Below are 288,358 nucleotides of genomic sequence, written 5' to 3' on the forward strand. Positions count from 1 at the left end.
GTTTAGCCTTTAAAGGTACTCTGTACTGCTCCTTCCTTGGCCTTGTTAATTCCTTAAAAGGTTCCCTGCGTCCTACCCTGGGAACTTCTGACAGAAATAGTAAAACCTAGGGCAGCACGGTGATGCCGGAACTTTTCACTGAAGTCTGAAGTGTGCCAGGGTCATAAATTTCTCTGTAAGGACACCAATGTAAAGATTATGCATATCAGGACAGCGCGAGCTCAGTAGAGTTTCCGGAATGCCCACCGCCCCATCCCAGTCCAACCTGTTGCCTTACAGAGCGGGAGGGGACTTGCCTTTTCCGTGCAGTCTGAGGCCGCCCCGCGCCCCGCCCCGCGCCCTCTGGAACGCGCGCCTGGAGCCCCGCCCACTCGCTGGAAGTCAGTCAGATTCCGGTTGGGCCGCGCGTGGCTGCGCGCGAGCGCCATGAGCGCGTGCCCGGGCCAGTGACAGACTCTGCTATGAACTGTGACTCTATCTTGGTAGTGGGGCCGAAGCGACTGCTGGACCGCCGGCGGCTTCTGCTCTTCTTACTCGCGGGCCGCTACGGATGCCCGGGCGGCTTCGGGGGCCCTGCGCGCCGCTGCTTGTCTACGCTCCCAAAAGGTCTGGGGACGCGGGAGCTCTGCGCCCTGGCGGCCCGCGGTGCGTCACAGGCCTCCGCGCTCTTCCTCCTGGTGCTGGTGTCCTCCCCGCGCCTGGCCGCGGCCGCCCCGCGCCGACCACTGGGAGACTGGGAACGCTCGCGCCCGGGCGCCTGGGCTGGCGTAGCCGGGCGCGGCGGCGCGTGGAGGTGCCAGCCAGTCCTCGCCCCAGGTGTCGCCTGTGCCGCCGGTGCCCTCCGCCTGTGCAGCTGCCGAGGGTCAGCCCTCGCTTCCTCCAGGAGAGGTAGGGTCAGGCGCTTTGAGGAGATGAGATCCCCTCACGTGGCGGTGGCAGCGAGCGGATAGGGCTGTGGCTGTGACCTTCCGCAAGAGAAGGCCGGGAGACCCAGCGTCCGGTCACTTGAGGTCACCAGCTTCTTCCTAGGGCTTAGGGACGAAGGTCTATCTGGCCCCGCCCATCTGGTCCGTGCTCTCCTGGTCCCTTAGCTCTTGGCTAGCTAAGAAGAGCTCAGTTACTGGGAATCCCGGCGCCAGGGCTTTGGCGGAAAATTGGGAAAGGATGTGGGGAGGATGGTGCGTGCCGGGGCAGTGAGCTGGTGCACGCCCTGTGCAGAGCTACCCCTGGGCTCCCGCCCGCGTACAGGTGGCTGTTTTGCCAGGTAATCACTTTGTCGCGACTCGTATGAAGAGTGTAGGAGGCTTGCAAGTTTGAGAAGCAGAGCTCTGGGAAATGAAAGGATGTTTTACAATTTGATTTTCAACTCTAATGGGTTCGTTAATTCATTAGGCACCAGCGCCTACTCTGTACCTGGCACTATTCTAGATATTTGGAATCTATCAGTCAACAGAATATTTTCCTTCTTGGAGCTTAATTGTAGCAAAGGAGAAAGTATACATATATGTTTAAATAGATAAAGTTATAATTTTTGGACACAAGCAATTTACATATGCATATATAATGTTTATATATATATACAGTCTGATAAATACTGTAAGAAAAAATAGAGGTGGTAAGAGTTGGAAAGTGAGGTGGGCCTCCAGTTAAGATTTAATAGCATCATGTGAATAGGTTTTATTGAGAAGGTGGCATTTAACTAAATACTTGAAGGGGGTGAGGACAGTCACTGCTCTACATGAGATTAAGGAAATCTAAACAGGCTCATTTAGATAGCAAATCGTTGATAAAAATGTCATCATTTTGGGTAATGTTTATTAGCAAACATGGCAACAGTATCACTTTGGGAATATATACTTTTCCATCAGTAGCCATCAGTAATCACTCTGGTAGCTCCCGCCCCTACACCCCTCCAACAGAAACAACCAGTAAATGTTGGCTACATCTAAAATTTAAGAATATCGGCCCTGAGCGTCGGCCTGGCGTGCAGAGGTCCCGGGTTCGATTGCCGGCCAGGGCACACAGGAGAAGCGCCCATTTGCTTCTCCACCCCTCCCCTTCTCCTTCCTCTCTGTCTCTCTCTTCCCCTCCCGCAGCCGAGGCTCCATTGGAGCAAAGATGGCCCGGGCGCTGGGGATGGCTCTTTGGCCTCTGCCCAGGCACTAGAGTGACTCTGGTCGGGAGGGCAGAGCGTCGCCCCCTGGTGGGCGTGCCGGGTGGATCCCAGTCGGGCGCATGCGGGAGTCTGTCTGACTATCTCTCCCCGTTTCAAGCTTCAGAAAAATACCAAAAAAAAAAAAAAATTAAAATTTAAGAATATCTTTGGCTGGGGAGAAACTGATTACTCCAGCAACAAAGTGACCACAGCTTTATTATATACAGAGGGTGGGGAATGAGGAGCAAGTAAGTGTCTTGCAATTATGAGGAGATGGTTGAACTTTTTTTTTTTTAGAAATTAAATTTAATGGGGTGACATCTTTATAGCATTTGAACTGTTGATTGTGTTGTGTGCCCATCATCCAAAGTCAAGTCATTTTCTTTTTCTTTTTTTAGCAAGAGAGGGGGTGGGGGACGGACGGGGACATGAAAGGGAGAGAGATGAGAAACATCAATTTATAGTTCCAGCACCTTAGTTTTTCACTGATTGTGTTCTCATATTGTACCTTGACCGGAGGGCTCCAGCCGAGCCAGTGACCCCATGCTCAAGCCAGCGACTATGGGGGGATCATGCCTGTGATCCCAGGCTCAAGCCTGCAACCCCCTGCACTCAAGCTGGTGAGCCCACACTCAAGCCAGCAACCTTGGGGTTTTGAACCTGGGTCCTTAGCATCCCAGGCCAACACTATCTACTGCGCCACTGCCTGATCAGGCCAAAGTCAAATTATTTTTCGTCACCATATATTTATCCCTCTTTACTCCCCTCCACCCCCCCACTCTGGTAACCACTTCGCTTTTGTCTATGTCCATGAGTCTTAGTTTTATAGCCCACCTATGTGTGAAATCATATAGTTCTTAGCTTTTTCTTTCTTTTTAAGTTTATTTATTTATTTATTTATTTTATTTTTTTTACAGAGACAGAGAGAGAGAGAGATAGGGACAGACAGGAACAAAGAGAGATGAGAAGCATCAATCATTAGTTTTTCGTTGCAACACCTTAGTTCATTGATTGCTTTCTTATATGTGCCTTGACAATGGGACTTCAGCAGACTGAGTAACCCCTTGCTCGAGCCAACAACCTTGGGCTCAAGCTGATGAGCTTTGCTCAAACCAGATGAGCCTGCACTCAAGCTGGTGACCTCGGGGTCTCGAACCTGAGTCTTCCGCATCCCAGTCTGATACTCTATCCACTGCGCCACCGCCTGGTCAGGCTCTTAGCTTTTTCTGACTTACTTATTTCACTTAGCATAATATTCTCAAGGTCCATCCATGTTGTCACAAATGACAATATTGCATCATTTCTTATGGCTGAGTAGTATTCCATTGTATTGTATATCTGTACCACATCTTCTTTATCCAATCATCTATTGAAGGGCACTTCGGTTGTTTCGATGTCTTGGCCATTGTGAATAAAGCTGCAGTCAATGAACATGAGGTACATTGGATCAAAGACCTAAATATAAGATCTGAAACAATAAATTACATAGAAGAAAAACATAGGTACCAAACTTATAGACCTTGACTGTACAGAACTTTTTATGAACATTATTTCTGTACTTTGCCTTCCTTTTGGTGCTCTTTTTTGATAATCTAGAAACTTGTGATTTATTTTCCTCTCATAATTCAAGATTATGGGTCAAAGGGGAGAGTTTTTTTTCTCGTCAGTTTTCTGACATTGTATCTGCAAGGCAGTAGTGTTGGATTAGTCCCACATGATGTCATTCTTCACAGAATGTAGATGGATTGATAATGTATGGGGAAACACAGCCAAGACAGTTAAGGAAATATAAGCAAATGAGAGTTTTGCTCCTTTGTCTTAATCTTGGTGGTTTGTTTGGTGCTGAAGGTTCTAAGAAGGGCTACTTAAACTTCAGGATGTTACAAAATAGGGAACTTGTACTTGGTTCCCTCCTCTGGTCAATCCTAACTTTGGGCTTCTTTTGTGTGTTTTTAATCTCTTTTGGCTATACAGAAGTTCCCCCAAAGGAGACTTTCATATTACACTTTAACAGCTCAGTTTACTTGCTTCCTGGTTATTAGTAGGAATTTATAGTTCTTGGGTCTTGTTTTGTCACAATAAAGGAGGAAAAGTGAGTCAGAGGTATTCTGAATGGCAGAATATTGCTGCATCCTCAGACGTTTCCCTTTGACAGAAAGCAAACTGGCATTCAACTTCTGACTGCAGAGGTTGGAGGGCCAACTGGGAAGTGGCCAGCCCTTTTCTCCACTTCTCAGATAACATTATTTCTTTGGAATAAGTTTGCAATTAAAATAAATTCTGATAATTTTGGGGGAAAAAATCTGCAGTATCTAACTGGGAATTAGCTCTTAAAAAATAGTCATGATCATTTCTTTTGTTTTGTGTGTGTGGGGGGTATTTTATTTTAAATTACATGAATAGTTATTCTGTTATTAGAAACAAGGGATTTGGAACCAGACTAATAAGAGTGACTTATTAGAACTCACTTTTCATAAGTCACTTCTAAAGTCAAATGTTACAAGCTCCCTAACCCATGGCACAGCCCAGCACAGTTATAAGGTAGGTGGGGTGGCCCAGAGAGAGACCCTTGAGAGGTGCATTCATTCATTCATTCACCCACCAATGTTTCTAGATCTAAGTCTGTTCTGTGTCAGGGTCTCTTTTCATGGAGGCTGATTTTTGTCCTAAGACTAGACACAAAGAACGAAAGAAAAGGTTCTCATTTATGTGGAAAGGGGAGACCAGAGGTGAAGAGCAACACTTGCTCCTGTGATTTTCATGAGCCTGTAATAAGATGTGCCTCCCATAACAGTCTGTCACCCAATATTTGGTGGTACTCATTATTTTTGCCATTGTTACTCTGTATACTGAACATGCTCCTAGACCCTGTCCCCTTGTCCCCACATCTCCACATCCCCACACGTAGTGGACACTCAGCTGCCATTCCTAGACATTATGACTGTGGCCCCAGCAGAACCTCTCAGGTTAAGAGCCTGGTTTGCCCACTGACTGGCAGTGTGACCTGGGACAATATCTCAACCTCTCTGAGCCTTATTTTCTTTATATTGGAAATTAAGACTCATAATAGACCTACATCCTGCATAAGATGAGTTGAAGATCAAATAAGTTACTGCATGAACAGCATTTAATACAATGCTGGGCACATGGCAAAGCACCTATAGATATTAACTATTTCTGTTTCTATTGATCCATGTGATGGCAAGTTGTTTTGAGTGCCTTATGTATACCAAGCAGTGTTCTAACTGTTGCAGGTACAGTAGTGAACAAAACCAGACACACCCTGACCTTGCAGAGCTCGTATTCTAGGCAGATAAGGTGAACAATAAGCAAGTAAATATAATATCTGGTAAGGAGCAGTGCAGTGAGGAGCATTAAAGCAGGGTGGGGTATGCTGGTACAGGTGATTAAGAAAAGGGGTAATATTGAGCTGTTCACCTCATATTTAAGGTTCTTCTTCTGGATCTTTGTAACTTGTTTTGGCCAACGAAATGTGAAGAGAAGTAGTATCACTTCTGAGTGAAACTGCAGAGCCACTGTGTGATTCTCCACATCCACCCCCCAAAAAAGGATCTCATTTATATAAAAAGGAAAGACAATAGGTGAAGCAGAGAAAGAAGTTGATCTCAAATTTTCTTTCTAGATAGTCTTATGATCCAGATCTTAGGAATGATACAGTTGATATTTTTTTGGCCTGCAATAAGCCAGGCCCTCTGCCAGATGCTAACAATATAAAAATGCCTAAGATTCCTATATGAACAAACAAGAGAGAGCCGAAGTAAACCACTTAACTTCACACCTTAAGGAACTAGAAAAAGAAGAACAAAGACAACCCAAAACCAGCCGAAGAAAGGAGATAATAAAAATCAGAGCAGAAATAAATGAAATAGAGAACAGAAAAACTATAGAAAAAATCAATAAAACAAGGAGCTGGTTCTTTGAAAAGATCAACAAAATTGACAAACCCTTGGCAAGACTCACTAAGGAAAAAAGACACAGGACTCAAATAAATAAAATCCAAAATGAAAGAGGAGAGATCACCACAGACATCATAGAAATACAAAGAATTATTGTAGAATACTATGAAAAATTATATGCCACCAAATACAACAATCTAGAAGAAATGGATAAATTCCTAGAACAATACAACCTTCCTAGACTGAGTCATGAAGAAGCAGAAAGCCTAAACAGACCAATCAGCAGGGAGGAAATAGAAAAAACTATTAAAAATCTCCCCAAAAATAAAAGTCCAGGCCCAGACGGTTATACTAGTGAATTCTATCAAACATTCAAAGAAGACTTGGTTCCTATTCTACTCAAAGTCTTCCAAAAAATTGAAGAAGAAGCAATACTTCCAAACACATTTTATGAGGCCAACATAACCCTCATACCAAAACCTGGCAAGGATGGCACAAAGAAAGAAAACTACAGACCAATATCTCTAATGAATACAGATGCTAAAATACTAAACAAAATACTGGCAAACCGAATACAACAACATATTAAAAAAATAATACATCATGATCAAGTGGGATTCATCCCAGAATCTCAAGGACGGTTCAACATACGCAAAACGGTTAACGTAATACACATATCAACAAAACAAAGAACAAAAACCACATGATCTTATCAATAGATGCAGAAAAGGCTTTTGATAAAATACAACACAATTTTATGTTTAAGACTCTCAACAAAATGGGTATAGAAGGAAAATATCTCAACATGATAAAGGCCATATATGATAAACCATCAGCCAACATCCTATTAAACGGCATAAAACTGAGGACTTTCTACCTTAAATCAGGAACAAGACAGGGTTGTCCACTCTCTCCACTCTTATTCAACGTGGTGCTAGAAGTTCTGGCCAGAGCAATCAGACAAGACAAAGAAATAAAAGGCATCCATATCGGAAAAGAAGAAGTAAAGCTATCACTTTTTGCTGATGATATGATCCTATACATCGAAAACCCGAAGGACTCCACAAAAAGATTATTAGAAACAATAAACCAATACAGTAAGGTCGCAGGATACAAAATTAACATACAAAAGTCCATAGCCTTTCTATATGCCAACAATGAAATATTAGAAAACGAACTCAAAAAAATAATCCCCTTCACGATTGCAACAAAAAAAATAAAATACCTAGGAATAAACATAACAAAGAACGTAAAGGACCTATATAATGAAAATTACAAAGCATTGTTAAGGGAAATCGAAAAAGATACAATGAGATGGAAAAATATTCCTTGTTCTTGGATAGGAAGAATAAATATAATCAAAATGGCCATATTACCCAAAGCAATATACAAATTTAATGCACTTCCCATCAAAATCCCTATGAGATTATTTAAAGAAATGGAACAAAAAATCATCAGATTTATATGGAACTATAAAAAACCCCGAATAGCCAAAACAATCCTAAGGAAAAAGAATGAAGCTGGGGGCATTACAATACCTGACTTTAAACTATATTATAGGGCCACGATAATCAAAACAGCATGGTATTGGCAGAAAAATAGACACTCAGACCAATGGAACAGAATAGAAAGCCCAGAAATAAAACCACATATATATGGTCAAATAATCTTTGATAAAGGGGCCAACAACACACAATGGAGAAAAGAAAGCCTCTTCAACAAATGGTGTTGGGAAAACTGGAAAGCCACATGCAAAAGAATGAAACTCGACTACAGCCTGTCCCCGTGTACTAAAATTAATTCAAAATGGATCAAAGACCTAAATATAAGACCTGAAACAATAAAGTACATAGAAGAAGACATAGGTACTAAAATCATGGACCTGGGTTTTAAAGAACATTTTATGAACTTGACTCCAATGGCAAGAGAAGTGAAGGCAAAGATAAATGAATGGGACTACATCAGAATTAAAAGTTTTTGCTCAGCAAGAGAAACTGATATCAAAATAAACAGACAGCCAACTATATGGGAACTGATATTTTCAAACGACAGCTCAGATAAGGGCCTAATATCCAAAATTTACAAAGAACTCATAAAACTCAACAACAAACAAACAAACAATCCAATAAAAAAATGGGAAGAGGACATGAACAGACACTTCTCCCAGGAAGAGATACAAATGGCCAACAGATATATGAAAAGATGCTCAGTTTCATTAGTTATTAGAGAAATGCAAATCAAAACTACAATGAGATACCACCTCACTCCTGTTAGATTAGCTATTATCAACAAGACGGGTAATAGCAAATGTTGGAGCGGCTGTGGAGAAAAAGGAACCCTCATTCACTGTTGGTGGGACTGTAAAGTAGTACAACCATTATGGAGGAAAGTATGGTGGTTCCTCAAAAAACTGCAAATAGAACTACCTTATGACCCAGCAATCCCTCTACTGGGTATATACCCCAAAACCTCAGAAACATTGATACGTGAAGACACATGTAGCCCCATGTTCATTGCAGCACTGTTCACAGTGGCCAAGACATGGAAACAACCAAAAAGCCCTTCAATAGAAGACTGGATAAAGAAGATGTGGCACATATACACTATGGAATACTACTCAGCCATAAGAAATGATGACATCAGATCATTTACAGCAAAATGGTGGGATCTTGATAACATTATAAGGAGTGAAATAAGTAAATCAGAAAAAAACAAGAACTACATGATTCCATACATTGGTGGAACATAAAAATGAGACTAAGAGACATGGACAAGAGTGTGGTGGTTACCAAGGGTGGGGGGGGGAGGAAGGTCATGGGAGGGAGGGAGGGAGAGAGTTAGGGGGAGGGGGAGGGGCACAGAGAACTAGATAGAGGGTGACAGAGGACAATCTGACTTTGGGCGAGGGGTTTGCAAAATAATTTGATGACAAAATAACCTAGACATGTTTTCTTTGAATATATGTACCCTGATTTATTAATGTCATCCCATTACCATTAATAAAAATTTATTTAAAAAAAAAATGCCTAAGATTGACTGCTCTTGGATGTGTGTGCTAATAGATGATACAGATATGGAAATCATAGATATATGTAGTAAGGGCTATGCAGGAGCCATCAATAATGGGCTGAGAATACAGATAAGGAAGGGAGGAATGAAGGTTGCTCCTGGGCCTGGGTGGAGTTAGCAGAAAGAACTATACATTGTGTAACCAGAACCAGAACATAATGAGTGCTTAGAAAGTTGTCAAATTAAATGAAGAGGGGTAAAGAGGATGCTTGAAATTTACCAGTTGAGAAAAGGGAACAAATGAAAGTATGAAAGAAAGTTAAAGAAACAGAATAGTTTAGCTGGCTAAAGAGAAAGCTGAAAAGGTAAGTGTGAGCCAAGTGGGAACAGGCTTTGTATGCCTTGGCAAGGACCTCATAGGATAGGCTAGTGGTTTTTTTAACCTAAGAACCTTTTTTTAACCATTACACACACACATACAGATATTAGTTGTTGCATTTTATATTTGTCAATCTGCCAGTAGTGTGTGCTACAGAGCAATTATTGGATCTTTTTTTTTTTTTTTTTTTTTTACAGAGACAGAGAGAGAATCAGAGAGAGGGATAGAGAGGGACAGACAGACAGGAACAGAGAGAGATGAGAAGTATCAATCATCAGTTTTTCATTGCAACACCTTAGTTGTTCATTGATTGCTTTCTCATATGTGCCTTGACCGTGGGACTTCAGCAGACAAGTAACCCCTTGCTCGAGCCAGCGACCTTGGGTCCAAGCTGGTGAGCTTTGCTCAAACCAGATGAGCCTGCGCTCAAGCTGGTGACCTCGGGGTCTCAAACCTGGGTCCTCTGCATCCCAGTCCGACGCTCTATCCACTGCGCCACCGCCTGGTCAGGCAATTACTAGATCTCTTGATCTCACTGTAACCAGAGCAACCCTACTCTTTCCAAGTAGCCAGTAAATTGGAAACTACAGCTCTGGGCTTACAGAGAAGAATCAGGTCTGTGGGTCCTGTCCATGTCATGTTGTTGCTTATTTTGCAGTTTCTTTTAGAGTGTTTAGGGGTAAAGGATTGAGAATAGGAGTTGATTAGCTGAAGTATCTTTCTGGTCATCTCGGACACCTACTGAGAAAAGCTTTGAACTTTGAGTCACTAGAAGACTATTATCTCTTCTACCACTCTTCTACAACACCTGGCATCATTGAAAAGGAAGGACAAGCCTGGCCTGTGGTGGTGCAGTGGATACGCTGAGGTCACTGGTTCAAAACCCTGGACTTGCCTGGTCAACGCACATATGGGAGTTGATGCTTCCTGCTGCCCCCCTTCTCTATCTCTCTCTCTCTCTCTTTCTCTCTCTCCTCTCTAAAAATGAATGAATAAATAAATAAATAAATAAATCATAAAAATAAAGAAAGGGAAGACAGATATATAGCAAGATTTGCATATAGCTATGTTTATTACATTTAAATTAAAGGTTTTAATTTTACATTGCCCATCCTTTTTATTCTTTGCTATCAAAATGTCTTTTCTTTTTCTGTATTTTTCTGAAGTTGGAAACGGGAAGACCGGGATCCACCCGGCATGCCCACCAGAGGGCGATGCTCTGCCCATCTGGGGCATTGCTCTGTTGCAACCAGAGCCATTCTAGCACCTGAGGTAGAGGCCGTGAAGCCATCCTCAGCGCCCTGGCAAACTTTGCTCCAATGGAGCCTTGGCTGTGGGAGGGGAAGAGAGAGACAGGGAGGAAGGAGAGGGGGAGGGGTGGAGTCCGGGAATCGAACCCGGGACTCCTGCACGCCAGGCCGACTCTCTATCACTGAGCCAACCAGCCAGGGCCTATCAAGATGTCTTTTTTAGTGTGATTATAATAGTAAGAAGCTATTATGTTTAAATGTCTTTCTTGGCAAAATTACAAATTGATACTGTAATTGCTCCATTTTTTAAAAAAACTTTTTTGAGGTTCATGAAATACAGAATCCAGGAAACCATTACTATGCTACTCCTTCAAATGAGCACCTTGAAATAAGTTTACAGAATGGGTTGGATCTGTGGTTAAGTGTACAGAAATTTATGAAAATAATATACAGATTGTTAGAACTCATCTCTCTAAAAATAGGCTTTAGCAAAGATATCATAAGGAGAGAAAATGACAGATCAATGTTTCTTATAAATAAGGACACAAAATCCACAAAAAAAATGCAAACAAACTAAATCTTGCAATACATAAAAAGGGATATACACTATGACCAGATGGGATTTTGTGCCAGAAATACCAGGTTCATTTAACATCTGAAAATCAATTTATGTGATATACCATATTAACAAAATAAAGGACATGATCATCTCAAAAGGCAAAGAAAAGAAATTTGACAAAAATCAGCGCCGTTTCATGATAATAATAATAATACTTGACAAATCAGGAATATAAGGGAACTGCATCACCTGATAAAGAGCTCTATGAAAAACCCACAGCTGACATACTTAATGGCAAAGACAGAATGCTTTTCATCTAAAGTCGGGAGCAAGGATGCCTGCTCTCATAATTCCATTCAGCATTGTACTAGAAGCGCTAACTATTTCTATACACTAGCAATGAAGAATCTGAAAAATCTTTTAAAATTTTTAAAAATTCCCTTTACAGTAGCATTCAAGAAAATAAAGTACTCAGGGATAAATTTAATAAAACAGCATAGTTTACCCTCTGAAACCTATATTATTATTATTATTATTAAAAACCTAAATAAATGTAAATACATCCCATGTTCATGGGTTGGAAGACTTTAATATTGTTAATATGGCATCACTTCCCCAGATCTACTACAGATTTAACACAATTTCTTTCAAAGTTCCAAGTGACTTCTTTTTTTTTTTTTTTTTTGCATTTTTCCGAAGCTGGAAACAGGGAGAGACAGTCAGATAGACTCCCGCATGGCCTCGACCGGGATCCACCTGGCATGCCCACCAGGGGGCGATGCTCTGCCCACCAGGGGGCGATGCTCTGCCCATCCTGGGCGTCGCCATGTTGCGACCAGAGCCACTCTAGCGCCTGAGGCAGAGGCCAAGGAGCCATCCCCAGTGCCCGGGCCATCTTTGCTCCAATGGAGCCTTGGCTGTGGGAGGGGAAGAGAGAGACAGAGAGGAAGGCGCTGCAGAGGGGTGGAGAGCAAATGGGCGCTTCTCCTGTGTGCCCTGGCCGGGAATCGAACCCGGGTCCTCCGCACGCTAGGCCGACGCTCTACTGCTGAGCCAACCGGCCAGGGCCCAAGTGACTTCTTTACAGAAATTGATAACACTGATCCAAAAATTTACATGGAAATGCAAGGGATTCAGAATAGCCAAAAGCAGTCTTGAAATAGAACAGAGTTGGAGGACTCCCTGATGTCAAAACTAACTACACGGTAATCAAGAAAATGTGGCACTGGCACAAGAACAAACACATAGATCAATGGAATAGAATGGAAGACCCAGAGATAAATCCTTACATTATAGTTTATTGATTTTTTGACAATAGTCACAAGACAATTTTTAAGGGACAATAGTGCTGAGACAATTGAACATCCATATCATTCAGGAGAATGAGATTGAACCCCCATCTCACAACATATATAAAAATTAACTTAGATGGATCAAAAACCCAAATGTAAGAGCTAAAACTGTAAATTAATTAAGAAGAAAACATAAGTTTGAATCTTTGTGTACTTGAATTAGCCAGTAGTTTCTTAGATATGACACCAAAAGCACAAAGAACAAAAATAAATAAATTGGATTTCAGTAAAATTAAAAACTTTTGTACTTCGAAAGGCACTATCAAGAATGTGAAAGACAACTCACAGGAGAGAATATTTGAAATCATATGTATACAGAACTTTTATCTAAGTTTATATATAAAGAACTCTTATGCCTGACCTGTGGTGGCACAGTGGATAAAGCGTCGACCTGGAAATGCTGAGGTCGTCGGTTCGAAACCCTGGGCTTGCCTGGTCAAGGCACATATGGGAGTTGATGCTTCCAGCTCCTCCCCCACTTCTCTCTCTCTGTCTCTCCTCTCTGTCTCTCCCTCTCCTCTCTAAAATGAATAAATAAAAATTAAAAAAAAATTTTAAAAAAAAGAACTCTTACACCTCAGCAATAAAAAGATAACCCAACTTTTTAAAATAGGCAAAGGGTCTGAATAGACATTTCTCCAAAGAAGACATACAGATGTTCAATAAGCACATGAAAAGATGTTCTTTTGGGGTTGATGACAGTATACTAAAGTTGATTGTGGGGATGCTTGCACAACTCTGTAAATATACCAAAAACAATCAAATTGTATACTTGAAATGGATGAGTTCTGTAGTATATGAATTATAGCTCAATAAAAGTTATTGTAAAAAACAAAACAGCCTGACCTGTGGTGGCGCAGTGGATAAAGCGTCGACCTGGAAATGCTGAGGTCGCCGGTTCGAAACCCTGGGCTTGCCTGGTCAAGGCACATATGGGAGTTGATGCTTCCAGCTCCTCCCCACCTTCTCTCTCTGTCTCTCTCTCCTCTCTCTCTCCCTCTCTATCTCCCTTTCTCTCTCCTCTCTAAAAAAAAATGAATAAATAAAATTAAAAAAAAAAAAAAACAAGCTAAAAAAAAACAAAACAATAGGCTCTTGAGGTATGCCTGATTACTTTCATGTTGCTGAGTTGCTTGTGTTCGTCATTAGGTCCTGTAAACTTATTTCAAGGTGTTATCCTTTCCATTCTAGAACTAAGCCTCTCTGCTGGATGCCGACAGCTGGAGCGCAAACAGAGAAATTTCACTTCAGCGGGGAGCAGGAAGCTCTACTTTGACACACATGCCTTAGTGTGTTTGCTCGAAGAAAATGGTAATCCTCATCCCCACTTACTGGTCACTCAGTGCCGTAAAAGAGCACAGTAAATAATGAGTTCCTTATGGTTTCATCTAATTTCTCATATTTTAAGTCCTTATTTTTAGTTAAAGGACAATTTTGCTTCATCGATACAGTAGAGATTTTTCTCACATTTTGTCCAAGGAAGTGTATTCTTTTAACATCACTCTGGAAAAACAGTGTTAAAGATAACAATGTACGCACAAGTCAGCAAACTCAGGAGTGGTTCTTATGACTACTGAAGCACAAAAGTAAGTTTTATTACTGTGCATCTTGTGTACTTTAACAATTTTTATAAAATTAAAATGTTGCTGAGCAGCAGTTATTGATAATGCCAATTCATTGTGTTCTTTTAAAAAAATATGACTGACATTTTCCCTCATTTCTATTGCACTCATTAATATAAAAAATTTCTCTAATATATGTAACATTTGTTGAAAGTACACTTAGTATATAGGTAGCATTCTCATATTTAATCTGGATAAATACGCCTATTATAATTCTCTATACTGTGACACATATTCTCAAAATCAGGATTTCACATATCCTAGATTATGGTTTGGAAATAAATATATCTGTGTTTTTACTTCATTGTAGAGTTATTTATCCAGTTGGGCATGATCATATCTGAAAAGCTGCCCTCTGTAGATGTACTAAACATGCCCAGGTCAAGGTGATAGAGTGAATCCTGGGCCCCTGGGAACAGTTGGGAGCTCTGGGCTCAAGCCGTGCTGAGTTCTAGCCTAGGCCACCCCTTCATCTTCAGTTTCCATTTCCTCATTGGTCACATGGGCATAAGAGCCTTTTGAACATTAAATGAAATAATATACTTGAATGTACTTTGGAAAAGCTGTCAAATACTATGTAATAATTTTTATAAGCTTTTCTTCTCAAACTTGAAATAGTAGGCCTTTTTCACCAAAAACTTCTTTCATTGGCCAAAAAGGAAAAGTGCAAGTGAGAAGAGGGCCATCTAAAATTATCTTGATGAGCAGAAGTCTTACTACTTCTCTTCTTTTTTTAAGGGATGGAGGACAGAGAGACAGGAAGGGAGAGAGATAAGAAGAATCAGTTCTTCATTGTTCACCTTAGTTGTTCATTGATTGCTTTCCTCATATGTGCCTTGACCAAGAGGCTACAGCAGAGCCAGTGACCCCTTGCTCAAGCCAGCATCCTTGGGGTTTTGAACCTGGGCCCTTAGCATCCCAAGCCAGTGCTCTATCTATTGTACCACCATTTACTCAGACTTTTTCTTTTTCTTTTATGGACCTATGTGTTTGTATTCAAAGTAACCAGTTGTAAACACAAATATTTGAGACAGGCCATTTTATTTTTTAATTTTTATTTATTTATTTGATAGAGAGAGAGAAGCATCAACTCATAGTTGCTTCACTTTAGTTATTCATTGAGTGAGTCTCATACATGCCTTGACCTGGGTGCTCCAACCGAGCCAGTGACCCCTTTTTTAAGCCAGTAACCTTGGGATCATGTTGACAAGCCAGTATTCAAGCCAGCAGCCTCAGGGTTTTAAACAGGAGACCTTAGTGTGCTATGCCCAGTCAGGTTAGACAGTGGGGGCATTTCAACATCCACTAGGTGTTTGATGATATTAAGGGAGCATTGTTAATTTTGTTAACTGTAACTATGACAAGGTAGAGTGTACTCTAGATGAACACCACCAATCCTTCCACCCAACTTGAGGTGGAATTTATTTTCCCTTTAAAAATGTATGTATGTATTTAGGCAAGTAAAAACAATATATGTTTAAAATAGGATATTTTGGTATATGTACTTCCTAAAGAGAAGGGAGTAGGTCTTTGAAGGTCTCTTGTTAACTTTAAATCTGTACCTTGTTTTGTTTTTCTTTTTTGTAATTATTGTCTCATGCTTTATCTCTTATAGATTATGTCAGTTATAACTTTATTCAAACAAATGTGCCATTAATTAATTACAAGAATCAATAGATTCTTCTGAAATTCTTATAGATGGATGTATTTAATAGAATTGCTTTCCAAGAACTTGGTTTAAGCATTTATGAGAATTTCCATTGTGAAATATAATTTCTGTCTAAAGCTACTAAAAGCAGTAATACTGCCAAGGTGAATCTTTATATAATTCATTTCAGTGTCATTTATTGAGTATCAAAGAATATATTTTTTTCCAGTTTGGGCCCCCATCACTAGTGACTGAAGAGAATTCTGGAGGAAAAACAAAAAAACTGAATTTAACATTAACTAACAGCTAAATTATTATTTCTGTACTCAATAACTTGACTGATTTATGCTGGATATAAAATAAGTGAGCTTTTCTACTTAAGTAAATTGTTTTTTTCTAATACATACATTTTTAAATTAAGGAAGTCACACCCATTGCAGAAAATAAAAATTATCTAGGATCTTTGTTAAATTACCAAAGCAATAAATTGTATCTATAATACTGAGTCTTACCTTTTTTTCACTTGACCTTGTATGACAGGCATCCCCTACCTATGTCAGTGGTTCTCAAACTTTTTGAAGTCGGGCGCATTTAAAATTCTACAAATAATTATAGGCGCACTATATACAGATTTCTGAGAAATATGTTATAATAATTAGGTCAAATATTAAAGAAAAAAATATATAAAGTCCAAGCGTGCTTTTATGTTATTTAAATGAAATAAAGACAAAATTAAATTTATTCTGACATTAATAAACATTTTTTTAATAATGAACATTTTTATGTTACAATTTTTGAGTTATGCTTTTTAGAATTCATAAAAAGGGGTTAAAAAAGAAAAAAATGACAAAATTGTTATCTTTTTAATACATTCTTAGTAAGATTTAGTAAATTCAACAGGTCCTGGCACAAATGTGTTAAGCTTTTTCATTCTTGTGTTTATGAGAAACATGAGCCTGATGTGTCCTAGCGATTTCTTCAACGTTTGGGCATATATTTGAAAGGCAGACTTTCATTTCCTCATCAATCCATTGAAGAATTCTGCCCTAGCGATTTCTTCAATGTTTGGGCATATATTTGAAAGTCAAACTCTCGTTTCCTCGTCAATACATTGAAGAATTCCTCTCTTTTTACTCTTAATTGTGTTGAGGGTAGAAAATCCTAATTCACATAACAAGGATGTTGAAAATCGTAGTAAAATGTTCAAAGCTTTTTTAGGTATTGCCACATATTCTTCTTTTATAGAAATCCAAAAGGCTTCAAGAGACAATTCCTTATGTTTAATCATCAATCCACCATCAGTAGGTATAGCTGTCAGTTCTTCTTCTTCTTCTGTTAATGTTAAACCAAAATCACTTGAAGCTTCCTTGAATGGGTTTCTAATCCAATTGGATTGTTCAGTGTTAAGTGATGGAAAGTGCTATAAATTAAATTCTGCCCATCAGCCTTCAAGTCCTATTTTATTTACACTTAACTTTTGCTCACTTCCAGAATCGGATTCTTCAATATCATACTTCTTTTTGAGAAATCTATCCATTTTATTTGGGTGTATTTATCTAAAAACAATATAATGATGAGTTAATAATAAATATAATAATGATGTGTTAACAAAAAGCGGTATTTCCATAATGAAATAGTATAATAGAGTAACTTTATTTTTATATCTGGGCACATGTCGTGACCCAGCACAGCTAGTCATTACAGGTCCCTAGTGGGAACAGTGCAGAATTCAGAAATACAGGGTCTAGATGGCCCTGTAATTGCTGCTGGCAAGAACAAAGTGTGCCCGAAAACTGCATCTTGCTTTATTTATAGGGCAAAGTGGGTCATTAGCAAATCAATGAGATCACCGATCATGTTTCCAAGGCAACTCAAGAATTTTACCAAGTGCAGAAAACCCTCACCATACATATCATCTTAACTTTACACCAAACAAAGGATAGAAAAACTTGACTCCAGTCTTTCTGGGGAACATGGGGGGTAATGTAAACAGTCCAGCACCACAGCTGAACAGCCTTTTGCAACCTAATCAGGCAAGTGAGGTGGGGGGTTGGGCAGACTGTCAGCTTACAGCCAATTCCCCATACCTCTGTCCCCCAAAAATCTAAACTCCAAAAGCCCTGTTGGTTTTTTGGTCCCCAACAGGCATATATTTCTCTGGAATACCATAGGGTGCACCTGGAAATCTAGGGTGCACCCTTTGAGAACCACTGCCCTATGTTATTAGACATTCTCTGAAAACATGAGTTTTGACAGCTAGGAAGGACATTAGAGAGCCATTAGCCCAACTGTTCATTTTGCATAAAGAACAGACCCAGACATGTCATACTTTTCCAGAATGACAGACACATCATAGCCTGTAAGTGTAGTCTCCTCATACTCCTACCACAGGCTTTATGTCTGCTTCTGAATTCAGACATGCACCTCAGTGTGTAAGTTTGTGTTTTCTCCCTTTCTATGAAGGATATGTTTTTGACAACTAGAGTCTGCTGAGTGTGATTGTCTGTGTGTTTGCTTAGGGTTTACTACTCAACAAGCGGAAATCATTGTATCTGCATTGGTCAAGATCACGGAGGCCAACATGGATATCATCTACAAAGACATGGTCACCAAGATGCAACAGGTTAACTTTGTCACGACACTTTTGCAAATTTGAAATCTAAAGGGAGGATGTCATTTATAATATATTTTTTGGATAATATTTTATTGAAAAGCATATAGTGATTTTAACGAGAGTTGAGAGGCAGGTTATTACAGTGGCATAGAAAGTATTCAAAGCTATTTAGTGAACTCTTAAAGAATCATTATACTTGAAAACTGACTATTTCAGAGGGTGGCCACATTCTTCTGGCTTCTTATTAAGGTAATACCAGGAAGAGACCATAGGAGGTGTACTTTCTAGACTAGACTAGGTTTTATGTTTCTTTTTTTTTTTTTTCCATAGGAGATCACTCTTCAGCAAATAATGTCTCAGATTGCTAGTGTGAAAAAAGATATGATTATTTTGGAGAAGAGTGAATTTTCAGCCCTCAGAGCAGAAAATGAGGTAAAATTAAACAGCTACATATACTTATAAAATGCTTTATATTCAGACACTGCGATGTATATACTCAGACATGCCCAGTAAGGGTACATCTCGATGAATCTTCACCAAGTGTACACTACCAGTCGGATCAAGAAGTAGAACATTACTAGCACCCCAGAAGTCCCTCTTGTGCCCCTTCTTACACAAGGAGACCACCATCTTGGGTTATATCACCATTGACTAGTTTGCCTTTTCTAGAACTTCCACTGATGGGGTCATACAGTGAGTCTCGCAGCGGCAGGTCATGCTTTTTTATTGTCTGTGGTATTGTATGAACGTGACACATTATTCTGCTGTGATTTACATTAGCATTTTTCCAATGTTTGGTTATTATGGATAAATGCTGGTATAAAATATCCTTTAGTTTCTCTCCCTTTGTTTCTTAAAATGTGACCTCTGGGATCATTTAAATAAGTGCTATTTTTGTATCTTCCTTGATGTTTTCAGTCCTTGCAGTCATAGTCTTGCAAGAAACCTTCTAGCAAAGGTTTTTTTCTTTTGCTAGGAAAAGGTAAAGTTTGAAACTACCTTGTCCTTGAAGTCAGCTATTTGAGGACATTTATTTAAAAGAAAAATTAAAGGAGGTATTAAAGAAGGCAAGGTCTTTGAAGGCAAGTATGTGTGTTAAAAAAAATTGTGTGTTAAAAAAAAATGTAACCCCTTCTCCTACTAGACTATTCAGTTAAGGTTGTATTCTGAATGTAGCCAACTTCATGTTGAATGAGGGAAGACCTTGTGAATAAATACATGTTCTAATATTTGTTTGTTACCAAGCTTCATATTTTTCTTCTAACTTTTCTGAACATATCCTTGACTTTTTTTAATGTGTTTTTAGAAAGTAAAACTTGAACTACATCGATTAAAACAACAAATAATGGTAAGAGCCTCATTCCTCTTTGCTTGCTTGTTTATAGTTACATAAACTTAATAAATATGTCAGAAATATTTTAAATGTTCTTTAAAACTTAATTCTGTTAAGTATTTGTGTAATATGTCTCAAAAGTATACTTTGGAAGATATAGCCAAGAACTCAGCCAGTGAATAAATTACTGATGTCTGTAACCAAATTCATTAAGAAAATTGTATTCTGGGAGGAATTAAGTCACATTTAAATTAAAAGTTCTCTAAAGTAGCCATGTGGAACCTTATATTCTCTTAGAACAGACTGTCTTTAGAGAATTATATGTGATTTTAAAATGCTTACTGTGCCAGTTGTTTGATATTTTTAAGTGGCAAGGACATTGATGTGAAAGAAGACTTTGGTGAGTATCAGAAAGGTTTTATTTAAACAAGACTGTTTTATTTTGAGTCCATCTTGCTTTCCAAAGTTGTCCAAGAAACAGCTTTACTTTTACATTCCACACGAATATTATCTTGGGAATCTTGAGGTTAAAAGCAACAGTAACTCATTCGGTCTAATTTAAGCATAAAAGGGGATTATTTGTATATATAACTGGGAAGTTCCAATACAGGACTGAGTCTGTACATGAACTGGCCAGAGTCTCGCCACGTCACTAGTCCCTGGCTCTGTGAGCCCGTCCTGCCCCCACCCTTGCTAAAAGCAGTGCAGGCAGCTCTCCCAGGCTTCACTTCTCATAAAGTTTGGGTTTCTTACTTTGGATTTCTTTCTTTGTTGTTTGCCCTTCTAGGATGAAGTGGTCAAAGTCCAAACAGATACCAAATTAGATTTCAATCTAGAAAAGAGCAGAGTAAAAGAATTGGTATGTTTCTTTTTTTTTTTTACTTTTTATTAATGTTAATGGGTGACATCAATAAATCAGGGTACATTATATTCAAAGAGAACATGTCCAAGTTATCTTGTCATTCAATTATGTTGCATACCCATCACCCAAAGTCAGATTGTCCTCCGTCACCTTCTATCTAGTTTTCTCCGTGCTCCTCCCCCTCCCCCTCCCCCTCCCTCCTCCCTCCTCCCCCCCCCCCCCATAACCACCACACTCTTGTCCATGTCTCGTAGTCTCATTTTTATGTCCCACCAATGTATGGAATCATGTAGTTCTTGGTTTTTTCTGATTTACTGATTTCACTCCATATAATGTTATCAAGATCCCACCATTTTGTTGTAAATGATCCAATGTCATCATTTCTTATGGCTGAGTAGTATTCCATAGTGTATATGTGCCACATCTTCTTATCCAGTCTTCTATTGAAGGGCTTTTTGGTTGTTTCCATGTCTTGGCCACTGTGAACAATGTTGCAATAAACATGGGGCTACATGTGTCTTTACGTATCAATGTTTATGAGTTTTGGGGGTATATACCTAGTAGAGGGGTTGCTGGGTCATAAGGTAGTTTTATTTTCAGTTTTCTGAGGAACCACCATACTTTCTTCCATAATGGTTGTACTACTTTACAATCCCACCAACAGTGAATAAGGGTTCCTTTTTCTCCACAGCCTCTCCAGCATTTGCTATTGCCTGTCTTGTTGATAATAGCTAATCTAATAAGTGTGAGATGGTATCGCAGAGTAGTTTTGATTTGCATTTCTCTAATAACTAATGAAAATGAGCATCTTTTCATATATCTGTTGGCCATTTGTATTTCTTCCTGGGAGAAGTGTCTGTTCATGTCCTCTTCCCATTATTTAATTGGATTTATTTGTTTGTTTGTTTGTTGTTGAGTTTTATGAGTTCTTTGTAAATTTTGGATAGTAGGCCCTTATCTGAGCTGTTGTTTGAAAATATCATTTCCCATTTAGTTGGCTGTCTGTTTATTTTGTTGTCAGTTTCTCTTACTGAGCAAAAACTTTTTAGTTTGATGTAGTCCCATTTATTTATTTTTCCCTTCACTTCTCTTGTCTTTGGAATCAAATTCATAAAATGCTCTTTAAAACCCAGGTCCATGAGTTTAGTACCTATGTCTTCTTCTATGTACTTTATTGTTTCAGGTCTTATATTTAGGTCTTTGATCCATTTTGAATTAATTTTAGTACAAGGGGACAAGCTGTAGTCGAGTTTCATTCTTTTGCATGTGGCTTTCCAGTTTTCCCAGCACCATTTATTGAAGAGGCTTTCTTTTCTCCATTGTGTGTTGTTGGCCCCTTTATCAAAAATTATTTGACCATATATATGTGGTTTTATTTCTGGACTTTCTATTTTATTCCATTGGTCTGTCTATTTTTCTGCCAATACCATGCTGTTTTGATTGTTGTGGCCCTATAATATAGTTTGAAGTCAGGTATTGTAATGCCCCCAGCTTCATTCTTTTTCCTTAGGATTGCTTTGGCAGATCGGGGGTTTTAATAGTTCTATATAAATCTGATGATTTTTTGTTCCATTTCTTTAAAGAACGTCATAGGAATTTTGATGGGAATTGCATTAAATTTATAGATTGCTTTGGGTAATATGGCCATTTTGATTATATTTATTCTTTCTATCCATGAACAAGGAATATTTTTCCATCTCATTGTATCTTTTTCGATTTCCCTTAACAATGCTTTGTAGTTTTCATTATATAGGTCCTTTACATTCTTTGTTATGTTTATTCCTAGGTATTTTATTTTTTTTTTTTTGTTGCAATTGTGAAGGGGATTATTTTTTTGAGTTTGTTTTCTAATATGTCATTGTTGGCATATAGAAAGGCTATGGACTTTTGTATGTTAATTTTGTATCCTGCAACCTTACTGTATTAGTTTATTGTTTCTAGTAATCTTTTTTGGAGTCTTTGGGGTTTTCGATGTATAGGATCATATCATCTGCAAAAAGTGATACCTTTACTTCTTCTTTTCCGATATGGATGCCTTTTATTTCTTTGTCTTGTCTGATTGCCCTGGCCAGAACTTCTAGCACCACATTAAATAAGAGTGGAGAGAGTGGACAACCCTATCTTGTTCCTGATTTAAGGTGGAAAGTCCTCAGTTTTATGCCATTTAATATGAGGTTGGCTGATGGTTTCTCATATATGGCCTTTATCATGTTGAGATATTTTCCTTCTATACCCCTTTTGTTGAGTGTCTTAAACATAAAGTTGTGTTGTATTTTATCAAATGCCTTTTCTGCATCTATTGATAAGATCATGTGGTTTTTGTTCTTTGTTTTGTTGATATGGTATATTACGTTAACCGTTTTACATATGTTGAACCATCCTTGAGATTCTGGGATGAATCCCACTTGATCATGATGTATTATTTTTTTAATATGTTGTTGTATTCGGTTTGCCAGTATTTTGTTTAGTATTTTAGCATCTGTATTCATTAGAGATATTGGACTGTAGTTTTCTTTCTTTGTGCCATCCTTGCCAGGTTTTGGTATGAGGGTATGTTGGCCTCATAAAATGTATTTGGAAGTATTGCTTCTTCTTAAATTTTTAGGAAGACTTTGAGTAGAATAGGAACAAAGTCTTCTTTGAATGTTTGATAAAATTCACTAGTATAACCGTCTGGGCCTGGACTTTTATTTTTGGTGAGGTTTTTAATAGTTTTTTCTATTTCCTCCCTGCTAATTGGTCTGTTTAGGCTTTCTGCTTCTTCATGACTCAGTCTAGGAAGGTTGTATTGTTCTAGGAATTTATCTATTTCTTCTAGATTGTTGAATTTAGTGGCATATAGTTTTTCGTAGTATTCTACAATAATTCTTTCTATATCTATGATGTCTGTGGTGATTTCTCCTTTCATTTTGGATTTTGTTTATATGAGTCCTTTCTCTTTTTTCCTTGGTGAGTCTTGCAAAGGCTTTGTCAATTTGTTGATCTTTTCAAAGACCCAGTTCCTTGTTTTATTAATATTTTCTATAGTTTTTCTGTTCTCTATTTCATTTATTTCTGCTCTGATTTTTATTATTTTCTTTCTTCGGCTGGTTTTGGGTTGTCTTTGTTCTTCCTTTTCTAGTTCCTTAAGGTGTGAAGTTAAGTGGTTCACTTGGGCTCTCTCTTGTTTGTTGTTCATATATGCCTGAAGTGATATGAACTTCCCTCTTATTGCTGCTTTTGCTGCATCCCAGAGATTCTGATATGTGGTATTGTCATTTTTATTTGTCTGTATATATCTTTTGATCTCTGCGCTTATTTCTTCTTTGACCCATTCATTTTTTAAAAGTATGTTGTTTAGTTTCCACATTTTTGTGGGTTTTTTTCCTCTTTTTTGCAGTTGAATTCGTTTCAAGGCTTTATGGTCAGAAAATATGCTTGGTACAATTTCAATTTTTCTGAATTTGCTGATGTTATTTTTGTGGCCCAACATATGGTCAATTCTTGAGAATGTTCCATGTACACTAGAGAAAAATGTATACTCTGTCGCTTTGGGATGAAGTGTCCTGTAGATATCTATCATATCCAGGTGCTCTCGTGTTTTCTTTTTTTTTTTTTTTTTTTTTTTTTTTTTTCATTTTTCTGAAGCTGGAAACAGGGAGAGACAGTCAGACAGACTCCCGCATGCACCCGACCGGGATCCACCCGGCACGCCCACCAGGGGCGGTGCTCTGCCCCCCAGGGGGCGATGCTCTGCCCATCCTGGGCGTCGCCATATTGCGACCAGAGCCACTCTAGCGCCTGAGGCAGAGGCCACAGAGCCATCCCCAGCGCCCGGGCCATCTTTGCTCCAATGGAGCCTTGCCTGCAGGAGGGGAAGAGAGAGACAGAGAGGAAAGCGCGGCGGAGGGGTGGAGAAGCAAATGGGCGCTTCTCCTATGTGCCCTGGCCGGGAATCGAACCCGGGTCCTCCGCACGCTAGGCCGATGCTCTACCACTGAGCCAACCGGCCAGGGCTGCTCTCGTGTTTTCTTAAAGGCCAATATATCTTTGTTGATTCTCTGTTTGGATGACCGATCTATAGCTGTCAGTGGTGTATTGAGGTCTCCAAGTATGATTGTATTTTTGTCAGTTTTTGTTTTTAGGTCAATAAGTAGCTGTCTTATATATTTTGGTGCTTCTTGGTTTGGTGCACATATCAATATATTAAGGATTGTTATGTCTTCTTGATTCAGTGTCCCCTTAATCATTATGAAATGACCATTTTTGTCTCTGAGTACTTTTGCTGTCTTGTAGTCAGCATTATTAGATATGACTATTGCTACACCTGATTTTTTTTTATCTTCTTTGCTTGGAGTATTGTTTTCCAGCCTTTCACTTTGAATTTGTTTCTATCCTTGTTGCTTAGATGTGTTTCTTGTAGGCAGCATACAGTTGGATTTTCTTTTAATCCATTCTGCTACTCTGTGTCTTTTTATTGGTGAGTTTAATCCATTTACATTTAGTGTAAGTATTGACACTTGTGGATTCCCTATTGCCATTTTATAAATTGCTTTCTGTTAGTTTTGTATCTGTTCGATTCTTCTCTTTTGTTTTTCTATCATTTGTTTTTGTTTGTTTGTATTCCATACTTCTTTCCTCTGTTGCTACCTTTTTTAAGTCATGTGCTTCTGTGGTGGTTTTTCAAGGGTGGTTACCATTAAGTAATGAAAAGGGTACCTACCATATTCATTGTAGTACTCTATCTTGTGAGTGTTTCTGCACTTCATCGTCCTTTGCTACTGTTAGTCTCCGTCCTCTCCCCTTTTTTTTGCTTTTGTTGTCACAGTTTAAATTTGGTTTTATTGTGTCCTTGGTGGAGCTTTTACTTGTGGTTTTGTTTTGTTTTGTTCTTTGGATCTGGTTGGAAAACCCCCTTTAGTATTTCCTGGAGTGGGGATTTTTTTGATGATAAATTCCCTCATCTTTTCTGTATTTGTGAATGTTTTTATTTCTCCTTTATACTTGAAGGATAACTTTGATGACTATAGTATTCTTGGCTGAAAGTTTCTCTCTTTCAGGGCTATAAATATTGGGGTCCACTCTCTTCTAGCTTGTAGAGTTTCTGCTAAAAAATCTGATGATAATCTAATAGGCCCTCCTTTATATGTTGTATTCTTCTTTTCCCTGGCTGCCTTGAGAATTTTTTCTTTGTCGTTGGTTTGTGCCGTTTTCATTATGATGTTCCTTGGAGTAGGTTTGTTGTAATTAAGAAAACTCGGTGTTCTGTTTGCTTCTTGAATTTGAGGCTTTAGTTTTTTTCCACAGGCTTGGGAAGTTCTCATCTATTATTTGTTTGAATATATTCTCCATTCCATTTTCTCTCTCTTCTCCCTCTGATATACCTATTAGTCCTATGTTATTCTTTTTGATGAAGTGAGACAATTCCTGTAGGGCTTTCTCATTTTTTTTTAATTTTTGAGTCTCTCTCTTCTTCTCTCTGTTGTGCCTCAAGTTGCTTGTCTTCTTTGTCACTAATCCTACCTTTTATCTGGCCTGTTCTATTAGCTAAGCTTGTTACCTCGTTTTTCAGTTCATGAATTGAGTTTTTCATCTCTGTTTGGTTTGTTCTTATAGTTTCAATTTCCTTGGTAATATATTCTTTGTGTTTGTTGAGTTGTTTTCTGAGCTCCCTAAATTGCCTTTCTGTGTTTTCTTGTATATCTCTTAGTATTTTTAGGACTTCTGTTTTAAATTCTCTGTCATTTAGCTCCAAGGTTTCCAATATATTAAATTTTTTCTCCGTAGATTTTTCCACATCTATCTGTGTCACTTCTCTATCTTTTGTATCCATGTATTTGATTTCCTTTTTCTTATTGGCATCTGAGTGGCTCTTTTTGATAGCACTAATGATAATTAATAAAGAATAAAAAGTAAAAAAAAAAAAGAAGGAAAAAAATTTGGAAAAAAAACCTAATAATTTATTATTTCCCTCCTCTTTTCTTTCTTCTCTTCCCCTCCTCTTCCCTTCTCCTTAGGAAAATGTCATGATAAACTGTGAATTATATTATGCTAAATGGAACTAAAACTGCCTATAACAGAGGACCTGAGTTGGGGTATACTGTTCAAGGGGCAAAAAAGGAAGTAGGGACCCACAAAATACAAAACAGGAAAAAATTGGAGTCAAGTATAAAATGATTTGCTTGTAAGTGATGGTCGACTAAGAGATATAATGAGAAGGATAAGAGGGAAACAAGAAAAAGGGGGGAAAAAACAACTATTGTATTAAGTGGGGCAAAGACTGATAATGGAGATCCTGGGTTGGGAGGAATGCTAATGAGTTAAAAAGCGAAGTAAAAAGCACCCAAAATGCCACAAAAAAAACACAAAAAAACTTGAGTCCCAAATTAAATAATTTGTTTGTGATTGAGGATTGAATGAGAGGAAAATTAAAAGGAGATAGGAAGAAACTAATAGAAAGGGAGAAACAAGAAAAGGGAAAAGGAAAGGAAGAAAAAAGAAAAAAAAAGAAAGAGAGAGTTAAGGGTTTTGGAGTGTATCCCTCTCTTTTGGAGTGTAACCCTCATGGAGAGTAAGGAAGAAGAAAATAAATAAAATGAAACATTTATGGGTAGTGTAGTTCAAGAAAAGGAGCCCTGGACGGTTGGCTCAGCGGTAGAGCGTCGGCCTAGCATGCAGAGGACCCGGGTTCGATTCCTGGCCAGGGCACACAGGAGAAGCGCCCATTTGCTTCTCCACCCCTCCGCCGCACCTTCCTCTCTGTCTCTCTCTTCCCCTCCCGCAGCCAAGGCTCCATTGGAGCAAAGATGGCCCGGGCGCTGGGGATGGCTCCTTGGCCTCTGCCCCAGGCGCTAGAGTGGCTCTGGTCGCAACATGGCGACACCCAGGATGGGCAGAGCATCGCCCCCTGGTGGGCAGAGCGTCGCCCCATGGTGGGCGTGCCGGGTGGATCCCGGTCGGGCGCATGCGGGAGTCTGTCTGACTGTCTCTCCCTGTTTCCAGCTTCAGAAAATGCAAAAAAAAAAGAAAGAAAGAAAAGGAAAGAGTAAGACGGGCAGAGAATAAAAGGATCAAGGTGGAGGAAATAGAAATAATACTAATAAAGGCAAGAAGATGAAAGAAAGAAAGAAAGAAACAAAAATAGTGGAACAAATTATAAAATCTGGATTTTTCTTGAATTTGAGAGGTTAACTTCTTCTTCCCTTTTCCTTCCTCTCCCTCTTCCTGGTCTGTGACTCTGTACCCCAGGCTCTGCCACTGTGGCACACTTAGGTAGGGATTTGCAGATGATGAGACTCTACAGCAATATCATATATTTGGCTTCAGTGTTGTTGGTAGTCAAGGCTTATTAGCATTTACAGGCTCCGACAATGAGAGAGTCCGTTTTCCCAGAGCCTCTCTCCTAGTCTCTCCTTCCTGAATTAGCAGCCTGATGATCCAGCTATGAGGCTGTTGCTGCCTCTGCCTGGGGAGTAAGAGGTTTAGAGAGCTGGCAAATCCCCACTCTATCCCCACTCAATGCAGGACTCTGGGTAAGGCTCTGGCAGTCAGAGCATCCAGCATAATCAGTTGGGGCTGGGAGCCAATTGCTCTCAAGGTGACTTTCTATGAGCCTCCAGACCTGTTCAGCACACCTAGCACTCTGTGGGACCACTCTCCCCAGGCTTTCCGCACTTTGTAACCTGTTTTGGCTGGGAAGAAGAAGTCCTAGTCACTGCCTGCAGCACAGGAGGTCTTAATATCTGCCATGTCCCTCTTTTTAGCATATATCCCTGAGTATGAAAGCTCTGCCAACCAGAAGTTGCCCCCACCCCTTTAGCAAGAGGCACTAAAAAATATCATGCCTCTTGTCTTAGATCACTGAACTGAGAGAGATCTTGTCAGTTAGAGCTACGTAGGTCAGTTGGGAGGTGAGCAGCCTGTGGGTTAAGCTAATTTCAGTGATTGGATCCACCAAATTTCTCCAGAAAGAACTGCAAGCTGCCCACGCGCACCTCCCCCGACGCTTGATTGTTAGCTTGAATGGCTGGGTGAGGTGCCCCACCCGTCCGGAGAAGTTTGGGCGTAGGGAAGCTAGCTTTGGCACACTCCCCGTGCGCCACTGGCAGCTGCTGCTTGTGGCACGGGTGGTTGCTCTCGGGGTGCGCGGGCTACCGGGTGGCTCGCAGCGCAGCACGCAGGAGGGTGGGCCGCTCATGGAGCGGTGCTCGGGTGGTTGCTCACATGGACTGATTCACCACAGGCACATTCTTTCCTGGGCTTGAACGAATGTCCGTGCCGCAGCCTAGCTACCTCCACACCCTTAGCTTCTCCTGACTCTCACTTTCTCAAAGTGAAAGCAGCCTTTGCTCAGTTTAGTGAGGAAAGCAGGTTGTTTCTTTGTCCGACTTATTTCCTTCAGGGTTGATTATATATTTAGTCAATTTTTCACTCGACCCCACCTTCGCCTTCAGTGTGTGGAACTCCCGGATGTTCCAAGGATAGATTTTTCTGTCTCTGGCTGATGAATTTGTTGAAATTTTGGGGAGATTTGTCGGTTGTGCTCCTCACGGGGCCATTTTCAGGAAGTCTCTGGTATGTTTCTTTACTGAAAATAGAGTATGGATTAAATTCTTTGCAGTTTGGAATGCTTGGTCAAATCTACATTTCTATACAGTTTACAAGAACTATTAAATATTTATCTGTATATCATTGTTAGACACAATTTTTTCTTTATTTTAATTATATTTTGGATTAGGGCTTAGATTTTATGCTTTCATAAGTAACCTTAATATTAAAATGTTGGTCAAATAAGTTTGAATTTTTTTTTGTTTCAGAGATACTAAATTATGTATCACTTAGACCAGGGGTCCCCAAAATTTTTACACAGGAGGCCAGTTCACTGTCCCTCAGACCATTGGAGGGCTGGACTATAAAAAAAACTATGAACAAATTCCTATGCACACTGTACATATCTTATTTTAAAGTAAAAAAACAAAACAGGAACAAATACAATATTTAAAATAAAGAACAAGTAAATTTAAATCAACAAACTAACTAGTATTTCAATGAAAACTATGGGCCTGCTTTTGGCTAATAAGATGGTCAATGACCAGTTCCATATTTGTCACTGCTAGCCATAACAAGTGATATGACATGCTTCTGGAGCTGTGAAGCATGCATCCCGCGTCACCGGAAGTAGTACTGTATGTGAGTGACGCCGCACTTTGCGTCCTCTCACTGACCACCAATGAAAGAGGTGCCCCTTCCGGAAGTGTGGCGGGGGCAGGATAAATGACCTTTGGGGGCCACATGCGGCCCGCGGGCCGTAGTTTGGGGACCCCTGACTTAGACATTAATAAAGACATTAAACTCGCTGACCAGATGATGGCTCAGTGCATAGAGTGTTGACCCGGGACTCTGAGGACTCAGGCTCACAACTCTAAGGTCACCAGCTTGAGTGTAGGCTCACCAACTTGAGTATGGGGTCCCCAGCTTGAGCATGGGATCATAGACATGACCCATGGTTGCTGGCTTGAGCCCAAAAGTTGCTGGCTTGAAGCCCAAGGTCACTGACTTAAAGCCCAAGGTCGCTGGCTTGAGCCCAAGATTGCTAGCTTAAGCCCAAGGTCACTGGCTTGAGAAAGGGGTCACTGACTCGGTTGGAGCCCCCACCCCCAACCCCGGTCAAGACACATATGAGAAAGCAATCAATGAACAACTAAAATGCCGCAACTATGAGTTAATGCTTCTCATCTCTCTCCCTTCCTGTGTGTTTCTCTCATGCGCTCACGCACTCTCTCACTTACTCGCTAAAAAATACAAAAAACATTAAACTCATTTTTTTTCCCTTGATTTCAGAGAGAGAGAAAAGGGGAAGGAGGAGGGAGAGAGAGAAGCATCAACTTGCTGTTTCACTTAGTTCTTCCATTTAGTTGTACACTCATTGATTGCTTCTCCTATGTGCCCTGCGGGGATCGAAGCTGCAACCTCTGGTGCACCAGGTCGACCCTTTATCCACTGAGCCACCTAGCCAGGGCCTAAACTTGACCTCAGTCTATTTTTTTTTTTTTTTTTACTTTTATTTATTCACTTTAGAGAGGAGAGAGAGAGAGAGAGAGAGAGAGAGGAGAGAGAGACAGGGGGGAGGAGCTGGAAGCATCAACTCCCATATGTGCCTTGACCAGGCAAGCCCAGGGTTTCGAACCGGCGACCTCAGCATTTCCAGGTCGACGCTTTATCCACTGCGCCACCACAGGTCAGGCGACCTCAGTCTATTTTATACTCACTTAAACATCCACAGGTTCTGATTTTACAAAAGTTAAGTTGATTATCTGACTTGAATAATATTAAATTATTAATATTAAATAATATTAAATTCTATACCAAAATTCAACAATTTTAAAATATTTCCATATTGTCTTCTTCTTAAATAGAGAAATCTTAATGACTTCACTGCATTGTTTTGAAAAGAAAATTCTAAATGACTATTGTATTAAATTGAAACTTTTAATTAGGAAAAGCAGTGCCACACATTTGTTACCAAAAAGGACACCACAAAATGCAGGTTGTAAGTAATTAAGCTGAAGTGGGTGTGTCCTGTGCAGTAACTGTAAGGTCATTCACAGGAACCCAGAAAACTGGAAACACAGCTCTGTGGCCCTTGCACTGTCAAAGATAATGCATATAAATACATTTTTTTTACCTCAGACCTTTCATGGTAACCCTTTTTTAATTGTGATGTAATTTACATGTATATTACTTTCAGGTGTACAGCATCATGATTTGATATTTGTATATATTGCAAAATGATCAGCACTGTAAGTCCAGTTAATATCCATCACCTTATTACATGGCTAAGAATTTTTTTCTTGTGATAAGAACTTTTAAGATTTACTCCCTTAGAAACTTTTAAATATATAGTACAGTATTATTAACTATAGGCACCATGTGGTGTATTGCATTTCTAGGACTGACTTATTTTTTTACTGCAAATTTGTACCTTTGGACCCACTTCACCTATTTTGCTTACCCCCATCCCTCATCTCTGGAAACCATCCATCTGTTCTCAATACCTGTGAGCTCCTGAAATTTTTTTTCTTTTTAGATTCCACATATAAATGAGATTATACCGTTTTTGTCTCTCTGACTTATCTCACTTATTATAATGCTCTCAAGGTCCATCCATATGGCAATATTTTCTTTATTATGGCAATATTTTCTTTATCATGGCAGAATAGTACTTCACTAGAGATATATACTGTATATCTCGTTTTCTTTATCCATTTATCCATCATTGGATTCTTAGTTTGTTTCCATGCCTTGGTTATTATAAATGCCGCTATGAGCATGGGGGTAAAATAAGTTGTATGTTTTCATCTTTATGTGTTGGGTTGCCTCTCATTCTTAACCCATCTCTCTTCTTACTCAGGCTTCATTTGAGTTTGATAACATTTGGTAGATACCTTCTTCATTCCTAGCGTAATGAGAAATGGCATATAAAGTATTTTTCACTAACACAGAACTGGATACACATGCAGAAACCAAGAACTCACATTGTTCATTGTCTTCTCATTTTTCACAATTTGCTTTTAACCAAATGTGCTATAATGATAAATGAAACTGATATTGAAACTCAAACAAGTACTTCACTGTATTTTGGAACTGCCTCTAGATTTCAGGAGTTCAGCTGAGTTTTGTTAGACCAAATAATGTTCATGTTACTTTCTAGTCTTAAAACACTTTTCAACCAGGAAGAATAAATCACTTAGTATCACTAAAATATTTACTGATCACTAGGATCTGACTAGTATTCTAGAAGAGGAGAAACTTTTTTGAAGATAGGGAAATAAGGGATGGGAGCTTGGATTAAAACCAGTGAGTTTGTGGGATTTACTAACCTAGTTGAGAAGTTGTTTTTGGTCATCCTAAACTTAGATTAAAGTGCAGGACCGTAGCATATTACGCAGCTAGCATACATTTAACAAGCATTCCCTTGTTTAATCGAGTTGTAATAATGTGCCAATGACATTAACTGTGGTGATAGTTACAGCCAGTTTCAAAAGTAGCATGGCCTGGAAACTTTTGGGATGCATGAAGATGGAACGTATTTTAAAAATCATGGCAATATCATGGCTTAGGCTTTTCTTTTCTCTTGTGGTTGAATCAGTAATGACTTTCTGAGGCCAGAGTTTAAAGATGTGAAGAAAATCCAGTTTTCCACTGCCCTCTGGTGGTGATGTGATGCATAGCTCTCTCCTCTTCTGAAGCCCTGACACTTAAAGATAGAAATGAGCATTTTTGGTCCTATGACTGACTAGTCCGTAGTTGGGAGACTTTCTCTTTCTTCTTCTTCTTCTTTTTTTTAAATTTACAAGCAATGTTTTATATTCTACCCCCTGGCAGAATAATACTTCACTAGAGATATATCTAGAACATGTCTAGATACTTCAAAGCATTAATTATTTTCCCCTATAACAACCTTAATTTAGTAAAAAAAAATTTAATTCTTTACTTAAATTACAGATTTTCCTTTGTTCAGTTAAATTCTAATTCCCACTATTAAGGAGTTACATATGATTTGGTCTCAATGTCAACAAAATTGCACTAAATCTTTGCACAGACATTATTGCTAAAGGCACAGTACCATCTTAATTCTGGGTGGAACTAGTTAGTTCCCTTAGTAACGCTTGATTGTGACTGCGCCCAAATGGGTTTGTTTTAAATTAAATGTAATGATACACTGCATTTCTTCTATTTACATAGATTTATAATCACAAGGCAACATCTGTGTCACAGAATAATATTCCTTGAAACTATTTTTTCCCAACTTTATATCTTTCCTATCTTTTGTCTAAGCCTCAAGTTTTGTTATGATTGGATAGTTATTAAATGGAATTATTTCCTACTTTTTTCAACTCTTTCCTGTCAAACCCAAAATGTGTATGGCTCAGCCTCCATCTAAATTGGTCGCAGAGAAAGCTGGTGTAATAGTGGGAGGGTTCTAGAGACATCCTAGCAAGGAGTGTAAAGACAAAGACAGCAGAGAGGTGGAGGTGAGGGGTGATGAAGGAAATCCAGGTAAGAGTGATGAGTGAATATAAATAAGAAACCTCACAAAACAGACCTCAAAGGAGAGAGTCAAGTAGACTCCTTTATCCTGGAGGCAACTTCTAGTGTCAATTTCACATTCTTGGAAGTAGGGAGACCAGAAGACACTAGAGAAGAGGGAGAGAGGGGGAAATCAGAATCTGACTGTGTGTTTGTTTCAGTACTCATTAAACGAAAGGAAGCTGCTGGAAATGAGGACAGAAATGGTGGCATTGGTAAGAAATGACAATGACTTTTCTTGGTCATTGTATTCATTGTATTTATGTCATGTGTGGTTACTGTTATTTGTAGTGATGTGTTATAGGAAAATATATGCAGGTGTAGTGCTATTGGATTTTAAAACTGTGGTAAAATGCACATAAATATGACCATTTTAACCATTTTTTAAGTGTATAGTTTAGTTTTATTAAGTACATTTGCAACCATCACCACCATATTTTCCCCATCAAACACTAACTCTCCGTTTCCTTCTTCCCTGGTCCCCGCAAACACCATTTTACTTTCTGTCCATGAATTCAACTGATCTAGGTTCCTTTTATAAGTGGAATCATACAGTATTTGTCCTTTTGTGACTGGCTTATATCAGTTACGTAATGTCCTCAAGGTCCTTCCATGATATAGCATGTGTCACTCCCGCATGCGCCCGACCAGGATCCACCCGGCATGCCCACCAGGGGGCGATGCTCTGCCCACCCGGGGCCACTCTAGCGCCTGAAGCAGAGGCCATGGAGCCATCCCCAGCGCCCGGCAAACTTTGCTCCAATGGAGCCTTGGCTGCGGGAGGGGAAGAGAGAGACAGAGAGGAAGGAGAGGGGGAAGGGTGGAGAAGCAGATGGGCGCTCTTCTCCTGTGTGCCCTGGCCGGGAATCGAACCCGGGACTTCTGCACGCCAGGCCAACGCTCTACCACTGAGCCAACCGGCCAGGGCAGAATTTCCTTCCTTTTTAAAGCTGAACTTATTCTGTTGTATGAATGTACCACCTTTTGGTAATCCTTTTTCTGGACAGTCAGGTTGCTTCTACCTGCTGGCGTTGTGTATAATGCTTCTGTGAACAAAGCAATCCCTGTTTCCTTTTTTTTTTTTTTTTTTGAGTGTATACCTGGAAGTGGAGTAGCATAGGATTGTTTTGCACATAACCAAACACTTAATTATCTTAATAAGTTTATATCTCAGTGACATAGTGAATAGACATAGATTGTTTTTCATTATATTTTTAACTATGGCTTGCATTTACTTCTTTTCTATCCTATGTTACCTGGGACCTCTGAAAACTATAAGAGACCATCAGAGACTATTGGAACATTCCTCGGTTCATCCAGGCATTTATTTTCTTATTCATCACCTGAATTATTAGCCATGGGGAATGACTTACGTACCTTATAATTTTTAGTGAAGTATTTACACTGCTTTGATGCAATAATGAAATATGACAACCTCTTTATAATACCAGCCAAACCTACCACCCTTTGAGGGTAACTATATATCTATTACAGCTGGATTGTATTTGGGAAAGAACACAAATAGGCCTTTGGTATAGCTTAGCCTCCTAATAATAAGACACTTGGTGTTTGAACTATATAAAAGAAGAATACTTTAAGAGTGAAAAGAAGCCTGACCAAGTGGTGGCGCAGTGGATAGATCGTCGGACTAGGATGCTGAGGACCCAGGTTTGAGACCCTGAGGTCACCAGCTTGAGCGCGGGCTCATCTGGCTTGAGCAAGGCTCACCAGCTTGGACCCAAGGTCGCTGGCTCGAGCAAGGGGTTACTCAGTCTGCTGAAGGCCCGCGGTTAAGGCACATATGAGAAAACAATCAGTGAACAACTAAGGTGTCGCAACAAAAAACTAATGATTGATGCTTCTCATCTCTCTTTGTTTTTGTCTGTCTGTCCCTATCTATCCCTCTCTCTGACTCTCTCTCTGTCTCTGTAAAAAAAAAAAAAAAAAAAAAAAAAAAGAATGAAAAGAAGTAGTGACACAAGGCCAGCACTGTTGCTTTTAGGTTACCCAAGATTCTGTTTCTTTTTTAAAAACATTTTTGTATACCTTTCATTAAGAGGACGTTGGAAAGATAGGACATATTTATTGCCTTTAAGAACAGACTGGTGCCTTGGCTGGTTGGCTCAGTGGTAGAGTGTCGGCCCAGCATGTGGAAATCCCAGGTTCGATTCCTGGCCAGGGCACACAGGAGAAGCACCCATCTGCTTCTCCACCCCTCCCCCTCTCCTTCCTCTCTATCTCTCTCTTCCCCTCCCATAGCCAAGGCTCCATTGGAGCAAAGTTGGCCCAGGCGCTGAGGATGGCTCCATGGCCTCTGCCTCAGGTGCTAGAATGACTCAGGCCACAACAGAGCAACGCCCCCTGGTGGGCATGCTGGGTGGATTCTGGTCCGGCACATGCAGGAGTCTGTCTGACTGCCTCCCCACTTCTAACTTCGGAAAAATACAAAAAAAAACCAACCCCAAAACAGACTGGCTTCATAATGTTAACCATACTTGTAAAGCAATCTGTGATATACAAAAGCTTTTTTTAATACAGATTATTACATTTGATTCTATTAAAGCCTATGTGGAGGCAAAGCTAATGGTGTTTTTTTCCTCCCTTTTTTCAAACAAAAGGAAACAGGCCTAAATATATTAAAGGCCCTGACCATCACAACATAGCGTGAGGATAGTAGAACTTAGACTAAAGCCCAAGTCTCCTTAACCTTACGCCAGTTCCCCTTGACTGTGCCCTGTTGGGAAGGAACTCTCAGGACTGAGAGCAGAGGGGGCGGTATATATATCCCAAGTGGTTTGATGCTCCAAATCTCTTTGTTTTAAAAGCATGCCCAGCAAGATCGGGCCGTCACCCAGACAGACAGGAAGATAGACACTGAGGTTGCCGGCCTCAAAACCATGCTCGAGTCACACAAGCTTGACAATATTAAATATTTAGCAGGTAAGCTGTTTCATATCTAGATAGTTAAAACAAGCTGAAAATAAAATAAATAAAATTTATAAAATAAGTTAAAGACAGGTGCTGCATTTCATTGATTCTGACACATTTTTTTCAGTTTAATATCTTTGAAATTGGTAAACATCTTATAATTTCCAGTAGAGTATCATAATACTAAGAATTGGCTGTTCTTTTCTTAGAAATAAGTAAAGTGACTAATTTTACAGTCAGTGGAATCTTAAATTTCATAAGGTGCTATCATTGAGTTGTAGTTATTTTTTAAAAATTTAAGTGAAATTCACAGAATATTTACAGATAAAATGAAAGGCTCTTGGATAGTGATCTTTCTGCTTCAGTTGGTGACCTCCTCATAAGGAATTATTTGCAATTTTTGAGCCTAAAGAGGGAATAAAGATTCATGTACAAAATAAAATTAGCCATTATTTTAACTCAAATTTGGTATTTTGAGTTAATATTTTAAAGTTATAATAGTATTTAGAAGTGAAATTTTGCTCATAAATTTAAAGGATGTGTAGTCATATACTTTGTGATCACAGACCTTTTGTGATTCTGAACTTTTATTGAAAAATTGGCTTGAATATTGGATACATTTATACTTTGAAGATGATGATTTCAAGGTGTGGGGGGGGTTTTTTGTTGTTTTTTTTTTTCTTCTGTATTTTTCTGAAGCCGGAAACTGGGAGAGACAGACTCCCGCATGCGCCCGACTGGGATCCACCTGGCACGCCCACCAGGGAGCGATGCTCTGCCGCGACCAGAGCCACTCCAGCGCCTGGGGCAGAGGCCGAGAAGCCATCCCCAGCGCCCGGGCCATCTTTGCTCCAGTGGAGCCTCAGCTGCGGGAGGGGAAGAGAGAGACAGAGAGGAAGGAGAGGGGGAGGGGTGGAGAAGCAGATGGGCGCTGCTCCTGTGTGCCCTGGCCGGGAATCGAACCCGGGACTTCTGCACGCCAGGCCGACGCTCTACCACTGAGCCAACCGGCCAGGGCCGGGTTTTTTTTAATAGGTTGGTGTTTCATGGAATGTGGCACATCATTGCACAAGTTTCTTAGTGGCTTTTTTTCCCCTTGGTGGATAGGTGGATAAGTGTCTATGTTTTCTTAATAAAAGATGTTCTCTCAAGTAACTGTTAATGTAACTAACACTGTGCTTATTTTTTTCTTACAGGGTCTGTATTTACATGCCTAACAGTAGCACTGGGATTTTATCGACTGTGGATATAATAAAATGTCTACTTAAAGAGATCTCTATTGTTTTGCCTTAAGAATACCAGATTGGGCCCTGGCCGGTTGGCTCAGTGGTAGAGCGTCAGCCTGGCGTGTGGGGGACCCGGGTTCGATTCCCGGCCAGGGCACATAGGAGAAGCGCCCATTTGCTTCTCCACCACCCCCCCTCCTTCCTCTCTGTCTCTCTCTTCCCCTCCCGCAGCCAAGGCTCCATTGGAGCAGAGATGGCCCGGGCGCTGGGGATGGCTTCTTGGCCTCTGCCCCAGGCGCTAGAGTGGCTCTGGTCGCGGCAGAGCGACGCCCCGGAGGGGCAGAGCATGACCCCCTGGTGGGCAGAGCGTCGCCCCTGGTGGGCATGCCGGGTGGATCCTGGTCGGGCTCATGCAGGAGTCTGTCTGTCTCTCCCTGTTTCCAGCTTTAGAAAAAAAAAAAAAAAAAAGACCAGATTGTTGTGCCTTCCCTGTCCCCCATTTCAACTTCCAACACTGATTTTTATTTAATGCATATAATTTATTTTATGCAAACTATGGATTTATAACCAAGGCACAGAAGTCAGGAATTTCATAATTGCTCCTTTCATCTTTTCTTTCTGGCTAACTTTGTAATGCTGAGTGGTGGTAAACAAAGCCTGGAAGACTCTGCTGAGCTGAATCAGTGAACTTGGCATACCCTGTGGGACATACTAACAGTAAATTAACTGTAAAAATTTAAATCTTTTGTCACATAGAGGATTTGGGGTTTCCATTTAAAGGCACATTGGCTTTGTTTTTTTTTAACAGAGAGAGAGGGATAGATAGGGACAGACAGGAACAGAGAAATGAGAAGCATCAATCATTAGTTTTTCATTGTAACACCTTAGTTCTTCATTGATTGCTTTCTCATATGTGCCTTGACCGCGGGCTTTCAGCAGACCAAGTAACCCCTTGCTCGAGCCAGCGACCTTGGGCTCAAGCGGTGAGATTTACTCAAACCAGATGAGCCCGTGCTCAAGCTGGCAACCTCGGGGTCTCGAACCTGGGTCTTCTGCATCCCAGTCTGACGCTCTATCCACTGCACCACTGCCTGGTCAGGCCACATTAGCATTATTAATGGCTGAAGAATCACTGAAACTGAACCAAGAGCACCAAGTCCTCTGTACATGCTGCCTGGTGCTTAACATCAGTCAGTCCCTGTGCTAAGGTGTGTTTGAGCTCCAGTTGGTTGTCATGTTAATGACACAACTGTACTTTACATCCAGGGGAGGCTCTTTCCTTTTCATTCCCATTGTCTTAATAATTTACTGTTAGGGTTATCTTTTATGTGCCTTCCAGATAGAAAATCTTATTGCCTGATGAAGTGTTGTAACTGTAATGGGAACTCTTGTACCTCTAGGCTTCTCACTTCTCTCCCTCCCTTCCTCTCACTTGGTCCATCTTCTCCTCCCTCGTGATTTGAGAGCTATAATAATACTCCACTTATGGCATTGCCTGCCTAGAAAACTTGCTAATTCTTGGCGTGGGATAGGGTCTGCTTCCTTCTGATCTTCTGTTTTCTATTCAGGGGAGGCAGTCTGTTCTATAGTAACTTCTAGACCTTTAGATACTATATGCATTTCCTAGAAATGTGCTTAATGATGGCCTCCAGCACTCCAAGGTCACTGGTTCAATCCCCCGTCAGGGTGCATATGAGAAGCAATCAGAGTACACAACTAAGTGGAACAATGAGTTGACGCCTCTCTCTCTCTTTAAAAAATAAAAAAAGATGTCTTTAATGCATGCTTTGTCCATTACAAGCACAAATCATAGGCTTTCAAAATGATAGAACTGTCATGCCAGGTATCATCTGAATTTTGATTGATGTCTTTGGTTGTTAAGACATTCTCATATCTATGTTACCTCTATATTTAAAATAAAATTCTAGATACAATGGAGTTATTTTGGGAAAAAAAGCACCTTTTCACCTTATTTGAATGACTGGCACATAGAAGAAAATAAGCATTTCGGAAATGATGGCATTGATGGGTGGAATGCAGACATTCCTCCAAAATAAAGAACATTCAAGGGAGAAAGTACTGTAATTATGTGGCAAAGCAAACACTAACTTGTACAGGTTAAGGACAAATAGTGAAGTGACCTTATATCCTGATAAAATATTTTTTAAATAACATGCAGTGAGGTGACATTTCTTTCCTCTGCTGAAAATATTCCAAATGACATTCCTCCTAGTGTTAGTGAGCTGCACCAGTCTGTCACTGAATTTGGGCCACTGATTGTGCTGTAGTGTTCTTTGCAGTACAGAGCAGCCTTGTCCCTCCTCCGCCTTGGGCACAATGACCTCTCCTTTTGATGGAGTAGATTGCATGCTTATATGGAGGTTAGGAGGGTTCTGGACGATGTTCCCTTTATCTAGTCAGATGTATTCTACTTGAAAAGCATATGAGCCAAAAATACAAGTGTCCCCTTCCCACTGCGGGCCCAGATATCTGAACGGTCAAAGTGTGCTGTGACTGGACACAGTATGACAACTTCCTGCGCTAGCTTGGCTGAGAAGTATTAAGATCACTTCAGGAAATTAAGCATGAGCACAAAGAAGAGGAAGGGTGCCTGGCAGTACTTCAGGAAATCTGTGTCTAGCCCATGGGGAAATGAGTCAGATCCTGAGAACAGCTTTCCAGGCCCAGGTGCCTCAGGTACAGTGCCTGCAGCAGGACATCCAAGGGACAGAAACTATTTCAGGTACTAATCACTAAGTTAAGGGCTCCTCTGCATTTTCCTTCTTTCTTCTCCCCTCCCCTGCCCTTTGTCTTTTTGAGACAGCTTAAACTCCAGTTGCACTTCTTTCCTCCCCCATTAATAAGCTCAACCTGTTTGTGTGTACAGTTCTTTACAGAAAACACCAGTTCTGGTTTCTGTGCTTGTCCTATTCCTCACCTGGGTTTCTGGCTTAATATCCAAAAAAACTAAATCTGAATGTATTCCTTTTTTTCCCTTATGTATGCCGGGTACCTCAGTTGAGAAATCACAAACTGAAGAAGAAAGATTTGACAACCCAAACCTCTTGCTGGAATTTGTCCTGAACACTTTGAAAACCAAACTCCTGAGCTACCTTGAACATGACCACATGACCTTGACTGGGCTGTCTTGGGCTCAGCCTGTGCTTTTCCCTTTGTAGCCCCAATTAGTGACATGATCTTCCCTCTTATGTTCCGGTCTCCCCTGGCTCCAGCCTCCTGCCTGTTAGATAGCCCTGTCAGCATTAGCAAGCATCTTCTCCCCACCCCCATATGATCTGTTCTAAGGATTTTGGCCTCATTTCTGAACAGATGTCATGCAGACGGTACTGTGGAACTCATGTCTAGAAAACTTTGGTTATAACATAACTTATCAAATTTGTTGTTGATTTTTCTGCCACTAAAGCAAAAACATGTTAACCAGAAATAATTTATTCTTTATGTATATAAAAATGTTTAAGAATGTTTAGCCTTTTATTGGAATTTTATTTGGAGAATGTCTGTCTTCCTACAGATTTACATTTAAATTCCTCTGATTATAACCCAAATCATTTCTTAACCCTTTTATTACTTATGCAAATTTTTAGTTACACTTTATGATATACTAAAGTGGGTATAACATTTTTTTTGTTTGTTTGTTTGTTTGTTTTTACAGAGGCAGAGATAGACAGGGACAGACAGGAACGGAGAGAGATGAGAAGCATCAATCATCAGGTTCTCGTTGCGCGTTGCGACTTCTTAGTTGTTAATTGATTGCTTTCTCACATGTGCCTTGACCGTGGGCCTTCAGCAGACCGAGTAACCCCCTGCTGGAGCCAGCGACCTTGGGTCCAAGCTGGTGAGCTGTTTGCTCAAGCCAGATGAGCCCGCGCTCAAGCTGGCGACCTCGGGGTCTCGAACCTGGGTCTTTCTGCATCCCAGTCCGACGCTCTATCCACTGCGCCACCACCTGGTCAGGCAACATTTTTATCTAAAATGAAATATTTCTAAATGAGTAATTCACTTTTCTATTTGTTCAAATTGAATACAAAAACTAGAACAACTGCCTACACTGTATTTCAACTGTTATTCCCTGCAACTATATATGATAACAATGGTGGGTGTATTTAAGAATTTATATAGAAGATAAATTTGAAAGTAATTATTTGATTTACAAAGTAAATTATTTTTCAAAAGAATTCTTATAGCCCTGTCCTGGTAGCTCAGTTTGTTAAAGTGTCATCCAGATAAGCCAAGGTTGCAGGTTCGATCCCCCGGACCAGGGTGCATACAAGAATCAACCAATAAATGCATAAATAAGTGGTACAGCAAATCAATGTTTCTCTCTCTAAAATCAACAAAGTAAAAAATTTTTAAAAATAATTAGCATGCTTGTGTGAAATACTTCACTTTTTGAGGGGACGTGGGGTTTATACACAAGTTTATAAAAACATCTGAGAATCCAGGTTGCACATGATAGAAACCTAAATCGAGTAGGCTTTAGTGAAAAAGGAAGTTGCCTTTTTTGGCTTCTGATCAAAGTTCAGAAAGAGCAAAACTAAAATGCCATCACAAGTCTCTCTGCACCTCTTACAGCTACTTTTTCTCCAGGTGGGCCTAATTCTTTCAGGCCAACTTCCCATGTGGAGAGCAAGGAACAGCCTGCAGGTGCCCTACAACATAGAGTTCTACTTGGAAAAGGCCTGTAAAGAAGTTTCCAAAGGAAGCAACCAAGGTAGCTGCCAGCAGAAGGGGCCCAGTATAGACGCTGTGGTTCCGTTCCTTGTTGTGACTTCTTCCCTGAGGACCTGTGAGCGACTGCCCCACCCCTAAAGAACTGAGGTCTTCTGTCTGCCTGTGCTGGCTGATCTTGGGAGTAATAAACATCTCAGGAAGAAAGTAGAGGAGCCCTGGGAAAGTGAATAAATGACAGCTAGCCCAGAAAGTAATTTTAGATACATTTCATTTTCTCCAGCCAGAGATCTTTTACCAAAATTAGAGTCAAATAAACTAAGTAGACTTGAGAATGACCTGTTAAGTTTCTACAAGGCCCTAAATGGTTTGCAAATTCGGCCTTTCTGTTTAAGATGGTGTGCCAAGAGGTTTCAGATGTAGGTCATCCTTCCATTGTCTCACCTGGACACTAGACCCGCTCTCACATCTGGGGCGTGGGGATAAACTGAACGCTTTCTTCATCTTGGGGCTTTGCTTTGTTTAAAAATAAAATGTCTAGCATTGGCTTTCTCTCTGGAATGGACTGCTGGCTTTCCACAGCTGCTTTGCCCTGCAGTCATGTTTCTGCCTTAATTCTGCAGTTTCCACTCAAAGATCACAGCCTGGGACCCTGGAGAGGGGTCATAGTGTCCATGTCAACCTCAAAGGGCTGAGCTTTGGTGTCCTTAAATAGCAGTAAGCTTGGTCTTTTGTACATGTCACAGATTCGCAGATAACTTCTTAGGCCAACACTCAGGAATGAGTTGAAATATGTGGGCATTTTACAAAATCCTCACTTTTCAGGGTTTTTTTTATCCTTTGTTTCAGTAAACCCTAACCAGCTATTGATCTCGAAATCTCAGATCAGTGTAATATTGAAGCCCAGGAAGCTGCACTCTCCAGTTGCAGTTTAGTGTGTCATTTGTGCAGTTACTGACTTTTGGGGTTTTTTAAGCTTTTCTCCTCAACCTCATAGATTCGACAACACCCATTCTCCCAGGAGGAAAGAAACAGCTGCTTAGGGGCAGCTTGTCCCTTCTGCATGAAAGTCAGTGTCTGCCTACACAGAAGTATTTTTACCATTTCTCTTTAAAGTAATTTATGGTTTAGATCAGCGGTTCTCAACCTGTGGGTCATGACCCCAGCTGGGTTGCCTAAAGCCATTGGAAAATACATAATGCATATCAGGTATTTACATTCCGAATCATAACTGTAGCAAAATTACAGTTATGAAGTAGCCACCAAAATTATTTTTTGGTTTGGGGTCACCGCAACATGAGGAACTGTATTGCGGGGTCACGGCATTAGAAAGGTTGAGAACCACTGGTTTAGATGAACCTTACAGAAGCCAAGCTGTAACAGGCAGTGTCTCTCAAACCTCAGGACTTGCTATCTGTGAAAACCTCAGTGGTAATAAGACTTTGTGGGGAGATGATGGAAGCCAGGAGATCAAGATATTCAGTGAACTCATGAGAGTACTCTCAAGTTACTACATTTGTGTCAGTTGGATACTTTCAACTCCAGGTAACATAACAATAACAGTGGCTTGTGCCTAATGACTAATCATTTCCTGGAGTCTAGAAATAGGTGATCCTCAAGGTTGGGTTGGCAGCTCAATGTTGCTTTCAAGGACCCAACTCTGTTTATCTTTAGCATTTTTACCTTCCTCTATCTGTTAGCTTTCAACTTCAGCCTTGATCACGAACTTGGTCACAATATTGCTGCCACGGCTTCAGGCATTACATCTTCATGTGGCAGCATCCAAAGCAGAAAGAGAAATGTAAAAGGGCTCTTCTCATATGCCTGCTTTTAATCAGGGAGAACACTCTTCCCCCCACCCCTCACACATAGAAATCCTCTTATGTCCCAGGCCAGGACTAAGTCACATGGCTCACCTATAGCACGACATGTCGCAAAGGGCAATGTTTAGATTTTTCAGCCCCTCATAGGGTGAAAGGAAGATACAGGTGGTCAAGGAAGAAAGAGGCTAGAGATGGGTTTTGGTTGGATTTTAAGAGTGTTGGTTACAATGTTCATAAAAATAGAACATAGGAGGAAAAAAGATCTTGACCAGGTGGTGGTGCAGTGGATAGAGGGTCAGACTGGGATGCAGAGGACCCAGGTTCAAAACTCGGACGTTGCCGGCTTGAGCGCAGGCTCATCTGGCTTGAGCATGGGCTCACCAGCTTGAGCATGGAGTCACTGGCTTGAGCGTGGGATCATAGACATGACACCATGATCGCTGGTTTGAAGGCCTAGGTTGCTGGCTTGAGCAAGGGGTCACTTGCTCTGCTGTAGCCCTGCAATCAAGGTACATATGAGAGAGCAATCATTGAACAACTAAGGAGTTGCAATGAAGAATTGATGCTTCTCATCTCTCTCCCTTCCTGTCTGTCTGTCCCTATCTTTCCCTCTCTCTGTCTCTGTCACACAAAAAATAAAAAGAAAGAAAGAAAATAGAACACAGGCTGCACACTGAAGAGAACCATACAATTAACTTTAAGTTAACCACCCTTTAGTGGGTAGAATCTGTTCAGAACATCCATTTATTTCTAATAATGTGGGTAATTTTATTCTGTAACACAATATTTTTACTGGCTCTCCAAATCTTCAGTTCCTTTTTTTGTTTTATAAACCAGTGTCCAGGGTTCTACCATTGTTTTAGATTAACTTGCATGCTTGAGAGGGAGAAATAAAGTTGTTAACAAGTTCACATACACTTGAGTATTTCTCAAGACTCCTTCAGAGCAGCAGGGAAACCTTCCCACAGGTACTGTGTTCTTCAGCACCTACAGGTTTGTTATTGCCTCCGTTGCTTTAATCTGAATGGCAAAAGCATATCCTATACCCCATCTCTCTTCTCTTACTCTCTTCCCAGCTTCCTGGTTTCCTCTTTGCTATCTCCTACAAGAATAACCCAGCCTGACCAGGGGGGTGGTGCAGTGGATAGAGCGTTGGACTGGGATGCAGAGAACCCTGGTTTGAAACCCTGAAGTTACTGGCTTGAGCACAGGCTCATCTGTCTTGAGCGTTGGCTCACCAGCCTGAGCGCAGGGTCACTGGCTTGAGTGTGGGATCATAGACATGACTTCATGGTTGCTGGCTTGAGCCCAAAGGTCACTGGTTTGAAGCCCAAGATCATTGGCTTGAGCCCAAGATCACTGGGTTGAGCAAGGGGTCACTTGCTCTGCTGTAGCCCCCCTATCAAGGCACAAATGAGAAAGCAATCAATGAGCAAGCAATCAACGAACAACTAAGATGCCACAATGAATTGATGCTTCTCACCTCTCCCTTTTTTTTTTTTTTTTGTAATTTTCCTGAAGTTGGAAACGAGGAGGCAGTCAGACAGACCCTGCATGCACCCGACCGGGATCCACCCGGCACGCCCACCAGGGGGCGATGCTCTGCCCATCTGGGGCATTGTTCTGTTGCAACCAGAGCCATTCTAGCACCTGAGGCAGAGGCCACAGAGCCATCCTCAGCGCCCGGGCCAACCCTGCTCCAGTGGAGCCTTGGCTGCGGGAGGGGAAGAGAGAGACAGAGAGGAAGGAGAGGGGAAAGGGCGGAGAAGCAGATGGGCGCTTCTCCTGTGTGCCCTGGCCGGGAATTGAACCTGAGACTCCTGCCCACCAGGCCGACGCTCTACCACTGAGCCAATCGGCCAGGGCCCTCTCTCCCTTTTTGTCTGTCCCTATCTATCCCTCTCTTGGACTCTCTTTGCCTCTGTCCAAAAAACAAAACAAAACACAAAAACCCAGAACATTTATCCTCAATCTAAACTTCACATAGCTGTGGGAAGTGTAAAAAGTGAGTCTACATGTGTTAGAATTTCGAGGTTGGAGAGAGATGACCTAGAAGACATCATGTTCTCTACTGAACAGTGTTCTTTGAGGGACGCTGCAAATTACTGATTATGTCCAATTCTTTCACCTGACGTAGGACAAGTGTCCCTGCAAAAAGTGTGCTTAAAATGCATATATGCAATTAAATCACAAGGTTGGGTGCTCATGAAAACAAAAATTTATTGAACCAAACATGGCCAGTCAGTTCTGAGTTTTCTCCATTAATGTTTCTGTGAATGCCATGACTTGGTTATAAGCACCAGCAAGTGCTATTAGACAAGCAGTAGCAAGTCCCCAAAGTTTAAGATTGAGAAACGTCTATTAACGTCTTTCTGCCAATTAGTAAATTCATGATCATTTTGTTTCGACACCAGTTATTATAGGCAGATAATTTCCAACCACTAATGTGATGAGTTGGGAACCTGGGGTTCAGTTCCCAGCCTTGCCACTTTGAACCCTTTAACCTAGTCAAGCCTTAGTTCTCCCATTTCTAAAATTGTACAATACTGATAATGGGAATAAGTACAGTGCATTTGCTTACTGTATTCCAGACACTGTTCTAAAGTCTTTCCATGCTCATTGACTCTTCATCATATCCCTATGAAGTAAGTATTGTCTCTATTTTACCAATGAGGAAATCAAAGCAGAGAAAATTGAAATAACTTTCCCAAAGGCATCCAACTGCTCAGTGGTGACTCCAGATTCAAACCCAAGCATCCTGACTCTGAGGAACAGAGACCTACCTAATTAGTAAGGATTGAATGAGGTCCAATATGTGCAAATGTTTTGTAAACTGTAAAACCATACATGTGTAGGTGATATAATATAGTCCTTGTGCCATAAGTAGAATTACTTAGTAGTAATTACTAGTAGTATTACTTACACCACCATCCAAACAAGTAAATTCCCCTAAGTGTGTTCCCTAGCAAACAACCCCGAGTACCAAGACAGGCCCATTTACTGAGAAAGATGCAGTATCGTAGTGAAAGAACATAATCCTTTGACCTCCTAGGGTATAGATTGTAGTAGGTATTGGAGGAATAAGATAACCTAGAGGAAATCAGCATAAACTCTTAGTGCTATACAACACCAGCCCTTTATATAAACCGCGGGGTGATTGGGAATGTTCATGCTTTAATTTGGAGGTTTTTATATAAAAAGATTGACGCGGACAGTGTCTAAGCCTTGGATTCACCCAAAGTTTAGGTCTTAAATAATTTCTTATTTAGTTTGGTGCCCTTTTCTTCATGATGCAATCATTATCTAGGTTATTTCATTTGTAATCAACCAAGTCAACCATCTATAGCACTACATGAAAAAAACTAAATTTTAGGTGCTTTTTAAAAGTTTCCCAGAAATCTGTGCTACCATATCCTGACCAGGCCCCTGGGAACATTCAAATTCTGTTTTATTTATATGAAGCCCTTCTTGCCTCTCAGCTTCCATGGAAACCAGGTGTCTCCAGCTTGTCTCAAGCAAAGCGAGACTTCAGGTCTCAAAGAAAGGAAGAACAGGCATACTTTCAGTGCACACCAGGCTCTTCACCCCAACCTGTTCTGTGTTGCACACACGTACAACACACAGAACAGGTAAATCCACAGAGAGAAACGTCGATTGCTTAGGGCTGGGAGGTGGGGAAACGGAGGGTGAGTGCAATTAGGACAGGGTTTCTTTTGGGAGTGATGAAAGTGCTCTTCTAAAAATTGATTATGGTGATGGTTGCAGAACTCTGTGAATATACTGAGAACCACTGAATGGCACACTTTAAATAGGTAAATTGTATGTTGAAATATATCTCAATAAAGCTGTGTTGTTGTTTTTAAATGTGCATCTACCCCTTTAATTGACAGATGAAGAACCAAAGCCCAAGCATATGCGGTTGACTGCAGGGATCACACAGCTAGTTACTGAAAGGCCAGACTGCAATCCGAGTGGGCCAGCCCCAACCCCAACTTTCCTTGTGTACCACATGACTCTTGACTGGTCGCCTAGGATGATGCTGTGGTTTCTGTGGTCATAACTAAATGAAATCTAGTCATCATCCTTATATTAAAGTATTTTATGAGGAGCATAGTTGACCCCTGCTCAGCCCAGGGAGAGAAACAGAACTCATCCATTTCTGAGTGTGTCCCCAGTGCACCATAGGTGTCCAGTCAGGGCCAGGACTTGCTCATCCCTCATCCCCAGTGGCCAGTACCCAGTTTAGTGCAGCCAAAGAAGGCAGAGCCACCCATCCTGACCACTTTACCTGTTCTAGGGAGTGAGTTAGCATGGGGACAGGAGGGTCACTGTAACAGACAGAATGGCCCAGAGGTTAACCACCCACGGAGCCCAGACCATTCCAATCCACAGAAACCCTCCAACAGAACCTGGGCATTTCCTTCCTCCACGTCCCCAACTCTGTTCTGACCCAGGCCAATGTAGGTAAGCCAAGTGTGCCCCAGAATCCCCCAACTGTGACCATCTTAGACGTCCATTATCATTGGAGAAATGCCAGTCCTACTTGGCTCCTTTTATTCCAAGTCCAGTCAGTCAGGCTGCTGCTTTCAAGAGGTTGTGTGACAGGGTTGCTGGGCAGGAGGTAGGACAGGGTGGGAAGGCCCTGGGCTGAGAATCAGGACGGTAGGGCATGCTAGGCTGGGCTCCACAGAACATCTTTGAGTTTCAGTTTCCTTGTCTATAAAATAAACTGGTGAACCAGGTGCTCTTTTCATCCTTTCCACACCAAAGCCTTTCTCATTTCAAAGCACTTTGATTCTTGGAACTCAGAGCAAACAGGGCTTCCAGTAGCAATGGAATGGTAAATTTTAATTATTTATGGAAAAGTCCTCCCATTAATCAACACACATTACAGTCATTAAAAGTAATACAGGTTAGCCTGACCAGGTGGTGGCCCAGTGGGTAGAGCATCAGACTGGGATGCGGAAGACCCAGGTTTGAAACCTCAAGGTTGCCAACTTGAGCACAGGCTCAGCAGCTTGAGCGAGGGGGCCACTGGCTTGAGTGTGGAATCATAAACATGACCCCAAGGTCGCTGGCTTGAGACCAAAGGTCATTGGCTTGAAGCCCAAGGTCTCTGGCTTGAGCCCAAGTTCTGGCTTGAGCAAGGGGTCACTCACTCTGCTGTAGCCCCCCGGTCAAGGCACATATGAGAAAGCAATCACTGAACAACTAAGAAGCTCCAACAGAGAATTGATGCTTCTCATCTCTCTCCCTTCCTGTCTTTCTGTCTGTCTTTATCTGTCCCTCTCTCTGACTCTCTCTGTCTCTGTTAAAAAAAAAAAGTAATACAGGTTAGCAAAAAGGGGAAACCTATTTTTTTAATCTAACTCATTCTTATTCACTCCCAACACTGCCCTGACTCTCCATAAGTCTTTAGCAAGACTTAACTCCTCTGGGAAGCATTCTTCTCTGTGTCTGTCCCTATTGGCACACTGTAGATGGTTAGGAGCATGACCTCCAGAGCCAGGCTGCCTTGGTTTGAATCCTGTATGACCTTGGCAAATGACTTAACCTTTTAGTGCCTCTGTTTCCTCATCAGTTAAATAGGGATAATAATAGTACCTATGTCATAGGGTCAATGTGAAGATTAAATTAGTTTATATATGTATTACAGCACTCAGTACCTAGAAACAATTTTGTGTTAACTTATCTCATTATCATGAGTGTGTTGTCTACTTAATGACGTATTGATTATCATTGTTTCTAAACATCATCAGAAGGACTGTTCCCTAACCAGTGTACTTTCCCAAGGCTTAAATAGTGTTCTGTACACAGAGATGTCTTTGATAAACTCTTAACTCTTTCCCAGACCAATCTGTTTTAACTAGGAAAAAGTCCTTCATCAGAATTTTTGTCAAGGATAATCTGTCCTTATTTTAAACACTGGGTGACTTTGGAGAGAAGAGTTGTCACCTTCTTGTTTGCCTTGTTTCTCTGAAGCCTTGTTTTGAGTTTTCCCTGAAAGTGTCCTTTAGCAGTAGCCAGTCTGGTACTTCAGGACTGCCCTGTACTAGGCTTCAGATTACAGGTTAAAATTAGCCACATCCTCTTGGGAGGGGAGACCAGAGGAATGTGGAGGGAGTGGATGAAACAGCCCTTCAATGGAGACAGTGGTGTGGGGGAATAGAGGCAAGAGATCCCTCAAATGTTGGTATCCATTGACAGGGCACTGAGCCTAGAGATCCCCAAGGTTAGAAAGTTCCTGAATTCATGCCATGGCATCTGTGTCTTGTGCAAGGTCTGCTGCTGCTACATTTTAGCTGCTTAACAACTGGAATCTTCCAAACTGTTCCTTTTTGTGATTACAGACTGTCTTTGGAGTAGAGTGGTGTGGGTGGATGCAGTTTATAGAACTACTTGGACCAAGAAGCCTACGCCTCAAAGGAACACTTGCTTTACACTCTTCCAGTGTCATTCTTATAAAACAACATGATATGTTCATCTGTTTGGGGGAAAGGAGAGAGAAAGGACATCATTCGATTTAAGGACTTGAAGAAACACCAGAGCACAGGCCAGCCTCGGATGAAATTCAGCAGGAATTATCTGTCTTTTTTGCACCTTCCCTCCTTTCTCTGGACCTCTTCCTCAATCCATTGTACCCCTCCTTCTGTCAGATGTCCACTGCCTTCATGTACCCTTAGTATCCTTAACCCACCAAAAATAAATACAAAACCCTTCTCTCTCAGAATAGGAGCAAATCTCGCCTTTGTATAACTTTATTAGGAAGGTGGGCTTTGACAACAGAGACCTGGGTTCTGATCCTAGCTCTTCTGTTTCCTAGCTGTCTGAACTACTGCAAATACAGGTGACAGCGCTAACCTGGCAGTGTGCTTTCAGCTGCAAATAAGTGAAAAGCAAACGCAAGGGTGTTTAACCAGTAAGGAAATTTATTGACTCACATAATCAGAAGTTCAAAGGTGGGACAGACTGATTGAACTCTGGTGTCAGGGACCCAGGTTCTTCCTGAAACTCCACCTTCCATCCTCTGTGCCAGCTGCCTCTTAAGGCTCCTTTCAACATCAGAGTGGCTGCCAGAGGGACAGAGAGGGCCACTCCCTCCACCACAAACTAGTAACTGATATCAGGGAGTGCTGTGTGCTGATTGGCATGGACCTGAGTTCCTAAACCAATGACTAGCCTAGCAGGGACAGGATTACTATGATTGGTATATAGACCAGTGGTTCTCAGACTTCAGCATGCATCCAGATAACCTAAAGGACTTACTAAACTACGGAAGATTGGGCCTCAGTGCTAGAGTTTCTGATCAAGTTAGTCCAGAGAAGAGCCTGAGAGTTTGCCTTCCTAACAAGTTCTGAGAGGACACTGATATGCTGGAACACACTTGGAGAACTGGTAACAGGTAGACTAATCAGGGATACTTCTGGATTAGGGTCAGTTTCCCAAATTGCTGGTGTAATGGATGTTGGCGTGTTAACTGCAGTCTTTAAAACCTTACAGAGTAAACGTGGAGATCATTTTAGTAATCCATTGCTGTACAACAGAACACTTCATAGCTTAGTGGCTTAAAATAGCAATTTCTTGCTGTTTATTTTTATTTTTCTTTTCTTTCTTTTTTCTTTCTTTCTTTTCTTTTCTTTTCTTTTCTTTTTTTTTTTTTTTTAGGTGAGAGGAGGGGAGATAGTGAGGCAGAGTCTCACAAAGGCCCTGACCTGGATCCACCCAGCAACCATCTGGGGCCGATGCTTAAATACCAAGCTATTTTTAGTGCCTGAGGCTGACACGCTGGGACCAACTGAGCTATCCTCAGTGCCTGGGGCTGACACTCAAACCAATTGAGGCACTGGCTGCAGGAGGGGAAGAGGAAGAGAAGGGAATAGAAGGGGGGGTGAAAAGCAGATGGTCACTTTTCCTGTGCACCCTGACCAGGAATTGAACCCGGGACATCCATATGGTGGGCCAATACTCTATCCATTGAGCCACAGTCCAGGGCCAATTTCTTGCTATTTCTAGTGGCCTTGTGGGTTGAGTGGGCTGAGATGGACAGTTTTCACTTAGGGCCTCATATGCAGTTGTGGTTAGAGGTTGGTTGGGGCCAGAATCACCCAAAGGCTACATTGAGCTGGATGTCCAAGATGGCTTCCTCATTCACCTGCCTGGCAACCGGTGTTGGATGGTTGGTGTGGTTCTAGGAAATTAGATTTCTTATATGACAACCAGCTTTCCTACAGAATGAGTATCCAAGAGACCAACATAGAAGCTGTAAGGTTTTTCCTGATCCAGCCTTGGACACCACACAGCATCACTTCTGCTATATTCTACTAGTTACATATGACTCACAGGGCAAGCCCAAGTTCAGGGATGGGCACCTCACAGGGCACAAATAGGCAGATGGGAAAGGGTCTTTGAGGGGCTGACTGGGGACTAGCTACCAAAGGAATTAAAGGAGATCACTCACATAAAGTTCTGAGTATAATTACCATAGCATAAGCACATGCCCAGGAAATGAGCCTTGTTATTATGGCTGTTCTCAGCAAGGGGCTTTGCTTGTTACACTTTATCTGTTATTGAGGAATTTAAGGCTTTCTCAACTAGAAAGGATTTTCACGCAAGGTGCTATCCAGAAGGTGGGGCAATATTTTCTTGGTGTGTGATCTTGCCAGTGTCCCCAAAACCATACTTATAATTAATTATTTCCTTAACCAGGAATGAGATTTGCACTCCCTAACCCTGGTCAGCAAACTGCGGCTCACGAGCCACATGTGGCTCTTTGGCCCCTTGAGTGTGGCTCTTCCACAAAATACCACGTGCGGGCGCTAAGGCCAGTTTAGGAGTACCCTAGTTAAGTTAATAACAATGTACCTACCTACATAGTTTAAGTTTAAAAATTTTGGCTCTCAAAAGAAATTTCAATCGTTGTACTCTTGATATTTGGCTCTGTTGACTAATGAGTTTGCCGACCACTGCCCTAGACCAACAACTTAGCAAGTTTCTCTGTATTACTGCCATTCAGCCACCTCTAATCCAAAAACAAATACAGGGATCCTCAGGTTACGGCAGTCTGGACATACGATGTTTCGAGTATATGACGCTCATGCCTATAAAAACCTTAAAAAAATTTAGACAATTGAGATGTTAGTTTTTTGGCTTACGCAGTTAGCGTCATACTTACAGATTACTTAGGTGAACTAGTTTGTGCACAGAGGAAGAATATGCAGTAATGCAGTATATGAGTGAGAGAATTTTTATGTTCTAGATTATGACTTTACAACTGTGTTAGGATAGGTAAGTGACTTAGGCTCAGGTGTGTTTCAACTTACACCAAAATTCAGGTCACGCCATTGTTGTAGAAACAAAACTGTTGTAATCCAAGGACCCCCTGTACACCTTCCCAATTTGAAAAACACTCTGTATCACTTAGTTTCAAAATAGATGAGGTGCTATTTCTTGTTCCTGCCAAACATGCACACATATATCTTAGTTTTGTACTTCTTGCTTTCTTCTCTTTTCTTTAGAATGTGAGAGTGAGTTGGGTTTTTAGTCAACTGCGTGACCAAGGGAAACCTGAGGGCTTTTAGTTTCTGCATGTTGTTGGAGGTGGGGAAAGAGCAGGTGCTGTGTATAAGAAGGATCTCCTGGCTTAGAGAGAGAGGCAAGGGGTGTCTTAAGAGCAAGAGTATTTTGTTTGTCAGCTAAGGTAACCATGTGGCCTGCCAAGCTCTGATGTGTTCAGACTTGAGCTTCGCGGAGAAGATTTCACAAAGGCGAGTTCTTGGGATTAGTTCTGTGGGCTAAGTAGGCTAGGGTATTCTCACGGGGCTATTTCTGTATAAAAAACTCTCTGGAACAATCTGAGAACCCACTAACCACTGAGGTTTACTGTAATATATCTTCTAGTCACTCTCTGTTGCATCACTTCCCCTCCACTTTATGCTTAAGAGAATGATTGTGTGTGCACATGTATATATCCACGTGAGTGTGTGTTATGTGTAATCCAAAGTTATGTTACCATGGAGAGTTGTTTGAAAAAGGCACCTATGAACCACTTCAGCTGAACATATAAAAATGCATTTCAAAAATCAAAGCTCCTCTTATATATTGTACATAGATTCTCTGGAAGGACACAATAAAATTAGTAACAGGGCCCTGGCCAGTTGGCTCAGTGGTAGAGCATCGGCCCCGCGTGTAAATGTCCCGGGTTCAATTCCTGGTCAGAACACAGGAGAAACAACCATCTGCTTCTCCATGCCTCCCTGTCCCTCTTCTCTCTGTTTCTCTCCCTTCCCCTCCTGCAGCCATGGCTTGATTGGTTTGAGTGTGTCAGCCCTGGGCACTGAGGATGGTTCCATGGAGCCTCTACCCCAGACACTAAAAATAGCTCACTTGCGAGCATGTCGCAGATGGGCAGCGCACTGGCCCCAGATGGACGTTGCCAGGTGGATCCTGGTTGAGGTGCATGCAGGAGTCTGTTTCTCTATCTCCCCTCCTCTCATTTGGAAAAGAAGGGGGGGAGAATAAGAGGAGTGGTTTCTGGGAAAAAGGATTGGGGGTAAGGGTCAGTGGGCTGAAGGAGATTTACTTTTCACTGTGGACTTTTTATTTTTTTGTTTTACCATAATCATTTAGTACTTTTTAAAAATAAGCCTGGAGTGGATATGCCAAGGCTTCTCTTGGAAAACATTTGCTGGCTCACATATTACCTTTGACTTCTGCACTCAGCTTCCCAAGAGAAAACTGGAAACCTCCGAACAATCATGGCTTGATTATGAAGAAGGACCCTGGCTGCCTTCTTGGACACTATCCACTGCACTGGATAAAGTGTGTTGAGGGGAGATACCCCGTCTTTCAGATTCAACAATAATCAATGACAACTTTAAACACATTCTCCCTGGCACTGCACAGAGAGTGCAGCCGAGGGTGAAGGCAGCAGCCCACTGACTCAGGGAGCTCGGCATCAACATAAAGCCTAAAGGAGCCTGCCAAGCCAGTATGAAACAACTCATCCGGTTTGGCCAGGGAGGCTCTGTACCTGGTCACATGGAAGAATATTAAACACTTTCATAATGTGTCCACACAGGTTTTGATTCCCAAAGAGATATGGCTCAGACCTCCGAAACAGGAGTGACCTTATTGTGTATTCTCATACTGTCTCTGCTGAGCTGATGACCCACTTCCAAACTGAGAGTACAAATGACAAATGAGCATCCCAATAGCACTTCCATTTCCATTTTACTATACTGGGAGTACACTAAAATAAAGACTGTCCATACAGCTCCTCTCGTTGACGCTGTATTCAAAGTGGACTAACTGGATTGTACTGGACAGAGTTCTGGTCATTAGAAATTATTAGCCAATGCAAGAGGGAGGGAAGTCCAAGTGTGCTTTTATGGTAATTAAACGAAATAAATACAACAAAATTAAATTTATTCTGACATTAAAAAACATTTTTAGCCTGACCTGTGGTGGCGCAGTGGGATAAAGCATCGACCTGGAACACTGAGGTTGCCGGTTCAAAACCTTGGGCTTGCCCGGTCAAGGCACATATGGGAGTTGATGCTTCCTGCTCCTCCCCTTTCTCTCTCTCTCTCTCTCTCCCCCCCTAAAAAAAAAAATCAATAAATAAAAATAAATAAGAGACAAGATGGCGCTGGAGTAGGCAGACGTACCAGCATCTACCTCCCAGAACCAATGTGGATTACAAACTAATTTTATGAACTATCAGCTGGAAAAACCAACTTTGGAATAAACTAAAAGGACTCTTCAACCAAGGAACGCTGAAGAAGCCACACAGAGACTGGTAGGAAAAGCAGAAACGCAGAGAGGGCTGCCCAGCTTCTCGGAGCGAACGGCAGCAAGGAGAGACTCGCATGGCGGGAAGTGAGTTTAGCAGAGGGGGAAGGGTCCTGAGCCCCAGGAACAAAGCCCCAGCCTGCAGCCCCAGAGCCCAGAAGAAGCGTAAGGGCAGTATTTAGCTGGAAACAAGTCAGGATACTGTTTGTGAGAGAGTCTGATTTCTCAGACCCAGGATCCTTCTTAAAGGGACCACACAGAACATCTCTCTCACAAACACTCACCCAGGGCTCCTGCAGACGGAGGGAGAGGGGAGAGAACCACAGTAACAGGAAGAGAGTGCAATCTAGGAGGCATAGGGAAAAACATTTTGGGAGATAGCCACCCTAACCCCTGGGACGAGTCACTCCCCAAAGCTGAAGTGAATATTTCCCCCGGAAACAGCAATACCAGCAAAGGGAAGCAGGAGAGCAGCCAAACAAGCTCCCCCGCAGCATTCAGAGCAGAGTCGCATAGAAGGAGGGAGCTTTCGGGTCTACAGTAGTGAGTCTTAGGGTCCAAGCTGCAACGCCCCCACCCACGCGGCTGAGGGCGCACCGGAGAGCGGGCGGCAGCGGGAGACAAAAGCGTGGTTCTGCTGGCAGGGGCGGAAGCTGGCTGGCCACCACTGGGCTCAGGTGTGAGCTCAATCTTGCCCGGCTAGGGAGAAGGGGGCGTGCAAAAGCAGCCAAGCTCAGCTGCCGGCAGCCTGTAATCCAGCCTCCGGGAGAAGGGCGGGAAACCCAGAAAGGGTAGAAACCAGCCCCGGAGCAAGGGCAGAGGAGCACATCCCTGCCCCGCCCGTGCAACCCAGGCTTTCGGTCTGACTTGGTAGCCTGCTCCTCCCGCGAGGGTGGAGCCAAAAGCCCAGAAGAGGCGGAGTTCCACTACGAAGCTGAGCTTGGGCACGCAGCCCTGCCTGGCGGTAGAGCCAAGGCTAGCAGCTGTTCCTTGAGTGGGATCATCCTGCAAAGGCAGGGCGAAAGCTCGGAAACAGGTGGAGACCCGCAGCAGAGCAAAGGTGCTTGCCAGTGCCCTCAGGACCGAGCATAACGTCACACACAGGGGCGGGGCAAAGGCCAAGGCCACCAACCCTTGTGCACCCGAGCACGTGATCACAGCCACTCTCGTGAAGAGAAAATGCGGAGGCAGAGAAATACAACACAAATAAACCAAGAGAAATCCCCAGAAAAGGACCTAAGTGAATCAGATATAACCAAATTACCAGATGCAGAGTTTAAAATAACGATTGTTAGGATGCTCAAAGATATTAGAACCACCATAGATGGCCATTACGAAAACCTAAATAAAGAGATAACAAATATAAAAAAGGACATTGAAATAATAAAAAAGAATCAGACAGAAATGACAAATACAATATCTGAAATAAAGAATACAATGGAAGGAATTAAAAGCAGGATGGATGAAGCAGAGAATCGAATCAGTGAGTTAGAGGACACAATAAATAAAGGCACAGAAGCAGAGCAGAAAAAAGAAAAGAGACTCAAAAAGTCTGAGGAAACTCTAAGAGAGCTCTGTGACAACATGAAGAGAAATAATATCCGCATCATAGGGGTTCCTGAAGAAGAAGAGAAAGAACAAGGGATAGAGACTTTGTTCAAACATATTATAGCAGAAAACTTCCCCCAATCAAGGCAGGAAAACATTTCACATGTTCAGGAAGCACAGAGAACTCCATTAAGGAGAAACCCAAAGAAACCAACACCAAGACACATCATAATTAAATTACCAAAGCTAAATGATAAAGAGAAAATATTAAAAGCTGCTAGAGAAAAAAAGACTATCACCTACAAAGGAGCCCCCATAAGGATGACTTCCGACTTCTCAACAGAAACACTTGAGGCCAGAAGGGAATGGGAAGAAATACTCAAAGTAAGGCAGAACAAGAACCTACAACCAAGACTACTTTATCCAGCAAGGCTATCATTTAAAATTGAAGGAGAAATAAAAAGCTTTACAGACAAAAAAAAACTCAAGGATTTCACTGCAACCAAACCAAGGTTGCAAGAAATGCTAAGGGACCTCTTGTGAACAGATCAAAGGAAAAAAAAAGAATATAGCAAAAGAGAAAAATAGTTTTAAAGAAAAAAAAAAGGCAACAAACAATTACATATCAGTAATAACCTTAAATGTTAATGGATTAAATGATCCGATCAAGAGACATAGGGTAGCTGCGTGGATAAGAAAACAGGACCCATACATATGCTGTCTACAAGAGACACACCTTAAATCAAAAGATGCACACAGACTGAAGATAAAAGGATGGAAAAAAATATTTCAAGCAAATGGAAATGAAAAAAAAGCTGGGGTAGCAATACTTATATCAGACAAAATGGACTTTAGAACAAAGACCATAGTTAGAGATAAAGAAGGTCACTACTTAATGATAAAGGGAGCAATACAAAAGGAAGATATAACCATTATAAATATCTACGCACCTAATATAGGAGCACCTAAATATATAAAGCAGACTTTGATAGACTTAAAGGGCGAGATCAACAGCAATACTATAATAGTAGGAGATTTCAATACCCCATTAAAATCATTAGACAGATCCTCAAGAAAGAAAATTAACAGCAAACAAAGAAACAGCAGACTTAAAGGACATATTAGATGAACTCGATTTAATAGATATCTTCAGAACCTTTCACCCTAAAACAGCAGAATATACATTCTTTTCAAGCGCTCATGGTACATTCTCTAGAATAGACCACATGTTAGGGCACAAAAGCGGGCTCAACAAATTTAAGAAGATTGAAATCATATCGAGCACTTTCTCTGATCACAATGGCATCAAACTAGAAATCAACCACAATAGAAAAATTGAAAAACATTCAAACACTGGGAAACTAAATAGCACGTTATCAAACAATGAATGGGTTAACATTGAGATCATAGAAGAAATTAAAAAATTCCTAGAAACAAATGATAATGAGCATACATCAACTCAAAATTTATGGGACACAGCAAAAGCAGTCCTGAGAGGGAAGTTTATAGCATTACAGGCATACCTCAAGAAGCTAGAAAAAGCTCAAATAAACAACTTAACCCTGCATCTAAAAGAACTAGAAAAAGAACAGCAAGTAAAGCCCAGAGCTAGTAGAAGGAAGGAAATAATAAAGATAGGAGCAGAAATAAATGACATAGAGGCTAAAGAAACAATACAGAGCATCAATGAAACCAGGAGCTGGTTCTTTGAAAAGGTAAACAAGATCGATGAACCTTTAACAAGACTCACCAAGAAAAAAAGAGAGAGGACTCAAATAAATAAAATTAGAAACGAGAGTGGAGAAATAACAACTGACAGAACAGAAATACAAAATATTGTAAGAAAATACTATGAAGAACTGTATGCCAAAAAACTAGACAACCTAGATGAAATGGACAATTTCCTTGAATCATATAATCTTCCAAAAATCAATCTGGAAGAATCAGAAAACCTAAACAGACCAATTACAACAAATGAGATTGAAACAGCTATCGAAAAACTCCCAAAAAAGAAAAGTCCTGGGCCTGATGGCTTCACAAGTGAATTCTACCAAATATTCAAAGAAGAACTAACTCCTATCCTTCTCAAGCTATTTCAAAAAATTCAAGAGGAAGGAAGACTTCCAAACTCCTTTTATGAGGCGAACATAATTCTGATTCCAAAACCAGGCAAAGACAACACAAAAAAAAGAAAATTATAGGCCAATATCCCTGATGAACTTAGATGCAAAAATCCTCAACAAAATATTAGCAAACTGGATCCAGCAATATATGGAAAAAATCATACACCATGATCAAGTAGGATTTATTCTTGGGAGGCAAGGCTGGTACAATATTCGCAAATCAATCAATGTGATTCATCACATAAACAAAAGAAAGGAGAAAAACCACATGATAATTTCAATAGATGCAGAAAAAGCGTTTGATAAAGTCCAGCACCCATTCATGATCAAAACTCTCAGCAAAGTGGGAATACAGGGAACATACCTCAACATGATAAAGGCCATCTATGACAAACCCACAGCCAACATCATACTCAATGGGCAAAAATTAAAAGCAATCCCCTTAAGATCAGGAACAAGGCAGGGGTGCCCCCTTTCACCACTCTTATTCAACATAGTTCTGGAAGTCCTAGCCCAGCAATCAGACAAGAAAAAGAAATAAAAGGCATCCAAATTGGAAAAGAAGAAGTAAAACTATCATTATTTGCAGATGACATGATATTGTATATAGAAAACCCTAAAGTCTCAGTCAAAAAACTACTAGACCTGATAAAAGAATTTGGCAAGGTGGCAGGATATAAAATCAATACTCAGAAATCAGAGGCATTTTTATACACTAATAATGAACTGTCAGAAAGAGAAATCAGGGAATCAATCCCCTTTACCATTGCAACCAAAAAAATAAAGTACCTAGGAATAAATCTTTTTTTTTTTTTTCTTTTTTCTGAAGCTGGAAACAGGGAGAGACAGTCAGACAGACTCCCTCATGCGCCCGACCGGGATCCACCCGGCACGCCCACCAGGGGCGGTGCTCTGCCCCCCAGGGGGCGATGCTCTGCCCATCCTGGGCGTCGCCATATTGCGACCAGAGCCACTCCAGCACCTGAGGCAGAGGCCACAGAGCCATGCCCAGCGCCCGGGCCATCTTTGCTCCAATGGAGCCTTGGCTGCGGGAGGGGAAGAGAGAGACAGAGAGGAAAGCGCGGCGGAGGGGTGGAGAAGCAAATGGGCGCTTCTCCTGTGTGCCCTGGCCGGGAATCGAACCCGGGTCCTCCGCACGCTAGGCCGACGCTCTACTGCTGAGCCAACCGGCCAGGGCCCCTAGGAATAAATCTAACCAAGGAGATTAAAGACTTGTACTCGGAAAATTATAAAACATTGATAAAAGAAATCAGGGAAGATACGAATAAGTGGAGGCATATACCGTGCTCATGGTTAGGAAGAATAAACATCATTAAAATGTCTATATTACCCAAAGCAATTTATAAATTCAATGCAATACCAATGAAAATACCAATGACTTACTTCAAAGATATAGAACACATATTCCAAAAATTTATATGGAACCAAAAAAGAACACGAATAGCCTCAGCAATCCTGAAAAGGAAGAAAAAAGCGGGAGGTATCACACTTCCAGATATCAAGTTATATTATAAGGCCATAGTACTCAAAACAGCATGGTACTGGCATAAGAACAGGCACATAGATCAATGGAACAGAACAGAGAACTCAGAAATAAACCCAGAGCTCTATGGACAACTGGTATTTGACAAAGGAGGTAAGACAATACAATGGAGTAAAGACAGCCTCTTCAACAAATGGTGTTGGGAAAACTGGACAGCTACCTGCAAAAAAATGAAACTAGACCACCAACTTACACCACTCACAAAAATAAACTCAAAATGGATAAAAGACTTGAATATAAGCCGTGAAACCATAAGCATCTTAGAAGAAAACATAGGCAGTAAGCTCTCTGACATCTGTCGCAGCAATATATTTGCTGATTTGTCTCCACAGGCAAGTGAAATAAAAGACAGGATAAAGAAATGGGACTTTATCAAACTAAAAAGCTTCTGCACAGCTAAAGACAATAAGAACAGAATAAAAAGACAAACTACACAATGGGAGAATATATTTGACATAGTGTCTGATAAGGGGTTAATAACCAAAATTTATAAAGAACTTGTAAAACTTAATACCAGGAAAACAAACAATCCAATCAAAAAATGGGCAAAAGAAATGAATAGACACTTCTCCAAAGAGGACACACAGATGGCCAATAGGCATATGAAAAAATGCTCAACATCACTAATCATCAGAGAAATGCAAATTAAAACCACAATGAGATATCACCTCACACCAGTCAGAATGGTGCTCATCAATAAAACAACACAGAATAAGTGCTGGCGAGGATGTGGAGAAAAGGGAACCCTCCTGCACTGCTGGTGGGAATGCAGACTGGTGCAGCCACTGTGGAAAACAGTATGGAGATTCCTCAAGAAATTAAAAATCAAACTGCCTTTTGACCCAGCTATACCACTGTTAGGAATATACCCCAAGAACACCATAGCACTGTTTGAAAAGAAGAAATGCACCCTCATGTTTATGGCAGCATTGTTCACAATAGCAAAGATTTGGAAACAGCCCAAGTGTCCATCAGAGGACGAGTGGATTAAAAAGCTTTGGTATATATATACTATGGAATACTACTCAGCCATAAGAAATGATGACATCGGATCTTTTACAACAACATGGATGGGCCTTGATAACATTATACTGAGTGAAAGAAGTAAATCAGAAAAAACTAAGAACTATATGTTTCCACACATAGGTGGGACATAAAGATGAGACTCAGAGACATGAACAACAGTGTGGGGGTTACAGCATGGGGGGAGGAGAGGGAGGGGGTTGGGGGAGGGGAGGGGCACAAAGATCATGGCTTTTCAGCATTTGCCATATTCCCCCCTTAATCTATAGACAGACAGCAAATATTTACGTATGGTGTTCCCACTATAAAGACTGCTGTCTTAGGGACAAATGCTGATAAACTATTTCAGCAGTTCCTCCTTCTTCAAAGACTTATATGTAAACATAGAGCTCCATGTTTCATAGGACATACTCAAGCTCACTCCATGCTCCCTGGTGCTTTAGCACAAGGGAATGCCCCCCCTTTTTTTTTTTTGCCTACTGGGGGGAATGCTCTGCCCATCTGGGATGTTGCTCTGTTACAACCGGAGCCATTCTAGTGACTGGGGCGGAGGCCATGGGGCCATCCTTAGGGTCCAGGGTGGATTTGCTCTGGTGGAACCTTGGGTGCGGGCGGGAGGAGAGAGACCAAGAGGAAGGAGAGGGAGAGGAGTGGAGAGGTAGATGGGCGCTTCTCCTGTGTGCTCTGGCTGGGAATCGAACCCGGGAATCCTGCACACCAGGCCAATGACTCCGACGGGTCTACCATATCATGCTTTTTACTTAAAAAAAAAAAAATTTACATTTCTTTTGAATGCTGATGAACAGGAGACACCAAATCTTTTTCACCTGCAAACTACTACCTTCTTTATTAGATCTAGCTAATAACACTGTTCTGTCTTTTTTCCAAATAGCTCCAGATATATGGAAAAGATTTATATAGGTGGAAGGGGATCCTCAAACCCCTCAGCAAGATCTTCTGAGAATGGCTTTTAAGATACCTAGAGGCGCCCTGGCCGGTTGGCTCAGCGGTAGAGCGTCGGCCTAGCGTGCGGAGGACCCGGGTTCGATTCCCGGCCAGGGCACACAGGAGAAGCACCCATTTGCTTCTCCACCCCTCCGCCGCGCTTTCCTCTCTGTCTCTCTCTTCCCCTCCCGCAGCCAAGGCTCCATTGGAGCAAAAGATGGCCCGGGCACTGGGGATGGCTCTGTGGCCTTTGCCTCAGGCGCTAGAGTGGCTTTGGTCGCAACATGGCGACGCCCAGGCTGGGCAGAGCATCGCCCCCTGGTGGGCAGAGCGCCGCCCCATGGTGGGCGTGCCGGGTGGATCCCGGTCGGGCGCATGCGGGAGTCTGTCTGACTGTCTCTCCCTGTTTCCAGCTTCAGAAAAATGAAAAAAAAAAAAATTAAAAAAGAAAAAAAAAAAAAAGATACCTAGAGGCAGAAAAAGCCCAATAGAGATCAGGGGAACTACCAGCTTTTAGGATACACCCTTAAAGGCTCCAACACCCCAAAGGGTCTCATAGGATGCCATCTGAGTCCTGCTTCAATAGTGGAAAGGAAGGTCATTGAGCTAAAGCCTGCCAGGCTTACACGCCTCTGCTGTGAGGAAACAGGGACACTGGAAGGTGGGCTTCCCCCTTGCTCCTCTAAGGGAGGGTTCAGTCTCTTCCAGCCCTGCTCCAGCCACCTATGACCTAACCTTCCCCAGAAAGCTGGGGTTTGCCACTGAAGGCTGAAGGTGCCCAGGGCCGTCGGCCCCATCTACGACACTTTGGACGAGCCTAGGGTATTTCTTCCAAGAAGCAGGTAAACTGATCTCATTCGCACAAGGGCCACTTAACTATGTTTTGCCTGAATAGTCAGGTTTTTTATTCTTCCCTCAAAGATCTCTGTTGTGGGTGTTGATAGTCCTATTTTCTGCTGCTTTGCTTAATATATAATGTTTCCTTTATCCCTCCTACCTCAATGCCCCACTCATATTTCAGGCTGAGACCTACTCTTAATTTAGAGCTCTCTTTCCTCCTTTTGCCAACTTGTATTATGAATTTACCTTTGCCACCCAGCTTAGTGTGTCCCAAGGTTCTCTTTACCAGGCCACAGTCACAGAGCTCCAGGGAAAAGCAACCTGGTCTCAACTCTCCAGGCAGAGGAGAACAGAAGCTCCATATCCACGCATGCTGCAAATGGCTTTTTCCAGTCTGCCTGAATCATTACCAGCTAGAATCAGTGGTCATTGGGACTTGGACATGAGCTGCAAAGTATAGAATGGTGACAACAATTCCAGTGCCATGCGGACTTTTCCTGTGGGGAACTTTCCTGGACTCCTGCTCCCTGTGACAGCTCCTAACAGACTGAACTGTGGTTGGGTTGCATTTTTCAGGGATTTGGCATGGTGATGGGGCCAACTTGGACTTGGGGAACATGTTAAGGACACTACTCATTCATGGATTCTTGCTGTATTGGCCAAGAGTTTGCTTAAAGGCTGTTAATCACTGTAAAAAAAATAGAGGACTGGATGAAGAAGATGGGGCACATATACACCATGGTATATTATTCAGCTAGGAGAAAGGGTGACATCGGATCACTTATAGCGGAATGGTGGAGTCTTGGTAGCATTGTGCGGGGTGAAATAAGCGAATCAGAAAAAAACAGGAACTGCAGGATTCCATACATTGGTGGGACAGAAAAGCGAGACTAAGAGGCATGAACAGGAGTGTGGTGGCTATGGGGGGTGGGGGGAGGGAAGGAGGGAGAGAGGGAGGGGGAGGGGTACAGAGAAAACTGGATGGAGGGTGGCGGAGGATGATCTCTCTTCGGGTGATGGGTATGCAACAGAACTAAATGACAAGATAACCTGGAAATGTTTTCTTTGAATGTATGTACCCTGATTTATTGATGTCACCCCATTAAAATAAAAATTTATTTATAAAAAAAAAAAAAAAGAAACAGTTGCTAGGATGATATGTCTTTATAATTATAGTAAATATTTAATGTTTCCCTATAAAATAATTGTATTCTTAATTAGTTATCCAACTGTTGAAAGTGCAATAAACTGAATACCCGGGTGACAGTAGTTATCAAATAAATAATTTGGTATAATGGGAAAAAAATAAAAAAAAATAAAAAAAATAAAAATAAATAAATAAATAAAAGTAGAAAAAAGGAAAAAAATTTTATGTTACAGTTTTTGAATTATGCTTTTTAGAATTCATAAAAAAGGGTTAAAAAATTAAAAAAATGACAAAAAAGTTATCTTTTTATATATATAGATACATTCAGAATAAGATTTAGTAAATTTGACAGGTCCCAGAGCGAATGTGTTAAGTTTTTTCATTCTTGTGTTTATGAGAAACATGAGCCTGCTGTGTCCTAGCGATTTCTTCAATGTTTGGGCATATATTTGAAAGGCAAACTCTCATTTCCTCATCAATATATTGAAGAATTCCTCTCTTTTTACTTTTAATTGTGTTGGAGGTAGAAAATCCTAATTCACATAAATAGGATGTTGAAAATTGTGGTAAAATTTCAAAGCTTTTTAAGATATTGCCACATATTCTTCTTTTATAAAAATCCAAAAGGCTTCAAGAGACAATTTCTCATGTTTAATCATCAATCCAAAACCCCCACCATACATATCATCTTAACTTTACACCAAAGGATAGAAGAAATTTGCCTCCAGTCTTTCCAGGGAACATGGGAGATAAACAATCCAGCACCACAGCTGAACAGCCTTTTCCAACCTAATCAGGCAAGTGAGGTGGGGGGTTGGGCAAACTGTCAGCTTACAGCCAATTCCCCACACCTCTGTCCCCCAAAAATCTAAACTCCAAAAGCCCTGTTGAATTTTTGGTCCCCAACAGGCACATATTTCTCTGGAATACCATAGGGCGCACCTGAAAATCTTCTAGGGTGCACCAGTGTGCCCTGGTGCACACTTTGAGAACCACTGGTATAAGATATATGATGTAAATCTATACTTTATTTTAGCCTGTCCTATGTCTTTTTAACTTTTTGAAATGTCTTGCTTTTTTAGAAGTTTATATTTTTTTAATGTAGTCAAATCTGTTCAGTTTTTTTCTTGTTGCTTCTGGATTGTGTCTCTTTTAAAAGGACAGTTTCTGATGCACATTTGGCTTTTTATTTAGAGCAGGGTTGCTCCTGGGTTTGTGGCATATCATGGGATTTTTTTCTGGAATAGTCTGGGCTCCCTGTACATTATTACAGGCTAGTAACTTGGTCTGAAAAAGGTTTCTAGTGCCCAGCCTGGGGTCTTGAGGCTGTATCTCTAGCACTCCCTCTGGGCACCACAGAACAGACACCCAACTCTAACAGGCCTCCAGAGCTGAGAAAAGCGTGTGTCTATGGAAGAGGCATTGAACAGATCCATCAACCCCCCACAGGCCTCAGAAGAAATAAACCCTACCAACACCTCCATCTGGGAGTTCTGGCCTCCAGAATTTATAGAGACAATAAATTCCTGTTGTTGAAGCCACTCAGACCGTGACACTTTGTTACAGCAGCCCTCTGAAACTAATACACACATTTCAGGACTGCTCTGAAGCATCACCTGAAGGCCTTTCTTAGCCCTCAGCCTGGATAACTTTTTATAAATGCTGTAACTAATTTGGATGTGGTTAACAAAATGTTACATTTTGTAGACATTCAATTACACATGCATTTGATATTGTCCTTTTCTTTTCATATTTTGCACATGATATTATTTTTTTCCAGGACTCAAACATTTTTCTAGTTCCGGGGACAACTTGCAGGCCTTAAGTTCCTGCCTGTGGCATCAAATGAATCAAACGCTCCTTAGCATCCTGAGCTTGTTTCTGCAGCAGGGCCTAGCACCATGGGCATAATTGACACTCCCTTGTGTGTCTCTTATAAGACTTTCTATTCCTTGAGGACCAGTCTCTACCATATTTCTCTTAGTATGCCACCTGCATGACATCTAACATGCAGCTGGTTGTTCCGTAGACTCTTTTAATGAACAAATGGGCAATTTTTTTTTTTTTACAAATTCCACTTTTTAAAATTGCTATGTGTGTGGCCACAAGTCATGTTTCTACTTTACAACTTAGAAGCAAGTAATAACAAAACATGAAACAAACAAACAAAACTGAGGGCACAGTTTTTACACGTGAGGAAATTTATACTAGGAGGAAAACCCCACATTTTACAGCATGAGAAAAAAACCCTGTCATCCTGCTAATCCTAAGGAGTAGCTGCTAAGTACTACTAGTAAGTAAGCTAACAGGACTTCCATCTCTCTTGGCCTTTCCCCAAATCTTGGTTCAAGGAGGTGAATCTTGCATTGGGTTCAACTTAATGGTTTAGAATAAATGCTAGAGAAAGAAGGCCAGGGAGGAGAAAAACGCCAAAATCACAGTGGTGGAAATGAGTGACCTCTAGAAAGAGGTGGGCACATAGGGAAGGGGAGGGTGAAGTGGGCAGGGAAGGCAGTGGCTGGTATGACAATGATGCTGTGGAAGAGGTCATAAGCAGGTAAGCAACCACACACATGTTGAGAGACTACCGTCTAAAATAACAGTAAGTACTGGTGTGCATGATCTCCCTCCACCCTCCTGACAGCTATGCAATGCAGTTATTATTCTCCCTAGCATACTGATAAAGAAAAAGGAACTTGGGCTTAAAGATGTTATGCTGAGGTGAAGGTCTCATAGCTGGTGATGAGAAAGCTGGGACTTGGAGTTTGTGTGGCCCCCAAGCCCACACACCTAAGTGCCACCACTTCTCCAGCAAATTGTACTTGTGTGTCTGTCACTACATTATGGGCCGCCTGAAGAAATACTATGTCCTTCTTGTATTATGGTGGGTTTCTGACATTTTGAATGGAAGGATATAATAACTGCTTAACAAACTGATTGATTTTGATTGAGGAAAGCACATCACACTCTCCAAATTCATTTCTCTTGTCATTCATCACAATATTTATTTGAAAGCAATAAGTTTTTGAATCAAGAAATATTCTGTTAAAATTAGCAAGAACTAACAGCACTTATTCCTCACTGGGCACAGTTCCACTAGCTGTGTGTGTGTTAACCAGGAACCCTTCAAACAGAGCAGCGGCCCACAGTCATGCAGGTTGTGTATAGTGCCCCTCAAATTGTGCAGTTCTCGAAACCTGCCCGACCACAGGTGGTGACTCTGCTGGTAACCCTTAATGTGCCCATTTTACAGATGGAGAAACTGAGACATAGAGATGTTCAGTGAAACATTCTTAGGTTCACAATTTAATCAAACTCATGATAACTCTGTAACACTATTCAAAACATGGTAAGATTAAAAACCTCATTAATTCAGCCCAGTTGCAAGGTGGTAGAATTTATACTACTTGAAAAGTATATGAATTATAGAGTTATTTCTAAGGAAATTAAACTTCTAGTACATTAAACTACATTTAATCAATTAGTAGTCAGGATTACCAGAATGTGCAGCAAGAAGCACTGTCATGTTTCTTTAATGAATGTTAATGTCTCATTTGCCATCAGAAATAATTACTGTACAAAAATCTTTACAATTATAAAAGGGGCAGGCTTTTATTTAGTCAGTTTTAGAATTGACTAACCTGGCAATTTACAATTTCTTCTTCTTTTTTCTTTTTAAAAATTTATTTAGTAAAAAAATATATATATTTAGTGAAAGGAGGGAAGGCAGAGACAGACTCCACATGTGCCCCTACTGGGATCTACCTGGAAAGCCCACTAGGGGGCGATGCTCTACCCATCTGGGGCTCTTGCTCCATTGCAACCAGAGCCATTTTTTAGTGCCTGAGGCCAAGGCCATGGAGCCATCCTCAGAGCCCATGGCCAACTCACTCCAATTGAGCCATGGCTGCAGGAAGTGAGAAGACAGAGAGAAAGAGAGAGAGAGAGAGAGAGAGAGAGAAAGAGAGAGAGAGAAGCAAGAGAGGGAGGGGTGGAGAAGCAGATGGGTGCTTCTCCTGTGTGCCCTGACTGGGAATCAAACCTGGAACTTCCACACTCGATGCTGTACCATTGAGCCAAACGGCCAGGACCTAAATAATTTCTTTTTAAATTACCGCAAAACCTCACCCTGGCCAGTTGGCTCAGTGGTAGAGTGTCGGCCTGGCGTGTAGGAGTCCTGGGTTCGATTCCTTGCCAGGGCACACAGGAGGAGCACCCATCTGCTTCTCCACCCCCCTCTTCCTCTCTGTCTCTCTCTTCCCCTCCCGCAGCCAGGGCTCCATTGGAGCAAAGTCCAGCCAGGCACTGAGGATGGCTCTGTGGCCTCTGCCTCAGGTGCTAGAATGGCTCTGGTTGCAACAGAGCAATGCCCCAGATGGGCAGAGCATCACCCCCTGGTGGGCATGCCAGGTGGATCCCGGTCGGGCACATGCGGGAGTCTGTCTGACTGCCTCCCCGTTTCCAACTTCAGAAAAATTAAAAAAAATATATATATATATATTAAATTACCGCAAAACCTCACCATAACTCACATGGAAGTAATCATAATTGAGTTTAACTTAATAAGGTTTAGTATATTGTTAAAGTATGAGTTAGGAAAGCCCTAGGCAGGAGCTTCAAGAGACAAACATTTTTAAACTTCTAACAGAATAACACTTCAGCCAATGACGACAGGATATAAACCGAGTTCATGGCCAATTCAATACATATTTTGGGGGGTCTGATTTCTAGAATAAACTGCTCAGTTAAAAAAGTCCACAGAATTTCAAGTAAAGTTTTCTTATGAATATATTAATATTTGGTTATTGTTCTTTTAAATCTAGCATTAAGTAATACATAGTGATTTGGGTTTCAGTCTTCCTAGCTTCCAATATGCACAAGAATTTGCTGGGGATCTTGTTACCCTGCAGACTCTGATCCAGTAGGTCTGGGCGGGGCCAGAGAATCTATACATCCAAGTGCTCCCAAGCGAAGTTGATCCTTTGGGAAACTTTGGGAACCAGATAGTTGAAGCTCGTTCAAAATTCTAGTTCTATTGCTTATGAGATCAGCGTCCCTGGGCAAGAAAGTTACCTCTTGGTTTCTTCCTATGTGGAATGGGGTAATGATAATAATACATATATAGGATGTTGTGAAGATAAGATTCATTAGTAAATGTAAAGTAATTCAAGCAGAAAAAATAAAACCCAACTGTCATTAGACTACACATATGGTTGCAACTTGCTTTACTTTCACTTAACAATACACTCTGGACATTTTTCTATGTCAGTAGAATAACATTTACTCCATTCTTTCTAACAGCTACATGTATTCCACAGTTGGATATATCTTGATTTCCTTTGTTCCAATGGATTTTTTATTTAAAAATTTTTATTTAATAATTTTTAGATAGAGGAGCGGAGGGCAGGGAGAAGTAGGAAACATCAACTCATAGTACGTAGTTGCTTCCCATATGTGCCCTGACCGGGCAAGCCCAGGGCTCTGAACCAGCAACTTCAGCCTTACAGGTTGATACTTTATCCACTACGCCACCACAGGTCAGGATATTTTTAAAATTATGGTAAAATATACATAACAAAATGTACCATTTTCACCATTTCAGTGACCTTCCATACATTCACACTGTTGTGCAACCGTCACCACTATTCATCTCAAGAAATTTTCCATTATCCCAAACTAAAACCCTATTCATAACACCCCCCAACTCCCAGCCCCTGGCCATCTCCACTCTGCTTTCTGTCTTTATGCATTTGCCTAGTCTCCGTCTCCTGTATATGACGAATCATATGACATGTATCCTTTTGTGTTTCCAGTGGATTCTGAAGGCCATGTTTTCTCAGTGGCCCTTCCTGCACAATCCACCTCTAAATCCTGGAATCTCTGGAGCTGGTAGATGTCCCTCTCCAAGGCCAAGGCATAAATTAGGCCTGAGCTGCTGACCTTGTGATGTGCAGCCTCTGTAGGCTTCTGACTGTAATTAACAGAAACCACCATCACATCTATTCCCTGAGTACACCTTGGGCCAGCCCAATACTGAGCACTGTAGAGTGTTCTGTGAGATTGGACAAATGCCCCCCATTTTGCAGATATAGAAACTGAAGATCAGAGAGGCTAAATGACCTGCCTGCTGTTAGTTAGGGGCAGAAGGTGGGTTACAATGAGGTGTGGACCCAAGGCCCCTGCCCTTGCCAATACTTGCTAGTCCAGCAAATGAAAAAGCAAATAGTTTCTGAAGCTTTTCAACAACATTCCAATTAATACAGGTGGAACTTAAATTAAGCAAACCAGATAACTAAAGATTCAGAAATTCAGCTAAAATAACTGGAGTGTTTGCTAAACAAAAGACTTCATCCAAGAACCGGTCTTGAGCAGAAGATTCTCATGTTTTACTCAGTTTCTCAGACAACATTTTCAATAGCTTGTGCGTTTGAGTAGATTTATTCTGCCTGCTATTGTCCAACCTCCTTTTTCATGGGGTCTCTTCCTCATCATGAGAGCATGTTGATTTAGAATGATACTTAAGCAAACAAAGGACTGGGATAACCTCAAAAAACAGTCCCTTATGGGGCTCATCTTCTCCTAAAACACTGCAGCCTTCCCCTGCAGGGATACAGGAGGAACAAGGACACTGACACTCACAGGCGACCCCAGTGATCCCTGACATTCACAACAAAAGTCAGCATGCTCTGATATTGTCAGATATTCCCTGGCCAACCAAATGGGCAAGTAGGGTGTGTGTGTACACATCTGTATCCAATTACTTCATAGAACTCACCTCAAATGTTCAATTTTTAAAAAAGCAAAACATATTTTTTAATTTGTTAGGAAAAAATCCTCTAAAAAAATGGCTATCATAGTCACATCTGAAAGTTCCATTTCCTTCTCCTACGATATGTCTTTGTGTCTTGTTTTTGCCAAGAAGCAAGAGCACTGTTTACACTTGCATCACTCCCTCACGTGCTCGAGTTCAAGATCCTCTTCTCCAGACTCACATGTTGTTTTGGCAGCTCGCACGCTAAACAAAGTGGAACTGGAGCTGTCATTCCAGCAGTGGCAGGATGGATATACTGCATGTTGTGACTGTGTGATGTTATGCTTCAGGTCTGTTTGGAGGCACTGGGTTTTAGCTTGGGTGATTAGGGAAGTCTTGACAATATCACTTAAAATACGATGTACGACTCAAAGCTATTATTTATCATTCATTGTTAACACAAGAAAAAAATATAATGATAGTATCCACAATGATTCTTGAAAGGTATACTGGTCAGAGAGTCAAGATTTTCCAGATCTGATGCTTTTAGTGACTTGGGTCAAACTTGTTAACATTTCTGTGATGATAACTAATATCCATCCCCTACACAGTTAACGTACTAGGGATTTTATTATAAGACAAACTTCTGGTTTGTTGTTATAAATAAGTCTGAAATTCAAGTCACGTGTAGCCCCATCCGGTGAATTGCTTCCAGAAGAAGCAACTTTCTTAAACCCCACATCTATGGCACAATAAAAGACTGAGGGACCTGGCCTGTTGTGGTGCAGTGGATAGCAAAAGATGCTGCCTTTCTTTCTTTTTTTTTTTTTTTTCATTTTTCTGAAGCTGGAAACAGGGAGAGACAGTCAGACAGACTCCCGCATGCGCCCAACCGGGATCCACCCGGCACACCCACCAGGGGCGACGCTCTGCCCACCAGGGGGCGATGCTCTGCCCATCCTGGGCGTCGCCATGTTGCGACCAGAGCCACTCTAGCGCCTAAGGCAGAGGCCACAGAGCCATCCCCAGCGCCCGGGCCATCTTTGCTCCAATGGAGCCTTGGCTGCGGGAGGGGAAGAGAGAGACAGAGAGGAAAGCGTGGCAGAGGGGTGGAGAAGCAAATGGGCGCTTCTCCTGTGTGCCCTGGCCGGGAATCGTACCCGGGTCCTCCGCACGCTAGGCCGACGCTCTACCGCTGAGCCAACCGGCCAGGGCGATGCTGCCTTTCTTAACTCACACTCTATATCAGAAGATGATCTTAATCTTTGATCCTACTCTTTTTTTTTTTTTAGGTGAGAGGAGGGGAGATAGTGAGGCAGGCTTCTGCATGCACTCCAACCGGGATCCAACCAACAACTCCATCTGGGGCCGATGCTAGAGTACCAAGCTATTTTTAGCACCCGACTGAAGTGCTTGGCAACCAGCTATCCTCAGCAATTGAGGCCAATGCTCAAGCCGCTGACTGTGGGAGGGGAAGAGGGAGAAAATGGGAGGGGGTAAGAGAAGCAGATGGTTGTTTCTTAAGTGTGCCCTGATCAGGGATCAAATCTGGGATGTCCACATGTGTAGCCTGACACTTGATCCTCTGAGCAAACCGGCCAGGGCTAATCTTACTCTTCAATGGTTTGTAAATATAATTGTGAATCCACATTCAGTGAGCCTCCTTTAAAGTGCTGAGTTTATACAGGGTCCAGAAAAACAGGGGTATAACTAAAAGCTATTCCTCCAGTTTTATTTGCATGTTATTGACCATCCACTTGGGGTAGGTGAACTATGGTGCACGTGGCTTCTGAGGTCCATGTATTCTGGAGAGGTTGTGGTACTGTATATGCTCAGTTATAATTCAGTACACAGTTATTGAACATTTCAATGCTATGCTTGCCTCAGTCAAAAGACCGAACCGAACAAGAGAACAAGAAACAAAATACAATAGCTAGTAGCTACTCTTCTAAAAAGGTTCCCTTTCTACCTCAATGTCATGAAGTGGTTTTAATCACTTAGTAAGCATGTCCGAGATGCACTGAAGTATATCTTTAAGGAACTTACTACCTAGTCAGGAGAAAAGATGTGTATATATAAAAAAGCTAGTGATCTCGATTACCAGGTCATAGAGAATCAAGCACTGGAATGTGGTAACAAAGACGCTAGTACGGATTGGAATTTTAAAGGGCAATAAAATGGCTGGGTTAAGGCTAGTGAGGGTCTTCTATGGAAGAAGGAACCTCATGAGCTGGCCCTGAATGAAGTGAGAAATTGAACTAATGCAGAACAAGAAAGCAGGCACTTCAGACTGGAAAACATGAGCTTGCGCAGAGCACAGAGGTAGAATGAGGACTGTGCATGCAGGTTTCCCTTTGTCCTTCCTTTGTATCTTTTTCTGCTGCTTTACACATTTGAGTCCCTCCAACTCCCGCTAATAGGTTGCAAATTTATAGAAGATCTACTTGCATTTTACACCATCTGTTCAGGAAATGTTTTGTACCTACTCTCCCATCTTTTGAGGAGGGAGGAAAGTGTATTTAATGAGAAAACAATGGAATCTTTCCCTTCCTTTCCTCTCTCTCTTCTTTCCAAATGATTTAGCTCTGAGGTATGAGATGGGCAGAGTCAGGTGGAGAGAGGTCCATGGTGTGGCGAGAGTTAGCTGTGGTGAGTCAGAACCCCAGCGAGCTGAAGAGGGCCTCCATGTAATGGGGGGCCTACCGTGGGAGGCAGAGTCCATGAGGGTAAAGGGCATCTACTTTCGAGGAGGCTCTGTGTGTGTGTCAGAGTCTGAGTGTGCTGCTGACTGAGCATCGTTGTGACTGCAGCCTGACCTGGGATGTCAGAGCCTGAGCAGAGATGGAAGCATTTATAAGAGGGGAGGGGTGGCAGTGAAGTTAGGAAATTGATCAAATGCATAAATACAGGAGTTTCTCACTGTCAGAAAAGGGAGTTACAAATATGGAAAGAAAGAAAACTAAAATGAACACTGTGGTGTCAGACTGGAATTAGATGTATTAGTATGAACCATGATCTTCAAGATAGTAAGATGATGAATGAGAGATAGATAAGATAGATAGAAATATAAACATAGACATCCAATGTGTATGTGTATTGTAGCAGACAGACCCAAAGATGGCCCTAACTATTCACTTTGGGAAGCCTGGATCTCCCCTGCTTCTGCCACTTGGAAAGGTAATTGTAATTAGAATATTCTAAAGGTGGCCTCTCGTGATCCACACCTCCTAGCATCCATGCCCTTTTATAATTCTTTCCCCTCCAGTGTGGCAGGATGTAAGACTTGTTTCTGAATAATAGAATACAAAGATAGTAGGATATCAGTGCTCCCCCTCGCTGACTTTGGTGAAGCAAGCTGTGGTGTTGTGAGTTGCCCTCTGGAGAGATCTACCAGGCAAGGGACTGAGGGCAACCTCCAGCCAATGGCTAGTGAGAAACTAGGGCCCTCAAACAATCTACAAAGAACCGAATTCTCCCATCACATGAGCTTGTAAGTGGGTCTTTTCTCAGTTGAGGCTGGAGATAAAACCACAGCCTCACCTGATACTTTGTGAGCCCCTGAAGTGGAGGAGCCAGCTAAGACATGCCAGGACTCCTGACCTCAAAAACCGTAGGAAAATAAATGTGTATTGTCTTAAGCTACTAAATTCATGGTATCTTGTTACCCAATCATATATATATGATATATATGTATATGGCACACATATATATCATATATATATATATATGGTATGTGTATTTGTGTGTGTATACCTTAGCTCTCACTGAGAAGGCTTAAGGGCATCAATACTCTAATAACAATAAGCACACTTAGTATCCAGATCTATGTTTCAAATGTCCTTTATTCAACTAAAAGGAACCACGACTCCTTTGAGAAGGGAATGATTCCAGGGCTACAGCATGGAAAGTACAAGATGAATCTAGAACATTTTGTTGTGCCAGAAAATAAGGAAGTGCTCAAAGAATGACAGGGACATGTCAAAAGGACATACAAACCCAGCTGGAAAGGGCTCCCTACAAGCCAAATTTGGGGTGATTTCAGCATTGAAATAAAGGATTATAGTAGTAGATTATAAATTTACTGAATAAAACAGGAAGCCATGAGTTCCTAGAGAAATAAATACTCTAATAAATTGAAAGTTTGATAAGAAATGAGATATTTAGATATAAATCAAATGAAGCTTTAGTAATACTGAAATAATCTTAATGCTATATATAGTATATTGTAGACCCACATACTTGCAGAGGGTTTACCTTTTTGCAACAGACAAAAGGTACATACAGTGTGTCCGTAAAGTCATGGTGTACTTTTGACCGGTCACAGGAAGGCAACAAAAGACAATAAAAATGTGAAATCTGCACCAAATAAAGGAAAACTCTCCCAGTACAGTTCAACGTGGGCTCACGCACAGATTTTTTTAGGGCTCCGTAGGTAGCTATCCCATTTAGCCTCAACTCATCACTGACTGTTGGCCTACTAGACAGGGTTTCTCCACCAAACTGCCGGTTTCCTTCAACTGCTTATCCCACTGAGTAATGTTATTCCTATGTGGTGGCGCTTCATTATAAACACGCCAATATTCATGTTGCACTTTGGTCACGGATTCAAATTTAGCAAGCCACAGAACACACTGAACTTTCCTCTGTACCATCCACATCTCAACTGGCATGGCCGTGGGCTGCTCCGCTGTATACACGGTGTTACGTCATCATCTGCGTATATGCACATGCTGCCACATCATCCTACAGAAACTGGGAGGGTTTTCCTTTTATTTGGTGCAGATTTCACATTTCTATCGTCTTTTGTTGCTTTCCTGTGACCATTCAAAAGTGCACCATGACTTTACGGACACACTGTACAAAAGAGGGTGAGAATGATGAGGTATAAATACTGTTCTTACTATTGTACAAACCTACCCTGTCCTCTCCTCCTCATTTCCCTTAACTCCCTTCCCAAACTACATTAGCTGAGAAGCTTTCACCAGACTGATTTACTGTTGGCTTATACCTATTTATATTTCATTAATTGCTTACAGATTATACCTCATATTAGCAATACACTATGGCAAAAATGTACTGGAATAGGCTCTTGCTTATCTTTGTTTTGAAAAATTGTTCTAATTACTCAGAGAAGTTTTTAAAAAACAGTTTGATTCTGTTAGTGATATTAATCTTTTTATCTAATCATCAAGGACGCATTTAAACCAAGTTGAAAAATATTGTAGTACTTACTTTATGACCCCTTCTTACTAAGTTTTTGTTTGAATTATATGCACATGTGATTTTTCTTGTTTTTGCTATAATTTTCAGATTCCAAGGATATTGATAAATGGTCATACAGTTTTTGGACTGTTATGATTCAATGTCTTAACAAGGATTCAATGGCACATTTTACAATCTTAGAATTTACTGAATGCAGTTTTGAACAAAGCACTGGAGTTATGATTGCTAAGCTGGTTGCAATGAGCCACTAAGATGGGTAAAAAACTGTTCGTGTAGTGAAGAAAATATATAAATTCGTCTCTTGAACACAGTTAACAAACATGGAGAACTTAAAACATTTTAAATGGCTATTTTGAAATGAAGATGAAAATTTATTCATCTTACCCGATTTGTTTTTTCAAGTTTGAGGAAACATTTTATATCATATACAGCAAAACTGCGGTAAATAGTAGCACACTGAGAGTGTGTACATACACTTATGCCTTTCTGAGTCCACCAGTATATTGGCTTTTGAAACAGTGCTCCCCTAGCAGCCAGCCACTACTTTACCCCAACCCACAACTATCTTTTAAGAAGTTTTGTGGTCATTGTAAAAGAAATGTTGACTTTGAAATTATACACTTATCTTAATGTCACTATAAACCAATGGGAATATTAACTTTTACACAAACTTGATAAATATTGAGAGATGAAACTACTAATTAATTATATATAGCAATGTAGCTGTTCTAAAAATAAAAAAAAGAACATGAGATATTTAGATCATTTCAAAATACTTCTCCACAAAAGATTTATTAATTACGAAGAGGAAAACAAGTAACTTCATCGTGGATTGGCCTGGCAGATGTTGCCTTTATTAAATGATCAAGGTCAACGTCATCATTAATGGTAGACAATGCAATTGTGCAGCACCTGATAGGATGCACAGAGAACATAGATACAATCATATAACATTTCCTGCCCAAGGTGTTTAACTTGAATTGACTCATGAGAAAAATATGAGACAAACCCAAATTGGGGACACTAAAAAATAACCAGCCTGTGATCTTCAAAAGTGTCAGGGTCACGGAAGTTGAGGAAAGACTGAAACTGTACCGTGGCAATGGAAACGTGACAACCAAATGCAATGTGTAGTTTTGAACTGTACCCTTTGGGTGTACACAATGTGAAGATTAGATGGCAACAATTCATTAGTGTTTCTTTCCTGATCATAATGGTCATACTGTGGTTATATAGAAGAATATCCTTTTAGGAATTCCATTAACACTAAAGTAATTAGAAGATGATGGGTATTATGTACGCAACTTATTCTCAAATGGCTCAGTAAAAGTTCTTTGTACTTTCCAACTTTCCTGCAACTTTGTGATTGTTTCAAGAAAAAAAAATTAATTAAAAAAACAAAGAGATTTGAGTCCAGTGTCTTTGAGAATAGTCCCCAGACTAGAAAGCATCAGCACTACCCAGGAATATGTGCACATGCAAGGTCTTGGGTTCCACCCTGAATCTGTCCTTCAGATGACTCTGAAGCACTCTTTAAGTTTGAGAACCACTGTACTAGTTCATTTATTCAAAAAATAGAATTCAAAAAGCCATTTCTTAGCTGAATGTCACTTCCTCTATTGAACACAATATTGGTTTTTTTTAATCACTACCTCTATTTTCATTGATGATCCATTACAAAGGTGACAAAGTGACACTAAGAAAGTAGAATAATAGATTTAAAACTGTTCAAAGAAAGAAAGGAACTGCTTTTTATCGAGAGCATGCCATAAGCCAGGTTTTACTCTAGGTTCCTTCTGGTAGGAAAGAAAATCCAAAGATTTTTTAAAATGACCACACTCCACCACCTAACTTCACTGAATATTCTAGTCTTTTAGAAATCTATTCAACATTCATTCAACAAGCACCCACTGATCACCTACTATGGACCACACAGCAAACAAAGCATCAAAAGTTATACTGCAGTAGATTCCCATACACAGTATTTGGTGGCTATGACACAACCTTCATCGTACATATAATCATTTTTTAAAATAACAACTTTATTGAGATATAATTCACATACCACATGATTTAATTCATATAAAGTGTACAATTCAGTGGTTTTTAGTATACTCAAAAGTTGCACAACCATCATCACAATGAATTATAGAACATTTTCATTTCTTCAAAAAGAACCCCTACACTATTAACAGTCATTCCCCATTCCCTCCTCCTCTCAGCTCCTGGCAACCACTCATTTCCTTTCTGTCTCTATGGACAGGCCTACTCTGGACATTTCATACAAATGGAATTGTGATGGTTCATCTGTGTTGTAACCTATACCAGTATTTCATTGTGGTTTTTATTACTGCCTGCGATTCCATTGTACAGCTATACTATATTTTATCTATCCATTCACCCATTGGCAGACATTTGGCTTGTTTCCACCTTTTGACTATTATTAACAATGCTTCTATAAATATTTGTGTACAAATCTTTATGTGGACATGTTTCCTTTCCTCTTGGGCATATACTGAGGATTGGAACTGATGGGTGAGATGGTAAATCTATGTTTAATATTTTGAGGCACTACCACCTTGTTTTTCACAGTAGCTGCCTGCTCTGTATCCCCACCAGCAGTGTGTGCGGATTCCAGTTTCTCCACATCCTCGTCAACACAGTATTTGTACATGTAATTTTGGCATCCTAATTAAGCTGTGAAAAACAACATCCTTAGAAGTAAAACCACAGGGTGGGTTATATTATAAAGACTTGGAATCAAGCATTATTAATTTAGCTTGTTTGGAACAGCAACAAGTACATATTTAAGGAGCACCTACTAAGATGTACGGCACCAGACTAGGAAATGGGCTTTAAGGTGTTTCTCTTGCTTGTGTTAAGCAATGGGGCACCTAAGATCAGAAAGTACTTCAAATCAGGAAGTATCTCAAGATCTCTAGGTCTGGTTCTACAGGCACAACAGTGTGACCGAAAAAATCTGGTGCTCCCAACCACCCACTGTGGGCAGATGCAAATAACAACAGTTTGGGGATCCTTGGTGAGCCAGGCAGAGATGTGGCAGCAGAACACATTCAGGAGACCTATAATTGGCCTCAATTTCCAGCTTTGAGTTCAGACCAGCCTTTAGTAACTGGCGACCCATTAGCTGGAATCCAAGCCACAGAAAAGTTTTGTTCAGTCCATGTAGTGCTTCAAACATCCCGATTTGTATTCCTTTACGCTCTCTGTTCTTTTACACCTCCACAGCTCTCTGTTGTTTTATATGTACCTAACCTGGTTCCCTCTTTTACATTATCCGCCTGGCTCCTAGAGGTATGTGAATGTGCACGTCCTGCTTAGGATGATGCCTGAGTCATTCATTTAAAGCCTGGGCAATTATTAAGTAGAACATGACTGCCATTAGAAAAAGCAAATAGTGAGGTATTTGCACAGCATCAAGAAGCAGTTATTAAATAGATAATTGTGCAATGTGTTACACAGAAAACAATAAATAGATGTGACCTGTACCTACTATAACCTTACAGACTAAAGTAAACCACACTGACACAGACAGATATTCATGGGGCCAACAGAAAGTGGAAGAAGACCTACAGACCATGAAAACAAACAGGATGGAGGTCAGCACTGAGCACAGCAGCACAGCCAAAATCGTAACTGCCCCTGCTTACACATGCATGCTATAAACAGATTTCTTTACAAAAGACACTCTTTCCAGATTATTCTTATGAAAATTTTCAAGCATTTGCTGATTGTATCTCCATAATATGATTTACAAGATTCGTGAAATTCCAACACCCTTTAGCAATACAAACATGAGAGGACTCTCTGTCCAGAAAAAAAAAATCACTTGCTTCAGAAACCCCATCTCAAGCTCTGCTGCTAGGAAACCTAATGTTTCCTGACCTATCCTACAAAGTTATCCTTATGGCAGGGGTCTCAAACTCGCGGCCCGCCAAACAATTTTGTGCAGCCCGCAGACTAATCCACGAAGTTCAAAATATTTTGGATAAAATTAAGTAAGTCCGTGGATTAGTCTGCGGGCCGCACAAAATTGTTCGGCGGGCCGCGAGTTTGAGACCCCTGCCTTATGGGGTTAGATTTTCACTCATTTATTTATTATTAATATTACTATTTTTATTATTTTTACAGAGACAGAGTCAAAGAGAGGTACAGAAAGAGTCAGACAGACAGGAAAGGAGAGAGATGAGAAGCATCAATTCTTCATTGCGGCACTTTAGTTGTTCATTGATTGCTTTCTCATATGTGCCTCGGCCGGTGGTGGGGGGTTATAGCAGAGTGAGTGACCCCTTGTTCAAGTCAGTGACCTTGGCTTCAAGTCAGTGACTTGGGCTTCAAGTCAGCAACCATGGGAACATGTCTATGATCCCATGCTCAATCCAGCGACCCCACACTCAAGCTGGTGAGCTGGCGCTCAAGTGGGATGAGCACACACTCAAGCCAGTGACCTCAGGGTTTTGAACTTGGGTCCTCTGCATCCCAGTCCGACACTTGATCCACTGCGCCACCACCTGGTCAGGCTGGGGTCAGATTTTTAAATGGTTGTTAAAACATAATACATATGATATTAAGCATGTAATGGTTAAAATAATAGCCCTGAGCTGTGGCAGTCAAGGTTTCCCTCTAATAATGTCCTTAAGGCAGTGTTATGGCATTTATAACTTCTGCTCAATGGAAGAACCATTTCAGTTCATACCCCAATCATAAAATTAATTTCCCATCAAACCAGATTGCTTATAACCCCTTCCTTTACTGAATATGGTCAGAACCCAGAGATATAATGAGAATCATGAAGACAAGTAGTAAACCTAGATTTGATGTACACAATTTACATTGACTCAGGAACTCTGAATCTTAAAAAAATACATTCAATAAAAAGTATTGCAATTTTGACGAGGGACATGAGTTAATGTATTACTTTTGCTTCCACAATACATAGTATACTTAACCTTAACACTTTGTACAACTTTTTTCCCTATAATTAAAAAAAGTACTGTGTGGCTGCCATAACAAATTCCCACAAGTCTGGTGGCTTGGCTCAAAACAACAGTAGTGTATTCTCTCATCATTATGAAAGTCAGAAGTTGGAGACCAAGGTGCTAACAGGGTTGCACTTCCTCCAGTTCTGTGGGGCAGAATCCATTCTTTGCCTCTCCCAGCTTCTGGTGGCCATTGGCCTCTTTGGCTTGTGTCTGCCTCTCTCTGCTCCACCTTCATATGGTCTTCTCTGCATGTGCCTTCTCCTCATCTGTCTGTCTCAAATCTCCCTCTGCTTCTCTTTATAAGGACACTTGCCACTGGCTTTAGGGCACGGCAAGATAATTCAGAATCACCTCATTTTGAGATCCTTAATTTAATCACATCTGCAAAGATCTTTCCAAATAAGGTCACATTCACAGGTGCACAGGTGGATATTTGAGAATTTTTGGGTCTACCATATATGTGTGCTTATCCAACCGTACCAAGATAAAGAGGGATGTGCATATTTGAAGGATCTGAATGGGACAGTACTTGCACACTTATACTCACATTGAATACCCAGTCTTGACTATTTTTAGGAGGCCAGAAGGATCTGGTTAGTGTGGCTCATACAATTTGCTAAGCACAAACTGCATTACATGTGTGATGAGGTTAGTGGAAATAAGCATAAAAATATGTACTTGGTCACTGAGTAGCCTAGCCAACGACCCAATACCCCCCATGTCACTGTGGCTTTGTTGTTCTCTAATCTTGTAGATTTTCATTATACTTACGGAATATTATGGGATGGCATATGTGGGGGAACAGGATACACACTGCTCACAAATATTAGATCAGGGAACATGCAGATACTCCAGTACTTTCGGCCTTTTGTATAGTGCATTTCCACCAGTGAAATACAAGTTTTGCATCTCATTTGCATAATCAAACAACTTTGACTTGTCGTTTGCTTTTCTGATGTTCTTGTTTAATAAAAAATAAATCAAATGCTTTTATCACTTCATATTCATTTTGAAATGTTGCTTAATTTTTGTGAGCAGTATATATATACTGTTTATACTGTTTGAGTTCAATTGAACTCAATTGAACATGAACAAAAAGGGTCAGAGAAAATGGCTGCAGGAATGACTGACTCATTTACTCAGGGTGGGATAAGAACCTGCTGCAGTTTCCCCTGAAGCCAGGGGGGGATGATCTTCAGTCAGACTTCCCTGAAGCCACAGAAGATGTTCTTATCACTTGATTGCAGGCCTAAGTTAATCATCTCAGAATGTTGTGACCTTACTTTTTTCCTAGAGGTTATGCATGAAAGGCCCTCATGTAATAACTTCCAGTCAAAATTTTGTTATAAATATAGGCAGGGTCTCAGACCATCCCTGAAAGTCTAGAGAACCCTTTCTTGTCAGAGCACATGGCAAGTGGCCGACTCTGGAGCCCAGGCTGAGGCTTCCCAGTCTGGTGATGCATTCCTCCACAGTTTGGTGAGATTGATACATACTCATGCTTCTCTTTTTCTTAGTCTATTGCTTTAACCAGCTATTACTCTAGAACCCAGGCTGATGTTTCTTCATCTAGTGATGTTGTGTAGCTTATTTTTGTGTTGATTCTTCTTTATTCTACTTTAGGTTACATAAGTTCAAACCCCTTTTGGTTTTGCATTATTTTTAATTGTTATCAATCATAATAAATCTCCCCCTAAAATCCATCTGTAATTGCAACTCTGTACCATGCCTCCTGCACAGCACAGCATACTATGCTATAGAAATGTTTTGTCTCTTAAGAATGCTGAAACTCAGTTATCTGAGAAGATTTCTGACGGACAGTGGCATAAGGCACATGTGAGGGACTGAGAATGTTGGAGATACTAGGAGACAGACCAGAAATTCCATAGTCAATGCCACTTAATAGCAATTTAAATAATTGCTATTTATTTCTAAGGTAAATATTTGTAAGAGAAACTAATTGCAGATGAAAGCAATACTAAAGAAGTCTTTGAAACAACTGCTTTTAAAGATAACGATGTTCTGACATCTTTGAGATATGACAATTTGAAAAAGCCTCACATATTGCTAGGCATATTTTTCCTTCCACATCTTGAAAGACACTTAAGAAAACAAACAAAAATGTTTAAAATATTAATAACCAAGCATAAAATAAATAGCCATAACGAAAAAAATATTGTGGGCCCTGGCCGGTTGGCTCAGCGGTAGAGCGTTGGCCTAGCATGCGGGGCACCCGGGTTCGATTCCTGGCCAGAGCACATAGGAGAGGCACCCATTTGCTTCTCAACCACCCCCCTTCCTTCCTCTCTGTCTCTCTCTTCCCCTCCCGCAGCCAAGGCTCCATTGGAGCAAAGATGGCCCGGGTGCTGGGGATGGCTCCTTGGCCTCTGCCCCAGGCGCTAGAGTGGCTCTGGTCCAGGCAGAGCGATGCCCCGGAGGGGCAGAGCATCGCCCCCTGGTGGGCAGAGCGTCGCCCCTGGTGGGCGTGCCGGGTGGATCCCGGGCGGGCGCATGCGGGAGTCTGTCTGACTGTCTCTCCCCATTTCCAGCTTCAGAAAAAAAAAAATTAAAAAAAAAAAAAATAAAAAATTAATAAAAAAAAAGAAAAAGAAAAAAATATTGTGAATTATTAAATTAACTGTTTCATTTTTTAAAAATATTTACTTAAATTGCAAATTAGGCCTTGCACCATCTTTGAAGACCATCATGATATATTTGTATTATATCTCCATGTTGTAAACTAAGTGCAAATAAAAGTTAAACTGAAAAACTAATTCATTTTACTTATCATAATGGGTTAGACTGGAGAATTACTTTTCCTGAAATATTAGAAAAATAGCCATGAGTCTTATCTCTATTATAGCACTTTTCACACTTTACCCTGAAAAACTGGTTGTGTAAATTATGTTCTTTCCCACAAAACTATAAACTTCTTGAGGACAAGGGCCTTAGCTTCGTCTTCTTTTATTAAAGTCCACCTGATGCCTAGCACTATGTATTATATACATATACTAGATATTCAATAAATCATGACTGAAATGCAGCCTATGTCTCAGGAATAGAGGGCTAACCTCGGAAGGGCAGGCAAGCTATATAGCTTACAAGTTAAGGACACCCCCACATCTCTTTATTTTTTTTGTTTGCATCTTCCCTTTTTCCTGTGTCTTTTCTAACTTTGTTACTATAGACTGAAAATTTGTGTCCCCTCCCCCAAATTCATATGTAGAAACCTAATTCCCAATGTGGTATTAAGAGGCAGGGACCTTTGAGATGTGATTAGGCCATGAGGGTAGAGCCCTCATGAATGGGATTAGCGCCCTTGTGAAGAGGTTCCAGAGAGACCTCAGTGAGAAGATGGCCATTTATGAACCAGGAAGCAGGTTTTGATCAGACAGTGAATCTGCTGGTGCTTGGATTTTGGACTTCTTAAGCCTCCAGATCTGTAAGAAATAAATGCTTGTTGTTTATAAACCACCCAATCTAGGGTGTTTGTTACAACAGACTGAATAGACTAAAACAGCCATGATTTTGACAGCCTGCATCCTATAGAATACACTGAATCCACAGCCATTTCCTAGGCCAGTAGGTGGCATTGTGTGGAACTCGGAATTCTGGGGCAGCCTTCGCATTCCATGATTCCATCAAGAACTTCATTGTGCCTGCCTGACAACACTGAGGGAGACAGTGCAGAGGAAGTGAATTTTTGCTATCTGCTCCCTACTGTTACTCCATTTTGAAGGCACTTTTCATATTGCTATAAGAAAACAAGAGGGAACATAAAAATAAAAATGAAAGAAAAAAGCATGAGTTTTGACAAATGAGTTACAGTGGACTTAGAAAAAGGAGAAGGAAAAATTAAGAGGAAAACCAGGAGATTGATAGTAGACTCATTTGTTATATACTTGTTAGTTCAGATTCTTTAAGCCAAAAATTGCAATTTTTGTTCAGATTCTTCTAGAACATGTCAAAGTTTCCTCATGTAATCACTTTAGTTTTTCCACATATATGGAATAATGCACTTGTTATACCATGTGATCATACAGATTCTTTTCACTCTGAACCCCAAGCCCCAGAAATACTCTCTTGGTTTTGTGGTTATAGCAAGCACCCCCCCCCCCCCCACACACACACACACACAGTCTGGCCAAGAAAATTAGATAATTAGATTTTATCTACTGGGCCTTGGGCTCTTTGTAGCCTTTGTTTCTTTATTCTTTAGGTCCTTGCTGCTCAGAGGATGGTCCGTGAACCCGGAGCAGCAGCATCACCTGGAAGCCTGTTAGAAATGCAGACTGTTGGGTCCACTTGTCAAATCCCCACATTTAAGTTTGAGAAGAGCTGCTCTAACTGACATATACCAATCTTGCCTCTTCAACTGTACTTTGTTCACTGCAGCCTTAATTGTCTTTGTAATCCCTCTTTCCTCTTTGATTTCCTCCATGCCCAGAACCCAACATAAGGTTCCAAAAACAATAGGTGCTTAATAAATGCCGACAGAGCACTACTCCCAATTTGGACTTTATCCTGGTGTAGTTGTTTGGTATTGTTGGGCTGTTTGCCATCCATTTCAATGTCCTACACATTAGCTGCCAAGATAGCCTGACTCCATTCACATATGGCATAGGCTTGTCTAGGACGGAGCACTCATTGTTGGTAATAAAGTGAAATTACTGACTCTGGGGATTTTATTGTCAGTGACTTTGTCTTGTCATTAAGGATTAAGAATAGTTTATAAGGAATACTGCTAAAATGGTCCAGAACAGGGATTAAAAGTATAGCCTGTAGGCCAAATCTAGCCTGCTGCCATTTTTTATAATAAAATTTTATTGGAACACAGCCATATCCATTAGTTTATGGATTGTCTATGGCTACTTTTCATCCACAACGGCAAAGCTGAGTAGTTGTGACAGGCACCATAGGGCCTGTAGAGCCTAAAATATTTCCTACTGATCCATTATAAAAAAAGTTTGCCAGTCTCTGGTCTAGAGCTATACAGTGGTACCTTGAGATACGAACAGACAAACATATAAAATTTTTTTTTTTAAATATACGAGCTGCAACTCGGTCTGTATTTTTGTTCGAGATCTGAGTGAAATTCTGAGATATGAGTAGTGATATGGGAAGCTGCCACTAGTTGGCGCGTTGGTGCATGGATCCAGTATCGGCAGTTTGATATATGAGTTGACTGACTTACGAGCTCGGTTATAGAACAAATTAAATTTGTATTTCAAGGTACTACTGTATTTGATATGTGTGTGGCAGGAGCAGTCTCCCTAGGTTCACTGCAAGTTGCAACGACCCAATGATAGGCAACTTCCAAAGACAGCCATATGAGCCCCACCTTCTGGTATTCAGGCCCTTGGAATAACCTCTTCCTTTTGAATATGGGCTGGCTGTCCAGCCTTCTGGTCAATTCTAAGAACCACCCAATACCTTTCCAATAAGTTCCTGCTGCTTAAGAAAGCTAGAATAGTGTCCTATTGTTGACCACTGAGCACCTCAGCAGATGGATACATATTATTAAAGCAATAAATGGTAAAGACTGGAAGCAGGTACAAAAAGTGTTAAGATCAAGGTTACTGGATTTTTACCACTTATCTCTATGTACAAGTTTAATATTTCACAATAAAAACTTACTTTTAATTATGTATTGCAATTCTCCATTTTAAAACAGTTTGGGATTTTCCTTCATGTCACTTTAGTAACAATTTTGGCAACATAAAATTATTTTGTAGCCTTGTTCCATGTAGCACATCCAAATCACTTTTCCATGTCTTCAAAACCATTTTTAAAGAGGCCATATATTTACTTCAGCCTGGATATGTGCAAGAGGCCTGGAGGGCGTGGGTCTGCAATTGAGCACAATCACCATTAAGTTAAGACAAGCAAGTATCTTTTTCTAACTTGTTGACCTCATTCTTTTGGTAATTTCCCTGCCCAGAGGGGATGCACTTAAAAAAAAATTGAACAAATGTGCTACAGGTGTTACTGCTGTCCTAATTCCAGAGAGAGGGATATATGATGCTTTCCTCAACTGGTCCCTTCCTGCTGAGCATTTAGTTTGCTTCTGTTTTTCATCCATCAGTACTTTCTGTTGAACACTTTTAGGCCTAAATTTCTTCCACATTTTAGATTTTGTAACTTGGTTTCAATTTTTTGGTGGAAATAAGTCAACAGGCAGGAAGGCCTTCATGTCTCTATAAATATCACCAAATATGTAGCTTTTTAAAATGACATTATTAATGTACTCTGCCACCTTCGCTATAAGATGTGCCCATGTCACAGCATTCTCCCCTAAAATGAAATAATTTATTACTTGAGATTACTTTTTTTAAAGAAAACCAGTCATTCCCATAAAAAGTGTCCAACAAAATGTCAGATACTTCTATTCTTTTTTTAAGAGAGAAGGAGATTAACAGGAATGAAGAGAGATGAGAAGCATCAACTCATAGTGTGGCACTTTCAGTTGTTCATTAGCTGCTTCTCATAAGTGCCTTGACTTGACAGGGGAAGGAAGGACCGTGACCCCTTGCTCAAGCCAGCAACCTCCTTTGGGCTCACGCCAACACTCACGCCGGTGACCACTCTATTCACTGTGCCACCACTGGTCAGGCTCAGATACTTTTATTCTCTCAACCATTGCCAGGATATGTAAAGTTCTAAATAGTTTCCAAGTGTGCTGACAGAAGAAAAAAAAAGTATACCTTCACAAATAAAACCCTGATGAGAATTTTAAGAAAGTTTAAATGATGAGGCTTGGAGCCCATTTATTCTACCTTGGCTAGTCAACAATAAATAGATTGGCTTACATTCAACTCATTGTTACTGCAATATAAGTAAAAGTTTTAGAATAAGTTAAATACAATGACATTTTACATTGTAAATTACAATGTAATTTAAAGTATGTTGGCTAGAAAAAGTCATCAAACAATAGGTTAGAATTATCAGACATTTTTATTAAAGAACAACAGGGCATCTACTTGCCTGGGTAATTCAGGGAGAAATTAGACCAAATGACTATAAGTTCTGGCCAGGCATTGAGGGCTTTCAGTTAAATCACTATTTATCTACCGTCATCAAAACAAAATAAATAATTCTCTATTCAGCAAATGATTACTTGCTTATTTGCCCAACTACTGTCATAATATCTTTGGAAGCAAACAGAATTTGTCGTGTAGTTTACACGTATAAAAGTTCAATTTTGCCCGCTAAGGAAAAGATAACATAAATAAAGGGGAGCGGTGAAAAGGAAATAGTAATGCTAGGATGGGTCCGAGAGCAACACTTGGAAACTTGTGCCAAATTCGTGGACCAAGCAATGCACCATTGGAAATTGCAAAGTAGGAAATCTTATTTTTGACTCTGCTGACTTCAGTGAATATTTTCTTGTTTTAAAAATGAGCATAATTCTTTGCTACTTAAGGAGGCTTGTTATGAAAATTAACGAGCCTATAAAATGTTTTGACGTCTCTAAAAGCCCTACCTAACTACCCACTATAACCTTGTCTTCTAACTGCGCTGTGAAGTGCCAGGTTTTTCTAGGATACCTGTTACACCACTATAAGTTCACTTTAAATCCTCATAAAATTAATTAATACAATGCTCACTATTTTTAAAGGGGAGACTTTGCCTTCAGAAATGGTTTTCACACCCCCTTCGATAATGTTAAGGTATTAAATACTGTGAAGTAGGAAATACCATAGGTTCATAGGGAATCTGTCTTGGGGAACTCGTGGGCACTCTCCCGACTGCTTACCTCGGGGACCCGATTTGGGTTCCCGGAACCCGAGCGCTCCGGGGGCGCCCGCGGGCCGTGGTCGCGGCGGCCCCAGCGGAGCTCGATTACTTTCGCCTGTGCGAGAAGCTGCACTACCGCTCCAGCGGGAACCCAACGGTGAGGAGGTGGGGCGACGACAACAAAAAGAAGTAAAGTAGGAGGAGATTCTCTCGAGGAGGGCCGAGACGGGCTGGGGACGGCGGCGGGCTCGGGGGGAGGCGGAAACCGCCGCAGGGACCCCGCGCCCGAAACGCCGCGCCTGGCTCGCGAGCGACCCGCAGGCCGGGGAGAGGGGTCTCCGTGGTTCTGGCCGTGCGCCTCAACCCCTCCGCCTGGCCAGCACGCCCGACCCCCGCCGCCCCGCTCCCCGCCCCTCGCTCCGCTCACGCGCTTGGTGCCCGCCCCCTAGCCCAGCGCCACCAGCGCGCAGCGTCTCGCGCCGGCCGGGCCCGCCCGCCGAGAAACAGCCGCGAGAGCCGCGGCCGCGGCGGCTGCCACCGCGCCTTCTCTGCTGCGCTCCTGCCGCGCCCTCGCCCTCGCCCTCGCCCCTCGCCCCTCGCCCTCGGCGTCTCGGTCCGGGCCCGCGCTCCGGCCCGTGTTCTCTCGGGGCCTCCCGGGCCTGCCGCCCACTTCCCGTCTCCGAGCCCCCCCAACCGTCGCGCTCTCCCTCGGCGCGCGGCCCGCCGCCTGCTTCCGGGGCGGGCGGACTGAGCGCCTGGTGCCGGCGGCCGCAGCGACAGCGCCCCCGGGAAGCAAAGGAGGAAGGAGAGAAGAGGTGGAGGTGGCCGCAGGCTGAGTCGCGGCCGGGATGTCCGGGCAGCCGCCGCCGCCGCAGCCGCAGCAGCAACAACAGCAGCAGCAGCAGCCGCCGCCGCCACCGCCAGCAGCCGTGGCCCCGGTCTCCGGAGTCGTTCTGCCGGCGCCCCCGGCCGTCAGCGCCGGCTCCTCTCCAGCGGGCTCGCCCGGTGGTGGCGCGGGCAGCGGCGGCGGCGGCTTGGGGGCCGCCGCGGCCACCCTGCTCCTCCACCCGCCTCCGCCCCCGCCGCCACCCCCGGCCACCGCGGCCCCGCCGCCGCCCCCGCCGCCCCCACCTCCCGCCTCGGTCGCCGCCCCCGCCAGCGCGTCCCCCGCGCCCTCGGGTCTCGCTCCCGGCCCGGCCGGAGGCACCACAACCCTGGCGGGCAGCATCGCGGCGGCCCCCTTCCCTCACGGGGACTCGGCCCTGAACGAGCAGGAGAAGGAGCTGCAGCGGCGGCTGAAGCGCCTCTACCCGGCCGTGGACGAGCAGGAGACGCCCCTGCCTCGGTCTTGGAGCCCGAAGGACAAGTTCAGCTACATCGGCCTCTCTCAGAACAACCTGCGGGTGCACTACAAAGGTACTGGGCGTGTGTCCTGCGGTGGGAGTGGGGCCACTGACCCGAAGTGTCCTGCCGTCGCTGCCGACTCTTGACCAGCCCCTGACCCCCTTCTTCCTGGGCTGGGCGCCCTTGGAGGTGACTCGCCGCCTGTGCTGCTTCTCCGAGGGTGGGATGGGGGTCGTGGTGAAAGGTGCGAGGGCAAGGGGCCAGATGCTTGGAAAAGGAAGGTGAGTGTATACTGCTGCTCGGCATAATGGAGCGGGTAATCCTAGGCCGGGAGGAGGACACCTTGAGGGAATTCAGGATGACAGGACACAACTCGTTTTCTGATTTAATTTGAAGATAAATCTTAGGGCTTGGATGGAGGAATCCAGGGACTCAGAGTTGGGTTACATTGTTCTCCAGGTGGCGGTGGGTCAGGGATTCTCTTCTTACGGAGGGGGAAGAGAGGCACGGTTCCGAGGTATAATTTATAATTAACGGGAGATAAGAGATATGTAGGGGAAGAAGTAATCAGTGGAGGATTTTGTCCTAAATTACGCTAGAGACTGTCGAGGGGGACAAAAGAACAAGGAGCCCAAGTTTGCCATCAATGTGTCTTACTAAAGGCAACTGGAAGTAATAGAGGTAGAAACCCTCAGGAGTCCGCGTCTTTTTTTCGGGGAGCAGAGAAATTTGCCGCTGTTGCTTTGAAATGCCCTATATTTACGTATTGGCGTTTAATGAAGTCTGGTTGAAAACAGATTTTAAAAAATTGTTATTTAGTATTTAAAATAAAATTGACTTATGTTTTACAACTGCAGTTTAAAAAAAAAGCCTTAGGTTTGTGCTTGTCTCGTACCTTCCTCATCAATGTCCACTGTTATTAAAACATAGCTTTAAACAGATCAGTTTTATATAAAATTATAAATTGCTGTGGGAATTTTTGAAATGTAGCCCATGTTTACGTGGGGGAAGGGACAATCCAGTGTATCTGCCTGGAAACAAATCCAGTTTTTTAGGCCCCAAACCTGAATCTGGAGCTTTTGCATTCGAAACAGCCTCGTTTTGATTGGCTACAAAGGAAGGGTCTTAATCAGATCCTAGTGACATGGATATGGGGGTATAAACAATCATGGTGATTAAATTGTTAAAGTATACAGGCCTGAAATTTGAGAAGAACCTTGACAAATAAGTTACTATTTAATCAGAAATGAGGATGGCGACAAATCTACCAAAGATTTGGTTGCAGATAATCACGTATAAAAAAAGAAAGGCCTTGTTGAATATTTTTTTTTTTTATCCATAGATGGAGAGAAAAACTTTCCATATGCTTCTTAATCTACAGGACTGAAAATTTCAAAATATTGGCTTTGTTTCTTAAGTTAGGACATTTTGTTAGTACCCTGTTAAGGCTATCATTTAATTTTGTGTTGAAATTTGTGTGAACAGTGTTATGAGTGTTGACTTCTGATCTGGCTGCCAAAAAGCTTTTTGTTAGACTTGACAAAACTTTATTTTAAATTTATGGTTGATGGTTAATAATTAGCTTGTAAAAAGCAGAGGCAGAAGATAAAGAGGATTATTGAACAAAGAGTCCTAGCTTTCCTGAGTCCTGCAATCATTTGATTTTAGGCATGTTACAAAACAGGGCCTCAGTTTCTTCTCTAAGTGATAAGGGAGTTGAGCAAGATGGTTGGGAAGGAAATTTCCAGCTCTGAATTTCCATGATATCTAAGATTCATGATTGCAGTCTATTTAGCACTGTAATATGGCTTCATTAGTTGTACTAACTCCTTTTACATAAAATTGATGATTTGGGTTAAGGAAAAGTACATGCTTGTTTGAAATTGGTTGACGTTTGGGATATTTATGACACTGCTGTCTCAATTATTTTTCCTGTTGGCCTCTGTATTACTTTCTGTTGTGTAATACTAAGATTCACTTTCTGGAAACTTCACTCTTACAAACATAAGCCATTATTTCCAGAAGAACAGATTTTGTTGTTTGTCATCCTTTTACTTTTCTGTCTCTTTTCTTCTATCTCTCCTTTGTCTCTCCCTTCCCTCTTCTTGCAAACAGTCTTTCTTTCCCCCTTCCACTACTGCCTCTTCCTCTTGCCTTGCTATTTTAATGTGTTGGGTTTTTTTCCCCTTATTGTTTTTCTCTGTGCCTTCTGAATGAACCACACCAAAACTACTGGGCATCCCTGTCCAGGGGTGAGGGAGTGAAGGGGAAGTGTCATAGGTAGTGGTTAATAAAACTTTGAAGTCCCAAAATAGTGAATTTTATTTAACCTGTCATTGTGCTGCATTGTTTTTATCTAAGCATTTTGAGACACTTTACCATTAAAAACTACTGCCCACAGAGTATTTTTTATATTACAGAGTTTTAAAGGATTGATGATAATTTTCCAGACTGAGGATTTTCCTTATCTTTGAAATGGAAATATCTTGGTTTCTTCTGCTTGTCTGGCCACATTCTGTTTTTAAGAGGTTATTCTTCTAAGTTGAAATCACTTTTTGGAAGTAGTGTGTGTGGTTCCTGAAGGGATTAATGTTAACACCAGACAGAGACAGAGTTGTTTTGGATTGCAGAGGAATAGCAGGGTTTGTAGTCTATATGTTAAAAAAAAAAATTTTTTTTATTTATTTATTTTTATTCATTTTTTAGAGAGGAGAGAGAGAGACAGAGAGGGAGAGAGAGGAGAGAGAGAGAAGGGGGGAGGAGCTGGAAGCATCAACTCCCATATGTGCCTTGACCAGGCAAGCCCAGGGTTTCAAACCGGCGACCTCAGCATTTCCAGGTTGACGCTTTATCCACTGCGCCACCACAGGTCAGGCAAAAAAAAAAAAAAAAAAAAAAAAATATTTTAAATCCTTTTGCTTAGAAGTCACACACCAACTGTTGAAACACTGAGGCATGTTTCTTTCCTTTTATTTTTATAATTCTTGTCATCTTTGTGTAAGTACAAATGTGACAAGTTTAGACTTATTTATGAGGATAACTTTATTCCGATTTAAAGCATTTTCATGAATTTGACAATGGATTTGATTACCGTAATATAATTCATTTTCATATCTGTGAAGTTATCACTATTGGATACTTTACAAAGCATTTTGATTAAATTTTTCTTGATTAAATTTTATTTATTTATTTATTTTTTTACAGAGACAGTGAGTGAGTCAGAGAGAGGGATAGACAGGGACAGACAGACAGGAACGGAGAGAGATGAGAAGCATCAATCATTAGTTTTTCATTGCGCGTTGCAACACCTTAGTTGTTCATTGATTGCTTTCTCATATGTGCCTTGACCGCGGGCCTTCTTCAGCAGACTGAGTAACCCCTCGCTTGAGCCAGCGACCTTGGGTCCAAGCTGGTGAGCTTTGCTCAAACCAGATGAGTCTGCACTCAAGCTGGCGACCTCGGGGTCTTGAACCTGGGTCCTTCCCCATCCCAGTCCGACGCTCTATCCACTGTGCCACCTCCTGGTCAGGCTACAAAGCATTTTGATACAAGTAGACTTGGACAAGATGGTGGAATTTTCATCTTAGATCTGAGAAAGTGGGAGCATCTAGAGGTTAGATTTTGCCAGTCACAAGCCGGGGTTGAGAATTTTCACTGATTTCTAAACTTAGTGCTCTTTCTGCTATACTGAATTGCCTATTCCAATTTGTATGAGAATTATCTCAAATAGATAAAATGCGATGATCACGTTTAGAGCTTTTTGAAGAATAGTTGACTCCTCTGGAGAGGAGTGGTACAGGAGCACACTAATGCTGCAGAAAAGCCCAGACATCCTCTTTATGCTAATTTAGGGCAACTTAGAAGGAAAACGAGAGAAGTGTAGATTGGGAATGGTAGGAAGCAATGAAATAGTAAATTGCACTTTTTAATTAAGGCATTATTAACAGTATCTAACCAAATAGGTTGAACTTTTGATATGCTTAATTTTCCTGCTCCTTAGTATCAACAGTCATTAGACCTAAGTTTAATTGCTTCTCTGATTTCTTGTACTTCTTAGGGTTGAACAAATATCTCAATAAATATTTGCTTGCCTGCCAATACAATTGTCTTTTTAAAAATTGGGGGGGGGGGTGACAGGAAATTGACTCTTAAAATCAAGGAATTTAAAAACCAAACTGAACTTTCCCCAGGATTTCTTTGTCAAATTTTTCAAAAATTTAGCTTTAAAAGTATCAGTTGATAATTGAAAAAATCAAGTGAATTTAATAATACTTGCAGAAAAATAGACAATAGTAATGATAATTTATTGAGCAGTTACTGATAGTCTGCTAGGCAGTTTGTATATATGCTTTGTTCTCTTTTTACTTATTATTTCATTTATGCGACAACCTTTTAGTGAATGTCTGCAAGCTCCTAGGCGTGCAAAGGCACTTGACATGCTGTCTTTGAATTCATAGAGCTCAGGGCAGGAGTGGAGGAAAGGAGGCGTTAAAAAGAGTAGTGTGGTCTGACCTGTGGTGGCGCAGTGGATAAAGTGTTGACCTGGAATGCTGAGGTTGCCGGTTCGAAACCTGGGCTTGCCTGGTCAAGGCACATATGGGAATTGATGCTTCCTGCTCTTCCCCCCACTCTTCTGTCGTTTGCTCTCTCTCCCCCTGCCTCTCTAAAATAAATAAATAATAATAAAAAGATTAAAAAAAAGAGTCGTGTGGAGGACAAGAAGTGCTCTACCGCAGGCTGACTTTGGAAGGGATGGAGGTGGTGAGTCAGGGGCAGCTTTTAGAGCAGGGGTCCCCAAACTACGGCCCGCGGGCTGCATGCGGCCCCGCGCACTTCCGGAAGGGGCACCTCTTTCATTGGTGGTCAGTGAGAGGAGCATAGTTCCCATTGAAATACTGGTCAGTTTGTTGATTTAAATTTACTTGTTCTTTATTTTAAATATTGTATTTGTTCCTGTTTTGTTTTTTTACTTTAAAATGAGATATGTGCAGTGTGCATAGGGATTTGTTCATAGTATTTTTATAGTCTGGCCCTCCAACGGTCTGAGGGACAGTGAACTGGCCCCCTGTGTAAAAAGTTTGGGGACCTCTGTTTTAGAGGGAATGAGGCTCTTGGTCAGTCTTAAAAGATGAGTAGTCTGTAGAGGATGAGGAGGGGCTGGGTACAGGTAAAAAAATATAGAGAATTATTGTATATGTTTGTATGTATAAGCCGTTTTGGGTTATTGGAATTAAAGTGGGTGTCATGGAGCAGCTGGGAAAGGTTGTGAGAGGCCTTGTAGAATATTTTATTGAGCTTAGATCTTATTCCTTATTCCTTAATTCTTTGATGAGGAATCATCAAAAGATTTTAAATAAAAAGTGACTGGTTCATGTATTTGTCAGATTACACAGCTATTTGGAAGATAGATTCAAGGGAAATATTACTGGAGATAGCAAACTTATTTAGAAGGCTGTTGTTGCAGCAGACCACCTAAATAAGGATCTGAACTTGACCAGTGGTAAGGATAGCTGGAAAAGAACAGCATAGTTGTTTTTTAGTGACATAGATAGGATATGATGGAATGATGGAGAGAGAACTCAAAGCTGATATTTAAGTTTCTGGCTCTGTTAGATTCTTGCAATGAATCAAATAAATATTGTAAGGAGTATTACAATATATTTGAAGATAAGTAAAAATGGGAATGTTAGCCATGTGATCTGACTTTATGGGAAGAGAAGCCAAAGAAGCAAGCCTTACAGAAAGAACAGGTCCTTTGGAGTTAAGATGGCTCCAAGTAATTAAAGCAGCTGGAGTTCATGGCTCTTCACTTTATTCTCCTGCTCAAGTGACTCATTTGCAGTCGATAGTTTCTGGCTTTTTTTTTTTATTTTTTTGAGAGAGAGAAAGGCAGGAAGGGAGAGAGATGAGAAGCATCAACTTGTAATTGTATCACTTTAGTTGTTCATTGGTTGCTTCTCCTTTGTGCCTTGACTGGGGGACTTAGGCCAAGCCAGTGACGCCTTGCCCAAGCCAGTGACCTTAGACTTCAGGCCAGTAACCTTTGGGCTAAAATCAGTGATGTCGGTATCATTTTGGTGATCCCATGCTCAAGCTGGTGAATCTGCACTCAAGGCAGCATCCTCAGGGTTTTGAACCTGGGACCTCAACATCCCAGGTTGACACTCTTATCCACTCTGCCACCACCAGTCAGGCTGGTTTTCTTCTCTTTTTCCTCTTGACTGACTCTTTCCTTCTCTTTCAAATTCCTGAGAGTCTTATATTGGCCTTGTTAATTGTCATCTTTCTTAGTTGGGCAGAGCTTTTCACTATGCTGTGGCATGAATTGGTGACTTTCATGTCAGGTGCTAACCTATGTTGAATTAGCTATAGGAGTATGAGGGTGGTTATGGTATACTACTCACAAAAATTAGGGGATATTTCAAAATGAATATGAAGTGATTTTTTAAAAAAGCATTTGATTTTTTTTTTTTTTTTTCATTTTTCTGAAGCTGGAAACAGGGAGAGACAGTCAGACAGACTCCCGCATGCGCCCGACCGGGATCCACCCGGCACGCCCACCAGGGGCGACACTCTGCCCACCAGGGGGCGATGCTCTGCCCATCCTGGGCGTCGCCATGTTGCGACCAGAGCCACTCTAGCGCCTGAGGCAGAGGCCACAGAGCCATCCCCAGCGCCCGGGCCATCTTTGCTCCAATGGAGCCTTGGCTGTGGGAGGGGAAGAGAGAGACAGAGAGGAAAGCGCGGTGGAGGGGTGGAGAAGCAAATGGGCGCTTCTCCTATGTGCCCTGGCCGGGAATCGAACCCGGGTCCTCCGCACGCTAGGCCGACGCTCTACCGCTGAGCCAAATGCTTTTGCCAGGGCAAAAGCATTTGATTTTAAACAAGAACATCAGAAAAGCAAACAAGTCAAAGAAAGTTGTTTAATTATGCAAATGAGATGCAAAACCAACTTATTTCATTGGTGAAAATGCACACTATACAAAAGGCTGAAAGTACTGGAGTATCTACATGTTCCCTGATCCTCTAATTTTTGTGAGCAGTGCATATTAAATAGTCTCCTGGCAGAATAATGGTCTGGGATCCACTTCTTTCAGTAGGGATAGTGTGTGAGGCCATTTCTCCTAGGAAGATTGGCATAGACCTGTGCTTGGGAGAGAGCTAGGTCATGACTGACATGAGAGTCACCTCTTGGTGGTAGTTGGAACACTGGAAGTATCATATATGAGAGAGTAAGTGAAGTGGACCAAAGACAGAACCCTGAGCAACACTAACATTGAAAGACTGGATGGATCCTAAGAAGAAACAAAGAGGAATCTAAACTGAAGAGAGTGTGGTGTCACAGATGCTGAGTGAAGTATCAGAAACGAGGAAATGATTTTTAGTGTCAAATATGACAGATAAGTTTAGTGAGATAGGCACAGAAAAATTTCCACTGAATTTGGAAATTAGATCAATGTGACATTAGGGAGAGCATTTTGAATTGAGTGATAGGGGCAAAAAATCATAATAAACAGGCCTACGCAGAGAGGACAGTAAATGTTGTAAAGTACTGTACCCCAGATGCTGAAAAGTACTGCACCTCACTTATGTGGGTTCACGTAGAGACACCAAGTCCAGATGAATTTTGAAGAGTTTTATTAAAGGAGATTTATTAAATATGCCGGCCACATATGGCTGACACGGGGCAGTTGCAAACCCAAATCATGTGCCCCAAATACATCTCAGGAGTTGGTTATATACCCTCAATCACACACGGGCGGGGGAGAGCATGATATCATGGTACAAGCTTACATTATTTGTTTAGGGGATACACAGAAACATTAAGTCCTTCAAGGTAACACAGAGATGTTTACAAGTCTTTTAGGGTTCAGCTTCCCTCCTTTGCCTAGAGGTATGTTACTCTCAGGATTCCAGGAAGGAGGAGGAACTTCAATCAATGTAGGGTGGTGTGTAAATTCTGTCTCTCATTGAAAGAGAAGAAGTTTCTCGGTTAACATTTATTTTAGTTTTAAAACTAAATGATCCATTGTCTTTACAAACCAGAAACTTCTACATTCCTCTCCCTCCCCTCCCAAAAGGAGGGACGAGACAGGAAAGCCTGACCTTTCCTCCTAGAATATCAATATTAATTTTGCAGCTTTTTGGTACCTTACTACATAAATACATACAGTGTGTCCGTAAAGTCATGGTGCACTTTTGACCGGTCACAGGAAAGCAACAAAAGACGATAGAAATGTGAAATCTGCACCAAATAAAGGGAAAACCCTCCCAGTTTCTGTAGGATGATGTGGCAGCATGTGCGCATGCGCAGATGATGTCGTAACACTGTGTCTACAGTGTGGAGTAGTCCACAGCCATGCCAGTCGAGATGTGGACAGTACAGAGGAAAGTTCAGTGTGTTCTGTGGCTCGCTAAATTCGAAGCCGTAACCAAAGTGCAACGTGAGTATCGGCACGTTTATAACAAGCGCCACCACATACCAATAACATTACTCGGTGGGATAAGCAGTTGAAGGAAACCGGCAGTTTGGTGGAGAAACCCTGTTCTGGTAGGCCATCAGTCAGTGATGAGTCTGTAGAGGCTATACGGGATAGCTACCTAAGGAGCCTTAAAAAATCTGTGCATGAGCCCACATCGAACTGCACTGAATAGGTATGAAATTGGGAGAGTTTTCCTTTTATTTGGTGTAGATTTCACATTTCTCTCGTCTTTTGTTGCTTTCCTATGACCGGTCAAAAGTGCACCATGACTTTATGAACACACTGTATTACTCTTGAGAAATATAGATGAGGAAAGAGCTTTAAGCAGTGCTTGGAGGAGGATAAAGGTTAAGCAGGTTTTGTTTTGTTTTTTAATGGCTGGCTGATAGCGTTACACTGTACCTGGAAAATAGCTTCTAATGTCAACATGTAAGATGAAAATCCCCGTAGTCCAAAATTATTCCTGAAATCCCCTTTAGGAAGTACTATGTTAGAGACTTACTGTATCATTTCTAGGTAAGTCTCATTTTAGTTTGGCTCTGTGGTTAATACTGAAGTGAAATATTCACTTCAGAGTGAATGAGATGATGTTAGTCCATGGTATGGAGTGCCAATGAATGTATATAAAATTTAACATACATTTTAACAAATTAAATAGTGATCATACCTGTTTTTATTACCGTAAAGTTTTGGTGTAGTGGAAAGAGCGTTGGCCTGGAACGTTGAGGACCCAGGTTCGAAACCCTAAGGTCACTGGCTAGAACTCTGGCTCACCAGCTTGAATGCAGGGATGCCCAGCTTGAATGTGGCCTCACAGGCACGACCCCCTGGTCGCTGGCTTGAGCAAGGGGTCACTTGGTCTGCTGTAACCCCCCTGTCAAGGCACATATGAGAAAGCAATCAATGAACAACTAAGGTGCCTCAACGAAGAATTGATGCTTCTCATCTCTCTCCCTTCCTGTCTGTCTGTCCGTCCCTGTCTGTCCCTCTCTGTCCCCCACTTCAAAAAAAAGTACATTATGTTCACCATCAACCCTGCGCATTATTCACAGTGGTTTATAGTACAGGAGCACATATAAAGTGAAGCAAAAGTTGTTTATATGGAAAAGAACAATAAATAATACAGGAATAAACTCTTTTGTTTCATGTACTCACAACTATAAACCTACTTTTGCCCCACTCTTTTTATAATTTTTATATTATGAAAAGTGTATACATTTTTTGATACTCTGCCCTTAGAGATTGAGGAGAAAATGAAAAGGGAAAGGATAAAAATATAGCTGGGGAGGCTGACATGACAGTAGAGCTTAGAGGGAGAAAGTGGTTCAGGAGCACAGGATGATTAGTTTTAAAAAGAAGAGGAGTACACACTATTCATTCTTACAGTAGTGGAAGAGGTGAAGAATGTTATGGACAAAGACCAGTTTGTAGTAGGAGAGTGGAGAGTAGAACATAACCGTACATAATGATGGAGTCTCATAAGTCCTGTTTTATGATAAAATAGGCAAGGTGGTTTGCTCACTGAATTTGAGTAGAGTACTAAAGCTGAAAGTGAATGAAAAAAATGTGGACTAGATACCGAGGGGAATGGGAAGTAAGCAAATCAAAGATTTGTGAGTGTATTGTTGATGGTGGTGGGAGAGCCCAGCTGACTGCATAGTAGTGGCTCTTTGCTGGATTGTTTGACTTTATTCCGCAGAGGCCAACTACCCAGTGCAGGAGTAGGGACGGGAGATTACAGTATTGATTTAAGGCTGTGGTTTTGCTGGTTGGGTGTGATAGAAGGGTAGGCATCTGAGAGAAATCAAGGATATTTAGGAGCCTTTAAGTGCCATGTAAACCCATCTGGAGGAGGAAAAAGAAAGATAAATGAAGAGAGGATCCAGGGAATTGGAATTTTTTTGATCATGAAGAGTAAGTATAGGAGTAAGGTCTGTAGAAAGGGGAGATGATAGGATGGTGTGTCCGAGAGGAAGGTATAGGCATTTCTACTAAAATGCCAAAAATATGTTGCTGGAAACAAACCTCATGTTTTCCACAGAATTGCTCTCTGAAAGTAGCGGGGTTTATGAGAAAAATAGGGCTGAGCAGACCACTTAAAATCTGAAACTTTAGAACTGGTATCCTACAAAAATAACAGTCCTAATAAAATACAAGCCCAGTTTAATTTCCACCAGCAGCTGTGCCCAGTATCACAGGCTGCTGGATCCTTCTTAGAGATGTGACTGCTTGATAGCTCTAATCAAAAATAAAAGTCTGATTCAGGATTTAACCCTTTTCACTTTTTTATTTTTTGAGAGAAAGAGAGAGAGAGAGAGAGAGAGAGACAAGAAGGGAGAGAGATGAGAAGCATCAACTTGTAGTTGTGTCACTTTAGTTCATTCATTACTTCTTATATGTGCCTTGATGGGGGGGTGGGGCTCCAGCTGTGCCAGTGACCCTTTGTTCAAGCCAGCCACCTTAGAATCATGTCAGTTATCCCATGCTCCAGCTGGCTACCCTGCGCTCAAGCCAGGTCAGCTCACACTCAAACTGGTGACCTTGGGGATTTGAACATAGTACCTCACTATCTCTGGTCAACACTCTCTCCAGGGTGCTACCACCAATCAGACTCACTATTTTTTTATTTTATTTTATTTTATTTATTTATTTATTTTTGCATTTTTCTGAAGCTGGAAACAGGGAGAGATAGTCAGACAGACTCCCGCATGCGCCCGACCGGGATCCACCCGGCACGCCCACCATGGGGCAACGCTCTGCCCACCAGGGGGCGATGCTCTGCCCATCCTGGGCGTCGCCATGTTGCGACCAGAGCCACTCTAGCGCCTGAGGCAGAGGCCACAGAGCCATCCCCAGCGCCCGGGCCATCTTTGCTCCAATGGAGCCTTGGCTGCGGGAGGGGAAGAGAGAGACAGAGAGGAAAGCGCGGCAGAGGAGTGGAGAAGCAAATGGGCGCTTCTCCTATGTGCCCTGGCCGGGAATCGAACCCGGGTCCTCCGCACGCTAGGCCGACGCTCTACCGCTGAGCCAACCGGCCAGGGCTCTTTTTTTATTTTTTAAGAGAAGAAATAACATACGTTTAGCTATTAGAATGGTTAAAATCCAGCCTGACCTGTGGTGGCGCAGTGGATAAAGTGTCAACCTGGAATGCTGAGGTCGCTGGTTCAAAACCCTGGGCTTGCCTGGTCAAGGCACATGTGGAAGTTGATGCTTCCTGCTCCTCCCTCCTTTCTCTCTCTCTCTCTCTCTCTCTCTCTCTTTCTCTCTCTCTCCTCTCTAAAAATTAATAAAAGAAAAAAAAAGAATGGTTAAAATCCAAAGAAAACCTGACAATGCCAGTTGCTGGTGAGGATGCAAAGCAACAGAAACTCTCAGACATTGCTGGTGGGAATGCAAAATGTTACAGCCACTTTGGAAGATGGTTTGGCCGTTCCTAACAAAGCTAAATACAGTTTTATCATATGATCCAGCAATTGAGCTCCTCGCTATTTACCCAACTGATTTGAAAACTTATGCCTGCACAAACACCTGCAGGTGATTGTTCATAGCAGGTTTTCTCATAATTGCCAAAAACATGCAACCAAGATGTCTTTCTATAGGTGAATAAACAAACTGTGGTACATCCATACAATTAAATGTTATTCAGTGATAAAAAGAAAGGAGCTATACATCCACACAAAGACAATGGATCTTAACTGCATATTGCTAACTGAAAGAGGCCAGTCTGAAAAGATTACATGCTGTATAATTCAATTATATGACATCCTGGAAAAGGGAAAACTAGAGGTAGTAAAAAGATGAGTGATTGTCAGGGGCTTGAGGAGTAGGGCGAGAGGGTGGAATTAGCAAAGCACAGAGAATTTTTTATGTCAGTGAAAGTATTCTGTATGCTACTGTAATTGTGAATACATGACACTATTTATCAAACTGAAAATTTTACAGCATGAAGAATGAACTTCAGTGTATGCCACTTAAAAAAATTGTTAGGAGGGAAAAAATCCCGGGATAGACTATAGAATGTGACCACACTTTTTTTTTTTTTACAAATTTATGAAACAGCCTCTGAAGGGGAGGGTAATGACCTCAGTAACTTGGGAAGTCAGTGGAGTCTGTAAAACTAAAGGTAAAAGAAACTGCATAAGCACTGAATTCTTGTTGATAGTCATATTCTGTGGGGATAAGAGTTACCATATTTCCTCATAAATGAGACGCTCCCAGGTATAAGACACACCTTAATTTTGGGGCCCGAAATTTGAAAAAAAGAAAAATATTAAAGTTATTGAGTTCAGGTTTTATTTATCATAAAATTCATACAACTCCTTATCACTGTCAAAACTCCCATCCATTTAGTTTGTCCTCATCTGTGTCTGATGACGAATCACTGTCTTCAACAATGAGTGTAAATACAAGCGCGAAAAAACAGGAAATGTAAGTTAAAAAAACTAGAACCGCTGTGTAAGATGCACCCAGATTTTAGACCCCATATTTTCTGAAAAAATGTGCATCTTATACATGGGGAGATACAGTAACAATACTGATACTGCTGTATACTTACACTGGAACTGAATGATTAAATTAATGCATGGCAGATGATGGGAGCAAGTTTTCTTACATTGGAGAGGGATTTTACAGATAAGCAGAGGGAGGATGTTAGAGCAATCCATGTGATGATTGTAGTTGGAAACATCACTATAAATTCAAGTTTAATAATATTGACGCAGATGATTACGTATGGGAATGTTATATATACAGGGGTTTGGTATACAAACATGTTTCCTTGCTCTTGTCTGTGAGGGGACCTAAAAGTAATAACACTGCCATAACAGCTAGCACACTAATACCTAGAGCTTTGGTTCTAATGCTGTTTGCCAGGGCTCACTGAGGAAATCGCTCAGTCTAGGACTGGGACAGGAAATACACTAGCATGTTGTAGAACCAGAAAGTAACAGACAAAAAACACATGATGGAAGTGTGTTAGAGTACCAGAGGAGCCAACCGAAAAAACTCCCAATAACCTAAGGGGGAACAGTTTGAGCAACAAATTAAAGTAGCCTGACCAGGCGGTGGCACAGTGGATAGAGCATTGGACTGGGATGCAGAGGACCCAGGTTTGAGACCCCAAGGTTGCCAGCTTGAGCGTGGGCTTATCTGGTTTGAGCAAGTCTCACCAGCTTGAGCCCAAGGTCGCTGACTTGAGCAAGGGCTTACTCGGTCTGCTATAGTCCCCCAGTCAAGGCACATAAGAGAAATCAATCAATGAACAACTAAGGAACCACAATGAAGAATTGATGTTTCTCATCTTCCTCCCTTCCTGTCTGTCCCTATCTGTCCCTCTCTCTGACTGTCTCTCTGTCTCTGCCACAAAAAAATCCCAAATACCAAAATAAAGTAATGCTTAATTATAAATAAATATGTATACAGTGTATGAGTCCATACAGATATATCCAAAGAGAAAGTATTTTAGCACTTTTTGATCCATACTACACTTGAATTTTCTTCCCATGGCTTATTACAGTGGCAACTGCAGCAGTTCCTGAAGCCACTAAACATTGAGCATTATAGGAATGCACTTCTGTAGGAATCTATCTTCGTTGATTTAGTGCCTGTGCGTATTGCTAAACTTTTCTTTTTAATTCATATCTTTTTTTTTTTAATTTTTTATTTATTCATTTTAGAAAGGAGGGGGGAGAGAGAGAGAGAGAGAGAGAGACAGACAGAGAAGGGGGGAGGAGCTGGAAGCATCAACTCCCATATGTGCCTTGACCAAGCAGGCCCAGGGTTTCGAACCGGCGACCTCAGCATTTCCAGGTCGACGCTTTATCCACTGCGCCACCACAGGTCAGGCCCTTTTTAATTCATTAATGTACTGGGAAAAGCTGTGTTATGAACTAGATGATTTGTTTATTATGCTGACATCATGGCCGTATTTATCAAGTGCACACGAGCTAATTTGTAATCAAGACTATATGAGAATTTACTATTTCTGAGGTGGAATAGTTTCAGGGGATCAGAGTGTGGCTCCAAGGAAGGAGTGCTTGAAGTTAGGGTGGATGTCAGTAGAAATTAAAATGCAAAAATGTTCAGGAATTAAAATTAAAAAACAGTAATCATAAGTAAGTGTTAAGTGTGTTAATGTGGTATGGGAAAGATTTGTGTTTACTGTGAGGGCATATAAAGAGGTTAAACCAAGTCAGACATTAGAACAGTGTTTCCCAATCTTTTTTGTGCCATGCCCCACCTTAACCTTTCTAAAATTTTTATGTCCCCCCCTATGTAACATACATAATTTTTAACATTAAAAAATTGATTTGTTCACTTAATAAACATAAATGATAGGTGCTAGGAAGAAATCACTATGAAATTGTTAACAAAACACAGTAAGTAAAATTTCAAAACATATAATGAAAAACAGAAATTTAAATTCCAAATAATTTTAATACAGATTTTTCTATATTAATTTATTATTTTAATTTAGTGTGATCCTTGCGCTTGATGCTTGCTGCACAGAGATTTTATATTAGGTTCCAATTTGGTTAGCTTTAGTCTCAAGTCTCCACGTTGTGTTATATCCAGCCGATTTCTTTTTTTGACCAGTAAATCATTTACAGCACTAAATCCACATTCAGCTAAACATGAAGATGGAAACGGTAGCAATAGTTTTCTTGCACATTTGGTTGAATTTGGGTATTTGATTTCTGTTTCCTCACAAAGCCATGCCATCGCTCCTTTGATATTAAATAAAGCTTTAACTGACTCATCATTTTGCTGTTCTGCGAGTTCTTCTTGATACTGCATATTTGATATATCAGACAAATCCACTAACATTGGCTGCATCATCCATGTTGAGAAATCAATTTGTTTTAAATCAGAAAATCTTTCTTTTAAATCAGCCGATAGAATATTCAAACGGGCCCTGGCCGGTTGGCTCAGCGATAGAGCGTCGGCCTGGCGTGCGGGGGACCCGTGTTCGATTCCTGGCCAGGGCACATAGGAGAAGCGCCCATTTGCTTCTCCACCCCCACTCCTTCCTCTCTGTCTCTCTCTTCCCCTCCTGCAGCCAAGGCTCCATTGGAGCAAGGATGGCCCGGGCGCTGGGGATGGCTCCTTGGCCTCTGCCCTAGGCGCTACAGTGGCTCTGGTCATGGCAGAGTGACGCCCCGGAGGGGCAGAGCATCGACCCCTGGTGGGCAGAGCATCACCCCGGTGGGCATGCCGGGTGGATCCCGGTCGAGCGCATGCGAGAGTCTGTCTGACTGTCTCTCCCCGTTTCCAGCTTCAGAAAAATACAAAAAAAAAAAAAAAAAAAAGAATATTCAAATGATTGACAATAACAAGTAAAGCGGTATCAGTTACTTCACATTTTTGGAGCCAATGAAACTGTTTAAAGTTTTTGTTGTTAATATGTTTCTGACATAACTCAATATTGGTAATGAAACCAAATATCTTTGCTTTTGCATCAACAAGAGTTTTATTTGTTCCTTGAAGTTGCTTATTTAATATATTTAGTTTTTCAAAGATATCGGCTAAATAACTCACAAATGCTTTACCATCTATTGTTAACAGATACTTCATTTCAGGTTTGTCGCTTAAAAAATCACTAAGAGTATCAAACAGTTCCATAAATCTTTTCAAACAGTTTCCTTTAGATAGCCATCTGACTTCATTGTGAAGTAAAAGTCTCACATGGTCTTCATTTTGTTCTTCACAAAATAGCTTGAAAAGACGCTCACATTTGGCACTAGCTTTAATAGCATTAACATACTTTATTACTGTATGTAATACTTCATTCAGAACAGGCGAGATGTTTTTAGCTACCAAGTTTTCCCTATGAATAACACAATGCACAAGAATAATTTCTGGATTCGCATCTTTCATCAATTTTAAGCAGCCATTTTTCTTGCCCATCATATTGGGAGCACCATCTGCAGCACAAGATGTTATATTTTTCATTGGTATATCATTGACATCTAAGTAGTTTTTTAGCTTATTATATATATATCTTTGGAGGTAGCGGTGCTTTCTAATCTTTTACAGAACAACATTTCTTCAGCAAAATGTCCTTTATCAATATATCTTACGTAAGTTATCAATACTGCCTCACTGTCTCTCAAAGTTGATTCATCCATTTGCAAGGAGAATTTTCTTGTTTTCAGCTTTTCAATAAGTTGTTTTTCAATATCCTCACTCATTTCGTCTATTCTTCTGCTAACAGTATTGTCACTGAGTGGCATAGCTTTTACATCTTTGTCATCTTTTTCAAGAACCGTTTTAAGAAATGCTGATATTGACGATTTTATTAAATTTTCTCCTATAGTGTGATTTTCTCCAGTTTTAGTGAGGAATAAAGAAATTTGATAACTAGCCTCAAGAACACAATTATTAGTTGAAGTATGAGCAGTAAATAGAGACTTTAATGTTGTTCTTTTTTCAAAATTTTTCTTTAAAGTTTTAAAGTAACTCAAATCTGAATTAATATGAGCACTATGTTTCGCCTTCAAATGCGCCTCAAGACGACCTTGTTTCATTGATAAGTTGGTCAAGCATTGCTGGCATAAAAGACAAAAAGGAATCCGCTCATCGTGAACAGCGGGTATGAACCCAAATTTTAAATATTCCTCCGAATATTGACGAGTTTTTTTCTTGCTTGCACCACTCATTTTACTATGGGCTATAAGAAATAAAAATAAGGTCAATTAAAAACTAATATTAAAATATGTGTTAAAATATATTCAATGTGACATAGAGTAAATGTATACTAAAAATTTATATTTATTTAAATGTACATAACACATTTACTACACTACCACCGCAAATCAAAAGGTATCTATATTTTTTCCACTTGACAAAATTTTCTGGAAAGTTATGCTTCTAAAATTAAAATTGTCGTGCATGCACTATTATAGCCCCAATAATATTTATAAAATATTAGTGCTTTCTAGCCCCGATGCAAGAAGTACTTAATAAAGAGTTTAATATTGATAAAAATAAAATCAAATACTTACCAATTATATCTATACAATATATATGTATATTTCTTAAATCAACGAGCTTTTACAACAGTTTTGACTGACACTTATTTCAAATTAACACCAACTGAATGATGTGAAACACTACAGAAGTTGCAGTGGGCCAATTAGGTGAGAATAACTGCGTTGTTTAGCGAGTTTTTAAAACGTCCGGGGTTCCCCGCGGCAGGTGGCACGCTCCGCGGTGAACCCAGAACGAAGTTTACTTGACGACACCAATCACCCAGTTGATATTTTGGTCTCGTCAAACGAAATTATACTTAATAATTATTAACCGCAATTATTTAAGAATTGCATTTTTTGTTAAATTTGGCACTGAAATCTAGCATTGCATTTAAATGGCCGGGGGCGAAAGAGTTAAAGTCCTGTCGAGTCCATTTTCAAATTGCCCCCCTTAACTATCGAGTTGCCCCCCTGTGGGGCGTGGGCCCTGGGCCCCAAGTTGAGAAATACTGCATTAGAATGAGGCTTACTGAAAAAGCAAAGTAAGAGCTGAAGGATGGATAGGACCTACCCTCCAGAAAAGGAAGGGTAGAGTTTTCCTGTTGGTGGGAATTGCTTGGGGGGAAGACTGGCCTATGAATATGGCAGGAACAGAAAGGAGGAGGTAGAAAATTTGGGGAGGGTGAGAGCAGACAAAGTTTTTCAGGAAGTTTATCTTTTCCTAGGTTGCTAGGCCGAAGGGGAGGCTTTTTAGGAGGAAATTTAGTTGTATTGAAGGGTAGTGGTACAAGGAGGGCTGGATAGCTCCAATCCAGTAAGGCACTTGCAGCATGTTGGAGAATGGAGGGTCTGGGATGGGCTTTCTTCACACCCTTTCTATTTCAGCAAAATGTAGTCAACAGATTGTTTAAATAGAAAGAGCTAACCTTGCTAGCCTTAAAGAGTTTTGAAGCATTAAATGTATTTTCTTCTTAAACCATGTATAAAACACTCAATATTGAAGACTGTGTGTTTCTAAAAGTTTCCACTTTGGTAGTATGAGGTTGTATTTTGGTCACCACAGAATAAGATAATTACATTTCTGTTAATCTAACATCATTAGAAATAGCCTCTTTAGTCTGATAATACTAGTTTTCTCTAAGAAATAGTTTGGATACTTTTTTTTTTTTTTGTATTTTTCTGAAGCTGGAAACAGGGAGAGACAGTCAGACAAGACTCCAGCATGTGCCTGACAGGGATCCACCCGGCATGATGCTCTGCCCCCCAGGGGGCGATGCTCTGCTCCTCCAGGGCATTGCTCTGCCACGACCAGAGCCACTCTAGCGCCTGGGGCAGAGGCCGAGGAGCCATCCCCAGCGCCCAGGCCATCTTTGCTCCAATGGAGCCTTGGCTGCGGGAGGGAAGAGAGAGACAGGAAGGAGGGGAGGGTGGAGAAGCAAATGGGCGCTTCTCCTATGTGCCCTGACCGGGAATTGAACCCGGGTCCCCTGCACGCCAGGCCGACGCTCTACTGCTGAGCCAACCGGCCAGGGCCAGTTTGGATACTTTTAATCTTACATCTAAACTATTTCTTGGGCCTGACCTGTGGTGGAGCAGTGGATAAAGCGTCAACCTAGAAACACTGAGGTTGCTGGTTCAAAACCCTGGGGTTGCCTGGTCAAGGCACATATGGGAGTTGAAGCTTCCTGCTCCTCCCCCCCCTCTCTCTCTCTCTCTCTCTCTCTCTCTCTCTCTCTCTCTCTCCTCTCTATAATGAATAAATAAAAAAAAATCTATAAACTATTTCTTAAGTCTTTAAATATAAATGTAATTTGAAAATGAAACAAATACTTTTAATATTTATAGAATTTTTTTGTGTCTTAGTGGAGCATAATGAATATAGTAGAACCTAGAAGATTTATAATTGTGTAGTTTTTTACAGTTATTTTTGCATAGTGGAAAAATATAGGGATTTTAATGCATCCATGGATATAACACGGGTCTACTAATTTGGGCGCAAGGTTATATAACCTGTGTAAGAGTTTTTCCATTTAAAAAAAGTGACGTTAAATAATAGCCTGTTTCACAGATGTCAAATGAGAAAAATCTATACAAAAGTACCTAATACTTTGATAGTTTGTTACCTGAAATATTTTTTCCTCGTTTTGTAAGAAGTAGCAAGGATAGGAGATGGGAATACGTGAATGTGACTCCGAAATGCTCATTGCAACTAAACCTTCCTATAGGTTCATAGCTGCACTTGGTCAGGCTGCTGCTGCTTTATTTTTTTTAAACAAGTTTTCTTTTATTTTATTGGTTATATTCAAATGGATTTTTTGTAGACCCAGAAATATGGAGGTAATTCTCCGTAGCAACACCTAGCACACTGTGTGGGATCAGGCTTCTTGAATTTAAATCCTAGCACAAATCCTGGTTTGTAATTCTCACACCACAGTATGACCTTGAGCAAGTTTCTTTATTTTTCCTTAGCTTCCTCAGTGGTGAAATAAAGATAAATAATACCTATTTCATATGTTGTTCTGAATGCTAAATAAGTTAATAAGTATAATGTTCTTAGAACAGTGCCTTTCATGTTGTATTAAATTTATGTTAACTATTATCATTTATTATTATCATTAAGTATACCTTTATCCCTAAAGTTTCGGTCATGCCCTTTTCTTTTTTTTTTTGACAGCGAGAGGGACAGATAGGGACAGACAGGAAGGGAGAGATGAGAAGCACAACTCTTCATTGTGCACCTTAGTTGTTCATTGATTGCTTTCTCATATGTGCCTTGTGAGGGGGTGCTCCAGCAGTGTGACCCTTTGCTCAAGCCAGCAACCATGGGATATGTCTAGGATCCCACACCCAAGCCAGCGACCCTGCGCTCAAGCAGGTGACCTCGGGGTTTCGAACCTGGGTCCTCTGCATCCCAGTCCGATACTCTATCCACTGTGCCACAGCCTGGAGAGGCCATTTATGTCCCTTTCAAAAAAACCAAAACCAAATATAAAAGCTAGTTGGGTTAGGACTCCAGGGTTAATCAGGGTTTTCTTTGGATTTATTTTTAACTGTCTAAATTTTTTTAATACATTTATTTTTTACATGATCTTTTCCTGGGCAAGTCAGTTATTTTAACATATTTTTCCAGTATTTTTCTTGAGAAAGATGTTTTGCTAAAACTATAGCTTACTGAGTTGACTGGTGTCATTCTACAGATTTGTGCCATCATTATTTTTTTTCCTGCTTAACTATTACCTACATGTGTTTTATGGGTGTCTGTATGTTGCTGCTTTCATTTTTATCTTCTTGACCAAATTTATCACCTTCCAGTGGTCATTTACTTCTGCTCCTGACAGTTAAGTATACTTAGATGTCAACACAACTTTTCATGGTAATAGAAAGGAGTGGTTGAGTTCAGCAATTTTTTGGGCCAAGTGAACATGGGCCAAAAACAGTTACATTATAAATATAAATGTAACTGTTTAATGATAGAATGTGCATTGGTAATTTGATAAAGTATATGGTAAGAGAAGGTATGATCTCATTGGTTTGTGATGGTTATAGGGCTAAGATACAATTTGTGACTTCAAGTTTTTAGTTTTAAAATAATCATGGTAATTTGAGGACGGGAATTCTGCTTCTCATGAAGGTATTCTTATAGTATGACTGAAAGATGATTGATCTAAGTTTGTATTGGGTAAAGCATATATGTATCTAAAAACCTGAATAATGACTTAGAGCGTTGTTGATCACCAGATCTGCAGTTGAAAAACACCAATTTAAGTATTGTTTTCATGCAGCCATTTTGGAGATTGTGGAGAATTGTCTCACTCACCCTTTTGAGTAGTTTTTGACCAGCAGCTTCAGCTTCTGTTTTTATTTTCCTGTGGTTTTAATGGGCATATTTCTTTTGCTTACCTGATTTTGTTCATGTGCTAGCTTTCAAGGTAATTTGTGTCTTGGGTAAGGGACTGGGGAGGTGATTCTGAGTGAAGGAAAGAAACCTTCTGGGATTAAAATAGAGAAATAGCTAATTTTAGAAGTTTAAAAGCCATCATCTAACAAGTTTTTCTAAAGATGTCAGCAATGGTATGGTGTTACATTCCTTTCTTTAAAAAAGAAAGAAAATACAACTAGAGATTAGATATTTTTCAGGCTGTAATTGACCAAAGAAATTCTATAGGTTAGTCTTTATATAGAATTAATGATAAGCCAGAGAACAAAACTGTAAATTCTTAAAGTAAAAAAGCTCTTTTGCTAATTCAATCTAACTGTATAATTGTATAATTAGATTAATTTCACTTAAAATATACTCTGTGATACCAATGCTTTTCATTTACAAAGCAGGTTATTTGGGAAAATAGCGTTTAAGAATTTTTTTTTTTAAACAGAGACAGAGGGACATATAGGAACAGACAGACAGTAAGGATGAGAGATGAGAAGCATCAGTTTTTTTTGTCGTTGCGGCACCTTAGTTGTTCATTGATTGCTTTCTCATATGTGCCTTGACGGGGGGGGGGGGGCACAGCAGACCGAATGACCCCTTGCTCAAGCCAGCGACCTTGGGCTCAAGCTGGTGAGCCTTACTCAAACCAGATGAGCCCATGCTCAAGCCAGTGACCTTGGGATCTTGAACCTGGGTCCGCTGCATCTCAGTCCAATGCTCTATCCACTGCGCCACTGCCTGGTCAGGCTGTTTAAGAATTTTATAAATTATATGCAAATTTAGATTAATAAAATTAAGGTTATATTCTTATGTTTTTCAAAAACAGCCACTTTTTTTCTCTTAAAAATACAATCTGCCCTAAAATACTTTAATTTTCACAAAAGACTGTAGGTTCAGTGTGATCAGATTCTGAAATCTTATTAAAACGAGTAATGTGTGAAGAGTTTCATGGCTAATGGACTATTTTGCATACTGAATTAATGGTGATAAATAGTAAGTCTTTAATTATTTGTACTGATAGAAGCAAAAATGTATATATTATTCTATAAACCCTATTTGTTCCTGAATAATGTAAGATTCTCATTAGAATTCTCATTTGATTTTTTTTTGTTTGTTTGTTTTGAATGCAGGTCATGGCAAAACCCCAAAAGATGCAGCATCAGTTCGTGCCACACATCCAATACCAGCAGCCTGTGGGATTTATTATTTTGAAGTAAAAATTGTCAGTAAGGGAAGAGATGGGTAAGTGTAAATTGTAGGAAAATGTGTTACTCTTGGGTATTCTTTTTGTTTTAATTCATAATGTTTATAATGTAATTGGAAAATTGGAATATTGGAAATTTTGGTAGTTGGGAAGTAGAATCTAAATATTTCAGTACAACATGTTGGATTTGGCTTTGGTTAGATACTACGTGAAACTAATGCTTGAATTGATGAAATTAACAGTTTTTCTGATAGATTTGTCATTAAAATGTAGAACTGGAATTAAAGAATAGAGAGATAGTGACTCATTTTCCATGCCTTTTTTTACACTGTATTTTTCTGAATTCTGAGAAGTTAAATCTTCTTAAAGCTAGTTAACCAAAGTTAAAAAATTCACGGCCTTTTACAGGGGTTAGACTTAGACTTTCAGGTTTAGATCAGGGAGATTTATGTTTGTAACTCTCATTTGTAGCCAATTCCCAGGGGTTACTGTATTCTCCATGTATAAGACGCACATTTTTTCGAGAACTTTGGGGTCTAAAAACAGGGTGCATCTTATACAGTGGTTGTAGATATTTTACTTGCATTTCCTGCTTTTTCGCGCTTGAATTTGCGGTCATTGTTGAAGACAGTGATTCGTCATCAAACACAGATGAGGACAAGATAATGGATGGGAGTTTTGACAGTAATGAGGAGTTGTATGAATTTTATGATGAATAAAAGTTGGATTCAATAACTTTATGTAATACTCCCTCCCCCCCCCAATTTCTGGTCCCAAAATTAAGGTGCGTCTTATACATGGGGAAATACAGTAGGATGTGGTTCAGAAGCTTCCAGTTAGAACTCCATGTAGATCCTGGAACCAGCTTTTATATCACTGCTTTACAGTTCAGAATTGGTGTGTGGTGTGTAGTGTGTGTGTGTGTGTGTGTGTGCGCGCGCGCACATGGGACTATTAAAAATACAGTAGTTTGGGCCTTGCTCCCGAACATTCCTAAATCAGTACTTTTAGAAATAGAGTTTGGGTTAGATAGGCATTTTGCAAAAACTCCTTGGGGAATTTTGGTGCATATCTCTGGTTAAGAACTAATTCCCTAGAGTCATTGGATTTATCCTAGGATATTTACTGATAACTTCATTGTGGTAGCAGAGACCCTGTAAGCATCCATACAGTCATTTGTTCAGCTGCCAAGATGAAGTTCTTGGGCTGTTATGAGGAAGTTGACTATATTTAAAATGAGGTATTTAACCCCTTCTGTGTTTAATTCACAAAATAAGTATATTCAGTAGATTTTTTCTCTTTATTTGCTGAATATGTCCAATAGCAACAATATAGAAAGTAGAAAGTGAAAACTTGTAATTCAATGATAACTTTAACTGCCTCAATTTTTTCAGGGTGATCAAGCCACAGGTAAAATCAGAGGAACCAAGGATAAAGTGTTTAGAAACTCAGATTAAAACAGGCACAGGATTGTAATAATTTCTAACTCTCCTGCTACATACTCAATAAGCCATTTTTTTTTTATTTATTTTTTGGTGAGAGAGAGACAGGAAGGAATAGTGAAAGATGAGAAGTATCAACTCATAGTTGCATCACTTTAGTTCATTGATTGCTTTTCATATATGCCTTGAAGTGGGGGTGTCCAGCTGAGCCAGGGACCATGGGATCATGTTGATGATCATATGATCAAGCTAGCAACCTCAGGGATTTGAGCCTGGATTCTTAGCATCCCAGGTCGACACTCTATCCACTGTGCCACCACCAGTCAAGCCAATTTTTTTATATTCAATTTTTTTAATATCCTTAGCCCCTCAGCTGGTGTTGTGCAAGATGATTCCCAGGGTTCTCTTTACCTTTCACTCAGCACATTCTACCTTTGCATGATCTTGACCTTATATTTTCATGACTGCAAATACCCTGATGAATCTCAAATCTAATCTGCATTTCAAGTTATTCCCCTGAGCTCTGGACCAATATATGTAACCAGATGTTTGCATTTGAATATCCACAGGCATTTAAATTTAGCTTGTCTAAAATCTTTTTCTCAATACTAACTTGGTTAGTTGTTTCACTTAGTTAAACCTGAGAAATTTCTTGCTTTTACTTTCTTTATTTCTACAGTTCCTGCCTTAGTCAGGTCTTGGTAATTTATTCCCTAAATTACTGAGGTGGTTGGTTCATTGGTCTCCCAGTTGCTCCTTTTTCTCCTTACTGCATTCTATAACTGATGTTAGTATTATTTTTAGTACAGAACAGAATTGTGACTGTCCCATCCTTAAGGTCATTTAGTACACCTGTTGCTTTGAAGATAAAATCTAAAACTTTGTTACCAAGCAGGGGCTCACTCCCCGACACAGGTAGAAGCTAATACTATGGCACCAGATTTTGAGAAAAGAAAATAGCTTTATTGTGAATTCGGTTGGCAAGGAGGCAGAGCTCAAATCTTTCTCCCTTATTCAGGGTTTGGGCAAGATTTAAGGGGTTAAAGGAAACAGGCTGGTATGCACAAGTGCTGACAGGGCAGGTTTCTGTAGGAGTGCTTTGGAACTTGGTCATTTATGTTAAGGTATGGTAGGGGCTTCAGCACCTGATCTTCGGGACAGTGGAGACTTAACTTCTGAAAGGGTTCAGGCTTAGATCCCAGTCATTATCATGGTCCTGTGGTGGAGGTCAGGTAAGGGGGAGGGTGGGGTGGACTTTGGTTCCTGGTAATTGGAGGTCAAAATTGTCTTCAATAAGTGTTTTGCGTGTTTTTCACTTGCATGACTTGCGGTTTTGTTCTGTTGGCTCTGGAAACAATTCAGTTATCTTGTTAGAAACAGGATAGGGTCAATTTGAGCTAGTTCTTGATTATACCTTCCTAGCAGGGTCTTTCATGAAAACTAACTCCTTCCTAATTTTTCAGTCTTATCTCTTTGCTGCCAGGATCCCTCATTCTTTTTTTCTTTAATTAGATATCTCTTACACCCAGTAAAATTTATCATTTTTAATGTGTAGGTCTGTGAGTTTTATCAGTCTTTTTTTTTTTTTTTACAGAGACAGAGAGAATCAGAGAGAGGGATAAACAGGGACAGACAGACAGGAATGGAGAGATGAGAAGCATCAATCATTAGTTTTTTGTTGCTCATTGTGACACCTTAGTTGTTATTGATTGCTTTCTCATATGTGCCTTGACTGCGGGCCTTCAGCAGACCGAGTAACCCCTTGCTCGAGCCAGTGACCTTGGGTCCAAGCTGGTGAGCTTTTGCTCAACCAGATGAGCCCGTACTCAAGCCGCTGACCTCGGGGTCTCGAACCTGGGTCCTCGGCATCGCAGTCCAACGCTCTATCCACTGCACCACTGCCTGGTCAGGCTAGGTCTGTGAGTTTTGACTGATGTGTACAGTTATATAACTTCTACCACAATCAGTATATAGAACAATTCCATCACATCTTTCCTCCCCCCAAAATTCCTCCATACCCCTTTATAGAAATTTCTTCCCTATCTCCAGCCCCTGGCAACCACTGATTGGTTATCTGTTTCAGTAGTTTGCTGTTTCTGACATGGTTTATAAATGAAATTGTATAGTATGTAACTTTTTAAGTCTGGCATCTCTCATTAAGTATAATATGTACATTTGAGATTCATCTCTATTGTTACATATATTGGTAGAATGATACTTTGTATTGCTGATTGGGTGAACCAGCCAGTTTGCTTATCCACTCTTCAGTTGAAGGACATTTGGGTTGATTGCAGTCTTTGGCAATATAGCCATTATAAACATTTATGAATATGTTTTTATATAAACATGAGTTTTTATTTTACTTGGGTAAGTATCTAGTAGTGGGATCACTGAATAGGATGTTAAACACATCTTTAACTATAAGAAACTGCCAAACTTTTTTTGCTAGGTAGCTGTAGTGGTTTGAATTTCCACCAGCAGTATGTGAGAATTCCTATTGCTCTGCCTCCTCTATAGAGTTTGGTATTGTCATAGTTTTTTGTTTTAAAATTTTAGCCATTATAATAGGTATCTAATGGTTTCTTGTTGTGGTTTTTATTTACATTTCTCGAATGACTGACAATGTTGGAGACTACTTAATTGCCCTTTTTTTTGTTGTTGTTGTTTTTTCCTGAAGTTGGAAACGGGGAGGCAGTCAGACAGACTCCCGCATGCGCCCTACCGGGATCCACCCGGCATGCCCACCAGGGGGCGATGCTCTGCCCATCTGGGGCGTCACTCTGTTGCAACCAGAGCCATTTTAGTGCCTGAGGCAGAGGCCACAGAGCCATCTTCAGCGCCCGGGCCAACCCTGCTCCAATGGAGCCTTGGCTGCGGGAGGGGAAGAGAGAGACAGAGAGGAAAGAGAGGGGGAGGGGTGGAGAAGCAGATGGGCGCTTCTCCTGTGTGCCCTGGCTGGGAATCGAACCCGGGACTCCCACACGCTAGGCCGATGCTCTACCACTGAGCCAACAAGCCAGGGCCTTAATTGCCCTTTTTAAGAAACAAAATTCCTTTACTGTATTTTGTTTTTAAATTAATCACTAGTTAACAGCTGTGAAAATAGTTAAGAAATGACTTAGAGATATACTTTAAAATACTGAATTGACAGCTAAATTGAATGGAATGTTTCTGAGGGCAGTTCTCATTGTCACTTCAATTAAATTCCAGGTCCTTATACCTCATTTCTTTACTGAATTGTGGAAGCTCTTACTAGGGCATCCAGTTAATCTTCATTTCTACTTCACTGAAAGCCTAAGCTTGGACAAATAAGCCCCAGAAAATAGAAAGTAGGATCCTAAACAGAGTTGAATCAACATAAAATGATCCCACTATGGAAGGATGGAACAAACTTTTTGGTGTGAAAATACTCCCGAGGGCCTGTTACTAACCAGAATTGGCTCCTCTGAACAGTGCACTGGGTGGAAGACAGTTATATGGTACTATAAGGTATTGTCTATAGTTCTCTGACAGGACATGCCAGCTCCTATTTCTATTTCTACATTTAGGCTCTTTTTCTTCTTATATTCACCTTCTCTTATTCATTTTCCCATTTGCCTATTTTAACTAATTACTCTTCAAATCCTAGTGCAAAGGTACATTTTTGTGTCACTTTCTCCTGCCCAAAATAGGATTGTGCATTTTCTATGCTTCCTTTACATTTTGGGAAGACCAATTATAAATCTGTCATGTTTTAATTGCTTACTGGTGGTGTATAATTCTGCAGATTCAAGGTTAAGGGACTGTTCTATATTTTTCTAACTCCAGTATTTAATTTATAGCTAGCATTCAAATAAAATTGAATGAATGAGAAACAGTAACTACCTCCTGTATGTTATTCTTGGAGAAGTCTCTTGTATTTCTTTGGTCAAACCTTTTGAATTACTGTAAGTCCTAGGTTCAACCCAAGAATTTTGGAAGGGAAGAACAATTTATTTATGGAAGAAAAGCTAGTCATATCACTAATTTTGGTCAAGAAATATCTTTCTGGAGATGTGTTTATCTGTATTAAGAGATATTTTATAAATGGACCAGAAAGAGCATCTCTTAGTCACCTGTCATTTGGAGTGGCAATTAGGGAAGCCTCCATAGAAAGCTTGCATGCAGTTATGGAAGAATTGGAAAGTTACATAAGTTTCTCTCTTTTCCTTGACCTTCACTCTCTCTTTTACCCTTATTAGACTAATTCTCTAGAGATACCTTCAAAGATAGTCTGTGAGTTTGTATGGGGTTGCAGAGCACATTATCTGCAAACCTGAGAACTGGTACTACAGAATCAGCTGTTCCCTGAGCAATAGGTGCACGTTGTGACTAATACTGGGTTTGGGTGAAGGCACAGGGAGGATGCCATGGAAGTCCACTGGTTGCTATTACCTGGAGGGAAAAGCAACATAAGAGGTGGCTGAGCTCCCATGGCTTACCCCACTCCCATGCATCACTGCTACACTACCAGTAGTTTCTATGGACAGCACTAGGATTTCACAGATTTGGAGCTGCATCACCTACCATGTTCTGCAGGTTGGTCCCTTGGAATTGGGGCCACCTGATCACAGTGGAGGCACCAGGAACACATGCCATTTTCTTTTCTTTCTTTTTTTTTTTGCAAGAGAGACATGCAGAGGCAGACAGAGACAGAGAGAGAAAGGAAGAGAGATGAGAAGCATCAATTCGTAGTTGTGGCACTTTAGTTGTTCATTGATTGCTTTCTCAATCACACTTGACCAGAGGACTCTAGCCAAGCTACTAATCCCTTCAAGCCAGTGACCTTTGGGCTCAAACCAGCAACCATGGGGTCATGACTGTTATCCTACACTCAAGCGGATGACCCCAGGCTCAAGCTGGTGAGCCTTTGTTCTAGCCAGCAACCTCAGGGTTTTTTGGTTTTATTTATTTATTTATTTATTTATTTTTTCATTTTTCTATGGACTATCACCAAATAAAAACAGTAGGCAGTAACACAGAGGAAAAGAACCAGCAGAGGCACAGAGCTACCAGAAAACAAAACTAAACGGCTATAGGAAATCTTTATATGTCAATAATAACCCTAATTGTTAATAGACTAAATTCACCAATAAGGAGACACAGAGTAGCAGATTGGATCCAAAAAGCCCTCAGAATCCAACTGTATACTGCCTTCAGGAAGAGACACATCTAAACTGCAAAGACAAAGACAAAGTGATGGGGGGAAATGATTCTTCAGGAAAATAGTATCCCCATAAAAGCAGGTGTAGCCATACTTCTACCTGACAAACTGATTTCAAGATAACAGGAGACAAAGATGGACATTTTATAATGATAAAAAGGATACTACATCAAGGAGACAGCACTTTTCAAAATATATGCACCCAGTAGGGAGCACTGAAGTATATACAGTAGCTACTAACAGAACTAAAGGGAGAAACTGACAAAAACACAATCATAGTAGGGGTTCTAAATACTCTATTGATAGCTCTAAATAGATCATCCAGACAAAATAAAGGAAGATTGACCCAGCAGTGGCTGAGTTTCACAGTGGATAGAGAGTTGTCTTAGTGTGCTGAGGTTGTGGGTATGATCCCTGGTCAGAGCATATATGAGAAGCAATCAGTAAGTTCATAAGTAATTGGAGCAATGAGTTGATGCCTCTCTCTCTCTCTCTCTCTCTCTCTCTCTCTCTCTCCCTCTCCCTCTCCCTCTCCCTCTCTCTCTCTCTCTCTCCCCCTTCCTCTCTCAAATCAATGGAAAAATTTAAAAAATAATGTATTTTAAAAAAATACTGGCCTTAAATGACACATTAGACTGAATGGATATAATTGACAGTTACAGAGCTTTCATCTCAGAAGAGCAGATTATATATTCTCTAATGTACATGGAACATTCTCAAGGATAGAGACCATAGGTTGGGTCACAAAACTTGCCTCAAGATATTTAAGATTGAAATCATACAAGCATATTCTCTGACCACAGGCTTTGAAATTATGAGTAGAAGTCCACTGCAAAAGGAAGGAAAGACACCTACAAATATGTGGATATTAAACATAATATTATACTAAAAACAACTGGGTCAAAGAAGAAATAAAGGGTGAAATTAAAAGATACATATAGACAAATGAGAATGACTATGACAAATCAAAACTTATTACTGCTTTATGAAAGCAGTAATAAGAAGGAAATTTATATCATTATAGGCCTATCTCAAGAAACAAGAGAAACCCCAAGTTAGCAACCTGACATATCTTAAAGAGCTAGAATAATAAGAACGAAAGCAAGCCAAAGTCAGGAGAAGAAAGGAAATGAAAAAAAAAGTAGAGTGGAATTGAATAAAATAGAGAACAGAAAAACTGAAAAAACTTAAAGGAAACTTGACATGAGGTGGTAAACACACAATACAATATACAAATGATGTATTATAGAATTGTACACCTGAAACATAATTTTAGTAATCAGTGTCAACCCAATAAATTCAATAAAAAGAACATTTTAAGGCTATACAGGAAGGTTGATGATAAGACATACTCAAGTATTGGTACTTTAAAAAAAGGAAAGAAAGATCTTTTCAGTATGTTAACAAAAGATCAAGTTTCACCCAAGGGAAAAACACCATAAGATTTTCACAATAATACTCCATATATAAGTACATGGATCTCACAAGAAGATACAAGCCATGGATTATATACCCAATCAAACATTCAAATATAATAAGTACAGTGGTCACAAACAAGTTAAAAATCAGAAAGGACTTAAATAATATTGTCCCCATGAGCTCTTCCTAAGCTCTCTAATAAAGAATGCGCTTCAGACAATCAAAATATCATAAAATGAGCTTTGTGACAAAATCTGGTGATGACTGTTGAACAAACTGAATTTAGAACTAACACTAAATGATGAGGTAATAGAGCTGTGTATGCAACTGCTATGTGCTTTTACAATATATAGACATAATGCAGTTAACAAAGCAGAGACGGGGGAGAGTTTACCAAAAAGGAATAAACTGCTGATACACCTACCATATTTCCCATTGTATAAGATGCACATTTTTTGGAAAAATTCAGGATCTAAAAACTGGATGCATCTTATACAGTGGTTGTAGATTTTTTTACTTGCATTTCTCGCTTTTTTGTGCTTGTTTTTGCGCTAATTGTTGAAGACAGTGATTCGTCATCAGACAAGCTAATGGATGGGAGTTTTGACAGTGATGAGGGGTTGTATGAATTTTATGATGAATAAAACTTGAGTTCAATAATTTTATGCAATACATTTTTTTCAAATTTCAAACCCCAAAATTAAGGTGCATCTTATACATGAGGATGTCTTATGCCTGGGGAAATACAGTAAAGTGGAACCTCAAATGCATCTCGTTAAGTCTTCTTTTATTTCAGGAAAGGTTTTTTTGTATTATTTTCAGTATTTGCCCTGTTTCATTACATAGGTTTCTTTTGGAGGGAACTCTAATTATGAGTGTGTATTGGATCTTCTTTGCCAAATGTCTATATCATTTGCTCACAAAACCTTTTTTTCCCTTTATTTGTTTATTTAAAATTTTCTTCCTTTCTGTGGGTATGTTGATTCTTCTGTTGCATTCAGTTTATATCTGATATTTTACTTTTTTCCTTTAATTCTTATATGATGCAAATAAAAATACTATTTTCTCTCTCCTTTTTTTTTGTATTTTTCTGAAGTTGGAAAAGGGAAGGCAGTCAGACAGACTCCCGCATGCGCCCGACCGGGATCCACCCTGGCATGTCCACCAGGGAGCGATGCTCTGCCCATCTGGGTCATTGCTCGTTGCAACCAGGGCAATTCTAGTGCCTGAGGCAGAGGCCACAGAGCCATCCTCAAGCACCTGGGCCAACTTTGCTCCAGTGGAGCCTTGGCTGCGGGGAGGGGAAGAGAGAGACAGAGAGGAAGGAGAGGGGGAGGGGTGGAGAAGCAGATGGGCGCTTCTCCTGTGTGACCTGGCTGGGGAATTGAACCCAGGACTCCTGCCTGCCAGGCTGATGCTCTACCACTTAGCCAACCGGCCAGGGCTCTCTTTTTTAAGTTAAATATTGTCGAGTTCCTTTGTAAAAGGTCCATTGTAAGTTTCAAGTGTTAACTTGATTTATTTAGATTTCATTTTTTGATTTTTAGAGATAGGAGAGAGAGAAAGAGGAGGGAGAAGCTGGAAGCATCAACTCATAGGAGTTGCTTCCTGTATGTGCTTTGACTGGACAGGCCCAGGGTTTGGAACCAGCAACCTCAGTGTTCCAGGTTGACGCCTTATCTACTGCGCCATGACAGGTCAGGCCTAAGTTACAACTCTTTTAAAGGAAAATGATATCACTGAAAAATTGAACAGTACAATACACTCGAGTCTTCATAGTTTTTATAGGTACATGTCATTTGGTATGACAAATAGCACCTGTAAAGGTTATAAAGTTGAAATTTGAAGCAGTTTCGTACTATCTTCTTTTCATGATTTATAGTTGCTGCTTTTCATTGTTCATTAATTTTGTAGGAACATGCTAAAAAGATAAGAGGATTTTAAATATGGATTGCAATGTAAAGAATAAATTTTATTAAAAATTTTACCTTATTAGAGTCAAAATTATTTAGTGCTATAAGATGAAAAGTAGGATTTGTTTTATATACAAATTCTTTCTTACCTTATAGTTAGCAGTGTTATAGGCTACTTTAAAAAGTCAGGAAACCAAGTTATGTTTATTTGTTGTAATTAACTACAGATGAGATTAGTTGACAGTTTGGGGTTTTTTTAGATTTTATTTATTCATTTTTGGAGGGGGGGAAGGGAGGAAAGGGAAGGAGCAGGAAGCATCAACTCCCATATGTGCCTTGACCAGCCAAGCCCAGAGTTTTGAACCAGCAACCTCAGCGTTCCAGGTCGATGCTTTATCCACTGTGCCACCGCAGGTCAGGTCGACAAGTGGCTTTATTTTTTTAAGGTTTTATTTATTGATTTTAGAGAGAGGAGAGAAAGAAAGGGGGGGGGTTGAGAAGCATAAGCTTGCAGTAGTTGCTTCCTATATGTGTGCCTTGACCAAGCAAGCCCAGGGTTTCAAACTGGCAACCTCAGTATTCCAGATTGACACTTTGTCCACTGTGCCACCACAGGTCAGGCTTATTAGGCAGTTTTTAGAGGAGCTCTCAAACTAGTAGTATGCTTTTGTTCATCTTAGAGTTTTGTCTTCATTATTAATAGGAAAGAGAAATGAATAGGTACTTGAAGCCATTTTAGTACACATAGTCAGGCCTTAATTTAGGGTATTGTATATTTACATAGCTCTTTGAGAGGTAATAGAAGAATTATGTAGCTGACAGTTTGATGTACATTATTGTGGACTTTTCTAGGTGGAAGAAGTAGAACCTGTTAAAATTTTTGTTTTCTGTGCTCCTGCTTTGGGAGGAACAGGGCCAGGTTAGTATAGTATATAAACAAGTAGCTGCTTTGCTGTCAGTGTAGGATTAGAATTGAGACAAAACTTTGTATCACAGACAAATCAAATGCTTTAGATTTGAATAGTAATCTTGAGAAAAGGAATTTTCATTTTCAGTTTCTTGAGTTGTAAATTATTACCTCAATTCTGTTGGCTCAAATAATCATCTAGGATTAGTACTTATTTTAGATATGCATATTATTGAATTTTATATATTAAAAGTGGCTGTTCTATGAATGTACGTTTTGTCTAGGGTATGGTGAAGTTGTGGCCACAGGAGGAAACAAGAACGGGGCTCAAAGGGAAGTTTATTACACTCACAGATCCCAGAGAGGGGCACACATGTCACTCAGGGTCACAGGGGAAGCACAGGTGGCAGAAGACAGGATTGAAAGGAAGGCCTAGGACAGTGTGTGTGTTAGGGTTTTCGAGGGATAAGCAAGGTAGTCAGGGTAAACAGTTTAGATTGGCATGTTTGAGTAATTCCAGTGGGGTTTGGGCTGTAGGGCTGGTCTCTAGTTTTCTGGGACCTGAACCTGGGATGGTAGGCCAGGGAAATGCTGACTTGTGTGCATGTGTCTGTGAGGTAAGTATAAGGTGATGGCTGAGGCTGTTGACTTATAATTGATTGATTTGTATATGAGAGAGATGTTCCTGGCCAAGACTTTTGCTATCTCTAAGAAAGGGCTAGCCTTGGGATGAGCAGTTTCCCCTGGCCTGAAAGCTTTTTAAGATATCTAAATATCATGAAAGATATAGCAAATAAAAAACATGACTAGTACAGTGATCACATAAAATTTTATCTGCTTGCTTTGTCATAAAATTTTCAATGTGTTCATGATATTTTAGGACTATAGCTCTCTAGACAGTTGCTTTTTGTGTTTGCTTTTTTGTAAGTTCTTAAACCTTTTTGGTGATAGTTTTTTTTCTTTTAACCCCTGAAATCTGTTTTGTTTTTTTTTTTAAGAGAAAGAGAGAGACAAAAAGGAGAGAGATGAGAAGCATCAGTTCTTTGTGCAGCAACTTAGTTGTTCAGTGATTGCTTTCTCATATGTGACTTGATGGGGGTGGAGACAGCCAAGCCAGTGACCCCTTGCTCAAACCAGTGACCTTGGGCTTAAAGCCAGCAATCCTGGGGTCATGTCTATGATCCATGCTCAAGCTGGTGACCTCGGGGATGTGAACCTGGGTCCTTAGCATCCTAGGCTGATATTTTAGCTACTGTACCACCGCCTGGTCAGGCTGAAATATGCATGTTTAAAAACCTGATTGAGCCTTATCAGGCAGTGCTGCAGTGGATAGAGTGTTGGACTGGGATACAGAGGACCCAGATTCGAAACCCCAAGGTTGCCAGCTTGAGCACGGGCTCATCCGGTTTGAGCAAGGCTCACCAGCTTGAACCCTAGGTTGCTGGCTTGAGCAAGGAGGGGTCATTAGATCTGCTGTAGCCGCTGCCCCCCCGCCCCCGTCAAGGCACATATAAGAAAGCAATCAGTGAACAACTAAGGTGCTACAACGAAGAATTGATGCTTCTCATCTCTCTATGTCTCTGTCACAAAATAAAAAGAACAAAAACCAAAAAAACCTGATTGGAATATTTTCACAAGGACACCTGCAACTTTTGTTGAAATATTTTGGGTTTAATATTATGATTCACCAGTTGGGTATATATCAGTAGTTTACTTTTAATGTTTGAAAGTAGTTATATGTGCCTTCTTTCACATAAAGAAGAAATTGGTGTATGTTCAAATCTTTAAATGTTTAGGATTGGTAGCTTGTAAGTAACAGATAACTGTCCTGTTTCTAGTTATTTTCCCCATAAGCAGTTTGCTGCAAGTATTTTTGCTGCAGAACTAATTAGCTACAAGGTAGTTTTGCCATCAAAGAAAGACCAAAAAAAGAAGGATGTTAGAAGAGACATAGTGAAATTTGAAAATTAGTTTTAAAATTAAAAAAACTTTATTGTAAAAAATGAAAATATATTGTTTTGGAAGTCTTTTATTCATAGTATAAATTTTTTGCTTGTTTATTTGTTTCTTTTGGAATCACTTTATTTCATTAAAATTTCTTTCTTCATTAAAGAGGTGTCAGTGTCCAACCAAGGAATTAATAATTATTGCTAACACTTCTGAATTAGTGGCTACCTCTTGTAGTTCCCATAGTTTGGTAAACTTTTGGTGTTGACAGGTAGGAGAAATGACTGCTCATCAAAGGATTTGCAAACTGATGTTATCATTTTGTGGTATTGTATACAATTTGGCTTTACATGTAGCTTTGCAGTTTGGCTTTATAGTTTGTTGTTATCCACTATTTAGATCACCAGGTTTACTCTCGTCACTGTATAGACCATTATGAGGACTAAGATTTATATTATATGACAAAAAAACAAGAGTATTGCGAAAACTTTGTCAATGGAGAAATGAAACCAATTGATAACTAACTTAAATACATTAAGTCTGCCAGATGTAAACCAAGCTGTCAACCAGTTATTTTATCTTTTATGGCAAAGTTGTCTAATGGCCAATTAATCATGTCACATCACCTTTTAGTGCTCTATATATTTAAATGTTATGTCATTGTATTGAGGATGCCATGCTGTAGAAATAAAAGATTTTATTTCCAAAGGTATTAAGTAATTTTCTTCAAATCCTGTAAGACAGAAAGATCCCTCTTGTACCTTGAGTAAGAAGAAACTTCAGAATTTGAATACTTAAAATCAAGCAAAGAATTTGATAGATGACCATATATACCCATTAGATCAGCGGTTCTCAACCTGTGGGTCGCGACCCCAGCAGGGTCGCTTAAAGCCATCGGAAAACACATAATGCATATCAGGTATTTACATTCTGAATCATAACTGTAGCAAAATTACAGTTATGAAGTAGCCACCAAAATTATTTTTTGGTTTGGGGTCACCGCAACATGAGGAACTGTATTGCGAGGTCACGGCATTAGAAAGGTTGAGAACCACTGAATTAGATGAATGCTTACTGAGAATCTAATATTTAGTATAATTTGAACTTTATTTCAGAATCAGTCATAAAACTGCTTTTGAATTTTAAATAAGGAACTGGTTGAATGAATAGTTTTTTATAAATTAAAAGCTAACTTCAGTCCTATAGGACAAAAACATCCAGCTCACCACTGTTTTGAAATTGCTAAAAATTGAATTATTTCTTATCTACGCTCCATATTTACCCTTTTGGAAAACATTGTTTGTTTACATTTCCAACAACTGTACAAGCTTTTTTACAACATGCTTTCCCCTCATTATTATCTTATATCTTTATTTTATCTTTATTTCTTTTTTTCTGAACCTCTCCCTTTCTTTATCTCAGTTTCTCAGGTGTGTCTTTTTCTTCTCTCTGAAGAACTTCTTTTAATATTTCCTGCAAGGCAGGCCTAGTAGCAAAAAATTCCCCCAGTTTTTGTTTATCTGATAAAAATCTTTATTTGTCCTTCACCTTTGAAGGAAAATTTCACTGGATAGCGAGGTTTGTGGTTTTATTTCAATACTCAGATAATTCATTCCAATCTCTTTGCTTGCATAGTTTCTAAAGAAGAGTCTGGTAACAGTTCTTATCCTTCTTTCATATAGGTAAAGTGTTTTTTGGATGGGTTTTTTTGTTGTTATTTGTTAGTTTATTTCAGGATTTTCTGTTTAATTTTTGTAATTTATATATGGCAAGTCGAGGTGTTGATGTTTTTCTGTTTAACCTCTTTTGGGTTCTCGAAATTTTCTGGAATTTTGGTTTAGAGCAGTGGTTCTCAACCTTGTGGGTCGCGACCCCGGCGGGGTCACCTAAAGCCATCGGAAAATACATAATGCATATCAGGTATTTACATTCCGAATCATAACTGTAGCAAAATTACAGTTATGAAGTAGCCACCAAAATTATTTTTTGGTTTGGGGTCACCGCAACATGAGGAACTATATTGCGGGGTCACGGCATTAGAAAGGTTGAGAAGCACTGATTTAGAGTCATTAATTTTGGAAAAATTCTGTTGTTATTACTTAAAATACTTGTTTCTTTCTTTTCTCCTTCTAGTATTGCCTGTATATGTATGTTACACCTTTTATAGTTGTCCCATGAGTTTTTGTATATTCTGTTCCCCTTTTTGTCCCCCTCCCTTTTTTTGGCATTTCAGCTTGGTATGTTTCCAGTAACAATACTTCACACTCACTGATTACTTTCTCAGTTGTGTTTAGTCTAATGAGCCCATTGAAAGCATTCTTGATTTGTGTTAGTGCTTTTTATTTCTAGCATTTTGCTTTGATTTTTTCATATAGCCAATAGCGTATAAATCAGTTATAAATTCTTAGTTTGATAATTCTAAAACATCTGCCATGTCTGAGTAGGTTATGATGCTTGCTTTGTCTCCTTAGAATGTAATTTGTCTTATCTTTTTTCATGCAGTCTATGTTTTTGTTGAAAACTGTATGATAGGAACTCAGGTAAATAGATCATTACTGTGAGGTTTTATAATTATCTGGCTAGGATTTATGCTGTGTTTAATGTTTCTTAGGTGTTTGTATTGTAGTAGGTGTCAGAGGCTTCATTTTCCTCTCATTCCCTTGTGTTTACTTTTTTCTTCCCAGTTTTGGGGTTTCCCTAGAAACTCCTTAAATAGAGTCATGTTTTGCAGCTCTCTCACTTGTCATCTGTTATCACACTGGAGCCCTGTTGATGTGATAAGGTACTGGGGAATGGGAGTGTGTTCTATAATCTTAAGATTACATCTCAGTTGTAGTGGATCAGCATCCCTGGGCTGTGATCTTTAGAAGAGTTTTAGTGTTTTACCCTGTCGCCTTACTTTAGTCAGGAAAGCTGGCTGGGTCTTGAGTTGTCTGATTGTCCTTACTCTAGGTCAAATGAAGCTTTGATAAAGTATTGAATAGTTTCCCTTAGAGGCAGGTCTTGGTTAAGGAGAATGGATTACTCTGGGCATACCCACTTTTCCTCTCCCCAAAACTAGAAGTTTATTTTTCTGACGATAATCTTGTAGAGCTCCTCAAAGTAAAACTCATGAAAATATGGAGGCTTCTTTAAGATGGGAAGGATTTTAAAATTCAAGCTCCTTAAACACAACCTCCAGCAATTCATCAGTTACCTTTAAAGTGTTCCTACCAGTTATGTCTTAGAGCAGGGGTCCCCAAACTACAGGCCGCATGCAGCCCCCTAAGACCATTTATCCGGCCCCGCCGCACTTCCGGAAGGGGAACCTCTTTCATTGGTGGTCAGTGAGAGGAGCACATTGACCATCTCATTAGCCAAAAGCAGGCCTATAGTTCCCATTGAAATACTGGTCACTTTGTTGATTTAAATTTACTTGTTCTTTATTTTAAATATTGTATTTGTTCCCGTTTTGTTTTTTTACTTTAAAATAAGATATGTGTAGTGTGTATTGTTCATAGTTTTTTTTTATAGTCTGGCCCTCCAACGGTCTGAGGGACAGTGAACTGGCCCCCTGTGTAAAAAGTTTGGGGACCCCTGTCTTAGAGGCTCCTGCTCCTGGTAAGCTCTGATTATCTGTATTCACTTGTCCCTTCAATTTTCCTAAAGGCATTATGCCTTGTGAACTTAGTATTCTGATGACTCCTTAGAGTTGTTGGCTTGATCAGGTGGTGGCTCAGTGGATAGAGTATCAATCAGACTGGGATGCGGAGGACCCAGGTTTGAAACCCCAAGGTTGCTGGCTTGAGCATGGGATCATAGATATGATGGCTTGAGCCCAAAGGTCACTGGCTTGAAGCCCATGGTCACTGGCTTGAGCCCAAGGTCTCTGGCTAGAGAGCAAGGAGTCATTTGCTCTGCTGTAGCCCATCGCTCCCCCCCATCAAAGCACATATGAGAAAGCAATCAGTGAACAACTAAGGTGCCGCAACGAAGAATTGATACTTCTCATCTTTCTCCCTTCCTGTCTGTCCCTCTTTCTGTCCCTGTCACACACTCACACACACACACAAAAAGAATTGATTTTCAATTTGTTATTGTTGCGAGGATAAGAGTGACAAAATCCAAACTCCTGTATATTCTGGTGCTGAAACCAGAAGTTTTCTTGTTTGTTTTATTGACAATGAGAGATTTATTGAAGTTTCATTGAGACATAATTCACATGCCATTAAAAATTTACAATACATTTTGGTTAATTTTTAGTGTATCACAGAATTGTGCAACCCTTACCACTGTTAAATTTTAGAACATTTTTATCACCTGAAAAAGAAATTGCTTCTCCCAGCCATAGGCAGCCATTTACCTATTTTGTTTTTATAGATTTGTCTCTACTAGAATTTCAAAGAAATGGAATCTTATAATAGGTGATCTTTTGTTTTTGACTTACCTTTTTATGTTTTCGAAGTTCATTCATGTTCACAAAAATTAGGGGATAAAATATTTATCAGCAACCCTTTACCCATTGTTGCCAAATAATGTTCCATTGTAAGGATATATCACATTTTGTTTATCCATTCATCAGTACCTATTATGAATAATGCTGATGCAAACAATAGTGTAGAAATTTTTTGTGGATTTTCTTTTTCTTTTCTTTTTTTATATAAGTGAGAAGAGGGGAGATAGACAGACTCCCACATGCTCCCCGATCAGGATCCACCCAGCAACCCTGTCTATAATTTCTTTTATTTTTGTTTGTTTGTTTTTGTTTTTTTGTTTCCCCCGGAGACAGAGAGTCAGAGAGAGGGATAGACAGGGACAGACAGACAGGAGCGGAGAGATGAGAAGCATCAATCATTAGTTTTTCGTTGCACATTGCGACACCTTAGTTGTTCATTGATTGCTTTCTCATATGTGCCTTGACTGTGGGCCTTCAGCAGACTGAGTAACCCCTTGCTCAAGCCAGTGACCTTGGGCTCAAGCTGGTAAACCTTGCTTAAACCAGATGAGCCGTGCTCAAGCTGGTGACCTCAGGGTCTCGAACCTGGGTCCTCGGCATCCCAGTCCGATGCTCTATCCGCTGTGCCACCGCCTGGTCAGGCTATAATTTCTTTATAAAGTTTAGATATTAAGCCCTTATCAGATGTATCTTTGGCAAATATGTTTTTCCATTGAGTGGGTTGTCTTTTCATTTTGTTGATGATTTCCTTTGCTATGCAAAAACTTTTTAGTTTGATATAGTCCCATTTGTTCGTTTTTTCTTTTGTTTTCCTTGCCCAAGGAGGTATATCAGAAAAATTCTGCATCAAGAAATATTTGAGATTTACTGCCTGTGTTTTCTAGAGTTTTTATGGTTTCAATTCTGATATTAAAGTCTTTAAGCCATTTTAAGTTTATTCTTGTGTATTCTGTAAGAAGGTAGTATAGCTGCATTTTTTTGCACATACCTGTTTAATATTCTTAGCACCATTTATGAATAGACTGTCTTTACTCCATTGTATGTCTTGACTCCTTTGTCAAATATTAGTTGCCTATATAGGCATGGGTTTATTTCTGGGCTCTTTAGCTGTTCCATTTATCGATATATCTGTTTTTATGCCAGTACCATGTTGTTTCAATTACTATGACCTTTTGATATAGCTTTTTTATTTTTATTTTTTATTTATTTTGACAGGGTGGGGGGACAGATAGGGACAGACAGCCAGAAAGGGAGAAAGATGAGAACCATCAGTTCTTCATTGTGGCACCTTAATTGTTAATTGTTCTTTGCTTTCTCATATGTGCCTTGACCAGAGGTGGGCTACAGTAGAGCAAGTGACCCTTTGCTCAAGCCAGCGACCTTGGGCTCAGGCCAGTGACCTTAGGTTCAAACCAGCGACCTTTGAGCTCAAGCTAATGACCTTGAGGTCATGTCTATGATCCCATACTTAAGCTGGTGAGCCCACCCTCAAGTGGTGACCTCAGGGTCTCAAACCTAGGCCCTCTGTATCCCAGTTCGATGCTCTATTCACTGTGCCACCGCCTGGTCAGGCTGTAGTATAGTTTGATAGCATGATTTCTCTTTGTTCTTTTTTTCTTAAGATTGCTGTGGCTATTCAGGGTCTTTGTGGTTTCATATAAATTATAGGAATATTTGTTCTAGTTCTGTGATGACATTGGTGTCTTGATAGGAATTGTATTGAATCTATAGATTGCTTTGGGTAGTATGGTCGTTTTAAAGATGTTAATTCTTCCTCCATGACCACGGTATGTTTCGACTTATTTGGATATTCATTTTTCCTCCCTCACTCACTCCCTCCTCCCCTCCCTCCCTTCTTTCCACAGAGAGAGGGACAGACAGAAAGGAAGGGAGAGAGAGGAGAAGCATCAGTTCTTTGTTGCGGTATCTTAGTTGTACATTGATTGCTTTCTCATGTGTGTCTTGACTGGGGGGGCTACAGCAGAGTGAGTGACCCCTTGCTAAAACCAGTGACCTTGGGCTTCAGACCAGCAACTGTGGGGTCGTGTCTGTGATCCCATGCTCAAGCCAGCGACCTCTGGGTTTCGAACCTGGGTCCTTTGTGTCTCAGTCTGACGCTCTGTCCACTGTGCCTCTGCCTGGTCAGGCTTCAGTTTCTTTCATTAGTGTCTTATAATTTTTGGGGTACAAATCTTTTATGTCTTTGGTTAAATGTATTCTTTGTACTTTGTTTTTTTGTTTTGTTTTTTTCAGAGATAGAAAGTCAGAAAGAGGGATAGATAGGGACAGACAGACAGGAATGAAGAGAGATAAGAAGCATCAATCTTAGTTTTTCGTTGCAACACCTTAGTTGTTCATTGATTGCTCTCTCATATGTGCCTTGACTGTGGGCCTTCAGCAGACTCAGTAACCCCTTGCTTGAGCCAGCGACCTTGGGTCCAAGTTGGTGAGCTTTGCTCAAACCAGATGAGCCTGCGCTCACGAATTTGGGTCCTCCGAATCTCAGTCCGATGGTCTATGCACTGCGCCACCACCTGGTCAGGCTGTACTTTAGTTTTTGATGTAATCATGAATGGGATTGTTTTCTTGGTTATCTTTTTGATACTCTATTATTGGTGTATAAAAGTACAACTGAATTATGGATATTTACTTTGTATTCTGCTATTTTAATGAATTAACTTACCAGTTCTAGTAGTTTATTGGTGGTATCTTTGGGGTTCTCTATCAATATCATGTCATCTGCAAATAACGAGTTTTACCTATTCTTTACTTGTTCTTTTCCAATTTAGATACCTTTTATTTCTTTTCATTTGATTGCTATGGCTAGGACTTCCAATATTATGTTGAATAAAAGTGGTGAAAGTAGACATCCTTTCCTTTTTTTTTGTTTTTTGTTTTTTGTATTTTTTTAATGGGGCGACATCAATAAATCAGGATACATATATTCAAAGATAACAACTCCAGGTTATCTTGTCGTTCACTTACGTTGCATACCCATCACCCAAAGTCAGATTGTCCTCTGTCACCTTCTATCTAGTTTTCTTTGTCCCCCTCCCCCTTTTCCTCTCCCTCTCCTCCCTCCCCCTCGTAACCACCACACTCTTATCAATGTCTCTTAGTTTCACTTTTATGTCCCACCTACGTATGGAATAATGCAGTTCCTGTTTTTTTCTGATTTACTTATTTCACTTTGTATAATGTTATCAAGATCCCATCATTTTGCTGTAAATGATCCGATGTCATCATTTCTTATGGCTGAGTAGTATTCCATAGTGTATATGTGCCACATCTTCTTATCCAGTCTTCTATTGAAGGGCTTTTTGGTTGTTTCCATGTCCTGGCCACTATGAACAATGCTGCAATGAACATGGGGCTGCATGTGTCTTTACGTATCAATGTTTCTGAGTTTTGGGGGTATATACCCAGTAGAGGGATTGCTGGGTCATAAGGTAATTCTATTTTCAGTTTTTTGAGGAACCACCATACTTTCTTCCATAATGGTTGTACTACTTTACAATCCCACCAACAGTGGATGAGGGTTCCTTTTTCTCCACAGCCTCTCCAACATTTGCTTTACCTGTCTTGTTAATAATAGCTAATCTAACAGGTGTGAGGTGGTATCTCATTGCAGTTTTGATTTTCATTTCTCTAATAACTAACGAAGATAAGCATCTTTTCATGTATCTGTTGGCCATTTGTATTTCTTCCTGGGAGAAGTGTCTTCATGTCCTCTTCCCATTTTTTTTATTGGATTGTTTGTTTGTTGTTGAGTTTTATGAGTTCTTTGTATATTTTGGATATTAGGCCCTTATCTGAGCTGTTGTTTGAAAATATCATGTTCAATTTAGTTGGTTGTCTGTTTATTTTGTTATCAGTTTCTCTTGCTGAGCAAAAACTTCTTAGTCTCATGTAGTCCCATTCATTAATTTTTGCCTTCACTTCTCTTGCCATTGGAGTCAAATTCATAAAATCCTCTTTAAAACCCAGGTCCATGAGTTTAGTACCTATGTCTTCTTCTATGTACTTAATTGTTTCAGGTCTTATGTTTAGATCTTTGATCCATTTTGAGTTAATTTTAGTACAGAGGGACAGACTGTAGTCCAGTTTAATTCTTTTGCATGTGGCTTTCCAGTTTTCCCACCACCATTTGTTGAAGAGGCTTTCTTTTTTCCATTGTGTGTTTTTGGCCCCTTTATCAAAAATTACTTGACTATATATATGTGGTTTTATTTCTGGGTTTTCTATTCTGTTCCATTGGTCTGAGTGTCTGTTTTTCTGCCAATACCATGCTGTTTTGATTGTTGTGGCCCTATAATATAGTTTGAAGTCAGGTATGTAATGCCCCCAGCTTCATTCTTTTTCTTTAGGATTGCTTTGGCTATTCGAGGTTTTTTATAGTTCCATATAAATCTGATGATTTTTTGTTCTATTTCTTTAAAAATTGTCATTGGAATTTTGATGGGAATTGCATTAAATTTGTATATTGCTTTGGGTAATATGGCCATCTTGATTATATTTATTCTTCCTAACCAAGAACAAGGTATATTCTTCCATCTCATTATATGTTTTTCGATTTCCCTTAACAATGGTTTATAGTTTTCATTATATAAGTTCTTTACATTCTTTGTTATGTTTATTCCTAAGTATTTTATTTTTTTTGTTGCAATCGTGAATGGGATTATTTTTTTGAGTTCGTTCTCAAATGTTTCATTGTTGGCATATAGAAAGGCTATTGACTTCTGTATGTTAATTTTGTATCCTGCGACCTTACTGTATTGGCTTATTGTTTTTAGTAGTCTTTTTGTGGATTCTTTGGGGTTTTCGATGTATAGGATCATATCATCTGCAAAAAGTGATACCTTTATTTCTTCTTTTCTGATCTGGATGCCTTTTATTTCTTTGTCTTGTCTGACTGCTCTGGCTAGAACCTCTAGTACCACATTAAATAAGAGAGGAGAGAGTGGACAACCCTGTCTTGTTCCTGATTTAAGGGGGAAAGCCTTCAGTTTAGTGCCATTTAATATGATGTTAGCTGATGGTTTATCATATATGGCCTTTATCATGTTGAGATATTTTCCTTCTATACCCATTTTGTTGAGAGTCTTAAACATAAAATTGTGTTGTATTTTATCGAAAGCCTTTTCTGTGTCTATTGATAAGATCATGTGGTTTTTGTTCTTTGTTTTGTTGATATGGTGTATTACGTTAACCGTTTTATATATGTTGAACCATCCTTGAGATTCTGGGATGAATCCCACTTGATCATAATGTATTACCTTTTTAATATATTGTTGTATTCGATTTGCTAGTATTTTGTTTAGTATTTTAGCATCTGTATTCGTTAGAGATATTGGTCTGTAGTTTTTTTTGTGTGTGCCATCCTTGCCTGGTTTTGGTATGAGGGTTATGTTGGCCTCATAAAATGTGTTTGGAAGTATTGCTTCTTCTTTAATTTTTTGGAAGACTTTCAGTAAAATAGGAACCAAGTCTTTGAATGTTTGATAAAGTTCGTTGGTATAGCCATCAGGGCCTGGACTTTTAGTTTTGGGGAGGTTTTTAATGGTTTTTTTTCTATTTCTTCTCTACTAATAGGCCTGTGTAGGCTTTCTGCTTCTTCTTGACTCAGTCTAGGAAGGTTGTATTGTTCTAGGAATTTATCCATTTCTTCTAGGTTGTTGAATTTAGTGGCATAAAGTTTTTCATAGTATTCTACAATAATTCTTTGTATATCTACGGTGTCCATGGTGATTTCTCCTCTTTCATTTTGGATTTTGTTTATATGAGTTCTTTCTCTTTTTTCCTTGGTAAGTCTTGCCAAGGGTTTGTCAATTTTGTTGATCTTTTCAAAGAACCAGCTCCTTGTTGTATTAATTTTTTCTATACTTTTTATGTTCTCTATTTCATTTATTTCTGCTGATTTTTATTATCTCCTTTCTTTGGCTGGTTTTGGGTTGTCTTTGTTCTTCTTTTTCTAGTTCCTTAAGGTGTGAAGTTAAGTGGTTCACTTGGGCTCTCTCTTGTTTGTTCCTACATGCCTGAAGTGATATGAACTTCCCTCTTATCACTGCTTTTGCTGCATCCCATAGATTCTGATATGTTGTATTATCATTTTCATTTGTCTGTATATATCTTTTGATCTCTGCACTTATTTCTTCTTTGACTCATTCATTTTTTAAAAGTATGTTGTTTAGTTTCCACATTTTTGTGGGATTTTTTTCCTCTTTTTTGCAGTTGAATTCTAGTTTCAAGGCTTTATGATCAGAAAATATGCTTGGTAGAACTTCGATTTTTCTGAATTTGCTGATGTTGTTTTTGTGACCCAACATATCGTCAGTTCTTGAGAATGATCCATGTTCATTGGAGAAAAATGTATACTCAGTCACTTTGGAATGAAATGTCCTGTAGATGACTATCATATCCAGGTGGTCTAGTGTTTTGTTTAAGGCCACTATGTCTTTGTTGATTCTCTGTTTGGATGACCGATCTAGAGCCGTCAGCGGTGTATTGAGGTCTCCAAGTATGATTGTATTTTTGTCAGTTTTTGTTTTAAGGTCAATAAGTAGCTGTCTTATATATTTTGGTGCTCCTTGGTTTGGTGCATATATATTAAGAATTGTTATGTCTTCTTGATTCAGTGTCCCCTTAGCCATTATGAAATGGCCATTTTTGTCTCTGAGTACTTTTGCTGTCTTGTAGTCAGCATTATCAGATATGAGTATTGCTACGCCTGCTTTTTTTTGGATGTTATTTTCTTCGAGTATTGTTTTCTAGCCTTTCACTTTGAATTTGTTTTTATCCTTGTTACTTAGATGAGTTTCCTGTAGACAGCATACAGTAGGATTATCTTTTTTAATCCATTCTGCTACTCTGTGCCTTTTTATTGGTGAGTTTAATCCGTTTACATTTAGTGTAATTATTGACACTTGTGAGTTCCCTATTGCCATTTTATAGATTGCTTTCTGTTAGTTTTGTGTCTTGTTTGATCCTTCTCTTTCGTTTTTATATCTTTTGTTTTTATTTTGTTATATTCCATACATCTTTCCTCTGTTGCTGTCTTTTTTATCTCATGTGCTTCTGTGGTGGTTTTTTCAATGGTGGTTACCTTTAAATAATGAAATGAGTTCCTACCCTGTTCATTGTAGAGCACTATTTTGTGAGTACTTTTGCACTCCATCGTCCTTTGCTACTGTTAATCTCTATCCTCTTCCCCCCCTTTCTTTTTGTTGTCACAGTTTAAATTTGGTTTTATTGTGTTCTTGGAGCTTTTACTTGTGGGTTTGTTTTTTTTTTTGTTTTTTGCATTTTTCTGAACCTGGAAATGGGGAGAGACAGTCAGACAGACTCCCGCATGCGCCTGACCGGGATCCACCCGGCACGCCCACCAGGGGCGATGCTCTGCCCAGCAGGGGGCGATGCTCTGCCCCTCTGGTGTGTCACTCTGCCGCGACCAGAGCCACTCTAGCGCCTGGGGCAGAGGCCAAGGAGCCATCCCCAGTGCCCGGGCCATCTTTGCTCCAATGGAGCCTTGGCTGTGTGAGGGGAAGAGAGAGACAGAGAGGAAGGGGGGTTGGAGAAGCAAAATGGGCGCTTCTCCTATGTACCCTGGCCGGGAATCGACCCCAGGTCCTCCGCATGCCAGGCCGACGCTCTACTGCTGAGCCAACCTGCCAGGGCCCTGGAATGGGGGTTTTCTGATCATAAATTCCCTCATCTTTTCTGTATCTGTGAATGTTTTTGTTTCTCCTTCATATTTGAAGGATAGCTTTGATGGGTATAGTATTCGTGGCTGAAAGTTCCTCTCTTTCAGGACTTTAAATATTGGGGTCCACTCTCTTCTAGCTTGTAGAGTTTCTGCTGAGAAATCTGATGATAATCTAATGGGCCTTCCTTTATATGTTGTATTCTTCTTTTCCCTGGCTGCCTTGAGAATTTTTTCTTTGCAGTTGGTTTGTGCCAATTTCATTATGATATTCCTTGGAGTAGGTTTGTTGGGGTTTAGAAAATTCGGAATTCTGTTTGCTTCTTGAATTTGAGGCTTTAGTTCTTTCCACAAGCTTGTGAAGTTCTCATCTATTATTTGTTTGAGTATGTTCTCCATTCCATTTTCTCTCTCTTATCCCTCTGATATACCTATTATTCTTATGTTATTCTTTTTGATGGAGTCAGATAATTCTTGTAGGGCTATCTCATTTTTTTAAATTTTTGAGTCTCTCTTCTTCTCTCTGTTGTGCCTCAAGTTGCTTGTCTTCTATTTCACTAATCCTCTCTTCTATCTGGCCTGTTCTATTAGCTAAGCTTGTTACCTCGTTTTTCAGCTCATGTATTGAGTTTTTCATCTCTGTTTGATTTGTTTTTATAGTTTCAATTTCCTTGGAAATATATTCTTTGTGTTTGTCGAGTTGTTTTCTGAGCTCCCTAAATTGCCTTTCTGTGTTTGCTTGTATATCTCAGAGTATTTTTAGGATTTCCATCTTAAATTCTCTGTCATTTAGCTCCAAGGTTTCCAATATATTAAATTTTTTCTCCATAGATTTTTCCTCATCTAGCTGTGTTACCTCCCTTTCTTTTGTATCCATGATATTTGATTTTCTCTTCCTTAATGGCATCTGAGGGTGGTTTTGTTGATAGTATTAATAAGATTTAATAAGGAATAAAAAGTTAAAAAAATTAAAAATCAAAGAGTTGTTTTTTTTAAAAAAATTAATAATGAAAGTAAGAAAAATAAAATAAAATAAAATAAAAATTAAAGAAAAAAAAGAAAATTATTCCCCCCCCTCCTTATTTCTTCTCCTCTCCCCTCTTTCTTGAGAAAATCTTGTGGTGAACTGTGAATTATATTGTACTAAATAGAACAAACAATGCCTGTAATGGAGGGCCTGAATTGGGGAGAAGTAATAAAGGGACAAAAAAAGAAAAGAAAAAAAAAAAGACAAAGAAAAGTGTGTATGGACCCACAAAAAGCAAATAAGAAAATAAATTTGGGTCAAGAATAAAATGATTTGCTTTTAGGTGTTGGTTGACTAAGAGTTATGATGAGAGGAATAGGAGGGAAACAGGAAAATGGGGGGACAAATTAAAAAATTACTATTGTATTTAGTGGAACAAGGACTAGATGAAATGGAGAGCCAGGGATGGGAGCACTGCTATTGTGTTAAAAAGGTGAAGTAAAAACCCCCCAAAATGCCACAAATATAAGTTTGAGTCCCAGATAATATATTGTTCGTTATTGAGGTTTGAATGAGAGGAGACGTAAAGGAGAAAGGAAGAAACTAATATAGAGGGAGAAAAGAAAGAGAGAGAGAGAAAAAAAGAGGGAACCACTAAAAGAAGAAAAAAGAGTAGAGAGAGAGAGAGAGTGTGTTAAGGGTTTTGGAGTGCAACCCTCATAGAGAGAAAGGACTAGGAAAGAAAAGATAATGGGAGATGTAACACTTATGGGTAGTGTAGTTCAAAGAGAGGAGAGAGTAAGACCAGCAGAGAGTTAAACTACCAAATTGGAGGAGGAAAAAAAAAAATCAAGAATGAAGATAATAGAAACAAATGAACAAATATAATAAAATGGGATAGGTTATAAAGTCTGCAGATTATTGTTGATTTTGAGAGGTTATCTTCTTGCTTTTTCTTTTCTCTCCCTCTTCCTGGTCGGTGACTCTGTACCCCGGGTTCTGCCCTTTTGGCACACTCAGGTAGAGGTTTGCAGTTGATAAGTCTCTATGGCGATATCGTGTATTGTGCTTCAGTCTCATTGGCAGTCGAGGGTCATTAGCATTTATAGGCTTCGACAGTGAGAGAGTTTGTGTTCCTGGATCCTTTCTCCTAGTTTTTCCTTTCTCAATTAGTAGCCTGATAATCCAAGTATGGGGTTGCTGCTGCCTCTGCCTGGATAGTAAGAGGCTCAAAGAGCTGGCAACTCCCCACTCTATTCCCACTCAGGACAGGGCTTTGGGTGAGGCTCAGTCAGTCAGAGCTGCTAGTATAATCAGGCGGGGCTTCCGCCCACTCAAAGACCTCTGGCTCTGCCACTCTGTGGGATAACACGGCACGCACTGCCGAGGCAGTTAGAGGAATCTCTCGCCCACTATCTGCGCGCGCAGACCAGGATATCAGACTGGCCGCCTCACCCTCTGAGTGAAACCCCCACCCACACGGAAAAGTTCCAGCGTTGGAATTGGCTCTTGCTCCGTCCCCGAGCATGGCTTTTTCAAGGTGCTGGGGCGGCCCAAGATTCCGCTTTCAGCCCACAGAAAGGCCTCTGACTCTGCCTCTCTGTGGGATAACACGGGCACCCACTCCCGGGGCTTTGGAAGGAATCTCTCGCCCACTATCTGCGCGCTCGGAACTGGAGATCGGGGAAAATGGCTGCCCCGCTTGTCCTTCTTTGTCTGGGTTTGGCGCGGACAGTTTTTCCTCGGCTTGAATCTCTGAACCACAGCCTGGTTCGGCTGTTTGTGCCGTGGCCTGGATCTATTCACCCCCTTTGCCCGCCTTAGTTTCTATATTCTCAGTTCCCAGTGAAAGCCGCCCTGTTCAGGTTAGTGAGGAAGGCAGAGCATTTCTTACTTCCTATTTCCTTCACGGTTTGATTATATATTTAGCCAATTTTTCGCTCGACCATACCTTCGGGTGTATTGGGAAACATCTGGAGGCTCCAAGGATAGGTTTTTCTGTTTCTGGTTGAAGATCTTGTTGAATTTTGGGGGAGATTTATCGGTATTGCTTCCTACTGCGCCATTACTCTGACGTCATCGACATCCTTTCTTGTTTTCAGTCTTAAGAAAACACTTGTAGTTTTCACCATTGAGTATGACCTTGGCTGTGGGTTTGTCATATGTGGCCTTTATTATATTGAGGTATGTTCCTTTTACTCCAACTTTGCTGAGAGGTTTTATCATAAATGGGTGCTGGATTTTGTCAAATGCTTTTTCTGCATCTGTTGATATGATTATGTGATTTTTATCTTTTATTTTTTTTTATATGGTGTATCACATTCACCTGTGGATATTGTACCAGTGTTATATCCCAGGAGTAAATCACAAATGATCATTTCTTATAATTTTTTTAATGTATTGCTGAATTTGGTTGACTAATATTTTGTTGAGGATTTTTAGCATCTATGTTCATTAGGGGTATTGGTGTATAATTTTCTTTTTTTGTAGTGTCTTAATCTGGTTTTGGAATTCAGATAATGCCGACCTTCTACAATGAGCTTGGGAGTCTTGCCTCCTCTTGAATTTGTCTGGAGTAGTTTGAGAAGAATTAGGTGTTAGTTCTTTGAATATTTATTAAAATTCTGTGAAGCTATCTGGTCCAGGACTGTTGTTTATAGTGTTTTTTTTTTCCTTTTTTTTTTTTTTTTTTTTTAATTTAGTGCAGTGACATTGATAAATCAGGGTACATATGTTGAGGGAAAATATCTCTGGATTATTTTGACATTTGATTGTGCTGTATACCCCTCCCCCAAAGTTAAATTGTCTTCTGTCATCTTCTATCTGGTTTTCTTTGTGCCCCTCCCCTAACCCCTCTCTCCTTCTTCACCCCCTTATAGTTTTTTGATTACTGCTTCTCGTTCATTAGTTGTTACCTGTCTATTCAAGTTCTCTAATTTTTTTCTTATTCATTTGAGGAAGAATGTATCTTTAAAAATCTATCCATTTTGTCCAGAATATCCAATTTGTTGTCATGTATGTAGTTGTTTGTAATATTTTCTTACAATTCTTTGCATTTCTTTGATAGCAGTTGTTACTTCTCTTTCTCATTTTATTTATTTTGGTACTCTTTCTTTCTTGATGAATCTGGTTAAATATTTATCATTCTTGTTTATCTTTTTTGAGAATTGGCTCTTGGTTTTATTGATTTTTTTTTTTGTATTTGTTTTTAGACTCGATATAATTTATTTCTGCTCTGATTGTTACTTCCTTTTCTTTAACTCACTTTAGGCTTTATTTGTGTTTGTTTTTCCTAGTTCTTTTAAGTGTAAAGTTGTTTATTTAAGATTTTTCTTATTTCTTGAAGTAGGCCTATAATGCTATGAATTTTCCTCTTAGGATTGTTTTTGCTGTGTTCCATAGATTTTGGGTTTTTAGTGTCTCATTTTAGTTGTTTCAAAATACCTTTAGGTTGGATTGGATACATGTCTTCTTTTTCTTATGAGTGGAATTGCTGGTTCTTGGGGTAGGTATATGTTTAGTCTTATGAGAAACTGCCAGCCATTTTTGCAAATGATTGTACCATTCTAAATTGCCAACAATGTATGAAAGTTCTTACTGTCCATATTCTTGTCAACACTGATATTGTCAGTCTTATAAATATTAAACATTCTCGTGAGTGTTTAGTGCTACCTTTGTGGTTTTAATTTGCATTTCCCTCTTGTGCTTCTTGGCCATCTTTAATGTCTTACTTTGTGAAGTGTCTAATATATCTTTTGTCCATTTAGAAAATTGGATTGTCTTAATGTCTTTTGAGAAGTTTTTAATTTTGGTGAAGTCTAAGTTATATGTTTATTATCTTACAGTTCTTGCTTTCTATGTTCTAATAAATCTTTATTTTATCTCCATACAATTAGGATATTTTTATGTTTTCTTTTTGTATTTTTCCAAACTTAGAAGCTGGGAGGCAGTCAGACAGATTCCTGTATGTGCCCGACTGGGGTCCACCTGGCATACCCACCAGGCGGTGATGCTTTGCCCATCTGGGGCGTTGATCCATTGCGGCCAAAGCCATTCTAGCACCTGAGGTGGAGGCCATGGAGTCATCCTCAGCACCGGAGACCAATGGAGCCTTGGCTGTGGGAGGAGAAAAGAGGTAGAGAGGAAGGAGAGGGGGAAGGGTAGAGAAGCAAATGGATGCTTCTCCTGTGTGCCCTGTCCTGGAATTGAACCCGGGATTTCCACACACCAGGCTGACACTCTACCACTGAGCCAACTGACCGGGGCAGGATATTTTTATGTTTTATTTTAGAAGGTTTATAGTTGTAACTTTAATATTTAGAAATTTGATTCATCTTCAGTTGGCTCTCTGTGAGGTGGAGATTAATGTTTGTTTTTTTCCCCATATTTATATTCATTCTGTCACTATTGTTAGAAGAGTATTTCTAACCCTTTGGATTTGGCCCCTATTATACATTATTAAATGACTATAGGTTTGGATCTCTTCTTGGGCTCTTTCTTAATTCATTCTCTTGATCATTATTCCAGTGTCATATTTTATTGATTGCTCAGTTTTATGGTAAATGTTGAGGTCAGATTGTGTAAGTCCTACAATTAGATTCTTTTTCAAGCTTCCTTTGAATATTTTAGATCTTGTACATTTCTATATAAATGTTACACTCAGCTTGCCAGTTTTTACAAAACCTTCTATTATGATTATGATTTGGATTGCATTGATTCTAAAGATCAGTTTGAAGAGAATTGCAGCCTTAATAATGAGTCTTTCAATCCATAAATATGCTATAGCTTTCTAATTATTTACATCTTCTTTAATTTTTATTTACAATATTTGGTAATTTTTAATAGAGGTCTTGTGTGTCTTTTGTTCAATTTTTAAGTGTTTTATGTTTTCTGTTATTGTAGTACTTGTTTTAGAAATTTTATTTTCCTAGTGATTGCTTCAGTACATACAAATAAAGTAGATTTTTGTATAGTAATATTGTATTCTGCAGCCTTATTAAATTTTACTTGTTAAGTTCACTGATTATTGTGTAGATTTATTTTAAGTGAGAGGAGGGGAGATAGAGACTCCCGCATGCACCCTGATGGGATCCATATGGCAATACCCATCTGGGGTTGATGCACAACCGAGCTATCCTCAGCACCTGAGGCTGACTCTTGAATCAGTTGAGCCACTTGGCTGTGAGAGGGGGAGAAAGTGAGGATCAAATCTGAGACACTGCACGCTGGGCTGTTGCTCTATCCACTGAGCTAACCGGACAAGGCCTGTAGATTTTTAAAAGAATTTTTAAGAAATTAATTTATTTTTTTGACAGAGACAAAGAGAGAGTCAGAGAGGGACAGATAGGGACAGACAGGAAGGGAGAGAGATGAGAAGCATCAATTCTTCATTGCAACTTTTTAGTTGTTCAGTGATTGCTTTCTCATTTGTGCCTTGACCCGGGGGCTACCGCAGAGTGAGTGACCCCTTGCTCAAGCCAGCAACCTTGGGCTTCAAGCCAGTGACCATGGGGTCCCATCTGTGATCCCCTGCTCAAGCCAGAGACCCCTCGCTCAAGCTGGTGAGCCCTCTCTCAAGCCAGATGAGCTCACGCTCAAGCTGGTGACCTTGGGGTTTCGAACCTGGATCTTCTGTGTCCCAGTTCAATGCTGTATTTGACTGTGCCACCGCCAGGTCAGGCAGCCACCGCCAGGTCAGGCAGATTTTTAAGACTTTTAAAATAAATTTGTAAATAGTCAAATAAAATTATTTGATAATAAATATCTTAAAGGATATTTCCCTTAATATATAATACCTTGTGTTGGCATGGGTCCCTACTTCCCTTTCAGTGCTTCTTGAATCTATAAAAAAATTTTTTTCCTCCCACAAAATTAAGTTGCCCCTTTCTCTCTTTCTCTCTGTATGAAACTCTGATTACATGTCTGTTAGACCTTCTGATACTGGCCCAAAGGCCTTTTCCCCCCTTGAATATTTTTTCTCTGTGTTCTTCAGATTGGTTTTGTCTTCGTGTTCTCCTAGTTTCATAAATTAAGCATCTCATGTTTAGGTCAGTTGTGTGAATTTGCTAAAACACTTTTAGAAAACTCTTCATAGGTACTCTATCTACATCAGTGGTTTTCAACCGCTCGTCCACCAGTAATTTTGTCCTGGCCTGCAAAAGCGTTAACTACCCTGATGTTGTATAAAGATTGTAGAGTCTGTAGTCATTGGGTCTATAATCTTCATACAACATCAGGTGGTTAACTCTTTAGTGGACTAGTGACCCTACAATACTTATTAGTGTAATTTTATTAAGGATTTCAGATGTTTTATATAAATTTGACACTTTTTCCAAATATATATCCATGTTCTTTAGTGTGGATATGGGGTTAGGATTTGTACTTTGTTTTTTGAAACACATTTGTCTCATATTTAACTTTTTTTTTCTTCCATAATAGACTTTCTGTCAGAAGTCTAAATCCTAAGGATTTATGTGTTGATAAGTTGGAAAAGTTTTTATTGTTGTTAGTAGAAGGCATAGTTATTACCAATTTGGGTGTGTTTATGAATGATTATTGGAATTTGCTATGATCCGGGTTTTATTGTTGCTTAATATTACCCTTTTTTCTATTTAATGAATTGCACTAACTTTTTTTGTACTGACCCTTTGAAAATTCAAAGGGGCTTAGTTCTGATAATAATTTGAGTGTTAAGTAATTTATACATTTTTGACTATGATAACCTGCTATTCTTCTTTTCTTATTTTTAAACAGTTACATGGGAATTGGTCTTTCTGCTCAAGGTGTGAACATGAATAGACTACCAGGTACAGTTGTAATATGAACTAGAGTGTATATATAGTCTCCATAGTCTTTGTGGCTAAAATTTTCAGTTAATAATTTGAAATAGCTAAGTATTTTGATTTTTCTGTACTTTTAATCACCTGTATTTTGAGTTCAGAGTGGAAACTGAGTTTTTAAAGAAATTTAACTTTATACTATTTGGCAAAACTTATATATACCGTACATTTTTTGTTTTGTTGCCTGTTTTTGATTTTCGGTATTTTTAACTTCTAGTATGCAGTTATATCAATTTTAATTTTTTATTTTATTTATTTATTTTTTTGGAGACAAGAGAGTCAGAGAGAGGGATGGATAGGGACAGACAGGAAGGGAGAGAGATGAGAAGCATCAATTATCAGTTTTTCGTTGCAACACCTTTGTTCATTGATTGCTTTCTCATATGTGCCTTGACCCTGGGACTACAGCAGACCAAGTAGCCCTTGCTCGAACCAGCGACCTTGGGTCCAAGCTGGTGAGCTTTGCTCAAACTAGATGAGCCCGCATTCAAACTGGCGACCTCGGGGTCTCGAACCTTGATCCTCCGCATCCCAGTCTGATGCTCTATCCATTGCGCCACCGCCTGGTCAGGCCTCAACTTAAAATATTTTAATGTGGTTGGTTCTGTTTGCTACCCAATGCATTCTTAGCCGGTAACCCATTTTCAGTTCAGTATTCTGGGAATGTAGGCCTGATGTTAAAAGTAAACTAAAAAAGGTCTGAATTCATATAACAGAACTGTTTCTCAAAACCATTAATCAGATGGGAGTGATGATTTAATTTGGAAGGAAACTTTTTGAGAATAGAAAGCAAAATAGAAAACTATATTTTATATTAAAGTGTATGTGTGTATAAAAACCAGTCAAAACAAAATTTCTTTGGTCTATTAGCAAAGAAAATAGCATGGAAAATGTATCTTTCTTTTTTTTCTGGTAGGAGTCTCTCTGTTTGATACAAGTTTTAAGGTTCTGTGAGGTGAATTTATTTTCCTTAATGTTGTAGACAGTATTTTAATAACATAGAAATTATGTAGTATAATTGTGGAGAATTTAAATGTACATTTGGGGATTTTATCTTTGTGTGTCATCTGTTGTACTATTCTTGTTTATTTGATCATAATCTTAGTGACTACCTGTAGCACAGAGAAATTTGACATTTCATTGTAAATATATTGGAACTTTCTCTTTAGGCTGGGATAAACATTCATATGGTTATCATGGGGATGATGGACATTCATTTTGTTCTTCTGGAACGGGACAACCTTATGGACCAACTTTTACGACTGGTGATGTCATTGGCTGTTGTGTTAACCTTATCAACAATACCTGCTTCTACACCAAGAATGGACATAGTTTAGGTACTAAGACAATGTTTTGCATGTAAAATAACCAAATATTGTGATTATTGTACTTAAATCGTGGTAGTCATACTTATTGTGTAATTTTCCTTTATAAATAGATGCTTCTAGGAATTATTTCTTTGTTCCTTCCAGGTGAAAATTGAGAAAATGATAAAAAATAAATTGTATTCTGTGAAGGCCACATTGCATCACATGTATAGGAATAACTTTAGAAATATTTCCACGCTCAGATATTTATTCTAGTAATAGAAGTGCTAAGTGTTTTCTGCTCTGCTTTGAATAAAACCTTTCACGTGTGATTCAGTCTCTAGGTTAACAGGTGCTAAGAAAAAGAGGCTGTCAGTTTTTAGTCCAGTATGGAATGAAATAACAAAGGAAGGAAAAACTTGATGCTACCAAGCAATGAAGGACATTGACACACGAAAAGGTCATGCCTGGTAACAAAGATTGATAAGGATAGTGACTATAAGTTAGTTCTGCAAAAAGGATCAGAATTAAAACAAACAAATAAAAGCAAAACCCATAATACAAGACAGATGACTAATAAAGAACAGTATAGATTAATGAAAACATAGATATCTATCCATTTTTAACACTAATAGAAAATTAGGGTTTTCACTTAAATATGAGCTCATAATGCTCAAATTTAAAAGTATATATGGTTGTTATACTCTTTGTTTTCTTTTTCTTTTTCTTTTTTTTAAAGTGAAAGAGAGATAGGGACAGACAGGCAGGAACGTAGAGAGATGAGAAACATTAGCTCGTAGTTGTGGCACTTTAGTTGTTCGTTGATTGCTTTTTCATATGTGCCTTGACCGGGGCACTTCAGCTGAGCCAGTGACACCTTGCTTAAGCCAGCAACCCCAGGCTCAAGCCAGCGACTATGGGGTCATGTCTATGATCCCACGCTCAAGCCAGTGAGCCTGCACCCAAGCCAGCAACCTTGGGGTTTTGAACCTGGGTCCTCAATATCCCACTTTACCACCGCCTAGTCAGGCTAGATTTTGTTATTTGAATTGTGGAAAGTATAAAGGATGGTGAGACTGATGCTTTAAAAATAAAAAGATTCCACATAACTTCTACTGTTTGAAATGTAATTGATGGATAGCAAATATTTCTGATGAGATAAAGTAAAAGGCAAAAACTAAGTAAACCCAGAAGGCAGAAATTTCAGTTTGCTTATAAACAGTATTTAAATTAGACTGCAGATAGTATGCTTAGACATTTTATAGCTGTTCTCTGATATAACACAAAAACTATTCTCTCTGGGTCCTGACCAGTTGGCTCGGTGATAGAGCATCTACCAAGCGTGTGGATATCCCAGGTTCAATTCTTGGTCAGGGCACACAGGAGAATCAACCATCTGCTTCTTCACCCCTCCCCTTTCCCCTTCTCTCTTTCTCTCTTCTCCTCTTGCAGCCATGGCTTGAGCACATTGGCCCTGGGCACTGAGGATGGCTCTGTGGAGCTTCCACTTCAGATGCTAAAAATAGCTTGGTTATGAACACTGGTCCCAGACGGGGTTGCCAGGTGGATCCTGGCTGCGATGCATGTGGGAATCTGTCTCTCTGTCTCCTCTCCTCTCACTTGGAAAAGAAGAAAAACAAACAAACAAAAAAACTATTTTTTTCTATAATTTCTTGTAGAAGATTATAAATTTCTAGCTGCAATGGTAATAGTTATTTTTTCTTAGTGTCCAGCCTACTTCTAATATAATGTTAGTGTCTTTTCCATATTATGTTTGGCTTAAAACTTTTCATTCTGCTTATTATTGATTCTGAAGTCCTGTGTTATCTGATATATTGTCACAAGTCTACAAAAGATTCTTGTTCAATGGGTGACCCTTGAACAACACAGGTTTGAACTGCATGGGTCCACTTATATGTGGATTTTTTTCAGTAAATACGTACAGTACTATAAATGTATTTTCCTTATGATTTTCTTAATAACATTTTCTTTTCTTTAGCTTTATTGTGAGAATACATGATATAATACATATAACATACAAAATGTGTGTTAATTGACTAGGTTATCAATAAGGCTCTGGTCAAAAGGAGGCTATTAGTAGTTAAACTTTTGGGAGGAGTCATAAGTCGTGTGTGGATTTTCAACTGGACAGGAGCCAGCACCTTATCCCTGCTTTGTTCGGGTTTCAACTGTATTTTTAGTACTGTAAGAATATTAAGGATGCCTTGCAAATTTTATGTGTATTTGTAATTTGATCGTTGTGGCTAACTGGTTTCTAGGAGGATTCAGCCCCTTCCATTTGTTGTTGCTGTTCTGGCTTTGACTTGTCCAAGTAGTTAACTGGGATAGTCTCGGTTGGCTCGGCTGCTAATGACATTTAATATCTTAAACCAGGAAAAATCTGTTGGGCATGAACTTTGTTTCAGAAATAAAGAAGACATTTTAAAAGTTAAAATTAGCCTTTTTATAGTTTTTTAAACTTTATTCCTGAGAAGAAAATTTATTTGTGAAGATGTAATTGATTTTTGATTAGATTTTCACAGATATTTAAATTGAAATTATCTCCTGAATAAGAAAACTATCTCTAAAATGTGGGATTTTCTAAGGGTACCTAATGTGGGAATTAAATTCGAATTTTAAGTACATTTGAAACATTTGGCATTATTCATAAATTAAGAAATACATACTGCTTACAAAAATTAGGGGATATTTTATAGCTTCATATTAATTTTTAAATATCCCCTAATTTTTGTGAGCAGTATATTATTAGGCACATAGAGGGGCAGTATAACAGTTGTTAATATGGGTTCTTTAATTGCCTGGCTTTGTCTCTTGGTTTAAGCCATGTGACCTTATGCAAATTAATTACTATTTCTGTGCTTCAGTTTGTAAACTAGGATCGCTATAATACCTGCCTCACTAGGGTTCTTAGACTAAACTGAAATGACTCGTGCAATTCTTAGGTGATCACCTCACACATATAGTGAGTACACAGTAGTGAGTTGTTTATTCTCATTGTTTGACAGACTGGGCTAGGAGACAGGGATGCAATGGTAAACATTGGCGAGCATAGTTATTCCTTTAGAATTGAGGTCACCCTGGTCCAAATTGGTCTGTCTGTTTAAGTAAAGTTTTATTGCAATGCAGCCACATCTGTATGTATGTACTTTGTATGGCTGCTTTCCTGTGACAGAGACCATGTGGCTTAGAGAGCAGAAAATACTTACTCTCTGCCCCTTTATAAGAGAAATGTGCTTACCTCTCGTCCTGATTCTAGCATCTAGAAGATAAAATACTATGTTACTGTTCCTTTGTACTTCCTAAACAAATAATTTTTACCTATAAGCTGATATGTCTTTGGTTTCTGTCTCATAAAGGTTTTAAAAATATGTATTTATTTACCGTAAATGGTGAAATAGAAAGGTTTTTATATGAGAAAATAATTAAAGGAGAAATATTTCAAAATCTAGGTTAATTTAACTTGAAATGTTTACTTTGTTTTAATGAATATCATGCATCAATTGAAGATCACTTTTCAAAAAGGTTTTAGACAAATCAGGAAATTAGAAATATAAAAAACTATACCAGCTTGTTAAACTGGCATCTTTTTGTGGTCTCTATGTATAGATTATGGTAGCTATATTTGGCAGTGGTTAAAAGTGTTAATCTGTGAAATTAATTTGGAATTTTTACTAGAATTGTCAGTAGAGAGAGAAGATTTAAGTAATTGCAGAAAGGAATTTTTTACTGAAGCAGTTAACTTTTATTTTTTTGTGACAGAGACAGAGAGGGACAGATACAGACAGACAGGCGGGAGGAGAGAGAGAGAGGAGCATCAACTCTTTGTTACAGCACCTTAGTTGTTCATTGATTGCTTTCTCATATGTGCCTTGACGGGGGGGGGGGGGCTACAGCAGACAGAGTGACCCCTTGTTCAGGCCAGCGACCTTGGGCTCAAACTGGTGAGCCTTGTTCAAACCAAATGAGCTTGCGCTCAAGCTGGCAACCTCGGGGTTTCGAACCTGGGTTCTCCATGTCCCAGTCCAACACTCTATCCACTGTGCCACCACCTGTTCAAGCTGAAACAATATAATTTAGGCAATTTTGTTGCAAATAGACATCTTTGAGGAAAAGAATTGATTAGGCTATTTTATGGCAAAAGTTTATTTTCTGTGGAAGTTTTCTGAAATTTTTAGAATAATTTTTATTAAAAAAAATTTTTTTTGTTTATTGATTTTAGAGAAAGAAGAAAGGAGAGACAGTGATTTATTGTTCTACTTATTAATGCATTCATTGGTTGAGTCTTGTGTGTGCCCTCACTGGGGATCAAATCCACAACCTTGGTGTATCAGGACAACGCTCTAACCAGCTGAGCTCCCTGGCTAGTGCTAGTATAATTTTTCTTATTTATTTGGCCCTCAGTCACTTTGCTTTATATTTATGAATGAAGCTAAAAGTAATCAGAATAGTTTACCTGGTGGCAGGAGAGGACCTTCAGCCTTGCTTTACAAGCCAACGTGAATTTACTAGTTTTTAAAAGGACTTTAACTACAATACAAAGCACTGTTTTAACACATTTGTTTTAAAAAATACATCATAGAGATTTTATAGTCAGTTTGTCTTTTAACTTCAGTACTACCTGAAAAAGAGTCAGATAGTTTTCTGATGGTACAACACAATTACAGAGTCATAGAATCTTAAGTGGGAAGATATACCTTAAGGACAATTTAACAAAATGTCCTCACTTTTCAGATGATGACCAACACTGTAGGGATAGTGCTGGTGTGGTCTTTGTTTTGTTTCAATGTGTGTTTAGACTGGAAGATTTGAGGTTAGCTGATTTACCAACATCACCTCTCCCATTTTTCTAGAACTCAGTCTTTTTAAATATATGAATGAGGGCCTATAGAGACACTGGTTTATCTTATTTTCAGCTAAGTAATATATTTTAATATTTGAAGGGAGATTATTAAATCATCACTTAGGGATGCTAGTAGACTTATTCTGTTGACACTAACACTGTTCCAAGTGTATTTGGAACATGACTGTATTGAAATTACTACTATTAGAATTCATTTAAAAGAAATTCTCAACTGTACAAATCTTTTAGCTTTTGAAGGAGGAATTTTTTTCCAGAGTAGTCAAGTTATTCAAGAATGGGTTTTTTTATAAGAATTTTTTTTTTTTTTTTGCATTTTTCTGAAGCTGAAAACAGGGAGAGACAGTCAGACAGACTCCCGCATGCGCCCGACCGGGATCCACTCGGCACACCCACCATGGGGCGATGCTCTGCCCACCAGGGGGCGATGCTCTGCCCATCCTGGGCGTCGCCATGTTGCGACCAGAGCCACTCTAGCGCCTGAGGCAGAGGCCACAGAGCCATTCCCAGCGCCCGGGCCGTCTTTGCTCTAATGGAGCCTTGGCTGCAGGAGGGGAAGAGAGAGACAGAGAGGAAGGCGCGGCGGAGGGGTGGAGAAGCAAATGGGTGCTTCTCCTGTGTGCCCTGGCCGGGAATCGAACCCGGGTCCTCCGCACGCTAGGCCGACGCTCTACCGCTGAGCCAACCGGCCAGGGCAAGAATTTTTTTAAGAAGCAAAAATACTATATTTTCTATTGTTTACCTTTTTATTATTTTAACAGAAAAATCTCGAAATTATTTAAAAGCTAAATCTAAGTGAGGAAGATTAAATAATAAGGCTGGATAAAGCACCTTGGGTATTGGTCAATATTCAGATGTGACTATTTTGCAACCATTGTTTTTTATATGACGTCTAACATAGTTTTGGAGATATATCTAAAATCATTTCAAAAATCCTGGAGTCAATAGCAGTATGCCCAAAATAAAATTAGTATGTGACTAATAAAGATTATCTTGGAAAGGGGGTCAGCATTCATTCAGACCTGTTAATTGTTTTTGAAAAAAATTAGACTTTTTAAATCTTTTCTGTCTTTGCTATTCTTTATTCTTAATAGAAATTTAGCTTGTTAACATAGTCTGCTTTTGAAAAACAACTTCTAATGTCACCTTTTTTTTTTTTAAGGTATTGCTTTCACCGACCTACCGGTAAGACATACTTTTTTTTAAAGCAGTTTTGCATTTTCAATTAAATGAAGTATAAAAAATTAGTACTGAGCATGTTTATAATGCATTCTTAATGACATTCAGTTTATATGCCATGCATAGAATAGAGATCTCGCTCTAGTCAACGTTGGTGTGGATCTTCAGAAATTAAGATCCAAATTGCACTGGACATTGTTGCACAAGAGAACTTTGTTGTAGCTAAAAAATAAATAAATCAGAATTAATTATTAAAATATACTTTTTAATGTCACTATGCCTTTATTTGAAACATGTTTCTTTGGTATCATTGGACTTTCAGCAAGTGACTTGATAGCAGTTCTAGTCACGTATTAATTCAGTGTATGTTGTCTGCCTACTGTGTGGTGGGTTCTGTGCTTGGATATACCATTTAAGAAAACAGGTAAGGTAAAAGTCTCTAACCTCTTAGCATATTCAGACTTTCAATGTCGAGAATAAACGGAATGTTAAAAATAAGTAAATTATGCCTGACCTGTGGTGGCGCAGTGGATAAAGCAACGACCTGGAACGCTGAGGTCACCGGTTCAAAACCCTGGGCTTGCCTGGTCAAGGCACATATGGAAGTTGATGCTTCTTGCTCCTCCCCCTTGTCTCTCTCTCCTCTCTAAAATGAATGAATAAAATCTTAAAAAATAAATAAGTAAATAATATTTTTTAAAGGTTTTAAGTAGTTTTCGAAGAAAGAGGACAAAGTGGGAATACCCAGCATAGAACATGTGATACACAGTTTGCTCACCTTTGCTCAAGGTAGGACTTGAGCAGAAACTTTTGAAGAAGTGAGAGAGTTAACTACAGGTAGTGCTCGACTTACAACCACGATTGGTTCCGACAGACCGGTCGTAACACGATTTGGTCGTAAGTTGAGTCGGGTATATATATATATATACAGTACTGTGAAATGATGTTATAAAAATCTTTTAAGTCATATTTTATCATAATTTTCTTTCATTATTGTTATATATCATAATTTTCTTTGTTCATTTTATGCCATTTGTATCATCTCTACACCATTTTGTTTCTTATTTTTACATTTGTCAGGATTAAGTAAAATACTGCATTACCAGTACAACTGGTTTAATATTTGCAAAGACAATTTCCTCTTGGTAGACATCTTGGGAGAGTTTGATGAAAAATATCCAAGACATAAAACACAAATTGCTGTACCGAGTCTGGGATAACAGTTAAAATGGTGCACGCAGAGATGGTAGTGCTGCCGGAAGCTGGTCCGCACTGTCGTACACCCAGCTGGGCAACGCTTGTGCTGCCAGACGTGGAGCAGTCGTGGCTAGTGATTGTGGTCATAAAGTCAAATGGTCGTAGTTGCATAGGTCGTAAGTTGATCAATATTTGTAATGGATATATAGATCAAGAATGTTCCAGGCAGAGGGAACAGTGGAGGAACAGCACTAAAGTAGGAGTGTGCCTGGCAAGTTTGAAGAATAGCACAAGGTGAGGTAGAGAGACATGGGAAAGGCAGAGCGTAGTAGGACCTGAGTCAGATAACAATAAGGACTGGGGGGAGCTAGATCATCTGGACCTTGAGGGCCATTGTAAGGCATTTAATCTGAGTAAATACAAAGACATTGCAGAGTTTTAGTTACTATGCTACAACTTCCATTTTTAAATGATTACTGGCTGCTGGATGGAAAAAATAGAAGGGGGTGGGGAGTATGGGTAGAGTCAGACCTGAGAAGGGGCTGTTGCAGAAATTCAAGCAAGGGATGATGGTGGCTCACATCACTAGAAATGTGAGAAGTGGTATGATTCTAGATACCTTATTTAACTAACTCTAAGGCCCTATAAATTGTAATATGCATTACTAGGTAGGAAAACTAGCAAACCAGGATAAAGTGCTTTCTTACCACTTAGAAGTTTTTTTTTAATGCTGTCCAGTTTTTATTTATTATTATTATTTTTAAAATTGATTTTAGAGAGGAAGGGAGAGAGTGGGAGATAGGGACATCGATCTGTGACTATATGTACCCCGATTGGGGATCCAGTCCACAACCCTTGCATATTAGTACGATGCTAACAAACCAAACTATCCATCTAGGGATTATCATTTAGAATTTTTATTTTACAATTACCTAGCAACCTGTGAGGGTGTTCAATAGATTTTAATCAATATCCTTGTTACATGCTTAAAAATGATGAAATAAGCAATATAAATTGATTAAAATATCCCTCAAACTTCATGTTCGGAGTCCACAACTTTTTAAACCAGTTTTTTAGAATTGATATCTGTGGTTTTCTACATGAGATTGTCTTCTAAACAATCAAAAACATTTTTTGAGTTCTCCATTATGTCTTTGGCACTTTCTCCCCAGCTCCTAACTGCATTGTGCAGGTTTTGATGCTCACTTTCTTAATATTGCCCAAAGGTTCCTGACGATAGCCAGGACTCTGATATTCCTTTCTTGGCTGGTTTGTTGACTGAAATGTCTTAGGGGTGCAGTTACCCAGCTGTTTCACCAGGAAAATAATCAAGTGCTGGAGGTTTTAGTGAGATCATTCTTGACCCAATTCACACCTGTGCAGGCAGTGGCAGCTGCATCATGACAGTTGCCTGGTCAGAGGTAAGATGCCATCAGTTATAAGACACATTCCAGTTTCAGAGATATTTTTAAATGACAGGAAACCCAAAGGCAGAGAATAGATACCCAAACTATAGATTATTGATATTCCTGAAGAAAATCTTAAGAAAAGAGAAAAAAATCAAAGTTACAATAGAAAAAACTTTGCTATGTTAAAGAAAATTAAGTCTACAGATCAAAATTGCTCACCAGGAAGCATTATTTAATAAGTAGTGATGGAACAAGAGTTTTTTTGGAAAATAATGTCACGTTAGGATTTTGTTTTATAGTATTTATGTACCACAGTAAGTTCCACTTGGATTAATGAGTATTAATAAATAATCAATAGGATAAAAAAATCCAGCTGAGAGCCAAGAGGATTTTCTGATGCATAGGATGTAAAAATGTGAGAAAGGGTATCTGTCTTCTTAATTTGGGGCCTGAGAAATTGAAAGATGAAGATACCACTCACTAATATGGAGAAGTCTGTATGTATGTGAAGCAAGTTTTGAGGAGGGAGAGCTAGTTTAATTTGGATAAATTAAATTGAGTTGTCAAGTAAGTAGAAGAAGGGGCAGCTTCAGAGAAGAACATCTGGTGAAGGAGGTGAGGAGGGTGGTGGAGTATAGGTGTGGATACTGGTAGGTATAGGTTGATGCGGTTCAGAACCTTTGCAGAGGTTTTGGTAACACTTAAGTTTCATTTGGAATTGGTTAAAGGGCTTAATAGCTGGGTTTTTTGTTTGTTTTCTCTTTTTCTGGCGCTAAGCAAGTAAAATCCTTTTAATGTTATGGTTTGGAGAGTCCTTTATTTTTATGACTGAGATCTTCTGCGTCTTTTACATGTAACATACCATTCTTCTATTTAAAAAGGAAGGAAAAAGTCTTTACCTTAAATTAAAAGGACCATCAAAAAGTATTTATATGTGTTTTGTACCTGTGATCTCTCCCTCTTTAGTTGTAGTATTAAATCCTGGAAGAGAGTATATTTGTAGAACAAAAAAATTTACCTAGGTGGTACTACAATTATCATGAAACACAGGGTGTTTAAACAGCTTTGAAATCCTTAGATCTATTTCAGAATACTGTTTCTTCCCCAGCTTACCTCACCAGTTTGAGGAATGTTCATCTATAAACTAATTCAGTGTGAAACTAAATAAATTCCTTTTGTAATTGAAGATATTGAAATTATTTTATAGATAAATTAACTGCTTTCATTTTGATAGAAAAAAATCTTTTAAATATAGAAAACTATGCTACTCAATATGATTTTAATGTATATATATAGCTTTTTAATAGTATTTAATATTTGCATTTATTTTGATAGAAATGAAATCTTTTCTGTTATCTTTTTTTTAAGTGTGTGAGAGAGAGAAGGAGAGAGAGAGAGAGACAGACAGGGAGAGAGATAAGAAGCATTAACTTGTAGTACATCACTTTAGTTGTTCATTGATTGCTTCTCATACATGCCTTGATCAGGGAGCGGTGGAGGGAGGCTCCAGCCAAGCCAGTGAACTCTTTCTCAAGCCATTGACCATAGAATCATGTCTGTGATCCCATGCTGAAGCTGGTGACCTGGAGGTTTCAAACATTGGTCCGCAGCGTCCCAAGTCAATATTCTATCCATTGCATCGCCACCAGTCAGGCATTTTGTTCTGTTATCTTAGTGGAAACTTAGATTATTCACACTTTTGTTTTATTCTACATTGGCAGAAGTTTTTTTTGGTTTAGGTTTTTTTTGTTTTGTTTTTTAAGAAGTAAGGCCCTGGCCGGTTGGCTTGGTTGTAGAGTGGTGGCCCAGTGTTTGGATGTCCTGGGTTTGATTTTTGGTCAGGGCACACAAGGGAAATGCCCATCTGCTTCTCCACCCCTCCTCCTCTCACTTCTCTCTCTCCTGCTCGTCCTCCCCCCTTCCTCCTTTATTCCCTCTTCCCTTCTTGTAGCCATGGCTTGATTGAAATGAGTTGGCCCTGGGTGCTAAGGATGGCTCCATGGCCTCCGCCTCAGGCGTTAAGAAGGGCTCACTTGCTGAGCAACGGCTCAACATCCCAGATGGGCAGAGCATTCCCCCTAGTGGGCTTGCCGGGTGGATCGCAGTTGGACTACATACAGGAGTCTGTCTCTGCCTCCCCTCCTCTCACTGAATTAAAAAAAAAAGTTTTCTGGGAAACACTGTTTTACATAAACCCATAAACTAGATATATGCTACAACATGGACAAACCTTGGAAATATTATGCAAACTGAAAGAAATCCAAAGGACCACGTACTATATAATCCCATTTATACAAAATGTCCAAAAGAGGCAAATCTGTAGAATCAGAAAGGAGTTCAGAGGTTGTCAGAGTTGGAGTGATGGGAATGGCATAGGGAGGGACTGCAAATAGGTGGGGTGCTTTTTGGAGTGATGAAAATGTTCTAAATTTGATCATGGCAATGGCTGTACAATTCTGACTAAACTGAAAACCATTGCATTATTTCTTTTTTTTTTTTTTTTTTTTTTTTTTACGGGGACAGAGAGGCAGAGAGAGGGATAAATAGGGACAGACAGACAGGAACAGAGAGAGATAAGCATCAATCATCAGTTTTTCGTTGTGACACCTTAGTTGTTCATTGATTACTTTCTCATATGTGCCTTGATCGCGGGCCTTCAGCAGACTGAGTAACCCCTTGCTCAAGCCAGTGACCTTGGGTCCAAGCTGGTGAGCTTTTTTTTTTTACTCAAGCCAGATGAGCCCGTGCTCAAGCTGGTGACCTCGGGGTCTCGGACCTGGGTCCTTCCGCATCCCAGTCCGACAGTCTATCCATTGTGCCACTGCCTGATCAGGCGCATTATTTCTATTTTTAGAAATCTACAATCTCGCAAGTTAAAATTTCTGTTAAATTTTTAAAGTTTATAGTTTACCAGTCAAAGGCTATGTCCCTAATCCCTTGCCCTCAAATTCTTCAATTTGTGTAAATGGTATAAAAACTTATAGTTACTTTTCATTTAGTTCTCTTCTGACTTTATCTTTTTCAGTTTTTTATCACTTCCTGATTAAAAAAGTAATGTATAGTTTTAAATATTTAAATAATAAAACAAATGTTTAGAAGTACACAAATGTGGAAGAGAAAAGTTCCATAAAATCCGAGCCTTTTCAGAGGCTCATTTCACCGATGGGAAAACAGACCTAAAGAATTTAAGGGATTTATCCAAATGCATAGCACTTACATGTTAATGACACATATCCTCATGTCTCTAAACACAAAATTATGACATACTCTAGAACCCTGGTCAGCAATCCGTGGCTCGTGAGCCACATGCGGCTCTTTGGCCCCTTGAGTGTGGCTCTTCCACAAAATACCACATGCAGGCGCTACCTTGAAAAGGAATGTACTTACCTATGTAGTTTAAGTTTAAAAAATTTGGCTCTCTAAAGAAATTTCAATCGTTGTGCTATCGATATTTGGCTCCATTGACTAATAAGTTTGCCAACCACTGCTCTAGAACAAAAGTATATAAAGCCAAAGACTCTTAATAAGGATATAAATAGAGTAAAAGGCAATCCTATTCATTAATCAGAGTTTATAATTCTGATATTCAGCAATGTCCAGAGATACTTTTTAAATGGTTTGCTAAACTAAATATTTCTGACCAATTCAGGAAAATAACTCGTATCAACACTAAAAGAAAATCAGCATTCATGAATACTCTAATAAAAGTGTGTCATAAGTTTAAAACTTCCCTGTGACAAAACATACATAAATGAATTTTATAGAACAATATTTCAAATATAAAAAACTCTCACTTTACAGGTGGACAAAGATTACTGGCTCTTCAAGTACAATATTAAGGCACTTAAATTCACTCAATTTTTAAAATGCAAATAAAAGTGAGAGGAGGGGAGATAGACTCTCACATGCTCCTGATGGGATCTACTCAGCAGCCCCTTTCTGGGGCCAATACTTTGCCCATCTGGGGCCAAGCTTGCAACCGAGCTCCTGAAGAGGCTCCAGGGAGCCATCCTCAGCGCCGGAGCAATGCGTTCTAACCAGTCAAGCCATAGCTTTGGGAGGGTAAGAGAAGCAGATGGTCACTTCTCCTGTTTGCTCTAGTAATCGAACCAGGACATCCACATACCAGGTTGGCGCTCTACCACTGAGCCAACTAACTAGGGTCAGTGTAAGATTTAAAAAGGTTGAGAATACCCAGTGTGGATGAAGGTTGAGAAAATAAGTTCCTTCATCTACTGTACACACAGAAATGTAGGCTGATATAATTAGGGTAATTTATGTTTTGTAAGAAGAAATTTTTTGCAAACTCTATTAAAATTGACAAAGTAATTTCACTCTTTTCCTTTTTTTTTTTTTTTACCGAGGGTGGGTATGGAGAGAGATGAGAAGCATCAACTCATAGTTGCAGCAGTTTGGTTGTTCATTGATTGCTTCTTATATGTACCTTGACTGTGGTGCTCCTGCTGAGTCAGTGACCCCTTGCTCAAGCTGGTGAGCCTGTCCTCAAACCAGATAAGCCCACATTCAAGCCACCAACCTCAGGGTATTGAACCTGGGGCCTCAGCATCCCAGGTCGATGCTCTGTCCACTGCACCACTGCTGGTCAGGTAGCAATTCCACTTTTAAGAATTTAATACTACAGGAAAACAAACATATGTAAAGATATATGTCCTTATAGCATTGTTTGTATTATTTACAAATTTTATACAATTTTTTATATAAAATACAAAAATGTTTATTGTAGTATTTATAAAAATTATAAATAATAAATAAAAAGAATGTCAGTTTATAGGTGGTATGATATACCACATTCATTGAAGCTGGGACTCCAATAATAAGATACGCCATTATTATGTCTTAAGAAAAATCACTGCCCATTAACTGACCATGGATTCTAAGAGGCATCCTCGTTTCATAAATGTTAAATTATAAAAATACACCAAAAAAAGTTTTAAAAAATGTGTACTGACAAAGATGTACTATTTTTACTAAATGAAGAAAGCAAGCTATAGAATACTGTGGTGCATAAACTTCAGTTCCTCCTTTTATGCAAATATTTACATAATGGACATACATACTGGGGCTAACATAAGTTTAGAAACAGATTTGGAAGGTTATACACTAAAGTTAACTTGAGCACATTAATTTGCCCTGATTTTCAATTTTTGTGTTCTTGTAGTTCAAATAATAGTTAACTTCACAGGATTATTATAATGATTAAACACTGCCATTTAGTAGACAGTCTGTAACTCATTCTCTCTTTAGATTTAACAGCTAGTGATAGAGCCAAAAGGACTCTGGTATTTTTACACACACACACACACACACACACACACACAGCTATTAAATTGTTTAGCCTTGAAATCTTGTATTACATCTAAATGCATTTTTTTGTGAATTTGAAATTTTAAATTTGTCCTTTTCTTCTCTTGAAATATGTGCATTTGAGTCTTTTGTTTTTATATAGAGAATCCTCATTCTTAATGCCACTGTATTTTGCTTATAATGGTCACCATTTATAAAGGTATCCCAAATGTACAGAGAAGTGAAATTAGTAAACTTAAAATAGTACTTGATAGCCCTGGCCGGTTGGCTCAGCGGTAGAGCGTCGGCCTAGCGTGCAGAGGACCCGGGTTCGATTTCCGGCCAGGGCACACAGGAGAAGCGCCCATTTGCTTCTCCACCCCTCCACCGCACCTTCCTCTCTGTCTCTCTCTTCCCCTCCCGCAGCCAAGGCTCCATTGGAGCAAAGATGGCCTGGGCGCTGGGGATGGCTCTGTGGCCTCTGCCTCAGGCACTAGAGTGGCTCTGGTCGCAACATGGCAACGCCCAGGATGGGCAGACCATCGTCCCCTGGTGGGCAGAGCGTCGCCCCATGGTGGGCGTGCCGGGTGGATCCCGGTCGGGCGCATGCGGGAGTCTGTCTGACTGTCTCTCCCTGTTTCCAGCTTCAGAAAAATGAAAAAAAAAAAAAATAGTACTTGATCAGTTTGGATTGTAACTTCTTTCACGTGCAATTCTAGACGTGACACACATATATCATGTATAAAAGGATAAACCTGAATTATGTGTTTATACGTGAATCTCTGTAACTACTATATGACATACTCTTTTTTTGTGTGTGACAGAGAGAGGGACAGATAGGGACAGATAGGAAGGGAGAGAGATGAAAAGCCATCAGTTCTTCAATGCGGCACCTTAGTTGTTCATTGCTTGCTTTCTCATATGTGCCTTGACAGGAGGGCTACAGCAGACCGAGTAACCCCTTGCTCAAGCCAGTGACCTTGGGCTCAAGCTGGTGAGCCTTGCTTAAACCAGATGAGCCCATGCTCAAGCTGGTGACCTCAGGGTTTTGAACCTGCGTCCCAGTCCGACGCTCTATCCTGAGCCACTGCCTGATCAGGCTATATGACATACTCTTAAGAGCAAGGATTATGTCTTCATTTATTAAAAGTTAATTTTCATATGGTCTTTGAATAAATAAAACAGTTACTGAAGTCATTTTATTTTTTTTCCTGATGATTAGATTACAGGAAATTATATTTTTTATATAGTATAGATTGTGGTTTAGAATATTTGCTTTAATCTTTCCTCAACTAGTTTTGGATTGAGATTTTAATGGAGTAAATTTGTAGTCTTGTAAAGACAGCATATGAAAGAATGAATGTCTTTAACATAAAAGGGCTAGTTGCTTAGTGAAATGTGTTTGTTGTCCTACAGCCAAATTTATATCCCACTGTTGGGCTTCAGACACCAGGAGAGGTCGTTGATGCCAATTTTGGGCAACATCCTTTTGTGTTTGATATAGAAGACTACATGCGGGAGTGGAGAACCAAAATACAGGCACAGATAGACCGGTTTCCTGTTGGGGATCGAGAAGGAGAGTGGCAGACCATGATACAAAAGTAAGTGAAGAGATTTGAATGGACATTATTCAAAAGTACTCCTTTATAAAACATTTTATTTTAGTACAAAAGAATATTTTTTGAAGCTTTTTAATGTAGTCATTTATAGCCTAATAATTTTAATGGACTTAATGTTTGATTTGGTGGCAACATATAGAATTGTATATTAGTATGACATTAATTTGATGGAAGAAGTGACACTAGATAGGTTAGGGTAATTCATGTTCTATCATTAGTAATAGGATTTAATGATTTCCATAGGTTACATAATTCAGCTATTAATGGTGCCAGTTCAGAAGCTGTTTAGTAGTAGTTCAGATATTTATGAGGAAAAGGAATTATTGCTCAATAAGAATAAACATTTTCAGGATTTGGCTGAATTTTGGTAGTGAATGGGTTACTCTGTAAGAATAATATTAGCTGTTTTTGTTTCCTAGGATCCCTCAGTATTTATTATTTATCACGCAGATTTAGTAAGGTTATAATTGCTCCTATTCAAAATAGGAAAATCTGGCCAAAAACCTCTGGCTTGAGAAACTTTTAAGAATTTTACTAATTATTTTTAATGCCATTTACTTGTATGCGCTATTGTTAGACATTAGGAGGAGTTAAAGGAAATAGAACCAAGGACCAGTGAGCGTGGAGTTAGGATCCCTAAGTGCAGGATAAACACTTTTGACCCATTAATTCCAGTGGTGGAGGATGGGCAGCAGCAAAGCACAGTGGGTGTCAATAAAAGTACTGTAAAATGAATAACTTTCCTCTCAACTAATTTTTTACCAGAAAATTTTATTTGTTTTATTTTTATGGAAATACAGAATTTTATTATAGAAGTCAGCAAGAGAATATAATTACTATGACAACTACCTTTTTGACTATACCTTTGCTAAAAGGTGCAAGATGACACCTTAGTATCAGTAGTACTAAATGGTAGCTCTAGTATAGAGTTAAAATTTAAATAAATACCAGTAAGTTTAAATAGTCATTTTTACTACTGTAATTCTAACCCAAGAAAATAACATTTTCAGATACCATCAGTCTGACAAAATTAATCTTAAATGTTTTTTCAGTTACTTTGAACAATCTGAAATTTAGAAATCTAATACAACTTTTTGGAAAAGATAATGATCGGGAGATATGTTGGTGATTTTGAATGCATGCTTATTCACTAGAGCTATTATTATTTGGTATTACGAGACTCTACAATAGTATTTTTGTCCTGCAGTTGAAAGAGTAGTTAATCCTGACTCAGAATCCCATAGTTGCCTTTTATTAGAGCTAGGATAAGTTGCTCTCCTGGGGTTGCATTCCTTGAACTCTTTAAAAATTGTTGCTCCTGCCTGACCTGTGGTGGCACAGTGCATAGAGAGTCAGCCTGGAACGCTGAGATCACCAGTTCAAAACCCTGGCCTTGCCTGGTCAAGGCACATACAACAAGCAAACAGTGAACACCTAGAGTGAAGCAACTGTGAGTTGATACTTCTTGCCCCCTCCCCCCGTAAAATCAATAAATAAAATCTTAAAAAAAAATAAGAAAATAGTCACCACTGAGCATCATGGCAGGATAGTAGTAGAGGAAACATTGTTGTATCTTACAGCCAGCGTTCAGTGAGGGCCCTACCCCAACCCCATTCTTCACAAAATTGACAGTCACCACGATCTCCTGGAAAGTTGATTTTAAAAGGTTCTCACCTACCTCTTAATTTGAACAATTAGATGAAATAAAATGAAATATTTCTTAGAGATTCTCCCCCTCCCCCAAGCACCTTTTCTAATAGTTCCTTAGCCATGCCAAATTGAGGCAGCTTTAAGAGTTAAATATTTGGATATATTGGCTGTGTGGGTTAATATTGCTTAGTCAACAGTTTTTCTAACATGTTGTAGTTAGATATAAATATGTGTTTTGACCACTTAGTGGCTTTTTGAAAAATAAACTTGTTTTTTTAGAAGTGTATTACTCATATAAATTATATTTGAGTAAACTCTTGCACAGCTGTACTAATTGGTTTAGATTAGAAGGCCAATTCTCATTGATTAGTATTATCACCTTTGTAAGACTTTTCTGGAAGATACTCTTTCCAGGTTCACCCCTAGTATTGTGTTCACAACTTGTGGTCCCATCTAATGTAACTGATAGGTAGTGGAGTTAACCTTTTAAGTTTGTTTTTTTACACAGTGACTACACTTTACTGGATTAAGTCATGATAAACATGAAACAGAAATTATGGTTAGTAGGATTGAATATAAGGGTGGGAAATAATTGGAAAGTACCTGGAGATAATGAGGTGTCCTTGAGTCTCTAGTAATACTTATTTTTATGGACAGTAGTCTCAACATAGCATTTGCAGTTATCTTTTTGGAAATACTACATGAAAGAACAAAATGACTTTTTGAACTTTAAATTTGAGGTCATTAAATCCTTAATTATTACAAGGGAATAGGTTGACTTTATAACACCAGAGTAGACCTTGTTTATATAAATTATAGTATGAAGCATGTATTCTCTTGACTAAAAGTTATCTGTTTCTTTTTATTTTAAGGATGGTTTCATCTTACTTAGTCCACCATGGGTACTGTGCCACGGCAGAGGCCTTTGCCAGATCTACAGACCAGACCGTTCTAGAAGAATTAGCTTCCATTAAGAATAGACAAAGTAAGGACCTCTGGTGTATGGCTAACATTTGTTTTCAGATTATAGGTTTGATTATATTAATGTTTAGAAATTTTATTTTCAAATTAAAATTTTTAAAAGTTTAAAAATCGTTAACTCTGAAATTTATTTTTCACTGACGTTTTTTCAGATTACATTTAAAAATTCACAGAGGACTTTGCTAGGGTTCTGGATGTAGAAGGATATAATTTTGGAGAATTTTTGTAACAATGTTAACCATTTTTTAAAAATGAGCTTTCAGAAAATAAACATTTAATAAAAAAAATTTTTTTTGTTAAAATACTCCTGTGATTAAATGTTAGTGGAGGTAGTATGAAAGAAATTTAAGTAGCTTTACATTAAATTGCTGTATCTAAATTTAAGATAATTTCGATGTTAAGTATTTATTATTTAGGTTCTAGTTATTGTGGCCAGAGCAATGATCTGTTCTTACAAGGACAAGACAGCATCACTTCCATAGTTAGCCATCCTAAAATTGGTACAGTTAGTCCATCAGGGGAGGGTATAGCTTGGGGAGAATATAGGCATAAAAAATAAAACATAATCGGTAAAACCATGATGGATGAAGACAAAACTCTTCTATAGGGCAAACTGCTATAACAACACTGACTACATTGTGTTGTGGCTGCTGTATGCTTTGTCTCACTGTATAAGCTGGTGAACAGGAGATGATCACGAATTCATTATAATCCTCATCATCTAATTTTACAAATATGTGGTGCAGGGAATGCTCAGTGAGTATCTGTTTAATTCAGATCTTACTTAAAGTCTAGCATTCCTTTAGTACTGGATTCAAAAGGTTATCATATTTGATAAGACATTTTGAATATTCTTTAATGTTTCCTATGATCTTTTAAAAAACTACTTTATCAAGGTATGGGTGACATTAAAAACTACGTATTTAGTGAATGTAATTCAGTAAATTTGGAGATTTAGTGTATATCTGTGAAACGTCAACATCCTGTATGCTGTAAACATAGCCACCTTTTTAATACTAGTATTTAGTAGTATTACTTCAGCATTGCTTAACAGGTGTTTTTCCTATATTGTATGATAGTTGGTAATTTTTTAAAATAGTTTATGAAAGTACTTGTTTTTTGTTAATTTCTTTGAAATTTTTATGATTGCCTAAGACAAACTATGATTTTTAGAAAAGGAAATGAAAATTAATCACCATAATTTATTTTAAAATATTTTGCTAAGTCTTTTTGTTGAGAGTCCACTAAAGATGTTTCTACTCATTTTTTTTTTTTTTTTGTATTTTTCTGAAGCTAGAAACGGGGAGAGACAGTCAGACAGACTCCCGCATACGCCCGCACGCTCACCAGGGGGCGACGCTCTGCCCACCAGGGGGCGATGCTCTGCCCCTCCGGGGCTTCGCTCTGTTGCGACCATAGCCACTCTAGCGCCTGGGGTAGAGGCAAGGAGCCATCCCCAACGCCCGGGCCATCTTTGCTCCAATGGAGCCTCGGCTGCGGGAGGGGAAGAGAGAGACAGAGAGGAAGGAGTGGGGGAGGGGTGGAGAAGCAGATGGGCACTTCTCCTGTGTTCCCTGGCCAGGAATCGAACCCGGGACTTCTGCACGCCAGGCCGACGCTCTACCACTGAGCCAACCGGCCAGGGCTGTTTCTACTCTTAAAAAATTAATCTTCTGCTTTCTTTTTGTAAATAGGAATTCAGAAATTGGTGTTAGCGGGAAGAATGGGAGAAGCCATTGAAACAACACAACAGTTATACCCAAGTTTACTTGAAAGAAATCCTAATCTTCTTTTCACATTAAAGTGAGTTTGTTTAGTAAAATATGTTATAATTATTTTGTATATGTGCTGCATGTAACCAAAATCATTTCCATTTTTTAATTTTTGTTTTACCTTTTAAATATTGACTTAGTTGTAATATAGCACATTTAAGAATAGGTTATGAAACGTGCGTTTGCCCTTCTGCTATTCTGCCTCTGTTTCCAAATGTGCAAGTCTTATTTAGAAGATGGGAATCCCTTTTTCTGTCTGCAGAGCACCTAATAGTAAGTCTGGCATTTAAAAAAGTTGTGATAAATGTGCATAACATTAAATTTGCCCTTTTTATATGTACAGTTCAATACTATTGAGTACATTCACATTATTTTGTAACTATCACCAACCAGAACCTTTTTTATCTTATTTCCAGAACCTTTTTTATCTTTCCAAACTAAAACTTGATACTTACTAAACCCTAACTACACTTCCCCCCATTACTCCCCTCCTCATACCTGGCAACCACTATTCTGTTTTCTCTATGAACTTGAATTTGACTACTCTGGATACCTCATATAAGTGGAATCATGAAGTATATATTTATCTTTTGTAACTGGTTTATTTCCTTTAGCATAATCTTAGAGTTCGTCTATGTTGTAGCACCTGTCAGAATTCCTTCCTTTTGAGGGCTGAATGGTATTCCATTGTATGTGTAGAACGCATTGTTTTTTAAATGCACTCATCCTTTGATACACATTTGAGTCACTTTCACTTTTGGATTGTGAATAATACTGCTATGAGTAAGGGTGTGGAAATACAGCCTTATACACTATTTGATTTGTCAACAAGTTTAGATATTTTGATTAAATTATTTTGGTGCTGAAAGAGTCCATTTTGATTTTCTTTATTATAGCTACAGATAGGTTTTCATTTTCTTAGTAAATCCTGATTAAAGAAGATATACTATCTTGCATTATTATAGTCTCATTTTTCTGGAAACTTTTAAATTTATTCTAAGCAATATAGTATATGAAACCATTATTAGTTTTAGCATACTATCTAAAGGCCAGAATTATTGATAAATACAAGTTCTTAAAATCTTTCCTTTTAAAAGTCTGTTGCTGTAAATGGCTATTTGAAGAATATCTCAGTAGGGCCTAACCTGTGGTGGCTCAGTGGATAAAATGTCGACCTGGAATGCTGAGGTTGCCGGTTTGAAACCCTGGGCTTGCCAGGTCAAGGCACATATGGGAGTTGATGCTTCCTGCTCCTTCCTCTTTCTCCCCCCCCCCCATCTCTATCTTTCTGTCTCTCTTTCTCTTGCCCTCCTCTCCTCCCTTAAAATGAATAAAGTATTAAAAAAAATACTATGTAAGTAATTTTTCTTTCTTTTTTTAGAGTGCGTCAGTTTATAGAAATGGTGAATGGTACAGATAGTGAAGTACGATGTTTGGGAGGCCGAAGTCCAAAATCTCAAGACAGTTATCCTGTTAGTCCTCGACCTTTTAGTAGTCCAAGTATGAGCCCCAGCCATGGAATGAATATCCACAACCTAGCGTCAGGCAAAGGAAGCACTGCACATTTTTCTGGTGAGATTCAGTCTTGCGGTATTATCTTTACAGTTTTGCGCTTCTTTATATTTTTGAACCAAAATGAAATTTTAAAAGAATCTAGAGGTTTCTGTATAGCAATTTTGTATGTTATGTATATTTGACCTCAAGGTGTTCTGAAAGAAAAATTGTGAGTGGATCCGATGTATGTGCTTTTAGGAGAGTATAAATTGAAAGATGGTGATGTGGCTGTGACGTCTTCCACTGGCAAATGTGGCCAGCTGTCCACATTTTTCTGAAGCTGGAAACAGGGAGAGACAGTCAGACAGACTCCCGCATGCGCCCGACCAGGATCCACCCGGCACGCCCCACCAGGGGGCGACGCTCTGCCCACCAGGGGGCGATGCTCTGCCCATCCTGGGCATCGCCATGTTGTGACCAGAGCCACTCCAGCGCCTGAGGCAGAGGCCACAGAGCCATCCCCAGCGCCCGGGCCATCTTTGCTCCAATGGAGCCTTGGCTGCGGGAGGGGAAGAGAGAGACAGAGAGGAAAGCGCGGTGGAGGGGTGGAGAAGCAAATGGACGCTTCTCCTGTGTGCCCTGGCTGGGAATCGAACCCGGGTCCTCCGCACGCTAGGCCATCGACCAAGCTTCTTGAAGCATGGGCTCTGCCCGGCTCATTTTCTCAGAGCCCTTTTTGGCTCTCCCAAGGCTTTTGGTGTTCTCTCAGTGAGAATTCTCTCCTTTTCAGCTTTATGATCACTTCTACAGGCTGATTGCTCACCTTTCTCAGTCTTCTTTCTTTGCTTGTCTCTTTCATTCTGTTTTTCCCATGATGTTTATCTTTCCTCTGTACATTTAACTTTCTAAAACACAGGTCAAATGCTGTATCCTTTTTTTGCATAGAGTAACACTTTTGCTTTTTCTCAGTCAGCATGTACTTTTCTACATGATTACCTGTCTTTGTATTGTCATCCTGTCAGGACCCAGGATCTCCATGTTTGTATCCTAACCACTACTTCTCAGGATAGTACAGTCTCTCTAGTGTGGACGAGTCCTAGCCTCAGTAAAATGGGGGTGATGATAACACTGGTCTCGCAGGGAGGGTGCGGATTAAATAAGATTCATAATGAAGCCTTCAATAAGAATGAGAGGAGAGGATAATTAGAGCTGACAATAAAGTATTCTTGTATCTTTCACATAAGTTAGTTGTTTACTATGTAAATAGTCCATTGACTCTCTTATATCTTAAATACAAAAATCATAATATGGGTACATTATTTACAACCTAATAATAAATTAGTGTTTATTTCTGTTTTCATGAACTACCTTTTTCTTCTTTTTTTCCAGGTTTTGAAAGTTGTAGTAATGGTGTAATATCTAATAAAGCACATCAGTCATATTGCCATAGTAAATACCAGTTATCTAATTTGAATGTACCTGAACTGAACAGTATAAATATGTCAAGATCACAGCAAGTTAATAACTTCACCAGGTAAGTGATTTTTGTAGCTTTTGCATTACTATAAGCAGCCTAATTAAAGATATTATCATTTTTAATAATTTTGGAAAAACTGAGTTATATGGCCCATAATGGAGGTCTGGGAATTCCCAACCTCCAGGAGAATAAAAGTGTAAGGTATTTTTCCCGCCGAGGAAGAAGGAAGGGGCGTAGCCACGAAGTGTGGATAAGCAAAAGCTTTGTTGAGTACAGAGCGCTTTCTGGAGGATGTTCCCTGGTCAGGGCGCCAGGGGCCAGGGAAGTTGTGCAGATGAAACTACGTGTGGGATATTTAAAGGGTCCCCTCTAGGGTGGTTGAGCTAATATGAGGTGGCGAAATCTCACTGGCTGACTGATTGTCGCTCTTTTTCCAAGGACTCCTAGGAAGTACCTTTTGGCGTGCATGAATGTGGGCGGTCCTAGCCAAAGTTGCCGGGTCTGGTTTCTCACATAACCTTTCCCCATTATCCACCAACCTTACATTCTGACCTTTTGTGTTAAATAGGGGTGCTGCTTATTCATCTGGCTACTTCCTGCTGGTTAGGGGCGTCGTGGGGAGGGGAGGTTGTAAGGTGGTGACTTTGAGGGGAATCAGGAGGAACATCTGTTTGACCGTGATTTGATAAACTTCGCAGATGCAGTTCCAATGATTGAGGGCGATAAGGTATGTGGAGTTTCCAGGTGATGTTGAGAGAGGTGGCAACCTGCTGGACTATTTAGGCAGTGAAGGCCAGGTCATTGTCTGACTGGATGGTAGTCGGCAGTCCAAACTGCGGAATGATATATTCAGCGAGAATGGAGGCAACGGTGTCTGCCATCTCTCGAGAGGTGGGAAAGGCTTCTATCCACCCTGAAAAGGTATTAACAAAAGTTAGGAGATAGTGGAGTTTTTTATGAGGGGGCATATGAGTGAAGTCAATTTTCCAATCCTGGCCTGGCACGTGCCCCCTCAGCTGATGAGTAGGGAAGCAGAAGCGGAGTCCTTCTTGTGTAGAGGCTTTGGAACAGATAGTGCATGCTACATGTACTTTTTTGATAGTCTGCTGGAGGCCTAGGAAGAAAAAGAGTGGTTGTAAGAACCGATAGAGAGCTTTTGGTCCTATATGTAAGGAACAGTGGATATCAGAAAGGATAGTTTCAGCCTGTCCTTTTGGTAAGGTAATTCTATCTCTGAGAAATATCCATCCCTGGTTGCACATGTCTCCACCCTTTTTGAGGAGGGTCTGTTCTTCCTCAGGAGTGTAGGAAGGTTTCAAGGAGATGGAGAGAAACATGAGACGGGGGGAGGCTCCCAGGGTGAGGTTTTGAGCCATTGCATCAGCCCGAGCATTTCCCAAGGTCACTGGGTCCTGAGAGGTTTGATGGTCTCTATAATGTACCACAGCCACCTCAGTGGGAAGCTGTAGTGCCTGCAAAAGTTTAGAAATGAGGGTAGCATTGATTATGGGGGAGTCCTTGGTAGTGAGGAAGCCCCTTTTCTTCCAGAGGGCAGAGTGGCTGTGGGTGATAAGAAAGGCATATTTAGAGTCAGTATGTATAGTTAACGCGTTTTCCCTGGGCCAGAATGAGTGCCCGCGTGAGGGCAGTCAGCTCTGCTTTCTGGGTGGTGGTGCCCTCTGGCAGCTTCTAGAGTGGAGGAGGTGGTGACCACCGCGTAGGTCGTCCGTCGGGTCCCTGTACAGAGCTCCCATCTACAAAGAGTATTAGATCTGGATCTTTTAAAGGAGAATCTGATAATCCATCTCGAGGTCTATTGAGGAAATCTATTAGTTCCGTACAGGAGTGGGTGGGTTCCGGAAGTGTTGTTGGAGCTGGCAATAGAGTGGCTGGGTTGAGTCTGGAAGAGGGCAAAAGAGTGAAAGGTTTTCGATGAACAGGAGGTGAAATTCTTGTAGGCGGGAAGGACCCAGTAGAGAAAGAGATTTGTGTGAAAGGTGGTCGGTGAGCCTATGGGAGGAGAAGACAGTGATGGTTTGGGAAAGGGTGAGCTTAGTAGCCTCCTTGGTGAGTTCAGCTGCCTCGCCCAGTGCCCGGAGGCAGAGCTGCCAGCCTTCGAAGGTGGTGTCCAATTGTTTAGAGAGGTATGCCACGGGGCAGTATGTAGGCCCCACAGGTTGAGTTTACGTGCCAACAGCATTACCGTGCTTTTCATCAGTGAAAAGATGGAAGGGGCGTCTGGAGTCGGGTAAAGCGAGAGGGAGAGAGGAGATGAGGGCATCTCGAAGGGTACAGAAAGCCCTTTTAACAGCGTTGGGGGATGTGAGAGGTCTCATGGGAGTCTCTTTTGCAGCCTTGTAGAGGGGTTTGCCTAAGAGAGAAAAATTGGGAATCCAGTGTCTAAAGAAGCCTGTTAGACTGAGGAAAGAAAGAATCTGATCAGCGGTGGTAGGTGGTTGGAGACTATAGAGTGTCTGAATTCGATTTAGGGTGAGACTTCAGGTGGTGGGGGTTAAGGTGATGCCCAGTTAGACTACAGCCTGAGAGTGAAGTTGAGCCTTAGTAGGGGAGACACGATATCCCTTCATGGCAAGGAAGTTAAGAAGGGTGGCAGTGTGTCTTCTTGAGGCAGGCAGGGAGGTGCTGCAGAGGAATAAGTCATCTACATATTATAAGAGAGTGCTAGTCTCGAGATTGCATGCAGCTAGATCCCGAGCCAGCACCTGTCCAAACAGGTGTGGGCTATCTCTGATCCCCTGGGGTAAGACAGTCCATGTAAGCTGCTGGGCTGCATTAGTGTCCGGGTCATTCCAAGTAAAGGCAAACAGAAAGTAAGAATCAGGGTGTAGAGGAATGGTAAAGAAGGCATCCTTGAGGTCTAAGACCATGAAGTGAGTGGTGTCTGATGGAATGTATAACAGTAATGTGTAAGGATTAGGGACTACTGGATGGAGGAGAACTATTGCCTCATTGATTAGGTGTAAGTCTTGTATGAGGCAATAAGCCCCTGAAGGTTTTTGAACAGGAAGGATGGGGGTATTGCAGGGAGAGTCCATGGGGATGAGTAAGCCTTGGATCAAGAAGCGGTAATTATTGGTTTAAGGCCCTGGTGGTGACTTGCTGAAATAGGGAATTGGGGTCTAGATAGGAACTGAGAGGGATTCTTTAAGCGGATGTGTACAGGTGGGTGGTGGGTTGTTACCACAGGGGTAGAAGTGTCCCAGAGCTGAGGGTTGACAATATCTGGTGGAATAGGGGGTGTGATCAGGTTAGGGTGATCTGTGGTAGTGGGAGAGCCTTCAGTCAGGAGTGGTAGGAGTAGGTGGGAAGATGCTATCAGCTGGATAGTGGCTCCGAGACTGTGTAGAATGTCCCGACCCATGAGGGGTACAGGGTACGATGGCATAACTCAGAACAAGTGCGTAAAGGGGATTCCGTCCAAACTGCATGTCAGGTGTGGTATGCGAAGGGGAAAAAAAGGGGTCCCATCCACTCCCATAACTAACTGAGACCTGTGAGGGAACTAGAGGTCCAGAGTGTGATGCCAAAACAGAGAAGGTAGCCCCCATGTCCACAAGAAATAAGATGGACTTACCTGCTCCTGCAGCATTACCTGGGGCTCGGTGTGGGTGATGGGGGTCTCTGAGTCCAGGCCGTGTCAGTCATCCATGAGGCCTGGGAGTTCGAGCAGTGGGCCCACCTGGCTGTATTGGCCTCCCATTTGGGTGGCTTGTCCTCTGTGCAGAGGTGCTGAGGAAGGGCCTGTTGCCCAAAGGGGGGCAGTCGTTCTGCCAGTGACTGGACTGCTTGCAGTTAGGGCAGGGCTCAGTAGGCAGCCACGGGCAGGGACCCTGCCGGGACCAGTGACCTTCCTTGCCACATTTAAAGCAAGCTGCTGGTGGGATTCCTCTTTGTGGCTTGGACTTGGGTCGGGAACCTCCTATGCCTTGCCCCTGTTGCTCTGCCGGCCTCAGGGCTGCCACAAGAGTCTGGGTTTAGAGTGTCACCTTCTGCTGCATGCAGGCCTGGCGAACAGCCTCGGCCTTTTCCTCCTGACCATTAAAAACTTTAAATGCCATTTTCACAGGTCTTGGGTAGGGGTTTGGGGTTTAGAATAAAAGGAGAGGGGCTCCTGGGGTGCCTGGCACCCAGATCCGGCAGGAAACACTAGAGCCAGAGGCAGGACAAGGCCTGGACTTCCTGTAAGAAGATTAGGGTTGAGCATCCTGCAAACTGGTGTACGGGCCAATGGCAGGCTGAGAATGGCCTGATGGAGGAGGGGCTTAAGAACACATTGGAGAAGGGAGGGGCCCCTGACCAGCAGGGGAGGAGAAAGAGAGAATGGTGTTTGCAGGTAAATAAGAAACAGGATGCCTGACCTGTGGTGGCACAGTGGATAAAGCGTCGACCTTTATCCTGAGGTCGCCAGTTTGAAACCCTGGGCTTGCCTGGTCAAGGCACATATGGGAGTTGATGCTTCCAGCTCCTCCCCCCTTCTCTCTCTCTCTCTCTCTCTCTCTCTCTCTCTCTCTCCTCTCTCTCTCCCTCCTCTCTAAAAATGAATAAATTTTAAAAAATTAAAAAAAAAAAAAAAGAAACAGGATCCTGTGAAGGGAGGGGAGGGGCTCTTGGAAGGAAGAGACCTGAGTGAAGAGGTCCGCAGAGGGACCAGAGAGGGGTCCCGAGAGAGGGGCGCCCCCAGGGGTCAGGCAGGAGGGGGAGAGAAATTGGGGGTAGGTGAAGGAGGAAAGATCAGGAGTGGAGGGTTTAGGTGAGATTTCTCTGGCCAAAAAAGGCCTGCTTGGTAGAACAGGCAGCACAGAGATTTGGATGGGAGCACTAATACTAGAGGCCTGAATGTAAGGGATCTCCAACCAGTTCCCAGTTTTGGCGGTAAATTGGTAAGGGTGTTAAAACCGAAAGTCCCTTCAGGAGGCTACCTGGTTTGATTATCCAGTCGGTTCTGTGGCCTGGCCACAGCAGAGAAGAAGAACAGTTTCTTCTTCTTTAGGGAGGGAGAGATTTCAGATAAGGCAACTCCAGGAGTGTTTTTGGATTAGGTTTAGATTCCTGTGCCTCTGTGGCCATCCTCAGTTATCAGAGTGATCAGAGTTGAGAATTGGTGTCCCGCAACTCAATCTCTGGTCACCAGATGGTTTAGTAAAGTGGGAGTGACCGGGACGTCTCCATGGGCACACACGCACTCAGAAAGGAAAAGAGGTCCCTGACGCAGCTGCGGTTTCGGACAGGGAGTCTCGGTAGAAAGAACTGAGGGGAGCTCCCGCTGGAGGCAGGGGACTTACCGCACCATGTGCTAAAGTGGGTGGAAGGTCGGAGGTCCTGGTTCTTTCTCAGAGGGGAAGGGGAGAGGAGTGAACCTTGACTCCTCCCGGGTTTTCGGCACCAAACATAAGGTATTTTCCCGGCTGAGGAAGAAGGAAGGGGCGTAGCCACAGTGTGGATAAGCAAAAGCTTTATTGAGTACAGAGTGCTTCTTGGACGATGTTCCCTGGTCTGGGGGACACGGGCCAGGGAAGTCGCGTGGATGAAACCGCGTGAGGGTATTTAAAGGGTCCCATCTAGGGTGGTTGAGCTACTATGACGTGGCGAAATCTCACTGGCTGACTGATAGTCACTCTTTTTCCAAGGACTCCTGGGAAGTTTCTTTCGGCACGCATGAATGTGGGTGGCTCTAGCCAAAGTTGCCGGGTCTGGTTTCTCATGTGACCTCTACCCGTTATCCACCAACCTTACAAAAAGGGTAGGGAGTAAATTCCCCAAATCTTCTCGCTTTCCAGTCTCTTCATATGCATTTAGGCTGTTTCCTTGAACCTTCCTCTTATTCTTCATTCCCTATGCCCTTATAGTTGGGTTATAAGGGCAAATCAAGGGCTCTCCAGTTTAGTCTTCCTGCCCACCACAGACTTATACAGATGATCACATAAATGCCCTTTCTTAGGTTTCCAAGTTAAGTCACATATTGTATATCTTTAAGTGTCTTTATTATAGCAGATATGGTTAAGTCATTTAGTGAACATAGAGCATGAAGGTAGTACTGAGGACTTGTTGGATGTCAACCATTCTGCTAGGCAGGAAGAATTACTCTTCTGATTTCAAAGAGCTATGAGAGAAGAAATGACTGTATCACTATACTGTGACATACTCAGGTTTAACATTTGTGAAACTTTTTAAAGGCTCCTGAAATGTAATCACTTGAATTGAATACTAGTGTTTGAAAGCAAGTTCTTATGAATTCAGTCTGCCCAAATCATCTAGCATCTGAATCCAAATTTGGTTTAGGACTCATGGCATAACTTTTTTTTTCATAAAAATAATAGATAGGTTTTATCAATCTGATGTTGATTTGGTCTTATGACATGAATTGATTGACAACACCGCATTTTGGGGGAAATGTTCATTAGTGCATAATTTTTCATCAAAGGCGAGAGAACCTAACTTTTAGTGTGGAATTTCAGTGGAAGTATGACTCCAGAGAAAGGAGTATATGTAAAAATCTGTATTTGAAAATTTGGAGGTTGATCAGAATTTCTAGGTTATCTATCATAGTGACAAAAACTTACTGAAGTAATGGTGTTGTGTGGTACAGGTTATAATGGAAGTATACATAAGTGGCATGAGAAGAACAGTGGAAAACGTGACTGTCTTTGGCTGAGGAGGTCAGGGTAGTGACCGTAGAGATGACATACTAAAAATATAAAATTAGAATATTGTAGCACTTTGTATGGAAATTTTAAAAGTTAAGATTTTAGTACTTTATTGTTGATAGAGGGTTCTGCCATTGTTTAAGGATAGTACGTACTACAATGAGTTGGTGAGTTTTTCTCTTAAGTACTATCTTCATGGCAGGAAGTTGCGAAAGTAACATACGATTACCCAAGTGCAAGGAAGGAAACCTAACTGAATGGGTTGATGACACAGCATTCTCCTTTGAGTTCAGTATAAGATAAGAAAGTAAGCTTTTAAATTCTCTTAAACTGTTAAACAGTAACAGTTTTTCTGTATAGTTAGTACTGGCTTTCCTTACAACAGTGCTGTGAAGTAGACAGAGATGGGGGTACTTCCCATTAATCGACTGCTCACAAAAATCAGGGATCTTTCAAAATGAATATGAAGCAATAAAAAAAAGAAGCATTTGATTTTTTATTAAACAAGAACATCAGAAGAGCAAACGATGAGTCAAAGAAAGTGATTATGCAAATGAGATGCAAAACCAACTTTTATTTCATTGGTGAAAATGCACTGTACAAAAGGCTGAAAGTACTAGAGTATCTGCATGGTGCCTGATCTTGAAAGTGCACATCCTGCAATTTCCCAGCCCTTGCAATGCCCCCTGCAAAACGATTTGCCCAAATGCAAAGCCTAGAGAGCCATAGGACGTCTTGAAGCTGGTCAGACACAGACAACAGTGGCAACAGCACTTGAAACATCCCAAAGCGTGATTAGCAGACTGGAATCGCTTTCAAGAGACTGGCACAGTACAAAGAAGACGAGGACAGGGTCACCCATCTGCCACAACAGCAAGAGATGACAGCTATTTGACCTTATTGGCAAGAAGGAACAGGCACAGCAATGCAACAGAGCTGCGGGGACAGTTTCTTGCTGCCACTAGACGACTAATATGCACCCAGACCATACGAAATAAGCTCCATCGTGTTGGACTGCATACCTGGTGACCAGTGTTGTGCATTCCATTATTTGCTGAACACCATAGAACCTGTAGAAGGTGGGCTGATGAGCATCGTCCTTGGACCCGTGATGAGTGTCAACTGTCTACTTCTCTGATGAGTCTGCAGCCTGACAATCATTGTGTCTTGATCTGGCATGAAAGGAATGCAGGAGAATCCACTTTTCATGCGAAAAAAGGGATGCCTTCGGTGGTGGTGAAATCATGGCATCAGCATTGGTGGTTGTACCAACCTCCACGTCATCAGAAATGGATCGCTGACTGCTGTCGGATATCGAGATGAGGTCCTGCACCCTATAGTGGTACCCTATGCTGGAGCAGTTGGAAACAACGTTCTTTTCATGGACTACGATAATGCAAGGCCCCACCATGCGCCTCTCGTCAACAACATGCTTCAGGAGGCAGGACTAGAACTCATGGACTGACCTTCACGTTCTCCAGACCTGAATCCCATTGAACATGCTTGGGATGCACTGGGAAGACGTCTGACAAACCGTCCAATGCCTCCCACACACTTCTTGAGCTGGAAGTTGCCTTGGAGCAAGAGTGGCAGAGGATCCCATGAGAACTGCTGGACACTCTGATCCTGTCCTGCCCCATCACTGTCAGTGTGTTTTGGCAGTCTTCGGTGACCACACACCCTACTGAACAGTGAATGTGTGGCATTCTCATCCAGTTTGACATGCTTCTGTTTACCCCTACCAATATGTCACTTGCTACTTAATCATGATAATTGAGTTTGCATCTCATTTGCATAATCAAACACCTTTCTTTGACTTGTTTGCTTTTCTTGTTTAATAAAAAAAAAATCAAATGCTCCTTTTATCGCTTCATATTCATTTTGAAATATCCTCTAATTTTTGTGAGCAGTGTATTAAAACCATTTTTACAGATGTAGAGCTGACTCCCTGAAAAGTAAATGAGTGTGTGTGTGTGTGTGTGTGTGTGTTTAAGGGAAATAATTAGTAGCTAGTAAGTTGCAAAACAGACTACTTCCCAGGATTTTTGACTTCCAGATTTCTGCTTTTTCCTAATATTCTACCTCCCCTCCATCAGAAATTCTCTTCTCCCTACCCTCTTCTTCTCTGTCCTAACTTCTGTTCTAGTTAAAAGTCAGGTTCAGATGTTACCTCTTCCAGGATTTTTCCTTGATTTACATCACTACCAACAGTTGTGTCACTCCCATGACTGACTTTTATCATAGTGTGTCATGCTCTGTCATACCTGTTTGCTCCTGGAGGGCAGAGGCTATTTCATTAGAGCCTCAGCACTTACCATGCAACATGGTTCGGGGCTCTTATGAAAGACTCCCTCTCAAATCCTATGTTGAATTGTTTAAAATAGAATGATTTAGTATGTTATTAAGATCACTAAAAGCTATGATCTTAAGGATTTCCATTAAACATTATTTTCAAAGTTTGATTTTTCCTGTCAGTTCTCAGTTTGTCAGTATACTAGTAAACATTTTTTCTGACTGACAAAGACATCCTGAGGCCATTTCACCCTTATTCCTAGATCTCTTTTTACCACATAGGTTTTACTGATAGAAGTGTGCATGCACCCAACGTACTCTCACACACAGACGCACACACACACACATTCACACTCATGTACAAAAAGCTCACCCCAAGGTGTTAACCGCCTTTAGTGGCATTATGCATAGAGTGCTTTTAGTTCATCTGCATTCTATGTTTTTGTTTTCCAAGAAATGAATATACCTTGCTTTTTTAATGAGAAAAGGTCATTTTTATTTAAATATTTCCTAAATTTTTATCAAGAATTTTTTGAGGGGTTGTAGAATTGTTACCTAGACTGTCACAGGACAATCTTAAAGATTAGGTGTGCAGGTAGAGCTAAAGGCCCTACACTGACAACCTCAGTATGTCCAATTATAGGCATTGGCACACAGTTATTCATTCAGTAAATGTAAAAATGAGTGAAATTGGAAATGCCCTAAATATTCACATTAGCATTTTTAAAATTAAGATTTGGTAATACTTTAGAATCTTTAGCCAGTAGGAAAGCCTGTGGGAGAAAAATAGTGTTGAGTGTTCAAAAGGTCTGAGGGGAGCCTGACCTGTGGTGGCACAGTGGATAAAGCGTCAGCCTGGAAATGCTGAGGTTGCCAGTTCAAAATCCTGGGCTTGCCTGGTCAAGGCACATATGGGAGTTGATGCTTCCTGCTCCTCCCCCCTTCTCTCTCTCTCCTCTCTCTCCTTTCTAAAATGAATAAAAATAAAATAAAACAAAAGGTCTGAGGGGATGAGACTGGGTGTTTTTAAAAATTATTATTTTACCTTTGAGAGAGGGTATATTTTCAAGTAATGAGGGCAAATGCCAAAATGTGAAGACTATTAAAGATCGTCTAGAAATGAGTTAGTTGACTGTACGGGCAGAAAAGAGGTGATGTGGGCTCCTGGAAAGCTTGTCTACAGAGTGAGGTTTGCCCTGCATGCTGGACCTGAATGCTGAGGGCTGGCTGTGGGGTTCTGGAACCAGAGTTGATTAACAAAGAATGAAGAGCAGTTTGAAAAGTAGTGGGAAGTAGTGCTGGAGCATGATTTCTCTATAATTGATACAACGTCATGAAACCACTACCTGTACTTCTCCCCCCTGATCTCTAGGAGTACAACTTTGTTACAAGTCAGCTACATATTGGGCTTGGATACCTTCAAGGTTTCCTTAAATACCTTATTTGCAGACTGCTATATTTTCTGAAATCAGTTTATAGTAGGCTATGTAGTGAGTAGTAATTTATTTTAAACTAAACTGTGTGATATCTAAAATGAGATTTGTTTTTTTGTTTTCAGTAATGATGTAGACATGGAAACAGATCACTACTCCAATGGAGTTGGAGAAACTTCATCCAATGGTTTCCTAAATGGTAGCTCTAAGCATGACCACGAAATGGAAGATTGTGACACCGAAATGGGTCTGCAGTGATATTTCTTACATTTTTAATAAAAAATGACTACAAGGTTATGTTTTTATTTGTACTGATTTACAGCTGATGAGCATAAGTCAAATTAAAGATGTATATGCCTTTCAATTTGACAGTAATACACATTGCTTCTCTTAAACTTTCTTGTGAGAGTGGGTTGCTAGACAGTGGTTACTTTACAGGACTTTCGAAGGAAGTGCTGGAGAGTGTTCTTTGCTGAACTGTTTCCACTCGGCTTCAGTGATGTCAGTGCAGTGGTATCAGCTTTTAATGTTAAGTAGCCTTTAGGATATTTAAGGTTTGAGATATAAAAAGGTTTTATACTTATGTTAACATATCCAATAAATGCCAGATGGGTAAAGATGATTTTACAAATCCCAATCAAACAGAACTTCTTAAATTCATTTGATGTGAATATATGTGACTATGCATAGTTTCAGTGCTTGGCACTTAGTAGGTGCTAAAGTATGATTCCCCTTCCTCTCCCTCCTAAATTGTCATGCTTAATTACACTTTGTTGACAACTTGTGTAGTAAATTGTATCATAAAGTTAAGCCATTAGGAGACTTTCCCATGAAGTGGAAAATAAAATTTATTGAAGCTTACAAAATCTTTTTCTGCCAGAATTCCATGACCAACATAGATTTCTTAGTATTTTGAGGTTAAAAGGTATTTTTTCAAATTGTTCTAAGTATATAAAAAGAAACTACTTTATAAATTTAAAGTCATTGTTTTATTATTTATACGACCACCTATTGACCATTATGTGTTCCAATGTATAATTCATTGTTCAAGCAAGGAATATGATTAAAAAGGCAGCCTAGTTGTATTCTATCAGATACCAATAGCCTCAGCATTCAAAGAGTATTTTGAGCATAGTGATTAAGAGGAGTAGTAGAGCTAGATTATGTGGATTCAAATTCTGCAACTGCCACTTATTAGCCGTGTGACATTGGACAGGTTATTCAAGAGCTCTGTGCCTGTGTTTTTCATCTGTAAAATGGGTAATATAATAACTGCCTCTTAGGTCATTATGAAGATTAAATTCACTAATCTGTATAAAGCTAATAGCACAAAGTACTTATTAAATATAAACTATCATTTGTGATTTTGTTACTAGTAATTTAAAGTTATATTATCAATCAGTGATTATTGTCAACCAAGATATATACTATAAATTTATTTCCTAAAGGTAGTGTTTTTCTAAAGTAGTGTAATTAACCCTTTTTTATTAGTATAATATGGTGTCTTCTGTGTTTTTATTGGATTTAGCCTCTCTTAGCTTCCAGGAATCATTTAATTCTATCACTGTGCTGTGGCAGATAAAGTAGACTAGGAGACATTTACTAACATTTTTAAATTAATGTTGTTTAATGTAGTTTTAGAGAATTGTGCTTAACTTTTCATGAAATTTTCCCTGACATATAGGTACATCCTAACACTGTGAAAGCTGCATGCTAGATTCTGGATCCTAGACTCTTGACACCTAGATAAAGCATACCTTTTAGCTGCAAAGTTCCATGTTAAATTAAATAAATCTGCATATTTAGAGAAAAAGATTAGGTAATAGTTAATTAAACATACAAAATATTATAAGCAATTTATGTTCATTTCTCCATTGCATTCCATTCAGTAAGGTAGTAAAATACTTACGTTTGTTTTGGTTACACAGAAGTTGATTCAAGTCAGTTAAGACGCCAGTTGTGTGGAGGAAGTCAAGCCGCTATAGAAAGAATGATTCACTTTGGAAGAGAGCTGCAAGCAATGAGTGAACAGCTAAGGAGAGAATGTGGCAAGAACACAGCAAATAAAAAAATGTTGAAGGTAAATTTGTTTTCCCTTGAAAAATTATAAATGCATCAAAGGAACTAAATTGTAGTTTTATAAAATACTGAGCAGTGCTAGAAATTCGTGTTGGACATTAACTTGTCCCTGGATTCCTGTCTGAGAATGAAAGTGTTCAACGTGGTTGGGCAGCTCTGCTCCTCTGGACAGAGCACTGGACTTCACGTAAAAACTATGGATTCAGTCCCAGTTGTGCCACCTGTCAGTGTTCTGTGTACTTTGCCAACTTATTTTTTTAGTTTTCTCAGCTGTAAAATTGGCACAATATTAGGGAAAATGTGCGTATGCTGATAATAGTATAAATTTGAGATGTTTTTATTACATGGTTTTCATTTTGATAATGATTGGTGAAGGATTTAAATCAGGGGTAATCAACCTTTTTATACCTACTGCCCACTTTTGTATCTCTGTTAGTAGTAAAATTTTCTAACCACCCACCGGTTCCACAGTAATGGTGATTTATAAAGTAGGGAAGTAACTTTACTTTATAAAATTTATAAAGCAGAGTTACAGCAAGTTAAAGCATATAATAATAATTACTTACTAAGTACTTTAGCGTGTTGGATTTTCACTAAGTTTGGCAGAATAAATCTTTATAAAATAACTTACTATAGTTAAATCTATCTTTTTATTTACACTTTGGTTGCTCCGCTACCGCCCACCATGAAAGCTGGAACGCCCACTAGTGGGTGGTAGGGACCAGGTTGACTACCACTGATTTAGATCATCTTTAAAGCCAGAATAGTTAATACATTTTCAAGTCTTTTTCTGGTTTGCCATTTATGATAGCTATTAAGATGTATACAATTTAAACAGTTTAGTAAGTTAGCCACAATTCTGTGTATCAGTTCGAGTTTTCTACCTTAAGTCAGCATTGTAATTAGTTTTAGAGATGTTATTACTCTTGAAATGTTTTTTGTGTTTTTTTTTGTTGTTGTTGTTGTTGTTTGTGTGTGATAGAGAGAGGGACAAATAGGGACAGACAGGCAGGAAGGGAGAGAGATGAGAAGCATCAGTTCTTCATTGTGGCACCTTAGTTGTTCATCGATTGCTTTTTCATATGTGCCTTGACCAGGGGGCTACAGTAGAGCGAGTGACCCTTTGTTAAGCCAGTGACCATGGGGTCATGTCTGTGATCCCATGCTCAAGCCGACAAACCCGTGCTCAAGCCAGTGACCTTAGGGTTTCAAACCTGGGTCCTCCGTGTCCCAGTCCAATGCTCTGTCCACTGTACCACCACTGGGTCAGGCTAAATATTTTCTTCATAGTTAGGAAAATCCTACCAGCCTTGTAAAACTGTGAAACACAAATCTAGCCATTGCATTTTTTTTATCCTGCATAAGGTTGGGCTAAAAGGTGAAAAGTTATAAACATTTTCTGAATGTTTTGAAAGAAGTTCAAAAACAAAGGAGAGATGCATGTAGTAGCCTTAAGATTACTGCTTGGGTGTAATATATGTAGTCCTGACTCAGAGTCAGTGTACCAGTAGCAACACCTAGTAGCACTGCATGTGGCATGAGGTCTGCACTGCAGCCTCAGTTCAGCAATTGTGTAAAAAGAGCATGTCCACTTAGCTGAGATGGATTGGGGAGCCACCTGTGTACCCCAGTTACAGGCGTGCAGTCTTGTATTTTCAGCCTCTGAGGTGGGAAGAGAGGTTTATTCACCATATTTAATTCTACTGGATAGCACAGCTGCTATTCTAATAGTGACTGTCAGTTGTCAAAAATAATGGTTAAATTATGATTTTATGCTAAATAAAATTGGTAGATTATGTAATTCCAATTATTTTTCATTTAAAAAGTCAAATAAGGTATTCATATACTATTAGGAAAATGGCTGTCCATATTTGCCCAGTAAGATTAAGAGTTCTTTGAGGTCGTGCTAGGTGTTTTCCTTATCCCAAGTGTTTTCCTTATCCCCTCTCCTTTTTTAAATATACGTATTGTATTTATATAACACATAGGTATTCAATGAGTATTTATTAAATTGAGGTTGAATTCATTTGAAAGATAACTGATTTTCCAGATTGGGTATTTTCATCATTATGCAACTTTGCAGGACCTTTTCTGATATCAAGAATGCCAAGAAGAAACTTGTTTCTTGGCCTTTCTTATTAAGTTATTTTAGGAATCTATAGTTATCCACTTGGGAAGTTGATTACTTCTTTGCTATATATCAAGGTTCTCAACCTTTTTTGTTCTCTAAACACTTTAAGAAACTATTAAAGATTCCCAAAGAATTTACTGATTTTACTATACTAGAAATTAGAAAACTAAAATTATTTCATTAAAAATAACAGTAAACCCATTAAATAAATAAAATACTTTTATGAAAAATAACCTCCCCCAAATGGGGGAAAATATGAGAAAGGTAACATTGCTCTACATCTTCACAAATTGATAATTTTTTCCATTGATTTGGGAAAGGGGGAGGGGGTGAGAGAGAGAAGCATCAACTTGTTCCACTTAGTTCCATTTAGTTGTGTACTCACTGATTGCTGCTCATCCATGCCTTGACTGGCAGGTCAAAACCCCGACTTCTGGCATGCAGGGTTGACTGAGCCACCCAGCCAGGGCCACAAATCTCTTGAATGCTAGGTTTAATCAAGATAAGCTGGGGCCCTGGCCAGGTGGTTCAGTGGATAAAGCATCATCTAGGCACACTGAGGTCACAAGTTAGGTCCCAGTCAGGGCACGAAAGAGAAGCAATCAGTGAGTGCATAATAGGTGGAGCAACAAGTTGATGCTTCTCCTCCCCCTTTCCTTTACCCTCTGCTCCCCCTTCCTCTCTTCCTCTCTGAAATCAGTGATAGGGGTCAGGGGGTAGATAAGCTGGGTTCTGCTACTTCCCTCTGTATTCAGTCTGTTCTGCTATCACAAATCATGTAGCCTGTGGAAAACCCCACTGGATAGTTGTGAGAGTGAGAATGAGAAAGTCAAAGTAGTATGTTAGTATTATTATGAGTAATAGCTTTGACTTCACAAAACCCTGTGAAAGGGTCTTGGACCCAGGTGTCCCTGGACTGTTGTTTGTGTGGATATTTGATAAGATGAGATGCTTTCAACAATTTGTAGACTCTTTTCTTTCTTTTTTACAACAGGTTATCAGTTTCATTCAAACTTCATGCTAATGAGCATGAAGAAGGAATGTGACATTTCTGCAGTGCCTTTGAAAATTTAAGATTTCACTCAGCTTGTTTTTTATTCCTTATTTATTGAATTATGTGAGTGTAATTCATCTTCATCTAGAGAATGTAGATGTCTTTGATTTTGCAACTCTGATTTCTGAGCAAATGTCAAATGCTTTAAAGGGACTTCCTTAATATTTTAAGCTGCTTCCCTCCCAGTCCCCAAACTTTTCTTGATCCAGATAGGGATGAATAACTGATACAACTTATAAGAACCTAAAGAACAAGGCTGGAGGATTTGAGGGCAGCATGAAGAGTAAAGGCTTTTTACCATAGTTGAGAAGATTTGGAAATCAGTTCTCTTCCTTTTATTCTTCACTTCAGATCACATGTGATTGTAGTGGGGTATTTTTATTTTTTCTGTTTTGTATAAACTTCTGAATCGCGTATCTAAATGTAGAGATAATGATTTGGTGAAAGTCAAAGGTAAGATTTACCTTAATGCTTTACCAGAAGGTGTATATGCATTTGCTTACCCTGAGCTGTGGAGTAACGGCACACCTGCAGCCCATGTGAGTAGTCCCCTGTGGTAAAATGGTAAGGAGTCCCTACCACAACCCAGTTTCTCTTGAACTTTTTTCTAGCTTTGTCAGTCTCTCTTTCCTCTTTCCCTGTTAATCTTTTGTTCCTTACCAGCCCAGGTCTGCCAGAGGCTCCCTATAGAACTGCTGACTTTGTTCTGCAGCTGTTGATTGAATCTCTGCAGTTTCAGCAATTGTGCCAGGCACCACTGCCAGCAGGGAGCTCTTAATCCAGTCACTGAAGTGAAAGCCATTTAGACTCACCCTGTTTAGAAGCTGCTACAGATTTTAAGCCAAATATAAGTACAGCAGAATCCTACATTAATGATGTCACATTTTCCTCAGAAATTATTCCTACTGAGGTTTTTATTTTTAAAGTAACCATTATATTTCACAGTTTCAGGGTTTTTTTTGTTTTTGTTTTTTGAGGAGGGGAGATAGACTTTCACATGTGCCCCAACTGGGATCTACCCCCACCCCTGGGCTGATCAACTGAGCCACTAGCTGCAGGAGGAGAAGGGGGAAAGCAGGGGGACGAGGGTTGGGGGGAGAGAAGCAGATGGTTGCTTCTCTTTTGTGCCTTGACCGGGAATCAAACCTGGGACCCCCTGTACATATGCTGGGCCGACGCTCTATCCATTGAGCCAGCCCGCCAGGGCCTAGTTTCAATTTTGTTCTTCAAATCCCATTTTATTTATTGGATAAAATAAATTTTATTGTAATGAAATACTTAACAGTATGTGACATTGGAGGAGCTGCAGGTATTTGTCAATATGTGTATGCCCTGCCTGGTACTTGGACTGACTGCATAGCTTTGCTTTATCTTATCTTATCTCCACAATATGGGGCCAGTTTGGATGAGAAAGGACAAGACTACCCGGAATCCTTTCTGCCACCTCTGCTCTCAGAACACTAGTAAGATAGAGGAGTGCTGGAGCTATACCTAGGAGATGGTACTCTTTAGGAGTTTCAGTCTTCCATGCTTCCATGCTCAGCATGTTGGAAGTCATTACTGAATTCACTGATGTGGTTTTCTCAGCACGTCTCCATGTGTGCCTTCTGAATTGAGGAGGTGTGCTGTATCTAATTATATCTGTACCTGTATTATATTGCTCCAGATTAGGGCATTTGACTTTTGGCAAAATAAAGACATCATTTATTGAAAGATTAGGATTGACCAACATTGATAATTTCATTTAGCTCAGTAAGTCCTCATGTAACTGTAAAATATGACCTCTTAGACTGGTGATTGATGTGTCTAAAACCACTGTGGTCTGTGCCTCTCATAGAAAGAAGACAAAAATATTTGAAAAGAAGACTATTAATATATGTGTCAGCTACTCTAGGAAGGATGGCTTGAGGATGTTTGGAACTATTGGATATTGGATGGGAGTCAGGTTCTTTTTTTTCTTTTGTAAATTCAGTTTAATTTTTGATTACTGAGTTTGAGACACCCAATAAAATGTGTTCAGTTCCCACACCTACTTGAAATACATACATATTATAGATACGTGTGTGCATGCATGCTGGCCCTATCCTTTTAATGTCAAATTCCTATCAGTGCTAATAAATTGTAAGGTATCTGAATGTTTTGTCTTTTCCTTTACCTTAACTAATATTGGCCCATTTCATAGGAATTAGTTTTTTCAATTTTTAGTATTTTTTCCTGCTCTGTATGTATTGTAGGGATAGGGGGGAAATAATGAGAAAGTTTGTTTCCAAAAAGAATGAGAACAAATTGTACTTTGCTGCATAATCTAGTTGTTAAATATAAATAGAAGTAAATGGGTTTAAATGTCACAGTAGTCTAGTGCCTTAAAGACACATTTTGTCTCTCTGCTTGTTATTGGGGTGAGCACAGTAGTTGAACTATTTGAATTAAAAACCAAATTGCTGTTTTCAACAGGATGCATTCAGTTTACTAGCTTATTCAGATCCTTGGAACAGCCCTGTTGGAAATCAACTTGACCCAATTCAGAGAGAACCTGTATGCTCAGCTCTTAACAGTGCAATATTAGGTAAGTAAAGCCAAAAAGCACAACTCCCTACTAGATTCTCTGAATATTTGAGATGATATTTATTTTTTGGTAAAGTCATAAGGGAAAGATTTTCTACATTTTAAAATTAAAATTACCTTAAAATATAGAAGCCTTCCTCCATCATTTGAATTCTAGATTAAATGGATTCAGATGTAATAAAAACAGTACATTGGGACGCATCTGGGGAAGTTTGAAAGTTTTTCTGGCCCGGGCCACCCATTTCACAGCTCCTATCATGCTCAAGATGCAGGCACAGGGGCTTCCAGGTGACTTAGGAATGTCCAGTCACTACTAACACCTGGAGTCAAATTGTATTTGCATTAAAGTTAAGGATATTCAACAACATGCCCTTGTCAAATAAAAAGAGTGTGTGAGGAAGAGCAGAGCAGTTAAGCGGGCTTAGCCAGGATGAGCATGGAGTGAGAAACTGGAATTTGTTGTTCCCCTGGTTGGTTGCCATTCCTATGAACAACTTGCTACAGAACATGATTATAGTGTTTATGTGTTGAACAAATACACTTTTATATGAATTCTGTAACTTTATATTTTGTGCATTTATATATATTTAAACTCTGTAGGGTTGATTACATAAAACTTTTAATTTCTGGGCAGTTCTTTTCAAAGTTAACTTAGATGAGTGATTTTTCATCTGGCTTTTGAATCTTAATTCCCCACATAAAATGAAACTCCAGTTTTAAAGTCTTCTGTGCAATTTGTCCCTCTTAGGTTTGGGGGCTTTTAGCAACATGTTTCAAACTATTTTAGGTATTTCAGAACAGTTCCACAGTAAAGGGTATTTAAATATGGAGACTTGTAATGAGGGCTTGGGGCCCTCATATGGCCAGAATGTAAAGCAATTAAAAGTATTCATATTTGAGCCTTAATCTGTTTCTTTGTCCTTAAGAAGTCATTTGAAGTCATTTAAAGTCATTGTGTGTTAAGGTTTCGGAATAGAAGTAGTGTCTTTGAGTTGTAGTTTTCTTAAATTTAGAATGTGTATATAATAAATGTGAATTTTCTTTGTGTGGTTAAATTGTGTTGTGATTTCTTTGGTTATGAAATTCACTTAGTTCTACAGTATTGGTAAAAATAAGAGAATTTACCAGTAGCAAAGCTGAGTTTGTAGGGCAAATTGTGGTTTGTTACACTTCTATTTTTAAAATTACATTATAAGTAATCATAAAGCCCTGATGGTTTTGTATTTAGGTAATAGACTTATAAAAAAATTTGTGAAGTGGTATTTTCTTACAACAGTTTTTATATCTTGGATTCTTCAAGGGGATTAAATTTTTTTAATATTAAATTGCTTGGGTTGGGACCATTATCCAAAATATGTATTCTTAAATATTATGTAGGTTTACCCATAAATGGTGTTTAAATTTACTTTATTAAATTTATATGTCCTAAAGATTAAATTGCAGTGACGATATTTTCATATTTATAAGTACTAAATTATGTAATCTATAAATAATGCTTAAAGTTACATTAATTATATATAATTATTGCAAGTTTCATATCCAAAAAAACTTGTAAATGCATATAACCAGATGCCCACTTGGCCAAAATAAAATTTAATAAAGTACCTCTAGATTATTACCTTTGAGCAAGGTTACTTCTCTATAAACTTTCAGGAGGCATTTTAAAAATATTTCCTTTTCAGTTTTATGTTGATTTTGTATAAAAATTAAATTGTTTTTCATTGAAATTAAGGCAGAATTATTTTAAGCTATTAAGTCAACCTGTTTAGAGTTAGCCAAAAAAATAAAAAGTTTATCACTATCAAAATTTACCCAAATATCTTGCTGCAGGATAAACACTGCTTAACCCAAAGACCACTTTTCAAACCACACTTTCTCACCAATCTGTGTATCCTTTCTTGCATATTTTTCTTATATTCTTAATCCTATTTCCTCTTGTACTTTAAATCCTTATTTGCTTCATTTCTTCTAGAACTTTCTCTTGTTATTACACCTCAGAACCAAGGTGGAACTGAATCATATGCAGCTTTACCAGTCTTTTTTCACTGTTGTCTACTATGCCTATGAAGGACTGATTAGTAACTTTATTAATTGGGAATCAACATAAGATTAGGTGGTTAGTCACAAGGAAAAACTACCAGCTTCTATGAGTTTGACCACTTTGACCATTAGTTCATACTTTTATTTCTGGTAAAGAACAAATTTTATTATATTTGTACTGCAAGAGGCTGACAAATTTCTGGTATGTAGGACCCTGAATATTTTATTGGAAATTTTTTAAATGTTGAAGCTATCAATTAATAACCCCTTTAAAATGATAAGAGTAATTCTATTATCTCATGGTGACCGTCACCTCTTGCTTCCTACCAACCCAAATAACATTCAGCAGTGTGCCTTGGAGACAGGCAGCCTCGGCTGAGTTCTGGCCCCAGAAGAGGAAGAATCCATCAGTGAAACTTTTACTGAAAGCCTGATGCCTTTTTCCAGTGAACTGACCTTGGTCAAATAGAAAAGAAATACTAAATATTCCTTATGCCCCCATTTAAATATCAGCCAAGAGATTGTATCTTTCCCATCAGTTAGTTAATAGAGAAATAAAAGGTTTAAAATATCTAACACTTTAACTGCAAGAATTCTTACAGTTGAATACTTAGTACCCATATTACCTATCTCAATCATAGTAGTGCCTTCAAGGAATTAATCATTTGCTTAGAAACCACCTTTGCTAGTTACAAACAATAAAGGCATTGGTAATTTTATAAATAATAATGCAGTATTTTCCTGAAAAAGATTTTCTTTTAAAATGTCTTGCTAATTGCTATTTCCATTTTTAACATTTTTCCTCAGAAACCCACAATCTGCCAAAGCAACCTCCACTTGCCCTAGCAATGGGACAGGCCACACAATGTCTAGGACTGATGGCTCGATCAGGAATTGGATCCTGTGCATTTGCCACAGTGGAAGACTACCTACATTAGCTATGCATTTAAGGAGCTCACACTTATATTGTGGCATATAGTCAACATGGAAGTAGACCAGCTCTGCTGATTTGAAATCTAGATTTTTAAAATTATGTACTGGGGACAGGTTTTTGTCGCTTTACATTGCTTCCTAGTTTACAGCATGATGCAAATGACTTTCTAACTTAGTGTTAGGAGAAATTATTTTCCATCTTTAACCTCTTAGTTATCTAAGAGTTAAATATTACTGAATCTCAGATGTTCAAATTTATCATCACAAATCCTTTAAAACAATTACCTAAAAGAAACCAAAAAATACTGCCTTCTTTGTTGGGGGGAGAGGGGGAAGGAAATGGAACAAGTTGTGTTGTGTTAGCATGTGGGTGATGTAACTTCAAATTGGGAGATGTTCTGACCCCCACTCCCATATAAGCATTCAATCAGTGTAACTTGCAAAATGCATAAACATCCGACCGTTTGAATTTATAGTGTTGATGGAAGAAATCATTTTTAATGTGTACTGTAAAACTTGAAATACTCAGGAGCTGAGTGAATAAGTTTGTTGCTACTTACAATCCCAAACTGTTAGTCCCAGTAGTTTTGTTTTAACATGGTCTTTTCAACTTTGTTTCCTGTTTAACTACCAACGACTTCTGTTGTAGACTCACAAGTTTAACTTGTATTATAACAGTATTATATGTCAACAGTGTGGTATGACCTTTATTTATATAAAAACCAAATATTTAGTCAATTTACTGTGTCTTAATTTAATCTTTGTACACCTTTCATTTTTAAGTGCTTAAATGAGTACTATATTGCAATAAAAATGTAGTGATATAATTAACCAGCCATTAAAAATTTACTTCTACAGATATTAGTGTCAACTGAGTTTATATATTAGATACTTACTGACTTACAATTAATCTAAAATTAGAGCAATTAAAATGAATGATTTTTACTATAAATTTAAGTTCTACAACATAAAAGTGTGTTCAGTTTACTAACCTCCCTGTCTTAGGGCCAAACCTGATAGTGGAGGAAAAGTCATCTATTTCCGTAATCATAAGGCATGCCACTTGCCAGTAAAGAAAACCCCCAAACTGGTTAAAAGTAAAATTTAAACCATTCAAGATGACCATACATATCCGTCGGTTGCCTATTATTTAATATACTGAGTCTTGAACCTTCCAAGAAAAGTAGATATTTATCTTCACTTAGATATTGCACTTTCGCAGCTTCTTCTCATTCCATATTTTGTGAAGCAAATTCTCATCAGTGGCTCCAAAACATCTGAGGGACTTAAGATATCTGATAGCTGTAGTTGAAAAGACTTTTCCTGGATGTCCATTTCTCCTCCCCTGCACTTCCTGCCACACACACCTACACTGGGGGGGGGGGGGGGGAGGTGCCCTTACTAGTGTTGATTGTACTCAATTAAATGAATTATTTAAAAAAAAATGAAAATCCCTTTTAAACTACTCTGCTCACAAAAATCGGGGGATATTTTATTGTTTTATATTCAATTTGAAATACCCCTAATTTTGGTGAGCAGTATATTTCTTCCAGGACGCTCAAAGACTCAAGGCACAATTGTATTCTAAATGGAAGAAGTGTGACTGGGGTACTTCCCCAAATAGATTTATGACTTTTGTAATGACCCTTGAAAATGATTTAGTTTATTGTATTTTTTTTTAAGACAATCTTCTTAACTAAGTATTTACAAATTCCATACATACAAAGTTCTCACTTTTCATTTAGCTTTGATTTACTTCCTGGAAGTTTTCATCATTCTGAGCATCCACCGTCTTTTAAATGTCTTGGCATTTTGTTTCTTCTGGGTTCCTAGAATAGAAAGTTTGTGCAATAAGAATATTAGTCATATTCCCAAGAAAGAATTCAAAAATTTCAAGATCCTCTATATGAATATAAATACTAAAATTAGGTTTATTAAATTGGATTTTGTTAGATGTACATACATTGTGACCTATTTTTCAGAGCAACTTTAAAATACTGTACTAATACAGAAGCCATTATAAGAAAAAGGATGATCCGTTATATTTCAGTATTTATTATTTCCTTAAAAAAGAACATTATTCAATATATAAAATTATCAGAGCCAAGAGAATAAAGCCGGATCTTACCCCAACCATTATTCAAAAACTGAGCTGCAGCCTTTTTCACTGGTAACCTCTTATTGTCAAGAGACAGGAACTTATTTACTAGAAAAGAGAATTACTTATCATTTCTTTGTTTATTTACAGTAAAAATTGAGAACATCATTCTATAAGAAAATTACCGGTAGTTCTGTTGGTTCCTGGACCATACAGAGAGTTCTGTATGAAGGCTTTGGCCGCTTGTTGCCTTGAATCTCTAAGATCTTGATCTTTTAGCCTTACAGCCAAGTAGCTCTTATTCTTGCTGGGGATCAATACAAAAGGTCAGAGTGAAGGAGGTTGATAACATGCTTAAAATCAAGTAGTTTTGTCGCAAAAAGTGAAAAAAAGAACAGATGCTTATTTTGTATATGCAGATAGGACAATGAATAAAACTATAAAGCTATTTTATAATAAAACTGGTTAATATTCAAATTTTAGTAGAGCTAATATCTTTTTATATAAAGATCACAGTTGATTTTCCCAGAGGATCCAATCTGAAACTGCTAATTAATATATATTTTACCCACAGAAGCCAGTATTTTAATTCTCTCAAAAGGTTACCTTTGTATCTGACATGAAAATTTATTTTCTTACCCAACAGACTGTACTTTTTGCACTTTTTCTTTAGCTTTCTTGGAGTCACTTTCTTTTTCACATTCTTCAGTTTCCTTCTGTAAATTAACTAAAAAATTGAGTTTTATTTCTAGTTAGTACTTAACGTAAAAATAAATCAAGAACATTTCCTGGAGTTCATGTTAAATGCCCATTCACACCATTTTGAATGCAATTTTTATTTGTAAGAAATGAGGGAACATGCCCAAGCTAAACTTGGCCGATCCTATTCCCATGGTCTCTTTCTGAGGGCCAGTAACATCTGACTGCAAGTGCACCTGACCACTTAAAGGAGAAGTTACTTAAATTAGAACAGATCATACCTTCTTTTAACTTTCCTGGTGATTTCTTTATGCTAAGGGAGAACAAAACAAAAACAAAAAATACTGGTTGGCAGATAACAAAGATTACTCAAGTTGTTACACAGTTAAATCTGGTTTTACAAATCAGATAGCCTCCTTTCATTACCACCACCCTCAGTTTTGACTCAGGATCATTAATCAGTTTTGGAAAACAAGTCACTCCCAAATTCAGCCACCAACTCCCAATCAAAAAACTAGTAAGCCCTGACTGGTTTGCTCAGTGGTAGAGCGTCTATCTGGCATGCAGGAGTCCCGGGTTCGATTCCTGGCCAGGGCACATAGGAGAGGTGCCCATCTGCTTTGCCACCCCTCCCCCTCTCCTTCCTCTCTGTCTCTCTCTTCCCCTCCCGCAGCCAAGGCTCCAATGAAGCAAAGTTGGCCCGGGCGCTGAGGATGGCTCTATGGCCTTTGCCTCAGGCGCTAGAATGGCTCTGGTTGCAGCGGAGCAATGCCCCAGATGGGCAGAACATTGCCCCCTGGTGGGCGTGCTGGGTGGATCCCGGTCGAGTGCATGCAGGAGTCTGTCTGACTGCCTCCCCGTTTCCAATCTCAGAAAAATACAACACAAAAAAACAACTAATAAATACTGGATGAGAGTCTCTTCAGAATTTAAAATTTGAAAACATATCAGTAGGCTTCCAGAAAACACAGACTGCTGTGGTTAATGAAGTGAAAGTTAAAAGTTTAATGAGTTATACATCAACTGAAATATGAAACGAAAGATGGTAGGCCTGTCTCATTTTATTTGGAGAAATCACAAAGGAATAATCAACAGTTGAAGCACAAGAGACAAGAAGGGGAAACAGGACTAGCCTCAAGGAATCTGGTCTGCGACAAATGTAAATAATACCTATACAAAGGAGGAAGTAGTGGGGTGGGTGGAGTGAAAGAATGAAGACGTGATATTTGAGTTTGATTTTAAGGGATAAAAAACCAAATACATTTGTTTTAATGTTTAATGCAGTAGTAGTCAACCTGGTCCCTACCACCCACTAGTGGGCATTCCAGCTTTCATGGTGGGTGGTAGCAGAGCAACCAAAGTATAAATAAAAAGATTTAACTATAGTAAGTTGTTTTATAAAGATTCTGCCAAATTTAGCAAAAATCCGACATACAGTACTTGGTAAGTAATTATTATATGCTTTAACTTGCTGTAACTCTGCTTTATAAATTTTACTTCCCTACTTTATAAATCACCATTACTGGGGAACTGGTGGGCAGTTAGAAAATTTTACTAACAGAGATACAAAAGTGGGCGGTAAGTATAAAAAGGTTGACTACCCCTGGTTTAATGTATTCTGGATCTGACTCACTGGAAAAGTTACACAGAAAACTTGAGAACCAGCTCAAAGATACAGGTCTAAGCTTCTGAACTTAAAGCATGAAAGGGAGAAGAGAGATAGAAAAAATAAACATTTAGGAGTCTAAATTTAGTAATTTGATTAAGTCCACAGGATAGATGACGAAGATGATGGCTATAACATTTGGCTTTAAACATTCAGTGGATGGCAAAAAGCTGAATGAAACAGGGAACAAGGAGGAAGGACAGGTGTTGGCAGCTAAGACTTACAGGACAAGGTGAGTTTTAGAAGGAACCTACAGATAAGTGTCTGCTACTCCACTGAATGATTAATTACAAGACACTTGTTTTATTCACCATCTAACCTGCCCCAAAGCAATGACAGACACCCAACAACTGTTGAATAAATACTCTGGGATCAGGAGCTCAGCAGCTAAAGTTAGCCATGGGAATGAACAAAAAGAAACAGCTAAAGACTGAAAGGAAATCCTTCCACCTTCCCCACCAAATTCAAATATCTACTGTGTAGCTTTATAATGCAGGCTTTACTAATTCTTCAATTATATGAATTCAAATAAATGTACCAATATGTGTATTAAAGATAGGTGTATGTAAGCAAGTAATGTAACCAGATTACTTACTTTGTTTGTGACACTGCAGTTAACTTCTCTAGAATTGTATCTGGAAGGAGTTTCCTTTTCTAAAAAGACATTTAATAAGAATAAAAAGGGAGGTACATAGTGTACAGATGATGTGTTGTAGCACCTGAAACCTGTATAATTTTGATAAGCAGTGTCACCCCAATAAATTCAATAAAAAGAAAAATAAAAAGTGAGGTACATGATATACCATGGGTTGCTAATGAAGTCGCAGATTTTATGGAGAGCATTGTATCCTAGGCAAATAAGTCATTTAGGCTGACCACTGCCTCCACTACATCTAAGCTGTAGGGAAATTACTGAGCCTATTCCACATTCTTTGGAAGACCCGGTGAAGATTGGAAAGGGTGCTCAAACTCTCAAGTCACTGTTACACACTAAAGGCAGTTAAGTCATGTCCCTCTGGAGTCAGTTCTCCGGCCAATCCACCAAACATCAGCTAGCAGAGAAATCGTACGCTGTTTGTACAGCCCTTCGTTTACAAAGCACCTCATTCAATTCTACCAGCAACCCAGTTATAAACTACCTTCGGTGAGGCGAAATGACAGCGGTGTCCCGGGAGCTGTCAGAGGTGGGACTTCATCGTATTATTTCAAATTCACAACTCTTCCCACTCCCATTTTCAATTGGTGTACAGCAAAGACTATGAGCATCTTTGTTTTCACCGACGTCAGAAGAAATGTTAGTTGATTTTCCCCCGTCCCTATATCCTACCAGCTTCGCAACAAATATGGGAATTAATTCTACCTTTTGTTCAATGAACAGCTCCTCGCGTCGCTTCCTCTTCTCCTTCAGGAGCGATCTATCCCTGGGAGAAAGGGTGACAGGTTGGTGCGGGGAGGGATAAATGGTACGGGAAGGGACGGTTCTCTGGCCCGGCCGTAGACTCCAAACCTGTGCACCATCTCCCGAACTCGCCGCTCCTCTTCTCTCGCTTCTGCCTGGGCGCTGGCGAAAGTCAGTTCCTCCGGGGCCTCGTCGTCAAATTCGTCGTCCCCGTCCTCGTCCTCGTCCATCGGTTCGGCTGCCGCGCCGCTGCTGGGTTGCCCAACCAACAGGCCGTGTTCCACCTCCTGCTCCAAGGCGGGCTGGCCCTCGTCCACCATCGCCGACGCAGACGCAGGGGTGCGGGACGCGCGCGGCCGGAGCTGCACCATAGCCCACGCCGCGTTGGACCGTCTGACCTATAACCCGGAAGCAGCAGTACACAAGCAAAGAGTGACGTAAAGAGCCAGCGACACGTCCAAGCTTAATCACTCCCAGCGAGCTCGGAGGCCCCACTGAGAGACAGGAAGCGGAAGACGGCACCCGACGACAAGGGAGGTACGTGCGCAGGGCGTGGGGGGCGTGGCCTGAGGAAAGGTGGTTGGGGTTGTTTCCTTCCACCCGGCACTGAGGCTCCGCCCACGAGAATGAGTGATTCCTCCGCGCGGCTGGTAGGGCCCCTGTGCGAGCTGGTGAGCGTAGGTCTTGTTTCCATGGCTGGAGGGTGCGTCGTGTTCTCTCGACTCGAGTGCTGAGAGCCAGGTTGGCTGGGCCCCAGCGTTCCTAGAGGCGGGCTGGCGCGGGGCGCGCCATCCGGCGCCTAGAAACTCGGCGACCGCGAGTTCCAGTCGTCCTGTCGCCGCCTTTTTTAGCACCAGCATTCGCTGGGTCGATTCCGTTCAGTAGTACTTGTAGATTCGACTCCCTTCACTTACCACTCCCCGAAGAAGTGGCGTTTCAAGAGGAAGAAATGCGCCAAGCGGCAGGAACTTGTTCTCACCAACGAGAACAAATTGACAAACACGGGTTTAAAACAAATCTCTGCACCAAAAGTGCTTGGCAACTTTGGCAGCCGTTTCTCAGGCTTCCCTGACCACCAGCTACTCTATCATTGTCTGTCCATGGCTTTGTTCTGTGTTCATCTCTAAACGGTGTATATCTGACTCCCTCCCCACCTCTGTGAGAGACCCCGTCTGATTCCCTGGGGTAACCCCAAGACCTTGAACAAATTCGCAAATCCTGAGAAAGAAGGACTTCACTGTGACTGTAACCCTAATGCTATTTTTCCTCCAAGTATTTTTTTTCTTTTTTTGGCATACGTGGACATTCAGAATGACCTGTTTGTCCTCTCCCACTCATTATACAATACTAAATGATTCATCTGTCATTCTCTGAACAAACCAAGCTGTTTCACAGTTGCTACGCATTTGTACATGCTGTTCCCTCTACTGATACACACTCCCCCAGGTGGAACTCCTATTTATAACTCAAAAACAAGGGCCAGGGCTGACTTCCTTCAGAGCCTTTGGAACACTTCAACCGCTACCTCTTCCCCACTCTGCCCATCTCTAATTGCATCTTCCTTCAATGTCTGCTATGTGGTAGATGTTCAGGAATACTAAATTGAACTGAGTAATTTTTACTTTACATTTTGTATTTTCAATTCTCCTTTCATCTCTAATAAAACCAAAACATGAACAAAAATGATAAAACAGACACAAAGCTGCGGGTAACTAAGGCCCAATTTGAAAGGAGTTGGAAAGAACAGTTCTGAAATATCTGGGCCTTGGTCCGATAGAAATTAAAAATATAACCTGACTCTGAGGATGCTGACTTCCATCATTGCTAACACTAGGAAAATGTATAGAGTAAATTTAGAAGCCCAACTACAAACCGATTAAAAGAGAATGATAGTATTTTATGTACAAAAAACCGCATTACAAGTCCCCTCAGTGTACAGGCCACCCATGTGAATCGAACCCTAAAGTGGGCCCTTCAGACTCCCAGTAGTTATGAACATTCCTCTTGCCTATGCAAAGGATCTTGGGATTTATTAAAAGGTATGACTTGCAAACGCAGTATGAAATTTTATGTGATAGTGTCTTTCCTATTTCCACAAAAGCCAAAATGTAACATTAAATGCAATTTTGTAAGGGGCTGAGGTGATGTGGCCAGGTGTATAATCACCCAGGGAGCCCAAGGGACCTTGTTATGTATGACCTTCCTACAATGTTTACTAAGGGCTACTCCTCCCAGTCAGGCCGCTGATGCTTGCTGGACAGCAAGGGCCCTGGGTGCTGCACTAAGTGGTGGGGCATCAGGTGAGAACTGTATTCTTGCTACTTTCCCATGGGAAACATTCCCTTCAGAATTCAGTGTGTGGAGAAGGTTGGCAGACCCCAAAAGGACTGTATGGTTCTGTGTTTATGATATTAAGAAATAGTCAAACTTCACTTCTCCGTTTCCTCTTTTAGAAGATTAGTACTAAATTTTAGGCAGTTGAGTTTACCTTTAGAATCTATGTATATATTTGCATCTTTTGAGGGGAGGTGTCTCATAGTATGTTGCTACTTTTCTCTTCCTTCCTTGCTTGAGTTCTTGTTCTAGGGCTATCCTTGCATACTTTGAGGTAAAGCAACCAAACAAATACTGAAAGAAAAAGGTCCCCAACAAAGAGATCTCTTGGGGTCACACATCTTTATGCAATAAATTACCTACGGAAGAGAGTGATTTTATTTTCCTCCAAACCTTGTGCAAAAATAAGGAATACCACGGTTTTGCCTATCTACTTCTATCTTTGCCAAATAGCAAAAATACAACTAGGATAATTACATTTTTAAGACAATCTAATTAGAATTTACCCCTTCTAATAACCAACCAAACACAGCAGAGGTATCTTATGTTTAAGTTCCAACCAGATAACATCCATGAACTTTATCGTTCTCTGACTTCTTGTAACTACCATTTATCAACACTTATCAACAGGTTGGATTCCAGCCAGGAAATCAGTGGGCAATTTTAGATCTTCTTATATTAAGCTCCACCCACAAGACTGTATCTCCTCTTGTTTGCGGCCTGGTCCTTAGAAGCACTCGAATTTCCCCCTTCCCAGGACAATTAGGAAACTGTTTCCGCTTCATGAGGAGCCAGGGCTTCAGGAAGAGTCGTACCACAGGGTCCCTGGAAATGAAACCTGAACAAGAAGGACAAGGATAGCAGTTAGGACCTACACCAACGTACTACTACAGCAAGTCACACATTTCTCAGTTATATCCAGTTAAGTCCAAATTCTCACAAATGCAGTATTATGAGTTTTTGTGCCCACTTTCATCTAGTTTCTGACAATTCAAGATGTAGACATTTCACCATGGGTTGTGTCTTGTGATCAAGAGAATTTAGGAAAGGAAATGCCTAGAATTTAGGTGGTATAAATACAAATTTTATTTTAAGGGGCAGGAGGAGATGTGATTGTAAAGTGTATTTTGTGATTGTATTGCCAAACTCACAATTAAACTTTGTTTTATAATATCTATATACTACATTAAGACAGCATTCATATGTGTGAAGGACAAGAGAAAAAGAATGTCATGCACCATACAGACCATAAAGATTTTAGCTGAGCCAACAGGCCTTTCAAACCATCCATCAGACTTCATGACTAGCTTTGACTTGTAGTCAGAAAGAAAAAAAAAAAGACCAAAGAGGAGGAAGAAAAAAAGATTTCTGCTTCCTTCAAGAGAAAACACTTAGAACAAGAAAAAAAAAAAACTCTGAAAAAAATAAAAGCAGGGTTTTCTAGTGTATTATTAATAAGAAAACCAATTGAGCACAATTAAAAATGAAAAAAGCATTTGCTCAATGTGATTCATCATATTATTTATTCTTGATACAACACAAATTGTGAATGCCTTAGCCCTTCAATACTGTTCTCTCCACAAAGTGCCACTAATGGATGTTCCTGACCAGATGGCACTTCCACTCATCTTGCTACCCACAGCGTGCTGAGCACTGACCACTAGAAAGCTCCTCACCAGCACCGTGGTTATAGCCCCTCAAGGACTTGCCAAGAATTATAGCCAGACACGGAGAGCTTTCAGGGGATTTCCATATCCACAGTCCCACTGGGCTCTTTCCTAAGAAAGTGACTCTTAAGTGCCCCTTTCCACACTCACCCTTCTCCTGTTTCACAAAGGCAAGTTGGACCCCTCACCCACCCCAAGTCTCACAATGGCGCCTCAGCCCAAACTGTGAAAACCTACAGGGCACCAAATAGAGAGGCCTTTGAAATGTCTGTGCAGATAGAAGAAAACAAGTGATTTCTAAAGACGGTATCACATCCTTGGGCAGCGATAGCCTTTCATTCTTGTTTTCAATAAAATTGAAAGAGGGTCTGAGAGAATTGTCAGTTGACAGATAACAAAATGAGATACAAAATTACTATGGGTATGTTAGCATAGAACTTGGAAGGAGGCCTCCAATCTGAGTGGCAATGCCATAACAAAATTCCTTTTATCGGGGCTTATGTGGCCCAGGTCTCTCAGCACACCCACCTTAAAAGCAAAAACTAAGAATTATAGTTGATGTTGAAAAAGTGAAATGGAGCTTGGCTGTGAATACAGGCCAGTCATGCCTCAGACTGGGATAAGAGACACAGAGAAAGCCAGCTATAGAGTTAATAGGAAAGAGTATTTTTTTTCCCAGGACAAGCTGCAAAGCATAACAACTCCCTTCTTTGAGTAACTGCATGCTTTTTTACTCACTGAGGAATTTTTTTCATCATAAAGTATCAGATTTTTTAAATCATAAAGTATCAGAAAGTTCGTTGTTTGAAATTAAGCCGTAAAGGATCTTATTTGCTTTGCCATTGAGATGCAGCCTTGATTTCCAGCCCAGGTGTAAGTAAGCTCCAGATAAGGGGTGTCTGGGTACAGCAGTCTCCATCTATCTTTACTTGGTTGTTTCCAAGGACACAGGACCCTGAGTCCTTTTGCCAGCCTGACCAATTGACTCCCTTTCCACAAAGCCCTGCCAGTTGCAGAATCTATCAAGAACTGCTTCACTTAGGTCTCACCTAAACCCTGTTTTCCCAACAATCTTGTAATTCCATCTTTTCCTTGGTTTGGGGACATTTACCCCAGTACCTCTGGAGTGGAGTCTCCCTCATTACCTTCAGTCAGTAAGCCTGTCTTCTCAGACCATGGTTCGTTTCTGGGGACTGTAGGCTACAACATGAACTGTCTTCTTGACAATTCGTAATATTCAGCCACGAATGCATGAACTAATTAGAAAAAATTCATGTCCTATGGTTTCTATTTAAGTTCCACCTGACCAGGCAGTGGCACAGTGGGTAGAACATTGGCCTGACATGCTGAGGACCCAGGTAAACCCTGAGGTCACTGGCTTGAATGTGGGATCATAGACATGACGCTGGATTGAAGCCTAAGGTCACTGGCTTGAGCAAGGGGTAACTGGCTTGGCTGGAGCCCCAGTCAAAGCACATATGAGAAAGCAATCAATGAACAACTAAGGTGCCACAACAAAGAATTGATACTTCTCATCTCTCTCCCTTCCTGTCTGTCTGTCTCTCTCTTTTTTTCTCCTTCCTGGAAAAAAAAGAGATGCAGTTCCAATAAAATTCTACCTTTATGGAAATATTAATCAAATTTATCATTTGTTTGTTGTTTTAAACAATCGCATACTACAAATTGCTATAGTGATAATTCAATCTAGAAAAAAATTTTGAGAACATTTAAGTTTTGAGGAAATTGAAAATAAAGAATTCATCTGATATTTTGTTGCAGAAGTATAATAGGGTAGTTAACAAAAGATTTTTGAACATGAAAATATACCTTATTTCCCCATGTATAAAATGCACCCTTTTCCGAAAAATTTGGGGTCTAAAAACCGGGTGAGTCTTGTACAGTTGTTGTGGCATTTCAAATGCCATAGATGGAACTGAGGACAAGGCAATATATGAAGACTGTGATTTGTCATCAGACACAGATGAGGACAAGCTAATGGATGGGAGTTTTGACAGTGATGAGGAGTTGTGTGAATTTTATGATGAATAAAATTTGAGTTCAATAACTAATGCATTTTTTTTTTCAAATTTCGGGCCCCAAAATTAAGGTGCATCTTATACATAGGAGCTTTTTATACTTGGGGAAATACGGTATTACATTAGTACACATTTCTGTGATGGAAGTAGAGTGGAAATACAAGTTCAAAGACAAAACTGTAAAGGCTCCAGCTGTTACTAAGAGCTGTGTATATTTATTTTATAGGTGGATGATGATGGTATCAAGCACTGGCAGCATTCAGATTTGCCTGGATACATTTAAAGCACAATAATGGCAGTTTTATTTTGAAATGTCAGTGTTTTATTTCCAGTACTCTTGGAATCACATCTTTTTTTCATGATTTTGATATAAAATGTGACCGAGGTGCATGAACAGAAACATTTGGAGACTCCTGCCCTCGCACCCACGTACTTTCCCCACTTCCAGCTGTGGAACAACCAAGACTGTCTTCCCAAATCTGTGCATGCCATTGATATTAGTTCATGTAATTATCCAATTTAATTCAAAATTATGTAATAAACTGCAAAGATATAGCGGTTAAAAGAGGACTGTCTCAAGGAATATTAACTGAACGCTTTAGAAACATACAATGAGTCACTAAAAAGAATTTTTACATTAGCTGTAGGTGGAAAAGACTAGGGGGGAAATTGCATCACCTTTCTTTTTCTACATTTTCTCCACCAAAAAAAAGGAAAAATATGCAACACCAGAAAATGTAAACCAGTGTTTTCCAAACTTTCCTGATGACTAGAATTGCCTGGGTTACTTGTTAAATAGTATATAAATGAATAGTCCTCTTGCCCTGGTAATTCTGACCCAGGAAGTATAGACTGGGGCCTAGGGATCTGATTTTCTTGTTTGTCTGTGTTTTATAAAATACAGGCTGGGGTGATTTTTATCTTCAGGGAAAGGATTGAGTATGCACACTGATGCAAGAAAGGTGAGCTGCAATCCTACTCAAAGAGAAGGCCCTTAGTGATACCCTCCCCCTCCCAAAATGAATGCATATTTATATCCTTTTATTTGTATTTATTTATTTTTATTTAGTTAAAGGAGGGGAGGCAGAGACAGACTCCCGCATGTGCCCCGACCAGGATCAACCCATCAAGCCCACTAGGGGGCGATGCTCTGCTCATCTGGGGCCCTTGCTCTGTTGCAGCCAGAGCCATTCTAGCGCCTAAGGTGGAGGCCATAGAGCCATCCTCAGTGTCTGGGACCAACTTGCTCTAATAGAAACATGGCTGTAAGAGGGGAGGAGAAGAGAGAGAGAGAAAGAAGTGAGAGAAGGAGGGATGGAGAAGCAAATGGTCACTTCTCCTGTGTGCCCTGACTGGGAATCAAACCTGGGACATCCACATGCCGGGCCAATGCTCTACCACTGAGCCAACCTGCCAGGGCCACATTTATGCTTTAAATGAAAATAAAATATGTAAGGTATATGTGTCTTTTATTATTATCCTTGCTTTAAATGACTTTAAAAAATTAACATATGACTAGGCCAACTACATGGATAGAAAGGCCCCCTACTACCTACCCTTGATATTCCAGTCATGCAGGGCATTGGACTTCCTTATCAACTGGGTCAACTATGGATTAAAAGAAGTAGCCTCTTTATACACTTGATGAGTAAATAACTAAAGCAATCTAAAATGCCATTTTCTAGCTCAGAAGGATTTAGTCTTCTAAACTCCACTAGCAGTTAGCTTTCCTTAGAGCACTTGTTCCCCAACACAAACATGTTACATCCTTACCTCACTGACTGTCTTCTGGGACTCTGTCCCACCACTCTGGCCACAGTTATCCGCCTGCTGTCCCTCAAACCTTCCAGGCATGCTTCCCCCTTGAGGGCTTTGCTCCAGGTGGTCCCAGTATCTTAAAAGCTCTTAACCCAGATAATCTTTTTAACTAACTCATTCACTTCCTTCAAGTCTGCTCAGCTCTCTTCTCAATGAGACTGGCCCTGACTAGCCAATTGAATTCTGCAACCTGCCTGCACACCATTCCCAACTCTACCTTTGCTTTCTCCGGTATCACCACCTCACATGCTATAGAATTTACACACTGATTATGCTTACTGTTTACTTTTCGCCTCTACCACTAAATGACAAGTATACAATGGTAGGGTTTTTATTTTGTTTTCTGACACATCCTATGCTAAGTACCCAGTGCCTAGAACATAGCAGCTACTTAATAAATATCTGTGTATGTCAACTAAATGCCAAAGTTTATAGAAATCAAAAGCTGAATATCATGGTGGTTGCAGGGAGTGTAGGGCCCAGGGTGCTTGGAAGGCCTTGCACACCAGCCTGGCAGTGAGCATGAATCCCATTTCTATTTCAGCAAATGCACTGGCCATTACATGCCAAGGAACCCTGAGGCTGAGTAACAGACAAAACCTTGAAGCCTAAATCTGAGGATATAAAGTCTCTAACACAGGGGTCGGGAACCTTTTTGGCTGAGAGAGCCATGAACGCCACATATTTTAAAATGTAATTCCATGAGAGCCATACAATGACTCGTGTATGTTACGGATTATCCAATAAAAATTTGGTGTTGTCCCAGAGGACAGCTGTGATTGGCTCCAGCCACCCACAACCATGAACATGAGTGGTAGGAAATGAATGGATTGTAATACATGAAAAAAAATGTTTTTATTTTTAACATTATTATTTTTTATTAAAGATTTGTCTGCGAGCCAGATGCAGCCATCAAAAGAGCCACATCTGGCTTGTGAGCCATAGGTTCCCGACCCCTGCTCTAACAGTAAGAGTTTATCAGAAATCATCCAAGACAGCCACAGGGATGGCAAAATGAGAAGGAAAAAAAACCAAAAAACCAATTAACAGCTTGAAAATATTAACATATTTCCGTGGGAGGCAAATTCAATTACTTCATTTCTAAATTAGAATTGGGGCAAAGAATCAGAAGAACTTATGCAAGGTCTAAGGAGTCTTCTAAGATCCAAGTTTAAAATGTAGGCAGCACTCTGGCTACTTACTTAGATAATAAAGAAAATCAGGTTAAAGCAAATATTATTCCAATTTTTATTTTTCTCATTAACTTAGAGCAGGGCTTGGCAAACGTTTTCTGTGAAAAGCCAGAGTAAATATTATACAGGCCAGGCAGTCTCTGTTGCAACTAATTGACTCTGCTGTCATGCAAAAGCAGCACAGACAATATATAAGCACATGGCATGGCCAAGTTCCAACAAAACTTTATGTTCAAATACAGGTGGTAAGTGACTTTGACCAGCAGGCAGTAGTTAACTGAACGTGACCTCAAGTACAGTTCAGCCAAATTCTGTTAAGTACGTGATATAAGAAAAATTCTGCTACTGTTAAGCTGTAGGTTTAAATAAGCCACTTGATGGCTCTAGGTTGGTTCCCCATTTGAAAATTTGAGTAGGAAGAGATGATTACCCTCATCTCCTCTAAGTGTCAGCTTTGATGACTCCCAGATAGAAGCACTGTTGGCTTCACTGCTCAGTTATAGTCATCTGGGAAAATTCCCAGACATAGTGGTACAGTTAGCCTCAGCTCCCCAAAGAAGCCAACCAACAGATGGTGGTTCTTGTGGTAGGTGCTTGTCAATGAGCAGCTTGTCAAATTTGGTCAACATTTCTAACAAGTAGCCTGTATGTCTGAACAGAGACACTGCAGGTTGTCTGGATATGAATCTGGAGAATTTGGGTTGAGGAAGAGTAGCACCTGAAGAAGTCTGTGGTTTTAGGTGACCCGATTTATGAAATGGTATCATTACACACCAAGAATCTCTTCTTACCTGGCAGGAAAAACTACCAAATTCAGTTTCCTTTCACATGAAGACATACACAATAGATGATCAGAACCACTGGTCACGCTGGGCATAAGAGGTAGAGGCCAACTCAGATCTTTTATTACATGAAAAATAAATATATGGGTGCCCTTCCATATGTTTAGGTCTCTTTATTGCTTTCTGTAGTCTTCAGAGTTTAAGTCTGACACAGAGAGCAATTTTTTAAAAGGATATCTTTCTAGTTCTTACCACTTACACATGAAGAACTACGGATTGAGGACACAGGATGTATCTGATTAAAAAGAGTTGGAGAAGACTAGGACAAAAGGCAGCTGACTCATCTGAAAAGGATCCTATTAACATGGGTTTCTGCATCGTCTGGCACACTTTTTTATCCTAATGAAGACTTATGACAGCAGAGTTTCTCATCCTGGCTGTGCATTTGAATCACCTAGGAAGCTTATAAAAATCATGATGCCCAGGGTACACCTCAGACCAATTATATCAGAATGTCCTGTGTGGTACCCACTTATCAGTACTTTAAAATTATATAGCAAAGTTTGAAAAACACTGGTTAAAGTAAGGACAAGATTTTCAGTGGCGTTTTTAATTTAATTTATTAGTTATTTATATTCTATATTATTCTATAAAGGAATTAAGCAGACTAACAATAACATATAAACTAAACTAAAAGTGAAGACATAAAAAGCAGGGGTGAAAAAAGAAAAACAAAGTGAAGACAGGGCATGAGACCTAAGATGCATATTGTGATTATCTACTCTTTCCATAAACACATACACATGGGAAACAGATTCAGCATCATAATGTGGTCACAAGAACACATATTCTTGGCAATTAGTCCAGAGAAATCTGCCCAGGGAGCCTCACGACGGGAGCAGCAGTGAGGTGGTCCTGCATGGGTGTCTCCCAGGCTCACTGGCTGAGCATTCATTTGGTTACCTATATCTGAATGCCTGCCGTTACTAAATCTAGCTGAAAAAGACCAATGAAAGCAAAGCCTAAGGCATCAAAGAAGAGCTTTCAAAATGTGAAAAATAAAAGTCCTATGGCAAACCTCTTGTAAAAAAACAGAGCCACCTTAGTCTATAGTCAGAGATATTTTGTTCTTCCATGAAAGCAACCACAGACCAAATGAAACACAAACTTGGTGTGTCTTTTCTCATTTTTTTGTGTGTGTGTGACAGAGACAGAGGGACAGATAGGGACAGATAGATAGGAAGGAAGAGAGATAAGAAGCATCATTTCTTTGTTGCGGCATCTGACTTGTTCATTGGTTGCTTTCTCATATGTGCCTTGACCAGGGGCTACAGCAGAGTGACCCCTTGCTCAAGCCAGTAACCTTGGGCTTCAAGCCAGCAACCTTTGGGCTCAAGCCAGCGACCATGGGGTTATGTCTATGATCCAACGCTCAAGCCAGTGACCTTGCGCTCAAGCTGGTGAGCCCATGCTCAAGCAAGTGACCTCAGGGTTTCGAACCTGAGTTCTCTGCATCTCAGTCTGACACTCTATCCACTGTGCCACAGCCTGGTCAGGCTGTATTTTTTTTTTCTTTTTTTAAAATAGAACAGTAGGTAAAATTTCTTTAGAGATCATGTTCAAACTTGTTCAATATCTTCCATCTCCCACCTGGACAATCCCTGTACCTGAATCTGTTTGTGGCTAGGGTGGTTTCCATGTTAAATTCGGCCACTGGCACTCCCCTGGCAGACACCTGGGGGGCAAACATGGCGGCAGGATAAACCACAGAAGAAGTCCCCACCTATAAAGCAAACAGATGGAAACAAATGAGCACATTGTGGGGAGAAGAAACATTTTTTCACAAACTCTCACATAAACCCAGGTGGGTTTTGTGGATGCAAGTGTGGGGAAAACTCAGCTGGATGGGATCAATGGAGTATTGAAGGGATAAGCAGCAAGTTTGGGAAGTGTGTTTTTGGCTCATTGCTAGAATTCAGAAAGACATGCTGTGAAAAGGAGAGTTGTGCAAATGAACACAGGTAATGAAATGACTCATCACTTTTTGGGGTTAGTTTTCTTTTTGTTTCTGCTTTTTGAAGGGATGCAAATAATCCATGTAACTTTCCTTTTTTAAATTATGCAATCCAAAGAAAAAACATATAATTGTATTCATAATCCTCCTCCCCCAAAATAACCACTCTCATTTTGATGTGCAGTCTTTCAGTTTTTTTCCTGAGCACATAGGTTTATAAACATTCTTTACAAGAATCAGAAGACCAGCTGGCTCACTTCTACCTTTGTCTCTTTCTAAATAAACTGTCACTTGTATTTGAGTCCTGGCTCTTAGTCAGAACTCAAGTGCTGAGGTTACTGGAAAAAATGGAGTGGTGGGGAAGAACAGAACATATTTTACAACCCAGCTTTTCTTACTTAGCCATCTAGCGTGAACATTGACCCTACATTCAAAGTTGGGAGGCACTCAGTAAATACTTGGTGAGCAAGTATGCTCCCAGGAGAAAGCACCTCTGCTTCTAAAGATGTTAAGGAAAATCCGAAATATGCCTACTCTTTGTCTAATTAATTCCACTTCTAGGAAATTTGTCCTAAGGCACTACTTTGAAGAGCATGTCTAAGTTATGTCTAAGGCTATTCACCACAGCATTATTTTAAAATATCAAAATTTGAAACAGCCTGAATGTCCAACAACAGAGGACTGATTAAAAACAGTCACCATGGCCCTGGCCAGTTGGCTCAGTGGTAAAGCGTCGGCCTGGCATGCAGGAGTCCCGGGTTCGATTCCTGGCCAGGGCACACAGAAGAAGTGCCCATCTGCTTCTCCACTCCTCCCCCTCTCCTTCCTCTATGTCTCTCCCTTGCCCTCCCACAGCTGAGGCTCCACTGGAGCAAAGTTGGCCCCGGCGCTGAGGATGGCTCCATGGCCTTTGCCTCAGGCGCTAGAATGGCTCTGGTCGCAACAGAGCAACGCCCCAGACGGGCAGAGCATCGCCACCTGGTGGGCATGCCAGGTGGATCCCGGTTGGGCACATGCAGGAGTCTGTCTGACTGCCTCCCTGTTTCCAACCTCAGAAAAATACAAAAAAAATAATAATAATAAATAAAAATAAAAACAGTCACCATGCAGCTGCCATACAGCCAATTACAAGACGGTATGCATTATTTGGATGTACTGACATGGATCATGCTAAAGTGAGCTGCTACATAAATAAAGTAGTTTTAAAACAGAACGTATAGTATAAAACCATTTTTCAATTTATTAAAAAAAATTTAAATTATAGTTTACTTCAATATTATTATTTTATAAATGTATATATATTGCTTCACAAAAATTAGGGGATATTTCAAAATGAATGTGAAACTATAAAATATCCCCTAATTTTTGTGAGTAGTGTATTTTGTCTTTTCTAAAATGAACAAGTACAAAAACTTTTCATTTTAATGGGTTATTAAACAACATAATCGCAACACTTAGAATATAACCTCATCACTGCAGCATACCTCAAGGCAGTTTTTGTACTCAGTATTTTGTGGAAAGGGCAAGCTACTATATTATGAGTATATTAAGCAATGCATATTTATTTAGTTTTATTTATTCATTTTAGAGAGGCGAGGTGAAAGAGAGAAAGAGAGAGAAAAAAGTGGGGAGGAGCAGGAAGCATCAACTCCCAATATATGCCTTGACGAGGGTTTAGTGACCTCAGCATTCCAGGTTGATGCTTTATCCACTGCGCCACCACAGTTAAGGCCCAATGTATATTTTATTAACTAAATATATTTAGTTCTCATAAAGTACATTTTTTTAAAAGTTTTATTTAGAAAATTAAAGAGGTGACATTGATCAATAAGAGTACATAGGTTTCAGATAAACATTTCTATAGCATTTGAACTGTTGATTATACCTATCACCCAAAACTTCAAAATTATTCTGTATTGGTTTTAGGTGTATAGCATAGTGGTTAGACAATCATGTACTTTACAAAGTGTTGCCCTCAGTATTTCTAGGACTCACCCAGCACCATACATAGTTATTACAGTATTATTGACTATATTCCCTATGCTGTGCTTTAACATCCCATGACTATTCTGTAACTGCAAATTAGTACTTCTCAATCCCTTCACCTTTCACCCAGTTCCCGAACCCCCTGCATCTGGCAACTACCAGTCTGTTCTCTGTGTCTATGCATCTGTTTCAATTTTGTTTGTTCATTAATTTAGATTCTACATATAAGTGAAATCATATGGTATATGTCATTTTCTGACTGACTTATTCCACTGAGCATAATGCCCTCTAGGTCCATCCATGCTGTTGCAAATAGCAAGATTCCATTTTTTTTTTTCTTTTAGTGAGAGATAAAGAGATAGAGAGAGGGACAGATAGGGACAGACAGACGGGAAGGGAGAGAGAGAGATGAGAAGCATCAATTCTTCATTGTGGCACCTTACTTGTTCATTGATTGCTTTCCCATACGTGCCTTGTCTGGGGAACTCCAGCTGAGCCAGTGACCTTTGAACTCAAGTTAGTGACCTCGGGGTTTTGAACCTGGCTCTTCTGTGTCTCAGGCCTACCCTCTATCCACTGCACCACCGCCTGGTCAGATAGATTTTTTTTTTTTTTTTTTAATGACTGAGTAACATTCCATTGTGTAAATGTACCATAGCTTTTTTTATCCACTCATCTACTGATGGGCACTTTGGCTGCTTCCATATCTTGGCTATTGTAAATAATGCTGTAATGACCATAGGGGTACATATAGTATTTTGAATTAGTGTTGAGAGTGTGAGCCCATTTTTTGAATTTTAATCAATATGTGCACATCTGCATAAGGAAAGGTCTAGACCAGGGATGGGCAAACTTTTTCTGTAAAAGGCCAAAAGGGCATTTTATAGGTTTTGCAGGCCATATGGTCTCTGTTGCAAGCATTCAACTTTGCCATTGTAGTGTGAAAGTAGTCATGTACTATACATAGAAGAATGGGCATGGCTGTGTTCCAGTAAGACTTTATTTACAGAAACAGATGATGGGTCAGATTTGGCCCAGAGGCCATAGTCTGCTCATCTCTGGTCTAGAAAAAAACAAACTAAAATGCTAAAACTGGTTATTTTTGGATCGTAGAATTATCTGTGATTCTGACTTCCTCTTTGTGTATTTTCTCAATTAAGTTTAATAATAAACATATATTATTTAAAAAATCAGAACTAGTAACACATTCTTGCCTAGTTTTGTATTTTAAGATCATTTCTTATTCACCATTTCTTAGTTTTCCTGTAGGACACCACAAGACCTCTCAAAACACATCTTAAGGGAAGGAAAGCAAGGAGGGGACAGGGAGGAAGAAGGAAAGAGAGGGAACAACATCAATGTCTACCCCAGTCTGGTGTTTCGGAAAATTCCCACAATCAGGGAAGGACGTGACCTACCACTAGACATAAGTCGCAGAGAGCCAGCTCTCTGTTCACCTCCTCCAGAACAGCAGGGTCCAGGTTTTCTCCAAACCACACTACGTGAGGTCGCAGCAGGCCCCCACACCCTGGTTCTTCACACCTGTAACAATAATCTCCTTAACCCAACCTGATCCTTGCCTGAAGGTCTGACCAGGTGGGTCAGAGGAAGGCCAGAGGCTGCCCCCATCAAGTCTGTCCAGCTAGGTCACCTCTGACCCTTCTGATCGCCAATCCTGCCCTCCCAACTCATAGGAGCTTGTCCTGCATCTCAAGTACTAACTTCAGCTGCCTTATAGAGTTTTATTTTGTCTGCACGCACTGGGTTGATTTGGAGACAGATGTGATTCACACAAGCTTTACTTTCTCTTAAACAATTTTCTTTCCCAGTGACTTACTTCATCACACTCATGGGCACAGCTGTACTTAGTTACCCAGACCTGGGAGGAACACCACACCCAGATTTGCCTCTAACACCCCAACCATCCCCTAATTTCATCAATGACCTCCTTTCATTTCCTCTGATACCCACCTCTCTGGCTTTGTATGTAGCCAAGTTCTCCAGTGGTGATTACTAAAAATCTCTCATCATTGATTCCCTATTTCTTAGTCATGTTATATGTACCTTCTAAAATAATCTCCCCCAAACACTATTTGCATCATATTAATGTGCTATTCAGGAACACCCAAGGATTCCCTGTTTTTTCACATCGAAATTTGAGCATTTAGTAATGAAAACCCTTATTAAGAAAAACAAAAAGTTCTGCGGTTAAATAAGCCAGTGACATATTAACATATTATAACCACATTTCAGAGGGTGCCAGTGAAATGCTCGGAGAAGTCCTGCAGTAAAATGAACATGCTTTAACTGTTTAGTTCTGTGTGATTTGAGCACACAGCATCTATTTTCTGGCAACACCTACGAACACTGCATGGACTGCGTGCTCTCTGAAACACTTTTGGAAGTGCTATTCTAAGATCTGGTTTTGAAAAATTGACATAGAAATTTTTCTGTTTTTTTTTTAAATCTACACAAATTATGTTTAGTCCTATAATTTCACCTTTGCAAGACCTTTTACTGTCTCCATAATCCAGGAGTAGTAATTCTGATGAGGAGGAGGATGAAGATGACAGTAACTAACATTTATTGACCAGTTACAGGACGCTGGCCACTCTGCATTTCATACATACACTGGATGCATATCTGTGACCTAACAGCTTCAGCAATCCTCCAGCCCACACTGTCCTGCTGTAGCGCAGGCCCAAGGGGCTGGCAAGCAGCAGTTCTCTTCACCCCAGAGTGCTCATCCTCTGTCTGTCTGCCTTTGGCCTCACAGGGCATGGCTGGTTTTACATTTGAGAATTGAAGAAGCACCTCACCAAATGAACTTAGATTTTTATTCCTAATTTTCTTTTTTTGCAACGTGGAACACCAAATACAGATTAAAGTTTTTACCCACCGAGGAAGTTCCTCAATGGGGATTCTGGCATCTTGCATTTCGGGGTCTGGAGCACTGCAGTACACAATATCAGAGAAGAGAAAATGTCATTGGTACAGTCAAAGAACAAGGAAATGACACAACACAATGAGGGTGTCTATTTGCCTGGCAGGATAAGGTACAAAACTCCTAATGAATGCATGCAGTACTTGAAGAACAGAGACCAAATACTGACCAGCGGTTTTACCTCAGGAGGGAATTTGCATGTGGGAAACGGGATGAAGTTGAGGAAGCATTTCACGATTTGCACTGTATACGTTACAATTTGAATCTTCTTCAATGACATTATATTAATATATCACTTGTATAATTTATACTGATTTAAATTAGTCAGCAGAATTTTTTTGAGTCTACTTAATTTCTTTCCCTAATAATAGTATATGCTCATCATAGAAATGTTAGAAAATTATCAGAATTACTTATCATTCCCCCACTCCTGAAATCACTGTTAACATTTTGTTGTATTTTCTTCAGTTCCATTATCTATATACAGATACATTAACATGGGGAGTGTGTGTGTGTGTGTGTGTGTGTGTGTGTGTGTGTGTGTGTATACGTGTTTAAATACAAAGTTGGGATCATACTGTATAGAGCTAGATCCTGTGGCTTTCATTTAACATTGTAAACTGTAAGTGAAACATTTCTTTCATAGTATGGTACAATGTATTTGGTCCTATTGCTCATGAATATCCATGCAAATCCTAGATTAATGTTCAGTTTTCTCACATTTATCTTCAATTTAAAAGAGAACAACATACATTTATTCTGTAGTGCAGCATAATTACCCTTTTCCTGATAAAGCTGTACAAATTGGACTCTTATAATTCTCAGCCACAACTCCACAAGAGGTACATCGAGTCTTAAATATGCTACCTGAAAAACACAAGTTAAGCAAGACCAGAAATAGCATAATTAAGAGCAATTGTCTCCATGTTCAAAGGGGTACAAAATCACTTAGTTTTTATGATCAGACGAGATCGGGCGTGTTCAGGGTAGTATGGCCGTAGACTCACTTAGTTTTTATATGTTCATTTTAGCAAATGGGCCCACCCTAGGTATTATGGGAAATGCAAAGGCATGCAGTGCTATTGAACAAGCCAAGCACCTGCCCTCCTGGACACAGTAATCCACAGGGAAGGGAGACAGGGAGCAATGTCGTCCACGATGAGCTCTCACATTACTTGGAGTGAAGTTCAGGTGGATCTGAACTGGCCAACAGGGTAGGTGAAGCCAAGCAAACCTAAGGGCATGATTTACTAAGCACATGATTAATAAAGGTTCAGTAGCTTGGGGTGTGTTTACAAATCTTAATTTCAAGTTAATAAAGTTTGACTCCTTTATCCAAAACCACATCAACTAATAAATAATCAACTAATAAATGAAGAAAATAACTGTTAAAACTAGCAACCATTTATTGAGCTAACCCTGTGGTGAGCCACATGTGGCTCTTTGGCCCCTTGAGTACGGGCACAAAGACCAGCTTAGGAGTACCCCAATTAAGTTAATAACAATGTACCTGCCTATATAGTTTAAGTTTAAAAAATTTGGCTCTCAAAAGAAATTTCAATCGTTGTACTGTTGATATTTGGCTCTGTTGACGAATGAGTTTGCCGACCACTGCTCTAGGCAAAAGCGGGCAGTGTCACGGCATACACACATAAATGACATTCCCCACTGACTCACTTTTTCCTGGAAATTCCACAGTTAGAAATATATTCCTGGGACTAAATGTCCTTGGGAATAATTCCTTGCATGCCCATTTATGCTCTTGTATAAATGGATTAGCATTTTGGTGACAGCAAAGAGGGGAAGGATTAAGAGGATGAGGGGGAAAATGAGGCAGAGAAAGGAAGCCAGAGGGACCTAAGATGAAACCCACATATCACAACTTGGTGGGCTTGACGGAGTGAAGGTCACTTGACAGAGTGAAGGTCATTATAGGCTGAAGGGCATGGCACGAGTATGGCCTCAGTGGACAGTGCCGACTCGGGGACAAAGGGAAAGAAAATAGATGCCCCCAGGAATGTCAAGGTCCTCCCATGCCAGATCCTGCTAAAGCCACAGCTGTTCAATGCCCCCACCTCCTGGTTTCCTTCAGCCCAGCTGGGCAGTTGTCTCAAAGCACAACCCCTTCAATAAAACTCCTCAGAGAGGGGAGTGCATGCAGCCACAAGAACCAGCACTTTTGCTGTGTTACACATGCACACCAGACAGCTGGGCTTCTTGTCAAAATGCAGATTCTATTTTAGTGAAGTTCAGGTGGGAAATGGCAGGTCATGGTGTTTTTGTTCGAGAGAGTAAGAGGGAGGAGAGAGATGAGAAGCATCAATTTGTAATTGCATCACTTAAGTTGTTCATTGATTGGTTCTCATTCTTGGGCCCATGCCAGTGACCTTGAGCTTCAAGCCAGTGACCTTTGGGCTCAAGCCAGCGACTTTGGGGTCATGTCAGTGATCCCTCGTGCTTAAATCAGCAATCCCACACTCAAGCCGGTGACCTTGGGGTCTAGAACCTGGGACTTCAGCATCCCAGGTCAATGCTCTATCCACTGCATCACCACTAGTCAGGCCAGGCCATGTGTTTTAAAGTCTGGTTTCCCTTCCCATGTGAGCTGAGAGTCCTCACCATGGATTTCCAGGAGGTTCTTGGTGCCAGCCTTGCGGTGCAGCTCATCAATGTTTTGAGTGATGACCATAAACCGGCGGCCCTGCTCGCACAGCCGGGCCTCACACTGGGCAATGGCGACGTGCCCGGGGTTCGGCTCTACACACTGTATGACCTCCCGCCGGTAGTGGTAGAATTCCCACACCAGGGATGGGTTTTGGGCAAAGGCCTGTGGAGTGGCCAGGGCCTGGGGGTAAGAGAGAAGGCAGGAGTCGGGGAGGGAAGGAGCATCCAGGCAGCAGGGGCGTGGAACCCTGGAATCACAGGCAATTGCAGGAAATACTCACAGGCCCCTTTTTCTTTAAAACGGAGGCAGGCAGCCTTGGGCGGGTGCAAGCTGGTACACATCTGATGTAGGCTCATACAGCATGGCAGACACAGAGCCTCAGCCCTGTGTCCTAACCTTGGGACTAACCAGGAACCCTGGAGAAATCAACTTTAATTTCCCCAGTGACAACTCAGGGAAAATGCGACCTGCCTCATATACCACTCAAGTAAGTTATGAACATGAAGTAATACGCAGGAAGGTAATATAAGTTGGGGTTCGAAAATATATGAATTTGTCCAGGGGGAAAAGTGAAATGTAAAATGCCCAGCAAGGTATAATGGTCATAGTTGAGAAACCCTGTTTTTATAACTATAATGATAGCTATACACTTACCAGAAGCATTATATTAACAAAATATATTTTAAAAGTATTTTTTAAAGTATACAATTCCTCTTCTAGGACAGACAGAGCTCATCTTGGTGAACAGAGAGCAGAGCAGTGGCTGCCGGGGGGCTGGAGGGTAACGGGACAGGGCACTTGAAGCCTCTGGCAATGACCACAGTGTTCTGTACCTTGATGGTAACAGTGCTGGGATTATACCTTTTATTTTACGGTGAAGGTTTTCCCATCCACCTAGTAGTCACGTCAGCCTTTGTCTGGGAGTGGGTCTTCTAGGCTGGGGGTTACCTGTGTCAACCCCATACTTCCTTCCTTCCTGCCCTCCACTTAGAGCACAAGTGACCTGAAGCCATTTATTTTTCATTTTTATTTTTTCTGTAAGAGATTTTTTGAGCCAAAATGATGACACATGTTGGAGAACAAGACCTCAAATGCTCCCCTGAAGCAGTTTAGAGATAACACGTGAACCTGGATATGGGGGGGGGGGCAAAATAAATCCTGTGTTTCACATACACTGAAAACCTCCTTTTGCCCCACCCTATATGTGTCCTGGGAACACAACTGGAGTCATACATACTCTCCTTACTCCTTTGCTTCCCTGTAAACTCTGAGCTGCTCTGACATGACTGGCTGCCCCTGCCTGAGTTCCTCCTGACACCTGCTAAGCCACACCCCTGCTTTTCTAATTCAAGGACTGCTCTCTGTGGCTCCTCTTTCCTGTGGGACCCTGATGGCCCTCCACTCTTCTTTCTCCCCTCCTTTGCCTCTGAGGTGATGAGCCCCGTGTCTGCATCCCCAGGCCTCAGCTGGAGGGCAGCAGAGGTTCCTTAACCCTCCACTGAGTAAGAAATTACCCACTAAATTTGGAAGTCATGTACTGAAGTAATGATTTATGATTGCCTCCATTCAACCAACAAACATCTATCCAACACCCACATTGTTCCAGAGTTCTGGGAGCCCGGGATGGAGCAATGAGTAAAATAGACAAAACTGCCTGCCCTCCAAAACGAGGGCTTTCCCTGGGGCGGGAGGAGCGGGCTACCGAGGGCCAGGAGGGAAGAACTGGGGGCACAGAAGCACTCCACAGGTGGTCGGTCATAATGGTGGCCACACTATGTACTCATTTGTTAAAAGTTATTCGCTTGTACATTTAAAGTTGGTGAATTTTATTGTATAGATAATATACCTCAATAAAAACTCAATTAAAAAATTCACACACCCAAAGAACTTACATTCTAATGGCCTTCATATAAAGTTTTGAACAAGCCCTAGACCTTCAATAACTCAACTTCAGATTTAATGTGAAACGTTCACAGAAACTTAAAAATATGTAATACTTAATTTCAACATCTATAGTAATGAATTACGCTAACCAAGGTTTTCCAATTCTATTTTGGTAACTAGAAAATATCTAATTGTTATCTGAATGAGTGGAATCTATACATACTAGAGAGTAAAGAAAGTGGCTGCTTTGCTGAAATCTCGGATCCTAATGATATGGACATTGTGCTGATGCCAAAATGAACACCGCAAGAGTCATAGTTCATTTCAAAACTTTGCTCTCCCTGTTTCAGGCATTGGTATGGGTTCTGAGTCACACTCTGCTCTGGCTTAATTCAGGAGAGTCTCTTAATGCTCTGGAAACACCACAAACCTGAGCTTGCCACTTTCTCCAGTAACCGCCAGCTCCTCTGAAAGTCGGGATCCCGCTCTCAGCACTGATGCCCGCCCCTGAAAGGATGACTACGTGCTTAGCTTTTGCAAAAATCTTCCGAAAATCGGCCATATCTAAAGAGAGAATGAAAATCTTTATCAATGCAGTGCACCATCTGAGTATTTATATACCATATCAATTTTCTGCCTAGGTTTCCCTTGCTGTCTGAAGGTGGAGTGTTCCCATGAAACCTTGCATAAATTATGCAAAGAAGCAACTACTTTAGGCCACATTTTGCTAATGAATGCACAAAATAAATGAAGATAAAGCACAGATGCTTGCAGACACTGCTGAAAGCTATGGCGCTGGATGCTGAATATACAATAGTTCCCAGAGAAACAGCTGGGGGGGGGGGTGCTGCTCTCTCTGCCCGGGGTGTGTGTATAACTCACTGCAAAACAAATGCTTGATGCTGTTTTTGTTTTTCACCTTTTTTCATAAATGCAAAACTTCTTTTAGTTAGTGAAAACAGATACTAATGTAGGTCTTTTGTAACAGCAAAGTTGAGTAGAGCAGTGGTTTTCAACCACGGATCCATGGACCAGACATTTCCTGTCAGTTTGTAAAAGAGTTAACCACCCTGACATTGTATGAAGATGATAGACCCCAAGACTATAGACCCTATCGGGAGATACTTGTATTTTGAAGCTTGACTTTGCATGTAATTGTACTTTAAGATAGCCAAATAAAATCATTCCTGAACCATGAAGATGCCATCCATGTCCTTCATGTGTGAATGCACATCATCCTAAGCAATAAGCAGGGCCCACAGGCACACAGCACTGGCTCAAAATCTCTGCTCCGCCAACATCCATTTGTGCGATCTTTTGTGAATCACTGACCTTCTGCTATCCTGGCCTCCCCTGGCAATTTGATGTGCATACTAGTGTCCTCCCTAGAGCAGGTCTGGTATAAACATTACAAGAGGCTAACGGATGGAAATATATCTTCCTTCATGGAAGTAAAAACAACTGTGCGTGCACATGTGTGTACTGACCTCAGGCCATTGGACCCCAAAGCTTTCCCTTCTTCCCTTTGCAAGACTCTACCTTCTCTCAGCATCACTACCAAAGGTGAGGATGAGGGCCCCTCCCCCGTGAACAAATACTGTGCCCTAAACCTGAACACACGACTTTCTCCTTTACAGCTCAAATAAGAGTTGGACTTTTCAATAAGACATCACCAGAGACTTGGGGTAACAGAAGGGAACTGAACAGAGAATAACACGGCAGCAGTAATCATGGTCACAGACCATGGCTTGCCCTCCGGATAGAAGTCCTTCTGCACCTCCAGGCATTCTCCCTGAACTCAGACCAACAGGGGCAGCCGCCATCATCAGTGAGGCTCCCTGCACCCCAGGCTCTGTGCCACATACTTTACATGGATCACAAGGTAGAGTTTGCCCCTAAAACAAATGTCCTCATCCCAGGATAAGAACAAGAAGCCAGATTCAGAAGTGCCACTGTTGCTCTTAGGTGGCAGACATTAGGTCAGGGCCCAGCATTTGGCTGAGAGCAACACTCTTCTCTCCCAGACACTGTGGCTCTGCAGGCCCTCATGCGAGACGTAAGTGCTGAGGCCCCAGCAGGCCAGGTGTAAGCTGACAGAGCTGAGCACAAGCTCCAGGGAGAAGAGAGACTCCCTCTCTGCCCTCCACCTGAAGAAGCAAGTGCCAGACCAACACTGCCTGGGGTGGCCTGGGCCATGTGGCACATCTAAGAGTGGCCTACCTGTGCAAAAACACTGAAAAGTTCAGCAAAAGTGGAAGTGAATTCCACAGCTGATAGAGCAGGCTTCCTGGTCTCCCCCCCCCCCCCCCAGGCAACAGCAAGCAAGATTAGCCCTTTGGCTGAATGAGGATACCCTAAGAGATGGAATGGGTGACAGGCAGGATCAAGGAAAAGAAAGATAGTGGGGTAGGGGCTCAGAGATAATAAATGTGATTACTAAAAGGATGGTGACTTCATTTGTACCCCAAGTTGGTAAGGAGGATCCTATTGGTTTCTCATACTCGTTGGCTCCCTCTAGGCAAGGATAGGATAACACGTCTTCACCCTGCTAAGCCCAGAACCACCTCTAGGGTCCACACAGGATAGAGAATTTCAAAAAAGGCTCCATCTTCCCTCCCTTGCTCTTCCTCTCTGACTGCTGGCATAAATGAATGGAGTGTCAAAGCAGGCTCTCAGAAACAAAGGAGCAGAGGCTCCCGTTCCCTTCCAGCCAAAGTCCTGGAGCTCCCTGGGATGTTTTCCCACAGTAAGGCTCAAAGAAAGGAAGATGGTCAGGCACACTGTTGCCTTTAAGTGTAACCAGCCCAACTACCTGCTAGCCACACTAACATTGCCTACACTCAGGTCCCTTTTAGAAATGGACTGGTGTGAAAACTAAGGCTCACTAAAGCTACCCAGCCAGGAAGATTTCTGAAAAAGAAACCCAGTCTGAGTAGATTCGAGTTTGTAGATCTATCCCCTGAAAGAACAAGATGCAAAAAAAGAAAATGTACAGATATTTTTCTAGAAACTCATTATATGGCTCCTGGGTTCAAGTCCTACAAACATCCTTAAAGACTTCAAAATTCACCCACAAAACTTTCCCTGCTCTAAAAGTGTTTCCTACCCCAAAAGGAAAGTCTGTAATCCTACTTGAGATGGACAAATAGATTGCCAGGTCAGAGTAACTTCTACTAAAGTACTATAAGCAACTTATAGAAACAAAGTCACCTCAGGTGAGGTTCTTGGAAAACAGGGTGAAAGATATAATAATGTTAAAGCAGTGTAAAATCTTATTTTTTAAAAAAAAGACATTTCTGAACTGCTAAAGGCAAATACAGCGGCATGCTTGCGGTTGCAGACTCAGGAGGAGGCCCACTTTTGGTCAAGCACACACTCCTGGGTCCCACCACAGCCTCCAGCAACCTGTCCTGCACAGTTGTGAACACCAAGGGGTTGTCAGCTGAGTGGAACTGGGTCCTTTGGGCTCTTTATCGCTCCTGAGATCGGGCCAAATGGAAGGAGATGTTATTAGGATTCAGCAGACTTGCAGTATTAGAAAAAGTTATCCAGAAGTGGGAAATGAAGCCGAGTTCAGGTCGGCCTTCCAATGCCACACTGAGCACTGTTTAACAGGTGCTCCTAAGGCTCCTTTGTTAGATAAAGGTGTTAGATTCCATACCCACCATCGAGTAAGGGCCCAGATAAGTTAACTGGTAGGTTGTTGGCAGGAAGAGATAGAAATTATTTCTGTCCAGTAAAATATTTAACCCCATAGTACCCTGTAGGACAATCACCAGCTTTTTTCCCCTGTAGAGAGGTGAGCGGTTTAGAATACAAATCATGTGAATTGCTTAAATGCAAACATTCTGGAAGGAGCAGCAAATGTCTTAATGGACTTACCTTGACTACTAAGAGGTCATCTTTGACCTGTCCCAGAAGGGGCTTGCCTAAGGAGAAAAGGACAGATCTGCCTCCAAAATCCTGCCCAGCACCCACTTCAATATAAACATTCCCCTAAAAGTATAGGGGCTGTCGGGTACTTCAAAATCCACTGGAGATGAGGAGATGGCAGGCTAAGAAAGACTTACTTGAACTTGGACGAGCCATTGTTAGGCAAATCTTGGTTCCTGTAGTGGCTGGAGAGTTCAATCGACAATACAGTTGGGAAATTAATCGGCTGGGGATGATCTGGAGAGGTCCCATCAAGTCTTCTTTATAGTACTAATTCTTGAGATGGACTTTAGAAAAATCACAAAAAACAAATAGAAACAATAAAAAAATGCTTGTATTTCACAAATATGCCTGTATGTGTAGATAGATAGATAGATAAAGTAAGTAGGTCTTTAACAATCTTTAGTGCCAGGTCTTTATGGTACTCAGCCTCTAAACCAGCTGTTTTCTATTTGTTCTCAAGAGCACCTAGGTACTCTGGAACAGCGGTTCTCATGTGTGGTCCCCAGACCAGCAGCAACAGCATCCCCAGAGATCTTGCTAGAAATGCAAAGTCCTGGACTCCATTCCTCAAGCCCATGAATCAGACATCTGGAGGGGGGCACACAACTTTGTCCAGGTGAGCCTGACGAATGCTCAAGTTTGAGAACCACTGCCTTAAAGGGCTGATAAGAGGTTAGATGTGAGAATTCATGTGAAAAACATGTTCTGCTGCTGTTAAAAAGGTGTTAAAACCACTGGCCTCTCAATTTTTGGTTAAAATATTGTTTATGAGAATGTAAATTCTGAGAACTGAACTAAGCAGGAAAAATATTTATTATGACAACAAATAGGATAAAGATGACCTCATGTTAAAGAAATCTTTATCCCTGAGGAATCTTATAAAACAAGACACAGAGAAGACAATATTTGAATCAATGATATAGCATGGTAATCAGCAGAGCTGACTTCTATCTAGGAGGTCAAATTGTTGGAAGAACTCAGAATTAAAGGTCAATAGAAATAGAAAAAATAGAAAAATAATGTATTTCCCAAACCCTCATAATCCTTTTGGAGAACGACCTATTAAAATTATAAATACATTTCTCTTTGATCTAGAAATCCTAAGTCTGGGCATTTTTACAACAGACTTATTCACATCCACAATAACATATCTTCAGGGTTGTTCTTTAGACCATTGTGATTAACTGCAAGAGACTAGAAATAAACTAAATATCCATCTGCAGGGGACAAGTTCAATAAATAATGGCACATTTACAATATGCAACATGGCTGCTATATAAAGGAATGTATTTATGATTATACTGACATGACATTCTAGAACAGACAAAACTACGGGACAGAAAACACATCAGTGGTTGCCTGAACAGGGAAGAGTGAATATACAAAGGGCCACAAGGGTTTTTTAAGGTAATGGAATTGTTCTAGCTCTTAATTATATTGTCAGTGGCAGGATTCAGCTGGCTGGTACTGGTTTGGCAGAATCGATACCAACCATATTTCCCCATGTATAAGATGCACCTTTTTCTGAAAAATTTGGGGTCTAAAAACTGGATGTGTCTTATACAGTGGTTGTAGATTTTTTTTTTTATTTGCATGTGCTTTTTCATGCTTGTTTTTGTGCTTATTGTTGAAGACAGTGATTCGTCATCAGACATAGATGAGGACAAGAAAATGGATGGGAGTTTTGACAGTGATGAGGAGTTGTATGAATTTTATGATGAATAAAACTTGAGTTCAATAACTTGATGTAATACATATTTTTTCAAATTTTGGGCCCCAAAATTAAGGTGCATCTTATACATGGGGGCATCTTATACATAGGAAAATACAGTAATTTTTCATTGAGTTTAGTGAACCAGTTGTTAAAATGGCACTTGTAATCAGGGTTCTCTCTAAGGTGGGAGCTTGGGCAGCTGCCCAATGTGGAAATTACAAATTTACATTCCTTACTCTTTTTTAACGTTCATCTGTGCAACAGGATATTCTAAGCACCCATAGTAATGTTAATGTTCATTCTGTCCATAGGTGGAAAAAATTTGACAGAACTATGCTTATATTTATTCATTTCATAAAACTCATTATACCTTTGATGAAATGCTACATTTTAATTCCCTCGCGTTTGTTACTTCAGTAAACAAACATATAACATAAAGAGAAAAAGTGCCAAAGAACCAGGGGGTGACAAGCTGTCACTGGAAATATCTTAAATAACTTTTATTATTTTTTCAAGTATTAATATTTTTATTACTATTTTAAAACACCTTCTTATAACATAATCTAGTTTTGTGTACCTCTTTTACTGTTCTTATTTAAATATTAAATGCATGAAATAATAAACTACCTTTGGTATATTTTTTTTATACTTAAAACAGTTGTTAGGGCTGGGAACTAGTTGTTAAATTTTTTGAATCCCACCACTGATTATGGTGGTAGTTACATGATTGTGTCTATCAGACAGAACTCAACACTAAAAACGGGTTAATTTTACTGTAGGTAAGCTATAAAAAAAAAAAAAAAAGTTTTAAAATTAAAAGTTTTAAATATAAAAGTTTTAAAATTAAAAAATGGGTATGGGGGCCTGGCCTGTTGGCTCAGTGGTAGAGTGTCAGCCTGGTGTGCAGAAGTCCCGGGTTCGATTCCCGGCCAGGGCACACAGGAGAAGCGCCCATCTGCTTCTCCACCCCTCCCCCTCTCCTTCCTCTCTGTCTCTCTCTTCCCCTCCCGCAGCCGAGGCTCCATTGGAGCAAAGATGGCCCGGGCGCTGGGGATGGCTCCTCGGCCTCTGCCCCAGGTGCTAGAGTGGCTCTGGTCGCGACAGAGCGACGCCCCGGAGGGGCAGAGCATCGCCCCCTGGTGGGCAGAGCGTCGCCCCCTGGTGGGTGTGCCGGGTGGATCCCGGTCAGGCGCATGCGGGAGTCTGACTGTCTCTCCCCGTTTCCAGCTTCAGAGAAATACAAAAAAAAAAAAAAAAAAAATGGGTAGAGGGTTCAGTCACACAAGATAAAGAGTTCTGGAGATGGGCTGCACACCACGAATGTACTTAACATTGTTGAACTAGACACTTAAAAATGGTTAAGGTGGTAAATTTTGTGCACTTTACTACAATTTTTTTAAAAACCCAAATGAACAAAGTCTATTAAATGTGATTTGTTGATTCAATATTTATTTATTTATCTATTTATTTACTTATAAAGATTTTATTTATTGATTTTAGAGAGAGGAGGGAGAGAGAATGAGAGAAAATGGTGGGGGGAGGAATAGAAAGCATCAAATTGTAGTTGTTTCTTGACCAGGCAAGCCCGGGGTTTTGAACCGGCAACCTCAGCATTCCATGTTATCGCTTTTCCCACTGCGCCACCACAGGTCAGCTTGATTCAGTATTTATAAGCAGACAGCTTGCTGGCTTCAGAAGTGAGTGTTGGTATCAGCAGAGCAGAAGATAGTCTTAGAGGTTAAAAATAAATGTCTGGAAGATGAAGCTCAAAAACCTGTTCATGACCCTGGCCAGGTAGCTCAGTTGGTTAGAGCATTGTCCTGATATAGCAAAGTTATGGGTTTGATCCCCAGTCAGGGCACATACAAGAACCAAACAATGAATGCATAAATGAGTGGAATAACAAATCAATGTTTTTCTCACTTCCTTTCTCTCTCAAATCAATAATTTTTTAAAAATGCTCTTTCTAAATGTGTATTTTTAAAATTTCAAATATTTTATAATACTGTACTACTTTATTAGTGGAATCTAAATTTTCCATGTCTAGGTGATATAATAAGTCAGTGAGAAAATTTTAGTCTCCTTGGATACAAAATCCATTCACTTCTTTTTTCTTTAGTGAATGTGTGAATTGTTTTTGCTAATTTCATTAATTTACAAGATGCTCTGCAAGTCTCTCAGTAAATGTGAAAACAAAGTAGAGAATAAAAACAAAATGTTCACATTTTTGGTCAGCACTACCTTAAAATTATTTCCAAGATCGAAAATGCTCAGACATAGGACTATTTTAAAGATGCTATCACAAAGTATTTATTGGAAGCATTGTCTGTGCCAACATAGATCTGCTTTCCTGGGGAAGTCAGAGTGGATAGAGGTTCTACCTTCCACAAGCTTACTACCCTGTTCAAGTATAAAAGCAAGTTCACAGGGCAATGGAGAACTCAGGTTTTCCCAGTCCAGAAACCCCCAGGGAAGACAACTGCCCTGGGTGAAAGCACCAATTATTCTGCCTTTTTATCTTCAGGGTGGGAAGACAAGCCTCAGGGGAGGAAATAAATTCATTCATCAAACCACTCATTAGGAGCTTGGGGGGGGGGGGGGGCGGAATAGGTTCCCAGACACTGCCATTACTCTGAGTGAATGGCGTTCCCTGTTTAACCAGGTTTTCTTGTGTAACCTGAAACTCACCTGCAGAATTAGAAAAAATAAAATAAAATGTCTGTATGACCCCAGTGAAAAAAGGAGAACCTACTAATTCTGAAAAAAATATAATAAATCAAAGGTTGTATCAGGACTCGAGGAAAATTTTTTACAAAAAAAATTAAGTACACGATTAGTATATTGCAAAGGAACTCCAAAAACTTACATAGGCGTTCAATAAATGCTTTTGGAACACCTACAAGCTGAATTAATACAAGGCACCAGTCCTGCTATCAACACTGGTAGACTCCCCTCCCTTCTCTACCACTTGCTCTTGTCAAGGTCACCAGCGACACCCGCCTTGCTAAACCTTGACTAAGTCCAGCCTCGGACCCATTTGATTACCTCTCCTCTCCGAGAAAACACTTGCTTCTCCTGGCTTCCGGGGGACACCCTAGCCTGGTTGTCCACCTAGCTCTCTGACACCCCATTCTCCCAGGGCTCCAGACAACGTTTCCCCTCCACCGTCAGAAAGATAGCTCCCACACACTGCCAAGCCTGAGCTCCGGAACTTTCCCTATACCTTCAACCCACAAAGCCTAGGGCAGGAGTCCCCAAACTACAGCCCCGCCAGCCGCATGCACTTCCAGAAGGGGCACCTCTTTCATTGGTCAGTGAGAGAATAGTTCCCATTGAGCCCTGGCCGGTTGGCTCAGTGGTAGAGTGTCGATTGGCGTGCCGGAGTCCCGGGTTCAATTCCCGGCCAGGGCACATAGGAGAAGCGCCCATCTGCTTCTCCACCCCTCCCCCTCTCCTTCCTCTCTGTCTCTCTCTTCCCCTCCCGCAGCCGAGGCTCCATTGGAGCAAAGTTGGCCCAGGCGCTGAGGATGGCTCTGTGGCCTCTGCCTCAAGCGCTAGAATGGCTCTGGTTGTGGCAGAGCAATGCCGGGTGGATCCCGGTGGGGCACATGTGGGAGTCTGTCTGACTGCCTCCCCGTTACCAACCTCAGGAAAAAAAAAATACTGGTCAGTTTGTTGATTTAAATGTACTTGTTCTTTATTTTAAATATAGTATTTGTCCTCATTTTGTTTTTTTACTTTAAAATAAGATATATGCAGTGTGCATAGGGATTTATCCATAGTTTTTTTTTATAGTCCAGCCCTCTAACGGTCTGAGGGACAGTGAACTGGCCCCCTGTGTAAAAAGTTTGCAGACCCCTGGCCTAGGGCATCACCCTCCTTGGCCCTGGCTTCCCCTTTCCCTCACATCTCACAACCCACACCCCACAGCCACGCTGGTTACAGTCCTGCCAGCTGCACCTTTAAACTACACCCAGAATCCAAACCCTCCTCCTATGTCCACATCCACCAGCCTGCACAAGGCCACCATCATCTGCCACCCAACACGCTGCAGTGACGGGCGACTACTCAAAGGGGATGCTCTGCTCGGAGCCCTCCCGGGGACCCCCATCACAGCGGCCCGCCAAGCCCACCAGCTCCAGCCCTGCTACTCTCCAAACTTGTTTCCCGCCCCTCCCTCCATTCTCAGGCCCCAGTGGCCCGGTGCTGGGCCAGAAGACACCGGGCCTCCGCACGTGCTGCTGCCGACCAGAGGAGCCTAACGGTCCTCCCGCAAGGGCATGGCCGGCTCCCCGCCCTCCACCGCCTGCCTGCCCCTACTCTTTCCGCCACCGTCTTCTGAGTCCCGGAACGCGGAGGCAGAGGCCGGGAAGCGCATGCGCGCTCCGCGCCCATCCAGGTCCGCACGGGCGTTGCGCTCAGCCCCGTGGGAGCGCGTGGTCCGCCGTGACCCTGGCTGGAGCTGAGGAAGGCGACCGGGACCCCAGCACGGGCGGAGACTAACCTGCAGGAGGCGGCGACGGTGGCGGCGCCCCAGGCGCGAGCTAGAAGAGTTGGCAGCGGGGCTGGGCGGAGCAATCCTGCTCCCCGGGTTGCAGCGGCCCCTGCTGGAGACCATCCCTGGCTGGCCAGAGCGGTGGGCCGTCCAGTTGCCGTCCCCTCCCCAGCCTTGCTCATCATTGTTTGTTTCTTTGCTTGTCGCTGTTTGCGGCCGGGCGGAGCGGGGGAGGGGCAGCGCCGTGCCTGGTCTTTGTTAGCTTTCCAGATATGTCCTGAATTACTGCCCACTTTTCCTCTGGAGCCTGTAGCTGGACCACACAAATCAGGACAGAACATTTCACATGTTGCGGCTTTCTGTGAAACATCAGTTTTCCAATGATGATTCATTGGGTTCCCAGGCCAGCACACCAAACTTGAGTGCTGGTGCCAAGATCTTTACCAGGTGTCGGAAAGAAACAGTTCGGGGGCCTTTAGGCTGTTTTATCCACCACGTGTGTGACTAAACGTATGAGACTTTCAAGGGTTAGATCTTACTTTATTGGCCAAGTTTAACCTACGCAGGGACGAACTCTCAAGGTGTCCGGAGACAACATACCCTCAAGGGGCTGCAAACAAGAGTCGAGCCTGGCGCTTACAACTAGGTCCTTATATATCCTAAGTGAGCAAGCATTATACAGAAGCAGATGTGGCAGTTAGCTATTCGCTAGGCAGGTCATGCACAGCATAGCAACAGGGGAAGGGTTTAGCTCAGTGTAGAATTTCAAACATAAACTTCTGATAAGGGTCTCTAACCAATAGAATGCAGGATGTTTGCTCAGCTTTGTGCTGATCTCTTTGTTCTCTGCCTCACAGGGACTCTATCAGCACTTCCTTGTTCCTGCTCCTTCAAGAGTTAGACTGTGGCAGCCACAGCCCATCTCCCCGAACCTAACATTCCCCCATCTCTTTGGGGCATAAATCAAACCCTTGATTCTTCATCAGTGGGAAGAATGGTATAAGGTTGGGACAGAACCATTAACTTCACTACATCTATTCTTTCTTTAACGAAGGCAAGGAGCTTGTTAAGGATTATTGGTCCAAAGGCAAGAGCTAATAAGAATAATAGGAGGGGTCCGGCAACTGTGGATATGAGGGTAGTTAACCAAGGAGAGGTCTTAAACATGGAGGCATACCAGCTAGGGCAGGGGTCCCCAAACTTTTTACACAGGGGGCCAGTTCACTGTCCCTCAGATCGTTGGAGGGCCGGACTATAAAAAAACTATGAACAAATCCCTGTGCACACTATACATATCTTATTTGAAAGTAAAAAAACAAAATGGGAACGAATACAATATTTAAAATAGAGAACAAGTAAATTTAAATCAACAAACTGACCAGTATTTCAATGGGAACTATGCTCCTCTCACTGACCACCAATGAGAGGTGCCCCTTCCGGGTGTGCGGCGGGGGCTGGATAAATGGCCTCAGAGCGCTGCATGCGGCCCGCGGGCCGTAGTTTGGGGACCCCTGAGCTAGGGTTTTCTTCTTCTAGGTCCCTGTTCCTTAATCTGTTTGTAAGTGTCTTGATATTCTCTCTAATTATTCCAGAGTGGTTGGCGTAAAAACAACATTCTTCTCTTAAAGCAGCACACACTCCTCCCTGCTTAAGGAGGAGGAGGTCTAGCCCTCTCCTATTCTGAAGGGATACCTCAGCAAGGGAGTCTATTTGCTTCTCAAGGTATATTACCTGTTCCTGGAGAAGTGCAATATCTTTAGAGAAGGTCTTGGATAACTGTCTGAGGGTGAGTTCTCCCTGAATGAGGGATGCTGTCCCTACCGCGGCTGACCCTACAATTCCTATGGTAGCTATGATAGGGATGAGAGGAGCTCGTTTTGCCCACCTAGGGGGAGCTACAAGGAATTCGAGGTCTTCCCCATACAGATATACCTGTGGAATAATATAAGCACTTACACAAAGCTCAGGATGAGTGGGGACTATATACTTGAAGATACCTTGAGTGCACACAAACCATAGTCCTTCAGGAGCCTTTGTTACATTTGGGCCCTCTAGAGTGGCAGGTAGGGTTTCTTGGTTAAGACAATAGTCACTATAATTGGAGTTACTTAAGGTGAAATTTGCCAGAAGGTAGCAGGTCCCTTTCCCATGGAACTCTGCCAAAATGAGAGATCCTTCAGAGAAACAATCCTTTATCTGATCCTGGTTCCGGTCCCTCATAAGGGTCACTATAGTGGGAGCTAGGCCAGTCATCTAAGAGCGGGCTCCTGGCTGAATCAGAATGTCTCCAAGCTGCTGGTGAATCACAGAATTTTTCTTCAAAAAACTTTGATAAGTCAGCTTGGAGGGTTATGGGGTTGCTACTATTCCAGGTGTTATTCTGTGCTATAACTGTGCCATCTGCTGTCCTGATTAAAACCCATTCCTGCAACTCCAGTCCCTTGCTGGGTAGACAATAAAAAGTTATCAGTCCTAAGTGGAGGAGAAGGTGAGCTTTAGAGGCTCTCCAGGGGTCCGCTTGACTTGCCATCTCCGAGATCCTTCGTCGGGTGGTTGGGCCGGCTTCACATGGGAGAGGTGGATCCAGCAAGGCTTTTCAGCTACTTTAACAACTGTAGGTGTGCTCAAGAGTACCTGGAATGGTCCATTCCATCGCAGCTCAAGGTTGCCCCGTCTGTGGTTGAGAATCCATACCCACTGCCCAGGCTCTGGTGACTCCGGCAGTCTGGGATTGTGTTCTCCTTCGGAGCTGGCTGATCTCTGGAAGGTTTGCACTTCACTCCTGATGTGCTGCAGAGCCTGCAAGGACTTGAGAAATTATGGTTAGAAACTTCTAATTCCTCTCTGGTTAATCGAGGCACAAGGGGTATGGGCTGTCCAAACAGGATTTCATAAGGGGCCCACTTCTTAAGATAAGGGGTACATCTAGTTCTAAAGAGGGCGAAAGGGAGTAGCTCAACCCAATTTTCGCTGGTCTCCTCCTTCAGTTTAATTATAGTCTCCTTTAGAGTCCTGTTCATTCTTTCTACCTGTCCTGAACTTTGGGGCCTATAAATGCAATGCAATTTCCAATTGATACCTATCTTAGTAGCTAGTTCTTGAGATATCCTAGAGATGAATGCAGGTCCATTGTCTGATCCTAGGGCTAGGGGAATGCCATATCTAGGTATGATCTCCCTTAATAAGACTTTGCAAACTGTGGAAGCAGCCTCTCCTCGCATGGGGAATGCTTCTACCTATCCTGAGAAAGAGTCTACTAATACTAATAGATACTTATAACCTGATTTCCCAGGGGTCATCTCTGTGAAATCTACTTCCTATAACTCTCTAGGAGCTTTCCCCCGATACCTCACAAAGGAAGGCAACTTCTTATTCTGTGCATTTACCCTGGCACAGATGCTGCATCTAGAGACAACGGAGCGGACAATATCCCTGATGTTGGGCCTAGAATAATATTTCTTGACAAGTTGTTCTAGCTTATTCTGCCCTAGGTGAGTGCTAGTATGAATATCTCTTACTATTTCCCTTACTATTCCCTGGGGTAAATAGAGCTGGGAATCAAGAAGCTCTATCCATCCCTGCTGATTTTTCTTCCCCTTTAATTGTATCCCTTCCGGCTCTTCTAGGGAATATGTAGGATCCAGAGGTAGCGTTGGCTTAGGCAGCAATGGCAGAAGGCTTTCCTGTGGTCCAGTGACTGCTTCTCTTGCAGCTGAGTCTGCTAGGTTGTTACCTTTTATAATACGAGAATTCCCCTTCTGGTGTCCTTTGCAGTGGATGATGGCAACTTTGGTAGGTAGCCAAATGGCGTCTAGGAGGGCAAGAATTTCACTGCGATTTTTTTTTTTTTTTTTTTTTTTTTGTATTTTTCTGAAGCTGGAAACAGGGAGAGACAGTCAGACAGACTCCCGCATGCGCCCGACCGGGATCCACCCAGCACGTCCACCAGGGGCGAGGCTCTGCCCCTCCGGGGCGTCGCTCTGCCGAGACCAGAGCCAGTCTAGCGCCTGGGGCAGAGGCCAAGGAGCCATCCCCAGCGCCCGGGCCATCTTTGCTCCAATGGAGCCTTGGCTGCGGGAGGGGAAGAGAGAGACAGAGAGGAAGGAGGGGGTGGGGGGTGGAGAAGCAAATGGGCGCTTCTCCTATGTGCCCTGGCCGGGAATCGAACCCGGGTCCCCCGCACGCCAGGCCGACGCTCTACCGCTGAGCCAACCGGCCAGGGCCATCACTGCGATTCTTAATGTCCTTCCCCCCTGCTGTCAGGAGGCCTCTCTCCTTATATATGATTCCGTGAACATGGGCGGTGGCAAATGCATAACGGCTGTCAGTATAGATGTTGGCAACTTTTCCCTCCACTATCTGTAAGGCAATGGTTAGTCCTATTAGCTCTGCCCTCTGTGCAGATGTCCCTGCGGGCAAGGCTTTCTGCCATAGGACCTTATCTCCCATGGTCACTGCTGCCCCTGCATACCGTTGTCCATCCTTGACAAAACTACTCTCATCAGTAAAGAGAGTCAAGTCTGCCTTTTCATAGGCCTGATCCCTTAAGTCCGGGTGGGAGCCAGTCACCTTGTCAAGGATTTGCTTGCAACTGTGATCCACTGTGGACTCCGGTATTGGCAACAGGGTCGCTGGGTTCAGGGCGGTTGTTTTGAGTAACTGAACAGACGGAAGGTTCAACAACTGAGCCTGATATTGTGTCAGCCTTGCATTGGATAGCCACGTATCAGGAGGTGCTCGTAGCACTTGCTCTACGTAATGTTCCCCAATTACTTGGAAGTCCTGTCCCAAAGTTAACTTACTAGCCTCCTTGACTAGTATTGAGGTGGCAGCAAGTGCCCTCAGACATGCTGGCCATCCCAAGGCTACAGGGTCAAGTTTCTTGGACAGATAGGTGACGGGCCTCTTCCACGGCCCGAGCTCCTGACTCAGTACCCCTAGAGCTACCCCTCCCTTTCCTGCTATAAATAGCTGAAAGGGTTTGGCCATATCCGGCAGGGCCAAAGCTGGGGCAGTCACTAGGGCCTCCTTAAGCGCTTGGAACGCTTGCTTTTCCTTATCTGTCCATATGAATTGCTCTTCCTTTCCCCTGGTTAGTTCGTGTAGGGGTCTAGCTAGTTCTGCAAAGCCCAATATCCACAGTTGGCAGTATCCTACTGCACCCAGGAATTCTCGTACCTGTCTCTTGCTGGTAGGCTCGGGGATCTGCAAGACCGTCTGGATTCGCTGGCTGGACAATGTCCTTTGCCCTCCCTGCAAGTTATACCCCAAATAACTTACAGTTTGCATCACAATCTGGGCCTTCTTGGCGGAGACTCGATACCCCATTCATCCAAGATCTTGTAGCAGGTCCGAGGTAGCTTCCTCACACTCTCCTTTGTCGTTGGCAGCTATGAGGATGTCATCCACATACTGGAGCAGTACGATCGATGGATGAGAGGAGCAGAAAGCCTGCAGATCTTTGCTGAGGGCCTCATTAAAAATGGTGGGGGAATTCTTAAACCTTTGTGGTAGTCTGGTCCAAGTGAACTGCCCCACCAGTCCATGTTCTGGGTCATTCCATTCAAAGGCAAAGATCTCTTGGTTCTGAGGCGCCAGGGGAATATAAAAGAAGGCATCCTTCAAATCCAGGACCGAATAATAGGTATGGGTTGGGGGCAATGAGCTCAGTAAGGTATACAGGTTGGGTACCGTGGGATGAATAGTCTCTACCTGTGCATTCACCTCCCACAAGTCCTGCACCGGGTGGTAGTCATGGGTCCCCGGCTTTTGGACGGGGAGTAACGGGGTGTTCCAGGCTGATTGGCATTCTCAGAGTATGCCTGCCTTCAGCAGGCGCTGCAAGTGCCGTGCAATGCCCCGTCTGGCTCGGGCTGGGACCGGGTATTGCCTGATCCTTGATCCTAACTGGGCTAGCAGTGCTCAGCAGCTGCACTAGGACAGGCAGTTGGTGGGTGGCCAAACCTGGTGGGTTGGTCTCTGCCCAAACTTCAGGTACCCTGGCACGCAGGGCATCCGAAATTCCTGCTCCTTCCTCCTTACCTCCTTGGATAGTGGCAAGTAAGTATTCTTCAGACAGTGGGACAGTTATCTCCAAGCTGACCTCTGCCTCCTTGTCCCTCGTAGGGCTCTCCTCCCGTCGGAAGGTAACGGTGGCCTGAAGTTTGTGCAATAAGTCGCTTCCAAGTAGTGGGTAAGGGCAGTCTGGAATGACTAGGAAGGAGTGGGTAATGGTGCCTCAGCCTAAGTTAGTAATTCTTGCGGTAGCCCATGGATAGGCTTTTGCTTTGCCCGTTGCCCCTACTATTTTGGTAGTTGCCTTCTGAATTTGCCCTTGTGGTTGCTTTAGGACTGAGTAGGTAGCTCCCATGTCGACTAGGAAGTCTATTGGCTTTCCTTCGACTGTTAAGGTGACCATGGGCTCCTGGGAGCCAACGGGAATGGAGCCCTGGCCCTGTCAGTCTAAGGTTTGGAGCAAGACCTCTGGGCCCTGTCTTGGCCCTTGGCTGTCAGCCTTCAACCTTGGACACTCTTTTCCAGTGCCCTTTCTCCTTATAATAGGCACATTGATCTTTGGCTATTTGTCGTCCCTGGCCCTTTTGCTGTCCCCCTTTCCCTTTGGGAGGAGGTTTCTGGGCAGCAATCAGGGTTTTGGCAACTTCCTTTGCCCTGCCAACCTCCGGATCATCCCTATTGACATACACCTTCTGGGCTATCGCTAATAGCTTGCTTCTATTTTCTCCTTCAAATCCCTCTATCTTCTGAACTTTTTTCTAACATCTGAAGCGGCCTGAGTCACAAAGGCTATATTTACTAGTCTTCTGTTTTCTTCTGCCTCAGGATCTAGAGGGCCTCCACGAGTCTTTCTAGAAAGGCTGCTGGAAATTCTTCTCTTCCCTGGATGACTTCACTAACCTTACTGAAGTTGGTAGGCTTTCTCGCAGCTGCCTTGAACCCCCTCAGCAGAGCCTTGCAATACTGGAGGAGCGCGTCCCTTCCCCCGGTAGTATTAGGGTCCCAGGCTGGGGGCTGAGAAGGGAGTATGTCTTCTATTTCCCTCCTCCCGGCCATAGTCTCTCCCTCCTCCCCCAGGACCGCCTTTGTGGCCTCCCGCATTATCCTATCTCTCTCTTCAGAAGTGAAGAGAGTTTGCAGAATCTGTTGACAGTCATCCCAGGTGGGCTGATGAGTTCTGAATATGATTTCGAGGAGGGAGATTAGCCCTTGGGGTTTCTCAGAGAACGGAGGATTCTGATGTTTCTAATTATATAAGTCACTGGTGGAGAAGGGCACATAAACAAGGCGGGGAGGTGCCCTGGTGGAATATCTGGTGCCCGCAGCACTTCTCAGAGAGGCAAAATGGCGGCACCTCCCGCTGTTCAATGCGTAAACCTCCTGCCTACGCGATTTGGGGAAAAAAAAGCGTGTGTGTGGGGGGATTTTAAAGGTGGTCTCCCGGCCAAACACGTCGGGGGGGGGGGGGGCAGACGCCGCCAGAACTCAACCGGATTCTCAGAGCCGGAGGGCGGATGGAACCCGGGCGCCGGGAGACAGCACACTGCCGCCTGGCGATTTAAAAAGTGGGCGGACCGCAGGGAAAAGAAGACGCCAGGGGCCGCAGAGGCCCTGCCCACCTCGGCGCCCAGCCCCCGCCGCCCCGCGAGCCCGGAGGCCACCCAGTGAGCCTGGAGGCTGCAGCGGGGAGACGCACCGTGGCGGGGGAGGCCCCGAGCCCGAGCGCAGCTCCGAAGCGGTGTCCCGGCGAGCGGCGACCGCCCGCGCCCGGCGGGAACACAGCCGCGGAGCATCCCGGGAGCCACGCGCGCTGCACGCTGGGGCGGGTAGTCCCCTCAGGCCTCACTCCTTCCAGGCTGCAGCGAAAATCTGCCGCCTGTGGCTCCTTTTAAGGCTCCCAAGGGGCCTCGCTAGATCCACTGATGGGGGAAAGTGGAGGACAGCAGACCGAGGGCACCAAGCCAAGTTTCCCTATCCCTGCCGGATGGGTGGAAGGAAGGAGTCCACCGCCTTCCCTATCAAGTACTATTCGGACACCTGGTAGAGAGGTGGGAGAAAACAGACAACACAGACCAACAGGGCAGCAGACAACATGGTCTTTCACACACACGAAATTAGCATATAAACTGAAATCAAAGCGCGGAACAGACAAATAAGAACCCTAACGTGACCGGTCACTTTTAATGTTAGCGAAACCAAATTTCAGAGAGCAGCGTCCCGCCTCTGAAAGTCCTGGGTAGGTTACCGGCAGCATCCCACCTACTACCTCAGGGTTGTTTGCTCCGGAGCCCAAAAACCAAACCAAAGAGGATCCTCAGTAAATACTTACTCAGCCCAAGCTGCCTATCCGGTCTCCGAACCGGGGGAAGTTTCCCGGCCAACGCACCAAATGTTTCATCCACCACACGTGTGAATAAACGTCAGAGACTTTCAAGGGTTAGATCTTACTTTATTGGCCAAGTTTAACCTACACAGGGATGAACTCTCAAGGTGTCCGGAGACAACATACCCTCAAGGGGCTGCAAACAGTCGCACCTGGCGTTTACAACTAGGGCCTTATATATCCTAAGTGAGCAAGCATTATACAGAAGCAGATGTGGCAGTTAGCTATTTGCTAGGCAGGTCACGCACAGCATAGCAACAGGGGAAGGATTTAGCTCAGTGTAGAATTTCAAACATAAACTTCTGATAAGGGTCTCTAACCAATAGAATGCAGGATGTTTGCTCAGCTTTGTGCTGATCTCTTTGTTCTCAGCCTCACAGGGACCCTATCAGCCCTTTCCTGTTCCTGCTCCTTCAAGAGTTAAACTCTGGCAGCCACAGCACACCTCCCCGAACCTAACAGTGACCCATGTGGCTGCACGCAACTGATTTCCCTTAAAATGGGTGTTTGTTTTTTTCAATTCAGCCTTTCCTCCATTATTAAGTATCCTAAACTGTAATGGCTTTTGGGCATACCAATAGATCTGAAAGAGCAATGGCCTTAGAACTTGGGTGCAAAAAATGTTACATTAACATTTGTTTTCCCAACCAACTTCAACCACATCACAGTTTGACTGGAAATTCAGCTCACTTTGGAGCTTCTCTTGCTCCTGTAGGCTGTAACTGCCCTTCGGCAGTTTGTGGAGTCCAAGATTATTGGAGGACTTAACATCTGGCTGTTTTCCCCTCACATGTATGTGGAACTTACTGTGTGTCAGACACTTCTAAGAACTTCACATATATTATTAACCAAGTTAAATTTTTCCCACCACTTGTTAAAACAGATTTTGTTATCCTGACTTTACAGGTGGGGAAACGGAGGTCCATGGAGGTCAAATAACTGCCCCAGACATAAAAGCTGTTGAATAGTAGGACTGGGGCCCTGGCGGATAGTTGGGTTGGTTGGAACATAGAATAGGGCAAGGTTGGGGGTTCCACCCCAGTCAGGGCACATGCAAGAATCAGCTGATGAATGCATACTAAAGTGGAACAACAAATTGATGTTTCCTTCTCTCTCTCTAAAATAAAAAGAAAGTAGTATGCCTGGGATTTGAACCTGGTCTGCCACCACATATACTGCCTCTCATTAAAGTATTGCTCTTCCAGCCTGACCAGGTGGTGGCACAGTGGATAGAGTGTTGGCCTAGAATGCTGAGGGCGCAGGTTCAAAACTTTGAGGTTGTCGGCTTGAGCACATGCGCATCCAGCTTGAGTGCGGGGTCACTGGCTTGAGCGTGGGGTCATAGACATGACCCCAAAGTCACTGGATTGAGCCCAAAGGTCACTGGCTGGCTGAAGCTCCACCCCCTGGGCCCAGTCAAGGCGGGAAGGAAAAGCAATCAATGAACAACTAAGGTGCCACAACTATGAGTTGATGCTTCTCATCTCTTTTCCTCCCTCTTTCTCTCGTTGGGAAAAAAAAAAGTGTTGTTATTCCATTGATTTTTGTGCTTATGGCATTTGCCATCAAGTGTTAATCCTTGTCTTTATTCAGACATTAGGGGGCAAGGAGAGAGGGAGATCCAGTGCCCTCATTTCAACCTCGTGGTCTGAAGGGCCAATATATAGGCCTCTGTTACCACCTACAAGTTGGGTCACCTCTGAGACATTGTATTCCATCAAGGTCCAGGGATCCACCACCCACAGCTACCCACCACATTACCCTTCAACCCTATCCTTTCTTCCAGGCTTGGAAGAGCTGAGTCTTCCTCACAAGTGTCAGGCTATATCCTCTTCCTGAAGCATCAGCCAACATTCCTTCCATCTTTCAAGCAAGTCCAGCTTAATTTTTTGATGTCCTTGTCCATCCAAAACAAAAGCTGTTCCTTCTCCCTGGAATGTTCTTTTCCAATTCCCTCCATAATAACTGCTCCCATCTTTCCAGTCTCAGCTCAATTGTCACTTCCTCAAGAAAGCCTTCTCTGATCCCAGCCTCCCAACTCCCATTAAATGAGGTCCTTTGTTCCTGATGCAGGCTCTTAAAGCACCATAGCAGTTATCCCACTCAAATTTCAAATGTATTTCTGTTTATTTATTATATTTTCTCTCCTCCACCATAAGCTCACTGAAGATGACCCCTTCTATTTCTATTTCTCACCATGATATTTCCAGTCTCTCACAGTGCCTGATAGTAGATGATCGATTTATTAATTTATTTGACATGTATTAAATGAATGAAGGAACAATCTCATAAGAAAAGTAACCTAGAGCTCAGGATAATGGCTTGGCTATCTTTACTTAAATGAATAAGCAAATTACTTTCTTTTTCTTATTATTTATGAGTGTTTAGGAGTACAAAACACAAATTAAATAAAAAACAGTGCATCAATAACATACTATTTATGGAGATTTTCCTGGGATAACCAAGTAGGTTATAGTAAGAGTTAGCAGTGCATAGCCTGGCAAGGTAGTACTGCCTCCTTCCCTAAGTGAAATTCAGACATACTACACCTCTGGAAAGAGAATCTCCCTTCCCCCTGACCTTCATATCATCTCAGGGTCACTAACTTTACTGATTATCATGCTGCCCCTCAGGGGTGGACTGTCTTCTTTAAGCCTCCAATACAGTATAAATATGGACATAAACCCCTGTGCTTGCTGTCTTTTATTGATTGATTGATTTTGGCACACTAAAAGAAAGGTGAAACTTTTTAAGGCTTTACTGTAAACAAAGGGAGAACAACAAGAAAATAGACATCAAGATCACAAAACTACAAGAGACATGAACACAACCCAGAAATTGCCTGAGTTATTATTTTTGACACCCCCCCCATCCTTGTACTGTTTCATCAGCATCCTTGAAAAAGGATAGTACATTAATTTTCTTGGAAATTCATCATCCCAGTGCACTAAGGTTGCAGAGGTTTGATCCCTGGTCAGGGCACATATAAAAGTCAACCAATGAATGCTTAAATAAGTGGAACAATAAATTAATGTTTTTCTTTCTCTCTCCTTTCCTCTCTTTCTAAAAATCAATACATTTAGGCCCTGGCCGGTTTGCTCAGTGGATAGAGCATCGGCCTGGCATATAAACGTCCTGGGTTCAATTCCCAGTCAGAAGTTTGATTCCCAGGAGAAGTGACCATCTGCTTCTCTCCGTCTTTCTCTCCCCCTTCTCTCTCTCTTCCCCTCCCTCAGCCAGTGGCTGGATTGGTTTGAGCATGGGCCCCAGATGCTGAGGATGGCTCTGTTGATTTGAGCACTGGCCCCAGAGAGGGGTTGCTGGGTGGATCCTGGTTGGGGCACATGTGGGAGTCTGTCTCACTGTTTTCTCGTCTTTCTCTTAAAAAATAAAAATAAATACATTAAAAACATGTTTGTAATCCTCTTGGAAAGTTATGAAGTAAATATTAATTGGATTCTGAATTTTCCCTTTACCAGAAAATAAGTGTGACCAACTCATCAGTACATCGGGAAATTTGTTAGAAATGTAGAATCTCAAGCCCCAACCTGGAACTCTCAATTAGAATCTGCACTTTAAGAATATCTCTCTGAACCATCAAGTCTGGCCATTGTTTACTTAGCAGCAGGTTCAAAGTTATTACAAATAGCTGCTACAGCTAGGGAGGTGTAACATGGTGTTATATAAGAAAATCAGAGCATCTTTGTTCTTGCCCACTGGAAAACTGATGTGTTTCACTTGGAACCAAAACTAGAAATTGTATTTCTCATTCAGAAAGCAAATAAAACACCACTCTTTATTTCAAGCATGCAAGAGGTGCTGGTCTACAGAGCAGAGAGTTCAAGTTAGGGGGAAGACTGAGTACTGAGCGAACTGAGGCACTTTTCCCTGGGTGTTAACAGTGAGCAATGCTGATAAAAGTTTCCTTGGAAATGTAATTAATAAAATTTCCTATTAAAAAAGCTCTGAATTATTTTTCAAATGTCTGAACATTTTGCACTTCTTCCAGCAATATGTGAGAGTTCCATTTGCCCCATGTCCTTTCCGGCACTTGGCACTGTCACTGTTTTTAAAGGCACCCTAATACATGTATGGTGGTTTTTCACTGTGGTTTTAATTTACATTTCTGCTACACCTTAGTTGCTCATTGATTGCTTTCTCATATGTGCCTTGACCGCAGGCCTTCAGCAAACCGAGTACCCCTTGCTCGAGCCAGCAACCTTGGGTCCAAGCTGGAGAGCTTTTGCTCAAACCAGATGAGCCCGCGCTCAAGCTGGTGACCCCGGGGTCTCAAACCTAGGTCCTTGGCATCTCAGTCCAATGCTCTATCCACTGCGCCACCGCCTGGTCAGGCTAATTTACATTTCTGTAGTCAATAACTATCTTGTCATGTACTTGCTATCTAATTCCATTTGGTGAAATATCTGTTTAAATATTTTACCTCTTTTGGCCCTGGCCGGTTGGCTCAGCGGTAGAGCGTCGGCCTAGCGTGCGGAGGACCCGGGTTCGATTCCCGGCCAGGGCACACAGGAGAAGCACCCATTTGCTTCTCCACCCCTCCGCCGCACCTTCCTCTCTGTCTCTCTCTTCTCCTCCTGCAGCCAAGGCTCCATTGGAGCAAAGATGGCCCGGGCGCTGGGGATGGCTCTGTGGCCTCTGCCTCAGGCGCTAGAGTGGCTCTGGTCGCAACATGGCGACGCCCAGGATGGGCAGAGCATCGCCCCCTGGTGGGCAGAGCATCGCCCCTGGTGGGCGTGCTGGGTGGATCCCGGTCGGGCGCATGCGGGAGTCTGTCTGACTATCTCTCCCTGTTTCCAGCTTCAGAAAAATGCAAGAAAAAAAAAAAATTTTACCTCTTTTTAAAATTGGGTTGTTTGTTTTCTTATTAAATTGTGAGAGTTCTTATCAGATATGTGTTTTACACATATTTTGTCTGTGGCTTGTCTATTCATTTTCTTATGAGTGGCTTTCAAAGAGTGGAGGGTTTTTAATTTGATAAAATCAATTTGCAACATTTTCTTTCATGGCTTATGATTTAATTTTTCTGTCCTAAGTAAATCACTGCCTAAACCAAAAATCACAAAATTTTTTTTTTTTATGTTTTCTTCTAGAAGAGCATTTTTAAATATGCTAGCCACTAGTCAAATTTGGCTACTCAAATTTAAATTAATTAAAATCTAAGTAAATAAAATAAATTCAGCTCCTTAGTCATATTAGTCACATTTCAAATTTCCACTAACCACATGTGTTTATTGGCTACTGTATTGAACTACAATATAAATAAAAAAGAATAGCTGGATAATAAAACATTTTCATTGTTACAGAAAGTTGCATTGGAAAATGTTGCTGCATAAGTTTAAGTTTTACATTTAAATCTGTGCTGTTTGATCCAGAAATCTCACTCTTGGGTATTTCAATTAAAATGGAAATGTGCACAGAAACATCTCAAACCTAATGTATACAGCAGCTATATATTTTTTTAACTTTTATTTATTTATTTATTTATTTGGTATTTTTCTGAAGTTGGAAACGGGGAGGCAGTCAGACAGACTCCCGCATGCGCCCGACCTGGATCCACCCAGCACGCCCACCAGGGGGCGATGCTTTGCCCATCTGGGGAGTCGCTCTGTTGCAACCAGAGCCATTCTAGCACCTGAGGCAGAGGCCACAGAGCCATCCTCAGGCCCCGGGCCAACCTTGCTTCAAAGGAGCCCTGGCTGCGGGAGGGGAAGAGAGAGACAGAGAGGAAGGAGAGCGGGAAGGGTGGAGAAGCAGATGGATGCTTCTCCTATGTGCCCTGGCTGGGAATCGAACCCGGGACTCCTGCACGCCAGGCCGACACTCTATCACTGAGCAGCAGCTATATTTTTAATTGCCAAAACCTGGAAGCAACCCAAATGTCCACCAATTGTGAATGGATATACAAGTTGTGGTACAGCCTTACAATGAGATACTACTAAACAACAACAAGGACCAAATGAATAACATAGGCAACAATATGGACGAGTCTCAAAAGCATCATGTTAAGTGCAAAAAGCCAAACTCAAAAGCCTACTTACTGTTTGATTTAATTTATATCATTATTCTGGAAAAGGCAAACTGTAGGAATAAATATCAGACCAGTTGAGGCCCTGACTAGAGGCTCAGTGGATAGAGCGTCAGTTCGGCATATGGACATCCCGGGTTTGATTCCCAGCCAAGGCACACAGGAGAAGTGACCATCTGCTTCTCTACCCTTCTTCTCTCCTTTTCCTCCCTCTTCCCCTCCTGCAGCCACTGGCTCAGTTGGTTCAAGTGTGGCCCTGGGTACTGAGGGTGGCTTGGTTGGTCTGAGCACATAAGCCTCAAACACTAAAAATAGCTCGGTACTCAAGCATTAGTCCCAGATTGGGTTGCTGGGTGGGTCCTGGTCGGGGTGCATGTGGGAGTCTGCCTCACTATCTCCCCTCTTCTCACCTAAAAAAAAAAATCAGATCAGTTCATAGGGGATGTGGGTAGAGTAGGGGATTGATTAAAGCATGAGATAGAAATATGCTATATCTTTGTGGTAGAGGAGATTCTATGACTATATACATTTGTCAAAAATAAAGCTGTACACCTAAAAAGGATGAAGTTTACTGTATATAAATTATATCTTAATAAACATGACTTTAAAAAAAAGAGCTATAAACAAAAAATTAGGGCATAAGTTTATAATTATCTATTGCTACATAACAAAGTATGACAAAACTCAGAAGCTCAAAACAACAAACATTTATTATCTCACAGTTTCTGTAGGGCAGGAATTTGGAAGCAGTTTAGCTGTGTGGTGTGTGGTGTGGCTCAGGCTCTGTTGTGAAGTTGTAGCTAAGACATTAACTGGAGCTGCTATTACCCAAAGGCTTGGCTGGCACTGGTGGATCTTCCTGCTAAGCTACTTCTGTTTTCTTGACTCACAGAAATTGTGAGATAATAAAAATGTTTGTTGTTTTAAGTCACTAAATTTTGGGTTAATTTGTTACACAGAAATAGACAAGCACTGCACCTATCAGTGGCAGAGAGAAAATGGGAAGGGCCCAAAACAACAGAAATAACTTAGTGCCTCCAGGGGTTTGGTAACAAAGGCAGCCTTTCACCTCTGAGCTCCTCCAGGAATCTCCAAGGCAAGGGACAAGGTGCTTAACTAGACAGGTTAAAAAGGAGTTCCCCTAGAGGCAGATTTAACGGCTGGTGCACTGGGCTTGCGCCATGGGTCCCAACTTCTGAAGAGCCCCACAAAACCCCAACTTTACACTTCTTTCTTTTTTTGTGCCAGAGACAGAGAGACAGACAGAGGGACAGATAGGGACAGACAAGACAGGAAGGAAGAGAGGAGAAGCATCAATTCTTCATTGCAGCACCTTAGTTGTTCATTGATTGCTTTCTCATATGTGCCTTGACTGGGGGACTACAGCAAACCAAGTGATCCCTTGCTCAAGCCAGCAACCTTGGGCTCAAGCTGGTGAGCTCAAATCAGATGAGCTCACTCACTCTCAAGCCGGCAACCTTGGGGTTTCAAACCTGGGTCCTCTGCGTCCCAGTCCGATGCTTTATCTGCTGCGCCGCTGCCTGCTCAGGAAGGCTTTTTTCTAATGTAAGGGACCCAATATTTTCTTCTGCACCTGGGGCCTCAACCAACCTTAATCCGCCTCTGAGTTTCCCTAATGTTTTTGGAAACAACGGAGAATTAGGCACTGAATGAAAAGAAAGTAATGGATACTCTTGAGACTTTCCATATACTCAGGTTTTACTCAGGTCCAGGGGCCTTTAAATATGCTCATCCACCCACGATGCGGGCATTATAGAAAATACCACCAAGGAAGTCATAGCTGGTGAATTGGCAGGTGAACGGCAGGTCAAAAAATAAAAATAAAAAAGAGCAACGAGGCCCTGGCTGGTTGGCTCAGTGGTAGAGCGTCGGCCTGGCGTGCAGGAGTCCCAGGTTCGATTCCTGGCCAGGCACACAGGAGAAGCGCCCATCTGCTTCTCCATCCCTCCCCTCTCCTTCCTCTCTGTCTCTCTCTTCCCCTCCGGCAGCCGAGGTTCCACTGGAGCAAAGTTGGCCCCAGGCGCTAGAATGGTTCTGGTCACAACAGAGCAACGCCCCAGATGGGCAGAGGATCACCTCCTGGTGGGCATGCCGGGTGGATCCCGGTCGGGCGCATGCGAGAGTCTGTCTGACTACCTCTCCGTTTCCAACTTAAGAAAAAATACAAAAAAAAAAAAGAAAAAGAAAAAAAAGAGCAATGACTACAGAGCCTCTGAGAGTGAATTCATCCTATGAGAGGAAAAGTCAGGCATGCTGATCAGGACTTAGCAGTAGCCTAAGGCAGGGGTTCCTGAACTACGGCCCATAGGCTGCATGCAACCCCCTGAGGGCATTTATCCGGCCCCACCGCACTTCGGAAGGGGCATCTCTTTCATTAGTGGTCAGTGAGAGGAGCACATTGACCATCTCATTAGCCAAAAGCAGGCCCATAGTTCCCATTGAAATACTGGTCAGTTTGTTGATTTAAATTTACTTGTTCTTTATTTTAAATATTGTATTTGTTCCCATTTTGTTTTTTTACTTCAAAATAAGATATGTGCAGTGTGCACAGGGATTTGTTCATAGTTTTCTTTATAGTCCGGCCCTCCAACGATCTGATGGACAGTGAACTGGCCCCCTGTGTAAAAAGTTTGGGGACCCCTGGCCTAAGGTTTGGAGGAGAGCAGCAGTTCCAGGTATATCACAGTGATCATTACATGAGTCTGCCCCAGGCCAGTCCCCTTGACAACATATGAGTTCTATAGAGGAAAAAGCTTGTGTAAAATTAAACCATTCACCTCATTAAACTCTATGATGCTGCCCTGGCCGGTTGGCTCAGTGGTAGAGCTTCGGCCTGGCGTGCAGGAGTCCCGGGTTCGATTCCCAGCCAGGGCACACAAGAGAAGCACCCATCTGCTTCTCCACCCCTCCCCCTGTCCTTCCTCTCTGTCTCTCTCTTCCTCTCCTGCAGTCAAGGCTCCATTGGAGCAAAATTGGTCCGGGCGCTGAGGATGGCTCTGTGGCCTCTGCCTCTGGCGCTAGAATGGCTCTGGTCGCAACAGAGCAATGCCCCAGATGGGCAGAGCATCGCTCCCTGGTGAGCATGCTGGGTGGATCCCCATCGGGCACATGCCGGAGTCTGTCTGACTGACTGCCTCCCTGTTTCCAACTTCAGAAAAAAACAAAACAAAAAAAACACAACCAAAAAAACCCCTCTATGATGCCTAGGACTAAAAATCTCTCCTGAGGACCTCTAAGAATTTAAACCAAGAAGAGCACTATTCACAAGTCATTATCCATTACACAGAAGAACTGACATGTGAACAATGGCCCAACTGGACTGTTGAACGGTGTGTGAGGCTGTCATCTTGCTGCAATGGGCAGTGGCACTAAGAGTTTGGGAATATCCGCAAATATATGAAGGAAGACAAGCACCAACATTGGAAAAAAACCAACAACCCAGGAATCCTGTAGTTACACAGATGTGGGCTATTTGACTTACAAAATAAATGTCTAAGTAGTAAAGTGACTTTATTTGTACCCTCGGCTGGGGAGGTCCAGGAACATTCCAGTTATAGAAGAATAGCAGTCTGGTTCTTAATTGCAGCAACAGAAAGTAATACTGGCTGGTTTAATTAGAAAAAAAATTAATTAATTAGTTTATTTATTTATTTTGGCAGAGACAGAGAGAGTCAGAGAGAGGGACAGATAGGGACAGACAGGCAGGAATGGAGACAGATGAGAAACATCAATTCGTCATTGTGGCTTTTTAGTTGTTCACTGATTGATTTCTCATATGTGCCTTGACCGGGGGACTACAGCAGACCGAGTGACCACTTGATTGAGCCAGCAACCCTGGGTCCAAGCTGGTGAGCCTTGTTCAAACCAGATGAGCCTGCGCTCAAGCTGGCGACCTCAGGGTCTCAAACCAGGGTCCTCCACGTCCCAGTCCAATGCTCTATCCACTGTGCCACCACCTGTTCAGGCAAAAAAATAATTTATTGAAAAAAGATATTTGATAAATCACTTTACAATAATTTGTTAATTGATAACAAGGTAGAAGTATGTAAATTGTGTCAAAAACATAAAACGTGAGGAAGGGTAGAATAAAAATGTAGAGCTTTAGAATGCATTCAAACAAGATGTTATTAATTTAACAAATACACTGTCATAAATAGAAAGTGTTTTATGTAAGGTTCTTGGAGACAACAAAGCTAAAACCTATAGTAGAAAAAAAAATAAAATAAAACCTATAGTAGATATGCAAAAGAGAAAGAGAAATCAAAGCATACCACTACAGAAATCACTGAATCACAAAAACAGCAAGAGAAGAAGAAAGAAAAGGAATTATAAGGCCCTGGCCAGTTGGCTCAGCGGTAGAGCGTCGGCCTGGTGTGCGGGGGACCCCGGTTCGATTCCTGGCCAGGGCACATAGGAGAAGCGCCCATTTGCTTCTCCACCCCCCGTCCTTCCTTTCTGTCTCTCTCTTCCCCTCCTGCAGCCAAGGCTCCATTGGAGCAAAGATGTCCTGGGCGCTGGGGATGGCTCCTTGGCCTCTGCCCCAGGCGCTAGAGTGGCTCTGGTCGCGGCAGAGCGACGCCCCGGAGGGGCAGAGCATTGCCCCCTGGTGGGCAGAGCGTCGCCCCTGGTGGGTGTGCCGGGTGGATCCCGGTCGGGCGCATGCGGGAGTCTGTCTGACTGTCTCTCCCGTTTCCAGCTTCAGAAAAATACAAAAAAAAGAAAATGGAATTATAAAACAGCCATAAAATACTTACTAAAATATTAATAATGTCGTCCTGGCCTGTGGAGGCACAGTGGATAACGTGTTGACTTGGAATGCTGACATCGCCTGTTTGAAACCCTGGGATTGCCTGGTCAAGGCACATATGAGAAGCAACAAATTGATGCTTCCCACGCCTCTCCTCCGCCTTTCTCTAAAATCAATAAATAAGATCTTTAAATAAAAACAATAATAACTTTAAATGTAAATGAACTAATACTCCAATCAAAAGACAGAGTAGCTGAATGAGAAAACCCTAAAAAACAAAAAAATAGAATACAATTATTTGCTGCCAATGAGGAACTTACTTCAGCTCTAAACACACACACACACACACATGCACACGCACACACACACACACTGAAGGGATGGAGAAGATATTTCATGTAAATGGAAACCAAAAGAAAGCTGAAGTAGCTTAGTTATATCATACAAAATAGACTTTATGTCAAAGACTACATAAGAGACAAAGAAGGGCATTATATAGTGATAAAGAGGTTACTCCAACAAGAGGATATAACATTTGCAAAGATTAATGCATCCAAAATAGAAGAACCTAAATATATAAGGAAAATATTAACACACCTAAGCAGAAAGGTAGACAGCACTAGAATAATATTAGGGGTATCTACTTTCATCAATTGATAGATCATTTAGACAAATAATCAATGAAGAAGCATTAGACTTAACAAGTTAAACGAGATGGACTTAACAGACATAAACAGAGCATTTCATTTAAAAGAAGCAGAATACTCATTTGTCTCAAGTATACATGGAAGATTCCTCATGATAGATTTTATGATTATAGATCTTTCAAAAAATTTAAGACTGAAATCACATCAAACATCTTTTCTGACCACAATGATATGAAATTAGAAATCAATTACAAGAAAAACACTAAAAAATTCACAAACGTAGTTATTTAACAACCAATGAGTCAAAGAAGAGATCAAAAGAGAAATAAAAAACTATCTTGAGATGAATGAAAATGAAGACACAATGCCAAAACTTATGGGATGCAGCAAAAGCAGTTCTAGAAGGGAAGTTCATAGTGATAAATGCCTACATGAAGAAACACGGGGCCCTGGCCAATGGCACAGTGGATAGAGCATCCTTTCAGAGTGCCCAGGTCACTGGTTCAGTCCTGGGATCAGCAGCTTGACCCCAAGGAACGGGCATATATGAGAAGCTATCAATAGCAACACTAAGTGGAACAATGAGTTGATGCATCTCTCTCAAAAAACAACTGCAACAAAAAAACACACCAAAACAAAAAAGAAACAAGACCTCAAACAAACAATCTAGTTTTAAACCTAAAGGAACTAGAACAGACTAAGGCCAAACTTAGTAGAAGGAAAGACATACTAAATATCAGGGTGAAAATAATGAATTAGAGACTAGAAAGACAATAGAAAAGATCAATGAAACCAAGAGCTGTTTGTTTGTTTGTTTTAATTGCAAAAGAGAGAGGGAGGGGGGAGAGAGGGAGGCAGGAAGGGAGAGAGATGAGAAGCATCAACTCATAGTTGCATCACTTTAGTTGCTCATTGATTGCTTCTCATACATGCCTTGACTGGGGTGGGGGTGGAGGGCTCTAACTGAGCCAGTGACTCCTTGCTCAAGTTGGCAACTTTGGGGTTTTGAACCTGGGTCCTCAGCATCCCAGGTTGGTGCTCTATCAACTGTGCCACCATTGGTCAGGCTAAGAGCTACTTTTTTAAAAAAGATAAACAAATGTAGATAAATCTTTAGCCAGTCTTACTAAGAAGAGAAAGAACTCAAGTAAATAAAATCAGAAATGAAAAAGATGTTGCAACTGATACCACAGAAATACAAGGATCATAAAAGGCTACTATGAATAATTATACATCAACAAATTGAACAACCTAGACAAAATGCATAAATTCCTAGAATGTACAATGTATTAACCTACTGAATCATGAAGAAATAGAAAACTTGAACAGACTAATTACTAATAAAGAGGTTGAATCTGTAATTAAAAACCTCTTGACAAAGTCTAGTACCAGAAGGATTAACTGGTGCTTTCTACCAAACATTTAAAGAGGAATTAATACCTATCCTTCTCAAACTCTTCCAAAAAAGAGAAAAGAAGGAAATACTTTCAAATTCATTTTGTGAGGCCAGCATTACCCTGATACAGAAACAAGACAAGGACAGTACAAGAAAAGAAAATCACATGCCAATATCCTTTGTGAATATATATATAAAATTTGGTACAGAACAAGATATTCAGATATATTACAAGTACCATTCCACAAAATACTTATTATACTGTTATACATCACCTAAATCAAAGGGTTAAAGTAGACATTCTCAGTAATAAGAAAAACATAATTTATAGCATAACATCACTTCCAAAAATGATAACAAATCTAATAGTGAAGAAACATCAGACAAACCCAATTGAAGGATATTCTTCAAAATAACTGGGCTGTTATCTTTAAAAGTGTCAAGGTCATGAGAGCCACTGAAAAACAACAAACTGAACTGTGCAGTTCCAGACAGAAGGACACTAAAGGAACATGATAGCTAAATGCTTCACATAGTCATGATCTGGATACTTTTGCTATAAAATTCATTACTGGGCCAACTAAATAAACTGTAATGGGTCTGATGATTAGGTGGTAGTGATGAATCAAAGTTAATTTCCTCATTTCAACTGTTGTACTGTGGCTATGGAGGAGTATGCTCTTGTTTATAAAAAATACATATTTGGAAATAATGGGATATCACATTAGCAATTCCTTTCAAATGGTTGACAAAGTAATTCATATAGTACCCTTAATTTTCTGTAAGTTTTCTTTTTTTTTTTTTTAATAAATTTTTATTAATGGTAATGGGATGACATTAATAAATCAGGGTACATATATTCAAAGAAAACATGTCTAGGTTATTTTGTCATCAAATTATGTTGCAAACCCCTCGCCCAAAGTCAGATTGTCCTCCGTCACCCTCTATCTAGTTCTCTGTGCCCCTCCCCCTCCCCCTAACTCTCTCCCTCCCTCCCTCCGATGTCCTCCCTCCCCCCCCCACCCTTGGTAACCACCACACTCTTGTCCATGTCTCTTAGTCTCATTTTTATGTTCCACCAATGTATGGAATCATATAGTTCTTGTTTTTTTCTGATTTACTTATTTCACTCCTTATAATGTTATCAAGATCCCACCATTTTGCTGTAAATGATCTGATGTCATCATTTCTTATGGCTGAGTAGTATTCCATAGTGTATATGTGCCACATCTTCTTTATCCAGTCTTCTATTAAAGGGCTTTTTGGTTGTTTCCATGTCTTGGCCACTGTGAACAGTGCTGCAATGAACATGGGGCTACATGTGTCTTCACGTATCAATGTTTCTGAGGTTTTGGGGTATATACCCAGTAGAGGGATTGCTGGGTCATAAGGTAGTTCTATTTGCAGTTTTTTGAGGAACCACCATACTTTCCTCCATAATGGTTGTACTACTTTACAGTCCCACCAACAGTGAATGAGGGTTCCTTTTTCTCCACAGCCTCTCCAACATTTGCTATTACCCGTCTTGTTGATAATAGCTAATCTAACAGGAGTGAAGTGGTATCTCATTGTAGTTTTGATTTGCATTTCTCTAATAACTAATGAAGCTGAGCATCTTTTCATATATCTGTTGGCCATTTGTATCTCTTCCTGGGAGAAGTGTCTGTTCATGTCCTCTTCCCATTTTTTTATTGGATTGTTTGTTTGTTTGTTGTTGAGTTTTATGAGTTCTTTGTAAATTTTGGATATTAGGCCCTTATCTGAGCTGTCGTTTGAAAATATCAGTTCCCATATAGTTGGCTGTCTGTTTATTTTGATATCAGTTTCTCTTGCTGAGCAAAAACTTTTAATTCTGATGTAGTCCCATTCATTTATCTTTGCCTTCACTTCTCTTGCCATTGGAGTCAAGTTCATAAAATGTTCTTTAAAACCCAGGTCCATGATTTTAGTACCTATGTCTTCTTCTATGTACTTCATTGTTTCAGGTCTTATATTTAGGTCTTTGATCCATTTTGAATTAATCTTAGTACACGGGGACAGGCTGTAGTCGAGTTTCATTCTTTTGCATGTGGCTTTCCAGTTTTCCCAACACCATTTGTTGAAGAGGCTTTCTTTTCTCCATTGTGTGTTGTTGGCCCCTTTATCAAAGATTATTTGACCATATATATGTGGTTTTATTTCTGGGCTTTCTATTCTGTTCCATTGGTCTGAGTGTCTATTTTTCTGCCAATACCATGCTGTTTTGATTATCGTGGCCCTATAATATAGTTTAAAGTCAGGTATTGTAATGCCTCCAGCTTCATTCTTTTTCCTTAGGATTGTTTTGGCTATTCGGGGTTTTTTATAGTTCCATATAAATCTGATGATTTTTTGTTCCATTTCTTTAAAAAATCTCATAGGGATTTTGATGGGAATTGCATTAAATTTGTATATTGCTTTGGGTAATATGGCCATTTTGATTATATTTATTCTTCCTATCCAAGAACAAGGAATATTTTTCCATCTCATAGTATCTTTTTCGATTTCCCTTAACAATGCTTTGTAATTTTCATTATATAGGTCCTTTACGTTCTTTGTTATGTTTATTCCTAGGTATTTTATTTTTTTTGTTGCAATCGTGAAGGGGATTATTTTTTTGAGTTCGTTTTCTAATATTTCATTGTTGGCATATAGAAAGGCTATGGACTTTTGTATGTTAATTTTGTATCCTGCGACCTTACTGTATTGGTTTATTGTTTCTAATAATCTTTTTGTGGAGTCCTTCGGGTTTTCGATGTATAGGATCATATCATCAGCAAAAAGTGATAGCTTTACTTCTTCTTTTCCGATATGGATGCCTTTTATTTCTTTGTCTTGTCTGATTGCTCTGGCCAGAACTTCTAGCACCACGTTGAATAAGAGTGGAGAGAGTGGACAACCCTGTCTTGTTCCTGATTTAAGGTAGAAAGTCCTCAGTTTTATGCCGTTTAATAGGATGTTGGCTGATGGTTTATCATATATGGCCTTTATCATGTTGAGATATTTTCCTTCTATACCCATTTTGTTGAGAGTCTTAAACATAAAATTGTGTTGTATTTTATCAAAAGCCTTTTCTGAATCTATTGATAAGATCATGTGGTTTTTGTTCTTTGTTTTGTTGATATGTGTATTACGTTAACCGTTTTGCGTATGTTGAACCGTCCTTGAGATTCTGGGATGAATCCCACTTGATCATGATGTATTATTTTTTTAATATGTTGTTGTATTCGGTTTGCCAGTATTTTGTTTAGTATTTTAGCATCTGTATTCATTAGAGATATTGGTCTGTAGTTTTCTTTCTTTGTGCCATCCTTGCCAGGTTTTGGTATGAGGGTTATGTTGGCCTCATAAAATGTGTTTGGAAGTATTGCTTCTTCTTCAATTTTTTGGAAGACTTTGAGTAGAATAGGAACCAAGTCTTCTTTGAATGTTTGATAGAATTCACTAGTATAACCGTCTGGGCCTGGACTTTTATTTTTGGGGAGATTTTTAATAGTTTTTTCTATTTCCTCCCTGCTGATTGGTCTGTTTAGGCTTTCTGCTTCTTCATGACTCAGTCTAGGAAGGTTGTATTGTTCTAGGAATTTATCCATTTCTTCTAGATTGTTGTATTTGGTGGCATATAATTTTTCATAGTATTCTACAATAATTCTTTGTATTTCTATGATGTCTGTGGTGATCTCTCCTCTTTCATTTTGGATTTTATTTATTTGAGTCCTGTGTCTTTTTTCCTTGGTGAGTCTTGCCAAGGGTTTGTCAATTTTGTTGATCTTTTCAAAGAACCAGCTCCTTGTTTTATTGATTTTTTCTATAGTTTTTCTGTTCTCTATTTCATTTATTTCTGCTCTGATTTTTATTATCTTCTTTCTTCGGCTGGTTATGGGTTGTCTTTGTTCTTCTTTTTCTAGTTCCTTAAGGTGTGAAGTTAAGTGGTTTACTTCGGCTCTCTCTTGTTTGTTCATATAGGCCTGAAGTGATATGAACTTTCCTCTTATTACTGCTTTTGCTGCATCCCAGAGATTCTGATATGTCGTATTTTCATTTTCATTTGTCTGTATATATCTTTTGATTTCTGCGCTTATTTCTTCTTTGACCCATTCATTTTTTAGAAGTATGTTGTTTAGTTTCCACATTTTTGTGGGTTTTTCCCCCTCTTTTTTGCAGTTGAATTCTAGTTTCAAGGCTTTATGATCAGAAAATATGCATGGTACAATTTCAATTTTTCTAAATTTGCTGATATTGTCTTTGTGGCCCAACATATGGTCAATTCTTGAGAATGTTCCATGTACACTAGAGAAAAATGTATACTCTGTCGCTTTGGGATGAAGTGTCCTGTAGATGTCTATCATATCCAGGTGTTCTAGTATTTCGTTTAAGGCCACTATATCTTTATTGATTCTCTGTTTGGATGACCGATCTAGAGCCGTCAGCGGTGTATTGAGGTCTCCAAGTATGATTGTATTTTTGTTAGTTTTTGTTTTAAGGTCAATAAGTAGCTGTCTTATATATTTTGGTGCTCCTTGGTTTGGTGCATATATATTAAGGATTGTTATGTCTTCTTGATTCAACTTCCCCTTAATCATTATGAAATGACCATTTTTGTCTCTGAGTACTTTTTCTGTCTTGTAGTCAGCATTATTAGATATGAGTATTGCTACACCTGCTTTTTTTGGGTGTTGTTTGCTTGGAGTATTGTTTTCCAGCCTTTCACTTTGAATTTGTTTTTATCCTTGTTGCTTAGATGTGTTTCTTGTAGGCAGCATATAGTTGGATTTTCTTTTTTAATCCATTCTGCTACTCTGTGTCTTTTTATTGGTAAGTTTAATCCATTTACATTTAGTGTAATTATTGACACTTGTGGGTTCCCTACTGCCATTTTATAAATTGCTTTCTGTTAGTTTTGTATCTAGTTTGATTCTTCTCTTTTGTTTTTCTATCATTTGTTTTTGTTTGTTTGTGTTTCATACTTCTTTCCTCTGTTGCTACCTTTTTTAAGTCAAGTGTTTTTGTGGTGGTTTTTTTAAGGGTGGTTACCATTAAGTAATGAAAAGGGTACCTACCATATTCATTGTAGTACCCTATCTTATAAGTATTTCTGCATTTCATCATCCTTTGCTACTGTTAATCTCCATCCTCTCCCCCCTTTTTTTCCTTTGTTGTCACAGTTTAAGTTTGGTTTTATTGTGTTCTTGGTGGAGCTGTTACTTGTGGTGTTGTTTTCTTTTGTTCTTTGAATCTGGTTGGAAAACCCCCCTTAGTATTTCCTGGAGTGGGGGCTTTCTGTTGATAAATTCTCTCATCTTTTCTGTATTTGTGAATGTTTTTATATCTCCTTCATACTTGAAGGATAGCTTTGATGGGTATAGTATTCTTGGCTGAAAGTTCCTCTCTTTTAGGGCTTTAAATATTGGGGTCCACTCTCTTCTAGCTTGTAGAGTTTCTGCTGAGAAATCTGATGATAATCTAATAGGCCTTCCTTTATATGTTGTACTCTTCTTTTCCCTGGCTGCCTTGAGAATTTTTTCTTTGTCATTGGTTTGTGTCATCTTTATTATGATGTGCCTTGGAGTGGGTTTGTTGGGGTTAAGAAAACTTGGTGTTCTGTTTGCTTCTTGAATTTGAGGCTTTAGTTCCTTCCACAGGCTTGGGAAGTTCTCGTCTATTATTTGTTTGAGTATATTCTCCATTCCATTTTCTTTCTCTTCTCCCTCTGATATACCTATTATTCTTATGTTATTCTTTCTGATGGAGTCAGACAATTCCTGTAGGGCTTTCTCATTTTTTATTATTTTTGAGTCTCTTTCTTCTTCTCTCTGTTGTGCCTCAAGTTGTTTGTCTTCTATTTCACTAATCCTATCTTCAATCTGGGCTGTTCTGTTAGCTAAGCTTGTTACCTCGTTTTTCAGCTCGTGAATTGAGTTTTTCATTTCTGTTTGATTTGTTTTTATAGTTTCAATTTCCTTGGTAATATATTCTTTGTGTTCATTGAGTTGTTTTCTGATCTCCCTATATTGCCTTTCTGTGTTTTCTTGTATATCTCTGAGTATTTTTAAGATTTCTATTTTAAATTCTCTGTCATTTAGCTCCAAGGCTTCCAATATGTTAAGTCTTTTCTCCATAGATTTTTCCACATCTATTTGTGTTACCTCTCCTTCTTTTGTATCCATAATATTCAATTTCTTCTTTCTTATCGGCATCTGAGGGTGGTCTTATTGATAGCACTAATTAGAATTAATAAAGAGTAAAAAGAAAAAAGAAAAAAAAAAGGGGTAAAACACTCCACAAAAAAAAACAGTAATAATTTATTATTTCCCCCTTTTTTTCTCTCTTCTCTTTCCCTCCTCTCCCCTCCTCAGGGAAATATCATGCCTATAATGGAGGGCCTGATTTGGGGTGAAGAGTTCAAGGGGCAAAAAAAAGGGAGTAGGGACCTACTAAATGCAAAAAAAAAAAAAAAAGGAAGAAAATCTTATACAAGCGTAAGATGATTTGCTTGTAAGTGATGGTCAACTAAGAGATATAATGAGAGGGATAAGAGGGAATCAGAAAAAAGGACCAAAAAAGAATAATAAAGAAGAAAAAATAAAAATAATAAGTAAAAATCTGTTGTATTAAGTGGAACGAAGACTAAATACAATGGAGACCTTGGGTTGGGAGGACCCAAAATGCCACAAAAATAAACAAACAATAGAAAAAAAAATAAAAACAAAAGCAAAAAAGAGAAATAAAGCCAAAAAAAAGCCTTGAGTCCCAAATTAACTAATTTGTTCGTGATTGAGGATTATATGGGAGGAAAGTAAAATGAGAAAAGAAAAAACGAATAGAAAGGAAAAAATAAGAAAAAGAGAAAAACGAAGGAAGAGATAAAATAGGAGGAGAAAAAAACAAAATAAAGCAAGACAAAAAAAAAACAAAAAAAAAAACAAAAGAGGAGAGAGTGAGAGTTAAGTGTTTTGGAGTATAACCTTAAAGGAGGGTGAGGATGAAGAAGAAAAATAAAATGCAACACTCATGGGTAGTGTAGTTCAAGAAAGGGGAAGCATAAGATGGGCAGAGAATAGAAGGACCGAGGTGGAGGAAATAAAGGCAAAAAGATAGAAGAAACAAACAACAACAACAACAACAAAAAATTAGTGGATCAAGTTGTAAAGTCTGTGGGTTTTTCTTGATTTTGAGAGGTTAACTTCTTCCTTTTTCTTTTCTCTCCCTCTTCCTAGTCGGTGACTCTGTACCCCAGGCTCTGCCCCTGTGTCACTCTTAGGTAGGGATTTGCAGTTGATGGGATTCTATGGCAATGTCATATAATTGGCTTTAGTGTTGCTGGAGGTCAAGGCTTGTTGGCGTTTGCAGGGTCCAACGATGAGAGAGTTTGCTTTCCTGGATTCTCTCTCCTAGTCCCCCCTTTCTGAATTAGCAGCCTGGTGATCCAGCTATAAGGCTGCAACTGCTTCTGCCTGGGGAGTAAGAGGCTCAAAGAGCTGGGAAATCCCCACTCTATCCCCACTCAGTGCAAGGCTTTGGGAAAGGCTCTGAGAGTCAGGGCCTCCAGTGTAATCAGGCGGGGGTGGGAGTCAATTGTTGTCAAGGTGACTGTTCAGCGCCTATCATTTAGTTGGACCTCTCAACCCAGGCTTTCCACACTTTGTAGCCTGTTTTTGCAGGGAAGAAGAGGCACTAGTCTCTGCTTACGACTAGTGTAGTATAGACCTTATTATCTGCCAAGTCCTTCTTGTTAGCGTTTATCCCTGAATATGGAGGCTCTATCAATCAGAAGTTGCCCCCGCCCCTTTAGCGAGAGGCACTTAAAAAATATCACGCCTCTTGTCTTGGATCGCTGAACTGAGAGAGATCTTATCAATTAGAACAGAGGGTGCGCAGATTTTATGGGTTAAGCTAATTTCAGTGATTGGGTCGCAGCTGTGCTTCGAAGGTATTTTAGTCTGCCTGCGCGCGCCCCTCCCCCAACGCTTGATTGTTAGCTTGAATGGCTGGGTGAGGTGCCCCGCCCACGGAGAGAATCTCCCAAGCCTCTCCCGCTCGCCCTGCCGCTGGCGGCTGGACCGCACCAGGCGCAGGATAATGGAGCCCCCTGGGTGTGCGGGCCAGCAGGGCGCCCTGGGTGTGTGGAATGCCCAAGGCACGCGCGCGAATGGGGCGCTCCGGGCACTGGTGGCCGGCGACCCCCACTCGCAGTGTGCGGGCTGCTGGGAACGTCAGCGGTGCTCAACCGGACCGGGCGCGCGCTCGGCTGCTTGCGGGGGCTCGCGGCGGCCGCTCGAGGTGGCGCGGCGCAGCGGCTCGCGGGGGCTCGCGGCGGCTCGCGGTGGCGGCTCGCGTCGGCCGCTTGCGGCGGCTCGCGGTTCCCAAGTATATGGGCTGACTCACCGCAGGCGCACTCCCTCGCGGCTTGAATGAGCGTCGCTTCGGTAGCTTCCTCCACACCCTCGTCTCTCAGATTCAAGTGATAACAGTCCTTTTGCTTTCAGTTTGTGTGGAACTCCGGAATGCTCCGAGGATAAATTTTTCTGTTTCTAGTTGATAAATTTGTTGTGATTTAGGGGAGAGCTGTCGGACGCGCTTCTCACGGCGCCATTTCCGTGACGTCCTTCTGTAAGTTTTCAATTGTTTCCAAATGAAAAATATTTTTTAAAAAACATAAACATATATAAAAGATATTGAACCCCTGCTTTATTCATAATGCTCACCCCCAACCACCAAAAACAAACAAAACCTCCAGAAACAATGCAAATGTTCATCTAGAGGTGAATGAAAAAACAAATTTTGGTACATCTATACAACATAATACTACTCAATAAAAAGGAATAGACTATTCACACATGACAACTCAGATGACTCTCAAAAGCATTATGCAAAGGCCAAAAGGCTAAAACGACACTAAAAATAAAAAGCGACTAGATGTGGTGATGGTTATAACTCTACAAATTTATTAAGCTCATTGAGTTGTTCAATTACAATGTGTGAATTTTGTGCTAAGTATGTTATACCTGAACAAGTGAAGGGTAGGGAGATAAGGGAATAAGTTAAGAGCATTTGTTATACTATTCCTTCTATTTTTGCATATGTTTGGAAATGTTCATACTAAAAAGTTATTAACAACAAAAGGGTGCCAGATATGACACAATCACTGGGAGCAAGTCTGGGACCTGCAGCCAGGAGCAGTGTTCAAAACCCCACTGTAGAACTGCTATAGAAAGAACACCTCTGTAGCCAGCACCACTGGGAACCATGTCTGAGCTTGAATTATGGACACTGCTTGTTCTGGATACAGATGCTGCCACAGCATCACTCTCTTTGCTGCTCAAGAAGTTGAGCTTCCCCATCCTTTGCCACGGTTAGAAAGAGTCCCTTCTGGTCCCTTCCTTTCATAAAGAGTTCTATCCTCAAAGTGCAGGGCACGTGCCTTTGTATGGCACTGTCCTGTGGCCGTGCCCTGTAAAGTGAGAAATTCGTGTTTTCACCTTCTTGATTGGAAGGCTGATTCTACCAAAATTCCTAAGGTGTAAGAATTCTTTTTTTTTGACAGAGGCAGAGAAAGAGTCAGAGACAGGGACAAATAGGGACAGACAGATAGAAAGGGAGAGAGATGAGAAACATCAATTATTCATTGCGGCTCCTTAGTTGTTCATTGACTGCTTTCTCATATGTGCCTTGACTGGGGGGCTACAGCAGTGTGAGTGACCCCTTGCTCAAGCCAGGGCCTTGGCCTCAAGCCAGCGACCATGAGGGTCATGTCTATGATCCCACACTCAAGCCAGTGACTCCACACTCAAGCTGGTGAGCCCACGCTCAAGCTGGATGAGCCTGCACTCAAGCCAGGCGACCTAGAGATTTTAAACCTGGGTCCTTCATGTCTCAGTCCAATGCTCTATCCACTGCACCACAGCCTGGTCAGGCAGGTATAAGAATTCTTCAACAGTGGAAGCAGGTACAAATGCTGAGCAGCCAAAAAAAGGTGACAATATCCACTGTGACAGTAAACACCATCTCTTTAAAGTTCTGTTTTAAATTGGCCTCTTTTGTATAGAAATGCCTCATATTCTAAAAGAGCAACTACACATTTTGCAAAACACCAAGACGGTTGACTGGGATCCACCTGACTGTCCATCACTTTTCCAGTGCAGTTTCCAGACAGACCCTTATGCACTCCAAACCAGCTAGCATTTTCTGTTTCAACTTGTTTAATAATACAAGCTTTGTTTGCTACCTTCTTGGTCAAGAAAAAAACAACGGCAACAAGGAGACCCCAAACTTTTATATTTAAAGCCTGCTTTGAATCCCATAAAATTGTTACAATACAAGATATTGTAACAGGGAAATAAGCAGACAGAAAAGTCACAAGTGGTCCATTTACTTTGATGAATTTGCTCTTTGGCAAAAACCTTGAGGTGAAAAAGGTATTTCCTCTTCTGCTTAAATTTCACAGGATGCCAAAATGGCACCTAAGTGGTTCAAGTGGTTCTCTTCCACTATGGCAATTGGCTATCATGCTTCTTTTAATACTATTTATGTATTATTGCAAGAGGGATTTTTATAGTGCTTTATGGGTTCTAAGTGCTTTCAAAAACATTAATAAGTTATTCTCCCCTGAATCTTCAGTTCAATGTTAACATCTTCCATTTTAAGTGCAACCACGTAGACACAGAAGTTAAGTGACTAGCCAAAGGTCTGGGAGTGGGGCACTGTCAGACCTGGGACTGCGTACTATAATGCAATAGGAAAAGAAGAATCCGACACACTATCATTCACTGGAAGAAGGCTGTACTTGAGCCAGGCCACTCAAAGGAAAGAGAAAGATTAATTGAGTGCTGAGCTGCTTGTTTAAAACTTGGCTTCAAGGAGTGTTGGTCAGGGAAGAGCCAATAATCTTGCTGTGATAGGACTTCTGAATCAGGGTAGTTCAACGCCTTAACCACAGACACTAAAACTGTCACTTGAGATCTTTTTTCCTATGCTTTTATATATTCACACTCATGTTCTAAAAATGACCTTTTGAGGGGTTAATGGAAGAACTGATTTAGACCTGGGGTCACTAAAATGGATATTAAAAAGGGAGAATTTTAGCTTAAAGCAGTAGTCATTTCTTAAATGAATTTGGTAGCTAATACCTTGTTATTCTTTTCTTAATAGTAGGGTCAGTTTAAAATGTATTTGGCAAAAATACTGTACCTTTTGTAAGACTCTCAAGCAAGGAAAGGTTAAAAGCACTCAAAGGCATCCCAGGGTACCTCCATGTAAAATCAATAGTTGCTACCTCCGGCTTTAGCATCAGAATAGTGCTTGTCCTCCAAATTTCCTTCATATGCTCCTCAGAGAGGCTGAAGAAAGGTCCGAGAAGAGAATTTAAACTCAGTTCCTTTCGCCTTCCAGGCGAAATCCTCTAATTAAGCAATAGTGATTTTAATGAGAGAAGCTAAGAAAATGGATTTTCTTCAGTGTCAGAATAAAAAGCTTTGGCCTAAATCAACTTCTTTGTTCTTTCTTGCATTCTATCCTCTTGGCACCAATTAATTTCCAAAGCTGTCAGTTGTTTATTTCTGAGGCAGCATAAAGCAATATTCTAGCAAAGGCAAGTAGTATACAGTCATCTGACCTACGGCAGTTAGGAACAGAGCCTGTTGAGTGTGGAGAAATGAAAGCCATCAGCTAAACTATTGAAAGATCTTATTTCCAGATCAACCATCCAGTAATTCTGCTGCTAGCTTAAAAAGAAAAGGAATGACTTTTGGGGGTTCTGCCACATTTCAGTGTCCAGGTCACAAAAGGTATGGGCGTTAGAAAGAACGCTTCACTGAAAGTTGGAGCTGAGCACCACCAAGCTCACTGACTTATTTCCTGGTTGGTTAAATCAGATAGTGTTCAAACTTTTTAAAGATGCCACATCTTTTCTTTAAATGAAACCTTCATATAACGCTTTTATATAGAATGTTCCAGATGTAAAGGTGTATGTAAACACAGATGATTACAAAATAGAAGCCACAGAATGCTAGCAGTATAGTCCTGGCCAGGAATCAAAGCCGGGACTCCTGCACACCAGGCCAGCACTCTACCACTGAGCCAACCGGCCAGGGCCTAGGAATGCCCTTGTTGATCAAGCTACCCAAAAGAAAATTATTTGGAGCAACCATGACAGATTGAGCAATTCAGTCTCATACTATTCATCACCAGAACGCTGCAGCCTTGTGTAAACAATTTCAACTTTCTCGGGAAGCAGCACGGCAGATTGAGAAATCCTGTCCAAGGGGTCCTATACTACGATCTGCCCCTTCATTTGGAGTTAACCCTCAAGGACCCCTACCAGGACAACTTTGGCAAATGGATGTTACTCATATACGTTCATTTGGCAAACAGTCCTATGTCCACGTTACAGTGGATACATATTCTGGATTTATAGTAACCTCTGTCAGAACAGGAGAGGCTGCTAAGCATGTTATAGCTCATTGTCTGTATGCACTGTTCTATTATTGGATTTCCTAAACTGGTTAAACTGACAATGCTCCTGCATATGGAGCAAAAGCATTTACTGTATTTTGTCATTCTTACAATCTTTAAAGTCAAGGTATTATTAAAGTGTACCCAGCAAATATTTTAAGGTCAATTTAAAAAAATTTAAAAGGGGGGAGTCATATCCTGGAACTCCTATGGGTCTACCATATCATGCTTTTTACTTAAAATATTTTAAATTTCTTTTGAATGCTGATGAACAGGAGACACCAAATCTTTTTCTCCTGCAAACTTCTACCTTTTTTATTTGATCCAGCTAATAACACTGTTTTGTCTTTTTCCAAATAGCTCCAGATATATGGAAAAGATTTATATAGGTGGATGGGGATCCTCAAACCCCTCAGCGAGATCTTCTGAGCATGGCCTTTAAGATACCAAGAGGCAGAAAAAACCTAATAGAGATCAGGGGAACTACCAGCTTTTAGGATACATCCTTAAAGGCTCCAACGCCCCAAAGGGGTATCATAGGATGCCATCTGGGTCCTGCTTCAATAGTGGAAAGGAAGGTCATTGAGCTAAAGCCTACCAGACTTACATGCCTCTGCTGTGAGGAAACAGAGACACTGGAAGGTAAGCTTCTCCCTTGCTCCTCTAAGGGAGGGTTCAGTCTCTTCCAGTCCTGCTCCAGCCACCTATGACTTAACCTTGCCCAGAATGCTGGGGGTTTACCACTGAAGGCTGAAGGTGCCCAGGGCCATCGGCCCCATCTACGACACTGTGGACTAGCCTAGGGTATTTTTTCCAAGAAGCAGATAAACTGATCTCATTTGCACAAGGGCCACTTAACTATGTCTTGCCTGAATAGTCAGGTTTTTTATTCTTCCCTCGAAGATCTCTGTTGTGGGTGTTGATAGTCCTAATTTCTGCTGCTTTGTTTAATATATAGTGTTTCCTTTATTCCTCCTACCTCAATGCCCCACTCATATTTCAGGCTGGGACCTACTCCTAATTAAGAGCTCTCTTTCCCACTTTTGCCAACTTCTATTATGAATTTACCTTTGCCACCCAGCTTAGTGTATCCTAAGTGTCTCTTTACCAAGCCACAGTCACAGAGCTTCAGGGAAAAGCAACTTGGTCTCATCTCTCCAGGCAGAGGAGAACAGAAGCTCCATCTCCACACATACTGCAGATGGCTTTTCCAGTCTACCTGAATCATTACCAGCGAGAAGCAGTGGTCATTGGGACTTGGATGTGAGATGCAAAGTATAGAATTGTCACAACAATTCCAGTGCCATGCGAACTTTTCCTGGATGTGGACTTTTCCTGGACTCCTCCTTGTGACAGCTCATAACAGACTGAACTGGGGTTGGGTTGCATTTTTCAGGAATTTGGCATGGTGTTGGGGCCAACTTGGACTTGGTGAACATGTTAAGGACACTACTTTTTTATGGATTCTTGCTGTATTGGCCAAGAGTTTGCTTAAAGGCTTTAATCACTGTAAAAAAAGAAATAGAAGACTGGATAAAGAAGATGTGGCACATATACACCATGGTATACTATTCAGCCATAAGAAATGATGACATCGGATCACTTACAACAAAATGGTGGGATATTGATAACATTATATGGAGTGGAATAAGTAAATCAGAAAAAAACAAGAACTGCAGGATTCCATACATTGGTAGGACATAAAAACAAGACTAAGAGACATGGACAAGAGTGTGGTGGTTATGGGGGGTGGGGGGAGGGAAGGAGGGAGAGGGGGAGGAGGGATGGGAGGGGCACAAAGAAAACTAGATAGAAGGTGACGGAAGACAATCTGACTTTGGGTGATGGGTATGCAACAGAATTGAACGACAAGATAACTTGGACATGTTTTCTTTGAATATATGTACCCTGATTTATTGATGTCACCCCATTAAAATAAAAATTTATTTATATATATATAAAAAAAGAATGCTAGCAGTATAGGGTCAAGAGCCTCTTTTTTTGAAACTACATTTAGCATCCAATGAAGGTGGCACGAGACATTTAATTGAGCCATTAAACTCCCTTCTTTCTGACAAGTATTAAACTGGGTGCAGGGAGTAAGATGGGATATGGTTTTCTTTTTCTTTTCTTTTTTACCAAATAAGTAAAACAAAAGTTTCTTTTTCATTTTATTTATTTTTTAAAAAATTTTGCATGCACTTTGGGGAAAATGTCTTAAAAATAATAACTGTTATTTGTTTAAGGTTTGGTAGGTCCCAAACACTGTGCCAAGCATTTTACATAATACTTTAATTGAAACTTTAGCTGTGAGAGTCAGAGACCTACTTCAAACTGGCTTAAAGGAACAGAGAATTTTTGTCACATTTAGTTGTGTCCACACGTGTTAAAAACGTCAAAAATGATAAAGTGCAGAAACATGCTCTTTTTCCTTCTTTTAGGTTTTATTCTCAGGCAGGCTGTTTCTAGGTAGTAGTAAAGATCACTACAAAAAGGTCTAAGTGTACATCAATAGGAAGAGAATCTCTCTGTCCCAGTGAGGCTACCAAATAGGGGCTTAATCTCAATGGTTTAGCTTGGGTCATGTGACCAACCTGACAATAATCCCTGGGGCCAAGAGGCTGGAGGATGATGATTGACCAGACTTGAGCCACATGTACCCCTCCCCCGCATGCAGTGGAGAGGAAGGTCAGCTGCACCTGAGCCACATGTACTAAAATAAGAATAAAAGAGAGTGCTCATCCAAGAGAAAATGAATATACTATTAGAGATCCAAGGGGAAATAGGTACTCGGCAGGCAATAACAACAGGTGTCACTACAGAAGTCCATGTCATGTGTAAAGACACTAAGGCCCTGGACTTTCAATAATGTAGGCAAGGCCACAGAGTAGTGGTTCAACTAAATTTTGAACAGCTCTGAGTAAGGATTAAGAGTCTAAGGTTTGGAATCAGACAGTTTTAAATTTAAATCATGATCCCACTGCTTACTGGCTTTGTGGACTTGGCTGAGTTACTTCATTTTTCTGAGCCTTAGTTTATCTGCAGAATGGAAATAATACCTGCTTCACAGAATTGAATGAAATAACACACATAAAGCATTTGCGAAGGCATGTAGCACATAGCTGTGGTAATAGTAAGAGTAGTAGTTATAATGTTATGTTTTCCCTATTCCACTTTTAAACCCTTTTAAAAACTAGAATATTTCTTCTCTTTCTGTGAGCAGCCCTAAAAGCAGGGTGAAGGCATTGATCTCTTTTTGGCTTCTGTTAGAAATGGTTTTTACCCATGAGCAAGGTTTTTTGCTTAGAATTTGAGCCCTCATGTCACTCATTCTCAGTTCGATTTTACTAGCAACTAAGGTTGTTAAACACTGGAAAGAGAAACTTCTGATGATTTAAAATTCAAACTATATAAATTTTGAAGTAAAACAAATATCAATCAAGCCTTATCTAGGCTGTAGCTCTTTTTTTTTTTTTTACAGGGACAGAGAGAGTCAGATAGAGGGATAGATAGGGACAGACAGACAGGAACGGAGAGAGATGAGAAGCATCAATCATCAGTTTTTCGTTGAGACACTGTAGTTGTTCATTGATTGCTTTCTCACATGTGCCATGACCACGGGCCTTCAGCAGACCGAGTAACCCCTTGCTCGAGCCAGTGGCCTTGGGTCCAAGCTGGTGAGCTTTTTGCTCAAGCCAGATGAGCCCACGCTCAAGTTGGCAACCCCGGGGTCTCGAACCTGGGTCCTTCCACATCCCAGTCCGACGCTCTATCCACTGCATCACCGCCTGGTCAGGCTGTAGCTCTTTTATTATTATATTTCAAAGTATTAATGATGGCCTCTGCCATCAAATATAAAGTAACATAGAAATAAGGCTTATAGCACTATTATTTTTATTAGTTTAATTTTTCCCTGAGGGTATTTTAAGGACTGGAGCATGCATGCTGTTCTCAGACAATATGTTAAATATTTTAAGTCACCTGAGTGTATATAGGACTATCTGTTGACATTAATATATCAACTTGCATCCGTGATAAATATTATCACTGTTAATGACAGTTGCTGAAACAGGATAATCTTAATTCCATGTCAGCTTGTGACCCTCAATCAGTTATTGCCTGAGCCAGCACTTCTAGACTCAAGAGCTCAGTTCTGTCCCCGCCAGCCTTACCTCTAGGTGTCAGCCTGTATCTCTTCCAGGGAGAAAGAGGCACTTGAAGGCAATCTACATCACATCCCCAGGGAGCCAAACTGTCGGCGAGGGTGCTAAGTGACTCTCAGCCACCCCTGTCCCAGCTTGTAGAATGTGCCTGAGGAAGAACGGGAGCTCCTGGAAGTCAATCAGAGAAAAACAACACTTAGGTGATTTAAAGGGTTAAGAAAAAAGAAGATGTTAGTGCATTCAACTTGGAGAAAGGGAGACTGAGAATGTTCTAATTAGAGATTTTATTTTTATATTTTAACTAGAGATTTAAAATACCAATTTTAATCAAGAAATATTGATTGAGAGCCTGGCATGCACTAGGCAACTTTACCTATGAGGAATGATTGCCAGGGGAACAATGCCTAGCTGTTCAATCTCGGCTGAGAATGGAACAAAGGCAACGGGTCTGCATGGCAGAAGACGAGTTTCAAATTAGCTGTGTGGAGAATTTCTGACCTCATATTCGGCTGTGAAAGACTGGGCTGGCTTGCCTCGGGAATGGAGGAGCTAGTGTGTGCCTGCAGCTGGCTTGCACAAATTAGTTCTGGCTGGTTTGAAACCCACAGCTTACAGCAACCAATTTTTCAAGTAAAGCTTGGGGTTGAGATAGGGTTATGTTGTTTTTCTCCATATGTTATTTTGAACCTTAATTTTTATAAATACTACTGAGAAATCTCCCCAAAGTGTTAAAACCAGGTTACTCGAAGAAAAGAGAAGTGAGTATCTAGAATGCAACATGAGGGACAGCACAGTGGAAAAAAAACCACTGACACGTTTAAAGAAACATTTTTAAATGTTATGACAAAGGGAATCAAACGTTAAAGGAAAATAGCAACCTGAGGACAGACAATACTGAGACTATGACAAATGACAAAAATATTTACTATCTAATTATTCATTGAAATTGGTTAGAGAAACATGAAAGCCCCAGTAGATAACTGGATAAAAAAGTCTCATGTTGGGAGATTTATATCTGGCCAACAAATGAATGAAAAAAGAGTTGGTCTGGTTGTTTTTTTTTTTTGCATTTTTCTGAAGCTGGAAACAGGGAGAGACAGTCAGACAGACTCCCGCATGCGCCTGACCGGGATCCACCCGGCACACCCACCATGGGGCGATGCTCTGCCCGCCAGGGGGTGATGCTCTGCCCATCCTGGGCGTCGCCATGTTGCGACCAGAGCCACTCTAGCGCCTGAGGCAGAGGCCACAGAGCCATCCTCAGCGCCCGGGCTATCTTTGCTCCAATGGAGCCTTGGCTGTGGGAGGGGAGGAGAGAGACAGAGAGGAAGGCGCGGCGGAGGGGTGGAGAAGCAAATGAGCGCTTCTCTTGTGTGCCCTGGCCAGGAATCGAACCCAGGTCCTCCGCACACTAGGTCGACGCTCTACCGCTGAGCCAACCGGCCAGGGCTGGTCTGGTTATTTATAAAGTAAAATTAAATTTAAACCACTTACTCTAAATTCTTTTCTTAAAAAAACTAAATTATTTTTTCTTTCTTTTTAAAATTAAGTGAGAGGAAGGGAGGTAGAGACAGACTCCCGTGTACACCTACATCATGGTTCACCCAGCAAGTCCCCTACCGAGTGATGCTCTGTTCATCTTGGGTCGCAGCTCTGCTGCTCAGCAACTGAGCTATTTTAGTGCTTGAGGTGAGGCCATGGTGTCATCCCTAGCGCCCTGGGGGCCAACTTGCTAGAACCATTTGATTGAGAGAAGAAGAGAGAGAAAGAGGGGCAGGGGAGGGGTAGAGAAGCATATGGTCGCTTCTCTTGCGTGCCCTGACTGGGAATTGAACTTGGGACTTCCACACTCTGGGTTGATCCTCTACTGCTGAGCCAACCTGCCAGGGCCAATTAAATTATTTTTTTGTATTTTTCTGAAGTGAGAAGTAGGGAGACAGAGAGATGGACTTCTGCATGTGCCCAACCAGGATCTGCCCGGCAAGCCCATTAAGGGGGACACACTGCCCATCTGGGGCTTTGCTCTGTTGCAACCAGAGCCATTCTAGCGCCTGAGGTGGAGGCCATAGAGCTATCCTCAGAGCTGGGCCAACTTTGTTCCAATGGAGACTTGGCTGCGGGAGGGGAAGAGAGAGACAGAGTGAAAGGAGATGGGGAGGGGTGGAGAAGCAGGTGGGCACTTCTCCTGTGTGCTCTGGCCGGGAATCGAACCTGGGAGTTCCACATGCCTGGCCAGTGCTCTACCACTGAACCAACTGGCCGAGGCCAACTAAATTCCCTTTTAATAATAATTTCCACTGCTGATGAAGACATAGAGAAAGGTGCGTATTTAGACATCAATGTAATTCTATATGAAGCACTCAAAAACATTTTAAGCAATTCTATTTTTTTTTCATTTTTAAATTGATTTTAGAGAGAGAAGAAGGAGAGAGACAGAAACATTGGCCTATTGCTCCACCTATCCATGTACTCATTGGTTGATTCCTGCATGCCCCCTGCCCTGACCGGTGATTGAACCCACAATCTTGGGGTGTCTGGAGGACACCTCAACCAACTGAGGTATGCAGCCAGGGCCAGATGGCTAGAAATCTAGAAATAATTTTGCTTGAAGATGTTCATTACATTAGCCACAATCACAGATTAAAGACATTTAACATTACCAACAACCACAAAACATTGGAAGTAACCCAAATGTCCAATGATAGAGAAATGTTTTATAAATTGTGATATTACAGCTCAGAATATGGGGGACAATTAAAATTATGTTTAGAGTTATAACACGGAAAAGGTCATGTTCAAAGTTAGGTGAAAAAAGTTTAATATGCCTAATTTTGTCCTTACTCTGTGGCTAGTTTTTCATCTGTAAAATGGGAAGTAACAAAAGTATCTTCTCTATCAGGTTGTGTTTTTTTTTTTAATAATTTTATTTTTTTAATGGAGCGACATCAATAAATCAGGATACATATATTCAAAGATAACAAGTTCAGGTTATCTGTCGTTCACTTATGTTGCATACCCATCACTCAACGTCAGATTGTCCTCTGTCACCTTCTATCTAGTTTTCTTTGTGCCTCTCCCCCTCCCCCTTTCCCTCTCCCTCTCCCCCCTCCCCCCGTAACCACCACACTCTTATCAATGTCTCTTAGTTTCACTTTTATGTCCCACATACATATGGAATAATGCAGTTCCTGGTTTTTTCTGATTTACTTATTTCACTTCGTATAATGTTATCAAGATCCCACCATTTTGCTGTAAATGATCCGATGTCATCATTTCTTATGGCTGAGTAGTATTCCATAGTGTATATGTGCCACATCTTCTTTATCCAGTCATCTACTGACGGGCTTTTTGGTTGTTTCCATGTCCTGGCCACTGTGAACAATGCTGCAATGAACATGGGGCTGCGTGTGTCTTTACGTATCAATGTTTCTGAGTTTTGGGGGTATATACCCAGTAAAGGGATTGCTGGATCATAAGGTAGTTCTATTTTCAGTTTTTTGAGGAACCACCATACTTTCTTCCATAATGGTTGTACTACTTTACATTCCCACCAACAGTGTATGAGGGTTCCTTTTTCTCCACAGCCTCTCCAACATTTGCTATTACCTGTCTTGTTAATAATAGCTAATCTAACAGGTGTGAGGTGGTATCTCATTGCAGTTTTGATTTGCATTTCTCTAATAACTAAAGAAGATGAGCATCTTTTCATATATCTGTTGGTCATTTGTATTTCTTCCCGGGAGAAGTGTCTGTTCATGTCCTCTTCCCATTTTTTTATTGGATTGTTTGTTGTTGAGGTTTTTTTTTTTCTTTCTCTTTTTTTTTTTTTCTGCATTTTTCTGAAGCCAGAAACGGGGAGAGACAGACAGACTCCCGCATGCGCCCGACCGGGATCCACCCGGCACGCCCACCAGGGGGCGATGCTCTGCCCACCAGGGGGCAATACTCTGCCCCTCTGGGGCGTCGCTCTGTTGCGACCAGAGCCACTCTAGCGCCTGGGGCAGAGGCCGAGGAGCCATCCCCAGCGCCCGGGCCATCTTTGCTCCAGTGGAGCCTCGGCCGCGGGAGGGGAAGAGAGAGACAGAGAGGAAGGAGAGAGGGAGGGGTGGAGAAGCAAATGGGCGCTTCTCCTGTGTGCCCTGGCAGGGAATAGAACCCGGGACTTCTGCACGCCAGGCCGACGCTCTACCACTGAACCAACCGGCCAGGGCCTGTTGTTGAGTTTTATGAGTTCTTTGTATATTTTGGATATTAGGCCCTTATCTGAGCTGTTGTTTGAAAATATCATTTCCCATTTAGTTGGCTGTCTGTTTATTTTGTTATCAGTTTCTCTTGCTGAGCAAAAACTTCTTAGTCTGATGTAGTCCCTTTCATTAATTTTTGCCTTCACTTCTCTTGCCTTTGGAGTCAAATTCATAAAATGCTCTTTAAAACCCAGGTCCATGAGTTTAGTACCTATGTCTTCTTCTATGTACTTTATTGTTTCAGGTCTTATGTTTAGATCTTTGATCCATTTTGAGTTAATTTTAGTACAGGGGGACAAACTGTAGTCCAGTTTCATTCTTTCATCAGGTTGTTTTGATCAGTAGGTGTACTTACATATACGAAGTGCTTAGCGGTGTGTCTGACAAAATAGTAATTGCTCAATAAATGATAGTTCTTATTTTTTTAAGAGAGATATAATCTTGCATTTAAAGAGACATCACAATATTTCAATCTAAAAACTAAGCTTTAGAGGAAACCTTGGAAAGAAGTCAGTCAAAGGCAGAGATTGTCTCTGTGAGTATTCAAGTATTATTTTCTCTACTTTTTAATTTTTTTGTGTTTTCTGAGTTTCTTTCCTCAGATATCTCTACTACCTTTATAATGCATAAAACAATCAGGTTCTTTTTAAAAATATGTATATACATACATAATTTAGTTTAGTTTACAATACTCTCCAAAGATGAGAGAGAAATAGATTAAGTCACTAAAGTTCAGATAGAAATTCCAAACACCATTTGGCAGTCTTCTCCCTGACTTTACTGTATGACAATCAATGAATGGTCACAGGGGATGGAGGGGGCAGGGGAGGGGAGGGGGGTTTCCACCCCCATCCCCACTCACATGGTTTAGTTATCCAGGCCCCACTAGAACACAAAGGAGCCTGGAGGGGCTTTTCCAGGCTTTACAAAGCTGTTTGCACAGCCCCTCTTCTCAGGCTTCTTGCATTCTTTTCTCCAGCAAGCAGAGAACTGGAGAACTTTTCTTTCACAGAAAAAGAAAAGCTTTTGTATAATCAAAAGCCTGATTCATCTTATTTGTCTTAAAGATGGATTTTTATGTTTAAATTCTCAAAAAAAAAGAAAAACCCCCCCAAAACAAAGACACTCCCCTGGTCTCTAACCTTGAGTCAGTAGTTAGTGGTTAGAATAATAAAGTCTTTTTATTCTTTATTTTAAAAATTAATAAAATAAAGGGGGAAAAACCTACCAGTAATTTTTTCCCCCAGGGACACCAGTGTCCACAGATCGGGTGAATGAGGATCCATGTTCATTCTGTTTGCATATGCACCGACATGTGTGAGACTTTGGGTTTTTGCTGTGACCGGGGGTCTGCTGGTAGGGAAGGAAATTGCAGAAAAGGAGCTATGACCCCTGAATTCTAATGTTCCAATATTCATCTCAAGGACAACTGTGAATAGGGCTTGGGGTAAATATCCTCAAATAACCTCCTACGAGTTTATACACATCTCATAACCAGAAAACCTTCCCCACCCCTTTGCTTCCTTCCTCTCCTGTTTTTTTAAAAGTCATTTGATTAACAGCCATGGCATACCATCCCCACCTTCTGCTGCCTGCTCCCCACCCACCCCTGGGCCTGCAAAGAAAGCCTCCCTTCATGAGAAATGCATCTGTGTGCACCTCATGTCCCTCTCCTCACAGTCAGGAAGGTGGAACTCCCTGTCTGAATGTGATGAGCAAGGCTCCCGGTCCCTTTTCCCCCTAGCTCTTCAGGGCTGCTTTGTGAGGCTGGCCCTGAATTCAGGCTTTACCAAGAAAGGCTTAAGGGGCATGTGCAGGCTGGCCCCATGGCCCTGGACTTAATATAAATTCTGTCTTCCCCTGGCCAGCATTTTCGTGGTCTGCCTATTAGCTATAGAAGGAAACAAGAAGAATGTTTGAGTTTCTGCTTTGACCACAGAAAATAAATCATGCTGAGATTTAAAAAATAAATGAGTTTGTCCCACCCTAGGCATGAAATGTCAGGCAGGAGGTTGGGTCTTTATTCTCAGGAGAAGCTGAAAGGAACCGGCTTTACCTTAGAGCAGGGTTTCTCAACCTCCACACTATTGGCATTTTGTATCAAATAATTCTTCGTGATCAGAGATTGTCCTGGGCACTGTAGGATGTTTAACAGCATTCCTGGAGTCGTGACAACCAAAAATGTCTTCAGACGTTGCAAAAATCCCCTAGGGATAAGGTTGCCAGATAAAAATATAGGATGTCTAGTTATATGTGAATTTTAGATAAATAGTGCAATATTTGTAACAAATTTATACAAACAAATCATTCATTGTTTATCTGAAATTCACATTTAACTGGGTACCCTGTATATTAATTTGTTAAATATGGCAACCTTACCTTGGGGAACAAAATCACTCCTCCATTGAAAAACCACTGCCTTAAAGATACCAGGAACCAGGAGGACAGTCCTCAGGTTTGGGGTTGTCACCAGGGGATTGATTGCCTAATCCATCTGAAAGCCTGAGAACAACTAATAGTCTGACCCCCTGCCCTCTCCCTTTATCACCTGCCCCTAGCCACCCCGGCCCCAAGGCAGACCTCTATAGAAGGATTCTTTCCCAAAGAAGCTAAACTGAATGGGGCCACAGGAACCACCTCCCACACTGATATTTGGGATGGTGCAGAAAAAGGATTTTCTGGCTGCCAAGTAAGGCTTGGCCAATGTATGCCTACTTTCCACCAGCTTTTATTTTTATTGTTTAAGTGAGAGATAGAGATAGAGATAGAGAGAGAGAGAGAGAGAGAGAGAGAGAGAGGTAGACAGGGAGGAAGGAGAGAGATGGAGAGAGATGAGAAGCATAAACTTGTGAACTTATGGCATCACTTTAGTTGTTTATTGATTGTTTCTCATATGTACCTTGACGGGGTGGGGTGGGGGTGGGGGTGGGGGGTGGGGGGGTGGGTGCTCCAGCCGAGCCAGTGACCCCTTGCTCAAGCCAGTGACCCTGGGCTGAAGCCAGTACCTGGGATTTCTAGCAAGCAACCTTTGGGCTCTAGCCAGTGGCCTTGGGATCAGGTCGATGATCCTGTGCTCAAGAAGATAAGCCTGTGCTGTAGCCAGAGACCTCAGGTTTCAAACCAGGGCTCTCAGAGTCCTGAACCAGCACTCAAACCACCGTGCCACCCCTGGTAAAACCCACCAGCTGTTTTTTTGACACCTTACTCTTAGATAAAAATGGGCAACCAGTGATTAAGGAGGAAAACGACCCAAATGACCCAAATGACAGAGAAAATATAGCCAATCTCTGTTTCTTTCTTTTAATAGGACTCCTAGTATATTCAAGGTGGTAATGTGCCCAGTTCTAGATGATGAATCACTACTGGTGCAAGCCAGTTCTGAGAATCCTATTATGACCCAGTTTAGGGAAGTCTGTTAGGGGGCTTTTGAAAAACCTTTGCTTTTCTGAAAAGGCATCAAAAATGGCTGGCATTAGCCATTCTTTTCTTCTTCCTCTTCTGTGAATACAGATATATACTTAAGAGTTGTGGCAATAATCTTATGGTTATGAGACCAAAAGAACTATAAAGATACCAGTTTTAACCAACGCATAGCATTTGTCTAATACCATATTTCTTGTTATATGACAAAAATAAACTTTTTTATTTTTAATTAATTAATTAATTAATTTTTAGGTCAAAGAAGGAGAGATTGTGAAGCACACTCCCACATGCATGCTGACGGGAGTCCACCTGGCAACCCCATCTGGGGCTGATGCTGAGTACTGAGCTATTTTTAGCTCCTGAGGCTGATACCTTCCCACAGAGCTACCCTCAGCATCAGGGCCCATGCTTGAACCAATCAAGCCACTGGCTGTGGGAGGGGAAGAAGGAGAGAAGGGGGAGAAGGAGATGGTTACTTCTCCTGCATGCCCTGAACAGAAATCAAACCCAGGACGTCCATACACCAGGCTGATGCTCTATCTACTGAGCCACTGGCCAGGGCCAATAAACCTCTTTTGTTTAAACTTCTTTTTGTGACTTGTGGAAAAAAACATTCCTAACTGATAGAAATCAAAGTAAATGATTCAGGAAACAGAAAAATAAACAAAACCCCCTCAAGGCACTCAAATCTATTTAGTAATATCCTTAGAGAAATTGAGTACTGATTAATTATTCCTCCCCAAAAGAATATGTTTTTATTATAAATTTCTTATTTGCCTTTCCAGGGTTTCTTAATGTAAATAAGTATAAATAAAGATGAATACAATAGCTATTCTTATTTTACTAAAAATAACATTTTATATACAGTTATACTTGCGTACTTTCCTCTCATCACATAATGATATAGCCTTGTAGATAGAGCTCTTCACATCAGTGGGAGTTTTCCACTGATGGTATTTACAGCTGCATAGTATTCCATCAAACAAGTGTGCCTTCATTTATGTAACTAGTATTTAACTGCTAAATATATAGGTTGTTTATAAGCTCTAAACTTTACAAATTATGCCACAATCAGTAAACTTGTACATATGTTCTTTCATACTTATATAGAAGATTGTGTAGGATATACCCTCAGAAGAGCAATTGCTGGTCTAAAAGGAAAATATATGTGTATTTTGGTAGGTATTGCCAGATTGCCCTCAAAAAGTGGTTGTACAATTTACCAACAAAATATAGGAGTGCCTATTTCTCCTCAGCCTTTCCAAAAGGAAAAAAAAAAAAAAAAAAAAAAAAGAAACACCATAGTTTTGGATTTCTTTTTTGGGAGCTAATCTGATAGGTAACAAATGGCATCCTGGTACAGCTTACATTTATAAGTGAAGTTGTTCATATTTTCGTATGTGTAAGGGTCAGTTATCATTCTTTCTTCCATACTCTCTATCTTTATCTGCTCTTTGTTTTTGTGTCTTGATTTTTAATACTTATGCATTAAAGAGATTAACCCTTTGTAATATAATTACCAATACTTTTTTCATTTTATCTCTTGATTTTTCTTTTGGTGTTTTTGCTGTGTAAATGTTTTTGTTGTCAATGTAGTTAAAAGAATTATTTCTGTGGAGACTTGTGAATTTTTAAAATTACCTATTGATTGATTTCAGAGAGAGAAAGGAAGGGAGAAAGAGAGAGAGAAAGATCCATTTGCTGTTTCACTTATTTATGCATTTACTGGTTGATTCTTATTTTTATTTTTTTTTGTTTTGTAAATGAGAAGCAGGGAGGCAGAGAGATAGACTCCCACATGCGCCTGACCAGGATCCACCTGGCATGCCCACCAGGAGGCAATGCTCTGCCCATCTGGGGCATTGCTCCATTGCAATCGGAGCCATTCTAGTGCCTGAGGCAGATGCCATGCATCCATCCTCAGTGCCCAAGCCAACTTTGCTTCAGTGGAGCCTTGGCTGTGGGAGAGGAAGAGAGAAATAAAGAGAAAGAAGAGGGGGAAGGGTGGAGAAGCAAATGGGCACCTCTCCTGTGTGCCCTGGTCAGTAATCAAACCCAGGACCTCCACATGCTGGGCCGATGCTCTACCACTGAGCCAATAGGCCAGGGCCTTATTGGTTGATTCTTTATGTGCCTTGACTGGGGATCAAACCTACAACCTTGGCATTTTGGGCAGACACTCTAACCAACTGAGCTATCTGGCTAGGGCGGGACTTGTGAATTTTGAATTATAATTAGAAAGGCCTAGAGGGAGGTGAGATGGTGATGAAAGGAGACTTGACTTAAGGTGGTGAACACACAATATACAGATGATGTATTATAGAATTGTGCACTTGCAGCCTATATAAATTTATTAACCAATGTCACCTCAATAAAATTTTTTTTTTGTATTTTTCTGAAGTTGGAAACAGAGAGGCAGTCAGACAGACTCCTGCATGCACCCGACTGGGATCCACCCGGCATGCCCACCAGGGGGCAATGCTCTGCCTATCTGGGGCGTTGCTCTGTTGTGACCAGAACCATTCTAGCACCTGAGGCAGAGGCCATGGAGCCATCCTCAGCGCCCGGGCCAACTTTGCTCCAGTGGAGCCTTGGCTGCAGGAGGGGAAGAGAGAGACAGAGAGGAAGGAGAGGGGGAGGGGTGGAGAAGCAGATGGGCGCTTCTCCTGTGTGCCCTGGCCGGGAATCGAACCCAGGACTCCTGCACACGAGGCCGACACTCTACCACTGAGCAAACCGGCCAGGGCCCTCAATAAAATTTTTTAAAATGAAAAATAAAAAAAGGCCATCTTTATTTCTTAGTTAAAAAGGAATTCACCCTTATTTCCTTTTATTAGATATTTGCATGTTACCCAATTTAATTCTTTTTTTTTGAAATCTTTGATCCATTTTGAGTCTATCCTAATATCTGGTGTGAAGTATGGATCCAACCCTAGCTTATTCTAAATAGCTTCCTAGTTACTGCAGGATCTTTTACTAAAAAAGTCTGTCTTTATTATACTGATTGGAAATGCTACCTTTTTCATATATTAAATTTATTTAAGGCCCTGGCTGGTTTGCTCAGTGATAGAGTGTCGGCCCAGTGTGTGGAAGCCCTGGGTTCGATTCCTGGTCAGGGCACACAGGAGAAGCACCCATCTGCTTCTCCACCCCTCCCTCTCTCCCCTTTTTCTCTCTCTCTTCCCCTCTCACAGCCATGGCTCCCCTCCCAGGAGCCTACACTTCAGCCTCTAAAAATAGCTTGGTTGAGAGCATGGCCCCAAATGCGGGTTGCTGAGTGGATCCCGGCGGGGCACATGTGGGATTCTTTCTCTCTATCTTCCCTCCTCTCACTTGGAAAAGAAGAAAAAAATTTTATTTATAAGCTTGAATCTGTCTCTGGACTTTCTGTTCTCCTCCAGGGCTCTGTCTTTTCATGCATTATACCACAGTTTTTATTACTAAGGCTTTGTGTGTGCTTTAATAGCTGATAAGGCTTGTCCCCTCTCAATGTACACCTCTTAGGACATTAAAGGCTTCTGTTGCCTGTTCATTTCCCATACAACTGTCAAAATAAGCTTGAATATTTTCAGAAATTTTTCATGTTTGTTGAAATAACATTAAATAAAAAATTAAATATGTTGGCTGAAATAAAAAAAATTGGTGATGAGGTTAGAAAACAGTCAAAGACATTTTTTGGGGGAAAAGATATAAAAATTTGAGAAGAAGAAAAAATTCTGAAATATCAATTCTGGAGGTTAAATAATCAATGAGTAAGAGTCCCATAAAATGAACATAGAGAAAATGGAGGGAATGAAATCATTAAGAAAATAATTTTTAAAATATTTGACACGAGTCTCCTTATTGAAATGGCCTGGTATATTTCAACATAATATATTAACATAATCTCTCTCTCTTTCTTCTCTTTTTTTCTTTCTCCTCCCATCCTCAGGCTTATTTATAATATATATATATTTTTATTTATTCATTTTTCAGAGAGAGAGAGAGGAGAGAAAAGAAGAAAGAGAGAGAGAGAGAGAGAAGTGGGGAGGACCAGGAAGCATCAACTCCCATATGTGCCTTGACCAGGTAAGCCCAGGGTTTCGAACCAGCAACCTCAGTGTTCTAGGTCAACACTTTATCCACTGAGCCAACACAGGTCAGGCCCCAGGCTTAATTTTTAAACACCAGAGATAAAGATTATTAAACCTTCCAGAGGAAAAAATAGATCCAATTAACCAAAGAGAATTAGAATGGCATGAAGCTTCTCAATAATTTTTTTTTTTTTGTATTTTTCTGAAGCTGGAAACGGGGAGAGACAGTCAGACAGACTCCCACATGCGCCCGACCGGGATCCACCTGGCACGCCCACCAGGGGCGACGCTCTGCCCACCAGGGGGCGATGCTCTGCCCCTCCGGGGCGTTGCTCTGCCGCGACCAGAGCCACTCTAGCGCCTGGGGCAGAGGCCAAGGAGCCATCCCCAGTGCCCAGGCCATCTTTGCTCCAATGGAGCCTTGGCTACGGGAGGGGAAGAGAGAGACAGAGAGGGGGGGGGGTGGAGAAGCAAATGGGCGCCTCTCCTATGTGCCCTGGCCAGGAATCAAACCCGGGTCCCCCGCATGCCAGGCCGACGCTCTACCGCTGAGCCAACCGGCCAGGGCCTATTTTTTATGATTCTCTAAGAATCTCTTAAGAAAAACTCAGGATCCCTGAGCAATGCTTCAAAATTCTGAGGGATCATTATTTGCAACATAAACTTCTGTGCACAGGCAAACTCTTAGTTCATAAGTTCATAGAATTAACTATGAGCCCAGTGTATTATAGTGAAGGGCAAGAACCAAATAAAGACATTTCTCTTTTAAAGCCTCAGAAAATTTGCATCCAGAGCACCTTTCTAATGAGGCTGCTGGAGGATGAATTTAATCAAATGAGGAAATAAGGCAGGAAGAGTGATGAGTAGAGGAATCACAGCTGCACAGGTCACACCAGGTCCTTTGGTGCTGAACCCTGGCGGCACACTACAGGAGCCTGGAGAAACTTGTAAGAGATGCCAACATCCTTCTACCTCTGTACCCATCCTCCTCCCCCAAATTTTGATTGACTTAATTTCTCTGGAGTGGAGCCTGGGTCTTAGGGTATTTTTTTTTCAAGTTTCCCAGCTGATTCTATTGTGCAAAAAAGGTGAGAAGCACCAAATTACAAAGCGGAAAAGTTATAATCATTTTGGTTGGAACAGTTATTTGTTGCTTTCATTATGTTTCTCAGCCAGACCTGCAGGTCAGAACTTTAAAATACAAGTGAGTTCTGTGTGTGTAACAGAACATTTGTGTATTTGTTTCTAGCTGTCAATGATTAAGACTCATAGGGAAAATCAACTTTTAGAGTGCTTCAATAAGACAGATGGGAAAAAAGATAAGAATAAGGTATAATAATTATGATTAGACTGTTGCAAATTTCTAAACTTTGGAGGAAAGTAGGGATGTCTTTAATGCTTCTGTGGGGAGGAAGAAACTTTTCTCTACCTTCGAGTTTCTTTTGGGTGGTCTAATAATCAACTAAGCAGGAGACAGAGTAACAAGGGAAAATAACCAAATTTAATTACATACATGCCTGTGGGCACTCCACGTAAAAGAGTCAGAGGCAGAAAGGGAAAATGAGGCATACATGACACTCTGAGGTAGGGATGATGAGAGGCACATTGGGGCTTCAGAAGGTAGTTGCAAAGACAACATATGGTCAGTTGGCAGTGGTCTGCCTGCCATATAGGTAGGTAAAATGTGGTTGCTGGTAATAACTTTTATTGTGGGCCAGGCTCCAAATTTAAATTCTTCTAGGTAGGTGAGGGGGAGCAGAAGTTTCTCCTGAGCCTGTAGAGTCTTGGTTGTCTTTAGCTCAAAATAACCTGCATACCATGGAGGCACATATTAGGGCAGCTGGTTCTGAACCCTTACGCTCCTTTTTGAAGGGAAACAGCAGGCATACAGTAGAGTCCTTTGCCCCTCTGCAATGAGAAATGGAGTGCTGTAGTACTTCATTTCTTGTTAGAAACAATCTCCAAAAGAACCATACAAACACAACTCCTAGATTCTGGATAACTGGGATTGACTACTTTTCCTTAGTGAAGCTGACACCAAGACTTTCTCTGTCTTCTCTTTCTCTGCTCAGCTATTGTTGCCTTTGCTAATATCAGCAAAATCAAGGTATTGGTTTCTGGAACATAATTTTTGCCTGGATAACTGTTTTAAAGGTCAGAGTTTGGCTTATTTTTTGTATTGTTGGTTTTTGTTTTGCCAGTGAGGAGGTGTGGAACCAGGTTTCCCCCTGTCAACACTGAACTTTCTGAAAAGTGGTGTGATAGATGACATTTTGGACCTCATGAACATTCAAACCTATAAGAAAGTTTTATGAGAGTTTATCCGAGCCAAATTTTTGAGGGCATGTCCAGAAGCAAGATCTCAACCGACTGAGAAAATGCTCCAAATAAGGGCAGTTTTGCAGCTCCTTTTGTACAGCAGAACCAAAGGGAAAGACGTCAGGAAGGTGCGTGAAATCCTGAATCCTGGTGGTAGAGTAGGGAGGCAAGAGAATGATTAGTGGGGAAATTTCTAGGATTGGGTTATAAGCCAAATAGAGAAAAACATGTTTCTTTTACATTGGTGGGTTCAGGGTAGTTAATAATTCACATTTACAGGACATAGAGAAGGTATGCAGGGGAACAAGATGAATATGAGGGCTTCTGTGGTCTTGTGCTTTGATGCTTTTGTGCTCTGGGTCTTGCAGTTGTGCCTTCAAGAGGTCTAGAAAAGAAAAGCACTCTGACATTTCAAAGGTATGCTATCTTAGATGCATAAGAACAATGGACAGAACCCTCTTAAAGTGAAGACCGACCTTTGCTAAGGAAACTATAAGCCTGGGACGTGACTACCCACCATGACCTGCCCAGTTAGGAATTTGTGATCAGACTATTCTGCATGGTTACTTTTAGTCACTGAGCTTGTCAGGATTATTGCATAGCCCTTTTTCATTCATATCATGAAGGAACACAGTTATTCCAGGCTGAAGGGCCTATAGAAGCTCCTCCATCTACCCAGGAACCAAGAATTTCTCTGGTTGGAACTGAGTAGAAGAAATTGGGGAAGACTATAATTTATTTCTAAATCATCCTAAAGAATTTGAACTTGAGACTTTAACTCACAAGGATCTACCCTATGCCTACTAAGGACATGTACTAGGGAATATTAGAGGATTGTGAGCAAGGGAGTGCTAACACTAGATTTACACTACTAGAAAAACATTGGCCTGACTGGTGGTGGTGCAGTGGATAGAATGTCGACCTGGGACACTGCCGCTTAAAGTTGCTGAGGCCTAAAGTCACTGGCTTGAGTGTTGGCTGATCTGACATGAGTGCAGGGTTGCTGGCTTGAGTGTGGGATCATCGAAATGAACCCTTGGTTGCTGGCTTGAGCCTATTGGTTGCTGGCATGAAGCCTAAAGTTGCTGGCTTGTGCAAGGGATCACTGGCTCAGCTTGAGCCCCCGGGTTGAGGCACATATGAGAAGCAATCAATGAACAACTAAAGTGATGCAACTACGAGTTGATGCTTCTCCTCTCTCTCTCTCTTCCTCTCTCTCTAAAACAAAATAAAACAAAACAAAACCCACTGGTTTCTGTTCAGAAGTTAGATATGTAAGAGGACAAGAGGAGTGGTCCTCAAACTTGGGTGATGTCAGCTGGAGGATTTGTTAATTCCCACATTGCTGTGTCCCACCCCTAGAGGTTCTGATTTGGTAGGTGTCAGTGTCCCAGCAACTTTAGGCGTCAGTGTTCCAGGTCGACATTCTATCCACTGCACCACCACCAGTCAGGCCAATGTTTTTCTATTGATAGTAGTGTAAATCTAGTCTTAGCACTCCCTTGCTCACAATCCTCTAATACTCCCTAGTGCATGTCCTTAGTAGGCATAGGGTAGATCCTTGTGAGTTAAAGTCTCAAGTTCAAATTCTTTAGGATGATTTAGAAATAAATTACAGTCTCCATACCTTCACACAAGTGGGGCCCAGAGAACTCCCATTTCTAACAAGCTCTCAGGTCATGTGGTTGCTCTTGATCTGGGATCATACTTTGGAAATCACTGGCCTAGATTTTAAGCAGCAAGAACAAGCAAGGCTCAGCCCTGACTGGTTGGCTCAGTGGTAGAGCATTAGCCTGGTGTGTGGAAGTCCTGGGTTCAATACCTGGCCAGGGCACACAGGAGAAGTGCCCATCTGCTTCTCCACCCTTCCCCTTCTCCTTTCTCTCTATCTCTCTTTTCCCCTCCAAGGCTCCACTGGAGCAAAGTTGGCCCAGGCACTGAGGACGGCTCCATGGCCTCCGCCTTAGGTGATGGAATGGCTCTGGTTGCAACGGAGCAACGCCCCAGATAGGCAGAGCATCGCCCCCTGGTGGTCATGCTGGGTGAATCCCAGTTGGGCACATGTAGGAGTCTGTCTCTCTGCCTCCCTGCTTCCCTGCTTCTCACTTCAGAAAAATACAAAAAAAAAAAAAGAAGAAGAAATAGAAAGAAAGAAAGAAAGAAAGAAAGAAAGAAAGAAAGAAAGAAAGAAAGAGAAAGAAAGGAAGGAAGGAAGGAAGGAAGGAAGGAAGGAAGGAAGGAAGAAAAAAAGAAAAAAAGAAAAAAGGAACAAGAAAGGCTCTTCACAGCCTGGCCCCACTACTCCTAATTCTCACTCTTCTCTTCCTCAAAGAGAATATTTGCCAACCATATCGAAATTCTTTTCATTGTGTGTTTCATATTCTCCATACCTTCACACAGGAGGCTCTGTCTGATTACCATTTCTGCTTAAATGTTGTGACAGTTTCATCAAATGCATTTTGATTTTGGATATTTTAAAATGTGAAAAAGAATGGTCAGTGTTTATTATATTCCAGTTTCAGAGATATTAAGGTCTTTGAATTGATTAAATATGCTGTGTCTGGGGAAACTTTATCTGTCTCCATAGACTCCTTATTATAGCACTTACACTATTGTGACTGTATTCCTCTGAGGGCAGTGATTCTCAAAGTAGGGTTCCCAGGCTAGCAGCAGCATCATCACCTAAAAGCTTGTTAGAAATGCAAATTCTTAGACCCCACCCTGGTGCATTAGATACTCTGCCAGTGAGACCCAGCTGCATTTTTTAAAACAGGTCTCCTGGGTGATTTTCATAAAAACCAAGTTTGAGAATCTCTTAATTTATAAGATTCATGAAGGCAAGAACCATACCTGTCTCCCATTACTGTGTCTTCTGCACCAGCTGTGGGGGAAGAAAAGGGAACAGATGGTGTCTGGCATGGATTAGCAATCAACGAAAGCTTGTTGAATAAATAAATAAATGAAGTGATGTGACTTGTCTGAGATCACATAGCTAGTAGGTGAAAGTTAAATGACCTTTTCCGCCTTCATTGCTTGGTTTATAATGCACAATTGATAAGAATATCCTAATTAATTCAACAAACATTTGTTGAGAAATTACCATGTACTCAACATTTTTAAAAATTTGGCCAAATGTTCTAGTTTTTAAAATAATTTGTGAGGCATCAATCAATGGATAACTTTTCAAGATAATTAAAAGTACTTAGAATCTTAAAAGAGCCAGAGAAAGCTGGATTTATTAGACACCAGGGGGAGCCTTGTGAAGATGTAACAGACCAATGCTGTAGGGCAAGCCAACCCAGCATAAGGACCCTTATTTATTATTATTGTTTTAATTAGAAAAAAATACTTTTATGTATTGATTTTTAGAGAGATAGTAAGAGTGCGAGATGGAGAGAGAGAAACATAGACTTGTTGTTCTACTTACTCATGCTGTCATTGGTTGATTCTTGTATATGCCCTGACTGGGATCGAAAGTGCAATCTCAGCATGTCAATTGAGCTACCTAGCCAGGGCCTATTCTTTTGAGAATAAATTTGTTTATTCCTGGCTGGGCAGCTCAGTTGGTTAGAACATCAACCAAATAACCTACCAAAGTTGTAGGTTTGATCCCTGATGAGGGCATATGGAAGAAACAACCAGTGAATGCATTTTAAATAAGTGGAGCAACAAATTGATGTTTTCTCTCTCTCTCTTTTGCTCCTTTTCCCTTTCTCTTTAAAATCAATAAATAAAAATTTTTTAAAAAGAATAAATTTGTTCAAAGTCGCCCATAGATTTTCCATAGATAAACCCCTCTTCCCACTGGATTTTATTATCTGGATATTTTTATTAGCTAAGCATAATAAATTATCCTTAAAATAGCACCCAATATTTTCAAAACACATTTATGGAAAGATAATACTTTTCTAATTTTTTGGAATAATCAAATTCAGTTAATCCCAAACATGCATGGTAGCTAAAGATTATTTATGTTATATATTATTGGTATATATATTATTTATAATAATTTCCAGCTCTAAAGAAAAAAAATTAACAAAGCACATTGTTCTTTCAGAATTTTAAATGATGTATTCTAAGGAATATTAGGCACAGTAGCAGGAAACCACTCCTGTGAGCTCTATTAGCTCACTTTAGGAAGGCAAAGGTTATCATTCCAGAGGAAACTGTTACACACAAGGTAGAACACACTGTCCATGGCCAAGTTCTGCCATGGTACATGTGGAGTCTCATTACTAAGGAAAAGCCTTTCTCCACTGCCCAACCTTAATTTTACAACACTGTTTTAGTAGAAGTTCACACACTGTTCTGCTTTATCAGAAGTGGATCTAATTCTGGTAACGTGCCAGCACTTTGTAGGTGTTCAACAAGCAGCAAATGAATAAAGTGAGGCAACCATGAGTTGAACCTCCCAAGACTTCTAATGGTGCTCAAAGGGGAGAACCTGGGCTTGTTTTGTGCGGATTGGCTGCTGCTACAGACAGATAACACAAAAAGATTTTAAAGGCAAATTTAAAGCTACAGAGCAAACACTTTTGTTACAGATTTAAGGTTCATATTCCAGATGCTTCCAAAGGCAAATATTCAGAGCATCAGAGTTTGGAGCAAAGAAAGGTTTATTAATCAAGAAAGCACCAGCTTGAGAAAATGGGGGTCTTTAAGGATTCCCCAAATCCATCTTAAGAGAGCCCAGAAGTCAGGCTTCTTTTATGTCAAGGGTGAAGACATGTGTGACATGTAGCCACCAGCGGGGATCCAAGGAAGAGCATGAAATCTCTAAACCTCTTTGTCCCCCAGTCTGTGGCCCCTGCTGATCTAAAACTGCTCTTGAGGTGCCTGCAAATCTTTGCCAAAAGCTTAAGCCTTGAGCAGAATTCTACTAATAATCAGTATATCTATAGCAGGAGATATTTGCCTGAAGACCATGGAAGAAATGCAGGCTAGAATTAAGAAAGAGTCAGAAAGAGAAAACATTTCACTCTGTTATACTTTCAGTCCAAAGCCCAGTGCCCAGCTGGTCATTCTGGAAATATTCCACCATTTAATAAGGAAAAAAATTCTCTACACATTTCTAACTATAAACCCTGGGCGGGTTGCTCAGTTGGTTAAAGTGTCATTCCAATATTCCAAGGTTGCAGGTTCAGTCCCTGGTCAGGGCACATATAAAAATTAACCAGTGAGGCCCTGGACAGCTGGCTCAATGGATAGAGTGTTGGCCAGTTTGTGGATGTTCTGGGTTCGATCCCCAGTCAGGGCACACATGAGAAGCAATAATCATCTGCTTTTCTTCCCCTCCGTCTCCCCCTTCTCTCTCTCTTTCGCTCTCTGGCTCAATTGGTCAGAGCATCAGCCCCAGACCGGGTTGCAGAATGGATCCCAGTCGGGCGCATGCAGGAGCCTGTTTCTCTTCCTCACTTAAAAAAAAAAAAAGAATTAACCAATGAATGTATAAAGAAGTAGAACAACAAATTGATGTTTCCCTCTCTCTTTTTCTTTCCTTTGCCCTACCTTTCTTTCTCTAAAACAATCAATAAAAAATGTTTAATGATAATTTTAATCATTCTATGAAGTTGATATATGTGACATGCAGGATATATTTTTTACATACTACTACTATATATTAGATATTAAAGGAATGTTTTAATTTTCATGAGCAGCCAAATAGTTTATCAATGTCCCTGCCTTCATAGCACTTTACTCAGCACCTGAAACTCTAGAACAACCGTTTGAATGGCCTCTCAGGGTTAAGCAGTGACTGAGCAGCGGAGACCAAGCTCAAGGCCAACAGTCCTGCTCCACTGCACTTCTTATTATTCCCTGACTGTGCTCATCCACTGTTGGCAGTCAGAGGGCTTGCCTTGCTCTGACCTTCAAGAGCTCCCCATTTCCTATGGGATACTATGCAAGCTCCTTATTTGGGCATTCATGACTTTTCACCGCCTGACCTTTACCTCCTGAGTAGCCTCTTTTGCCCAGCCTTTACCATGCCAGCCCACAAAGGGTGGTTCTCTGCTCCTCCAGGCCCCTGAGTCTTTGCCCTTCTTCACCTGGCATACTTCAGGACCTTTCACAATCAGACACTATTACTGAAGCTTTAGTAAGCAGAACCCCTCTACTGCCATGTTCTCAGGGTAGCTTAGCTTCTAAGTCCTGGACCAACTATGTCATCAGTGAAAGAGAATGTTCATTGGGTCTAAGGACAGGGAGTAGCCCAAATAAGAAGGGAAGCGCATTTAAAAATCTCATCCATCCATCCATTTAGCAAATAAATATTGATTGTTAATGATAGACAAGATACTATTGTAGGTATGAAAGATATGACGGACTTCCTTTGAGTATGGAAAATGGCTAATACATAAAATAAACAAATTTTAAAAATAAAATTTTAAGACTAGAGATAAAGGAAATAAAACAAAACAATGAAAGAGAGCTACTTTGTGGGGAGACATCTGAGCTGAGAGACCTGAATAATGGATCAGCTAAATAAAGATCTGGACCAAGAATGTTCGAGGGTTGATTGTACAACTTTCTGGACCGGATAGAAATACATTCATGTGCCTTTGCCCCTGGGGCCAGACTCCTGAGTACACAGCTGAGGAAGATCTAGTCCAACAGCCCTTTTTGTCCTGACTATAGCCTTCCAGAACTAGCTGGCTGGACCACCCATGATTACCCTCCCTGGTGAGATGAGGACATGAGGATGTGCAGACCCAGATAAGCAACAAGATGCTTTCTTCACTCAAACCCGCCCTGACAGGAGCAGCACACTTGGCTAATAGCCTGAAAACACTCACGCCATCAAGATCCCCTGGTTGCA

General features: G+C 40.8%; 4 protein-coding genes and 1 non-coding gene across 13 annotated transcripts; 2 read left to right on the forward strand and 3 right to left on the reverse strand.

Moving 5' to 3' along the window:
- The first annotated feature begins 360 nt into the window (after positions 1-360).
- On the forward strand, positions 361-37,969 carry MCUR1 (mitochondrial calcium uniporter regulator 1). 4 transcript variants are annotated; one of them, XM_066268354.1, is made up of 9 exons: positions 364-888; positions 13,813-13,932; positions 18,411-18,514; positions 18,836-18,937; positions 19,812-19,853; positions 20,626-20,697; positions 33,930-33,983; positions 36,594-36,708; positions 37,893-37,969. In XM_066268354.1, exons 1-9 carry the CDS (start codon positions 462-464, stop codon positions 37,946-37,948), a joined length of 1,092 nt encoding a protein of 363 aa, XP_066124451.1. In that variant the 5' UTR covers positions 364-461; the 3' UTR covers positions 37,949-37,969. The 4 variants fall into 4 exon arrangements, with proteins under 4 accessions (XP_066124453.1, XP_066124452.1, XP_066124454.1 ...); XM_066268356.1 differs by lacking the exon at positions 13,813-13,932 and having other exon boundaries at positions 361-888; XM_066268355.1 differs by lacking the exon at positions 33,930-33,983 and having other exon boundaries at positions 362-888.
- A 52,874-nt stretch (positions 37,970-90,843) lies between these two features.
- Positions 90,844-193,004, forward strand: RANBP9 (RAN binding protein 9). The gene is made up of 14 exons (XM_066268358.1): positions 90,844-91,544; positions 113,983-114,094; positions 146,721-146,773; positions 147,976-148,143; positions 154,155-154,177; positions 163,498-163,682; positions 166,223-166,335; positions 168,026-168,134; positions 169,485-169,675; positions 170,987-171,131; positions 181,590-181,711; positions 183,393-183,544; positions 189,183-189,294; positions 192,141-193,004. Exons 1-14 carry the CDS (start codon positions 90,977-90,979, stop codon positions 192,269-192,271), a joined length of 2,184 nt encoding a protein of 727 aa, XP_066124455.1. The 5' UTR covers positions 90,844-90,976; the 3' UTR covers positions 192,272-193,004.
- A 254-nt stretch (positions 193,005-193,258) lies between these two features.
- Positions 193,259-198,535, reverse strand: NOL7 (nucleolar protein 7). Its single transcript, XM_066268365.1, has 8 exons — positions 198,237-198,535; positions 198,090-198,150; positions 197,325-197,383; positions 195,345-195,376; positions 195,004-195,091; positions 194,550-194,671; positions 194,395-194,472; positions 193,259-194,095 (listed from the first exon to the last, which is right to left on the reverse strand). The coding sequence occupies exons 1-8, from the start codon at positions 198,497-198,499 to the stop codon at positions 194,019-194,021; spliced, it is 780 nt and encodes a 259-aa protein (XP_066124462.1). The 5' UTR covers positions 198,500-198,535; the 3' UTR covers positions 193,259-194,018.
- Positions 198,536-200,785: 2,250 nt separating this feature from the next.
- Positions 200,786-237,392, reverse strand: SIRT5 (sirtuin 5). Of its 6 annotated transcripts, none has more exons than XM_066268362.1 (10): positions 237,308-237,392; positions 229,606-232,395; positions 223,522-223,671; positions 219,882-220,015; positions 217,522-217,747; positions 215,682-215,769; positions 214,858-214,911; positions 213,377-213,500; positions 209,626-209,741; positions 200,786-201,300 (listed from the first exon to the last, which is right to left on the reverse strand). In XM_066268362.1, exons 3-10 carry the CDS (start codon positions 223,634-223,636, stop codon positions 201,225-201,227), a joined length of 933 nt encoding a protein of 310 aa, XP_066124459.1. In that variant the 5' UTR covers positions 223,637-223,671; positions 229,606-232,395; positions 237,308-237,392; the 3' UTR covers positions 200,786-201,224. The 6 variants fall into 6 exon arrangements, 5 of the variants coding, with proteins under 5 accessions (XP_066124459.1, XP_066124458.1, XP_066124457.1 ...); XM_066268361.1 differs by having other exon boundaries at positions 229,606-232,404; positions 237,308-237,377; XM_066268360.1 differs by lacking the exon at positions 237,308-237,392 and adding an exon at positions 233,330-233,452 and having other exon boundaries at positions 229,606-232,404.
- Positions 237,393-277,820: 40,428 nt separating this feature from the next.
- TRNAT-CGU (transfer RNA threonine (anticodon CGU)) lies at positions 277,821-277,896 on the reverse strand. The gene has a single exon. It is a non-coding gene; the product is annotated as a tRNA-Thr (tRNA).
- Positions 277,897-288,358: the final 10,462 nt, after the last annotated feature.

The sequence above is a fragment of the Saccopteryx bilineata genome, chromosome 3, assembly GCF_036850765.1.
Source record: "Saccopteryx bilineata isolate mSacBil1 chromosome 3, mSacBil1_pri_phased_curated, whole genome shotgun sequence".
NCBI classification, from domain to species: Eukaryota; Metazoa; Chordata; class Mammalia; order Chiroptera; family Emballonuridae; genus Saccopteryx; species Saccopteryx bilineata.

What these genes read in the sequence shown, in the direction of transcription:
- MCUR1 (XM_066268354.1), top strand. Translation starts at nt 462, where the DNA reads ATGAACTGTGACTCTATCTTGGTAGTGGGGCCGAAGCGACTGCTGGAC. An exon ending in TGGTCACCAAGATGCAACAG is followed by an intron (nt 18,515 to 18,835) that starts GTTAACTTTGTC and finishes TTTTTTCCATAG; the next exon opens with GAGATCACTCTTCAGCAAAT. An exon ending in GGACAGAAATGGTGGCATTG is followed by an intron (nt 33,984 to 36,593) that starts GTAAGAAATGAC and finishes TTGTTTTAAAAG; the next exon opens with CATGCCCAGCAAGATCGGGC.
- RANBP9 (XM_066268358.1), top strand. Translation starts at nt 90,977, where the DNA reads ATGTCCGGGCAGCCGCCGCCGCCGCAGCCGCAGCAGCAACAACAGCAG. An exon ending in TGGCAGACCATGATACAAAA is followed by an intron (nt 163,683 to 166,222) that starts GTAAGTGAAGAG and finishes TTTTATTTTAAG; the next exon opens with GATGGTTTCATCTTACTTAG. An exon ending in TTCCATTAAGAATAGACAAA is followed by an intron (nt 166,336 to 168,025) that starts GTAAGGACCTCT and finishes TTTTGTAAATAG; the next exon opens with GAATTCAGAAATTGGTGTTA.
- SIRT5 (XM_066268362.1), bottom strand. Translation starts at nt 223,636, where the DNA reads ATGGGACCTCTCCAGATCATCCCCAGCCGATTAATTTCCCAACTGTAT. An exon ending in GAACCTCCTGGAAATCCATG is followed by an intron (nt 215,770 to 217,521) that starts GTGAGGACTCTC and finishes TGTGTTTTTCAG; the next exon opens with GTAGCATATTTAAGACTCGA. An exon ending in CCCATTGAGGAACTTCCTCG is followed by an intron (nt 213,501 to 214,857) that starts GTGGGTAAAAAC and finishes TTATTGTTACAG; the next exon opens with GTGTGAAGAACCAGGGTGTG.
- NOL7 (XM_066268365.1), bottom strand. Translation starts at nt 198,499, where the DNA reads ATGGTGCAGCTCCGGCCGCGCGCGTCCCGCACCCCTGCGTCTGCGTCG. An exon ending in ACCAGGAAAGTTAAAAGAAG is followed by an intron (nt 195,092 to 195,344) that starts GTATGATCTGTT and finishes TCAATTTTTTAG; the next exon opens with TTAATTTACAGAAGGAAACT. An exon ending in CAAAAAGTACAGTCTGTTGG is followed by an intron (nt 194,672 to 195,003) that starts GTAAGAAAATAA and finishes ATTGATCCCCAG; the next exon opens with CAAGAATAAGAGCTACTTGG.